The sequence below is a fragment of the Rhinolophus ferrumequinum genome, chromosome 5 (genome assembly GCF_004115265.2).
Source record: "Rhinolophus ferrumequinum isolate MPI-CBG mRhiFer1 chromosome 5, mRhiFer1_v1.p, whole genome shotgun sequence".
In the NCBI taxonomy this organism is placed as follows: Eukaryota; Metazoa; Chordata; class Mammalia; order Chiroptera; family Rhinolophidae; genus Rhinolophus; species Rhinolophus ferrumequinum.
In genome coordinates this window covers 82,243,932-82,532,289 of record NC_046288.1, presented here as the reverse complement: position 1 = coordinate 82,532,289, position 288,358 = coordinate 82,243,932, and the positions used below count along the sequence as shown (strand labels likewise).

The following is a 288,358-nucleotide window of genomic DNA, read 5'->3' as shown; positions in this document are numbered from 1 at the left end:
TTGACATCTGAGGATTTTCGAGGCCCACATGCCTGAGAGGACATCTTGTTCCGAAGGCAGTGAGTGAGCTCGGAGCTGAGACCGAAGCTCGGAGGACGAATATGACCACTAGTTAGAGGATGAGTGAGACCCTAGAACGGTCATCAATTTTTCATAGAAGTAGGCGGAATGCTGAGAACTAAATATATATCCAGGTCATTAGAGAGTGGGTCATCTTAATTTTGCACAGCTTTTGTGCATACGCCTCCCCTGCGTTCTGTATGGTCTTGTCAGGTAACCAGTATGGCTTTCTGATAACATGGGCTTTATCGGAGTTGCTTGTACTCTTGTCATGTTGTTATGACCACCATGCATGTTGCACTGCACTGTCTCTTGTTGGGGGGGCATCTGTCACCTAAACGTCTGGAGTCTGACAACTTATGTCTAGCTTCCTGTGAGAAGCACGTCTTTGGTGCTGGGTCAATTGCCAAATCTTGAAGATAGAGACATCCCTATAATGACTGTGCCTTCTGTCACCACTGGGATTCTGATGTTTATGAGGTGGCATCACTGCTTTGCCTGTTTCCGTGTGGACGTTGTGGGAAACGGGCATCTATGCTCTCCTGGATTCTAAATTTGTAGTTTCTCTTGCAATACCAGACTTCACTTTGTGTCTTCTCAGCTGCACTCAGACAGACTGTCACTGTGGGACTTAGTGTTGTTCAACCCTGGTTCGTGTCACTTGGTATCAGTCTCTGGGTAGTTCTAGGCAGCAGAGACTCGATAGAACCCTTTCCTGAAAGATTCACTGATGGAAGTACCTACAAAATGAACCTCATAATTCATTCCCTTCTTCCCCAAAGAACATGGGGCCAGAAGGAAACCTTCTCCCCAGTCTGAATTTCTGCAACTGCTGATCTGGGAATGGTGGAGCTGAGAGATTTGGGAGGGTGCTGTGCCTCGCCAGGTGTGGCTAAAACCCCCAGGCACATCCAGATTTCCAAGTTCAATACAAAAGGGGATGAAGAGAGGGTGGCTCTGCCTTGTTTATGTAAATCTGTCATTAAGCTCCTGACTCAGCTCTTGCTTCCCCAGCACCTTGAAGGCGGTCTCTTCTGTTCTCTGATGTCTCTCCCACATTTTCCTGAAGCATTCTCAGCCTATCTCGCTTGATTCTTTAATTTCACACATGCCTGCTGAATTTGGGGGACCAAGTTTTTGTGAACTGAACACTTAGGGTCTGGCTGCCTTTGCTAAAGCCTGAGCCTGCAGGAAGTAGACGTTAGCTCCTCTACTCAAAGGAATGCCCAAGGTCGCGTTGTCCTTTTGCTACAACCCTTCCAGAATATTAGGAAGTGTAACACAGATTTGTGCATACAAATAGTAGGCACAAGGATTTTTTTTTTAATAGTACAGCTTGAGTCTTAAGTAGGAATAGGTATTAGCAGATACCGTATTTCCCCGAAAATAAAACCGGGTCTTACATTAATTTTTGCTCCAAAAGACGCATTAGGGCTTATTTTCAGGGATGTCTTATTTTTTCATGTACAACAATCTACATTTATTCAGTCATGTCATCTTCTGGAACATTGTCATAACTCTCCAAACCCCAAATTATGCAGCTTGAATTTCTTGCGACTCCATTTCCTGTAGAACCACTGGCCCCAATCTCTCATGTCCAGCAACAGAGCTCTCCTTAAATGAGCACTTCTTGTCCATGTGGCCTGCTCGTAGTGCATTGGCAACACAGCTGTCAGTGATTTTATCCCGTGAATTCTTCACCCAAGTCACGACCTCTTGCAGGCTAGGCTTCACAAAGTTTCCACGTTGATTTCTCTCCATTCTATTTTCAATGTAGTCATTGATTTCCATGTGCAAATTGTCCTTGAATGGCTTGTTTATTGCAATATCAAGAGTCTGGACATACGCAGTCATTCCTGTGGGAATCATTATTTGATCTGTTCTTCTCTTTGCAGGGAAGTTCTTATGTCTTTAGTGCAGTGAGTGCTGGCTGAATAGCAGACTAGCAGACTTCTTTGGCCACCTTGCAAATCAAGCGGCAGCATTAAATCGACCCTCTGCCTTATAACTGCCTGTGTGCACCAGGCTTTTTCAGTTTCAAGAACGTAAATGCCTGAAACACATTCAACCTTATCTTTCTTGTCCTTAGTGATGATTAGAGGTGGGGCTTTCTTTCCACCTAGACGAATTGCCAAAATACGGGTAACACGTGCACTTTCTGCACTTTCATAACCAGTGGAGGGCATATAGATTGGCGAGGCACCCCTCTAATCAATTGTCATTTGAGATCCTTGGCCCATAAACACTAGTTTCATCCATAGAAATCATGTTGGAGAGTTGGTATTTAGAAAAGTTGATGCCATCAGCAAAGGACTTGAATGCAAGTGCACGTTTAATAACTTCAGTGTCTTCCAGCTTGAACAGTGTTGCTGATCTTCTTAGAGACAGCTCATATCGCTGAAGGAAGCCATCCAGCCAGTGCTGTGATGCTTTGAATTCTTCTGGGGATATTTCTAACTGTGGTGCCATTGCAAGGGCAAATGCTTGAATATCAGCCCTGCGCACAACCAAAGCCTTTGCTCTCCTGTCAGCAATCCATTCACAGATGATGTCTTCCAGCTCCGGAAATAATGGTTGCCTTGTTTCTCACTAAAGCAGCATGTACTTTTGTCCCAAATGGGAGGGTACCACTCTGAAGAAAGGGAGGAAGATGAGGTCTGGCCAGCTCAAGAGGCTGGTTTGATGCCTTTCTCTCTGTGTGGGTGGAGACCTCACTGATTCTTCCCTTGGGCGTCCCTGGCGAATCTCAAGGAAGGGCAGTGTGCCACCTAGCCTGTGGTTCTAGCTCCTGCTCCTATGCCTGCTAATTCTTCTCCACAAGGGGGCGCTGGTAGAAATCGCCTGTGAGAAATTCCATTTGACAAGGTTCTAAATAGATTTACAACTAGCATCAATACAGAATGTTGATATTGCCCAAAGCCCTTCAAAGGAGTGAGAAAAATGAATTCTCATTGTAAAATGACTCCCTTTGCTCCTTCCCTCCCCCCGCGGCCCCCATGAAATTCTGAGTCATCTGCGGCTGGTGTGTGGCCCTGTTCTTCCTGGGGCAATCTGGGTGGTTGAGCCACCGGTTTTGGAGGAAGCTGCTTTATTTCCATCTGGTCTTTATGGGACATGGACTGAAGTCCTGGGTGCCAGGTCAGAGGCTCCAATATGGTCTCCCATCATAAACACACCGAACCGGGGCCCCAGGGGATGATGAATGAATCTGAAAGCCACCGTGTCCTCGTTCGTCTCTGCCGGTCCCCATGAGGACCCAGGGCTCTGGGAACTCCCCAGGCCCTGAGCCTCCTCTGTGCGTGAGCAGACGCTTGTCCACAATACTTCAAGAGCAAATGCATATTTCTGCACCTTCCAGCAGGATTAGCGGGTAGTTAACAAAATCTTAGTATGGGTAGCCAACATAAGGTCCCAGGGGTTAAATTAATGTCCACGCTGGAAGTCCAGGAAGAGCCCTTTGTTGGCTGGTTGTGACTTAGATCTGGGACCATTCTGTAGCCAGAGAATATCAGCTATATTTCAACATGTCCTTGAAATAAGTTTTGCATTTGTAAGTCACGATCTCTTTGCCTTATAGATACGGAGAGTGAGGAAGATGGCAGATGCCAAGGTCTGTACCCATGTTGGGAGAGACCACAGAGGTGACACTTGGCAGCATGCACTTGACCTTGAGGCACCAAGCTCTCCATTGTGGTGGCTTCCAGTTTGGTTAGTTCCAGTATTTGGCCACAAGAAATAAGATTTCTCCCCCAAAAGTCTCCGTATTCAGGGCCCTGGGTGGTTCATATTTGCAGAGGAGGAAGGCATCTCTCCTACCCTTCCCCCCATGCATCAAACTTGACCCGCTCAAGTCATCGTCTGTTCTGCCTTTAGAAGTAAGAAACCCTTCTCCCAGTGCTGGCTACACATCTTCCCGTTTCTTACTAACTAACTTCACGGTGAATGGGAAAGACTTGGTCAATCCTAACGGGGATTGTACAGTGGCGTCTTTTTTTCCTTCTTAAGCAAATATAATTTTATTTTATTTTTCTAATTCAAGAAATCTGGATATAAGGCTGGTCCAGCATTTCACAGTAAAAGACCCCAAAAGCCTCTTTTTTGTTGCGTCATGGATTTTATTCCCAAGTTCACTTCATGATCCAAGATGACTGCTGAGGCTCCAGCCAGGAAGGAGAAAGGAATAAAGGAAGGTCATTCTCTTTGATCGATATACCACTTAAACCAGCTGGAAGAACATGCATTATTCCAGGGATGGTCCCATGGGCCAAGCAGCTTTTTTCAACTGTTTCAACTTTTTTCAACTAAACACCACATTTTCTCTAGTTAGTTACTTCTAATCACCAATCCTGATCTTCCTCAGGAATTCCCATTCCTGTGCCCTTAGGTGGGAATCAGAGCAGGTGCTAACCAAGGAAGAGCCCACAGAAGGTGTAATCCCATTACCTCGGAGGTGGTTATTGTATAGATAGCTGCTGCAGAGCTAAGGCCAGGCAGCTTTTGAAACAGCCCTGTGCTTCTCCTTCAAAGAATATCGAGACACTGGCCTCTGGAAAGGGCCAATGTCTTTTTTTCTTTTTTAGGGTAACTCAGTGTTTTGATGAGGGAAGCAGGCTAATATCTGCCTTTCACACAAGAAATAGAACCCTGAGCACATGCATGGTGCTCCTGGAAATAATCATTATTTAGTTGTATACTCCCTGCCCCCAGGCGGGAAATACATTAGTCAGAAAGCACAGCATGGCCATGTCCCCACGAGGTCCCCCACCAGCTCTTCAGCTCCAAGGTCCCAGTCTGGGCAGCTGACTCATCCACTCCATGGAATGACTGAGATTGGAGATGGGGTGGCATCTCTCTAAGGGGAGGCTGAACAGCCGGGACCTCCCCTGCTGTCTTGTGGGCAGAACTTTCTCTGCCCACATTCGTAGGGCAGTGGTCACTTACATTCATAGTACTCACAGTCTGGGATAGCTGCCCTGGGTGTATTCCTTGAGGAGAAAGTTTCCAGAAGCTGCCCTGAAAGAGGAAGAACATGGCTTCCCCTCCCCTGCACCTCCCAGAGTCTGAAGGGATTCTCTCCCAGGTGCCTGGGTTTTTGTTTTTCTTCCACTGTCACAGAATCGCTGTGTCCCATTTCGGCAGCTACAACTTCGCATCCTATCCCAGTCGCCCTCCTACTCCATCCACACCTGTTTTCCCAGAAGGGCCAGGTGTAAGAGCAACAGAAGCAACATTTTCCTAAACCTTAACCGCATTTAGTCAGCATCCCCAATCCACTCTGGGCCGATCTGCCAGCTCGAAGTGAAAAAATGCATTATTCCCAGGCATGGTCGAGGCAGACATTTTAATTTTTCAAGCAAGCTCCTACAGCCCCATTGGTACACATAATACCTTACCCCTTGCATCCTGCTTGTTGCCCAATAAGCTGCCAAGAGGATATAACCCCTTTAAGGGTGGCTGCATCTAATGGTCCAGCTGCCCAGCTATGCTGTGTGGGCCAGAGGTGGTGAGAATGTGGACTCAGCCTGTCAGCTCATGGTTGAATAGCTTCTGTCATAAGGAGACCTCATGGTCAGACTGCAAAGAGGCTGGGAAAGCACCATCCGGGTGTAGCCTCCTAGGCCTTCTCTTACATAGGATGCGCTTTGTTTCTAACAAAGCACAAGTAACACATCATTAAGATAATGTAAGCTCTTGGTATCAGGGAAGCTGAGGCACAAGTTTACAGAGCAGTGTCTTAGACCCCACTGGTCATGTGGCCAAAACCAGCTCGTGTAACCAGATAAACCATTCTCAACAAAGGGTGGAGGCAAGCTGGTCAAGAGTGTTTCCAGGGAGGGTTTCAGACCTTAAACCTCTAAATCACTAGCTGTGTCCTTCTCTTGGCCAAGGCCAGTGTTGTAGTTCCAGGCCCGCCTGGAATAAGCTGAGCTACCATGCCCAGCGGCAAGTTAACTGTCTCCCTATGTAACTTCCAATCTCCCTTTCTCAGTCAACAAATTTGAGTGACACCGAAAATGGTGGCACAGCAGGAGTAAGAATGAGGAAGTTTCTGCCTGTGTCCCATGAGGGACACTCCAAAATGGAGCATGGGGCCTATGTCGGGTCATAGCTGGCGAGACCTCACTGAATATTCCCAGGATATCAAGTTGTCCATCAGGGGCACTGTCCCTCGCCACCAGGCTGTGCTACCTTATGAATGCCTTCTCCAGCACTTCCAAGAGTTTCAAAGCACATTCGGTTCTGAGTCCCTATTGAGGGCCAATGCTTATGTCTCATCTGAGAAGCCCCAGAAGGCTGGTCAGTACCCCAGGTCTCGCCCTGGGCAGGTAAAGCCCAGGGCAGCTCTGTAGCAATCGGACGTTGAGATGATCATAAGCGTTTCTAGGTGCAACTGGTAGAGACTCATTGCAACCGGGGCCAATGAGAGACTTCCCCAGTAGGCTGGACAGGTCATGGCTAACACCAGAAATATACCTCACACTTGGGATGGGTCTGGCCAAGGTGCACTCGATGGAGATGGATGGTGGGCAGATTATTCCCTGTCCATAGACCTTCTAGCATCTAAGGGGGATTGAGTTTCTATGGTTAAGAGGCAGACAGTGCTGAGTGGCGTGGCTCTTTCTCAATGGAACAATCTGATCCCTTAAGTAATTTTTAAGGGATAATGGGATCACTACTATTAAACTAAACATGGAATATCTGCAAGTTAGGTGGTTAATGAAGGATGTCCTACGTTTTCCTCTGCACAGATATTCTAGATACATTCTGAACTAAAGTGGTTGCCAAGTACAATGATTTATCAAGTAAATGTAAATGGAGACAAGCAGGTCTCTTTCTGGGATAGTTTTGGGTTTACCCAAGGATAGTCATTGTTCTGATTATATTGATGTACCGATCCTCTTATATATTAAATGTCTCCTAGGAAATCTTTATAAAGGAGAGAAAGAAATTCAATAACTTGGCAAAGATAAAGTTCTCTAGGACAGCCATTCCATGTGGTAGACCTGTTGTCTGGAATACAGGTCTCAGCACTTTTTTGTTGAGGTTTTCCAGGAAACACAACAGTGTAGCACACAGGGTGTTCATTGTTTATTAGGGAGTGCCCTTGAGACCCACACCTACATAAGGGACATGGTGGAAGCAGGAATGCAAGAGCTGGAGCTGTAAGTTAAGTGGATCTGAAGCCTCAGCTGACCCTGTGGGGGGCACTCTGGAGTAGAAACAGGTAATCAGTGTTGTCATGCGAGGCCAAACAGGACCTTTATAATCCCATCTCAATCAGTTGTTGGGTATGGGTGGTTCCTGGCAGGGCATGACCTGGGGTGAGGTGGCTCTCAGCAGCTGAGACTGTCCCTGCTGACTGACAGCACTCCCAGAAACCAGGCCAAGTCATTCCTTGAAAGGGAATCTGGTTTGTGTATCTAACAGAGTCCATTCTTTTGCCAAATCAGATCTACTTTCTATGATTTGAGAAATAGTTTCTCGAAGACCCAGAGGGGCCTCTCTTCCTGAGCAACTTCAAAAAAGCAAGGTTAGTGGAGTTTACTTCTTTGTTGCCCTAGCTGGTCTCAGGGTTGTCACCAGTATTCACCATCTCCTGGTTACTCATCTTCATCGTTTACCTCCTCCACCGTCCTATCTCGATTTGCATCCCCTGCAGTTGGCTTGACCTGAGTGAGTCACTTGATGGCATAATTTACTCTCATTCCTGAATGTTCCATGTCCCTGGTCACCATGTCCATCTTAGGGTAAGGTTGATTACTGCTCTTATCCACTTCTCACAATTGGGAAAGGAGTACCCAGAAGAGTCCAGGTGGGTCACCTGTGTGCCAATCATATTCCCCCTTCCTCCAATTGTGGGTCAATAGCCTTACATTTTCTTGCTTTTCAATCAAATGCCTGTGACAAGATGGTGACTCTTCTTGCTTACTGGTTCCAGGATATGAAGAACCCAAAATGTCTCCTGAAAGAAATATTCACCTTCTGGGCTTTGCAGGGTTAGAGCTCCTGGTCCCTGAAGTTGCACAAATGGAAAGCACACATTCCTCAAGTGGGTTGTTTGGAGTGATAGCAAAAAGCTACTCCTGCTTTTGGCCCTCGGTTCCAGGTATTCTTCTGATTAGTGACACAGCCATATAAAAGTACTTGAATCAAAATGTAAGCTTCATCCTGGAGGATGGCATCCCATCCTTAGAGCATTGCTTCTGAGATGCCTGCCAAAGGCACATTTGAAGCATCGTTCAAATTCTCTGAGCCAGCAGCTGACTAGTGGGGTAGCATGTGATGCCATCGGTGAATTCCGTGGTCATGGCTCACACCTGAACCTTCTTCTCTGTGAGATGGATGCCTTAGTCTGCTTATATGTGGGATACCACAAGGTGGAATGGATAGTGGTGCCAGCTAAGTGCCTGTGGGAAGGAAATTCACATACCAGGCATGTCTATTTTTCCTTTGGAACCAAACAGTGGCCCTTCTAAGATAACAGGAGCCCACTGTAGTCAACTTGCCGTCAAGTAGGCAGTTGGTTTGCTGTCATGAAGACTGTGCTGCAGTGGGGGTTCAGCACTGATCATGGTTGCTGACAAGTTAGCTATTCAGAGGCGGTAAGTTGTAGCTGGATCAACCTGGCCAAGTGGAACCCCCTGCTGTTCCCACAAACAGCAACTTTCTCTGCAGCTATGGCCATTGTGTCCTTGGCCTCAATGTCATTGCATGATAGACACACAAACAAGGCTAGACAACACCAATCAGCAGTCAGTTTGTCTAGTTGGTTGTTTAATGTCTTTTCTGTTGTTGATGTTCTTTGATGGGCCTTGACATGTGATGTGAAGCTCTTCCCACTCTGTGCCCACTCCCATATGTCCATCTACCTATCCTCTACCCCACACCTCACTGCCTCCACTCTTCCAATATTATTCTTTCATGTCCTTGCCCAGCCGGCCTGACCATTTGCCACTGTCCATGAGTCCATGTATATTATAACCTTGGGCCACATCTCTTTCCACACAAGGGAGATGACCAGGTACATTGCTGCAAGTGCTGCCCCCTGGGATGACTTTCCTTGTCATGGTCCTTCATGGCCACCCAAGAGTGAGGCTCTGGAATAGCAGGCCCCCTTTGTGGCTTATACCCCCTGCTGAGCTGACTCATTTGTAAATCCAGCTTCTTTTTCTTTTCTGGCTATTTATGATGGAGCTCACATTTGGGCATAAGTGAACTGAGGGAGGGGTGCTGGTGCAATAGCAGAGCTGTGGGGGTCTGCCATCCCTGCTCTGGTATAAGATTGCTTTTGTCCTGTGTCCTTCTCATGCTCAGTCCCATATGCACTACTTCCAAAGCATGATGGATTGTTGCTGGACTCATCCAACCTTATGCCTCAGTGGGTCTGACAGAACCTAGCTAATGGTGGGCAGTTGTGGCTGCACGGTCACAGGCTACTCCATGATTGGGCCTTTCCTCTTTCTCAGGACCTAGTCACATGCTAGGAGTTCCACAAAAGAATGCTCTGCTGCAGATGGCCTGGCCATGTTTCAGAATGCCCAGGAACCTGTGTTTTCACATTGGAGCATTTATAGTGCTCCATGATGCTACATGGCATCATTTTTGTTTTCTATCACCACCTATGACCCTAATAAGCTAGTCTTCTGGCTTCTATGGCTCAAGCTTCAGATGATCCCACAGGAGCTTGCGAGCTGAAATTGCCTGAGTAAATGTTCCACGTCAGGCTAACGTGGCCTGGCTTTCATAGACCCATTGATAGGGCACTGGACGTGGGACATCCCCAGAGGCACTGACGCTGGCCAAGATGGCCCTGCAGCAAAGGTAATACCTCAACGGGATGACAGCTGTCACTGCCAGCAGCTGGGGACATCTCATTCTTCCTTAAAGGGGAGGATGGAAGTGATGCTTCTCTGATGCCTCACCCATCATTTTTTTGCTAAATTTGCTCCATTGCTGCTCTCTGTACCCTACATTCTCTGTGGGAACCCCTCATTGATCTCATACCAGTCTAACTTCTCTGCCTATAATTGGCTTGTATAACTGAATCTGCTGCCACAACTCATGCCAGCAGTGATGCAACCAAGGATAGATGCTTCTCTGTGAATGTTCACCCACTTCCTTCCGGCCAAATTGTTCTGGAGGAAGGACCTCTCGCTTGGGGACTTTTGCGGAGTGTTCGGGTAAAGGTTGCTTTCTAGAAACTTTCTCTCTTTTTGGGTTGAACACGCCACGATGGCTAAATCTTATCTTAATCTTGATATTTTGTACAAAGTCATGTGCATTGATATCAGGACCCCAAGTCCCAGAGCGTGTGATGACTCCTTGGATTATGGGCAACCTGACGAATGAAGGATGGAGTCCTTCCTGGGGCAGAATCTCCCCTCAGGAGAGCAGGAGTCAGGAAATAGCCCAGAAAACAAACTTCTACATTTGCCAGAGGATTATAGCCATGACTATGGGAGATTTGGAGGCTCTTTTTAACTGCGTGTTTTTGAGTGATACAGAAGACAGTTAAGCAATTGCCAAATGGTGCCCCTTTCTTCTTCTTCTTCCTCTTCCTCTTTTTCTTCTTCTTCTTTAAATTTTAGGTTACAATTTATATTTTGAAATAAAATTTCATAATAATTCTTAACAAAACTCACACAGGTACACACCTTAAGATAACGTTACAGGCCTCATTTACTTAGGAAAAGTTAGATGTAGTCAAAACAAATAGTGAGTTTCTTTTATATAAACGTGAGTTCCTTTCTCTGAGCAAAAGAAAGCTCATGTAAAATGTGAGACTGAACACCAGTGAGAAACCACCACAGTGATGGCTCACCCCTCCCTGAGGTGGGAAGCTTGGTGCCTGGCCTCCCAGGCTGGATGTTGCGCTGCTTCTCCTCTCTGGCCTTCACTTTCCCTGTGCACCACGGGAAGACTGGATGATTTCTAAAGTCCTGTCTGTCACGGTCGTTTCATTTCAGAGAACCATATATCATTATAACAGTATCATTTTCCTTTGATCATAAACTTCAACAGAAAGTAACATGCTCCAAAATTTTACTACAAAGGATATGATGGTTTTTATTGTGACTCTGACCATCTTTGGAAAGTTTTCATTTCAGAAGTTTCTAATTTGGTTCACTTTCTTGGAGATTCCTGCCTTGGGGACATCCTCTATGCACACCAGAAGATAGGAAGTCCGTCCCCTAAGGCAAGGGAAGTAAGAAAAAATAAACATGTGGGATTACATCAAACTAAAAAGTTTTTTCATAGCAAAGGAAACCATCAATAAAACAAAAAGGGATCCTACTGAATGGGAGAAGATATTTGCCCCTTTCTTCTTTTGCCCATCTTCCCCTCCAGAAGCTAGACCTTTGAAGACTGACTCTTCAAATCGTGTACTGTAGACGGCTCTCATCTTCCAGGCCACTTAAATATGGTCACACTGGGGGTGGGCTTCCACTTTCTGGTGGTGGTTTTATATCAACCTTGGCCCTTTTACCAGTTCCTCTTCCTCCTCTACTATTTCTCTGGGCCTGCTGTTGCTTACTGTACAGGCTTGCTATACAGGTAGTTTTCTGACATTTGGTGTTTTTTAAATAACTTAAGTTTGGGCACTCTTCCCTGAAGTTACTTCCAGGGCGTGATTTTTGTGTAGTCTCCCTTGTTCTTATTCTGTATTGCTTTTGAAGGAAATATTGAGAGAGATGGACTTAGGTAGCTGCCATCGTCTTCAGCTACTCTTCCTCTTATCCCCTTTAAAAGCTAAGTTTTCTAAGACCGTGTGAAACACAATTTTTTAAATCATAATTTAGAGTATGAAGAAATAGTGTTCTCAGGTCAGAAACACTAGACAAAAGCCATCTGACCCGCCTTACTAGGCCTCGATGACTTCTGTTGGCAATTTCTCCAACATCTTCCTCCACTGTAAAGTGAGGCCATTTCCCAGGCTTCATGAGCCCCTGAGGACTTAATTCAGACAGCTCTACTTCTATCTTCCTGAGAGCCAAGGGTCTGTCGAGATTGCATTTCCTATAAGCATGAGTGACCAGTCAAGGGTTTCTTGTTACGGTACTAGACTGTCTTAAAACATAGCCTTTCTATGGCCATATGTCTTCTAGAGGAGTGACTTTCTCAACATTTCAAAACCCAACATTCATTCTACTTTTAATTAAGTGGTAGATTCTTCTGTAGACGTCTTAGGATTTGCCAGAGTGTGTATTGAGGTCTCTTGATTGCCATAGGGTACAGAGTCCACCATGTCTGGGACATGACACTTCAGATTCTCCTCAGTTTACAAGGCCTTCCAGCCTCTAGACTTGTGTGCCTTAAGGCCACCACCAGGTGACAACACATGATGGGGCTCCCAAAGAAGTGAAATGGCCGCCAAGACTGGATCTATTGAAGTTTGGCCTGATGCTGACGTTAACTCATGTTCACTTTTTCCATATGGTACATAAGAGTTCCTTCTCTCACAAGAGTTCCTTCTCCCTCACAAAACAACTGGGCCTTTGGTTATGAGCAATGGGCACCTATGCTCTCTCCCCATGCCACCTGTCATCTTAACCTCAGACAAAAGGAGAAGACGGGATAGAGCAGGAAGAAGAGCCTGAGAGCTGAGAGCTCAGGTGTCAGGGACGTCTGAGCCATCACCAGCTGAGGTCTTGCTCAAGGAAGTCCTTGTCAGGAAAATTTACTCCTTTTGGGGCACAACGAGTGAGCAGCACTGTTGGGCAAAAGTCTTGTTCTTTAGTCACCAGATCAGCAGGTATTTCAGTCACACCACCTACTTTCCTGGAAGCAATTTCCTATCTTCATTTGCTTCTTTCCCGAGCAAGCAGATAGGCTCCTCTTTGAGGTGGTTTCATCTGAAAGACTTCCTCCTGAGGTCTCACTGGAATAAAGACCTTATTACTAAGGTGACAACATCAGCTCCGTCTAGATGCTTCATAATTCATATTAAGCCCAACTAGTGGCTGTTTCACTCTGTAGTTCAGGAAGTCACTTCTGGTTTTCTAGACCTCTTTGACTCTTAAATATCCAACGATCTTGAGGTGTCCCTGAGATCCAGACTCCCTAAAGAATAAACCAGTCTTCCCAAAGTAAATCTAAATTATATATTTAAAAAATCAGTCTTGAATAATCAAGGTTCACTGGTTTTGAACCAGATCACTTTGGCAAAAGATGGGGAAAGTTGGAGCTTTCAGTTTACGTCCTATCACTTCCTTGTAAGGTTTTCTTTTGTACCTAAAACATTCTAGGTGAGCTTTCAACCATGGTAGAGTCCACAGCTACTGTGTTTCCCCAAAAATATGACCGGGTCTTCTATTAAGTTGTGCTCCAAAAGACAAATTAGGGCTTATGTTCAGAGGATGTCATCCTGAAAAATCATGCTAGGGCTTATTTTCTGGTTGGTCTTCTTTTCGGGGAAACAGTATGAAAACAACTTTCCCATTTCTCCTTTCTGGCCAATCCGTGGGATCTGTGCAGACAACCCTGTTGTTTATGCTGCGTGATTCTTGGTGAGCTTCCGAGAATTGTCTTGTTGGAATTCCAGCGCTGGTCAGTCTGCTCTAGGAGCACAGAAGGCAAGGAGGATTTTTATTTCCATTTCACCTAGTAGAAGCTCCTGAGCTTTTGAACAGCTAAAGAAGGATTATCTTCATTACCTACAATGTTGGAAGAGGGGAAAGTTCTAAGACCGTCATTAGATGATCAGGGGCAGGTTGTATTCTATAAGAGAGAGCCTTTGATGGGAAGTGTATATTCCTCAGGATCTGGGATAGTTACTTGTAACTTGGTGCCATGTCTTGGAAGAAAATGCTCACGATCAGAAAGGCTTCCTGGAAAGTGCTGTGAGACACTGGCCTTCTTGACCAAATTAACTTGGGAGCATTAATTATAGGCAACTTCTAAGAAGGAGGGGGTGTCGTTATGAGATAGACATGTACTCCTGCAAGGTGCCCCCAAAGCGAGAGGCTGTGGATGCAGGTGAGTTTCTCTACGTGTAGGCACTCTCGATGGCTCAAGATGAAATCTGCGTAAGAGAAGCTTCTACGTGTCAATGGCTTGCCTTCTCTACCTTCAGGAACTCTGAGACCCCCGCTGTCCTGTACTGGACGGGCACTACATGAGGGCTTGCTGGGAGGGCAAGGCCTTTAACGGGCCTGCTTGCTCCTTTTCTCACCAGGAAGAGGCTCTGTGAGCATTGGTGAACCTGCCAAGGAACTTCAGCTCTCACCTTTCCTGGGGACTGGCACTTCATTTTGCTTTCTGGAAAAGTCATGGTAAAAAGAGGGTGATGTGAAGAAGACCACATGTATCTAATTCTTTTTATCAAGTACCTGTCCGCTCAAACCAAGTTTCAGAAGTGTTTAGGATAACTACACCTTTTATATTTCTGATTCTAAAGTTTCTAGAAAGCTATCTGCAGGTAACTCTGACTTCCAGTGCTACCTAGATAAAGTTACTTGGCCATCCCTTTGAGTCTAGGCTGGTCAGTAAATTCCAGATAGAGACACCAGGCCTTGCTCAGCAGAGCCTCCTGGGTACATGTTTAGGTTGGCTTCTTCTTGAGGTCTTAAAAAAATAAGACCCTTATAAACACTTACGTGGATAACTGTATTCCTTGTTTTCTTTCTTGTTGGTCTTCATTTCAGTTGGGCCAAATGCTCTATCTCTGTATTAGATCTGTAACAGAAATAGTAAAAAATGTCAAAAAGATCTTAGTTGAAATGAAGTGACCATTCTACACAGACTTGAGTAAAGAGAAAACAAGCAGTAGAGCAGTCCTAAGGGACTGTGGTCAGAGACTTTTAGATGTCCTGGTACAGGATGTGAATTACATCTGAGTGTTAAAGATGTAGTACACAAAAGCTGTAACTTTATCAAGATTTTTTTCATTTGTGACTACTAATGTGAAAGGATTTTTAAGGAGGGAGGAATGATGGCAAATGCTGGGATGAGGGATGACATCCTTTTGAGCTGGTTAGTGGAGTCATTGGCTTCACATCCCATTTGGGAACATCGTGCACCTTAGAGCTCTCATCTTCTGGGCCAATTGGTCCATGCCTTTCCCGGCACGCTACTTGTCCTTATTCCACTATGGTGCTACCCCTATACTGCTGGCAGCAGTGACCATGGGTTTGGAGTGACGACCACATTCACAAGATACAATGGGTTTTAATCTATTGTTTAATAAGCATTTTAGAAGGATATAATGGAAGAAATAAAGCATACCTACCATTTTCATTTCATTGGGAAGGCTAGAAGTTACCCGGGGCACTTGTTTTGCTCTTAGCTGCACAGGGTATTTATGGCTCCTATGATCAAGAGGGAAAATATGTCTGACCCATCTTTCAAAGAACCAGCAAAGGCCTCCATTCTCACTAATCATTTATATAATTCTGTTTGCCCAAGTCCAAGGCTTGCATGCTGACTCATTGCTCTCTCAGTACAGATCTGGTCCACAGACCAGGCTTTTCACTCCAAACATAAGGTATTTGAGAAATAAAATACTAAGTCTGTAGCTTCCAAGAAAATGGTACTATAAGAGGACAGACCAGGAGATCCATTTTCCAGGAAGGTCTGTCTTCTATGTCAACGTAGATCAGATGTTAGAATAGACCTACTGGGTATATAAGTTTCAAGAACAAAGATATATGGTGTATAAGTATGGAGGAGACCCTGGGATTCTTTGAGGTTGGGTGGATGATTGATACATACCCCAAATCTAGGTCTTCGAGTGTGAGATCAGGGTCTCTTTGCATGAAAAGATGGGACAAGTGGTGCTAAGACCTTGGCAAACCTTTGAATTTTGACTCCAGCACCCAGACTTTAGTAATTGGGACCGTTGAGTTCAGGTACCAGCCGCTGTGACTTCTGGGAAAGCCTCAGGCTTCAGGAGGTGGGACCACAATACTGCACTGGTCACCAGTCCTGCAGGGGGTCAGTGAGTCACCCTGTCTGAGAATGCTGTTCTCCTCGGGTAACACAGGGAGTCACCCCAACGTTCCAGAGCCTCCTCCCTGGAGTGAGACGCTACCCCTATACTTAGCTGGGCAATGCTACACACCCCCTGCCAAGTTATTCACTAAGTGGGGGTACAGTTGGGATTAGGTCCTTTATGGTTCTAGGTCGGGGGTCCTACCCCAATGACTCACATATGAGAGGATAGATCTATAGGATTAAAATCAGTTTTCTCAGACGTTGAAGTACATGTTTTAGAAAGAATACAAAAGGCCACACAGTAATCAGAGAGGCCTGCAGGACAGACCTCGGATAGAGACCCGAGTAGAACACAAAGCTGCTGTGTTTGTCTTTCATTCATCAATAACAGGAAGCCTTGGTGTCTACATGAGCAGCTCTGGAATTCTCTACCGGTGCCTGCCACCCTCCAGGCACCAGGCTTTCTTCTTGCTGGCTAATGGGGTCTCACCCGAGGCGACATTAAGAAACTGGAGTCCTTAGAGCTGAGCACGGAGGGTAGCCCGTGCTGCTGAGGCCCACGCAGGGCCTTTGAGGGGGGCACTGTGGGTGCTGTTGCCCACATCCCACTGCAGCAGTGGGGGGACTTTCTGCCTCCGTTTTTGGAAAGGCTCTTGGCAGACAGGCGGCAGATATTAACCCTCCAGGGTGCTTGCCTCGAATGCTGTCCCCTCCCTCCCTTCCGGCACTGCGCTTGACACACATCCAGTCCGTGATCAGTGTGGAAGGACGGTATGATAGCCCGGCCCTCTTATCCTAACTCGTGGCGACCTTGACAGGCCATCCTAGCTGTAGTGTGCCCTGTGGGGTTGGCTGGGTCTCCGTGAGACTGTATCACAGCTCAGCGTCTCTCTCTGCCCGATCCTGCTTCTTCCCTCCCACAGGCGGTGATCCCAAGAGCATTTCCTAGTGAGTGCCCTGTGTGTGAATATGTCTCAGTCTGCTTTCCAGGGAATCCATCCTGTGACAGCTTTCATTCCTGTCTCCATGGCCCCTCGGTGAGCAAGCGTGGTGGGGGCTGGAGGGAGAACCTGGCTGGTGTCCTCAGTCTTGTTTGTTGAATGGCTCTGCCTACCAGCCAACTTGTTGGTTACTGCCCATGAAAATATAGATGGACAGTCAGCCTCCTTGTTCCTTCATGCAAAGTGGGAAAGACTGCCTGAAAGTCGGCCCACTGGAAAGCTTCCCTTCTCCCACTCCCTTTCAGACCCTCCACTGAATGGGGCTATGATTCAGGGACTGTCACTTCTCTGTCGCCGGCACACTCTGTGGACCCATCTGCAACCCCAGTTTGTACATTTCTTCTTCAATCAATTGTAAACACCCCTAGAAACAGTAGGTGGGTTGAGAGAGCTGGCGAATCAATAGGAGAGGGTACTCTGGGGTTCTGAACACACACTGGACCTTCTGGAGTTACCTGTGATTGGTTTTCAGTATCATTTCTGTCTTAGGATGCAGCGTTGTGGTGCTGGCCTAACCTTGTGACCTGAGATGTCCTCCATGAGCTGGGTTTTATCTGATCCATCAAATCTTGTGGTCATGTGGTGTCCTATGGTCAGGCTTCAGCCTCTTGCAGAGCCCAGCAGTGATCCAGAAGGTCATTCTGGTGACTAGAGCGTGGCCTGTCCCAGTACGCTAGGTATCTGCAGTGTGACTGTTTCTTACTGGGACTGTATGAGGTTTTACATAGCCTCTGTTAACCATAGGTAGTTCCTGTATCTTTGAGTCAGCTGTGTCATAATGCCCAAGTGGCCGGGCAGCTTGCATCTGCTGTAGAGTTGACTCTTGTTCTGCGTTCCCCTTCAACTGCGCAGCTTGTGGATTACCTGGTAAATGAGTTCAGACACGACACATATATGGTCTATGCTGTCTCCAAAGTAAAAAGATGCACCAAAAATTGGGCTACCTGCTTTCTGGGGGTGAGTGCAAGGTACAGCCACTCATTCCTCACTTTAGAGGGAGCGTTATGTTATGCTGAGTCCACCGATGTGGCAGACCTGACTTCTGGGGAGTGGTTACTTCCAGCCTCTGGCATTTGTACGTATTGCTAAATCATCTAGGGAGCTTGCTTCTTGCTGTTCGTCAGGTCCAATCGACTAATGCCATCGATCTTTTGGAGCAACGTGGTGGCCTGTGGGATATCAAAGCAAAGGAGATCCTTGTGGACTCCGTTGCGATGGAGAAGGACGGTCAGATACCCATGGACCTGGACAGCGAGGCTGTGCTGTTGTCTGTGCCATGTCCAGTTTGAAGGCAAACTGCAAAGTGTATGTTACTGAAACGAGCTCTTTCTGGCCCACTGACTTGTTTATGTCTTGCCATCTGGGTTATAATACCAGGAGAATGAAGTTAAGGCTCGGCCCCATGTTGTTCAAAGAATCAAGAGTCATTTCTTTGTTCCTTCCTTTGACACTCCTTTCCCAAAGTATAGCCACGTGAACCTTTCTTTAACAAGGGTTACGTCCTGCATCAGCAAAGACAGGTGCGATAATGTTTTGGTATAAATGCAGTTGCCCAATTTTATGAAGTGTTAACCAATAGTAAGTCAAGATCTGTAGGTTTCCTCCACTGACTTTTTTTTATTGTGGTCAGAAAAGTTAACACGGACTCTCGTCACAAGGCAAGTGCATAATACAGGATAAACTAGAGGCATAACGTACGGTAGATTCTAGAGCTAATTCACCTCTTATAACTGAAATGTCTCACTTGCAGAACAGCTCCATTGTTTTCTCCAGCGGTTTCCTGGTACCTCATGGGAAAACGGGACGAGGGCTTCAGGAGGAGCACCTCCACTGTCTGCTACAGACTGTGCAGGGTTCATGGCCACATCCACTGTCACCTCTGGAGGAGCAGGCACCTTAGGAGTGGGAGCTCCTGTCACCCCTGCTTTTGAGTGGGTGGCGGCTGCCTGGGGCTCACTTTCTGCCGTGAAGTCGTGCGTGTGTGTGGGCATCTGAAGAGTGTCCCACTGAGAATCTCAATGCTGATCTCAAGTTGCTTACGTCCAGACGTGCTTGACACACCCGATAGAAACTCTGAGCAGTGACTTTTCTGAATCTCACAATGGTAGAAGATCTTTTCCCAGAAGCCAGCAGAGAAGCAAGGTCTGCGCTTCCTGGTACTGTTTTTGTGTGCTGCAGTGTCAAAACGACTGCACAGCCCTGGGGGCGTCTCTGCTATCTTGTCAAATGTTGGCGGTATTTACTGTATTTGGCACACCCAGATAATGTGAATGGATCTGGGTATTGTGTCAACTTTTATAATGGAAACTTCTTCTACAACTTCAGCTGCTCTAGAAATGACTTATTATTAAGACATAACCTATTTATACATTCCAAAATGTGGTCCTAGTCCAAACCTGCGGTTTTCTTGTTCACCTCAGCAGCTGTCAGATGTCACGGGGCAGCAGTAGTCAGCCCCTCCCCCCCCCCCCCCCCCCGTCCTGGAACTGTAATGTGGGTTGCTGTAGGGGAAAGCACTCAGCTTGGCCAGGCTGCGATAATTCAGACAGTCCAGCTTGGGGTCCGAGTCAGAAGAATTTGAAGCTCTAAATGAAGATCTCAAACATGAAGAGATTCAGGAGATGATGTTGATGAGACAGAGCTTTTATTCTAGAGCCTTCTGCTTAATGTGCTGGTGAGGTTTTCCTTTTTGAGAGCATGTGGGGTCTTCACTCTGCACACTCCACCTGGCTGTAGCCCATGCCCTGAGCTGTGCCCACGGCACCAGTGTTCGTGTTTTTCTATGTTCTGTGCCCTGGGGCCTCCTTTGCACTTTTATGAACGTAGGTTCTATTGGGCATCTTCTTCCAGAAGAGCCTGGTTTCATTGCAGTTGAAAACTTGCTTGGATGAATGTTTTCTTCTTAATCAGCTTCTTCATCTATGCCAGAAATGTGGTGGCAGCTTCTTCATCAGCAGACGTGGCCTCTCCAGTGATTTTTATATTTTCCAGCCCAAGCCTGTTCCTGAATCTTTGTAACCATCCCCTTCTGGCAGTGAATAGCTTGGTGTCACGCCTTCAGGGGAGTCCATGCTGACATCTTCGTATAGACCCAACGCTTCCTGGCACAACCGTTGCCATCAATCGGAACATATTTCCTGTTCCTATCTTCTACCCACAAGTTCAATGCATTTTGCTTCTCGGCTAAGCACTTATCATGCACTGCAACTATAACTTTTGCAGTAGGAAGGAGGTGTGACAGCAAAATAAGCATCAGTGTATTTTTCCTTCTTCATAATTTCATGTATTGAATATTTGTCTTACTACAGAACTTGGCACCCTCAGTATCTGATTTTACTTAAGTCGAGAACTTTCACTTCTCACTTTAAAGAAGCACTTTATGACCTTTCTGTGGCAGATCCGAATTGCCAGCATCACTAACCTTGCACTTTGGGGCCAGTAAGTAAAATAAGGGTGACTTGAACCCAGGCATCGTGATACGATAACCAAGATGGCGACGCAGCGCTGATGGGCAGGGGGTGCGTACAGCGTGGAGATGCTGGGCCAAGAGAGGATTTCATCATGAAACTTAAGCTTATTGTTTATTTCTGAATTTTCCATTTAATATTTTGGACCACGGTTCAGCCTTGATTCATCTGTAAGGCAGGGCAGATTTCAGTGGCACAAGCCATTGAGACGTTAGGTGAACATGATGTGGAAAATCAGTCCATGTTGGGGGAACCAGGTTTTAGGTCATGACCCTGGCTAGAGGTGGGGAGGTCGGTGTGAACGTACTCACCACTGCTGCTGAACCACCACCCTGGGCATAAAAGTTCACGGTCTGGGGGGCAGGTCTGGCAGTAATGATATGGGGGTTCAGAGATGGCTACTCGGCTCCCTGTTGGGTCTGCTGCCTTTCATACAGAGTGCGTCCATTTATCTCCTTGGGTCATGAGGCAGGGGAAGCTGCTGGCCACCTTGCCTTCAGCCGAGAGTAGAGCGCTTCCGATGAATGGGCGCTAACATTTTTATCATACATGAGTTGTAGGCATGTAACCGCTTCATCCCAGGCTATTCAGGGTTACCTAGACCCCTGCATTGTAGCAGAAAGGCTCTGGTGAGATATTCTGAGTTTAAAAACAAAGGGCTCATCATTTTGGTGATATCTTCTAGGTATATTAGAGTATGCTAGCTCGGACAATTAAGTTCGCAAACTCATCCTAGAAAAAGTGCTACATACCTCACTGCTGAATATCACTATGGTCACCTTCGAAGTACTCCCCTTGGGAAGCTATGCACTGACGCCAGTGCCTAGTCCACCCTTCAAAGCAATTTTGGAACTCTTTCTCTGGAATGGCTATCAGAGCTGTCGTTATATTACACTTGATGTCCTGAATGTCATCAAAATGTCTTCCTTTCTATATTTCCTTTATCGTTGGGTAAAGAAAGAAGTCATTGGGGGCCAGATCAGGTGAGTAGGGAGGGTGTTCCAATACAGTGATTTGTTTACTGGCTAAAAACTCCCTTACAGGCAGTGCCGTGTGAGCTGGTGTATTGTCATGATGCAGGAGCCATGAATTGTTGGTGAAAAGTTCAGGTCATCTAACTTTTTCACGCAGTCTTTCCAGCACTTCCAAAATAGTAAACTTGGTTAACTGTTTGTCCCGTTGGTACACATTTATAATAAAGAATCCCTCTGATATCAAAAAAAGTTAGCAACATTGTTGCCACAAGTTCACGAACTTCATTGTCAGACCTCATAATCTGCAGTTTTTTTAAACTAAAGTATATAAAGGGCAGAGAAGCCATAGCATTACCTCATTGAAATGCAGTCTAGTATTTTGGGCTGATGCAATGTGATGGCTTCTCAGAACTCTGCCTGGGAAAATGCTTGGATCTCCTTGGCCCAAACTCTTCCGACATAGGCTACCCACCGGCCAAATCCATTCAGCTTGGGTGAAATGATTCTCTGACTTGTCAGAAGTATTTAGTAGGTGGAGGGGAGTAACTGATGTCGAGAAGAGGGTTTCTCGTGAAATTCCTCTGCTAGAATTCCCCTGCTGGAAGCTTAGCAGTCGCCTCACATTGCAGGATAGAAATAAGTAATTGTGACCCTTGCCAGTCACAGCACCAAGAAAACCTTGACCACAGGGTAGGGCTCTGCAAGGACAGGTGAACCATGATGGGGCACAAGAATGTTCTAGTGACAACAGAGATGTGCAATTACCAGGAGGAGGATTTTTCTCTTGCAGACAAAGTCAACTCTATATTTCTGTCTTTTGGCTGACATTTGGAGGGCAGCCTACTTACGGGGCCCAGGCCTGGACTGTCTTTCCTGTTGTCTTGTCTTGCCAAAGGGTAAAGACTAAGTTCACATTTGGCTGTGAAATTGAGTGGTGTTCGCCCGAAATGGGTTGCACTGCACTGCTGACGGTGACTTTCATTACTTTAGGTTTGGAGTTTTGTTCTTCTCCTTCTGCTTCTCATGGTCCTTTTGTTGAATGTCAAAACGTGAGGGTATGAAGGCATTTCTCAGCCTACCACTGCTCCAGTGGGTATGTGAGGGAGAGACTTGCCTCATCTGCTTTTGTGTTCCAGGGCTACGGTGTGCCAATGACTGGGCCCTGGCTGTGGGCCCCCTGAAGAGGGTTACACTGCTTCTGCATCTTCGTGTGTAATCCTTTGTTTTCACAAAGAGCTGCACTGATCAGCAGGTCTGCTATTCCTTCTTCGCTCACAGGAAGAAATCCAGCTAAGATGCCTACTGGAACCCATTCTGTCCTGTGTCCTCAGAGTAGCATTTTCAGGGGAAAGCCTCCTCCTTGCACTTGAGAAAAACCTAACCAGCCAAGATATCTTGGGAAATCCACCAGTCCTCTATGGTTATAAGTAACTGAAGACAACAAAGAATATATTTACATGAATCTATGTAATTTTACTAACAATTGTCACCCCAATAAATTTAAAAAAAATAAAAAAGAATATATTTACATGAAAAACAAAACTTAATGTTCATATCATATGGTAACTAACCCTTGTGTCTGTTCCCAGAATCAATACTTTCAGATGACATACAAAACAAAGAGAGCCAAAATGGTCATGTTTACCAGGAGAATCTAATGATATATACACTTGTCTGTTTAGCTGCCGACTTTACCCTTGGGGCATGGGTGACAGAATGCTGTGGACTCCCACGTGGGCTCCAGGGGACATGTGGAGTTGGACAGTAGAGTCCAGAGTGCTATGTGCCAGGCTACCTTCTTCAGGGACATGTTTGTGTTGGATGCCCACCCAGCATCATTTAAACCAGACCTGCCTGGGAGGAGCCAGTACATGAGAATGAACCACAACTCAGAGTAGCTGGGCCGAATGACAAGACACTCTCATAGGAGCTTCTGAGTCAGGTAGCAAACAATGTGCTAATCGCAGGGGTCTACAAGAACCATTCATCCTCATCCTCACAGGCCTGTGAGTTGCTGGGGGGCAGCTCTGTTCACGTATGCTCCACTGAGATCCAAATGTGTATATGCTCAGTTTCCACTGAGGGTTTCCACACAGGGAGGTGCTTTGTTGGGTTGGCCCCATCTGTTATTTCTTCAGCATGTTCCCTGGGAGTGAATAGTCTAATTACACGAAGCAGACTTTGAGCAAGAAGAAACCTGATGGTCACATACCCCAAGAGAGCAGCTACATCCAAAGGAAATTTTAGTTATGCATCTTTCCTAGAATTGATCCTTTGTCCTATTCACTGCGGTGCTCGGTGTTTGCCGTTTACCTGGCCAGGAAAACAGCTCCTCTTTTCACTTCATTTGCATCAGGACCAGCTGCAGACACCCTATTTGCAGTGAACTAAAATCCAAGGTCTTGTATATTAACCCAGGGACAGAGCCTGACTACTTAGTGCAAACGCCAAGGTGTTTACGTGGCTTCTCTTTCGGGAGGGATCATAAGGGAGGGCGTTCAAAGGGAACAGTTGCCCACACTATCTCATCTACCCACAACTTGCTCACCCCGAGAGGAGAACTATGCCTCCTGTCCTGTAGGAATGGTGAACAGAGCAGGTCCATGTTCCTTCCTCTCATTCTAGCATTTCTTCTCGTGAAGGAATGATTGAGGGGACTATAAGTTCAAGGACCAATTTATCCCATCTCTGACTGAGAAGCCGTTATAGGTAAGATGTGGGATCTTGAATTCCATCCTGTTTTGTACCACAGCTGGTCTAGTCAAAGATGGGAAAGTAGGACAAGAAAGGAGATTGTCACCTCCGTTACCTGAGTTTTTATTTATCTAGAAATGGCTTAATTTCTCCATTTTTGGAAGAATAGTTTCATTGGATAAATAATTCTTGCTTGAAAATCTTTTTCAACACTTTCAATATGTGGTTCTATTGCCTTTTGTTCTCCAGGGTTTCTGATGAGAAATTAGCTGTTAATCGTATCTAGGATCCCTTGTATGTGATGAATTATTTTGCTCCTGCTGCTTTCAAGATTCTGTCTTTCAACAGTTAGACTATGTGTCTAGCTGTGGATAGTTTGAATTTATACTATTTGGAGTTCATTGAGCTTGAATGTGTTGATAAATAATTGCAATCAAATTTGAGAAGTTTACAGCCATTTCTTCAATTATTCTTTCCCTTTTCTCTATCCTCTCCTTAGGCTACCATTATATACATGCTGGTCTGCTTGATGGTGTCCCGCAAGCGTCTGAGGCAATGTTCATTTTCTTCTTTCTGTTCCTCAGACTATAATCTCAATCAATTTATTTTCAAGTTCGCTGAGTCATTCTTTTGGCAGCTCGTATCTGCTAATGAGCCCTTCAGGTGAATTTGTTGTACTTTTCAACTCAAGAATTTCCATATATTTTTAAAAATACTTATTTATTGATATTCTCTCTTGATGAGACATTGTTCTCATACTTTAGTTCTTTACACATGATTTCCTACTTTGAAGGTATTAAAGTAGCTGATTGAAGTTTTTTGTATAGTAATTACAACACCTGGACTTCTTCAGAGGTAGTGTCTACTGGCTGAATTTTTCCCCGTGTATGGGCCTATTTTCTTCTGTGCCTCATTTTTTTGTTTTTTTTTTAACTGGATATTCTAAATTATTGGCAACTCTGGAGATTAGCTTCCCTTATCCTGGGGTTATTTGTTGTTGATTGTGGTTGTTTGTGACTTTTCTGACTAATTCTGTAAGGTCATTACTCTTTGTCATTTTCAGCATCTGAACTCGCTGCTGAGTTAATTATCTCAATGATTACCCAGCGATTTGACGGGTATTAAATGCTTTGGACCAATAAGTCTTCCAGTTGTGGATGAGCTCTGAATATATTGGGGGAACACCTTTAATTATCTGGCAGTTCTAATTCTGCCTTAGCCTTTACTTTCCACTGTAAGGAGCCTCAAGGTCATCAAGAAATAAGAGATTAGGGTTTTCTTGGGTCTTTTCCAGGGGTGTGCACAGCCATGCATGTGGCCTTCTAAAGTCCAGAAATATTGTTGGAGCTTTTCAATGTCCCCTGTGAGCATCTCATTCTACAGTCTTCTAAGTTTTCGATCAGCCTCTTGTTGGCCCCATCTGCCTCAGACATCTGTGTTAAACAATTGACTTTTTTTTTTTGGATAAGCACAGAATGGAGTAATGCTCTTTCCAATGAGTCAATTCTACGTAAGGTCAACTAAAGACAATCTCCAAGGAATTGGGTTCTTACTGGGAACTGCCAGACAGGTTCAAGTAGTTGCTAGTTTCTGGGGCAGGGATGTTTTGTGAAGATCCAAACCCAATTTACCCTTTACAATGGCTAACAGGCTGCTGTCATGCACAGCTCCCATGGTTGTGAGGCTGATGATTTTCAACTCTACTGCAGAACTGGGGAGGAGAAGACAAGTTAAAATGCCACAAAGCTCACTATCCTTACAAAGTATTGTCCACATTTTTCTTTAATAAACACTTTTTGGGCTGTTGCAAGCATATGGTTAATTTCCAGAGGACTAGAAAAGTTAACTCTGACAATTTTTGTGTCATTGTGCTCACTGCTTTTATGTAGGAACAGATTTTTGGAGGTCCCTGCCTGCCATTCTGGAGGTACTTCTTCCTCTGAGCTAACATTCCAGGGTGACATTCTCCCAAAGCTATTTTGCTTTGACTTCTGATCACAGGTCTCTGTGGATAGGATGTGTGTGATGCACGTATGAGACCCTGCTGGATACAGCATAGGTTGATGTTTTGCCCTGGTCTCCCTTACATTCCTATTCCTTTGTCTCAAAAAGGGGTTCCTTTCCGTCTCAGAACACTTGAGATGGTCAAAGTGACGTTTTCTATCGTACGGCTTCCCTGGAGGGGGTTAGCATTCCCATGGAGGCACTCGACTCTTCTCTCCAGGGCTTCCACACACTTGGCAATCAGATCTGAGGAGGCTGTGATGTCTGAAGGGAAGCATCTTCAATTCATATGGAGGAAGCGAAAGACCGAATGCAGAAACGTTGGAGCCAGGCGTCCTCTGCAACTTTTTAACGGATGCTTTTGGCAGAAATCGGGTTGTCCCAGACAGGCTGGGGACAGTGCCCAGCATGGACCACATCAGCGCCTTTTCTGAGAAGATGGGGGCCTGATCTGAACGACAGGGAGCAGAGAGTTCTGAAACTATTTCGGTCACCATGGTGTCACACTGCTGGTCTAACTAACTGCACTGGGGAAAAATGGAGCCAGAAATACGTTCAGTGAGAACGTAGCCAGTGGACGCAGTACATCCCCTTGGTTGTCAGGAATAAGCTCACTGTGCTTCTGGGGGGCTCAGTGCCCTGACTACCCTCACAAAACAGCCGTTTTCATCAAGGAGGTTGGGGCTGCCTTTGAGCACCATGGGATGAGATTTCTGAGGTTGAAATTGGCTCCTCATGTTCATTTGGAATTTCTTCCTTAGAAAGCAGAGCTATACACTGAGTCTGCCTCAATGGCGGGCTGTCTCCCGCCTATCAATGGGCTCCTATGGAGGCTGGTTCAAAGGGTTGCGCTTTGTGCCTGAGGCTGAGCCACCGTCAGAGATCTTGGTGACGACCCAAGGGCTGGGAAACGGATTGAAGAAGGAACTTGTGGGATGCAGGCGACAGGATGTCGCTGTCCTTCACAGCTGTGCCCAAAGCAAGGGGGCACAGTGAATGTGCCACGGAACTATGCCTAGCCTCTGCCACCCTTGCCCAGCCATGCCAGCAAAATGCCAAACGTTCTGGGTTCTCCAGGGATGTGGGCTCAGTGCTTTCTGGAGTAAGGTTATCATGATTCCACAGATGAACCAACAGCCAGCTCTTTGGGATGGTGGCTTCTCTTCTCTCCTACAAAGAAATTCTTTAGACTGAGTGTCCCATTCAGCCTGGCCTCCATTTCTGCTTTGCAGGAATGCCTGCCAGCAACAAATACCTCAGAACTCTGATAATTGGAGAATATTTCACTTTCATTGGATTCTAAAGATTCTTTGACTTTGTCCCATGTTTTTAAAAGCCCATATGTATTGAATATGTATGAATGTATTGTTTGACACTCTATAATTCGATCTACCTTAGCTATCATGGGGTTTCAGAAGTCATATGTTGGAAGAAACCTTTCACTCATTTTTCATTGGGATGAAATGGCTGTTCAGGTTTTAGGTTTCTAGATCTGCAAGACTATTTTAATGTCAGTTCCTGCATTCCTGATGATACACACCTCACTTTGTTAATGCTTAGGGAGAAATATAATCTGAGAGTCTTACTTTGTTTCCATTTAGTATTTGAACAATGTCCTTCCCTTTATTCTTTGTCTCTAGTGTGGTCTATGGTCTCTTTTTCATTTGAATTGGAGCATTTTGTGCTCTGTGTGGTGGGAAGAGTTTCTTTCTGCTGAGATTCTCTCACATCCTTCAGCTCCCATGCCTTACGGTGAGACCTGTTCTTGGATGTGCTCCCTTCCCATTGAACCCCCAATGGAAGAACCGGGAGGGTGGAGGGAACTGTTTCCTCGCTTACTATCCCCGAGAGAGCCTAACCTGGTATATTGTCGGATTAGGTACTTTCTTGACTCTCTAAGGGTAATGCTTCTAAAGCTATTTTGCTTGGCCTTTGGCCCACAGGGAGGTGTGTATATGTGGGTGAAGGAGGGGGACATGGTGACCCTCATCATCCAAGCCCCTGCTGGACAAGCGTACGTCCTCCCTTCCTCCTCATCTGCCCGACAATCCTGTTCCTTTTGTTTTAAAATTCCTTCTCATCCCAGAATACTCGGGATCACACAGGTGAAGTGTTTCACCTTCCAGCTGCCCAGGAAGAATGTTTTGCGCCAATTCACCCCAGGCAATACCCAGAGGATGCTGATTATGTGGACAATATTGACCGTGGGCTTTGGTGATCAGGGGCAACGCCTGTACCTGTGGCTCTCGGACTCAGGGTGTTCAGGTTTCTTCTCTTTGCTGTGGCGAAGGGCGGAAGTCAGGAAGCCAGTGGTGTGAGACCAAGTTGGTATCTCCCAGTGGTCGGGCTGGCATTCAGCATTCGGGAAGGGCTTCCCCCTCTCAGCTGACCCTAGGTTGTCTGGAGGACTTGAAACAGGGGTGTCCTTATGCAACCTCGGTGCTGACATTCCTTAGTGTGGTGAATGGGCAGAGGGGAAACTGAGTAAGTATAAAGCTAGGAAAACTCCGCTTGAGTTTCATCTTGTGTGGAAGCAAGCCGTGCAGCCTCCTGGCCTCCCTGACTCTAATTCCTGGGCGTGCCACGAGGCGGTGCTCGGTGCTCCAGGCAATTCCGGAGTGAGGAGGCAGGTTCCCCTCGGCTGCTTTCTGGAGAGCAGATGAGCTCCATCTCGATGCTGCGTCATCTAAGAGTCACGGTTGTGCCTGCCTTTCTTGAGGAATAACACCTTGCATTATTTCAGAAAAAGGATTTTCTTGTGGGGGCTGAAGGGAGTTTCTGATCTCAGTAGTCAGGGTTGCCTCAGGAGGGACCAGATCAGAAACTCACCGGGCGCTGTTCCAGCTCTTGCCCTGTTTTGTGCTCACAGTAGCCAGTGATCCTGAAGTGTACACCTAGGTCCAGACTGAGGACAATTCAGCCCTGATTTACAACTGAATTTGGATCGAAAACTGCCAATGGATAAGGATACTATTTTATGCTGATGGTTATAAATTATGTTCTGAACATATAAAATGGGAAATGTTACCTCTTGCTACTGTCTCACAAAGTTCTCTCTAACCCAGAGGGTCAGACGAAGGGACCACGCATAGCAGGGCTTATAGGTGTCTCCACCTGCCCAGTACCGTGGAGGAGACCCTACATAAATGCTAGAAGATCCCAAGCCCCCCATTATCTTAACTGTGGGGGCCGCTGGGGAAGGAGACTTGAGAGTTCAAATGAACACTGTCACATTAACTTGTTTCTACTTATATAATCATTCAGAACAGTGACAACCCCAAAGGTGACACTGCTGTTCCCCCAAATCCAGACTCCAGTCTTCCCTCTCTTGATGCTCAGAAAGGTGTGGGATTTCGAGGGCTGACTGCGGGGTCCTCTGGGATGATTGCCTCCCAGCCCTGCTCTGCACACCATGGAGTGAGCTCTCTGAGTTTGTCCGTGAGACTCTCTCACCCCAGAGAATGAGTGCAGGCCTGTGTGTAGCCCCTGGGGATAGCACACCCCAGCGTGTTTAGGACGATGTGCTCAGGGCTGTGTGTGGCACATGGTGGCAATTCCTGGGTGAGCACTGAGTCTGACCTGATGATACTCCTGGCTCTACAGCCAGTGTTATCTCCCTGGTGGCCTCGAGGACTTCTTCTAAGGCCAGAAGCATTGCCAATCTCATCCCACGTTTAAGGAGTTTGTTATACAGAGCTAGGCTTTGCCGAAGTACGGTGCCTTGAGCATCTTTCATTGTGCAGTTGACCTTCAGTCCAGTGCAATGCCACCCTCTTGTGTGTAGTGAACAGGAACGGTTTGCCTTGCCACGTGGCTTGCATGGAGGACGCTGAGTTATGTGTGCAGGAGTGGGCTATGTGCACGGAAGTGATGCACCCAGTCAGCAACTTCGAGAACTCAATCCCATCTCCTTGGTGTCAGACTCCTGGGCCGCCAGGCCTGTGGGGCAAAGTGCGATCCAGCGCCACCATCTGTGATGTGCACGCAGCTGCTGGCCTTCTTTTCAAGCTCTCAGCCCTTCAGCTTTGTACTTGGTGGTGATTTGTGGGGATGGGGTCCAGAGGGCCTTTACGATGGCTGCCCTAGGGGAAGGCACTGAAGGTGCAGAGCTGGATCTCAGAAAGAACTTGCGGGAGAAGTTGAGAATGCGACCAGCAGTTTAGTCCATTCCCTTGGCCACTGGGGAAGAGAGTGCCTTGAAGAAATTTTCTGACTTCCTCTGTTCATTGGAACAATTGTCACGTGATTAGAATATTTCTGTCTGAATCCTGGAAGTGGGAGGGTGAGTTATCTAGTCCCAAAGAACACTTTGTGGGGAAGTTTTAAATGTTTATGTTCAGTTTCTGTCACAAGAACTCTGGATATTTGATATCAAGTTTTCTTAGTTAAGTGTTAGTAAGTTAAGTCTTTCAAGGCATTTATGTCTCTACATTTGAAGTTTAAATTAAACGATCACTGTGCATAATATCCTTTAATACTATCAGCTGGGAGGCAGAGAGGAAAGGTTGATATTTATGACTTTCTTTTTCTGGACCAGTACTACCAGGGAAAAGAGTATTAAGGGTCTTAGTATTTGAAATGTCAAGTCTACCAGGCAACCGCATGAGGAGCTCAAACTAAGACCCTCAGGAAAACCTGGCCCCAAAAGCCTGAAAGTTTGTGCCTCTCTACCCTGTACTGTGGGAATCCTTCTGTCTTCTGTGGCAGCAGGATCTGGGGAATGTTACATATTTAGATCTTTGTTTGCTGTAAGTTGTTGTTTGTTCCTAGAATTCTCCCTTGACTGTAAATATTTTAGACCCTCCCCACTAACCTCACTTGCATGAAAATATCACGGGAAAAGGAAACTGGTGTTTGGGGAGAGGCAGCAGTACTGAAGATACCCACTTTCTCCTTCAGTCACTGCGGAGGAGCTGGGGCTTCTATCTCTTGCCCGAAATCTTAGAATACCACTGAGCGAAACATTTGAAACTTGGGCATGTCTGGAAGAGGAGATGGCCAGTGTTGCTTGTTGAGAGTTGGATTTCTACTGTGGAAGCCTTTTTGGTAACCTGCGCTGGGCTACCTGATCTAAGAGTTACCTTACAGGTAACTCCTAAGAAAGGGGCCTGAGAGAAGATGCTTACATTCCAGTAATGTCTCTTCCAGGACCACGGAGTTCCACATGATTTCCACTTGACTGAAGATAATTTATGTGGCTTATTTCAAGTAGCTCTTGTCAGGTAACTCCCTACTGGCCCTTGAGTGTAAGTGGAAGTGACCTGCACTGAAGGATGAATCCTCCCCTCCTTTTTACACTGTCCTTGTTATTGACTGAACTCAAGGGTGAACCTGCATGCAAGAGGCAAAGCAAAAGCAGAGGAGTGTCCTATAGCATTCTTGCTGGTGTATATTCTAGTATATGTGCTGCCGAAGCGAGCACATTGCTGGTGTATATTCTAAGAGCTGTCCCCGGGGATAGGACATCCCAGCCAAGAGCTGCTTTGAGCTACATTTGATGAGAGAAGATGGTCCTGGAGGTGGAGTAGGATGTTTGTCATCTAAAGGTCAGGGAAACATACCTTAGCCTTTCCATGTTAGTCCTCCAAAACGCCCACTCATTATCACGGGACCCGGGTGTGGTTTTCAGACACCCGTTACAAGCAGGAATTGAGGGCGGCTCAGTGCTTGGAAGAGGAAGAGCCACATCTGGACGAGGCTTTTGTTGAGCCCCTAGAGGGAGCAGAGGACGTGTTGCCTAGTTTTCTTGCTCGAACTAAATAGTATTTGAACTATTTGTATGTGAATAATTTATGCTATTTAGAAAGGAAATATTGTAATATGTCCTTTGATCTTTCACCTGTCCTTAGCTCCCACTCTTTCTAATGACGCCATTCTGCCTTCCCGTTTGAATCTCCCATGGTTGGGTCAGAAGGGGAACTGAGAGATTTTCTGCCCACCTCTTTTATGTGTAGTCTGGGCAGAGCCTGCCAGATGTTTGATCAGACTAGATCCTGCGTGGAGGCTCCAAGGAGAATTCCCTCCAAAACTATGTTGCTTTGACTTCTGTCCACATGTCTGTGGGTGGGGAAGAAGGCAGGGGGTCACGTCCACCACCCAAGACCTTGATGGACAGAACTTGGTGTCCTTCTTTTGCTCAATATTCTTGTTCCTACATCTCAAAAAGGGGTCTTTCCTTCCTGTATATTCCAGGATGGTCCAGGTGAGTTGTCTTCCAACTTTCCTGAAAATGACAAATGTTCCAATTTATATCCAGGAAATTCTCAGTGAATGATGATTACATGGGCAGTACTTTTGTTGGTCAAATAGATCTCCCCCAGACACCCACACCCATGGTTCCCTGGTCACAGGTGTTCAGCCTTCTGTGCCACTGGCTTACTTTGTGGTGGCAAAAGACTGAAATTCAGAGCCCAGGATGTCTGTGTGTGTGCAGGGCTGACCCACTGATAGATCCTACCTCTGACAAACAAAGCGTTTCCCACTCTGCCTCAATGGCCTTAGGCTAAGCTTTAAACGTGGTTGCCTGTTGATCTTGCCACAGTGTGTCCTTTTCATGGAACCAGCCCTGACCCTGCTCATTGGGGTGAGGTGGTAACGGAGAAATGAGAGAGTGTGAAGCAGGAGATTTCTCTGTGGGCATTTGTCATGCAGGAGACCCTGCTCACTACGCCATGTGTCATGCGGGGAGGCCTGCGGGGACTCTGGTCCCACTCCCCACATAAGAACGCAGGATATGGTGAGGCCAAAAAGGAACACCCAGAGAGCCATAGGTAGGGGAGTCATACCACTGTGGTCTCACTGGAGGCTGGGTTTACACGATGTGCGACCTGCTGTCCGCTTTGCTGCCAACCGACCGACTCTCCCCCACTCTCCCTCAGTCTCCTCCTCTCTCCTCCAGTCTCCTCCATTTTCTGCGAGCGTAGCCACAGCAGTTATATTAGTGGCCAATGGCTCACTGGTTACAGCTGACGGCCAACTAGTCACAGCTGATGGCCATTTGATCGCAGTCGATGGCCATTTACTACCTGAGCCAGCATCTTTCTATGTGAGGCCGAGAGCCTGGAAACTGCTTTTTGGGGCTCTGTCCCCACAGCATTCTTGTGATACTTAGCTCTGTAGGCACCTGGTCTCCAGACAGCACTCTCACGATAGATAATAACGTACATATGGATGAAAGACGGGAGCAGGAATTCTCCAGTTGTATTGACTTGGATTCTGATGCTGTCACTGAGCTAAGCTGAACCTGGGACGAGGTGGGAGCCAGGGAGAACCGCTTTCTTCTGTTGGTCCCAAATCACCTGGGGCTGTCTGCAATTGCTGAATGTGGGTGGAGAGTCACTCCTAGGGAAGATAAAAAATACGTGGGCAATGAGGAAAGGATGGGAAATTTTCCTGTAGGAAAAGGTAAATCCCTGAGCTCTGGCCTATTGAAAATCAAGTCTACTAACTAATGCTGATTGGAGGTATCGTTATGTTCAGCAAAACCACTGGGCAGGATTTGCTGACTGTGTCTGAACCATACTGTGTCTGAAAATTGGTGCCAGCCCCTACAGGTGGGACACTGGGAAAGAGAGATCACCTAGGATGCTGGGATCATCTTTCTTGGGAAAGGTGTAAAGACAAATTAGCCTATGTCTCAGAAAATGGAGACGCAATAAGGGCCTGAGAGCCCCTGACAGGCCTGCTGTTCATCCTGGAGAGGCCTCAGCCCCCTCCAGGTCCTGGAAGACTCGGCCATATCAAAGTCCCAGGCGTGGGAACTTCCAGGACCTGGGGGGTGAATGTTTGTAGCAGTTCTGTGTAATGAGACCGCCTCCTCCTCCACTGAATAGCCTGGTGGTGCTTGTGACAGTGGCCATTGCTGAATCTTGCGCTGGTGCTTTCTCCTTTTGATGCAACAGTGCTTGGACTACTGGCTCATCCACGTTGAGCGTTGAGTTAATTCTTCAGGTAATCCCGGGGGTGTGGGCTGGCTGAACACATCTTTCAGTACTCCACAGAGGTGAGCGTTGTGCAGCCCAGGCCGGCATACTCTGGCTCTGCTGTCAAAGACGCTTTGGGCCGTATAATAGTTCAATCAGCTGAGTCACTTCTAAGTTTCTCTGTCATCCTGAATTTACTGTCTCATGTGGCCTCTTGAATTCACTACCTGCTTATATCCCACATCATGCCCCAATTTTTTCCCTTTGGGTAGCAGGAAATGTGGTTTTCACCACCATCACTGGCTGCACAAAGATGGTAGTAGCAGGGAATTTGTGCTCGCTTCAGGTTTCTAAGATGGCCCAGGGTCTCTGCCCGCTGGTGTCACGACCATACAAACATTAGCTTGTACAGCAGGAGTTGAGGGATTTTCCAGTTAAGGTCCCACATAAGGTGATATAACTCACTAGAGAGATTATTCTGGCCTCATTCAGACAGAAGTAGTGTAATGAGATCAGAGGTTTCCCCTGAGGGCAGAGACTCTAGTTTCCGCACAGACTTTCTCCCTTTTTAGCTTTGATGAACTTGACGGTCATAAAGAATTGAATTCTGCCAACAACCCAGTGATCTCGGAAGTGGATTCTGTCCCAGTCAAGCCTGCAGATGGGCATATAGCCCAGCTGTCACTCGTTTGCCCCTTATGAAGCTGTGCCCAGACTTCTAGTCACCATGAGGTACCAAATGGGCATCAGGAGTGGTACTTTGTGAGAGAACTACAGAAGAGAAAAACACTTGCTCAAGCCTTCCTCTGCCCGACCTACTCCAGAGCGGTCACGTCGGTGCAGAGCGGGTCTGGTGGAGCTGCCCTCACGTCTGTGCCTGTAACTGCACAGGAAGCTCTGGGACTTGTCACATGATGACAAGTCAGCACTAGTGGTAATTCATACTTTCTCCTTGTCACGTTCCTCTTCCTCTTCTGTTTTCCCTTTTTCTGCTGTTTATTATTTGAAAGTGCTTCGGTGACATCACCGTTATCTCATGTGAGTCCTCAAAACAGGATGCAGAGAATTTTCTGCCTGTAGTTCTTTGGTTGGTTGCTTATTCTAGGAATTCCTTCTTGGATGACCACTCTTCTGTTACCGGAGTGTGGACTATCCTCGGTGTGGGGTCCAGGGCCTTGGTCTCCCGAACACAGAATTGAGCAGGACACGAAAAGGCAGTGGTGAAAGAGCAATTTACTAGAAGTGAAAGTATACTCCAAAGGGAAAGGAGCAGACCCGAGCAAAAGAGTGGCTCAAGAGCCCCGACTTGTTAGGCACGGCTGGAGGAATGAGTCACGGGAGATAAAAATTGGTCTATTAGAATTTATTTGGCATGTTTGAGCTGCAGGAGATCGGGCTAGAAAAGACCATAACCTCCCTGAGCAAAAAGGGGCATGGGGATTTGTAGGAGGGGGTAAACGAGGTTGTTTCTCCTTCAATGCTTCAGGGGGGTTTCATTGCATTGTCTCTAGCAACCAAGGGTTTCAGGTCATGACCAAGCCCTGTGGCTCCACACCCTGGCCCCCAGGCCTCCGTCCTGACTGCCCAGGCCCACTGATCACAAGCCCCTAGGAGACAAAGTACAAAGCAAGACAGGATAAGATGGTTTCTACATTCCAGGCGGCTTCTCCAGGCCTAAGGCAAACACAAGCCGGCAGGTACAAGGTAGGAAGCAAGACAAGATGATTTTTAAGATAAGGTTCCTGTTTCTGGACTAAATATGGCTTAACACGACTGGCGAGGACGGGTAGTTTTATTTGCTTCTCTTCTAGAGAGGAGCAGTAGAATGGGCTACTCCTCTCTGGGTGTGGGGCCCTTTGATTGGCACTTATGATTGACAGGAGACTATTACCTCATCTTTTCAGACTGCACATGTTTCTTCTCACAATTCAGTCTGATATAATGATATTAATGATCTTCCGGACATATGTATGATATTATAATATTATAATGATGGTATAATGAGACCAAGGTGGAATGAAGGTCACCGCAACCCGTACTGCGCAGGTGTGAGTGACCAGTCTAATCCAGTCAGGTATTCTGTATCCTTTGCTTCCTCATAGTGGTTGATGGTTATGGTAGATGAGGGAGAGGTTTGGGCGGGGAGGAAAGGCCTCTGGGCAGTGGCTCTCCACAGGTCCTGTCAGACGCGCAAACGTGTCGAAGACCCCATTCCTGTCTCTAGCTGCCTGCTTCCTAAGGACAGGGGTGTGGGTGAAGCGATGTCTGATGGGCAAGATTCTTCCCTTTAACAGCAGGTGGTCTCTCCTGGTTCCAATGTCCTCTTTGTTGATAGGCTTGGCCCCTCTAGCAATGGCAGCACAAAAAGGGGAGTGTGCCTTGAGCATTCTTGGTGTGTTTTCTTCACTGTGTCACTCAACAAAGACATCCCAGCAAAGATCTACTCTCCAAACCACAGCTACGTTTGAAGGAAGAAAATGGTCCTGGAGGTCCTGGCACGGGGCGTGTCTGTTCCCTCCAGAGCACTCATTCTTACGTGACTTAGGATGTATGGTCCCTGGACATGATCCACACAGGTAGAATGAAAGTGGCTCAGAGTTAGCCTGAGAATAGCTACATCCAGAAGAGAGAACTCGAGACTTGCCAAGGAGGGTAGAAAAGGTTTGTCTTCATTCTTGTGATTGTCAAATTTTAGTCACAACTGAAATATGTTCTCACTGTTGTGTTGTGTTGAAACAAGGGGCATAGAAGATGTCACAGATCACCCGAGGCTCTAGAGAAATGCCTGCCCGTTGCAGAACAATGCCAGTACTCCTGATTTTCCTATCGGTACAAAAGATATGCATCAGAACTGCTGCGGCAATGCCCTTCTAATTCCATAGCTGAGGTCTCCAATATCCATCTTCAAAAGACATGAGAAGGGTATCTTTTCCCCCTGTCCTAAGAAGAGATACCTTATAAACTCCTAATCCCTGTTCCTAGCTCTGATTCTGGAAAACATTTACTGAGAGGCAGAGACCTTACAATTCTGATTACTGGAAATTAACTTGCTTTCGTTGGATTCTATGGGTGGTGTTTCTTTCCAAATATCATTCTTTGCTATCCAAGAATATGACACTGTTGTATTATCTAAAATTCAATCTGACTGATGTATGTAGATTTCTCCCACAGAATATTTCTTGAAAAGCTTAGCTCTTTCTTACATCCCCGTGGAATAATTGCTAATGTTTAAGGTTCCTATCCCTGTGTGAATACTTGACTATGTCAGTTATGCATTTCTAATCACACACAGTTCTTCATATTCGTATCATTTAAGAGAGAATGTGATTTAAAATTGTTCTTATTACATTTTAGTTTCATAAATTATCCTTTTCGTTGCCTGAGCTTCTAAGAACGGTTCACTTCTCTCTTGAATTTGATCAATTTATGTTATTTCTGTGGAGGGAAAGGTTTATATTCCAATCTGACTTTTATCTTTGTTTAGTGTCTTGAATTCTAAATGAAGTCTGACTTGCGAGGTACGACCTTCCTTTGAAACTCCCAGGACTGACTCAAAAGCAAGAGTGAGGCCTGTTTAAGACCCTCACCCTGCTGCCTTCACTTGAGCCACGTCACAGTGGTTTAGACACTGTACTGATGGACCAAGGTGAAGGCCAGGCTATTTGGCTTTGACTTTCCAGAGGTGTCAATGAAGGTTTTGTGGGATCCTCATCCTGCCAAGCCCCTCATGTTACAGGCAAGCACATTTGTTATTTGCCTGGTTCTCTTGTTTCTGTGTCAGAACTGGAGTATTTGAGATGGTCCAGGTGAGGGTTCTTATCTACTGAGCAAGTGAACAAGATTTAACTCCAATTTATCTGCTGACGTGCACAGGACGTCGATTCCATGGAAGTGTGTACTGGGGTCCTGGGCCACTCCGGTCTTCCCTCCAAGGCTGGCACCCCTGGGTGCTCAGATCTCTGGCCTTCATCACACTGCTTGGGATCCTCCTTCCAATGTTCGTCTTCATGTTCCTACGTTTGGTAACTTAAAAGGGGTAGAATTTTCAGGTGACGGGCTCTGATCTGTGCTTTCCCTTTTCCACTGGTCATGGTTACTCTGAGAAGGCTGGTCCATAGGTGTTTGAACCACATGGCAAGGACCATGGAAGAAATCCCAGGTCCAAAGCCTGGAAGTATGTATCTTTCCACCCTGTACTTGCGGGGTCCCTGAGAAGGGGGTGTTTGAATAATTGAAATGAAAACATTCTGTCCCTTTTCCTTACAACTCTGTTTTTCCTGGTAATTATACAGACAATGGAAACTTAAGAGGTTATTAAAACCGTGTCACTGTCCTGCGATCCAGGGCTGGTGACTTCAGATCAGACTCAGGGTTTCTCCCAGGTTGACTCAGAGTACTGCCCCTCACGGAGCCTGGCACACTGGAGGCGTCCCTACCACAGGGGATCTGAGTTCACAGCCTGCATTCAGTGAATAGAGTGAGGGCCCCTGAGAGGGGTACTTCCAGCTGGGATTCTGGCCACTGAAGACAATGGCTCTGCAAACCGTGTTTCCCGAAAATAAGACCTAGCTGGACCATCAGCTCTAATGCATCTTTTGGAGCAAAAATTAATATAAGACCCGGCCTTATATTATAGTAAAATAAGACCAGGTCTTATATAATATATAATATAATATAAAATATAATATATAATACCGGCATTCTGAACAGGATCGGATACACGATGGTAAATGAAAAAGGTACTCCTGTAATATGGGTTAAAATGTCCTGTTTATTTTGCAACTGCTGGTAACACAGGTTGAATCTCATAAGAGCCAGGTGAGTCCTTGCAACCACGTGGCTGATGGAGCATCCTGGGAGACTCTGACAGTCACTGCCCAGTGCAAAGAGCGGCTCTGTCCCGAGAGACTTGCTCGGGTTTCATTAATGATGCATTCCTTCGTGATGCCCCCTGTGCAGGACGAGCCCATGGCCTGGGGTCACACACGCCGCAGCAGCCCGGTGGCAGGCCTGAGCCCACCCCTCACAGGCACTGTCTTCCCTTCCCCCGACCCACCCGCTACCAACAATTCCATCTAGACGAGGGGAAGTGATTGTACATGCAGGGACCTGAAAGCAAACCCTCTTTCATGGGCAGAAAACAGCTGCCTGGTCGGGACAGCTGTGGTAGGGACGCCTCCAGTGTACTAGCAGGGCTGGTACATGACTCCAATCCTCCCGTGGACCCCTGCTTACGGGACAGCCAAGGACAAGGGACCACTAAGAAAAATGAGTTTTCCTATTTCGACTTCGTAGACTCCAGATAGGCAGGGAGCAGGTGTCGTCAGTGTTTCTTACACGACCTGTAGACCCACGGGGCTGTGTCTCTGATGCTGTTTCTTTCCCCCTGGCCATTGAGCGAACACGCACTCCCCTAGTCACAGCTCACCTTGTGAGCGCAGGTTGTCCCTGAGATGACAGATTTAAATCAGCTCTGGCAGTTCCTCAGGACGGTCACTCGAAGGTGCTGTGTCTTGGAAATTCACCCAGGTGGGAGGAAGGCAGGGAGCACAGAAAACATTTGCCTTTCTCTTTCAATGCCTTTGGAACCAACTGAAACATGTTGTTCCAGAAAATGTGGGGGTGGTGCTGAACTCGAGCCATGCCAGCCCTTTTGTGCTCTGGGCAGGGAGGGCTCTGTGTTCTCCAGTCCAAGGACTCAGAGTTGGGTTCTGAGCTCAGTGTCATGGTCTCGGTGTCAGTCCGGGCCCGCCAGGCCAGTGGAGAGACGCGTGAGCCAGCACCCCTTCCTGTGACGTGCCCCTGGCTGCTGGTTCCGCTTTGCACATCTTAGCTCCTGCAGCTTTGTACCTACTGATGTTTTGGGAGAGGGGATTCAGAGGGCCCTTAGGATGGCTGTCCCAGGGGAAGGGAGAAAAGGGGAGAGCTGGTTCTCAGGAAGAACTTGCTGGAGAAATGGAGAATGCGACCAGCATCGTCCATCTTCTTGGTAGTTGGAGGAGTACACTCTTTGGAAAAAATTTCAGGCTTTTTCCTTTCAAAGGAAATATCTGTGTAGGGTTAGTATATTTCTTCTATACTGATGGCAGAATACAGGAAGGAACTTATCCAGGCCCAGAGAATACTTCATGGGAAGGTTCCAAATATATACTTAGTTCCTTTCACAGGAAATCTGTGTACTGATATCTATTTTTTTCTTGAGTCAGTTTTAGTAATTTAAGTCTTTGAAGGCATTTATGCTTCTACATTTGAAGTTTAAATTAAACGAACACTTAATATCCTTTCAATACTATAGGTTGGGATGCTAAGAAGATACGTTGCTATTTGTATGACTATTTTTATGACTATCTTCTTTATCAGTGTTGCCCCGGAAAGAGTATCTATTAATCCCATTTTTGATCTATAAAATAAACCTCAGTGAGTTAGTATGGACTCCCCTGAATGTAAAGTCTGAAGTGCGATATTTGGACAGGTACTTTATTTATTGCCTAATGCTGCTGTAACAAATAACCATCGAGTTTTGGCTTAAATCAAAATCTGTTTTTCAGTTTTGGAGAACAGAGTTTGAAAGGGGTGTCACTTGGATAAAATAAGGTGTCTGCAGGTTTTATTCCTTTCTGTTCTAAATGACGTTCTGTTTGTGCATCACCCCCTTCCAGAAGCTTCCTGCATTCCTCGTCTAGGGCCTCTTCTTTGATCTTCATAGTCAGAACTTCTCCGTCTTCAAGGACATTTTAAAATCTCTGACACTCACCTCCACTTCTGAATCCTTCTACTTTGTCACTTTAGTCACCCTTGTGATTACAATGCACCCATGTACACAATCTAGGTTAATCCCCTTAATTTATGGTCGCCTGATTGACAGCCTGAATTCCATCTGTGCCTTCGTGCCCCTTTGCCACATAACAAGACTCGTTCAAGAGCCTGAGGACTAGGACGTGGCCATCTTTGGCAATTCTGTTGACTGTTTTATTTGGTGCTTTATTTGAGAGTGGTGGACCAGAGATGGGGTGGTGGGAGCAGCCCCTGCATTGGGTATTATGGAGCTGGTCACCTGCGAATGGGCTCAAGGCCACAGAGGACCTGCTGAGGAACCACGTGCAGTGCATCTCACATGGACTGTCCTGAGGGACAGTCGATCACTGACCCACCAACTCGGTCTGCGCCGTTGTTTGTAGCTCCCTTCCACCTCAGAGGCATCCTTTCCCTGTGCGACTGAAAGGAGGTGCTCTGTAGGAAAACAAGTGGGCCACGTGGGGCTGTGGCACGAGGCAGCCCATCTTTCCAGAAGAATGCCCACCCTGCTGGGTTCCCTGCTGGCAGAATAGGGACAGGTCCAGTGCCTACTGGAGCAAGGGGCTCCCTCTCCTGGGAGGAGTCTCTTTACACAGTCCCTAAATGCCATTCAGCCTTACGCCCATTTCTCGTCTTCTGCAATGCCTTCTGGTATACCTTTGGTTGCCAAAAATGAACAATAATTAGCTTCATTGTATTCAAAGGATGATTCGCCTTCTTAACAAACATTCTTTTCTCTCTCAAAAAATAGGTGGGAATGGATTGTTTCAGGATGTAGAATTAGATGTACCTCACGTGTCCGAGCTTCCTTAGTGTGGCCTGCGTCACTCGGGTCACAGAGCGTGACCTTTACACTGCCGTGACATCTCCTGTGACGTCATTGGTATGGGTTCAGTGTCTCATGTGGTGGTACCTTCCAGTGATGGTCTGCCTGGATCTGTGGGTTCCTTTTCCATTGCAAAAATATATTTGGGAGCAGAGGTCATCCCAGTCCACGGATCAGATCTCCGCCCTGCTGAAGGATGGGCCACCGGGGTTGGATGTACATCTTTGCTGAGCTGACAAATGCTCTCAGACTGCAAAGGTCAGCGTGTGCCTGAAGGACAGGGCACAGGAAGTGCAGGTGGAATGCAAGAAGGAGAGAACTAGATGTCCCTGAAGTTTCTTGTTGTGTCACCACCAGCCACATGACTGACCCAGACAGGCTGAAGATAAGGACTCATTATGTCAGCAGCAGCCCTTCCTGCTCAGGGCAGCCAGGGCTCCATCTGGAAACACGGAGCAGAGTTCTGTAACTGCTCTAGTCACCAAGGTGACACGCTGCTGGCACTTCAGTGTATCCTGTGAGGGAAAAACACGAGTCCAGTGTGTATTCTGGGTTGGGGTAGGGGCTATGCTTGTGCCTTTCCAGACTTAACCCTTTCCTGGTTGTGCCTGGTGACATTTTTCTGGGAAGCATGTTTCTGATGTCCTAGAGGACAAGTGCCCTGGGGGAAAATAGCTAATTTTCAGGCTGTGTCAGATGGACTTGCTATTCGCGGGTACATGGTAACAAGGGCTCCACTTCTCTGGGCCTCTCTGCTGACCGTTGCTGAGTGTGAAGCAGAGACCTCCCTGGCCAATTCTGAGTAGAAGTGCTCCTTTCATATCTTAGTAAATCTGAGGAGCCCCCTGGTGGTTTCGAAAGGATACTTGCTCCTCAGTGATGAGCTCACCATGAGCCTTAGCTAGGCTACTGAACCACAAAGGTAAAGAATTTTGGAAGCATACGGAGAAAAACAATATATACAGGGAACAATGATTCAAATGGTCACCGACTTATCAGAAGCAGGCCGAAAGGCAAGGGAACAACATCTAAAAATACTGCAAGAAACACCTGTCAATCTAGAATTCCATATTGAGCAAAACTGCCCTTCAAGGATGAAAGCAAAATAAAGACATTTTCAGATAAAAGGAGATTAAGAGAATTTGTTAGCATTTGCACACTACCACAGTACAAGAAATGCTAAAGTAAATTCTTCAGGTTGAGAGATAACACCAGAAAGGAACTGGAATCTTTAAGAAGGAAGGAAGAACACCATGAACAATGGTAAATATTTAGGCAAATATTAAAGACACTGTTTCCTTAGTTTTTAAAAATCACATAGGACTGTTAAAGCAAAAATTATGCCATTGTCTTATGAGGTTTATAGTGTATGTTGATGTGATATATAATGATAATCATAGAAAAAGGATGGTGGGGGATATGTGGACATATTTACAAGATTTTTACGTATTTTGTGAAGCGGTACAGTATCAACTCGAGAGTGTGAAAAGTAAAGGATGGATATTGTAACTCTGAGAGCAACAATTCAAAAATGCAAAAGAAAATAGCTTAAATGCCAATAGATACAATAGAATACATTTCATAAAGGGAGCCCTCAGGCTTTCAAAAGTAACTCTTGAAAATAACTAGTATCACTGTACTCTTTGGTTTTGCTTGGCTTGTTCCTTCTAAGAGTCCACCCGCCATCCTCAAACTGCCTTTATAACAGGTACTTGGAGATACTGTAGCAACACACAGCAGGTAACAGAGTTGGGGTGGGAGTGGCTGGGCAGGAATGAGGACCAACGAGCAAGGATTTCTTATCTGAGAGGAAAATTGAAAGAAAAATTATATATGTTTAATATTCCTTCAGTTCATGTCAGTGAATGTTATGGACACTGCACTAGAAGCCAGAAGACATGGGTTCTAGTCCTGGGCCAGCCACTTGTAGACCCACAGTTTTCCAGTGGCGCTGGCCCTGGGTGAGTTTCCTCCTCACTGATGTGAAATTACTCCACATCCTCTCAGTGCATAGGATTACTGTCAGAATAGCAGTACCACTTACAACTGTTGGCGGCTTACAAAATACAGTCATCTCCCCTTCCCATGGTTTCATTTTCCATGATTTCTGTTACCTGTGGTCAACCGCGGTCCGAAAATACTACATAGACAATTCCAGAAACGATTGATAAATTTCATGAATGAAGTGTGCCAACCTGAGTAGCATGATGAAATCTCGTACCATATGCTCCGTCCCACCTGGGACATGAACCATCCCTTTGTCCAGTGTGTCCACACTGTACATGCTCCCGCCATTAGACACTTAGTAGCCATCTCGGTCCAGACCTACTGTCCTCGTCCTCATATATTGCAGTCCTTGTGTTCATGTCACCCCTATTTTACTTAATAATGGCCCCAAAGTGCAAGAGTGGTGATGCTGGCAATTCAGATACACCACAGAGAAGCCGTAAAGTGTATTTACGTACAGGGAAAGAACCTAGTACATATAGGTCTGGGACTATCTGCGGTTTCAGGCATCCCCTGGGGGACTTGCAATGTATCCCCTGCATGTAAGTGGGGACGACTGTGCCTCCAAGAAGCTCTGAGGGGTTGAGAGCAATTTAGAATTAGTTGAATGCCTTTATCCTATACAACTCCATCTAGGATTTTTCTTTCAATTCACTCAACACCACCATCTGGTGTGTAAGTGTAGGATGCAGTTCCCAGAAGGAAAGTCCCTTAAAATAACACAACAGGTATAGCTGCACCAATTAACGATCCCGCCAACAGCACACAAGGGTTCCGTTTCCTCCACAGCCTGGCCAACACTTGTCATTGCCTGTCTTTCTGTTAATAGCCATCCTGACAGGTGTGAGGTAGCATCTTATGTGGTTTTGGCTTCCATTTCCTGATGATTGGTGATGCTGAATACCTTATCACATACCTGTTGTTCACTGTATGTCTTCTTTGCCCATAGCTATTCAGGTCCTTTGCCCATTTTTAAAATAGGATTGTTTGGGGGTTTTGCCATAGAGTTGTATGAGTTCCTAATATATTTTGAATATTAACTTTTATCAGATATATGGTTTGCAAATATTTTCTCCAATTCTGTTAAGTTCCCTTTAATTTTGTTGATGATTTCCTTTGCTGTATCGACGCTTTTAGTTTGATGCAGTCCCACTGTTTATTTTTGCTTTTATTTTGTTTTGCCTGCGCTTGTGGTGTCATATCCAAAAACTGATTGCCAACGTCAAGGAGCTTTCCCCTTATGTTTTCCTCTAGGAGTTTCAGATCTTGCGTTGACATCTTTAATCCATTTTGAGTTACTTTTTGTGTGTGGTATAAGATAGTGATCCAGTTTCATTCTTTTGCGTGTGGATAGCCAGTTTTCCTAGTACCATATACTGAAGATGCTATTCCACCCCCCTTGTGTAAGAAAGTAGGGATCCTCTCCCCAGAAGAGAAGGCTGCTATGCCCAAACATAATTTTGTATTCAATTTCAAGTGTTTATGATTCCACGAAAATCCATCACCGGCTCCCTTACAGGATGATTTCTAATGATCTTATTCGCTCCCATGTTCTCTAAGTTTTCTCAAGTCTGTAACAGACCCACTTAATCAAGGACAGATTGTGAGTGTATAAACATACATTCTTCTGAAGCAAGAGTGGTCAGAACTGTTTTTAATTTGATTTTGGTTTTTTTTTGAACAAAGATGTTATTTACTGCCAAGCAGAAGGTGGGGGTTTAAAAATGAAGTTTTCCCAGATGTGAGGAAAAGCCATCTGGGAACAGCCTCGGTCCTCTGGTCCTCGGTGGGGAGTCTCAGTACTCTTTCTAGCAGGACAGAGTTTGGGGCCTCACAACCAAAGCATCTAAACCCTTCTCCATAACTTGTCAGCTTTGTGTTCGGCCAGGGACAAAACAAAGAGCTCAGATTTAAATTCTTCCTCCGTTACAATGGGGAAAAAAGCAACAACAAACCTTCGACCTTCATTATAGTGCTGTAGTGAATGTTAAATGGGACAATATTCACACATTTCTTGGTATATGATTGATTTCTTCTCCTTCTGTTTTATCTCCAGTTTGCTTTTTTCTTTTCCTGTCCTCCAGGGTGATGCTCCCTGAGTTCTTTCATCCTTGCCTTGATAATCATCTTAATATCTGTACTCTCCTTGAGTTTTAACTCCATGTGCTGATAACTTCCCAGTGTTTACCTCCAACCTTGACCTGTCCCTCCACATTTCAGGGTCACATCACCCCTACGATCGATATTTTCCTGTGGAGTGGATTTTTGCTGCTTTGACCTGTCCATCACACAAGCCTCTTTTACTAAGATTGCTTTTGCTTTCAGGGTTTCCCTGGCCCCTACTTCTTCCCAGCAGGTAGGGTGGTCGGGGGGAGGGACAAATAACCCACAGTCACTGTTCAAAGTACCTCCTCCCTTCCGCACAGTGATTTTTCTGGGGGCAGACATGTAATCCAAGTGAGGGCTGCTTCAAGTGCCTTTCCCCTTGTTGACGTGGTTTTTAAAAGATAAGGGGCCTCTTCAGCTGTGACGATGAACTGGATGGTACAACCCGGAGTTGGACCATTATCACCACCACGAAGAAAGAGTCCAAGAGTGAGCTCACGCGAGATTTGAGCTCAGAGATTGGGAGAAAGATTATTTGAGTTTGGTTGAGCTGTGACAGATATAACCATGAGGCATTTCAAAACCAATTCACACTAGCTTACAGAAAAATGGGAAATAGCTTATGTAATGCAGAATCTGCTGCATTAGACCAGACTCCTGGTCTCAAGCCATAAGGACCCAACGTGTTGACTCACCCTCCCAAACAGTTCTCCTTGTGTCCTTGTTCCAGTGGGAGACACTAACACCCACCCAGTTATTCCAACTAAAGACTTGGAGTCATCTTTACTCCTGCTCCATCATCCATACGTCCATTAGCGCAAGTGGTCCTGTTAGTCTTCTCTCTCCGTATTTCTCCAATTGTCCCACGGTTCTCCATCTCAGCTCCCACTACCCACCACCTTCTCTCTGGGTTACCGTAAGAGTTTCCTAAGTAGGCTTTTTGTTTCTGGTCTTATTTTGTATTGCTGTGGTGGGACCAAAGAAGATGGATTTATTTAAAACACATCTAACCATGACATTTCTGTTGAAAACTTTGAGATCCTGTAACCCCAGGATAACACCCAACCTCTTCACGTGGTACATAAACTCTTCCAAGTAATAGTTAGCTATTTTTGCTTCCCACATTGCTGTCCAGAAACAGCATTCTTTGTAATTACCTGTAGAGAATACACTGTAACTCGCCTCTGTGCCTTTGCTTATCATGTTGCAAAGGCAGTATGGCTTGTCTCTATTAAAAATTAGGCTTTGGAATGATACTGACCGGTTTGAATCCTTGTTCTGGTGTGTACCGCCCAATTCTTGGGCAAGCTACTTCTCTAGCCTCAGTTGTCTCATTTGAAATACAGGGATGCTAATAGTAGCTGTTTCATGATCATGTTGCCATGAGAATTTAAAGGTTCTGGATCCAATTCCCCTGTGTGTGTATGGGAGAGGGATGTTGTTTCTACACCAACAATAGTTCTCTGCACACCAGCTGGCTGTCCTACAATTCTACTGAAATTTTACGCTACCTACACAGAGATAACATCAGATTCCACAGGTTACGGGCTTAGTCCTACAAAACCGCCCCCTTCCTGCCAGATGCCTTTCACCTGCTACTGACTAGGTTAGAGGTTCCAACAATCCCCTCTTTAGGTTTGATTCATTTTCTAGAGCAGCTCACAGAACTCAGAGAAACATGTTATTTACTAGATTACTGGTTTATCATAAAAGGATGTAACTCAGGAACAGCCAGATGGAAGAGATGCAGAGGGCAAAGTATGGGGGAAGGGCCAGGAGCTTCCGTGCCCCCTGCAGGTGAACCACTCTCCCAGCACCTCCACGTATTTACAAATCCAGAAGCTCTCTGAACCCAGTCGTCCCGGGGTTTAATGGAGGCTTTATTACCAGGCGTGATTGGTTAATTAATTGGCCATTGGCAATTGAACTCAATCTCCAGCCTCTCTCTCTTCCTGAAGGGAGGTCGGAAGGGAACTGAAAATTCTAACCTTCTAATCAGTGGTTGGTTCCACTGGCAACCAGCCCCCATCCTTAGATAAGGTCCCAAAGGCACCATTACCATAACAAAAGACGCTCTCATCACTTAGGAAATTCCAAGAGTTTTAACAGCTCTGCCAGAAACGGACAAAGACCAAATATATATTTCTTACTATAATTCACAGTATCACAGGGTTCAAAGAGATTTGGTGTAAAGCATGCAGCACAGCGCTGAAGGCAGTAAGATCTGGCACGTGTTAGACATCATTTCCTCTGCCTGGAATTCTCTTATCACTGATTTTTTTTCCAATCCTTTTGCACGATTCACTCCCTAACCTTTGACTCAGCTCAGATAGCATCTCTTTCAGAAGTCTCAGACTGGGGGTTGGGGAGAGGTTGCTTCTGAGTTACCTGAGCCATGTCTGGCATCGCTGTTACTTGCTGGACCATCAGACTCACCTTGTCTGAGTTCCTTGAGGGCCAAGGTGGTGTTTTCATCTTTGCATCTCCCGTTCCTCACAATCTTTGGATTAAGTTGAATAGAACTGTCATCTTCCTCTTCATCCTCTGACAGGGATCGTGAGACTGAACAGCAACCATATTTATCTCCTCGGATTCTTCCGCTTGTTATTTTTCATTTATTTTTCCTAATACACATCATTTAGAGCTATTATACCTGTCTTATTTCTATCCTGCCGGGCTCAACAGGTGACATATTGGAAGAGACAGAGCTAATAAATACGAATGAGTAGAAATAACTTGGCAGAGAGTCTCTTTTCCTTCCAAAAAAAGCAGCTCATTTTCCATTGTTCACCAGCCTTGGAGAGATGGATTGTGAAAATTGAATCAACATCTTTTATTACAGCCCGGTTTACTGGGTCCAGCCAAGGAGTGTAAAGCCTTCTGCAAGAAAATGGAGTTTAGGGGAATGTTAAAAACTGCGTTCCTGCCAGCCTCACCCCCCACCATAACCCTCCGTGAATGGATGGTCCACACACAGTTCCCAGGTAATTACAACATCTAAGAGTCACTGAGTTGGAACTAGAATGGCCATTGTAAAAGGCTTTGAGCTTGTTTCCTGAATCAGACCTATGAAAGCTGCTTGGTTTTTGTAATGAGAAAAGCAGGGGGTTCGGAAATGAGTTTGAATGTCTACTTATCCCTTTTATAGATGAAGAAATCATTACTCGGGCAGGTGAAGTAATCTTCCCAGGATCACCCAGCTAGTAAAGGTGAATATTTTCCATAGAGCTGTTGGGAGGAGAAAATTACGTGGGGCATATGTAACCCCTGGCAGAGGGCTGGCACCCAAGGGCACCTAACACCTTTTGCCTGCCGAGTAACTGGAAAGACTGGTCCTAAAATGTCCCCAATAGTGTCCTTCTCAGATTTTATGTGTCGCCCCTATGAGGGATAGCCCATTGCCCCACTCTCATTTCTCACCTTTTCACCTATAGAAGGGATTTTTCTGCTCCATTCCCCAGCAGCGTATGAGGACACCCCCAGCCCTCTTCCCCATGACCTTCCCTGTTGACAGAGGAGTCCTCTCGTGTTCGGAATAGTGAACTGAGAGTGCGTGCTCACCACCTTCATGCTTGTTCTCTTCTAGATTCCCACAGGACGTGTGCTCTCTCCTGCTTCCTCTTGTGGAGAACTTACAGGGACAGACTGGTTCTGTATCCAGTAGGGTCAGTGACTGGGCGTCAGGTCTCCATGTGAACGTGACCTACCAAAGGCCCACTGTGACCACACATATGAACTACGTTCTCTAATCTAGTTGACATGTTTAATGTCATCTGTGCCGTCTGACTTCTCTGTGGTCTCTTTGTCAACTCCAAAGTTGAGGGTGGATCAAAGGGTTTGAAGAAGGCTGATTAGTAATACTAATATCCTGATCCTTCGGCCAGGGACTTTCTGGTGGCTGGGAACAAAATAAGGTACAAGATCAAGGCTTTGGGCTTAGCCAGGGCGTGAGAGTGCAGATTTTCATCCAATTGTAGTTGGTTTGTCAGAGAGCTTATTCACTGGTCACAAGTGAGTGGCTGTTTTGATTTAATCAGGTTGACGAGTACTTAGGCAGTTGGCATTCTGTGATGCTCTCTGACCTAACCTCGCCTTGGGTACACGCAGCCATTCTCTTGGCAAAATGTGACGGAGGCAAAAACTATGGGAAAGGTGTCTGAGCTTTGGTTAAAATCCCCTTCAAAATAGGCAAATCTTTCCTGCGTGACCGGTCACATGTAGATGGACACTCCTGTTTATACCCTTTCTTAGCCAAATGGACAGGCCAGAACTTTACTCTGAAAAGACAGCTGTAATTCCTGTGGGACTGAGCTTTCCTGCAGGCTTCGTCTAAGCGATCTGAAGCCAACCAGAGACCCGCTGCCCCAAACTCAGTTCCTACTTCTGATTTGAATGGCCTGGGTTTTCTGGCTCCTGGTGCAGTTCTCTTTCTTCTAGAAGGTAGTAGGCAACAGGGAGCCCGTTTGAGAATGTGGTTTAGCTGTACTGAAATAAGGTCTCTTCCCGCTCTACCTGCTAATAGTAGTAATAAATAGCATTATTACGATCGAGGCCAACCCCCACATTTCACAGGTTAAAAGTGTATTTTGCTCTTAAAATAAATATTCCATTAAGATATTTATTATGGCTAAACTTATTTTTAGCTCTTACAAATCTCAATTCTAATTGTATTTGCACATGCAGATACCATCCCGTTTCAGAGAACATTTGTGTGAATTACCAGCAAATATGGCCACTGACGGTGATCTTCTTTTGAGAAATCTGAGTTCTAAATCATTATTTCCCTTTATGAATTTCTTAGTGAAGTTTCCACCAAAATGAATAAAGACTGGAAAGAACTTTCTTTTCTCTTTACATACAGTACACAACCCTTTAAAAGACAGGGGTTTGCATAATAAACGGGTGTGTATAATAAAGGCTGGAGGAAATGATTTGCTGGGTTTCCGATTTCTAAAACAGAGTAAAGGCTAGATTAGGAGTCTTCCAAAGGGTCGAATTGCTTCTGTTCCTCCAAAAAGTATCGAAACAAATTAAGAACAACAATAACCGCAACAACAGATTCTGGCTGGAGCGTGGGGTAGGACATGGGGACTTTAGTGCCACCTACTTGGCTCACAAGCACTTGTGGTGGTTATTTCATGGCCATGAGAGCAGCGTAGCAAGCTCCAGGGGCCCACCCTCGCAATGGCCATTTCCAGTTCGTTACAAATTCTTATTCCAAACCCTTGGTGATATACGTCCATGATTCAGAGAACATACAAGGAGCCTCAAGGACCGCAGTCCACAGGGGTGACATTGGAGGGGACGGATTGGGGAGCACGGGGTACAGCTACCCTCGGACCCGCGTTGTCACAATTATGAGGTACCAGAGAGCTGGCGGATTGACCATTTGCTCTTTAGCTTTTGAGGCAAGATGGAGAAGTTTACGGTTGGACATATTGAGCTCCCAAGGGTCAATTGCAAAGTGAAGCATCCAACTGCTTGCGATGTCAGGCATAGAAACATGGAAGAATGTGGGAGTAGCAAGGCTCTGGGTGACTTTATCCAACAGCTATTGCTCGACCTGTTTTTATGAAAGAATTTAAAGATTTCAAAGGGCGGTCCCTGGGGCAGTGGCACCGGCATCCTCAGAAATCCCGAACCAGAGTCTGTGTTTTCTTCAGGTCTTTTGTGACATGTATGTCCAGTAAACCAGTGCTTCTCAAACTTTAGAGTGGAAGTCACAAGCTCTTCGTGCACGAGGCCCCGAGAGGTCTTGCCCTCCATCCCAGCTGTCTTGTAAACGGGCCATAAAACAATCGCTGCCACAAGCAGCTGTTCGTTCAGCTTTCCACACAGGAGAACTGAAGAAGCTCTCCAGCAACTGGACCACCACACAGGTTGGTTCACGTCTTTCAAACTGGAGTTTTCCTTTTGACTCAGGGCCCAGCTTGTCCTGCCCTAGGCACACTTTCCTTCAGTTCTCCACTATCTTTCTTCCTGCCTGACCCACCCTCCCCTCTACCCCTGGTTCGTATTACCATTAATTATAGCCTGCAGCTCTGCACGTGCTATTTTCTCTGATAACAGACAGTGGGCCGCCTTCCCCACTGGACCATGAGGATTTTTTTCTCCCCTTTCATTTTCTAAGAGTAAGAGCGATGCCATGGCAACGTCTGATCCCTCTTGTGGCGATGGAGGTGGGGTGGATGAGAGGATCAGAGCAGGTGTTCTCGTGAAAGGAAACAAAGAATGAGCCAGGTGAAGGGATTAACCAGGTGAAGGGCTGAGGAAGAAGCAGTGCTCTGGGCCAGCGCTTCTCAAACTGTCACATGCATACAAGTCACCAGAGATTTGTGGATTCTGAATCAGGACCCTAGCAGCAGGACCAGGGGTTGTGGAGTTCTTATGAAATAGCAGGTGAGGCTGATGCTATCAAGCTGAGGCCTATCCTCCGTGCACCGAGGCACAGAGAGGTCGAGGCACTGGCTCAAAGTCGTACAGTTATGTTGGCAAGTTGGGGATCCCCACTATTCCGTGTGTCTCCCTAATCTCCCTTGCAGTTGAAGATGTTGAACTAATTCCAGCCAATAGAAGGTCGGGGACATGGCCTGTGTCACCTCCTTGCTCAGGCCATCAAGAGCTAGCCCTGTCTTCTCCTCCACCCCTCTCGTCTCTATTTTGTCCTCTGCTGACACAAACATGCTGCCCCACCTGCAGTGGAGCTCACATGAGGACACGTAAATCTTTGCTGAATTTAAACCATTGCAAATTTGAGTTTTGCTATCAGTGTTCTGACTAGTATGGGCTCAGTGTTCTATCAGACCACTCTTTGTATCATGGGCTTTGATCTGGGACCCTAGGTCCCCCAAAGGTGAGCATACCCCCAATACAGTCTAGATTAGGCATGCCACGGTACTGCCAGTGGGTTGAGTCCAGATAATAGTAGGCACCGGGGCTATGAAAATGACCAGGGCCCTGAGAAACATCTGAAGATATGACATAGCAGCAGCCGTGACAGCTCTCGACAACACTCTCTGACGTGCACCTCTGCTTTCTAGCCCGGTCCTTTATCCACATAGAGGCATGTCTTCAAGCATGTTGGAGATGAGGAAAACTGCTTTTAGAGGTCTTATGGGCTACATGCATGAACTGAATGAAATCTTTTCGAAACTTATTAGTGCACACCTACTCAAGTAATTATTACCTTTACTGACCCATTCCAAGGATGGGAGATGTCGTGTATGTACACAGTCGCGTATGGATTTGTGTCCCACAGAATAATGTAAGATGCATCATCCTCCTTTCATGTAAACATCAAAAGGACATGACTATTGTTTGTATTTTTCTAGAGATATGGAATTGAACAGAATAGAGTAGCACAATGGACTTAAAGAAAAAACCTGAAAAAGTATAATCATAGAAATCATATTGGTATTTGACATGGTTCGGCTTGCCCTCCCGATCCATGTTTTTCCTTTGCTAAAAATTCAAGTCCAACATCTTTTTACTAGTGAGATGGCTTAACATTTCAAGGACCAGCTGAGTTCTGCTCTCTGAAACAATCTGCATCAAATGAAGAAACAGAGAAAAGTGACCCAACCCATTCTATGATAGTATATCTTGATAATAAAATGGTTTAAGGGAAAAACCTCATTCACAGTAAAAAAGAGGAAATTACAGACCAATGTCACTTACATAAAGATTCTAATATTAGATCTATAAACACAGCAGTATATACATATAAAGAGATCATGGCAAAGTAAGGTTTAGCTCAAGAATATAAGGAAGATTTAACATGAGAAAAATTTATTCAAGTAATACATTCCATTAGGTTGTTTTCAAAGTAACTCAAATATTATATAAATTTAATAAATGTAGTAATGAAAAAAATCTAAGCAACTTATAGATGGAAGGGAATTGCCTTAAGCTGATCAAATGTATCTTCCAAAAATCTATGGCGGAAATTACGCTTTAACAAAATGGTGAAATTAAGAAACCATTTGTCTCTTCCAATATTGATTTCTCTTAAGCGCTAAGCTTTTGCTTACACAGAAAATACAAGGATGCTTCTTTTTATGTTTAATGTCATATTTCATTAATTGGGACTTTTATTAAACTGTTAAATAGAAGTGACAGGAGCATTGTTCTCAGAGCTATTTCCATTGCTGGTATGTAGGAATTCAACTGATTTTTTAAAAATACTGAATTTGCACTTGGCAATTTTGCTGACCTCTCTTATTTGCAAGTGATAATGATGGTTTAAAATACTTTTTTCCTTCTTCATGGTGTTAATTGATTATGCAACCTATAGTTTTCGTTGTTACTGTGAATGAGATCTTTACTCCCAAATAAGGGGAATAAATTATAAAACATGGGTCCAGCACTTTATTTCTATTGCATTTTCAAACCAATTACCAGCCTAAATGGTAACAACATATTCTCCTCGATGCCAGTTTTCTTCAAGTGCATCTATAAGTGCAAAGCTCTTCCAACCAAAATCACAACAGGGATTGACAAGCTGCATGTGGCAGAGCCAAGACCATTACTGTAGCTTTACAGTATGTGCTAGGGCAAGTCTCCCCACTTTGCAGACACCTCTGTCAATGGTTAACTGTCCTATTAGAATTAACTTTGAAGAAGAATCGCAATACACAGCATAGTGCCGCAGCACCCAGCCATAGATCCACACAAATATGGCACCTGGAACCAGGGAGAAAAGCAGAGACTCTCCCAAAATGGGTGTTAGGACAACTGAGTATCTCACCTGGGACTGACTTTTGCGAGGGTATCAATCAAATACGTTTTAGGTATTTTTCATATCAAAAAAGAAAAAGTTTGGGCCCAGATCCTTTTGAAAAAGATTTTTACACAGCCTCTGACAGCTTGTATTTTACTACACTGTCCACTATTGTATGGAATAGTGAACCTGAAGAAAGGTAGAGAAGAATTTCTAAAATAAAGCACAAGCACCACCAAACCTAAAGGGAAAATCTTTTTTTCTTTGTGAATTTTTAAATATATCTGGATTTTCTTTAAAAAGTTTACAATAAATACGTAGCTCAATAGTAAAATGGATGAAATACCAGCAGGCCATACACCGCAAATGAGCATGTCCGATAAACACTTGCAAAAGTGTCCTATCTCACTAGGAATCAACAAAAGGAAAACGAGAACATTGCTTCTTCAAGTTGAGATATTGCCAAACGTATGTTGAAGTTCCTGTTTTTCCTATCTTCACCAGCTCTTTGCCGACGGTCACCATTTCACAACCATCAGACTGGCAAGTTGCTTTCCACACAGGTGACTGCCATTTATACTCTTCCGGCAGGGACCCTCTGACCCCATGTGTTAGAGATCATTAGGGGTTAAGACGCTTTTCTTCTGCAAAGAGGGGACTGCAGAGCCCTTTGGGGGGCTGTGACCTCTTCTGGGCACTGGGCTGCGAATGGAAGCCCACCTGTTATATAGGATCCTCTCCTTTCTTTCCCTGTTACCATGGTGGAGGAGCCCAAGTGGTTCGGTTGTTACAGCTACAAGATAAGACACCCCGCACGCCCGTCAGACTGGCGACATGCAGTGTGAACGAGAAATAAACACTTGTTTGGCTGACCAACTCCAGCTGCAAAATATCCTCAAAAAGTCACATATGCAACCATTTTTCTAAGGTATAGGCCTACAAATAGAACTGCTGGGCACTAATACAGAATCTGGCACAGCACTGGTATCCCCTAAACAAGAGTGAGACCTAGCCTACCCTCGTTTCAGAGATACAGAAATAAAATCTAGTTCTTCCCAGCCAGTAAGCGTATATTTACAATACAGTTTTCCCCTCGTCCCGGGCTGCTCAATATGTACCGCCGGGCACATATAGGTAATGAACACTTGAAATGTGGCCAGGGTGACTGGAGGACTAAAATTTTAATTTAAATAAAAAACTTGCAGCAGTCTGAAATCTTTCCATTAAACACATCTTGTTTTGGAAGGAGTACATCTCATGGTAAATAGTTTAGCATTAAAATGGAAACATGCTATAACTTTAAAATACATACTCGATTTCTGAACTTTATTTTTAAGAAGTTTAGTATGTGTATACACAAAAGATTTCAGTAAACTTGACTGAAAGTGTTTAACATTTTAGATGTATTGCGTCACATATATTTAATTTCACCTGCTCTTTTCACTCTTTTAAACGTGACTACTAGAAAAGTTAAGGTTACATGTAAGCTCCCACTATCTGCTTTAGAGTAAGTCCCAATTCCTTAGCACGATATCCCATCCCAGCTCGTCTGAGTGGGAACCTTAAGAAGACAATTCATGCTGAGAGTGACCTGTGGTGGCCAGACGCTCTACGTGTTGCAAAGAGCCTCATACATAGGAGGGGTGTCACGGTGCTTCCTGCCGAAACACTGTCCTGTCACTCATCTGCAGGTAAACCCGGTGAAGCGGGTGTTATTGTTCTGAGCTTAAGTTTTCTTACTAATAAAATGTGGATTAGTCACTGCCACTTACTTCCTAACTGGATGGATCTTGAAGACAGTTTCTCCCCGGACCCCTCTTCTATTCACCCTGTAGCCACCCCTGGGAGTCCGTGCCTACGACAAATCTGCTCTCGCCTTATTTGCTCTCTCCTCTAAATGACCAAAGGTGACAACTTACTAGACTCGACCTGTAGGATAAGAGGATAATCAGTCATTGCAACTCAGATCACCAGCCAAACTGCTCAACTCAAGCAATTCGCATCTCCTGTTTCCCTCAGGGTCTGCCAAGACTCATCTCCAGTCTAATTCTCTTTTCCCTCTTTGACAACTTGGGTGCTGAGAAAGACATGAAGGAATTGTGCCCCTCCAGATATCCCCACTCCCTCCCAAATGTGTGTGGGATCAATTACACTTGGATAGATGCCATCAACAGTGCAGCTAGTCACGTGGTCCTGGGGGCTCAATCTCTCGGGCACTCTCCCATCCAGGCCCCCATCCCGGCTGAGAGGCTACGTGCGGAGGGCAGGTTAAGTGGCCCTGAGGAGGCCCCTGACCATGTATGAAAAACGAACACTGCTGCCCCAACCAGCACAGCTGTGGATTTCAGCCAAAGCAAACCAAAAAAGTCGCATGGCCTTGTTTCCGAGTGTGCAGGTTGAAGAGCAGTGCGTCTACGTCAGAATACACCCTGGTGGAATTCTAAGCAGCCGTGCTGGGTCGCGTGACGCTCCTTTGCTTTAGGTGGTTCATACAAGACAGGCTGCTTAACATTTGAAATGAAAGGCAGAGAAGATTGTAGTTGCTTTAACAAAATTTACTCCAACTTCTGTATCTAGCTACAGACGTGTTTCAAAAACAAAGCAGCAGACACACAAACTGTTAACGCAGGACTTATAATAATGCTTAAAACATGTTATGCGGTGTTTCATGTTTTGCTCACGTTGACTGACAGATTCAAAAATTAATCCAAAGGCTGAGCAGCATCACGCCTTCATTTTCTGGGATGGCTTCTATCGTGTGTCCTAGAAAAAGCGGGAGCTTTTGAGGGTTAACAACACATTGTGTTCAGTTTAGTTCAACAGACAGCACTTGACCCATAATGGGGGCTCACGAAATTGTTTGGGGCTCATATCCATAAAATGTAATTGTGAGTAAAATATAATCTATTAGAGTATGCTTAGAGTTGTTTCTTTTTAAGTTTTCACTGTCATATCATAAATATAACAAGATCATCTCATTTCTGATCCCCCAAAGAAAATCTTTAAAAAGTCTAAAATGATTTTACTAGTACTATTAATAAAATTTCGTGAGTAGAGGTCCTTCAAAACCAAGATGAAGAAGTATACAAACATCCAACACAATCCTGCTACCTTCTCAATTTTGTTAGAAATTACATACTCATCTCATGACACTTACCTACATGTCAACAAGCTATTTCCTAAAGTTCTTTACACAGGGAAGGAAGACAGCCAATTTTTGCTTTCTCATTTTTTTACGACTCCAGGCGCCCTCTTAATTCCTTAACAAGCACTGTAGTTCTGAAAATCCCCCGAAGCTTAGCTATGTATTCTGCTCACAAGTTAACTCTGTGCAAGTACATAAGCTGAGGTTAGGTAACACTTGAAAAACAGTTGATGCTGCAAAGTGTACACATTTCATGCTGACACTTAACACTCTGACCTGACTCATGGTCATCTTTCTTGAAAGGTCATGCCAAACCTTTCAGGAAAAATGCTACTAAGTAGTGAGGTATAGAGGGAAAAAACAAACAAAAAAATCAGTCTGTTCGCCTCCTCTGAATATCTCAGGAGGCTCCTTTCACACCGGAGGTACAAATCCACGCAGGGATAGGTAAACCTTCAGAATATTCTCCTCTGCAGTCAAGAAGTCCACAAGCTCCACTCCCCAAAAAGCACCAACCAGAAATGCATGGGGATGAAATACTGTAACGAAATGATCCACAGGGGTTGGTTTGTATGTTTGTTCATACAAATCAGACCCATCACTTAACTGTGCTTTTATTATCTAATAGTGAGATCAGAACATTATAAAAAGGTACTTTCAAAATAAATTTTCTAGAATAAAAAACATTTTATATTTTTCCAGCCCACTTAACTTCATTACAAAATAGGAAATCAGAAAATTAGCTACTGCGGTTTTCATAAGGTAAAAAATATTTATATGTGTACACACATATACACATATAAAAATCCAAATTTCAATACAAGTTAACCAATCAGCGTAACGATCATGTACTGAATTATATATAAGAAATGTTGATTACCTGTAACTGAGAACCAACTACAAAGAATTGTAATCCCACCTATCAGAGGACAGTCTAACACTTTCCCAAGTGGAGAAAAAAAAATAAGTCTCTGACTAACTACCCAAAGCAACAGAAATCTCCCTCGTCTTTTTCGGTGTAACAGCCCCTAGTTTCACTCACTACCCCCACACATTCCTTAAGGAACAGTCCCCACCGGGAGGCAGACACAAGCGCTGGACTTGCCTGGTGGCTGAGCCATTCGTGTTCTGCATGACGCTCGGTGCCCAGCGGAGTGGGCAAGTGAGGACTAAAATCCAGTCTGAGCTGTATTCGCCAAGCTGACTACCTGCCCAAACAGCCGTGCGGTGCAGAGGACGGGCTTTTTACTTATGCACACGCAGCTGCTGGAGAGATCAGCCCGTCCTGACGTCTGTGGGTAGAGAGGGGAGTTCTTGGAGTTGCGTCCTAGGGACAGTGAGGCAGAGCATGCCTGCGGCTAAGATACCTTAGCAGCAGATGAAACTGTTACTGTGGATGAAACCCAGGAATGGTGTGTCTACAACCTCAACAGAGATGGGGGTATTTCCATTTTGTTGATGCCTGCCCGTTTTTAGGTTTTCAGGAGGGAAAACCTTAAGAGGCCTGAAAGGCACAAAGGAAAGGGGTAGGACGTGAGTGGGGAAGCTACCTATTTCACAGAAGCGCCTGTTCGGAAGAATGGCAAAGGGGGAGTGGGTTGTGACCTGGGAGAGCCGTGTCTGCGATCTGTAAGTGATGGAGGAAAGGTGTGTGGCCTTCACCCGTGCTCGACGGCTGAGTTCCCAAATGAAAACTCAGTCACATTCAAGCCACAACTGTCTTTACAATCTGACCTTGAATTATCTTCCCAAGTTTACCTACGTTGTAAGAAGCCTGTTCATTCACATTTTTAATTGGTTACTTTGTGGAAGTGGTAAGGGCAAGCAGGAGACTTAATTTTAGATTATCTTCCCTTTGTGACCATTTCTTTTTTGATTTTGCAAAGAGACATTCCCTCCCCAGCTGTCATAAATTAAGATATTTAAAGAGAACGTTAATAGTTTGAAAACGTTTTCTTTCTTTTCTACCACCTGCTGTTGAAGTAAGAAATCCAGGCAAACCCTTGGGATCATTCTTTAAAACAGCTCCCCAAATACGCACAGCTCTCTGTGCTATAAAGAACACTTATGAGTATTATTGGGGAGAGGAGAGGTCAGGGATTGAAAAGAATGACCTCTTTTCTATAACCAAATTTAAGGTAACGCTAGAAAATATAATTTCCATTATATATCAAATATTCAGGAGGCGAGTCAACGCCAAAAAAAGTGGTGTGCACACCAAAGCACGGGTTTGCTTCTTCAGTAACATTTGGTCTGTATGGATTACAAAAGATTGGTATCTACTGAGAAAAAGGGGTGCCACACAAAGAAAAGTCTCAGATCCCACTGAAAATCTGTTGCACGTTTCACTTCTCTCCAGAAAAATGCATGTAATTAAATGTGTGTGTCTTGTTCCAGGGGCTTCAAACACCTTCCAAATTCCAGTCACACATCTCAGGTCACGCCGGATTCCTGGTTCCCATCATTCCCACGAGGGGTCCGAAGAGCTAAGGATCCTTCCTCCATTCCTACAATCTGTATTTCTCTTAGTGAGTCAGGGAGGGCAGGGAAAAACCCCAACCCAAACCAGAATACACTAAAGGAAAAACACTTTGCTTCCGACACCAATTTGTGGCTCATTTGCCCCTGGAAGAAAGAACATCCCAATCTCTAGTTGCTTCTATCAAATGTCGTTGGCCGTGACTCATCCATTCTTCCTGATCTTCGTACAGCCGTCCGCAAAACCAGCACTTGAATATACATTGTGCATCATCAGGCAAGGAACCCACCACCTGATAGTTGTTTTTATGAACTTTTTTAAGTTTCATTTTCAACATCATCTGTCTTTTTATTTGATTGGCTTCCTCCAGGTTCTGGTAGGTCAGCCGAACATGATGCCGTCTGATGCCTAACTGACACCTAGTCCTCTCTGATAAGACGACTTTAAGGACGTTGCCTTTGTACTTGTTTATTACCTTCATCACATTGGTCACTTCTGGTGAGTCAACATCTGGATGGTTTAACACTATGACGGGCTGGTTCCGACGGGGGCATTTAATCAACTGGTCTGGTTTGGCTGCTATCAGCCGGAGCTGCCTTGCAACCTGAAAAATCGAAGGGTCCTTGAGAAAGCGGCTGGCATCAGCCTGCATCTTGCTTTTCTTCTTGGATGAGTTCACTTGTTTGCTTTTATTTTTACTTATAGAAAGACTTCTGGGCAGCAGTTTTCCCTGCTTGCTCAATTCACTGCTTCCCTGCAGACCATGCAGGGGGCCAGCTTTTTTAGCGGTGGTGCTACAAACCACACTCTCTTTTCTTGGTTTAGGCCGAAGCGTTGTGTCCAAGTTATGGGACATGTCTACTGGCCCATTTTCACTTGTCAGAGACTGTAAATCTGAGTTTATCTGTTTCGCTGGACAGAACGGAATGGGTTTTATCAACTGGGTCTCACTGCAAGGGATGCTGACGGGTGCTCCACACGTAGCCTCTATCACGTGGGCATCCTTGGAGGAATTAAGGACCCTCAATACTGCCCCCTTGGGGATCAACACTGGAGTAGCAACATGAGCCTTCCTGGTTCCTCGGCTTTCAGTTTTCCCACTGCGGCCTCCTGCAAACTGTGGATATGTGTGCTTACTGTGGGTAAGCTGTGCACAAATACCACCCGCATCCCGAGGTTTGGGGACAGTCCCCGGGGGGTAGCCAGTGCCAGTGAATGACACATTAATTTCTCGAACACCTTCAGGGGTAGCTTTCTCAGGTACCTTTGCTGCCTGTCCCACAGAACGGCGATGTGCGTTATTTGCAGCCAAAGATGAAGGCTTGCCACAGGATTCAATTAACTGAGCTATCTTTCTGCGCAAGAGTTCAATTGACTTTATTTTGGATGTTGAACTATTCCACTTCACGCCTTCAGGGACGTCTTCAGATCCAGAGCTCAGAGAAAATACGGATGAGATGACCGGGCCCTCGAAAGAGTCACTGGTCCTTTCAGAATTCTTTAATTCCAAAGGTTTATCCCCAGGCTGTTGAGATCTGATTCTGTCTTCTCCCGTTATGTTTATATGTAAATACTCACTTCTACGTTGGCCTATAGTTGAAACTGCCTTGTATTCCTCTGTCTGGCTGTCTTTCACCTTCCTCGTAGACGGAACCATTGTCACAGGAATACTGATCTCACTTCTAGATCCCAAGTCACTTTTTCTTATGGGCAATAAGCCCTTTTCTCCCAAGAAGGAAATGGTTGCAGGCGATGCAGCAAGAGGAAGTAACCTCTGGGGATCACTGTGTAAATTTCTTCCATCTTCAGTAAAAGAAACAGCAGCTTTATATGGAAAAGGATTTGATGCAGTGCCAAGACCCCATAAGACACTGTTCTTATCTACAGATGATGGCGAAGGACGTTTTAAGGCAACGGGAGGAAGAGTAGTTCTATGTGGATACATGTGGCTTTTTTTCTGCAAATACTCAACTCTCTCCGAGTTGAGAAAGGACTCTCTGTAGCTGTGCACACTAGAATTTGACATGAAAAAATCATAAGACCTCATCCACTTCACGTTTTTAAGTTGTTTCTGAACCGATGATTGAAGATTATCAACACCACCAAATTGTCCAACATTCCTTCCGATCGTTAGTGACTTTGTTTGTCCTGCAGAAACCATTGTTTCTTGCTCATTCAATCTCTTCTCTTTAGCCATCCGTTCAGAATGCCCTCCATCACCCCCACCAGCTTCAAGGCTATTATTTTCTTCCAGAGGAAACAGTTTCAGAACAAGCTGCTGCGTTCCATTGACAACCTTCACATCTATCAACTGGGCTAAACAGTTTGCGGGGACCACCAGTTCTGCCGGCGCCACCACGGTTAAGGGCATTCCGGGCTGAACGGGCTCTTTGGCGGGAGACAGCACTTCCACCTCCACGCTTTTGTCCTCGAACACAGTGACTTCATTTGGCTCCAACAGCGGCATTTTATTTGGAACACACACCACATCTTTTTGGTGTTCCTTTGATTCAGGTAACGACCTGACATTGTGAGTTTTGTCTTTACTTGTATGGAGGGAGAATCTTGAAAGCTGATCTGACAACTTACTCTGAAAAGCAGGGCTTGAATCGGAGGCTTTTAACAGCTCCGTGTTTTTTGACGTGCTGGTTCTCTTGGGCTCCAGCTTGGCAACAGTTTTGGGCGGCCGTTTGCCACCAGCCCTCTCGTGAACTCTCCTCCTGTGTTTGACAATGTAATCGTTTCTGATGGCTCCATAGTCACAGTACTCACACTGGTAAGGGAATATGCCCGTGTGTTTCACCAAGTGCCTCTGAAACTCCCCTTTGGTGTAGGAAATGTAGCTGCAGTGAGAACAAATGAATTTAATCTCTTCATGCTGAAGTGTGTGCTTCCTGTACTGCAGAGGGTCCTTGGTGGAGAAGCGACACTTGTCACAATAGTATTTGCCTGGTTTAAAGTTTCTTACCTTGAATTTGTGATTGCCAGGACTTGAGATGGTTTCCATTTTATTTCCCACATGAGTAGCGCTGGGATTACTGTCCCCCAAATGAAAGTGAGGAGAAGCCACACCAAGGCGGCACTGGAAGCATTCGTACCCGTCTTCTTTTGGGCCTTGCCCGGTGCCCTTTCTCAAGTCCTGAAGAGGGATTTTGTGCACACTTTTGCACTTGACACATGCGGTGGTGGTCAGTACGGCAGCCTCTGCCTCCGAGCCTTGACACAGGAGAGTCTGAGCGTCTTGCCTATCTGGCCGAGTCGCTCGATTATCAGCATTAGGTTGTCTGGGCGACATGGTCAGGGAATTATGTCCATTCACTTGTGGGGTAAACAACTGCTGCCCAGTGTCCTTCATCTTCTTTATTTGCATTTCTAAACAGAGTCCACTGAAAGCCAGAGACTTCACATGACAAAGTCCTGCGGAGGCGTCCCTCAGTGCGCCCTGTGATTGGCAGAGACGTGGGGACCTCCTGGGAACATAATTATCTTTTTTTATATCCCACCACAGTCGTGCATGGTCCCCGGATGTGATGGTTTCCAATTCTCTGATGTTCCAGGCAACACTACGGGGAAAAAGAGAAATCATAAAGCATGATGAATACATGAACTTAAGAATTAGCTAAGCTGTTTCCAAACTTACCCTTTATGTCAATGACCTTTCGGACTTATGCTAAATGTCAACATACAGTACTTTTAGACACATGTTGATACTAACACACAATACAACAGCTGGTGAATGACAAGCCTAATCTGAAAATACTTGCAAACTCAGCCCCCTAAACGTCACCACTTTAGACCAACTGTAAACGTGAACATACCGGGAGCAAGGGACTCACCGCTGTCCCTCAGAAGACCCTTTGATCAGTGACAGTTATTTTTAAGCGTCACTGAGTGCACCTAGCAATTTCGCAGGTATAATTTCAGATTAGCCTCCCTAACGGTACAGGAGGTTGCCACTTCAGTTTTGAAACACACGAGTCCATCAGGCACCGTGGCCTGCGCTTTGGCTCCAGCACCCGTTTGTTTCTACAGTAGCATAGACCCCGCACGCTCCGTTTGCGTTCACAAGTGGTACGTCAACACTGACAGTACCAGATAGACATACTCTTTCCTCCAACAGCTTAGCATCCATCACGTGCCAGGCACTGTCCTAAGTGCTTAGGGAGGTGACCAAAAGCAAATCAGTCCACACCCTCATGAGGGTATGGAGGGCAGCAGGTTATATATTGATTTGTCAGACAGTAATTGGGAACGAAATACCATAAAAGAAGACAAGGGGCAGAGGGAGTGACTCGGTGATGAAGCTGTGGGGCTCGGGACTGGAGGCGGGGACATCCGGAAAGCCTGTGAGCAGCAGACATTCAAGCAGAGGCCTCAGGGCAGCCAGGGGTGCGCTCTGTGGGAGAAGGGGTTTCACGCCAAGAGAAAGCGAAGACCTGCGGGCAGTGGGTGTGGAGCGCACGAGGAGCAGCAAGGAGGCTTAGGCGGGGGGAAGGAGCAAGGGGGGGGCAGGAAAGACAAGGAGATAGTCAGAGGGCGGGGACTGGTCGAGGGAGGATCTAAGGGCGGTAGGTAGCACGGATATGGCCTTGCCTCTATGAGCGAGAACCAGGGCACAGCCTGGAGCAGCGACGTGACACATCTGTGAAGCATCTCCAGCACCAGCCTCCAGCGGCTATGAGGACACGTCTGTGAGGGTGCAGTGAGGGTGGCAGGAGGCCCGGGGGGACAAGAAGGTGGCTTCCATTCCACAGGAGAGAGAGACACACGTTTCTAGAGCAAGGACCACACTATGTGGAACAGTGACTACTTTTTATATAAACGTGGTTATCTTTAAATACACTTTTTTCCCCCCAGAGTACACAGAATTAGGAGCTGCAAAAAACTGTTGTGGTTTGGGGATCTGTCAAAAACCTTTCTTTTATGACCTTAAAAAATTCACTTCAATCTTTTGAGTTTCAATGCTTTCATTTGGCTACTAGAATTAAGTAAGGCCGCGTGTGCAACTCCCCCACGGTGCTGGCATGATGACTAATGCTAAGGAGCAGGAGAGAACACTTGGGCAGTTTTCGAGTGCTTCTCTGAATGTCAAGGGGCACTCGTAAGCGCTTGCTCAGGGAGGGGCAGCGCTGCAGGGGACAATCCACGGCCTCCTCCTGGCGCACGGCCACCAGGCCAGGAGCCACACCCGAGCCCAAAAGGGCCATCTGCCGGACCAGAAGGTCCCTCTGCAAGGTCAAGAGAAACTGACTGCATGCTCAGGTCTAGCATGGAACTTGCCCTTTAAAAGCATTTTCGGAAAGCATCATAAGAACATACTATAGTTGATACCAAGCTTTCTTTTGGCAGTGTTGTCTTTTCCCTATGTCGCTTTTGCACAAGATAGTTACCGCCTTTGAAAAGTATGCAATGAAGTCTGGGGCATCTGAGGGCTCAATCAGACTTGCTCTACCTGAAATGTGTATAATCCTCAGACATCAAGTGGGCAGAGGCCTGGGGGGGCGGAATTTCAAGGCACCATCTATCGGCCTAATGTCCACACACTTACCTACGCAAGGGGACCGTGAATAGGACAGGACACACGAATGCCTCAAACTGGCCAAAAGAGAAGCATGGGCCAAGAGGAGGACCTCCCTTTTCCACTGCCCTCCTGGTATATACAACAGGTAGGACTTTCAGAGGACTCACTAGGAGCTGATGACTCCTTTCCAGATTTGTACAGTGGCTTTGGTGAAGGGAGACAGTGACACAGGCAGTGACACCCAGAACTTCTGCTACTGATCAAGTGCCTTCGAGCAAGGTGCCCATTGCCATGCGTGCTCAACTAGGCGACCCCGAAGCCCAGTCTGACACCGCTGGTCCCTGAAGTCACACTTTTTATCGTCTAAGAATGCTACTATTGTCAGCACGTTCACATAAGCACTTTCATCCTCTTAAAACGGAGAAAGCCATGGCTGCAACTGGAACCTGAGAAATCCACAGGCCCAAAGCCTGAAGGGTGGTAAAGGGGACCTGGTCCAGTGGTTCCCGAGTCTGGTGGAGCCCCAGACTCACAGCTAAAATAGCCAGTCCTGGGCTTCACTCCAAAGCCAGTGAGTCTAAATCTCGGTGGGAAGGGGAAGGGACATTTGTGGTTTAGAAAAGTATACCTGCCAGGCAAGTCTGATGAAACCCAGTATTAGAAATAACTGTTTGAAAGTTCTAGCAACAGTTAAATCCTTTAGAACATCTTCACCAATTGATGCTCTAATGTTGCCGTAAATAAAACTCTTTCCTCCCTAGGCAGCTAATTTTTTCATTACATAGTTCTCATCAAGACTTTATCCTTGAATGACACTGAAAGCAGCCTCCGTGTAACTTTCTTTCTTATATCCTGACTCTGGAGCTACAAACAATTCCGCTCGACAGACTACCTGTTAATCGGCATTCTCTTCTCTCACCCAGTCCTTAGTTCTCACCTCTGTACAAAGATTTGCATTCCAGTCGGTATGTACATCTCTCATCTACCAGCCTCATAATCCTACTAGTGACAGGGGGACAGGGGAAGAAAAAGAGAAACAGAAAAAGCAACTTGCCTGCCTGGCACAATTTGCATAGCAACTCTTCCAACGTAACACGTTACACATTAATCCTAAAAAAGTCTCAAATCACAGAATGCGATGCCTCCATTTGAAGCATCATCCAAACCAGGATTCCATTCATACATTTTCAGTCTTCCAGTACCTTTCCCAGCTTCCAACTTTCTTCAGAAATCACAGAAGGTGGTTTTGCCATTTTCTCTCCAAGTCCTTTTAAAACTCGGAGGTGCCATTCCTGCTAAAACTGAAGACCTAACATGTAAGGTCTGGATGATAAGATTGTGCAAGCAGTGGAGGGCACCCTGATGGAGGCACGTCCCTAGGGACTTAGCCAAGCCGCCTAGAGAGCCCAGGGAATGCAGAGTCCCCTTGGAGGTGCTTCCACAAAACCAGCTCAGCAGTGATTTTGAGTTCAGAATCCACAGCAGCCAGTGCCAATACGAAGCACGAGACTGTGCTTAGCAAACAGTTTATGGGGAAGGCCAGACAGCTAGGCCATGAAGTACGACACCTGTTAGAAAGTGTCTTCTCGACTTCTGAACCATTCTCAAAATAAGGCAATGTTTCTATGTTAGTCCAGGTGTCAGGTGTCTTTAAAACAAGTAGACAGAGTTCTCTTTGGCCTTTGTAACTTGTGTGGCTTGTCAAGGGGGGAAAGATCTCAGCTGGAACACCCAAGCCAGAGGTAAAACACGACCGACATGGAAGAACTCATGTGGCTTTGGTGATGGACTTACACGTGGACAACTCCTGAGACCACAGCAGGGACCCCTGCTCCCCCACCCCACCCCCACCCATTCCTCTATGGTTCACATTCAAGCCCAATCAGCTGGGTCCTCCTGACATTACTGCCCAGTGTGCTGATGACCGAGGATTACGTAAAACACTGCAGACAAAGCGCCGTGCGTGTGCCTGACACCCAGAGGGCGCTCAGTAAGTCACTGCTGACATCGCTGTCGGTGTTCACCTGCCTTCTGGACTCACAACACCTGTTACAGAATGCCTGGCACTCAACCTCCTAGGACTAGAAACAAACCTTCTTTAGATAACTTAGAAGGGTCCTCAAAAACGCAGAAAATGCTTAGTAACTTCTGATGCAATGAAGATGATCAGTTAACAGTAAGTTGCCTGTTTTCTTTTTTTTTTTTTTTTGGTGTGTGTGTTTTTTTTTAACAGCATACAGTGAGCTTTTTAATGCAGGATTATCTACAGCCTCAGCTAGATGCCAGGCACAGGCCAGAGAGATGTGGGACGGTGTGTCACAAACGTGCATCCTCCAGACCATCTTGTCTTTTCCTGGGAAAAGGCCTAAGGCAGCATTTGCTTTTGACTTTGAGCACACTTCCCCTGATTTCTTAAAGATTTATTACGGGGATATATGGAAAAAAATAACAGGCTTGTTAGAAACCAGTCCGGTGAAATTGAGAGCTATCAACACCATGAAGGATAAATACTTATTAAAAAGAAAGCTTTGATTTCCAAATACTGTAAACATCAAGTGTTGAACAGAATTAGGACAGAAATAAGTAGTATAACAGTGTTTAAAGCTACAGGTTCTGGAGTCAGATTACAGGGCTTTAAATCTGAGTCCCATTACTTTTGAGGTGTGTGACCTGCAGCAAACTGTCAGATTCCTCCTCTGTCAAACAGAGACAATGGCAGTACCTATCTCACAGCACTGTTGTGAGGATTAAATGAGATAATGGGACTATAAGTGCTTGGAGCTAAGTTACTCACATCAGAAAACTGCTAAAAATATTTTCCATTTTTTAATGAAAAAAAAACAGAATGACGCCGATCACAAAAATAGTCGCAGGGGCTAAATAACAAGCTTCTTAGCTGCCTGGCAGTGACTCTTTCCAGAATATATACTGAATCTCATTTTATAACCTTCGTTGTATTTGTTTAGTTGTATAGCCTAAAAGAAAAAGGACCTGTGAGGAAAAACCATCCACCTTAGCCTTACTGACTGACAGGTGCTTACAATTACCATGGAGAAGATGCTTTAAGTCCAACTTAATTACAACTTAGGTTTGCGTACAAGCTAGTTACTAAACTACCTTTCCCTCTCCCAGCCCAGCTAGATGGTGAAATATCCTGTAGCAAATGAATGTGTCTCCATGTCAGATGTTCACGTGAAGAGTAAGAAAAGCGGCTGGCCAATGACATCACTTAATACTTCTGTTCATGAGAGACGCCCACCCAAATCAGTATTAGCGACTGACTGCAGCCTTCCTAGACAGAGAAGCAAATTCAGGAAGCTCTCTGCAGAAATCCCGTCACCGGGGCAGCGCTGCTGCTGCTCTACCCATAGAACAAAGGGGATGGAGGTGGAGGGTCTGCAGTTCAAACTCAGATTCTGTCCCTTCTCTGCTGGGTCCTGGGGCAAGTGATTTCTCCTATTCCCTGTCAGGCAAGGAAACAGGCTTTGAGATCATCCAACTTAGAGGCATTAGGAGAAACAAGCTAGAGAATGTAGACAAAGCGCTCAGGCCCCGTGGCACAGGCCACACAAACAGCACCTGCTCCCGTTGAGTGCTCAGCCTTAGCGAAAGCTCGCCTAAACATCTCCCAGTCACCCCCATTTTAAAACATCCGAAAATGCCCAGACACATGTGGACAGGTAACAGCCGATCAGGGGAAAACAAGTCAACAGTAGGTGTGTAAACGTCTCGTATTTCCCCAGTAGGATGGTACTCAGGAAGAAGCTGTCCTCACTCAGCAAGAACTTTTTTCAGACCATTACAAAGAATCAAAATTGAACTGAACGGTAAAATCTACAGAAGGAAACACATCAATCAACTCTTAGTTTCTTTTTGCCAAACTACCTTGAACTTAGAAATGACTGAATTCCAAATTGATGACCAAAAAACACTTCCAAATGTTGCTAACAAACATACCACCTTTGGGATCCTAGATTTTCTTCTGAAACCCAGGGGTGTAACAGGAGGTAGGCACAGAACGGGGCAGGAGGGCTGGGCAAGAGAGCCCCCACTTTCTGATGCCTCTGCTTTCCAGGTGAAAAGTCTAACCGTGGAAAGAGCAATGACCTTGGGATACCAAGAACAAGATTGAAAACCTAGGTTTTTGACTTAGTAGCTGTGTGATGCTGTACTTGTTAACCTCTGAGCCTGAGTTTTCCCATGTGTACAATGGGAATAAATAATGCCTAATTTACATGGCTGACAGGAGGAAAAGGTATATATATATGCAGAGAGCAGGCAATCTTATGCTTGGCACCCAGTACATGTTCTGTCAACAAGTCAGTCAACATATTTTTGTAAGACTCCTTGGAACACAGAAGAGTCAAATAATCTCCAGAGAAGCAGAAAACTCTTAGCTTAACAAAGGGACCTGACAAGATTAAGGTTTTATGGCAGCAGGAGAGCTATGGCTGGAGGGGAGGGTCTTCCTCCCCACCCCTCAGTCTACAAAGGAGTTATTTTGGGATTTACTCCACCCTGTAGAGCCCGTGCACTGAGACTACTTCAGAAAACAAAGGAAGTTATCATACAGTTTAAAAACAAAACCATTTAAAAGAAAACCTTTCAAAAGAAAGATTATAACCAGTGCTGGAGTTCTGAAAGTCTAAAACGGTGAATTTTATATGTGGGGGGGGAAAGTTAACACTAACAAGAGCGCATTTGTTCCTTAACAAAAACTCAAGGTAATAAACAAGGTACTATGACAAGCAATATTATAAAATTTAGTTATTAAACACACCTAGTGACTTCAGGTCTATAATGGTGATACATTTTTGTTATTTCCTTTTTTTTTTTGCCTTTAAGAAAAATCAAAATTTCATAAAAGAAATGGATTAAGAGCTGAAATAAAAAATGCAGTCAAACATAGCAGAAGTATCTCCCAGAAAACCAGTGATTCTTAACCTTGGCTGCATTAGGGTGCCAACTTATGATAATATGCCCAGGATATTACACTTATTTTTTAAAGAGGTCCCTACTTACTGCACACCAGAATTACCTGGGGAGCTGTAAGAAGAATGATGCCTGCACCCCCGTTTGTGATCCTAACGTACAGCCGAGGCTGAGAACCACCACATTACAAGGGCAGAGGAGGAGCGTACAGGAGTGGCAAGAATATCAACATCCTGTGCGATCTCTTCTGTGCTTAACCCACCCGTGGGTGCCTGGAGGCAGGCAAGGCCACAGCCGTGCACTGTAACGAGGCGATTAGTCAAGTACACTCTGGGTCCTGGCCCTGCTTAGCCATGTGACCTTGGAAACATCATCACTGATGCCCTCTGTAGTGTGTCATGACAGCAACCACTTTGCAGGTTCTGGGAACTTCAGATTTTCCTGGAACAGTGCCTGGCGTGGTGTGAGCCCAGTGAGGTCTCACGCAGGACTGTTCCACCCTACCTGCCCCCCGCTGCTGTCTGGAGGGAGTGTAATAGGAGGTGGAGAAGTAGATGGTTTCAGTAGAGCGGTAAATGCTACCCAGTGGTCTGACCAGGACGCCCAGGGGCTGGCTGTGTTTGTCAGTCGGAGCACCTTGGCCCAATCAGGTGGAAGGGGTACCTACAGACGCAGATTCATACATTACGTCAACATTGCTCAAGGTACACCTTCAATTACTTACTTCTTATAAGATACCAGATCTGGAGAAGCTGTGTGGCTTTTCTAAGGTCACCAAGTTGGTCAGCTGGTATCCAATCTAAATTCTTTGCCTTCTGCTACCCACTGTGAGGCTGTGAATGGAAGTCAACAGTATCTGCTGTGCTGGGCAGGGTTCTTACTTCCAGCCTGGAGCCATCGAGCTGCAGATGTGAGTCAAACGCATGGCAAATCACAGGGCTCTTCCTTCTCAGACACCCATCAGTCTCAACGTCAGGCCCTGCAGAGGCGTCTACACTCAGAACCCTGGGGGCAGCGAGCACTGCACGAAGCGCCCTGCAACATAAGCCAGACACTTGGGTTGAATCCCTGGGACTGTGTACCAGGCTCCTCCAGGCACTTTTCTTCTAGAAAACAAGGGGATGAGCCCCAGAGTACTTCTCAAGCAGGGGTGTGGGGCAAAGTCACATAGGGTTTAAAATTCTTCCCAGGTGATTCTGATGCCTCCCCACCCCTCACCCCACGATGAGAATGTCTGGATTAAATGGTCTCTAGTCACTCCAAGGACGGATTCTGGAAATTGAAGTTGGCTGATTTGCATATGAACAAAGAAAATGCAGTCTATGCCAGGTAGCTTGAGAACAATCAAGACTGGGAAAAACTCACTGCAAGGATCTTGTTTAGAAGTAAACAGTAGGGCTTGGCTGCAGAAGACACTCAATACATATTGGTTGAATGAATGAATGAGTGAATGATTCAAAGAAAGAAAGATCAGACTTTATGGCAACAATAAAAACATTTTTTGTTCTTCCTCTTACACAAAAACTGGCCCAGATCGCCTTACTTAAAAGCAAATAGATGAGTTTTTAATTTTTAATTGCTATTACTGGATTTTTAGGAAACCTATATTAGTTTGGCATAACACATCAGGAGGAGGCCCAGTAAATCAAATAATGCCCTCCTTTGACAGTTTTCAAAATGCACTTGCGATGAATGTCATCAACCTAATATAACTGGATAGGTACCAAAGTGTTATTTTTCAAAGGCTATATTAGACCCAAGACAAAATATAATAATAAAGAAAAACACATCCTAGGTTAAAGATAACATGATATCATACAATTTAAAGGGCTGAACATTCTACTTGCATTCTGCTTAAAGAGACTGGTGTCTGAACAACCATTCGCTGGGCTTCCAGAACCCTTGGGCAGTACATCCTATTGTGTACACACACCACAGACTGTGTTGAACTTTGCATGTGTGACTCAGAGATCAACATTCCTATTCTCTCTCCGCTCTTCTATAGGAAAGTACTCCCAGCTCTGGGAGAGCAAGGTCTGTCGTCCTCTTGGTGACTTCAATTCTAAACTTAAGGGACAATGTTTAAGGGTTCTAACACAACATTATAGTTTAGCTGTTCAGGCTTTTATTTTCAAATAGGATAAAGTGCCCAGTATTTCGCTTTTTTTTTTAATGATAGGTTGATCAATTGTTCATTACCCAACTTTTTAAAGTCAGGGGTATTTTTAATGGGATATGTGAAATATCCAACATACATGAGGGACTTCTGTTTTCTTTCATTTTCTCCTTTGGCTTTCCTTTTCTAGTTAAGAAATTTTCATTCTTTTGCACTTGCGTTGTCTCCCTCCCTGGTCTAAAACCGTCCAATGACCCTAAGGCAACAAGATAAAAGGGCAGGCTGGGATGGGGGAGGTCCCACAACCAGCAGTATCAGCATTTGGAACAAGTCAAATCTTCACCATCTATCCTTCTCCTACTCAGCAAAAGGTGCACAGGTCTTCAGTGGACAAGCCGTCCCTGGACACATGTCCCAAAACGCCCAAGGAAAGACAATGCCAATCTGGTTTTCAAGTTTATTGTTGTCACACTCACACAGATGGTACACATTATACAAGGCAAGTCCACATCTAACAGCGTGGGTGCTACAAGGGAAGGCGCGGTACAATGGGGTTACACTGTGGTCTCCCGGGGGTTTCTTCTAACTACTGAAAATCAAAACACTTCGGCTCCTACCTCAGAGGCCCGCCCGAAGGAGGCTTTAAAAATGGCCTCCTGACGACACTTCCTGCTTGGAGCGGACCGGTAGAAATTTTCCCAAGAGATGCATCATTTAAAATGCTGGGGGCGGGCAGAGGAGGCCGGCTCTGCGGCTCCACAGCAGCGTCTGCGGCCCGGACACTGCCCCCGAGGGTCTCGACCCTATGCATTGGGGCGATCCCTGCACGGTCGCGGCGGCACAAAGACAGGCAGGCAGGGGACGAGGGACCCACACCCCACCGCCACCCGGGCCCCCAAGGTCTGCGCTCCTCCTGCACCCTCTTCCCCAGCATCCCTGCCCCGCCGCCCACGCCCCGCCGCCCGTGCCCCTCCCCCGCACCCAGCCCGCACCAAGCCCACAGTCCGCCTTCCACCGGCCTCCTTGCCACGAAGCGGGCCCAGGACTTGGGTAGGCACGCGGAGCCGCGGGCCGCACCACCCATCCTGCCGGCACGGCCTCTTTAGGACCCCGCTCCCCGCGATCCCCCTCCGCACCCAGACCCCACCTGCCCCATGCACGCGATCCCAGAGCCCTGGCCCTGTCGCTCAGCCACTCACCCGCCGGTCCCGGTCCGGAGGGGCGTCCACACCGGTGGCCCCAGGCCGCTGCTGCCGCGCCGGCTGTAGGTCCCCTGTAGGTCCCTACTCGGGGGCGGAGCCCAGGTCAAGGCCGCGCACGCGCAGTGCTGAGCAGAGGCTCGCTGGAGCGGCGCCGCCCGAGGCCCCTAAGGCTGTGCTGGTCCCTGCCTGGTTTCAGCGCTACGCAAAACCGGGGACCAAGCCCTGGTCCTGGCCTGAGAGCTCGGCCCTACACGTCCACACTTAGTCCGAATGCCCACAAGCTCCAGGAGCCTCCTTGCGAAAGGAGAGCTGATTCTGCTTTCGGCGTCGGCCCAGCGGACTATTCGTGGGCGCCTGCTTTGTGCCCTGCCAAGCAGAGGGTGTTTGCCCCCTGCCCTCGTGGAGCTTGAAGTTGAGCAGTGGAGGAATGAAAGAGAGAAAAGGTGTCAGGTTTTCAGGCAAAAATGCCTCCTGTCTTGACAATGGCCATGAATGAGATGGTCTTAAAAGGCCTGGATTCGAATTCCGCCTCCCCCGACTCCTTTTCATCCTAGCTGCGGGGACCTTGGGCAAGGAAGTCCCCTGAGCTCTCTGAGTCTCAGTGTTTTCATTGCTAAAGGTGGGGAAGATCAGACCCGAAGCCCAGAGCCTCATCTGTGACGTAGGTAAGGTTGTGAGGGTCAGACGAGACAACGATTGGGGGAGTCTGGAGGTGGTGTGAGCTCATCTAATGTCAGAGTGTTTTTCCTTCTTCTGGGACGCCAGTACCAGTTATGGGAACCTCTCCCCACCCCCACCCCCTCACACGCTCACTTCTGTCCTGCCAGCAGGAAGATGCATTTAGAACAGACTCCTCACAGAGGAAAAGAATGGGACCATATTGCTCGAGTCCCTATAATCAGTAACGCAGATGCTGCTCCCTACAAAATAAAATTGCTCCCTAGAAAGGGCAGATTGTAGCAGGGAATCGGAGTCACTGGAAAGCACCGTTTCTCCAGAAATAACAGCCGAAAGTTTATTTCAAAGCTCCGGAAAGAGCAAGGCTGGCTTCCAATACTTTCCTGTTGGAGGCTAGAGGTCAGAGTGCACGGACATCAGCCAGAAGCAGGGAGGAGACGCAGGGCTGGGGCAGTTCTTCAACACGGAGAAATGGAATTCAGGAAACAATGTCAGCTTCCGGATCAGTGGTGGGATAGAAATGCCCAAGACTGAAATAGCAAGAGCTGGGCAGGGAATGCCAACCCAGAGATGGAGCACCACCAACAGCTTCTTCCCCTACTCTATGCTGCAAAACTGGACCTCATTGCTCATAAGGGAGCCCTCTGGTCCTCTTATCTCCTAGGGCTCAGAGAAGCTAGTGGACCTCTTTTCGGAAACACACATTTATGTACAAAGAGCTCATACCAACAAGAATACGACAGAGAGTTCAAAGTCTCCCCCAAGAGTGAGGTGGACTTAGGAAGGACACTGAGAATCTAAACTGGCCACTGCCTGGAAATCTCTAGTGGCAAAAGGAACCAGGTCAGGAAAAACTGTTACTTCTAAGTATTGGAGAATCGGAAGTCTAAGATTTTTTTCCTAAAAACTCGAGCCCAGATTATTGCCTTTCCTTGTAACTTCCACCCAAGCATGACTGTTCTGCCCTCTTGAGTCACATAGAATGGATGAGCGAGTCCCTGTGGGTTGCCTGGAAGTTTCTCTGGAGTTAGAGTTGGTTATAAAGCCCGTCTTGGCATGAAGAAGCTGCACCCTAACCTGTCCAAATCTCATTTCTCATGTAAAATTCAGTGAATAGGACAACTCAAAAGCCAGTTGTCAACATAAAACAAAGGAAGCAGGCCAGGGCTCAGCACAGTCCTTGGCAGATAGGACGTGCCCATTCTCTTATTCTCGGGAACCCGAATTCAGTGAGATCAAGTGCTTTGTGAAGGGTTTGGAAGTGCAGTGTTTACAGCTTGGAAAAGGGCCAAGCAGGGATAGAAGTCACTCCTGTAGAAACCTTGAAAGTCGAAGTGTTGTGCCCTAAAAGCCTTCTGATACAGGGAGAGTTCACCCAGAAATGTTATTTCTTCTTTACATTCAGCCAGTGCACCTTTCCTACACTTACAGCAGCCCTTCATGTCTTTTTTCCCATCCTCCAACTTAGTTTGCCTAAATCTTTTTTTCAGTGTTCCATGAGTCGCCTGCTGTTACAGGTTGAATTATGTCCCCTCCAAAGATATGTTAGAGCCCTAAATCCCCAGTGAATGTGAATGCAAATTCACACCTCTGCATGTGAACTTCTTTGGAAATAGGGTCTTTGCAGACACAGGTTGGACATAGTCGAGGTCATCAGGTGGACCCTAATCCCATGATTGGGGTCCTAGAAGAGAACAGATTCAGAGAGGAGAATGCCATCTGAAGACACAGAGCCACAGGGACAAAGGGGCCATGTGATGACAAAGGTCAAGACTGGAGTGGTGTCGTCTTAAGCCTGGGGCTATCAGAAGCTGGAAAAGACAAGAAAGGATCCTCCCCTATAGGTTTTGGAGGGAGCATGGCCGGCTGACACCTAGATTTCAGGCTTCTAGCCTCCAGAACGTAAATTTCTGTTTATGGGACAATAAATTTCTGTTTGTTACAGCGGCCCTAAGAAATGAATACAAACTCCCAGATATGACTGCCTAACATATAGGAGAAAGGAGGGAAGGCATATGAACAAAACCAATCATTGAGTATTAGGGCTGGGAGCTGATGTTCATTCATTTACTTATTCATTCAACAAACATTTGTTGAGCGCCTATTTAGTGCAGGCACAAGCTGGTTGCTGAGGACAGAATGAAGAACAAGGGAGCATTCATTTTGTTGGGGGTTGTGAGCTCAAACAATTAGTGGACTATATAATTAATATTAGAGAATGCTAGAGGCCAGAGAGAAAATAAAACTGGGTAGTGTGGTGTGGAAGGGAGTACAAAGCGAGAGGAAGGATGATCTGAAAGGTTCAAAAGGGGTCTTGTAAGACAAGCTCTAAGCCCACGTAGGAGCCAGCACAGGAAGATGGAAAGAAACTTCACATACAGGGAAGCGCATGTGCAAAGGCCCTGAGACGGGCACAAGTTGGACATGTTTGAGGAAGAGAAGGAAGGGCAGTGCAGATGTGGGTCACCCTAACCACTTACAAACTGTAGGATCTTAGGGAGCCATTTCCCGGATGCCTGCTGCCAGTAGGACTCGGTGGCTCAGAGGGAGGTACTTGACTCCCCTGTGCCTGGTCTCTAACAGCCAAGTCAGGAACTTCCGGCTAGTGTTGGGGGGCAGAGAAGGGGCAAAGACATGTAAATCTCAGGTGCTTCAAGACAATGCATAAACAGGAGACCCAAGGAAGTGGCTTTTTTGTTGTTTACATGTCAGAAATTTCTAGTAGCTTCTTTGACCTTAGTTTGCTTATCGGTGGTAGAGGGATAAAAGCCTTTGCCCAGGGTCCCCAAGCTCGTGTAAGACAGCCCTGATACTGAAATTCAGCTTTCCTCCCAGTCCTGGGGCGCAGGGATTGGAGGCTGCAGAGTCGAATCCCAATCCCATTACTCATCTGTACAAGCTGTGTGACCTGGGGCAAGATACTGCCGGTCTCTGAGACGCTTTTCAATACAGTAAAAGGGATTAACTGCAGCAACATTTTTTGGAGGTTGTCTGGGTGGAGGGTCGCGCCTGACGCTAGGCTCAGGTTCCAGCCGCCTGGACTACCTCTGTAGCCGCGGTACAGCGCGGTGGGGCCGGGAGCCGTGCACCAGGCAGGCGCGGCCGGTAGAGCCCAGGGAGGCTGCCTGGACACTGTCCTCAACCCCGCCCGCGAGCTCCACGTGCTGCAGTACCTCCGGCAGCCTGTGGTGTCGCTGCGCGGCGGGCACTCCGGGCTTCGCCAGTGTAGAGCTCTACCCCACGTCAGTGACCCACAGACGGTCCTGCGCTCACCTGGCCGTCGAGGCAGCAACCTGGGCGCCCCTAGCTGAAGGCCTGCCTTGCTTCCTGCGGACTCCTCTTGTTGCGAGAATCGCGATGGGCTGCTTTGCTTTTGTTTCGCTTTATGCCGCGGGAGCCAGAGCAGCAACGGAGGTGGGGGGTGGCGGTGGGCTGGACACGCAGTGCTGGCAAGATAACAGAGGACTCCAGGCATTGCGGGGCGCCGGCCTTAGGCCCCGCCTTGCGCGATCCGAACCCACCTTCTTGACGCTTGCATTTAACCAAATGGTTAGATGGAGGACCACACAACAGACACAGAACAGGCCCAGCGTTCACGACTGAACTGGTCCAAACTGCCAGTGTCCCTTGCCTAGACCAGGGCTAGGCAAAGTGTGTTGGGGACAGCGGTCGGCCCCCCGCACAGGTTCCCGAGGAAGGGAGTAGGTACAGACGGGTGTTTAGAAGGGTTTACAGCCATCACATGGCTGCGGGATCCGCAGAATCCGTGGAAGGGTACGGGTGGGGTGTACTCACACTCTGAAGGTGGTCGCTGCTTTCTCAGGCAGTGTTAGGCCTGCGCAGCAGGCGCATGGAGGTTCAAAAAGGGTAAGATGCGGGGGAGGGGCGACCTGGTCCTTCCGGGTGGATACCACTAGGCTGCAGCGGTAGCCTCCTGCTGTCTCACCTCCCTACTTTCATTGGGTGCCTTTCATGCGGCAGCATCCCGAGTGGTCCTTCCACAAAGCAAACGGGATCTAGTCACTCTCCTCCTGAAGAGTCCCTCCCGTCTGGCACTGACCTCTCCGCCCGTGCTCTCTGCGCACTGGCTCCCTCTGCACCACCGCTGACGCGTGAGGCTTCTCCTGTCCGAAGACCCTTGATAGATAGCCCACCAGCAGTTAGCTTCAGTTTAAGATTACAGTGGTAGCAGAGTCTTCTAGTTGTTTTCCCAAATCTGTTTCTCCTTTTCCTTAGTAGTAACCCTCCAATTTCTTGCTGCTCAAAAAAAAAAAAAAAAAAAAAAAGACTAAAATTTCAAGTCTTGCTTGTAGTTAGGTGTGATCATGCCAATAAGTTCTAGTCAATGGGAAGTGAGTAGAACTAGAGTATACATAACATCCAGAAGAATCCTTAGAGGAAGGGACGTGCGACTCTTTGCCCCTTTCCTCATTCTGTTGACTTGCACAAAGGGATGAAGCCATGGTTTCATGGCTCCATGGCTGGAGTCTGAGCAGCCATATGCACCATGAAATGAATATAACTTGCTAAGGACGGTGGAGAACAAGGTAGAAGGAGCCTGAGCCGCTGATAATCACAGAGCTACCATAACTGCCATCCACTGCTTACCCCAGACTTAATTAAGAAGGAAATAAACTGCTCGTTTGGACTTCCTACCACTCACCACAACCTAACATGAACCGAGCCAGTGTTGTTTGGGGAGTTAAAGGATGGGACTAGGCAAAGCATGAGCCAACATGATATGAAAAATTAGCAGTATATGTTCGATGATTTACAAACTCAATTCAGCAGAAGCAACAAATGAGAAGTCTGCAGAATAAATAGAAGTAATTTTTCTCTTCCCGCCCTGATCCCTACAGAAATCCCCAGATATAAAGCAACAGCTATTGCATCTCCTACTACAAGTGGGAGGCTCTCACCATTTTAATTGGAATCTCAGAGTTAAGAGCACTGTATCTCCTTGGTCCCTTTAAAATGAACGGAGAGCTCCATGAGCATGTTATGGTTGGAGACGCTCACATGAGCTCGTACAGAGTCAGGTACTCACCTTCATGTCATTCACTCGGCTAAACAATGCTCCTCAGCAGGATGGTTGGTGATCAGTATGAACTTTTGAACCATTTCTTCATAATGGTGCATTATTTCATGAATACCCATAATGACCAATAGACAAAATGAGAAGGCGAAAAGAATGCTGATGTTGAAATGCAAGGAAGTGGGACTTAAAATTTTATAAGCTTTTAGCATTTCAAGCCTTAATTTGGTGACCTGAATTGCAGGTATATGATCCAGATATATCAAACTAGTTTTTCTCATCGTTGCATTTATACTGTATTAGGTATTATAAGTAATCCAGAGATGATTTAAAGTATACGGGAAGATGTGCATAGGTTGTATGTAAACACTACGCCATTTTGTATAAGGGACTTGAACATCCAAGGCTTTGGTATTTGCAGGGGTGGGGGGTGTCCTGGAAACAATCCCCAGCAGACGCAAAGGGACTAGATGGCTGTATATCTTTAAACTTTTCCAACCTCTCTATTCAATGGGATGTTCTAAAATGTTCCCTTCCCTTCTCCCAACTCTCCAATCACCTGCTGACACACTTGGACCTCCAGTGCTAAACGGCTTATCTGTACTGGTGTCTACATTGGTCATCTGTGATTTCCACCCCCCCCCCCTTTTGTCCCCGTTGTCTGTGTTAAAATTGCAATACCTGAATCCCTTAGTTTTCTGTATGTTGCTTGTTAGTTTCTGGTGCAAAAAAGCAAATAAACTATCTCAAATAATTTACTAAGGAAGAGTGTTAGAGGTAAGTTTCTGGAAGAATTGAATGTTTAAAAATATCTTTCTCATCCCTTACACTAGCCAGTGGGCTATTCTGGGTTGAAAATAACATTTCCTCAAATCTTTGGATACAGAGCACTACTGTTTTCTTGGCTTCAGTACGGATGAGAACACTGATACTTACTTGTCTTTCTTTTATAAGGAAACTGTTCCCCCTCCATCTCGCTGTAAACTTTATATTTTTCTCTTTATTGTTTGTGATGATATATGTATATGTGTATCTATCTATCTATCTATCTACCATCTAGCTACCTATCTATTATTCTGTGCAGTTAATGTAGCTTTCAATAGAGAAACTATTGTCCTTCAATTATGGATTTGTTTTTATTCTTGTTTTTCTTACAGTGTCTGTTTCTATCCTCATCATCATTATATTAATATTCAGGTCTTTGCCTCTCAATCTCTTCTCTTGTATTTTCTACCTGTTCCTCCTTTCTCTTTACTTTTTAGAAGATTTCCTTGGTTTTATCTTCCAACATGTATAATTCTTTTCTATAGAATTTTATGAATGCAATGTATTCTCACATCTCTGAGGATTACACTACTTAACAGATTTTAAGAGTTTTTCTTTTGGGGGGAACCATTTTGTTCTCTTGCTTTCAATGGGAGGTTTCCCTCAACTGTCTAGTGACCCTTGTTTGTCCTCCATTCATTATAATGAAGTAATAAAAAGCCAACGTGAAGATGAGGGTCCATGGCAGGGCCTGATGACTTTGGGTTGATTGCGTAGAAGCCACTATTCATGCCAGGAGACCCCTAAAAGCCAGAATGTGGATTTCTCTCTTCTTGGGGCATTCTGCCTCCTTTTAGGTTACGGAGTATCTACAAATATTGTCAGGTTTTAGGAAACGTCCACATACTCTTCAGCCAGCTGTAGAGAATCCTAATGTCTTGCTTTATTTACTTCAGGTCTCCATGTCCTCCAAAACAAAACATAAACATTGCAGATATGCCCACAGCCACCTCTGTCCTTCCCCTGTGCACATTGTCGCTCCTCCTTCCCTAGAGAAAAACATTTTTTTTTTCTTTTAAAGAGAAAAAGGGGAATCTGAGTTGTGTATGTTTGGAAAGGGACTCGATGTGAAAAATATCGATTGCTTGCAAATATAATGAGAAATTGCACAGAGCTGTTGACTTAGTAAATTGAGTTTTATAGATAACGTCATTTTAGAGCGATGTGTTATAAGGCTTGGGACCAAAGAATGATATATTTTTTCCTTTTTACAGCCAATTAAGATAATGTTCCCATTTTCCTATGCTACCTTCTAATCTTGTCCACATACATATTTAGTTTTACACATTTGCTGGTATATTGACAGAATTTTCTAGTTTCCTTTTTTCTTATACAATGCTAGAGTATTTTTCATGTCACACAATCTTTTCCTCCCTCATCTGTCTCCAAACCATCTCTCTTTTCTCAAACATGTCTCTATCTCACCTCTAACAAATTTTAATTACCTAGGGTGTTCTTATATCACTGTAATATAAAAAATAGCCAGATACATGTTGTGAAGCATAGTTTTTATAAACACAGAATAATTCTATACACATTTCTCATCGAGGTGATTTTATCAATTGTAGACTATAAGGACTATTTGAATAGAAAAACTGGAATTGGTGAGTAGAAAGATACATGTATTTTTCATTTTAACAGTTGGTCAGATTAATTTCCAAAGAGTTGCAGTAATTCCAGTGCCCAATGCTATTCACAAATTATACAACCTCTAGCTTGCCCTCCCCTCACCCCCAACTAGCAATGGGTGTAACATTCTTTTGAACTATTTGCCATCTGTTGGGTGAAAAACACATTAGCTCATTGTTACCTTAATTGGCATTTCCCTGACAATTGTGAAGTTGATCTCCTTTTCACGTGTCTGTGAGAATCAGGATTTCCCTTTCTATAAAATGGCTGATTTAGCTTTGGATTATTTTTCAATTGCACTATTCGTCCTTAGATTATCAGTTTATGGGAGTTTTTTCTTTTACTGTGGTATATATAGCAACCATTTATCCGGTCTGTGCTTCAAAGGTTTTTCAGTCTATTCTTTCTTTTCTGACTTCACATATTATCTTTTTTGTTGTATTTTAAGTATACGTAGTAAAGTTTCTTCATTTCCCTGGTTTTTTTATTCCTTTTTAGTTTCCTGTGTTGCTTAAGAAGTACCCCCAATATATACAACACTGCCACAAATGCCAAGGGCATGCAAATATTTTCATAGATTTTCTTCTAAATAGTTATTACTATATAGTTTTATCTTTAAATATTTAATCTCCATGGAATATTCTTTCTTTTTTTTTTTTTTCCTTGAGAATTTTTACAAGAGTTTATTTGAGCCAAACTGATGCCATATGCTGGGAGGCAAGATCTCAAATGCTCCCCTCACAGAATTTTTCAAGTGTAGGTCTACCCTTGCCTTCCTCATTTGACGGGTAATTTTCCCAGCAATCTTTATTTAAATAAACCACCCTTTCCTCATTGACTTCTGATACCCCCTTGATCACATCTTAGTTTTCCTATTTGTGAATTTCCAGGATGGTTTAGTTACAGTGGCTTTATTTTGAAGAATCTGGTAAAGACAAGATTGCCTCTTGAGCCCCTCTTCACTATTCCCCCCCCTACACACAGTGTCATTGCGTCTAGGATCCCGAAATTAGCAGAGCTTGAAATTGGACGTGTGTATACTAACCTGCGTACACATATACCTGTAATTGTTTTTGTGTTTATCCATAAATATTTTAAGCAACACATGAATTTATCCTGAAGTCTCCGAATCTAATGCAGTGTTAGGGCTCCTTCTGGCTTTGTTGCCTAGCCGTCATCTCCCAGGCTCACGGTGAGCAGCCTGGCTTCCACCGACCCCAATTGGTTTACTTATTTGTCCAATCCCAGTATATATTTATACATGTACCCATGTGCGAAAAGACTTGACAACTGGAGAGCAGTGCTACGTGCAGTTCTTTTTCTCTTTAGTTTCTCCACTCAGTCCCAAAGTTACGTAGGTCAGCATATTTTCTCCCCCCCGATTTGCTAAAGTTTTGTGAAGGATTTTTGTATCTCTGCTTCTGAGGAATGTAATCTGTAATCTTTTTTCTTTGAATTGTCCGTGTCAGGTTTATTTGTTTATTTGTGTATTTATGACAGCCTTATGAAAAGAGCTGGGAAATGTTCCCTCTTTCTCCATTTTCTGAAAAGATTATAAGTGTTACTACTTTTTAAATTTTTTGATAGGACTCATCATGATCTAGAGCTTTTTCTGTGGGAAAGTTTCCAGTTTCTTTTAAAGATAACGTGTTATTCAGATTTTCTGTTTTGTTTTTTTTTGTAGTAGTCTTGTTGTTATCTATGGTTTATTTTTCAACTTCACTAGAATAAAGGTGCTTATAATATTCCTTTAATAGCCTTTCAATGTCTGTAGGATCTGTTGACTTTTTCCTTCTTTTATCCTATTTTAGTAATTTGTGTTTTCTTTTGCTATTGTTTTTGATTACTTCAGCTAGCTGTTTATTAATTTTCTTAATTGTTCAAAGAACCAACTTTTGGCTTCGTTAGTTTTGTTTTTCTGTTTCCTTGATTTTTGCTCTTATCCTTAATATTTTCTTCTTTGTAAGCTTAATTTATGCTTTGTTTATGGCGTAAAGTAGACACTTAGGTACTTGATTATGGAACTTTCTTTTCTAATATAAGCATTTACTGCTTTTAAGCGGTAAATATTTGTATTAAATCATTATATTTAAAGATTAGCTGTTGTGTTTCATTATGAACCGTTTGAAAATATTTCTAGATTTTTCTGACTATGAGTAATTTAGGAATGTATTGTTTAGTTTCCAAATATTTGGAAATTTTTCCAGACATATTGTTATTTATTTCCAGTTTATTTATTTTGCTCAGAGACTGTAACGTATTTTTCTATTCTTTTAAAATTTATCAAGACTTGTTTTAGATCCCAGAAGATAGTCCTTCTTGGTGAATGTTCTATGTGGACTAGGAAAAAAAAAGTGTATTCTATATTTGTTTTGTGAACTATAGTCTCTATGTGACAATTACGTGTAGTTGGTTGATGGTGTTGTTAAAATTTTCTATAGCTTTATTCATTTTTGCTTGCTGACTTCATTAGTTTCTGAGAGATGTGTATTCAAATTTCCACCTATCATTGTGGTTTTGTCTGTTTTTTCCTTTTAGACATACCTCAGTATCAATCACCAGGGAACTTTGTGGAAAACAAGGTTTATTACTTACGAATCCTGGAGGGTACATAGCATGCACGGGGCCACACAACAAGGTTGAAAGTAGAGACAGACTGTGGACCCGGGGTTCTGCCTTTACTGGGGTCGAGGGTGAGGGGTCTAGGGTTTTTTGGGCTCACTCTTTAATGGAGGATTTAAAACCTAAGAGCAGGAGTTAAAGCACCAGAAAGGAAAAGAAGGATCACGGAAGGGGTCAGTTTTCTAGGTTATCCAAGGCTTTCTAAACTGGGAATTTCACAGGCAGGGCGAAAATTTCACAGGCAGGGCTAGCTCTTTATCTAGCTGGCAATGTGTTTATTCCAGATGGATGTCTTTGAAATGGATGCTTCAGCAGCCAAAGCTTAAGGTCAGGCATTTACATTATAATCAGAAAAGCTAACGGTCAGTCACCTCCATTACAATATTCTAGCTAGTAGTTGAGAATTTTTAATTCTTTACATCCTCTGCACTTCTCGATATTATCTGAATCCTTACGTTTGACCAATCTGATAGATGAAGGGTGCTGTACAACTGTTATTGTAGTTAGTGTTTCTCTGGCTACTCTCGTAGCGGTAGCTGTTAGGTGAGCATGAAGCCTGATATGCAGTGGGGGCTCCTAGGTAATTGCTCTGCTTCCACAAGCCTCTCAAGAAGCACAGAGGGATGGTTTAGGGTTCATTTGCCCATTTTACTTCCATCTAGTGGGGAGACAGGAAGTCCACCAGCCTATCCTGCAGGCTGCTCACTCTCCTGGCCTGTCTTGAAACATTCCGGCTAGAACCTCCCTCTGTGTGGGTCCATTGTCCAGCTTTAAATGCCTTGCGACTTTGTCTAATTTTGCAAACTTTTAAATTCTGGTGTAACGAATCTATCAATCTTTCCCTTTATGATTCATGTTTTCCTTTTGTTTAAGAACTCTTTCCCTATGCCAAAGTCATAAAAATTATTAGAAGAAAAATACAAGACTCAGTTTCAAGTTTGCTTGTTTGATCCATGGGAAATTTATTTGGGGATTTGATTTGAAATAGAGACATAGTTGTATTTTTTCCCCATAGGGTGAGCCAATTGCCCCAGATGCACTCAATCAATCAGCTGTTCTTGCCCATGGACGCTGCTTCTATTGGGTTTACTTGTCCATTCAGTTGGTGGTCACTGCTTGACTAGCGACTGGAATGGCCTAGAACAGTGCCCTAAAAATATGAGCGTTCAAAAACAGACTGATGAAGTGTGTATGCTTCCGAAGCTTGTGTTCTGGGGCATCCTTCAGCTTCTGCTTGAACAGCCCCCCTGGGCAGCTTTCCCTGCCTACATCCTCCCTCCCCCACACATCCATTTCTGCTTACCAGTGAATGGTGGTACACGGGAGAGAATTACCAAATCTATTATTCTGCATCGTATGCTTTTAATTACATGTGTATCTTGCTGCCAGGCTCTTAGCCCTCAATCTCAGGGATTAGGTCTTTTTCATCTTTATACCCCACATCTAGCATTTACTAATGCTCATCTGTCAAAAATTATTCTAGAAATTTTGTCATAAATTTATTCTAAATATGATTACAAAAGGGCTCCAGGAATAATAGGGCATGAAACAAAATTAATTATAGTTTGAATTCCTTTTTCTAATAGAGACATTTAATTACAAATTTGCTTTCATTTAAGTTGGTACAGCTGTAAATCATGAAATGTTTTAAAAAAAAGTAAATGTGCTCAGGTAGAACAAATATTACTCAGGATGAAAAAAGTACACAAATATAATGCTAATCGTTTATAATATAGACCACCTTATTAAACGGGTAAAATTTGACTCCTCTATAGAAATTATAGCACAATACTTAATTGATTTCAGGTATGCTGTGGTTACTCAAACACGTAACCTGCATACACACATTACCCAAGAGGGGGAATTTTCCATTAAGTAAATTTGGGAAATGTAAACATTTTTTCTGGTTGAAAACTTTTTAAAGCTGTCTCAAATAAGTTTCAGCAAAGTATCTAATATTGGCCTCACTACAAGCACTCAGTGCTAAGTGCTACACTGGAAATACAACAGAGTAATGGGACACCGACTTAGATGATCTTATTTACTATGTACTTATTTGCTTTTCTGCTTGGTACACTTAGTACAATTATAGTGTACTCTTAGTACACTGTAATTCTAACACCTATAAGACTGCCTAGCAACACACACAAACAAGTACTTACAGTAAAGTGTCATGAAAGATGAGGAAGATATCAATTGGTCCAAATGGGAATGATTTAGTCAAAAAGAAATATTCTTGAATGCACGTATGCTATAATCAGATAGAGCTAAAATGCCACTGCTCCACTGAGCCCAGGTATGAAGTGATACTTTTCAACTGAAAATGAAATAATGTTGAAGAGGGATCAAAGCCCTTTGGAATTTGGGCATGCCACGCCTAAATCACTGAACTTTTAATTACAGATTCAATGAGCAGCTAGACACTGAATGGAGAAGTGTGTATGAAGACCTTGGTTCCAGCCATAACTGTGTCACTAAGATTTTGGCCAAGGAGGCCCGGTTTCCTCAATTATAAAATGAGTTAAGAATACCCGCCCTGCCCTCTTTACAGAACTGTTGTAAGAATCAAGTACAAGCAAAATGTATACATCCTTATTCTTTAATAACCTATTACAATCAAAATGTCATTACAATCAACATTGAGAACCGGAATGTCCCTTTGGCAGTCATGGAGAAGGGCCACTTGGGTCTCCCTTGTAAGAAGAACTTGTTGATCATCGAGCTACCTGACAGGTTCCAGCCGCTGTGCTTTCTGGGTGTCCCATAGCATTTGAAGGTCATGTTTTTCCTGGACAACCCCTGCCAATGACTTAGCATGGGGGGGTTGTACTGAGACCTGGCCATTTCTGCCCAATATGGGAGTCTCATCGCTATGAGCAATCTTTGCTCTGGTCTTACCAGTGGGCCGGCCAAGGCTTTCCAGTACTCCATCTTAGTCTGATGCTTTTCCTACTCATCCTCCCTCCTTCCTTCTTTCCTCCCACAAATGTCAGACCTACAGCACAGCCTGAAGGCACTCCCTGTCTACTCCTGTCCCTGTTCTCCTTTATCTTTCTCAGACATTACTTCCAATAAATGTTTGCACTTCTAACTCTGGTCTTGGCATCTGAGTTCCAGAAGACTCGACTAACATGGTTCCTCAAACCCGAAAGATCTAAAGCAATTCCTGTCACTATTTTAAATTTTCTATTTCTTTTCATGGATTTTCATATGTGTAAGTATTATGGGCATTTTATTTTAAGAAGGTCAATTTCTAATTCTATTTCTTTGTAGCATCCATCATGCATTTATGAATAAGAGGTAATAAAACCTTTTAAAAAACATAAGCCTCATAAAATGCTAGCCACCACCTATTCATCTACTTACACAAGAACAAGAAGAAACTCAGACACATTTCTTGAGGACACAGCATGGAATGGCACAGCCCCAGTGAATAAGTGAGTCAGAGTCTCAGTAATGTCCCAGTAGCTTTTTGGAGTGGTGATTAGATTCTTCTTGCACCAGAGCCTGTGGTTGCCCTGCGGAGTCTGTTTACACGCTGGGCCTGAGTTACTAAAACCCAGTTGAGAGTGAACAGCCACCATACTGCCTTCAGCTCTGATCAGTCCCTTCCTTAGGGGCCAATGTCCAATTTAAACACGCTTGTCTCCTAGTTCCGGTTACCCTGTGCCGATATACTCTAAGATAAGCTCAGTTGGGTCTCAAGAGTTCCAGCTTTACAAGGAGCACCTTCATCCAATGCTGCCCAGAGAATTCAGAGGCATTAATTCACATTGATCTTGTGGGAGGAGACAGCCGGTGCACTGGCTCCGCTGGGTGGTAGCTGCGAGGACCTCATCTCCGAGTGCTCATTGTCTGCTATTTTGGACAAGAGAGAACACTGGGCATTGTTTGTTTTAGTTCCATTGCCCATCTCTTGCCTTCTAATTCTATTTTGGTTTTCCTTCTGCGTTAAAGCTATAGTTACATAAATACTCCATGAATTCCACATGGAGGCTATGGTCACATTAGAAGGCATTGTGTACTCTTAATTTCAACCAGAACTTTTTAAAACAAACAAACAAAAAAACCGCAACACAGAAAACCTACCGCACTATAAGAGTTTATTTATTTATATATGTTAAAGTGGATAAATCTGTATTTTCAAGTTCTCTCTCTCTCTCTCTCTGTCTCCCTCCCCCTACCTCTCTCCCTTCCTCTCTGTAATTTATCTTTTCAACTCGATTGCAACATTTCATAGCACAAGGAATATACCTGGGACAATGTGCTCAGAACGAGTCAGGCAAAATGGATAAAAATCCGGGCTCTCTTCTTATACTGAGTAAGATCATTAACTTTTTTGAGCCTCTTTCCTCATCTGTATTGTGAAACAGGAATATAATTCGATCCTCTTAGTCTTGAGTGGGACCATATGACGTGTGCAAAACAGCACTAAGTTGAGAGCAGTCTTTTTCCTTTGAATGGAAATCCACAACTTTAATTTTTAAAACTATACTTTTATTCCGATTTAGCTAACTTTCTTACTATATGAGCCTGCTAATCCTATTTGCCTTAAAGCCACTCTAAACAGAATATCCTGGAGACTGGCCATTTCACTCCATAGGAAAAGCATTTCTGATTTCTGTCTTTAAAGTGATATTCACAAGTGCTCTTTTTTTCTATACCACATTCCTTTCCTATAATTGAATTTCCAGGATACCAAATTAAATAGAGCTAACATTTGCCAACACCTTTGGCATAAGGAATCATGAAAACACAATAAATATTCATGTCCAAACAGTTCTGAAATAACTGTTTAAGGACACCAGGTCCTATAAAAGAGCACACGAGTAGATTTGCGAATCTCACCTTGACTTGTCATGTGTTAGCCGCAAACATTGAAGCAATTTTTGTAACATGTGTTGGTCAGTTGTAACAGGAGTAGAAGGACTATCTTTATAATTTTGTCTTTAGAAGATGTTTTTTTAAAAGCTAGGTTTTATTTTGGCATCTTATAAATATTTCTTTTGTGGCTTGAGCTTTCAAAACCATGATTGATTTTCCAATTTCCACTATAGAATTTTTTCTTTTTTTATGAAGAAATGCCTTTAAATCCACAGAAAATAATCTTTTAAAATAAATGGCAAATAACAGAGGCATTGAGTCCACTGAGCTGAAGAGGCAACAAAGACCAAGCTACCAAGGTGAGAAGTGTCTGTTGAGAGCGAGTGGCTGAGTCAGGTAGCATTGTTCCCTGCGAACCCCAGTTTTATCTTTCCCGTCAATTAGTATAATTGGAAAATACTTGTAGTGTTCAATGATGTCTTCCACTGAATCAAACTTCTGAAACACAGAAAGGAAAGTTCATGAAAATTTAGATACCTTCTGAGTCCCCAGGGTAAAGTACAGATGTTTAGTTTTACTTAGAAAAGAAGTTAACTCATTAAACATTTTTTCGATTGTAAAGGTGTGTCACAAAGTGAGTTTTAAAAAAAGGATGTGGCAGTCAAGCTCCTGAAGCATGAGTGATAAGAATGATCAGATAATGAGGGAGAATAAAGGCACTTGGGGAGAGCAAAGGTGAGGAGGCCAGGGCAGCTCTCTCAGCTTCCCATGTTTACCAGAATCAATGGGGCTCCTGTCAAGCGTCCTGTTGTTATCACAGGTTCCCTAGGGTAAGCCATTCAGACGAGTTAGATGAGTTAACTGCACGGCATTCAGCCACTGGGAATCTGGTGCCTCCCTCACCTTGTCCACAATTGTGACAAATCAAAATGTAGAAGACCAAGGCTTGCCCTTCACTTAGTAAGTTGGTGGGAAAGGCCTGCAGTGAACTCTCCCTCCTGCAAACTTCTCTTGTTCTAATACTTCTAGTGTAATCAGAAAGACTGATGATGACCGCAGGGTGGTTAGTAGTCGCTAATTTAGATTCCTTTCCTGGGCTTCTTGTGACGTTAATGGCAGATCATTACACTTTTATGTTTCTAGAGATGTCCAGATACAGTGCTGTGGTGATTTGATGGATAATAAGATTATTTCAGCTTGAGGGGAATCAGGAAGTGCTTTGTCGAAGAAAGAGACTTGAAATGGGCTCTACATTCTGGGTGATTTCGACAGACAGACCGTGGTAGAGATGACACAGCCTGAGGGAAGGGCCCCACAGGGGGGACAACTTGGGGGAAGAGATGTGGAGTGATGAATCCCCCCACAGGGACCGGAGGGGTCTCCGGAGTCACTCCATTCCTGTTCTTGCTGATGTCTGAATCAACACACCTCCCGTTGTCCCACCTCAGCTCTTTTGAGTTGGGTTTTGTCTTTCTCACTGAAAGATTCCTGATTAAATCTGTAAGTGACTTGCTCCTCTGGGCCTGTTACTGAATCTGTGCCTGGTTATTAATGAGATAAGCTATCTGTCTACCCCTAGTAGGTATACAATAAATGTTAGTTCCTGCCTGACGCTGAGGGGAGGTGGTTGCCCCGTTGTCCAATGGGGGTAGTAATGGGGGTAGTAAATGAAGGGCCCATGGAGCCCACAGGCCTGCGATCCAAGCGGGTCTCTCCCACCCACTAGCTATGTTTCTTACACACTCTGTCTCCATTTCTCCATCTATGAACAGTGACGGTAATATTGGGAACTACCTCTGAGCGCTCACAATGGCCGCTGAGGGAACAAAGGCCGTTGTGAGGGTTAATTAACACATACACAGCATTTAGAAGAGAGCTGTGGGTACCGTGAGCGTTCAGTAAGTGTCAGACATCACTATGACCTCCTCCCTTCGGACTTTGCTACAAACATGAGGAAGGAGGAATGAAACCCCTGGAGAAGTTTATAGACTATCACTGAAGACTTTAGGAAGAAAGGAAATTTTTGTAGTTCATTTCTGGTTATAAAGTAAAAACACCTTTCTCTCTCTTTCTTCATACTTGACAAAACCAAAAGTGATTTAAGAGAAAAAACTTTTCATGGAGAACTCTTCTACATCATTGGTTCACCTAAAGGCACAAAATAAATTCTCTTTCCTGGTAGGACTCTTCAGAAGGAAAATGTTTGCTTTGTATTCTCACTCCTGTTTTCTTTAGGAGGGTCCCAAAATAATGAATTCAATTTTAACCGTTTTTATAATCTGCATGGATGACATTTTATATGAAATTGTCATTTCAACGAGTAGCTAGCAAGCAAGGCAGGAACAATAAATTATACCGTTATTTCTTATTATTGAGTTCTGGTGATAGACCTGCAGCTGGTATACTACCCTAAAGAGACTTTTAAAAAAATTATAATCAAGCTCTTATTTTTACATTCAATGATTTTTTTTTTTAGGAGGACAGCAAATGTCACCCTAATATTGGACCTTAAAATTTGTCGAAACCTTTTGCGTTTGCCCTATCTACCCACTGTAGGCAATGTTTCACTGCCAGACAGTAAATAAATCCATTTGGGTACACACATGGGAGAGTAAGAGAGAGTGGTAAATGCAGAGAGAGGGAGACGACCAGCAGGCAGAGGAAGTGAAAACTACACCCATGGGTTAATGGTCTGTGTCTTCTAGTCTTCAAAGCTTAATTTATCAAGTAAACATCTGTCATCATTATCAGCCACTGATCGGAAACATTTGCAGGACAAGGAAAGGTCTGATGATTGACACTGCTCCCTTCTACGAGTTCTCACAGAAATGTTGACACGTGACTCCTCCACTTAGACAGGGCTGACGTTAGTAGGGGAGGAGGCGCTGCAGACTATGAATGGCAGGTGCCTCTCGGGCTGGCAGGGCTGGCCTTCTACCTGTCGCTCAATATTCCCAATCTCGCCTCTGCTTGGGTGCATGCATAGATAGGCAGACACAGGTTCACAGGTGTCCCCTGGGTGGCAGGGACTCCACCTTACTCCATTCTCTGTCCCCAGAATGGAGCACTGAGTCTAACATAGTGTAGGCATCAAATTAATACCTGGCCAAGAACTGAGCAAATGGGTACAGTGGTCCCCCCAAATATGCCATACCTTAATCCCTGGAATCTGTGAACGTTACCTTATACATCAAAAGAGTGGCTATTACATTACATGACTAGAGTTAGGGTTAGGTTGAGGGTCTTGGGAGGAGGAACTTATCCTAGGCTATCTTTAAAAGCAATCATGTGTATTCCTGTAAGGCAAGCAGAGGGAGATTCATTCAGAGAAGGGGAGAAGGCAGTGTGACCATGGAGATAGAGATTTGAGTGATATGGCCACAAGCCAAGGAAAGCCGGCAGCCACCAGAAGCTGGAAGAGCTTCCAGAAGGGGTATAGCCCTGCCGATGCCTTGACTTCAGATTTCTAGCCTCCAGAACTGTGAGAGAATACATTTCTGTTGTTTTAAGTCACCAAGTTTGAGGTACTTTGTTACAGCAGCCACAGGAAACTAATACACTGGGTACTCCCTAAATCTGAATTCAGACATGAGTTTCTAGCTCATGTGGCTAACAGGAGGACCTGAATACCTAATATGCAGTAAAACAGACCTTTCCAGACTTATTCTTCACAGGTGTATGTGGATTGCTTGCCTTCTCTGCTCATGAGAGATTTCTGTGTGCTTGCCTGCCTTCTGGGGTGGGGGTGCGGTGGGGAGACCTCGTCCGGGCTCTCCTGGCCACATGTGAGCTTTTTCCCGCCTATGCCCAGGGGCGCACAGATCTAACAAGAGGGCTTTCAAGACACATTTAAAATGAAAAACGATACTTATTGAGCATCTGCCTCTATGTGTTAGCACTCTGCTGACATCAGCTCACCTTACATTCAAATAACTCCCTTGAGATAGGTGTTGCTGCTCTGTATGTGTGGTTAATTCTAAAGTGTGCAAGACAGCCAAAAAGCCATACAGAATCCAAATTACCCTGGAACCCTGCATCTCACTACGTTTTCCCTGCAGAGTCAGAGTAAGATACTGTTTCTTTATTTGAGCACCAGATGAAGAAGCTACTAGAGGGCACACGTGTAGCAGAGTCCCACTGTATCAAATTCTTTTATCTTCTTTTTAAGATGGGAGAGTCTTCCTGAGCAAGACACAGGGCTCCCACTGTGGCAGGGCTGAGGGAACTGAGAGAAATCTAAACTGTCTCACTCTTAGATCAGGGCACAGCTCCTTCAGCGGAAAGGCAGGAAGAACTACCTGTAAATGGTAATTTTCCACCCAGTTCCTGGCACATAGTAAACGCCACGTAAGTGTGGACTATTATTCTGGGATGTTTGCAAGTGTGCTGCGGAGTGTCGGCATTTGGCCACCATGTTATCTGAGACTATATGAGGAAGTCAGTATTTTTGCAGACTACACAGAACCCCAGCTTTGCCAAGTACTAGCTGTCACCGTGGGCCAGTTACTTAACATTTCTGTGCCTCAGTTTCACTGTCTGTTAAATGGAAATACGGGCAGCATTTACTTCACATACAGTGTTGCTATGAGGATTAAATCGATCAAGCTAGTTAATCATTGTTAGCTGCACAGAATAGTGCCCATGTGTAGAAAACATAGGTAAGTGTTACTTAAATCAATACATGGAAAGAAAACTCTTGCTTGGAGAATGTACGGGAGGAGAAAAATGCCTTGATCACATACAAAGGTCTAGGTGTTGGTCTAGGTGTTAGAATAGGCGTCGGAATCCTTCTGGGGTTCCTGTTGGGAATAATTACAGCAGTTCACCTGGCAGCTGATGGGCTAATCTATGGGGTGTCGTGGATGACAGCTGTTTACCTGCCGACACAGTCAGTGAGCCGGGTGACAATCTGACGGGATGTCATTCGGATGTTACACAGAGCCACTGTTGTCTCTTTTATTAGCAGATCACAGTATGGCTCCTTGGGAAAGAAAGCTGTAACCTCTGCAGGTCTCAGTTGCTTCTCTGGTGAAAGGGGTTCCATAATGGGTCCTTTCCAGAGTTTTTCAAGGATCAAGTGAGAGAGCAAATGAAACAGCATCTCACAGGGGCTCTGCGGGCACAGAGCAATGCGCATGGCTTCCATATGCTGGATTCTCTAAGGAAAAGGAGTCCTTCATCCCAAGCATTTAAAAATCACATTGAACTTTTTTTTTTAATGAGAAACTTTATGAGTTGAAAGAAGATATAGAAGGATAAAGGGATATTGAGCGGGAAAGTCCATTAACCATAGGTATCTAGCTGAGGGAAATTATAGCCTCGTTGCTAAAATGACTCAGTCATAATAATGAAAATACAGTAACTCACATTTATGGTGGACTTGATACGTTCCAGGCAGTGCTGTGTTCCACATTTATGGACTCACTAATCCTTATCACAAAAGGAAAAATTGGCGGCTACTTTCTTTAGTTTTGATGTAGCACTTTCTTAATCTGGCTGTATTTGGCTGATTGATGTATTAATCTATTCATTTGTACTCTCATGGATGCCAAATGGATGCCGGGCTGTAGCAAAGCCTGGTGGTCTGACCTCATGGCAGCTTGGCCAGTGCTGACCACACCTCTCCAGCCACCCGGGATTCTCAGGAAAGTGCTCTGGGTCAGACACTGGGTTAACGCGGAAATCTCCACGAAGCTGCTGATAGGACTTTCACAAACGTGCCCACCTGAAGCATTTTGGCAGCCCTGGCACTATTCCTTATTTTGCGGTCTGGAGACGCTAAGTGGGAATCAGTGAATTATAGAAATCTAGACTCGAAAAGAATATTTACATCTGAGGAAGCTAAAGCCCCGAGAAGTTAAATGGCTGGTCTGAGCTCACACACTTCATAAATGGTGACCCAGACATGGAACCCGACTCTTCCCTCCTTCCTTCCCTCTCTGCATTCTTTCCTTCCTTCAAGAAGAATGGAAAGAACAGCCTGTCCTTGCCCTCTCACCACCTATATGTCTCTAGCCATTTACTTACTTTTCTGAGCCTCCGTTTCCCTACATGTAAGATAGGAACAACTGTTATGTCAAAGAGTTGTTGAAAATTAAAAAGGAGGTGATGCAGATCAACCAGGCCTAGCATAAACCTATGCCGTGAAAGTCCATCTCCTTTCTTTTTGATTTATCGATAGGTATGAATGAGTGCTTTAGTTGATTCATTCTTCACCTGCTCGCCTAACAGCAGATCTGCACTGACAACGGGTGTGTTCCACGCAGCACGAAGTGCTGACCGAGCTCACCTTCAATTTGGGGATACAAACCTACGTGCGGATCCCTAACACTAACAGATATCATCAGAAGTACCTGCTGTGGGAGTTCAGCCCTGGGGCTGGAAGGAATGCGGCATTCATGTGGGGAGGCTTCCTGGGAGGCAGATTTTAGGGATTTCTTGAAGAGTGAGTTTTCTTTAATGAGCCAAGCAGGACAGAAGAGGCGTGGGATGGTCAGGATTGGCTGCTGGCCCGGGGAGGCGGGGCTGAAGTGTAGGATGTGTGCGGGATGCCTGTGGAAGGGGCTGGAGGGTTAATTACATTCCCCTCCTCCTGGGCGGGGTCCTTTGCTCCTATCCTGCAGCCCTGGGGATGTGCAGAAGCCTTGGCCGGCATCCCCCAAACTCGCCCTTTATTTGTCTTTGGCATGGAAAAGGAAAGCCGTGCACTATACCCACTTCATCTCCTCTGAGTCCTGTCCCCAGGGCAAACTGCCGGTTCCTCTCCAGGAAGCGGATTTTCACGTTGTAGACTTTGTTTCCATAAAACACCACCAAAACGTAGGGTTCAGCCTGGGATTTCGTGGAGCAGTCTCGGACCAAGAAAGTGCCATCCTGAAGCAAAAGGCAGGAATGATTATTTCCTCAGGCATGCCAGCGTCCCACCCTCGCCATGGTGACAACAGTGACGCTTGCGTGGATGAGATTCCCCAACGGCTTTAATTTTTGGCAAACTAATTCTTGATTCAGTTTAATTCAGTGAGTGTTTATTGAGTGTCAGCATGCATAAGGGTTCTTGTTACTTTCTGAGAAGTGCTCCAGTCAGATCATGGCACCCCCTTCTTCCAAATCTCCTGACATACCCCCCTGTCCTCGGCGTCGTGCCTGCAATCTAGCATGACAGTCAGGGATAAATGCACCACCCTGTCTTGTGGTTTTATCTCGTGTCACTTCTGGAGTCTCCAGTCACGCCAGCACTTCCCAATGGCCCATCCTGCTTTGGGGCTGCATAGAGTAGCCTTATACTCGGCAATGATTTTGTTACAATGAATCTGGGCAATGCTGCCATCTAAATTATCTTTGGTAAATGGGAAACACATTTTGAGAAAACTAACAGACTGATAGAAAAGGAAAATACGAAGTCATTCAACTGGGGTATTGTTTTCTGAGTGTTTTTGCGGGTAGAAGGCAGAAACGGGCATGAAGGGGGAAGGGAGGGAGCCATGACTGAGCGCCCAGCCATTGGCAGAAGGACACGACGTGACGTACACATTGTGGACATGGACCCCACAGAAGGCATTACCTTGTTCTCCTTCATTAACGCCTGTTCTACTGCCTGGCGACTGTACTCTCCGATGTACCATTCTTTGTGCTGGACGTCCTGCAGGACAGGTTAAATGATGACTGTTTAGGGGTCAAAGGGAGGTACCAGTAATTTAATGAATGAAAATGCACTTTTGTCCCCACAGTGCTGAATCACAGGTCCATTGATAGGAGATGTGCAGTACGAAAATTCTGTCCCTGGGTCTGGACCCAGAGAAAGTAACTGCAGCTTAGGACGTGTGAAACTGACATGACAGAGTCCGTCTGTCATTGCAAGTAACCAGAAATTTCACTCCATTTACTGCAAAAGTGCTCAGAATGGATAATAAACCCTCCAGCTATCAATGCTTTCTAAGTCTTCACCTGCTGAAGCTTATTGAGGTGGGATGTTTATTGTTTGTTCTGAAGCCTATGCTGTCCCAGTCATGAAAACAGTGGGGAGGGTTAGACACGTGCAGGCTGAGAGCAGCTTTATGCCACTTGCCTAAAATCTCATGCAACAGAACTAGGATTCAAACCTTTGTCTGGCTTTCTCCTTGGGCCATGCTGTCTTATTTCTACCAATTGATTTCTTTCAGTTCTAACATCCACCATAACAGAAAGCAGGATGGACAGAGAGGTGCACCCTGGGTCTGCAATTCCCAAGGATTATAATATTCAATGATCCCTGCATAAGTCCAGCACAGGAAAGGCCCCTCCTCAGCCCTCATCCTCAGTCCAGCCCTGCCACGACCCCGGGAAGTTGGCATATAAGGACAGTGGGGGCTCAGTCAACACCTGTCACCTGGTTGGCAAACCTAGGGATGTGACATCAGGTCCTGGGTCTCTCAGTCTGATTCTCTGGTCCTCTCAGCACAAACCTGACCCTTCCAAGAAGAGCGGCCCAAGCACAGGTGAGTGCCACGAGCCAGCTCCCACCTAACTCTGAGACCTCACTTCCTGCCACCACCGAACCGGAGGACACGGGTCTGGCCAGCCAGTTGTGCTGGCCTTTCTGTGGACACCAGCTTCGGGGCTTGGTGTGGGCTGGCCCTACTGCCCCTTCCTATCTCGTCCTACCCACCCAGCTCTGCCATTCTCTTCCATCAAGATCGGGATCAAAGTCGTCACTTATTTGAGGCCTCCTTTGGAAGAAATTGCTTTACATTTTATTACAGTACGAGTATGTTGTTATAATTGTCCTATTTCATTATTAGTTATCGTTGTTTCTCCCAGACTGTGCTGAATTTATAAGTTAAGCTTTATCATAGGTTTGTATGTATAGGAAAAAACAAAGTCTGTCTAGGTTTCAGGCATTCACCGGGGGTCTTGAAATGCATCCCCTGTGAATAGTGGGGACTACTGTATGTAAGTTACAGAATCTGGTGAAAGAGCAATATAAAATGTTTTACAGCAAAACACTTTTTAAAATATGAAAACCCAGTAATATGTAGCCAGAAGAGGAAAAATTAAAGTCAATTGTGATTTCCTTTGAAGCATTGTTCAAAAAAGCCCTATTTAGAAGCTAACTTTATCTAGAAAGACAATGCAGAGGTGTGTCTAGTTTACCTTTTCCTCAGACCTTGTGGGGTAAGGTTTTCTCCAGCCGGTGTTTTTATAGTGAAGGGAATTTTCCTGAGGGCTGTAGCTGGCTGGAGACTGACATCCCTGAGGAGAGTAGGACTGCGTGCTTTCTTTATGATCTGGGAAAAGAGAATTCAGTTAAGTGACTCGTTACTACACATCTCAAATTGCCTCCCTCCAACACGGAGCCGGAGCCCATCACCCCTTCATGCGTCTGTGGTAACCTTCACTGTCTACACCACCGGCATCTCACTCTGGATGGCAGTCTCCTCTGGGCTGTTCTCTCGCTTCAACTTTTGTCCCCTCACCCCCAGGGTATCCAGAGTCATCTTTAAAAAATGTAATTCTGTGGAAGGAGAACTGACTCTGGATGGTGAACACATAATGTAATTTATAGACGATGTGATACAGAATTGCACACCTGAAATCTATGTAATTTTACTAACAATTGTCACCCCAATAAATTTAAAAAAATAAATTAAAAAAAAATGTAATTCTGACTTTGCTATTCCCCCTGGTGAAAATCCTTCCATGATTTTCTTTACACCTAGAAGAAAACTGAAATGTTTTACTTCTGTTAGTAAAGTCCTGAACACTCTTTCTCTTTTGATTTGTCCGTCTATCCATCCATCCATCCATCCATCCATCCATCCATCCATCCATCCATCCAACCATCCATCCATCCATCCATTCACACCCCTATCATTTGCTCTAGTCTGGCTGTAATGAACTTGTTCAGTTTCTTAAACAAGCGAAGCTTGTTCCTAACTCATGAAACATTATTTTTTTTAAACTTGAAAGAATAACATTTTGTTTTAATGGAATACCACTTTTTTAACCTGAAAAATGACTGACAAACGATGGCTAGTCAGACTCAGGCATTTGGTAGATGTTTTGTTAAAAATGAACCAAGTGAGCCTGTTACTTCATGGAAAACAGCGGGCAGTTTGTTGCCAGTTGTAAAGTTAGAATTTTCAAATGCAGATTGGAATTTGGAAAAACTTGTGTTTGCCATCTTGACATAACAGCATCCCAACAGTTAGACTTGATGAGATTGGTGGTGTTACTTAGAAATGTGATTAAAAAAAAATATTTCATAATGGAATATGTTAACATTGGAAAGATCTGCTTGGGTCTGTGAATCATTATTTTCCAAATGACTAATGTCTGATGCTACAAAATCATGCCTGGGTAAAAGAGTCTTTAAAAGAGAAGACAGAACCTTAAATATAGGAATAATGCTAAAGACGTCTCTCCTTTAAAAATTTTAAAAGCTTCCTGTATTGCTTGGGAAGAGGATGTGAACTTCAGAGGTTTCAAATGCACGCATGCTGTAATTTAAAACACTAAAACCAATGGAAGAATAGTATAACTTCCAAGAAAGACAAAGGAGAATAAAGAAGAGATGAACCCAATGTCTGGCAGGAAAAGAAACCAAAAGTCAGTAAAAAGCAGGGCAAATAGGAGGCACAAAATAATTTAAAAATGAATCCAAAATATTAGTAATCATAATAAATATCTAAACTGTAAACAGCATTTAAAAACCAGATGCAGATTGGTTTAAACATTCTAGTTATGTGGAGTGCTAATTACGCATCTAAAATATAATGACACAGAGAGATCACTAATGAGCGTGGGACACTGTATATCAGGCAAATACTAACCAAGAGAAAGCTAAAGGAGGTATCGTAAAAAAAAAAAAAAAAAAAAAAAAAGACTTTAAAAACTTTATTTTGAATTATAGCGAAGCAATACTTAGAGACTTATTATTGAAATGGCCACAGCTATCTTTTCAACACGATTGAAACAATAAGAACATACTTGAGAGAAGAAAATAACCATTATCAGTGTTTCCTATCAGTTTGTGTAGTGTACAGAATAGTCTTCAGTGATTATGAATTTTTCATTATATTGTGGCAACTGATTTATTATATTTCAACTCTTGAGTACCTCGCTTGAATATTTTAAAAGCCCCACTTGAAAAAGAGCACTGGGAAACAGCTATATGCATTGTAGCCTATTAGTAGAATGAGTTAAATAAAACAAAACAAACAAACAAAAAACCAACTTGGCCATGCAATTTTCCCCTGAAGGCTAGTTGAGTCTTTGTTTAATCAATAAATACAATTCTGAGCTTATAATCCACTACAAGTATTTAATTGATTTTGTTCTAAAATAATGGCAGCTAATCTTTGGAAAGATTTTACATAAAACATTGCATTTGAGTTTTATACCCCCATGAAATAGGACTCGCCTACTTGGAGAATGGAGGGTCACAGAAACGAAGAGACTGACACAGGGTGAGTGGAAGAACATTGTGACAATAAAATTGGAGGCAGGAGAGCCTAATAAAAATGGTATGGTTGTAAAATCATACTGATATCAATAATTACTAATATTTTAAAATTCTTATGTATATCAAATTCTTAGCACAGTGCCTGACCCATAGTAATCATTCAATAAATGTTACTACTAGTGTTAACATTATTAGAGAACTGCAGCTCTAGACCTTCCTTTTGTAACTTATAATAAAAGCATTTTATTTAAATATCCATACATATTTATTAACAGATTTTAATTTATCCTACATACAACTTAAAAAATAATCTTATAAGAAAAAAGCCATATACTTGAAAGAACAAAATGCAGTTAGAAAAAACATTAGTGAACAAAAATTAAAAACAAACAAAAAAAGAAAACAAATCATCTAGAGTCCCAAACTTAGAGAGTAATGTTACTATTTTGGAGTATAACCAAACCATTCTGGATCCTCTTCCGATATTTCAAAATATTACTTTTTTTTGTCCTGAGATTCATCTGCTTAGGCTCCTAATAATAGCTTAGCTTGAATTCGTTTATCAGAGAATTAGGCAGAGGCTATTTATCAAGTAGTAACTGAACAACCAAGAATAACTAAACATTTCCAAAATCTTTTCTGACTTGTAAAATAAGGATGACACTATCTACGCCGACAGAGAAGGAAATTTCACTGTTCTATCTGAAGAGGACATCCTCCCTAATCTAAGGAATTCCAATTAAAACCAGGAAGCTTTGAGAGCCCACTAGACTGAGAACTCTGAGAGCCTGGATTGAGAGTTGTTTTTGGTGCACCTAATTTCTGCCAGGTACTGCAATCCAGAGATGAGTTTTTACCTGGTAGAATGACCATGGTTCAGTCAGTTGGTGGACGGGCATGGAAGTTGCTTTTACTGGTTAGTTGAAGGGCGGGGCTGACTCTTTTTTGTATTTTTAGCGCCTAGCCCAATTTGGGGTATGAATCATGTGTTTGGTGAATATTTGTTGACTGAAAGAGGAATGAACGGTTTTTGAAGTTCTCTGGAGGCCCAAATACTTCCCCTGTCCATCCCAGGCTGTTTCTTGAAGCAACCCTGTTTCCTCTGAGAAGTGTAGAGAAAATCTCCGAAACCCCAGGGCAAATCATCTATGTCCAGCCTGAGGGTGCTTGACAGGACTGATGGCTGGGAAGTCCATCCACTTCATCTACTGCTGTTCCATCCTTCAATTGCTCTTAAATTTTATGTGTGTAAGATTTTTGTCTTTCAAGTTAAGACTCTGGATTCCTCTTTAAGCTGTGATTCTGTTTCCCATCCTTGCAGCATAGTCTCAAAACCCCGTGAATAATGCCCTGTCTGGGCCTGTCCTGCCCCTGGTCCTCCATTCTGGATACTCCAGGTCTTGTCATCTTCCTACACTGAGATCTGGCCTCCAGGGTGACAGTTCCTGTCATGTGATTCTCAGGGACTGAGCCCGTCCCATTAATCATAGCCACCTTCCTTTAAAAAAATTGTCCTCTCTTGGGAAGCTCCTCCTGGCAGTATGTACATCAGGGGAAATGAGTTTTCCAACCCAAGGCCCAGACGTTACAGGGCAGAAACGAAATAAAGACATGAGGCCAGGGAGGAAACGGTTGGTCTGATTGGTTCAATGGGTAGGAACTCCCTGGATAAAGAAAGGGAATGCAGAAAAAAGGGAAAAATATTAAAATGTGGCTTTCAGAGGGCTGTGTGTGTGTCTGTGTGAACTCTGTGAGTTAATATTATTATTAATATTATTAATATTATTATTTGAATTTTATGGATGGGAAGGTTGAAGCTCCAAGAATTAACTTGCTCAAGCTGACCCTATTGTAGGGAGAGAGGCAGAATTGGAACCAAGGCCAACAGAGCCCCCGGCCGTTCCACTGTACCCCACGGGGCCTCTTCCCTCCAGCCCTCAGCTCTCTCTTACGGCTCCGCAAAGAGAGGTTGGATTAGACCTGCACACAGAGTCTCCACGGCATGGAGAGAGAGGAAAGAAAGACAAAAGAACATGACAGATGTCGTTTTGGACAACAGAACACTAATAATATCAAAACTGAACACTAATAGTAATCCAACACTACATTTACATGCTGTTCTCGTTATCTCTGCAGACAGGATATCCTTTTGATTTTTTTCTTTACAATCAGGAAGAGAGATCAGTTTTATTTTCTCCATTTCTCAGAATTTACTTAAGAGAAACCTATTTTATACCCAATGGGTTGTTGGAAACTAAGTTTTGTTAAAAACAACTGTTGGAGAGCATGGCAACAAGGGGAATCATGAGCTGTTGGTGACACTGAATGATATGCCTACTTGGGAAAATCCATCAAGTCCAATTGAAGAGCGGACTATCCTATGACCTAGAAATTTTGCTCTTAGAAAGAGAACTTACCACATTTTGTATACGGGAAAACGTACATATTATATGTATGGGAAGACATGTACAATGTTTACAACATAATGTTATAAGAGGGAAGAAACTGGAAACCACCTAAGCGAACATATTTAATTACGGATAAAAATGGTATTAACTCAATGAAATGCTATCTATCAGTGAAAACAAGCTCACTTTATATACATCGGTTCGGCAACTCTGAGGTTCACAAAAGCTAAGTAAGTCACAGTGTAGGAATATTGCAGTGAGACGATTTACCTGTTTATGGTGTAATTCTTAGGTAATGTGTTCTTACCTCTGTTTCGCAGGCTGTGGGTGCTCATCGTGAATGAAGAGCTAAAGAAAATGTTAGAATTGAAAGAATGTTAGTATTCCCCATGCTGGCTGTAATTCCACTCAAAGGCAAGGTCAGTGGTGATGGCCAAGGTCACATCTGCAAAGCACTTCAGATTTTACTGGATGAGCTAGAAGCATCTGTGTCATAAAGTAAGAGGATGCTGGTCTTTCTCTCCTTTCTTCAGGCAGGCAAACATTAGATATGGAATGAACTGACCCATGTGAGTTCTTTCCAGGTCACTTCAGTGAGCACCTACCGTGATTTTGTACTTTTGGAAGCCATGAATCTACACTCGCCTTGTCACTACAGTAATTATAGAAAATAAGTGGCTGGTTGGGGCTTCTATTCTATAGTAATTATTTACCCATTGAAGGACAGTCAGCCATAGCAAGAGGAATAGTATAGAAAATAATTTATTCCTCCTTGAACTGTGAGCTAGTTGTGAAAACTGTGCGGATTAGTATAAGAAAATCCATAAAGAAAAGGGGATTATGAAAAATGAAAGACAAAACACCAATATGCATTTCTAAGCACAATAATGATGTCACCGAGACTGTCTACCGATGGCTCTAGTTAGCACTTGACCTACCGTTTAGTTTTATTTGACATTAGCTGTAATTTCTGGGTCATTTCGTGTTGTGGTCAGCATTGGCATGATAAACTCTAGGTGCTGCCACAGTTAAATCTAGTTACACGGAACGTGCTGAATCCCAGGGATTGTTCTCTTGACTAAAGCCTCTGGGTTAATGAATGACATCTAACCCTTTTCTAGCACCGGTGAAATCAACCGAGTATTGATCTGGTTTTGTCATCTGCACAGAAGCCTGGGGTCTTACGGCCAGCTTTGTAGATCGAAAGGCTCACAGGTCACTCAACCAACACACCGTGCTGTCATCCCTGGTCGGACTTCTGCCGACATCCAAGACTTTGACTCTGTGAAAACCAGGATCCCTTTACCAGGAGCCAGAGGACAATTCTGATAAATATCTGGAAAAAAGCCACGAAAGTTTCTCTACCCGAAGCTTTTGGGATTTTCAGAAAGAGTCAAGAGAATAGGACTATCCTCTGAGGACATTCTGGGCCTCAAGTACAGACTTTATAAGGATAGAAGCAAAAGCAAAAACAAAACAAACATAAAAGACAATGATTCTTTCGTTTTGCACACATGTGTTGAATACTTACTGGGTACGTGGTATGTTTGGGGGAATATAAAACGAAGAAGGCATGGCCTCTGCCCTGAAGCCCTTCATTGATGGCAAGAAGACATCATTGCATTGTAAGTGCGATGTGGGGTAATGCTCTGACAGGTGTGCACACAGCACACGTTCCTTTGGTTTAACACAGACAAATTGCTTTGGATCTCCAGAACGGCTTCCTGGGAGACATGCTAACTGAGCTGACTTCTGAAAGGTGACTAGGAGATGGATGAGGAGTGAGGGTGTGATCCAGGCAGAGAGAGCAGCAGGTATAAAGGCTCAGAGGCAAGGGAACACGGCTTGTTCTGCAAGTGACCAGAATACAGTTCCTTCTGGGTGAAAAGTAGGCTGCGGAGATAAGCATTATCTAGTGCAATAGTCCAGGCAAGATTGATGGTGGCTCTGGACTATGTTGGGAGCTGGGGAAATGAGGAGAAATGGATAGATTCAAGGCATGTTTTAGAGTGGAATTTAGGGAGTTGGAAATGGATTGGATGGGAAGAGTAAAGCTGGGAAAGAGGGGCGGCCAGATGGCTCATTTGGTTAGAGCGTGAGCTCAACAACAAGGTTGCGGGTTCAATTCCCACAGGGGATGGTGGGCTACACCCCCTGCAACTAAGATTAGAAACGGCGACTGGACTTGGAGCTGAGCTGCGGGCTCCACAACTAGATTGAAGGACAACGACTGATGGGTCCTGGAAAAACACACTGTTCCCCAATATTCCCCAATTAAAAAAAAATAAGAGATGGGAAAGAGAGCTTACCATTTACTGAGGTGAGAAAGTTTGTAGGAGAGTACTGTTGGTTTGGGAATGAAAGTAGAAATGAAGAGCTCAGTCTCACACATTATGAGTTTGAGATGCTTGTCACCTGTTTAAGGAAGACTGCAGGTTGGGTAACTGGATGTGTAGGTCTGGAGCTAAGAAGGGTGGTTGGGGCAGAGGGTAGGGATTTCGGGATTACCGACATGGGTGGACATTCAGCACTGGATGAAAGTGCCTAGGCTCTGAGTGATGGAAGACAGGACCTCAGATGGGCCTTAGGAATACCAGCATGTACAGGTCAGCTTGGGGACTAGTTCAAAAGGGGACTCAGAAGAAGAAGCCAGTTACCAGAGGAAGAAAAATCAGGAGATGTTGTTCAATATATTAAACAAATAAATAAGAGAAGCCAAACTGTATCAAACAACTGCTGCAGATGAGGGTCTGACGGAGAGCTCATTACCTTTTCACGACAATATGATCTCCCCCCCCTTTTAGAACATTACCTTACGAAAGGGTATCATATTGTGGTATGGGGAAGAATATTGTGTCAGACTGGGCCTTAAAGAGAAAACAGCCTAAAAAGAGTTATGAAGCCATAGTCCTAATACCCACAGGCCAAAGAGTGAGAACAAAGTTACGGAAGACGTGAAATGGGACAAGGCCAGAAAATGAAGGGAGGGAAGGAAATGGGGCTGAACTCACCCTGATATGCAGGGCCTGGCGATGGCCATGAGAGCTGACAGTCACTGGGCACTTGCCACAGGCCTGGCTCTGCTCTCAGCTTCACGTGCACGGTGAATAGTGTTGCCCAAGGTCACGTGGTTTGCGAGTGATGAAGCCAGGCAATCCCTGTGAATTCCTCCTAACCACTATGCTATTCCTCCATCAGCAGGGTACACGCCCTATACGTATTTATTAGATACATAGACAGCATCTTCACCGCAGGCAGACACCAGGGAAAGTCGGGATCCATGGGCTACATTTGGAGAATCAAGTCAGTGTAGGCATCACGGGCTGCTGAAAAGTGGAGGTGGACCTGACTTCAATGGTAAGGGCCTCGTTCGTGTCTCTGGGTCTCATTTATCCCCGCTGAGAAATGGGTCACAAGGATCTCCTGGATTCAGTGTGGCTTTAAGCTGGGGTCTCATGGATGGAGAGAAGTTCCCCAAGTCGGGACAGGGTGAAGAAGGGGAGACAATGGGAAAAGTGTGGTAGGCAGAGAAACAGCACGTGCAAATGTCCTGTGTTAGGTGACAACGGAGAGGGCAAAGTGGGAGGGGGCGTGAGCTGAGGCCAAAGTCACTGGGCAGGCTGGGGGCCTTATAGCCCTAATTTTGGAGGCCCTGGGTTTTGTGTTAAGGAAGCCCCCACTAATTCACAGTGACCTTGGTCAATGCGTCCCCAGCTTGAGATTTAACTTCCTCGACTCTTCAGTTGGGATGACAGTTTTCACTAGAGCTAGATCAGGGACGTATTTAATCAGATAATGACATTTTCAAGGCCCGGCCATCTATAAAGTGCAATTCAGAAGTAGAAGCTTCTGTGTAGTCATGAACTGAGTCTCGTTAGAAAAGGCCAGCTTTTCTTCCCAGATTGATTGGCATCCGTTGCAGTTAACCCCACCTAGCTGACACGCAAGGCTTCGAATCTCCCACGCTCTCTGGCACTCACTCAGTCACACACAAAGAGCAGGAAGAACGACACTGTGAGCTTCCGGAACTGCGGTGACCCCAGATTTCCATTGGGTCTTATCATTGGGCTTCGTTATCAAAGGCCAAGGGCTTCCCGTTTCTCAGGGAGCCTTGGCGAGTCATCCGGCACAACCCACGGCCTGACCCCAAAGCTGGGATCCTGTAAGGGGTTCCTGGCTTCTTACCTGGCAACGGCAAGAGGGATCTCGGGAGCACTCTGATTTTTTGACAGGTGAGATGATTCGGGCTTCATGGGATGATGAGGTGCTGTGTAAGGAAGGCAGTCACATAATTTGGTCAGGTTGCAGAAGGAAAATGGTGGGGGACTATTAGAGGCCTATTGGAACCACTATCATTTTATCCAATAGTCTCTGGTAATTAGGAGCGGGCTTTTGGTGTTTGCCACAAACTGTAACCCACGGATTCTGCCAGGACCCTGGCGCCTGGGAACGGCTTCTCGTCTAGGCTATAAAAATTGCCTTGAATACTGAATATTCAATACTGTCATCCAAAGTATTGAGTCTGGAACTCATGAACTTCCTGAAACGTGGAACGTTACATTGGATGGTATTTGGTATGGAAAGGCCTGAGGTGGAAGTGGACTGAAGAGGAATTCTGCATTCACGTGAAAAGTTACATAGAAGCGTAAACAAAAAAGTTCAATCTAAGAACGGTTCTGGGCAGCGGAAGGCCTGGGCAGGGCTAGCCCCCCACACCTGAATTCTCATCTTCCTCCTGCCAGAGGGCAGGAGAGCCCAGGAGCCTGATGTAGACCAACAGTCCCGCTGGTTACCATCAGGCATGCATTTTCTCAAAATTTCCCCTTTGATCTTCAAGTTTCGAGAAGTTCTGCCAACCATATGAACTGGAGTTATTTAGTAATTACACATGCTATTGGTGTCACCACTTTTTCTTTTCCTTTTCATCATGAATAGATTTTAACCAGTCATCCAGAATGACACACAAAGGGCACACAATACTACTACGGTATGAAATCCCATGAAACACTCTCCCAGATGCGGTTGTGAATAACAAAGTTCCGGAAGCATATAGACACCCACGTGTCTTCATTTTGGTTGTTACTCTGGGCTCTCTCCAAGGTTGATCACAAAATGCACACCTTTGATGGAAGGACTGCGATTACTTGAAACGTGATGGAGTCAGTGACTGGTCTGCTAGTCATACAGCCTATAAAAGCATTTCACGTCACCGACAGGCACCCAGAGCTCCTGCCCCGGGTGCTCTGGACTGTGTCACACTGTTGCATTGATAATCATTGAACCCGATACAACTACACCTGCACATGTCAGTTAAGATACTGGGCTCTAGTGTGGAAAAGGGCACAGCTTCCTTTAAGTTTTGAATTGACTTAGAATTGCCAACAGGCCCCCACGCCTCCATCCGGGGCCCTCGGGGATCTGCTAACCCAGAGGAGGCCTTGCTCCAGTCTAACTTCTTCAGTATAAAGAAGAGCATGGTTGGGACCTGCAGAGGCAATGAATACTTGGCCCAAACCACACAGTGAGTGGGTGGAGGCCTCTGCTGCTTTCTTGAAGCATGTTGCTTGTGTTAACACTTTGGGCCATGGCTCGGGCCCTGTAGCTCTGGTCCTAATTCATCCTTCTAAGTGAATGGTGAACAGTATGTTCACAGGGGCGTGAAGTTATTACTTGCTTAGCATCCTGCCAGCTAGCAAGTGTTGGATTGCATGCTTCCACAGCAAGGACGCCCACATGTGTGCTCAAATGAAGGTATATATGTGTGTGTGCATGGGTGACATTAAAGATAGAGAGACCAAGAGCTTCTCTCAAGCAGTGGACCAGCAACGTCTTCCCAAAGTGACAATGGGTGACAGTGAGAGAGTGAGTCTCCTTCTTGGCAGGAGTCCATGGCTGAGGACTGACCATGAGCCCAGCTCCAACTTAACTCACCCTGTTTGGACCGGAGGATTCTTGAACAGACTATGAGGTCCTGGATCCATCTGGATCACATCACACACCACACACACACACACACACTCATACATCCCAGACCTGAATCATTAATACTTTCAACAGATGACTGCAAATCTGGAAACAGAACTTAACTTAATGATATCAGGGTATGAAGACAAACATAAACAGTTCACCTTTCTCTGTTCCAAGGACCTGTATAAAATGAAAAAAAAAAAAAGATGTTGAATAACTCTTGGTGATAGAGAACTTTACAACTATTCTATGTGTGTTTTCAGAGCAATTGGTTAGTAGCATTGGGGCAGAATTTTTATTAGTATAGAGATTTAAAAAATCTGCAAACACTACAACTAAAGACTAAGCAAAAATCAACATTTTATACCCTATGTGCACCTGGCAAGCATACCGTTTGCTGCTGGGCCTGTAAGTTGCTTTGACTCCTCGGGAAACAATTGAACCATGGCTGCCAAGAGCCTTAGATATACTCTTCCTCTTATCTCAGAAATTCCACTGATGAGACTCTTTTTCTAAGAAAGCAACCTAAAATCTGGACCAAATTCCATGTACAAAGGTGTTCAGTATATCACCAGTTATAGTGTCAAGACACTGGAAACAGTTTCCATGCCCATCCAAGAGGGAACTGTTAAGCAAATTCTGGTGCTATGTTCATACACGTATTATAATATTATAAATGTAAGTATTTATGTGGAGTATGGAATAAGATTACCATAAGTATGCCTCAATGTTACCTAAAAAGTTCAGAATAAAAATGTGGCTTATGACATATTTACATGCAGAGATGTGCGTGTGTGTGCGTGTGTGTGTATGTGTGTGTGTGTAAAAAGGGATTTGAAGAGAAATGACAAAATACTAATAGAGTGTTTAAGTGATGAGGCCTATGGTTAATTATCTTTATGTTTTAAAAAAATGAGCATTAAAATAGTCACAATATTCTTTTTAAATGTAGCCATTTATCTTTCCGGACATTCCCTTTCTCTTTCTTTCCTCAATGGTGGTAGAATTCCCGATCATCCTTCATTATGAAAATCTGTGTGCTTATTGGACTTTCATCCTTGGGCCCTACTCTGCTCTTGAAGAAGCAAAGAGGCTTACAAGAGGTACAATATTTGCTGAAGTGTTTCCTTAACTGTAAATCATTTTCTAAAGTCCATTTCATGCAGCTGGGGAGGAGCTCAGGTGTCATTTAGACACGACCTTCTTAACTTGGGGGATGAAGGGGGTCCTTGGATGGCCTAGTGGGGTCCATGAACCTTCTGACATTAAAAACTAAATGTTTTTTTCCTATAAATATATGCATATATTTGTGTGTGTTAGGAAGCTTTATTACACCTTTCATCAAATTTTCGAAAGGGTTTGACGTCCATGAACAGTTAAAGCCAAGGGCCTGCAGATGAGCCCCAGAAGGGTTACCCAGATGCCCGCTGTTATCTTGCGGCTGAGCTGACTCCAGAGCCCAGGTCTCCCGACTGGCATTTGCTTCATGGGCAAGAAGCCTTTCGCAACAAATCAGTTAGAGAGGCATCATAAGTCTTATCTGAAGCCAGCCAACAGACAAGCCCTTTTGTTTCAAAGACCGTGGCATCCCCCAAGGTTCTGGAAGGAGGGCATGCATTTCATGGTGGACAGCAAATCAAGGCAAATCTCTAGGCTACGTAAAAGGGTAATGAATCCATACTAACGCCTGGTTCCACAGTCTCCCCTCTGAATCTTCCCCAGGACTTTGAACCTGGCAGTTCAAAGGGCTCAATCAGATGCGGCCGTGGTTCCCAGGCTTGTCAAAGGAGGGGGAGAGCTGGGTGTAGGTAAGGCTGAGAAGCCAACAGCCTGGGGGAACAGTTTTATGTAATCGAGACCCAGGCAACTTCTTGCTTGAGGGCTCTGAATTTAAAATCAAATCAGATTAGAAAAGTGGAGTGAAGTCTCTCTAGTTTCTCTGCGTGAACTGTTTTTGGTTGCTAGAAAATCACAGTACTTAAGTCTAAATAGTAACGCTTTCTTTATTATTCTCCTCCTTTCTTCCTTCCCATCTTCTCTTTCTCTCCCCCCCACCCCCTTGTTTTCTTTTTTCTTTTTGTATTTTAACCCAGTGACATCTGCTGTATTTGCTAAGGCAGGGAGTCAAAGGCTGGGGAGAAGACCTGGGCTTTGGGCTTTCAGGGGCTGGCCCAATATTCTGCCAGCTGTGGGAACCCTGGCAAGTCTCTCTACCTCTCTGAGGCTACTTTTTCTCTCAGGGTTTTGTGAGAATTAAATGAGACCACGAATCTCTTACTTTCTCTGAGAACTATAAAGTGCTTTGTGAATTTGAGTTGAGCGGGGTAGACCATCATTGGATTCTGGTCCCCAAGATTCTGGTCACATATACACGCATGGCATTTGTCCTGTGAGATGAGCTTTTGTGATGAAGAAATGGCCTTGACTCTTAGGCCAGACAAACAATGGGGAAATATCTTGGCAAAAGATAAGGAGGAAGAATGTGTTTTTCCACTAGTTGTTCTTGAGATGATATCAGCTTCTAGCAAATGCCAACCGAAGCTGCCAGGAAAACCAACCGTCCTGCATGGTCCCTGCTATCGGAGACTGACCTCATCTCCCTCTTGTTTGTTAGTGACTGGGGGGGCCTATTGTCCTTTCAGACTGACCAATGAGTTACAGACTATAGGTCACCTTGGGTGGCAGCCATCTGCTACTTGGGACACATAAATCGGACCTATAGGAAGAAAAGGGTGGTCCCTCTGGATGTGTGGGTACCACCCCCAACTTCCTCCTTCCTGAGGGCACCTGGAAGTTCAACATGCAGAAGAGGGTGAGCTGGCGAAGTCCTGAATGGAACCAGGGCTGGCCTCTCCTTCAGCACTTCTGCGGTTTCCTGTGTGACACGACTGTCTTACGGATTAGAGATAATAAATGTCTTGTTTGAGTCACAAGCTAGAAAGATGACTTTTGATTGTAACAGTGTCATAATGCCATTAAATAAATAAAAGAAAAAAAGAAAGGAAGAAAGGAAGAAAAGAAATGAAGTTCTGTAGTCTAGATGTAAGAGGATCGGCCAAATACTAAGATAAGAACCAAATCCCTTGGGAACCAGTCCCCAGTGGGAGCGAGGTGAGGACACCTTTGTGGTTGGGCAGAGACTTTCCACCAGTCGCCCTAGACTCACCATCTTAGGGAACTTCCTTTTGGGGGCCTTTAGGAAGTAAACATCTAAGGGGGCTCTAAGATAGCTCCATCTTGCCTGACTTTCATGCCATTTATTGAGCTTCTACTTCTCGCCTGGTCATTTAGGTGTTTACTTTGACTGACTGACGGACTTTAGCACGAGTTTGCAGAGTTGAGCATACCCTTCTCTATGTTATGGCTGGGGAAACAGAAACGGGGAAGGAAAGGGGGGTGGGGACATCTGCCAGCGTTCACAGAAGTCACAGATGCCGGAACAGGATTCAAAGCTAGGCCTGTGTGACTCTGTATCTTCTATTTGTCCTACTTTGCAGTCCTGTCTTTCTTTGAAGAACAAATAGCAAGGTATAATACAGTTTCCCACATTTTATCTCTGCGATGCTGGGGATTGCAAGCCGTGGGTGGACACTTTGCCTTCTGTGGGAACTGGGCTGCTCTTCTCTCCATTGTACCAGTAAACCCTGAATATGGAGGCCCAATAGGATCTTGGTTTAAAATCTGGATCTTAACTTGTTTTGCTTTAATTTTCTCACCTTTAAAACAGGGCTAATAATACATAATGAACATAGCTATTCTGATAATTAAGTGGGATAGAGTATCTGAAGCAAATAGTATCTTCTCCATGGCAGAAGCTTAATGCACAAAAGAATTCCCTTCTTTGTTTCCTAGGACAAAGTTTCAACTTACCTCACCCAAGTTCTTTAAGCTTATCTGTCTGCAGGGAAAAGAAATACAGCATTACATAAAATACAGTTCATAATGATCAAAATAAAATCAGGCCGAGCCTTTAAAACCCGTTGATTTGTTTTTATTGCCAAATTAACAGCCCATGGTCCAGTGTGATGTTTATCACCATTCTATAAAACTTAGGCCAGGTTATTTTTCTCATAATTTTCTATTATAAGAAAAAAGAAGTGATGAGCCAACATAAAAGGTGGTGACAGAAAGGACATGGATAAACTTGCTTCTCATTTTAGGATAATTTAAATAACATGGTTTCTGACAGTAGATTTTCCTTGTCAAGTTTCATTAGCACAGTCAGACCTGCTATCATTACCTTGATTTTAAAGCTCTTAGTTTTTTGCTTTGCGGAAGTGTAAAGGGTTTTAAATAAGAAGTTAGCAGGTACAGCAGGATCCTAAGGAGGTATATGTGAGACAAAGGATGCTAACAGTGACAGGAGATTTGAGACAGGAAAAACACGAAACTGAGTCGTCAGGAAAGAATTCCTCTGAGAATCTGTTAATACGGACATTGGACAGATCTCAGAAGAAACTCCAAATCTTTCGTTTGTATCGATGATTAAATCAGTGTCTCTAACCCTCATTTTTCTCATCTGCAAAACGGCCACAAGGATATTCATCTTAGAGGGTTATTGCTATTACAGAATCGGTAAAGATAAGAGTGAAAACGTTGGGCATTCAGGGGAACTGTTGTTAGAATGTGCTCAAAGTCAGATGAGGACACTGGGAAGGGAGTGGGGGTGACACACACATTCTGTCTACCCGGGGCTGTCGGGGAAAAGCCTGGAAGTACGGGCAGATTAAGGCTGTGACACCAATCTCGGCTGAAGGCTGGTGATCTAGTTATAAAGTTCTGTCTGCATCAGGTGACATGATCCAGAGGCATACAGCCTTCAGATGCTGTGTCTGGTCTCAGATCTCTAATAGGTATCCACACCGAGGTCCCATATTTTTAACCTGTGTCATCAGCCCATCTGAGATAGTACGTCTGCACCCTGCCTCCCCCATTTAATGGGACAAGTGAGAAGGTAAAAGAAATATGATTAAAAGTAATAAAATAGAACAAACACCCATAGTAGTAATTATTTGAGGGTTAAATTGAGGCTAATCTCAGTGTTTTCTGTGTTTAAGAGTCTCTGGCATCTTAGGACAAATGGGCCATGTGGCTTCAATTTAAAGTGTATAATTGATTTTAGTCTTGTCATGTTAAGTTTCAAGAGTCAAGCTATGTTTGACACCATTTACAAAGAGTTTGAATTGTTTAAGGGAACTTGAATTTTTCTGTATTTATGCATTTACTTGGTTAGATTTACAAAAATTAATTGTTAAAGAAAGTTTTGTTTGTTAGGGCTTAAACTTGCTCTGTCAGCATTAGAAATAGTTAAAAATCAAGCAAGTGAAATGTATCAAGGCATTTCAAATGTTTAAGGAGATTTAACTGAGTTTGTAAATAAGTCTTTTTGTCTAAGATTTCTTAACCTCTCTAATGTGACGAACAGAACAATGGTCTTGCTGTTTAGATAAAAATCATGAGATCTAGAAATAGAGCAATATACTTTATAAATGGAAATGTGAGGCTTCAGGAAAGCAAGGCTGTGGAGCTGATGACTTGAAATATTGGATTGTTAAGTGAACCCCAGTGACTGTGAGAAGGCCCTTCTGGGCACAGCGACCACCTTTGGGCATTGGAGTGGCCCTGTCGACAAGACCCCACGAGTTAGTTGCTTCGCTCGCCTGTAACATGAAAGCTTCTGGCTTTCGGGGAGGGGTCTCTTCATATGAAGACAGAGGGACTGCACAAAGTCAGAGAGTGGCAGAGCAGGGCGGGACTCTGGCCTCCCCGCCAATAGCATCACATTGCCTCTTGGAGAGCGTCTTTCAATGCTTGTTTTCCCACATTCTGGCTCTGGAGATGATCAGTAAGATGTGGTCACTGACTACACAGAATACGCTTTCCCACGTCCTTTCCTGAGCACATAGGTGCTCAGTGTGTATCTGAGTATCATACATTTAACTATAAAAATAGCCCTTTTGGACCCTCCCTTAGTTCTTGGCTCAGTTTTAAGTGAATTGGATCTGAATCTTCACTGTATCATCCGTGAGCTCTGTCCCTCTCGATAAGTGACATTTCCTCTTTGAAGATTAGTTTTCCCATCTGGAAAATGGGTAAATCCACGGTAACAAAGAGGGTCGATTAAGGTTCTCACGAAAAAATGTATGTGAAAGCTACTTGGGATAAAATAACACCTTACATCTGTGGAACACTTTTAACATTTTTAGAGTGAGCTTTGTATTCTGAGATAAGTGTCGGTCTCAGGCAGATGTAAGAAATAATAGAGCAGAGGGATCCCATGCGCCCTTCGCCCAGTGTCCCCCTAAAGCAACATCTTGTAAAATTATAGTCATTAAGTTCACGCTCTAAAATCAATAGTTTCCATTTATAAATGAGAATTTGTATATCTTCTTCATAATCCATACATTCTCTCTTTTAAAGGACCATGGTTTCTCACTATCTATAAAGATTATTTTTTCACTTCCTAAATCATCAGAATACATTTTTGCTACTGAGATGGCTTGAACTGACGTGGTGCCAGCATCGCTGGTTGAAAAGGGAAAACCATGGTGAGGCAAATGGCTGTTTTGTTTCTTAACTATCAGGAGCTGTCTGCATTTCTGTGACCTCATCAGGTCACTGCGGAGTGTAACACTGCTTCCTGCAGTGTTGTTGTGGGGCTGAATTAATGCACCCAAAAGACCCCAAAGTGAGCCCCATGCATAGCTGGAGCTTAGCAAATGTCAGTGACTCTTAGGGTTACCCAGGGTGACTTCATCTGGCACGTGTGTCATGCATGGTACTGAAACTAGAATGGATGCAGAGCTGGACAATCCTTCCCTTTTTAGTCTCTTTCTGATCAAGTCCCAGAGAGTGTCAGTGTGGTGGTTTGCGGATCCTAGCCACCCTAACATTTACTTCTCTTCCCTTTGAACACAGAGAAAAGTCCCCAGTCTCAAAGTTTTGGTCTGAAACTGTCTGTGTTGCAGTTACTTCTGGCGAGATGCTTCCCTTTTATGTCAATTTATTTAAGTGGAAAAAAAATGAGCTGAGCAAAAAATATCAAGTACATGGATATAGCAAAAATCACGGTAATGGTCTATTAGTGGTTGAGCACGTCTAACCAACTGTCCCGGAATTTCAAAGTCCTCTTCTAGCTTTAAGCTGTCAATGAATGATCTAAATGGCATTTTCCTTATCTGAAGAGCTTCCACTCAGTAATTGTTTTGTGAAGCCAAGACTTAGCTTTAAAAGAAAGAAGAATGATGGGGGTGGGGGGTGGGGGTGGACACAAATGGAGCTGAAATACCAACAGCACCACCACCCCCCAGGGAGAGCAGAGCAATTGCAAAGGGCGGCAGCTGCAGCTCCCAGGCTGCCTCCCTCAGACTCAGGTGAGTGCCTGATGTAAATCACAGCCTCGCTTTGGGGGGAAGCGGGGGGCAGTTCATCTCACAGTGCCCGTGGAGCAGCTGTTAGGCTGGGAGCAGCACTGTTTGTCCTGCTTTGGTGGAAGTGGCTCAGGTCTCCTTCTGTTTTCAGAAAAGGTGAGCCTAGCAACTGCCTCCAGAGCTTGCTTACATGTGACATGAGTCAGCCGTGACAGCCATCTGACTGCCTATATGGGGCCCAACTACAAGTGAATTTGAAAGCTCTCTTCTTAAAGCAAAACTTTCTTCTTCATGGTGGCATTTCCAGGGGCTTCAGGTTTTGGCCTCTCAATAGTCGTCTACCAGCCCTATAACAAACCAACCCACCTAACGTCTTGGAATCTTAGTAACATTATGTGCCCAGTGGGTAGGGGAGTGATTTTTCCCAGGGACCTACTGTGTGCCATCCAATAGGCTGGGCACTGTTCCCTTCCAAGCCTTAGAAAACCATCCTGTGTTGGCCACTGGAAGGATTCAATGGGACAAAATGGAATTACCCTCTGGAGGTGTTTATGGTGAAGAGATCCAGCACGGTACTCATCACACCTAACAATGATTAAACAAAGGTGAACTATAATGGCAAAAGCCCTAGAAAAACAAAATGCGAACTTCTGAAGACTCCAAAACCTCTGCTAGACAGCTGCACAATAGACGGGCATGACCCAGACGGTCTGGAGGGACTGACCTGTCTCGAGGAAGCATTGTTTCAGACCTCAGGGCAAGGGCGCAGATAGGGAAGGTCCGGGGGACCTTCCTCCAGGCTTTAGTGACAGACATGTTCCTAGAAGAACCCTGTTCCCTCTGGGCTCTCAGCCCTGGCTGCTCATCAGCTTGACCTGGGGAGCTTTAGAAACAGGGATGCCATGTCTCACCTCTCAGAGCATTTACAACAGATATGGGGAATAGTACTCTTTCAAACGCTTTCCTGATTATTTTAATGTAAAGCCAGAATGAGACACTGCCCTCGCATTTACAGCTTCTATTCCCGGAAAAAATAGGGTTATGGGTGTCTAATTCTGATGGGTGCAGGTGGGACATGCGGTGTGTTTTTCTTTTCTTTCCTAGGCAGTTGAGAACAATTACATACGTACCTCCACACCACATTTTGTCACATGGGGGCGGTTATTTTCTTTTTACAAATAAGAAAAATGGGTCTCAGAAGTGTTATTTTCTTACCCAGCCAGAAGCGGCTCAACTGGGACCCAGACCTGGGTCTGTTGGCTCCCAACATATTGTTCTTTCCAGCACGAAGCCCCGGAAAGATAAAAGCATCTTCTCCACACTAAACAAACTCGTCACCTTGGACATCTTACTCTTCCCATTTCCTACTTCCTCACTTTTCTGAATTTTGATCTATTGTTAACATATTAGCCTCCGTGCTCAGGAGTTTTACGGGGGATGCATTTTACATTTCCAGTTCAGATGACACCACTTTGTGGGTTTGATGGTCTGTTACGGTTGGTGCCTCTCAGTCTCAGTCTGAAAATTTGGTGACTCCGAGTCTGGCTCCGCCCTTCGGAAGCTGCAGAAGGAAATGTGTATTTATCCTATTTATCAAACTTCTACCTGCCAGGCAATATGCATACTGACACGAGGCAATCCCTCCTTTTGGGGTGGAAGGGGCAGACTTGTAGCCAAATGTATTATGTGAGATGGCAAAGGCACCGATAGAAAAGGGCTCAAGGTAATAAAAATGCAATAAACGCTGGTTAGAAACACATGCTGGGCAGGCAGTGTTAAGTGCTTCACAGGAGTCACCTTATTTAATTCTCACTTTAGCCCGTGAGGTAGGACGTAGCTGCTATTAGCATCCTTACTCTACTGCTGAGACAAACCTTGGGCTCACAGAAGGTTAGCAATTTGCCCAGAGGCTGGGTTTCTCAACCTTTGTACCATAGAGCTTTTAGGCCTCATTATTCTTTATTGGGGGGCCATCCTGTGCTGTACGGTGGTTAGCAGCAACTCTGGCCTCTTCCCACTAGAAGCCGGTGGCATCTCCCCCCGACAAAGTTGTCACAGCCAGAATGTCTTGAGACACTGCTAACTCCCCTGGGGGCAAAGTCGCCCCAGTTGAAGACCCCTGCCCCAAGTCTGCCAGTTCATAAGAAGGAGAACCTAAACTTCAAGCTGGGCACTTTGACAGGAGACACGGCAGGAGGAGAGAGCGGGGGCGGGGGCGGGGGAGTGGGTTTGCAGCCTGGAAGACCCATGTTGTTTGGGGCTGTGAAGGTCGGGAAGTTGAGGAGATATTCACCAAAAAATCAAGAGGGAGAAATGGCGTTCTAACATCCGTCAGCATCAGTGATGAATGGATTTTCCACAGAAGCTCAAGATATGCCTGATATGCTAGAGTGTTTGTATCCAGGAGAAAGGATTACTAACTAAATAATGTCTTGTGCCCCAACCTGCTGACTGAATGAAGCTTGCAGTAAGAAAGCATCATTCATTCTTTGTGATAGGAACAAGAGGGAAACACTAATCTCTATTCTGACTTCTAAAATAAGGCAATTCAAACACTCTTGGGAAAAAGTATGCACATTCCTGTTTGTCACATTTTGTAATTGGAGCTGGCTGCTAAATGCCTGATATGTTTGGGAGTAGGGCTGCGTCATCAGCACTTAATACCAGAGGGTTGGTTTTGTAATATTTATTTGTCTAAAAGGCAATAATGGTTTTTGACAAATCGGTTTTCATGTGTGGTTCTATTCCTCCAGCCTGGCTGATGGGAAGCTGGGGACCGATACTAGCCCTTGAATCGTCTGAACTACCTTTTGGTTTTTACATAAAAAGTCCAGATTCCATTCTGTCATTTAATATTTTCTTTAATAACTAATTCAGGTCTCAAGTGAGCCATTCTTTCAATAACTCATTTTACTACAAAGAAGCTGTATTTCCCAGAAAGACTCAAACGACAAGTTTCTAAGACTATTTTCCCTCGAGGTATAATGGCCTCTTCCCTACATCATTAGGGAATCTGTTCTGAGAGGTGACAGGTTGGGGTGTCCCCAGCCCACCAACTTCCCTGGTCGTTTCATGAGCAGCAATAGCACACCTCTTACCTGGCCCCTCTCTGCACTTCGGGTAAGGTATGCCTCTGAGGGGACGCTGGCCTGCTGCTCTCCGGCTCGGGGGGCAAGGGCTGGTACTTCTTTGGAAGAGAGACAGGTGGCCTGTGTGAAGAGTCATAGGGAGACATGGAGAACGTTTGCTGCACAGGTGGCCCCGCAGACCCAGAATTCACACAGCCCTGCCCTCAGTGACCCCAGCTTTGGGTTGGAAATGTCAGTTTTTGGGTGTCGATACTTTGTAGGTCTGCCCGACCCATTTCAGGCAGCCTCGAATGTCAGAGGAGTCATTTTTCTAAGGCACCTAAATGTACTTCCTTGCAACGTGCTCTCTGGTTTGGTTCTGTTTTCTGACTTAATTTTCTCCAGGGTGTCTTTGGTTCCTCAGTGTGCCCCCTGTGGAGTTTTAGGAGTGCCTGGGGACAAAATATAACAGCCTTCATTTATCCCAGAGCGGAAGACCTGAGCTGTTTAAACTCCACCAAGAAACAGGAAAATGTTTGAAAGTCAGTGAATGCCTCACTCACCTACTTCGTCACCATTCACTCATTTATAAAGTGTATCAGGCACTAGTGGTAGACACTGGAGATGCAGAGGAAAAAGACACAGTCCTTGGCTCACATACTTCCCTCTAGGAGGGCAGCGAGAGCAGCGATGAGAAGATGACCAGCGAGGGTAGTGAGTGTTATGACGGAAGTACTCACAGGGCCCCAGCGAGGCCAACTCACTCAGACTAAGAAATCAAGTCTGTTGCTCCCATCTCCGTATCTATATATAAATATATTTGTCTGTGTAGGTACTTATATAAATGTGTCCTTTACAAGTCCCTTGGCAGCGTTTCCCAGTGCCAGTCCGATCTGGAAGATTTTTGGACAAGAAGGAAGAGAAATCGAAAGGAACAGGGAAGTAATACGTGGATCACAAAATGATGCATCGAGGTGTATTGAATAGATGACTCTGAATGAATGAATGATTGAATGGATGAATGAAGGCCTGTTTAATCTTGTTCATTGGCCAACTCAGATTAATTTTTCAATGTCAAATTTTTGATTCTCTTTTTTTAAAAATTCTGGAGCTTTTCAAATTCTGGAACTAATTAAATACAGAGCAAAACAAAATATTTTAAGTGTCTTACCGAGGAGTTGGTAAAGGAGTCTGTAAAAGGAAAGAGAAATTAGAAATTAAACTTATTGTTCTTTGAGCAGAGCTAATGGTTAACATTTTCTTGGTTGACAAGCAGAAATGACAAATCCCAACCAAACTTTCCAGGAGATAGTATATTTTTCAACGTATTTTTAAGCCTTCCCATTGTCCACATTCCTGTGCTTCTAAAATAAGGAGTAGGTAACAAATGCGTTTTAATAACTCCTCTTACCTTGTTCCCTTTGGTGGGTTTGTTTCCTAAAACACAAGAGGGAACAGCAGTGAGTTTATGGAAAATGTCACCAATTTATTTTTACATATGTCCGAATGGAAATCATTCCATTTGAATAATGTCAATGATAACGTCAATTAACACTTGTTAATATCTAATTAAGTACCTGGCACCAAGCTAAATACTTTAGTTCTGTGATCTCATTCAATCCTCACCTTTGTTCTGGTAATGAAGAAACTGAGGCCTGGGGAGATCAAATGGCTTCCAGCCACCCAGGTGTAAATGGCAGAACAAGATTTCATGGTATGCTTGTAAGGCCTGTAATCCCCTCTTCCCCACCAAGTCTTCATCAGAATTAGCGTTCTTTTATACACAGTCATCTCATTAATTCAAGTTCCGGCCAAACACCTAACTGGACATTTCTAAGCGGAGGGAAATAGCATTACAATATTTTCCAGACGGAAGGGTTTTCGAAGACCCCAGAATATAACTCCTTTATTTTATAGATAGCAAAACTAAGGACAAACCAGGTAGGACAATGGCTCAAGACTACCCAACACTAGAAAAGCCTGAATGAGGCCAGGAAAAGATTTTCCTGACTTCTAGGTAGTTTTATTTCCACAATTCAATAGAAGTCAGACAATCATTGAGATGCTACTCTGAACTAAGCATAATACCAGGTACTGCGGATTAAAGACAAATGTGACACGATCCTTCCCCTTAAGTGGCCACAGTTATTCTGTCTACAGACCAAGTTCTAGGTCCTGGGGACAGATTGGGAAGGTGAGAGACACGGTCTCTGTTGCCACAGGTTTATACCTAAGTTGGCAGACAGGCATTGGGCACATTATTTAAAATGTGATGAGAATTTCAAGGAGAGAAGAGCATGGTACTAAAGGAAGATACAGGGGACTTAAGTTTGGGGTGTCAGAAAAAGCCTCTTTGAGGAGGTAGTGCTTGCTTATCTACAAAAATGTGTGTGATGTTAATAAATGTTGCTTTATAGGGAGGAGTCAACGAGATAATGTTTGTCTCCTATTACTGGAGACTTACACCTCAACTGAGAACTGGCTGGGTGACTACACGCTGAGCCTCGTCTTCTTATTTGTGAGACAAGGTTGGACTAAATCTGTGGTTTTTAACTATGCTCTGAAGAGCCCCTTGGGCTCCCCCTGGGGACTCCTGAGGACTCTGGGGGCTGTGGGGGGCTGATTCTGGCTCATCACCCTATATCATTGGGGGAGGGGGTCTCCACTTCATCTACTTCCCATTGGATCTCCTCTTAAGATTCTTTTTGGGGAAAGGTCCACCTGGCCCAAAAGAACACAATATAGCCCAACCCAACCCAACCTAACCCAACACAATATATACTGGTCTGGATGAGTTTTACAGGTCTTCCAGGTCTGAAATAACTACTTCATTGAACAAAATTACCATCTTCCCTGTTCTGTTTTTGTTTTGGAAAACACTTTTTAAATAGCTAGGATAGACTTCTCTGATGATTTCAAATACTGATGGCAAACGGAATTGTAAATGTTCTTGGCGTTGTAAAAACACAAAATATGACCCGGGATGGATTTCAACAACAGCAGCGATCTAGTTAATGCTCTATCTTTGGCTATTTTAATGATATTACCAAAAAGCTTAGCCCACATGATGCGTTCTTAAGGCATGAAATTAGGAAACATAAAATTAACTTCTCTCGTTGTATTGTGCATTGGCTTCATGTTCAGAGCTCCCTGGGGGCTGTCTGGCTGTTCATGCTGATGACTTTCCCTGTGGAGCTAGATATTGGCTTTCCAAGACGCTTCCTTCATAGCTACCACTACATCTATTGGGGATCAATTCAATTCACTGGAAAAAAAATTCAATAAGGAGACGGAGTGTCTGGGATTCAATAGGAACATTCCATTTATTGTTATAGAGATATCTATCTCATTTGCTTCAGTGACTGTGAGTTTAGAAAAGGACATCTATCTTCCTTTTATTCATTGACTTCTTATTGAGCACATAGCATGTGTCAGGCATGGATTCATTTTTAATATATTTGTTGATTCAGTTGTTGGGGAATACAATGCCACCCCCTCTGCCCCCAAGAAAGCTGCTATTCACAGGTAACTTATGTTTCAGTGGCAAGAGATAGAAAGCAAACAAACAAAAGTATATGATGACAGGTGATGACAAGGGCTACAAAGAAAGATGAAACAGGGTGAGGGAGATAGAAGGGGCATGGAGGTGAGAGATGGGGGGGACGGGTGGGACTACTTTTTTACACAGATTCCCAGTAGGCGTCTCTGGATAGGTGATGAGAACAGAGGAAAATGAGGGAGCACACCATGTGAATATCTGGGCAAGAGTGTTCCTGACAGGAAACAGCAGGTGCAAAGGCCCTGAAGTGAGATGAGCACAGGACAGGGGGACGTGGTGGTGGAGGTGGGGAGTCCCCAGATCACACTGGTTTTGTGGGCTGTGGTAAGAACTGTGCCTTAACCAGGCTGCGTCTTTTTGGTACGTGGTCCATGTGTCCTGTGTCTTCATTATAACGTAGGGTTTTCTCAGGCATCGTTTAGTATTCCCCCCACTTGAAGATTTTGTGTGAGGTATTATCAGCAACAGCAGCAAAACTCCCTGAGGGTTTCAGCTATGTCAGTATGTCTACTAGCAGTCATTTATGCCATCACGCTTCTCTGACTCATCGCTTAGAACTCCTATAAACTAAGAGGTAGAGATGAATATCAGGGACTCACTCCACAAGTGAGGAAACTGGACCAAACAGGTGAAGCCACATGTCATACTATCATATAGCTTTGATGATAATTCAGACAAAATCCAGCCAGATTTCTCTGTGGGGAGGGCTTGTTTAATAAAATAAGAACCCCTCAGGTATTTGGGATAATGGAAGAGGATAAGATTGGAGCTGGGTCTCTTGAGTTTGAATCTTGATATGGGCAGGATCATAGCAGGTGCTCAATAAATACTTATGAAATAAACAAATGGATTGAGGACTGACTAAGTTTTCTCTTCTGGAAAAGTGAGGAATAGTTACTCATACTTCATGGGAATTTATGTGTGGAAGAAATGACTTCATGTCATGGCTTTTATTGCGTACCCACTGTTGCTAGTGTTGTTTAACGGAAAATCAGAGGGAAAATGGCAATCTACCTTCCTGATGAAGTACACAGATATTCTTAAATGCTATGGAAAGTTTCCTGTCTGTCACACAGCAAGACCCAAATATTTGTTCTTGCTGGCCATCTTGAAATTCAGTAAAGCCCTTCCACTAGGAGGAGGCCGGCATGCTTGCCATCTGGTGGCCGTATGTGTAATTACACCGTCTGACCACAGTGTCATTTACTCTTCAGTCTGCAGCCAGATTTCACTTTAGCTGCAAAATTTATTGCTTCTTGGGAGGTCATGTAGTGAGGTGAGCACAGCATGACTGTAGTATCTGTTGGACCCAGTTTGGCCATTACCTCTATAACTTATTAGGAGGAAACCACAAAGAAATTTTCTACCTCACAGGGATCTGTGAAGTTAAAGCAAAACCTCCCGGAGAAGAAGAAAGTCTTGTGAGGTCAGTTTCTGGCGTGTCGGAGCAGCTTGTACTGGCTTACAAGGCCTGACTGTTACATTTTAAGGAATTTTGAAATGCAGTCATTCAATACAGTCATTATTTGAAGAAAATTATATAAACGTACACTTGAGTTATATCAAAAACAAAGGTAACGCATGTTCAAAACTCATGACTTCCTAATTCCACTGCATCTTACTATTGTCTTTGCTGCTGAAGTTATTTACCTCTGTTGTGTCTATGGTGGAAACACTATGAAATGGTGTATCTTCCCAACGTCGTGTTCAACAGTCATATTGGTGGCTTGAAGTCTGCCATGGTAGGCGTATTTATAACCGTGGCAACTGGCAAATGCTACAAATCAGGGTTTGATTTATGGTTTTGCTGCTTGTCTAGACTTAAGAAAGTGATGCAGAAAATGTAAATTAAATTTGAAAAGCAGATTAAATTGAAAAGTGTGTTGTGTCTGTGTATCGTGCTGTTCCATTGTGAAAAGAGGAAAGCTGAGGAAATGGGAGCTGCTCCAGGTCCTCACCAGCATTTGGTGTTGTCAGTGTTCTGATGTTTTGGCTGTTCCGACAGGTGTGTAGTGGTATCTCATGGTTGTTTCCATTTGCATTTCCCTGATGACCTAAGCCGTGGAGCCTCTTTTCATATGCTTATTTCCCATCTGTGTAGCTTCTTTGGTGAGGTATCTGTTAAGGTCTTTGATACCACGCCCCCCCCTTTTTTTTTTTAACAGGTTATATGTTTTCTTATGGTTGAGTTTTAAAAGTTCTTTATATATTTTGGACAAGAGTCCTTTATCAGATGTGTCTTTTGGAAATACTTTCTCCCAGTCTGTGGTCTGTCGTCTAATCCACTTGATGTTGTTTTTCACAGAGCAGTTTTCATTTTAATGAAGTCCAGTTTATCAGTTATTTCTTTCATGGATTGTATCTTTGGTGTTATATCTACAATGTCATCACCATAGCCAAGATCATCTGGGTTTCCTCCTATGTTATCTTCTAGGAGTTTCAGAGTTTTGATTTTTCATTTAAGGCTATGTTCCATTTTGAGTTAATTTTTGTAAAGGCTGTATAAGGCCCGTGCCTAGATTTATTTATTTTTGCATGTGAATGTCCAATTGTTCCAGCAGCATTTGTTGAAAAGACTCTCTTTGTTCCATTTATTGCCTTTACTTGTTTGTCAAAGATTAGTGTGGGTCTATTTCTGGTCTCTATTCCGTTCCATTGATTTATTTGTCTATTCTTCCACTGCCACTGTCTTTTTTTTTTTTTTCAATTTTATTGGGCAGTGTTGGGGGTGACAGTGTGTTTCTCCAGGGCCCATCAGCTCCAAGTCATTGTCCAGCAATCTAGTTGTGGAGGACGCAGCTCAGCTCCAAGTCCAGTTGCCGTTCTCAATCTTTAGTTGCAGGGGGTGCAGCCCACCATCCCAGGCGGGAATTGAACCAGCAACGTTCTTGCTGAGAGCTTGCGCTCTAGCAGCTGAGCCATCCAGCTGCCCCTCTGGCAGCTCAGCGGCAGCTCGTTGTCTTCAGTCTAGTTGTGGAGGGAGCAGCTCACTGGCCCATGTGGGAATCGCACTGGCAGCCCTGTTGTTCAGAGCTCCCGCTCTAACCAACTGAGCCATCGTGCTGCCCCCCACTGCCACTGTCTTGATTACGACAGATTTACAGTGAGCTTTGAAGTTGAATAGCATCAGTCCTCCAAAGTTGTTCCTACACATTGTTTTCAGAGATCCAGTCGTTAACCATTTACCACTGATTGTGCTGTGTCTTTGGCGCTACTACTAATGAGATGACCGACTTGACTTAACACAAACTGTTTGGCTTCTCTGAGCTTTGCGTCCTTATCTGTGATTTAAATGTTTGGAAGAGTACATACTGTCAGATACGAGAACTTATTCCCTGATAGAAGGGACCATGGCGCAACAAAGCAGTTACAAATGGGATCCTTGTAGTCTTTCAAGTTGGGCTCTGATGTCACCTCTGTCACTTACTAACTTTGGACAAGTTATTTTAACATCTGAGCTTTAGTTTCCATGTCTGTAAAATGCAGGTGACAAAGCGTAGTTCCTTGGACGGTCAGAATTAAATAAAATAATCCTTGTTTTTCACTTAGCTACCATTGAATTTGTGTTAAATATATGCGATGCCCTTTAACTATGAAATATGATCATGAAAATCCACACTTTCAGACACAGACCATCAGTGTACTATTCTGTAATTAGAGAAATAGACTCGGGACAAAATTGTATCAAACTTGGCCTCTGTCACAGTATTTATTATATCTGAGAGTTTCACGATATTGGAAAGGGAGCCATCAGGATTGTGTGTCCTGATGACCGATTATGGAAGAGTAATAAAGCAACTTATGGCCCAAGTGCCTAATGTATATTTGGCAAGGCCCATTTGAGAAAACTCTCCAAGTCTGTTGAACTTTCAGAAACTAATGCCAGCAACAAATTGCTGACACAGGTCTCTGGGTTGAGGGCGGAGGATTAAGTTAGGCAAAGTCAAGGATGTGGAAGGGGCCCACCTGCTTTAACAGCTCTTCAAGGAAGGCCAGAAAGTACAGTTTTTTGGATCCTGTACTGGAACGTGTACTCCAGCAGCTTCATGCTGGGGTGAGAGAGGGCTATGGGGTAGAAACATCTTTCCAAAACAAGCTGGGGGACAGGACATGTCTTTTCCGCTGGCCTGGGTGTCTCAGGGAATGGAGGAAAGCTGGGTACTCAGGGTATAGTGAAGGACTAAGACCGAAGGGGGGATGAGATAGCAGTGGGGTGAGCAGATTTGTATATATGAACCATATGCACGGATTCGCAAAATGCTAGATCATTGCATCCCACTGTATTTCTACGGGTCGGCTCTTAAGGCCCAGTGAGGGAATATGATTTGCCTAAATTTAAAAGCAGAGCAGAGATGAGGCCAGAGGCAACCCAGGCTACTTGACTCGCCCCTTCATAGGTCCCCACCTTATGGGACTGTGTGACTGAGGGCCACAGGCTTGTCTCTGGGTGGTCCTGTGACTCCTGGCAATGCTTATCTAACAGGCTATTAAAATGAGCTATGTTTCAGAGTTAATTTAATAAATATCTGCTATGCATTCACCAAGTGCTCGACATAGTGCTGTGCATTTGCCATAGGGAAAACAATGTCTAATAAATGGCGGTTTTGTGAATGAGGAGTCTAGCCTATTTTAATATTTACCTGGAACAGATTTATTTTGTATGGTAAATACCAAACTAGGTAGAGCATGAGATGATTTCAGCCTACAGTGAGGGTCAGGAAGACGTTCCAGTGTTGGGAGAATGGCAGATGGTAAAAGAGAAGGAGGAATTCTGGGAATCTTAGTTCAGTGTCCCTTTGCCGAGGGTCCACCATGCATCAATACGGCTATCGATTTTTGTGGTTATCACCTTTAAAACAGACAAGTCCCTCGTGATGCAGGTGCTGTCACCTCCATTTGATAGAGATGGAAAGCTGAACTTGGAGACAGAAGAGACTTGTAGATTTCATATTTGGAAAGGGATACAGTTGGGGTTTGAACCCAAGGCGCCTTGTCCCCAAGTCTAACCGTCATATAACCACATTTTAGCCACATCTGAGCATCAGAAATAATGCTTAACTTCTCCCGAGGTCACCATCCCACACCTCACTCCAATGTCCCTTGCTCTGCAAAGGCTTCCTGCACTTTTTTGAGTTCCCACACACTTAATACAGAGCTGACCCGACTGTGGGCTCCCCATGGTCCAAGGTCCTTTGTGACTCAGTGTCCTGGCACAAAGTTATTTTAAACTTAAAAATGTGTAAAGTGACTTTCTACCCTGGCAGTTATCATACAGTGTTGTAACTGCCTTGTTTTTAACTCTATTTGTGGCTACTTTATATTTCTCTGTTGGAAAACATATTTGCGACACCAAGTAGCTACCAGATGCCTTTCCTTTTCTATGAGCTTTATTATTTTCTCTGTGTAGTGGTGAAACAAAACACTGCCCTGTAGTCTCATTAACGAGTGATTTCACAAAATTTATAACATTAACTTTGAACTGAATATTGATTGTATCAATACCTCTGTTGCTTTTGAGCCCTGGGTTGTGTTGCGAATAAATTTGAATCTAAAGTGGTAGGTGAGTAACCTTAAATTTATTTCTGATCATCTCTGTGGCCTCAGGCTTGTTACTTGTGTTAGGGATATAATGTGTAAGATGCCAAATTCCATCATTTGAAAGATGTTTTGTGTTGCTTTTTTCTGCCACTAGGGGGCAGTATCACCCATCAATTCACGTCTTCTGAACCTTTTCTCCTGCAGATAAGTGAGCTATCAGAGAATAGGAGAGGGAGTTAGCAGAATACATTTGAGATACTAGCACACACAGTAAAACTCTGGAAACATTGCCCTTGTTGACAAAACACTGGGTTCTTGGGTCTGACGATTTGCTTGGTGACCTTGAGCAAGCCACTTCTCTTGCTAGACCTTACATAACATGAGGGAGGGAGTTGAACGAGGTGAAATTTAATGTCATCTCTGATTCTAATTTCTTTGGCATCTAAATTCATCAAAACAGCCTACTAGAAGAAAGGTCTTTTGATGGCATTATGAGGAATTCTATTTTGCTTCTTTTCAACCGAGCTTGTGTTTCTGGATGTACATGTTCAGTCACTCTGTATAATTCTCTTTTTTCTTGGATACTTCATTGTATTCCGTTATAAATTCATTCTTGTATATCGTATGCTTGTCACTGCAGAGGAAATTGGTTTAGAGTTTGTGCTTGGTTTACGGCAAAGAGAAATTCATTTTAGCCTCCTTTATTCTCAGCATTAAGAAGATAAGCCTCACTACATTTGAATATTATAGCTGTTCTATCTGAAAAGACGATTTCTCCTGAATCTGTGGTTAATGCTAGTGGTTCATCACAAACAAGTTATACTACTCATATACTTTGCCCCCAAGTAAAACTTTTATTCATTTTTAGGAATGAAAATAAAGTCAAGCTTCAGGGAAGATAAGTTCTTGAAATCTGATGGTTTTCAGATAATGTCAGAATATGATTGCAAGAAAAATGACATGAAATGTACATTAACATAAATCTATAACTGCTCAACTTGATGAAAAATACCACCATAAAATTCTGCCATTACCGAACCACCCAATATGTTTTTTCTATGACATTTTGTGAGAATGAATAAATTATCTGAGAATCTGTTTGCATCAAAAACACAGAAGTTTGTAATAAACACATAAATCATTTAAACATTTTTCAGCAAGATGCCTGATCCTAAAACCGGGGGCATTCATATTAATTTCCCCCCTTTCAACTTCTTTTCTGTTGAAAATAGTACCTTAGAGACCTGGGTGGTAATGGAGAACCATCAATTATGGAAGTGTAGGAAGATGTAAAGAAAATAATTCTTACTGAAAATTTCCATACAACCTCCCCCTTCCCCTACAAGCCTAAACATCTATGAGACTTGCTTTCACTGAGGTCCCCTCTGTAGTTATGGCCTCAGTTTACACTGAGGTCTACTTTTAAAAAATAGTCATATTTTTGTAGCCATGGAACCCATATATCAGCCAACACCCCCTATAAAATTGACAGCACTAACTCTGAAAAATATGTCTTTGTTGCTCCCCTTGAGGAGTTGGTTTGCTTTTTTGGTTATGGGCAATTAATATCGCATAAAGAAGCATGATCCCCTTTTTGCTTAGACTACTGGGAAGCTCAGAGGCAAATTAATATCTTAATTTTAATAGCATGTAGTGATGTGTGCCTGAGGATCTTGAATCTTTGTCATATAGTCTATCTAGATTTTTTTCCTGTGATTATTTTAATTTTCTTCTATTTTACTATGCAATATTTTGTGAACTACTCCAGTATCTTTGTGAGATGAGATGTAGTATATATAAATATATGGATGGATAATTGTGATATTGTGATTTATAATAAGAAATATATGTGTATGTTTGGTCTTTGTCCCTGTTTCTGGCACAGAACTCTTAAATCCCTAGGAATTCCCTAAGTGAGGAGAGCAATAAACGTGTCTTTTGTTATGTGAATGAGGTGAGTTTTCGACCACACCTAAGGTTGGGGGTTGCTTGCTTGTGTACCCTGATTAGAAGGTTGGAACTTTCAGTCCAACTGACGGTTGAAGGGGAGGAGGCTCTGGAGAGGGAGTTCAGGCACCGGTCAATGATTTAATCAAGCTTGTCTGTATAACGAAGCCTCGCTGAAAAGCCCAGAGGATGGGTTTGGAGAGCTTCCGGGCTGGTGAACACCTGGAGATGCAGGAAGCCTGGAAGCTCCACACTCTTCCCCCACACTGTGCCCGATACGTCTCTTTGGCTGGCTGTTCCTCAGTTATAGCCTTTTATAATAAACTGGTAATCTTGTAGGTAAAATGTTTCTCTGAGTTCTGTGAGCTGCTCTAGCAAACTAATTGAACCCAAGGAAGGTGTTGTGGAAACCTCCAATCTAAAGCCAGTTGGTCAGAAGCAAGGGTGACAGTCGGGAATTGAGACTGGCATCTGAAGTGGAGGGGGTGGGGGGCGGGGGCAGTCTTGTAGGACTGAGCCCTTCACCTGTGGAATCTGAGGTTATCTCTGGGTAGGTAGTGTGGGAGTGTAGCTGATGTGTAGGACACCAGCTGGTGGTGGGGGGGAACCCCCCACCCCAAACACACATAGAAATTGGGATCTGAACTGTCTTAATAGTTTAACAGACATATCAATAGGTAGAATAATAGCCAAAGAAGCTTCTGCAATCAAAGAAGTAAAGGTGGATGTCTACAGTGAACTGTAAAATAAAAGGGGAATTACGAAGTCCATTTCCTGTCTGGTTTCCTCCCAGAATGCATTTCTCAGGAAACACCTATGAGCGTCCTATTATGACCTAGGACATTTGTATATCACGCAGTTGTGGTCTGGTCTGGCATCTCTCTGTCAAAAGGCATGAAAACACTTTCCCTACGTAATTCATCTGGTGTTTCTAAGGGGTAAAGCACATCAGTTAACGGAGAAGAACTCTCAACCAAGTGTTGTGTACATTAAAGTCATTGCTACATTTGAGGACTAAAGAGGCACTGATATGAAAGCTCCCCTGCTTTTGGGGGGTTTAGGATCGGCCTGGACGGAAGATAGGGGTGTGTGAAGCTGTGCAGGTTGGAGAGGACAGATGTACGAGGGAACACTATTGTTTCTAGCTTGCAGCATCCTTCTTGCCTTCACTAATGCGACTGAACTGAATAGTCATAAGAGCCCTACTCACTTCAAATTTTAAAGAGGAAATTATGACTCAGATGGGGTAGGTGACTTACTTAAGGTCACACAGCTAGGGAATGGCAGAGCTTGGGTTTTAGCTATTCTCATTGCTCTTTCCACTGTGTTTCCTGTTGGGGTGTCTCTTCTTTGCTTTTCCAGGCCCACCCTCCTCCTTTCCATCCCACTCTCCAATCTGGGGGACCCACCAGGATGGACCACATATGGCCTGTCCTGTCCTCTGGTTTCTGGTTGGATGCAGCCATTGGCACATCCCAGGAGGAGCTCAGAGGGAGGTTGGGCATATATTCCTGTGGCTTCTACCTTGTGAGGTCCACTTGGGCTGGTGGTGTCCCTCGGCCAATGGTCACTGCTCCTCTGAAGGTGGTGAGCTCCTTCTGGTTTCAGCAACTGTCCTCTCATCCCTTTGTGCCCAGGGGGTCCTAGAACCACTGCTTTTATCTCCAGTTATGACCATCCCTTCTTCCCCTACTCCCCACAGTCCTTAGTAAATGGTTCCTTTGTGAATAAATTTCCTTAAATTATCCTAATTGAAGTGTGACATCTGTTCCTGTTAGGACTGTTACACTTTCCCATTAAAGAAAATGCAGTGCTAGTAATATGTTATAGGACATAGCATTAGGAACATCAAAGGTGATTTTGATATATTTATATTACTGGGACATGTAAATCATAGGGTTGCCATCTTTTCCAAATTCACATTGAAAGAGAAGATGGGGGCACATGGGAAAATAATGAGAGAAGCGATAATGGATACGATCCAATTAAATTTCTTTGGCTGTCCTCTGTTTGTGCTTCTAGCACCACTAAAATTGATTATTTCCTTTTTGCCTCCTACCTGTATCTTCATCTCCAAATTGAGTTGCTTTGCCTAAAGCTTTAAAATCTGTTTTCATGTTAATTAATCAACGTGTTAAAATTAGATTTCTATATTTTTGTGATTTTACTGGGGGTGTGCGTAGAGAAATAACTTAGTTATATATTTAATGTAATCCATATGTTTTAGAACAATTTCCTTTTGAAATTGCACAACACAGAATGAGTTTTTACAATCAATTTCTTCATTAATAAGGTAAGGTGATAAAAAGGCGTAAGATATGTGAGAGTCTTTCTAAAATTAGTTATTTCGCAAAGGATAATTCAGTAGATCACTTTGTTTAAGAAAACCTGTGACCACAAACAAAAATGCAAGAAGATTTTGGAAGCAAAGAATTATATGTCACACTTTGTGACTTGACTTTACCTTTGATGTGTTGGCTTCTGATGTCCTTCGGCGTGGATTTGTCCACCTGTAGAAGATAATGGGGCACCATTATCTCTTAAACTGTGACTTAAAATATGATACCATCTACCGTCCTACTACTCTGTATGGTTAGATTCTCAAGATAAAGGCATAAGTCCCCTGGACTCATTCTTAGAAATCACCAGATGTGTATGTTTGGCAATTAGTATGTGTAAATATGTGTGCTGCTGTGCCAGTGACAAGAGTGGTGGCCTTGGTTGTATTGGGCAGAAAAAGACTTGGGTTTGAGATCCCATCCTGTCTCTTGTTGCTGTGTAACTTTGATTTTTCATCTTTACGATATGTAAAATGCCTAATAATTCACGTCACTGAGTTACTATGAAGATCAATAGACAGGGCCGGCCCGGTGGCTCAGACGGTTGGAGCTCCATGCTCCTAACTCCGAAGGCTGCCGGTTCTATTCCCACGTGGGCCAGTGGGCTCTCAACCACAAGGTTGCCCGTTCAACTCCTCGAGTCCTGCAAGGGATGGTTGAACACGGCACCTTGAGCTGAGCTGCTGCTGCGCTCCGGGATGGCTCAGTTGATTGGAGCGCGTCCTCTCAACCACAAGGTTGCTGGTTCGACTCCTGCAAGGTATGGTGGGCTGTGTCCCCTGCAACTAGCAACGGCAACTGGACCTGGAGCTGAGCTGCACCCTCCACAACTAAAACTGAAAGGACAACAACTTGACTTGGAAAAAAAAGTCCTGGAAGTACACACTGTTCCCCAATAAAGTCCTGTTCCCTAGACATGATCAAGAACCCTGAAAGCCATCGATCAGGCAGAGCAGAGTGTGGCCTCACTGGGTGGCCTGGGGTGGGATTTCACCTCCATCACGTGTTGGCTGTGAGATGCTGCAGGCCACTTAGCCCTTGGAGCCTCAGTTTCTTCATCTGTGAAACAGAGGTAATAAAAGTACTGATCCCTCATGGGGGCGGGAGGATTACCTGAGACACACCACGCAAATGTGCCTCGGAGAGCAGTAGAGTGGCACAACTTAAGCTAAATAATGGTTACTGTCAATATTAATGTTATTAAAGACCCTGGGGAACTATCAAGGGAGTACAACGGCAAGATATGAGGGGGAAGATGGACATGTCACAATGGTGCCCAAAGCCTTTGAAAGCCTTTAAGCCTCCATCAATATCAGGGTCTATGATGGTTCATTTTATGTGTCAACTTGACAGGGCCACAGGGTGCCCAATAGTTGATTAAACATTAATTCGGGGTGTGTCTGCTTCCAGATGAGATCAGCATTAGAATCAGAAGACAGAGGAGAGCACGATGCCCTCCCCAAGGTGGGGGTCATCATCCAATCCACCCAGGGGTGGAAAGAACGCGGCCGAGGAAAGGATTTGGTCTCTGCCTGACTGAACTTGGACTTGGGTCTCCTTGCCCTCGACTGAGATTTACATCATCGGCTCTCGTGGTTCTCAGACCTTTGGCCTCAGACTGGCCCTTCCACCACTGGCTTTCCTGGGTCCCCAGCTCTCAGATGGCAGACTGTGGGACTTAGCTTCTATAATCACTGTTTTATTTACATGTACATATGGCGTGTACGTATCTATAGGTCTAATCTATCTCCTATGTTGCTAGAGACCCCTGATTAGGACAGGGAATTAATGTTACTCTGTAATGGCTCCCAGCTGAGGTGGCTAAGGGAAACGGGGAGGGGGGTCATTGCACCCCGTTACCTCTTATCTTCTGAAGTTCAACGTCCACCTCTTTTCCTCTGTGGAACATTGAACCACAGTATTTATGCCTGGAAAGAGTGTGACTCGTCTGCGGGTCAGTCTGGCCAGGAGGTGAGTGTGGTTTTGATTTTGTCGTTGCTATGGCTTCTTTCATTGCACTGTCAGCTTCCAGTTCCTCCAGGGTGACCCTGCGGGGTCAGGGTTTGCTGGACTGTTTTTTCCGTGTTCTTCCTGCACCCTCAGCTTTCCGCCTTCCCTCTGTGCCTGCCCCGCAGAGGGGGTCTCTCTCCATGCGCTTCTCCATGTCCATGCCCCAGCGCTATCCTGGTCCCGGAAGCGGAGAGATCTCTCTTGTCTCTGTCTTTGGTGGGTCTTTTGCTGAGAGAGTTTCTTTGCCTGTCTCCTAGTGGTAGGTGCCCTCTGATGGTGTGAACATAAGATCCTGGGACAATGGACCTTTCCTGTACCTCCCCTGGGCCACTCCCATTTTCTATCAAATAAATATGGATTAGTGTCTACTGTATACCTGTAACGATGCTGGATTATGAGGGAACAAAGAGGAATAAGAGCTTGGAGGACTCATACATGCTTAGAGGCCCAAGTTACAACATATTACAACACATTATGACACAGTTTTAATTATAACACAGGCTTCTCAATTTCGGCACTATTGAGAGTTGGGGCCAGATAACTCTTTGGGGGGGGGCTGCCTGTGCACTGTGGTATGCGTGGCGGCATCCATGTCCCCCATGCACTACATGTCAGTAGCACTGCTCCCCTCAGTCCTGACAACCGAAAATGCCTCCAGATATGGCCAAATGTCCCCTACGGCAAAATCCTCCCAGATGAGAACCACTGATTAGAATGCCATGTGTTACTAGTGTCACACTGCTTTGCATGGCTTCCTTCAGAAGTCTTCTCAAAAGCCTCCGGCTGAGCTAAGGGATGGAGCTTGGTGCTCTCTCTGTACCCTGGGCACACCTCTGTCTGAGCACTTCCTGTTACATCGAAACTGCCAGGTTGGGCCTCATCCACGAGACTGTGGGCCCTGGCTCCTCTTTCTATCCACTGCTGAGCACGGTGCTTGGTATACAGTAAGTGCTCAATACATGGAAAAATGGGCTGTGCATTAAGACAGTGGGAACCAACCAGATAAAAACTGGCCTCTGTAAGGATTACTGAAGATCCATTTCACAGATAGTTTGATCTCAACATAAACGCACAGAACTTATAAGAATTTACTCCCGAGAATAAGGTTAGAGTGAAAAATATAATCTGCTTACCATAAAAACTTGATTATTCAAACATTGATTATGAAAGTAAGACTCCCTCTTTATCTGAATTGAGGCCAAGTCCTTATTTAATTTATAAGACAGTTTCCCTCCTGGCCAAAATTGTGCTCTTGCCTCTCATATTCTTTTTCTCACATGATTTCACTTGACTTAATATGTTAAGATTACAGTTACACTGGCAAAGTGGTCTAGCTAGAGGAAGACATTTTTTTTTTTTTTGGTAACAAAAGCTACAAAGATAACATGGAGGAATATAAAACAATAAGAATGGAGGCTTAAATTCTGGCATAGTTATTTTAAAAACTCAAATGAGAATTATTTCACACTTCCTATGAAAGTTAACTTACACATAAAGGGGGCGTTAATCAGTGATTTTTAAGGAAAGTTCAACTTTTTAGGTCAGTATTCTCTGCTCCTTTATAACTGGGCAGAACTTGTGTCTTCAGCTGCTGATCCAATTGCTCTAAAATTCTTACCGTTCCCTGAATATGAGTCATGTTCTGGTGAGGAGTGCCCTGAAGTGTCCTCCTCCCCGTCACACAGCCCCCCGTGTGGCTGTCCCAGTGGCAGATCTTGGTGATGGTAGCAGATATTCACATGAGAAGTTTGAAGGACTGAAAAAGGGTTCCATGTACTCGACCAGAAGTCAGACTGGGTCTCTTTTCCTATTAAACAGCTATTCACATTTCCCGATTTGGTTAGAATGACTGAGCATGTATTTGGTTCATTTCATCCATTTCACCAGTATACCTTGAGAACCTCTTGTGTGAGGGCGCCCTGCTAGGTGCTGGGGCTAAAAGAGTCGTCCCCAAGGACGTGTCCTCCATCGATGGTGGCTCTGTGCCGGGCACAGCACGTATTATCATAACAGCTATGAGATTTTAGAGCTAAGGCAATAAGGCCTCCGAGAAGGTAAGTAACTGGCCCCCAGGGACGGAGCTCATAAGACGGAGCTGTTAAAACGGGGATTCGAATGCTCATCTTGCAAGGTTGTTTTAAGGATTACATGTCATGTATTCATTCTAGTCTCTGCTCAGAAAAACCTTCCCTGACTTCTCTTACCCTGCTTGAATTATTTTTTCAAAGCACTTATTGGTTGACATATTATGTATCTATCTTTTATTTACTTATTTATTACCATCTCCTCTCACTAGCATGTAAGTTTCATGAGAGCAGGGACCACAATTGTGACTGGTCCATGGCAGGCATTCGACGCTACATATTTTTTGAATGAATTTGTTGAGTGAATGATTAAAACGTTTAGCTTGGTGCCCGTGTAAAGAGGAAGTGTTCAATATTTCATCTCTCGTCTTGCTCTCCTAATCTCCATGGGATGTGTTCTGTGTAAATGACATTGTTTGGGAAAATTGATAGTTTCCTTTTCTTACCAGAAACCCTCAAGCTTAATAGATAAACAATGTGAAAAAATAATGCACAAGGAAGAATGTGCTATAAATATTCAAAAGCCTGTTCACACTCACTAATAAATATGGTACAAATTAAAAAGGACAGTGAAATCACTTTAAAAAAATGATTAACAAAAGTAATAGTTTTGGTTCTGTGAGGTGCACCCTCCCATATAGGGCTTTCTGGGTGAATAAACTGATATAATTTCTGAGGAAAGAAACGTCTCGATATGTATCAGAAGCCTTTAAAATGTTTTCACTTGATGCAAAATACAGCATAGAGAATACAGTCAATAATATTGTAATAACTGTATAGTGCCAGGTGGGTACTCGACTAATTGGGGGGATCACTGTATAAATTATATAACTGTCTAACTGCTTTACTGTACACCTAAAACTAATATAAAATAATGAAAAGAGGAAAAAGGTTTGCACTCAATGGTTAAGTCAAATAATTAGAAATTCCATAATGGGGTATGATATATTTATAAAGTTTATGCTTATTCATGCTTATCACATGGGAAATTGTTTTATAACTAGAATATAACGTGAAAAAAAACCCAGGTATACAATACAGCCAGAACTCCCTTGTATGAAATATATCTGCATAGGAAATACTGACAGGAAATGCACCAATCCCAGAGGTCATTGATTTGTATTTTATGCATTTATGCATGAAGAAAATAAAGCATTAGCAAAAGTGTTATTAAAAATAAAATTCTATATATGTGTTTAGAGCATTTGCATTTACAAGACAGCTTCGTAAGATTATCTTTGTAGTCTCGAGACAGCCTTTGAAGGAAGCATGGCAGGGATTTTTATTTCTGTTTTGTAGATGAGGTCACAGACAGACTCAGAGAGGTTGTGTGACTTACTTATTACCAACCAGCTAGGATTGCCAATGTTGAGTCTAGAATCTGGGCCAAATCATATGTTATCAAAATTATCTGAGTTTGAATTCTGCTTGTGGAGAAGAGTGGGATGAGCTTTGGATGAGATGCATGTGAAAGCCTGATGCCTGGCTCACAGAAAATCCTCAGTAAATGCTAGTTTTCCTTTCTCTTCCATAGGAGCATGGTCCCTCCAGTGGTATGTGTCTGCTCCCCCTGCACCTCACTGAGCTTGACCGGCTCATTACCTAACAAGGTGCCTCGGGAATGAGAGGTGGGCCAGCTCCTGGCTGATAGGAAGTGTCCCACACCTGTTGGGTTCACAAGGTCAAACCTTTACTCACTTCTTCCAGCCTCATCCACGTGTTCCAGGTTGGCCTCTCCGTAGGGATAGAAGTCTTGACATTGAAGGAAAGGGGAGGGTCCACCTTAGTCTTGAAATAGCGCGTATCTGTGAAACGAGAAAAAATTCAAAGTCATACCTTCCATGGACTCAGCACATTACAATTTACCAAACATTTGCACGTCTGCAAACTCATTGAATCACCACAACAAAAGCATGAGGCACACAATTCTACTACCACTTCACAGAGGAGGAGCCCGAGGCTTGAAGAGGAGACACCACTCCTCTTTGTCCACACACGACGTGAATGCCAAAGTCTGAACTTGGACATCCTTTCTCGTCCACTGGGAAATTCTATTCATCCTTCAAGGCTTGGGCTGCGTCATGCCCTTCGAAAATCTTTCTAGATCCCACCCACCCACACCCACCATTGTGTGTTATACACTTAACATGTTCTATTATATTTATCTGTTGATCTTTCTGTTTCTGCCACTAGATTCTGATCTTCCTGAGAACATGGATTATGCTTCGTTTATCTTTGTGTCCCTTGGTCAATCCTAATATGATAACTGACACATGGTAGACACTCAGTAAATGCTCGCTGACTGAATGAACAAAGGAATATCAACCTTCTTTACAAGGTGATTCTCTCCAAATAAACTTCTGTAGACTCATTTCAGTAGGTGAGGCCCTCAGAAAGCACACATCTCCTGCTTTCTCTTACAGCAGTGTGCTGTATCTGAGGTTCAGAGAGTTTGCTGAAGCTGCTGATGTGCCCCAGTTAGAAAGAGGCAAAGGTGGGTATGGATTTAGGTCTTCCTTACTCTTAAAAAGTTGAGCTTTGATGCCATGCTCTAGTACTACTCATATGCTGGCTACCTGCAAAACGAATCAAGCGAGTTAAAAAGTCTTCCCCTTCACTCTGCTCTCCTCTATGCTGAACGTTTTCCATGTTGTCCACATCTCTGCCTGTCCACCCTCTGCCGTGCTCATCTGTTATCCCTAGGAGTTGGGAAGAGCGCCATGATAAGAACAACCAACAGTTGCAGAGCTCTGAATCTGTACCAAGTCCTCTGGTGGGACCTCAACATACATCACACATGGCATCTTCAAAAGAACTCTCTGGGGTAAGTTCTGTTATTATGAACCTGATTTTCAGAGAGGGAACATGAGTTTTAGAGACTTTTTGAGGTCACATATCTGGAAAGCCATGGAGGCAGGACTTGAACCGAGAGTTATTTCATTCAGCATCTGCAGCTTTAACTATGGTGCAATGTTGCAGCATGGGCGTGCATTTCCAGATTCTAGACCCCAGCCTTTACCCGCATATTCAGATTCCTTTATAGGCCTGGCTGGTAGGATTTTCATCGATCGCCACGCCTCTGCCACAGGAAGCTCGGGGTCTTCATAATCGTCATCCCTGTGGCGTTCTGCTTCATCCAGGACTGCAGCGGAGTTCCTTTCCTAAGCAGGAGGGACCATTCGAGTGAATCAAAGAAAGGCACAATGATGATAAAGATTGCAGGCTACAGTGCTAGCTAGGGAGTGATACGGATTCTCCCAACTGGGAATTAAAGATTGTGGAGTCTGAGGCCGGGGGCAGTCACATTCTCAAGGTAGGCAGAATTTTAAAGATGTCTCCAAATGTTTCCATCCTTTGTTATTCAGTCAAATAATTCTCTAGGTGCCCTTGTGTAGGGACATTGCTGATGTAGTTAAGATTGCTATTAGCAGTCCTTGAAATCGGGAAATCATCCCGGATTACGTGAGCGGGCCAATGTAATCCCATAAGCCCTCAGAAGCAGAAAGGGGACCTATCTGTAGGTGACATGATCTTGTATATGGGACCTATCTGTAGGTGACATGGCAAGGAACCCACTAAAAAAAAAAAAAGAAACCCATTAGAACTAATAAACAATTTAGCAAGGTGGCAGGATACATGATCCCTATACAAATTTCAGCTGTATTTCTATGCTGTACCAGTAATGAGCTCTGAGTCTGAACGCAGAGAAAGGGTACCCATCCACAACAGATGTAATCGTCATCATAGGGTAGAAGGGGAGAGCTTGGTGACCCAAGGAAAGAGGTCTAGTCCTTGGGCACAAGGTTGGAGTAGGACCATTTGTCTGGCCACGTGGATGCTGTGCCCCCAGCAACTGGGCCCCGCAGCCATGAAGCCCCGCCTCCTAAGTCTCAGGAGGAAAGCAGGGCTCAGGCTGGGAGTACTTGGGTGGGAAACCGGTGAGACTGGCCTGCTGGGAGGCAGCATGGAACCAGGATGGAGTCACCCCATCCTAGATCTTAACTGTGGACCCACTTTATGACCTTGGGGAGGTTACTGCACCTCCTTGACTCAGACGCTCAACCTGTAAATTAGAGATGGCTAAGCCTATTTTACGTGGTTGAATTCAGAGATTCACTGAGTGAAACGTACATCACGGTTCTACTTTGGCATCTGCCTGCGATGTGCTCAGTGTGCGTAGAGCAGAGCGCTGGGGCAAAGCGAAGCTGGTGGGAGGTTTCCCAGTTGACCTGGCAAAGGGGGGTGGGATGGTGGCCGTGCTGTTCTCCTTCAGAATTGCACACAAGTGAGTTCTGAGCTGGAGACACAGGCATGTGACTCCTTTGGGGACTTGACAGATGGACATTGGTGGCAAGGGCACCATTTGCACACTGTTATGGCAACCACACAAGACTCCCCACAGTGCAGACTCTTTGGGAAAGTCTCGGACTTACTGGAAGAACTGGGGATGTGACAACAGAGTCCTTTTTTCATCTAGTAGCCTTTCTAGATTTCATGGGGGCAGGGTGTGTAGGGACACCAGGAGGAACAATAACCACCATGCCCGGTCTGAGGAGAAGCTACACCAGAGCCTGCGAATCTTGCTCCTAGGACTGGATATAAATATTTTGGTTTCTTTCATTCCAGAAAGAGAAAGAGATGGCGTTTTGTATTAATTATAACAAGTTACATCTATTTTTATATTCACCTATTTACTATCCATCTGCTGTCCGTCTCAGGGGTTCTTAACTAAAAGTCCAGTGTGTGTGTCCTGGGGTGAAGATCCATAGCTCAATTAGATTCTTAAAGGAGTCTTTCAAACAGGAAAGAACCAGTGAGTTTACAGGCAGATTCTATCTATCTACCTATCTATCTACCTATCTATCTATCTACCTACCTATCTATCTATCTATCTATCTATCTATCTATCTATCTATCTATCTATCTATCTATCATCTATCCATCCAATCTATTCCATCTTCCATCTATAGATGTCAGTTAAAACTATTTAAATTATACAGATATACAATTCAACAATAAAAGTATTTATAAACATTAGACATTTGAGTTCTGTTACAAATTTTCTTAAGTCATTGAAATTCTTTGTAAATATTAATGGCTTCATAATATGAATATATTATAATATATTCAACTATTTTTCTATTATTGAACAGCATGATACCAGTGTGTTTCCACTTAAGATCTATTATTATAAAATATAAATGAGTATGTTTAAATATTAATTCAAATTTTAGGTTAGCTCCTTAGTTTAAATTCCAAACCATAAAATTATTGGGCCAAAGGAAATGGATATTTTTCTCTTGATTAGTTAATATTATGAAATTGCTTTCCAGAAAGTTTGTTCCACTTTAACATTTCACCACAAGCATTAGGAAGTGCTTTTCTCCTTGCACACTTGCCAGCACTATATGTTGGAATTTTCACCTTATTCAATCTTTGCAATGAGCAGGTAAATTAATTTTTATCTCCATTTTATAGCTAAGGAATTGCGATACAGTTTTATACTCATGAATTGAAATACAATTTCCCCTGCCGGGAAATAATACCATTTGGGAAAATTTTTTTCTTTGTTTTTAATTCACCAAGACCTTGAAAAAAGCCATTTGTTTTGTAAATATCAAAGATGGAGAAAACAGGTAAGGGAAAACAGGTTGACTTACGCAATCCAGAAGAGGCTCATTGATAGTCTGGTACCGGCCTGCCAACAAAAACAGAACAAAATGTTAATGCAAAACATTGAATTCAGCTGGGCCTCTGTTTTTCCCCAGAAATCTGATGCTCGTTTCAATTAATTTTTCTTGACTGAAATTGCTCGAAATGAAGTGCATATTTCTATACTTCTCTTTCTGTCTGGTGCCCTTTAAACCAGGAGCCATGGGAAAGGACGAAGGACTAGGAAGGCTCACTCTTTCCCCAGCAGGTTAACATTCTCACCCTGAGACGCACTTGTTAGAGGAGCCCCGCCCCCACCATCAATTGCACCTCCCCAGTCATGACTCAGCAGCAATCTCAGCCAATGAAGGGTTTAAGTCCCCGCCCCTGCCCTGCTTGTGCCCAATAGGCTGTGTTTGCAATTATCCGTCCATACATTCTGTCCCTATGTCTGTCTCCTTGACTAGACTGTGTGTAAGTAGTTTGAGGGCAGGGCCGTTCCTCTAGCATTCCTCTGCCCCACCTCCAGGCACGGGGCTCAGTATGGACCAGAGGAGTGCCTGATAGGTGTTTGTTGAGCGAATGTTGTTTAGTTGAAGCTTCTCAACGTGCCTCGCCCTCCTTTGGACTTGTTTTATGAAAGATTGCCTGCAGCTCAGCTAGGGCCCTGGGTGTGAGGTGTTTGTGTGTTTTCCCTTTTAGCCTCAGATTCGGCAAAACCACCAAAGCATGGCTCACATGACCTGCGGGGCTTTTGTTTTGTTTGCTTTCTTGCTTCCTCATAGACTTAATTTTCCTAAATTGCACTACAGTTTCACGCTGTTAGCCTGCATGGAGGAACATTATGCTCTTATCACATTCTCTTTATTAGCACATATGTGAGAAGTTCCCAGCAGGTCTCAGGACCAGAAGCTGTGTGTGTCTCAGCAATGAGTTTGCCTCAATTTAATGGAGAACGCAATCCCACGAGAGATTATATTTCCCCTCCTCCTTTAGCTGCTTAGAGTCTCGGGGCAAATGTACCCGGGGAGGGCAGAGGAACATGGTATAGTACGCCTTTCTGTATCTTGGTCTGGCTTCAGGATTTTCTAAAACTTTTGTCCTTTCACCCCGAATTCTCTTACCATACCAAAATATGAAATTCAGAGCTGTGAATCTGTGTCAGCACTCCCAAGTCTCTTACACAAGTGCAACGTGTCAATTAAGGAAAGTTGGGCTCAGGGAAAACACAGCTGTCTGGAGTATGCCTGGGACCAGTGGCTGGACATGTGTTAACCAGCCAAAGCTAATCTCCTTGAGGAGACGGGCTGGGAGATGCAGAATCCTGTACCTCCCGCCACCAGTCCCAGCCCAGCCAGCAGCCATCACCACGCTGGGGCACTAACGACACCTGCCTGTCCCAGCGTGATCAGCCCGGCTGAGATCCCTGGCAGAGAAGCCCACAGGTTGGTGGGCCCGTCAGAGTAGCACTTTGTACCCTCTCATGAATTGAGTGAAATCAATAAGGTCACCCATCAAACACCAGCTGGCCCCGAGGTGATCACAGGTGTATTGGGGATCTGCTCTGGCCCTGGTCATCTCAGAAAGCAAGCCCACTGTCTAACTCAGGGCTCAGTGTAATTTCATTCTAGGAGGTTGTCCTCGCTGAGTGTGCTCATTATACCAACATCCCGTGGGAGAGCTGCGGGGGGTCTTCTTTCAGCAAAGGCGGCAATGCAGCCCGAGACTCCTGGAGTCCCCAGACAGGCTACGTGTCACTTCTGGGTCTTCGTGTTGGTCCCGCCTGGAGTCCCTCCCTGCCTCTCTCCCATCCCCCAGCCCCATTTTGCTTCCCAAAATGCTGTCCTTGGAGATCCTCCTGGGGTGTCGCTCTGCTCACTCCAGGCTGCTTTAATATCTCTGAATTGTTAGAACACTCGTCTTCTGTCTCGCTCACTCACTGTGGCACTTACATAAGAACAGGCAGCACCTGATTGCTTCTTTGTTGTGAACGTACACTGTCCAGAATTGACTTTTCTCTCTGTTTCCCACAGTACCGAGCTGTGTGAATAGCACTGCAGAGTTTTGGAAATGTAATTTTAAAAGCATAGTTTTAAACCTGTAAATCAGTGCCTGTTACTCATGGCCCATGAAATACAGCCCAGATCCTCTGCTGCGGCCCCAGAGCCCCGCACCGCCTGGCTCCTGCCTCCTTCCTAATCTTCTGTCTTTCCCGTTTCTTCCTCACCTCGAAAGTCCAGCCATGTCAGCCTCCTTTCTAGTCTCTCCAGGACCCCCAGCTCCTTCTACCTCAGAGAGTTTGCATATGCCGTTCCTCAGTCTAGAACGTTCTTTCCTCAGCTCTGCCATTGCCTGGGTCCTTTTCATCCATCAGATCATATCTTACATGTCACCATCCCTGACTACTAATCTTAGGTGAAACTTAAGGAGCTACTCTCTGGTCCTCACTACCTCAAGCTCCTGGCATGGCAACGAGAATGCTGTGTGCTCACCAACCCCGTTTCCTCTTCCCATGGGCGCTCGGCTGGCATACATGTCCCAGCATTCCTTGCACTGGGCAGCCACAGCTTGGCGTTATGGCTGCTGGGATGTGGTGGGTGTGCTGGAGCCCACTCCAGGGGGCTGATGGCAGCCCACTTGACCCTCCATGCTCTCGTTCTTGCCTCGGTGGCTGGCCAGAGACAGAGGACCCTTAGGCCCTTAGGAATAATGGAAGCCACTGGATCAAAAGGAGCATGAATCCCAAATGAGTGTTTGGACAAAGACCTCCTTTAATCCACATTGGATTGTGATGTGAGAAAGAGATAAACCTTTATTTTATTAAACTACTAACATTTGTAGTTTATGCATTATAGATGTTGGCCACCCCTGATTCACACATCCTTTTTAGTTGCTCTGTAGCATGTAGGAACAAAGCAAGGCAATAAATATATAGTTATGGACTCTGGTGCACGCCTCCCCAAGGCAGTGGTGAGATTTCAGGCTCTTGTTTGCTCCTGTAACCCAGGGCATGGCAAGTGTACAGTAAATGAATAGTCTGCTAGAGTGAGAGGTCCAGTGGAAACACCCCAGAATTGGGAACTATCAATAGAACTTCAAGTAGAACCCGATCTCCTCCCTTGCTGAGTGAACTTGAGTTTGACACTTCCTCTTGCTGGGCCCCAATCCCCACCAAAGTGGCACCATCCCCTCCTGCCCTCCCAAATGCTTCCAGGTCTTTGAGTCTTCCTGGAGCTAAAAGATAGGTTGGCATCTCAGAAAGCCATTTTCTAAAAAGATGAAGGAAGTTGCTTCTCATGTCACCGTCTGGAAGACTTTTATGCTCACGTCTTGTCTGTGGAGGGTCGTTCATTACCCACTGACACCAGGCAGCTCCAGGGAACAACTGACTTCTGCGTGCCCCTCAAGGAAGCGTCTTTTTAGAAAAGACAACATTCCCTTGCATGTGATTTTTAAGAGGGAAGTGAAGATAAATGTGTGTCATTTAAAGCACAGGGGCTTTCCTGACTGGCAGAAAGCAATCACCCCAGCTTTTGGCCGTCATCTTGGCCACCTCTCCTCATGCCCACAGAGGTATGACAAAGGCGTATGGCCAACGCCCATCAAATTAAGGTTCCCTGACTATTTTCATCTTGGGTGCTGGAAAAAAAAGGGAGATAAAGAAAACCCGGGGCTCCAGTGCAAACCAGTTGCTCTCTACAGAAGTTCCTACAGTGGTAGCTATTTGCACTGACGTCTGAGAATTACTGACTTAGAAGCTCAGACTCCTTTCCATTAGACGGTGGGCCACATCAATGAGATGAAGTTGGAGACTCTCTTACTATTTTCACTTGTAAACACTTCCGTGAACTTCAGTGCCTCATCTATGGTCCATTTCGTACCTGTGCAGGGCCAGGACAGCTGGCCGAGCCCCAAGTGCTGTTGCCATGAGATACTCATATTCAAACAAATTCTCCAAGCACAACCAACTTCCATTTTCATTTCTTCACAAGAATTCTGAGGGAGGGGGATAGAGAGAGTGGTCTGGGGTTGGGGGCAGGTTGGGGTTGCCTCCAACTCCAGAAGCAGCCAGCTGGGCTTGCTCATGAACATACGGAGAAAAGCAAGAAGCCAGTGATCCCAATGCCCATCAGGAAGCACTCCGGGGACAACTGTGTCCCCGCCCTTTCTTCTCAGTACTAGAACCCCTGATGGTTAGCTGGGTACGCGGATGCTTAGAGTAAATACTTATTACGCGTCCTAATCTTCCTTGAGTCCAAGTTTTGGTCGATAGGAGAGGTGGAAAGTCAACTCATGACTCCCAGGAAACTTTCTTAAGAGAAATCGTTGTGTGCTGTTTATTCCTTCCTTTTCTTCCCTTCATCTCTCTCTCCTGTGGCCTGGAGCACGATAGCACTATTTTGGGCAATGGGATTGAGGCAAATACAAGGGAGGGAGGGAGACAAGAAGAGTGGGAGCTCTCAAGGAATAGAGCCACCAAACCGCCTTGGACAGCTTACCTCTGGACTTCACTTACATGAGAAAAAAATAAACATCTGCCATGGTTATTTTTTAAAGTGATTTCTTTTTTAAAATGTCTTGCAGCCTTTCATGTTTTATTAGCTTTGGAGTTCACCCATAACATAGCAGAACCTTTGATCAAATACATAAATATGTATTTCATGGAAGCCAAATGAGAAGTTCTAGGTTCTAATCTGTGGCAATATCACTTTACGGCAATGGGACCTCAGGCAAGCTTCTAAGCCTCAGTTAACTAATATTAACTTGTACAATGGGAATAATGGTGTCTACCAAATAGCTGTTGAGAAGTTTAAAGAAAAGTAACTCCCTGACTCAGTGCCCCACTAATGAGTTGCTGAATTCTGTTTCATGTCTTTTCAAGTTCAACTTCATGACCAAATCTTTTCCACTCAATCCAGATCCTTAGTACTCGCTGCTTTCAGATCTACAGTAGGAATTTGTTCATTATTTAGTGCTCATTTGAAAGCAAAACATGTGCTTTTTCAACATTCAACTCTTGACATGCATCTGTCACTCCTTCACAAGGGTTCTTCAAGCTGGGGTCCCTCCCAGCTGTGAGGCTCAGGGGTTCAGTGTCCACCAGCATCTGGTTGACCCTCTCATTTTAAAGATGAAAAACAGTGAGGCCAAAAATATTTGGCACACAGCACCAAGTGTATTGTGATGGATTTGGGGTTTATGCTACTGAGTCTTTACAAGTTCTCTAACTTCTCTTGGGCTCTGTTTGCCTATACCTGAATATAATAAAATCGCTTCCCTGTGGCTAAGTTACAGAAGTTTATAAAATGCCAAGCACAAACGAGGGACTCTGTATTCGTTAGTTTCTTTCCAGTTTCTCTCCTTTTCAAGTCCTAGGGCGTGCTGGTGTCATGAGAAAACCAGCACTCAGACTCTGGGATCTAGACTCACAGCCCTGGGTTCTCTTCTCTACACCATACCACCTCTCTTCATTTTTATCTTTCAGGAAATTGAAGATATTTGGGGACAGACAGTATCAACCTGACCTTCTGGTCACTATGATGAGAAATAGGGGAGTCCACACCCTGTACCCTGGCACCTCCCTAACTTTAGACCACCTTTAGTTTGGCATTAATCCATGGCTATAGGAAGGGAAGGAATGAACTTCCTGATATTCATTTTTACTATCTCTGAGTAAAGGATTATGATGGCCAATGAGCCTTGACTATATAACTTATATTTGGGAAGAAGAGGAAGAAGAAAGAAGAAAAGAGGGAAGTAGGAAGGAAAAGAGACAAAAAGCCATAAATAGATATAGAGAGATAGAATACACACAGACATATAACATATGTATCTTAGATATATCTATTGTATTATTATATAATATATCCGTCGTCTATCTATCTATCTCTCTATCTATCACCTATTTATCTACCAGCTCAATTATCTAGGTGGGCATTATGATATTATTCACTGAACCTCAGTCTCCTGATGTGTGAAGATGATGAATTGTAAATTCTAAGCACAGATAGTCCAAACTCACAGAAACAGCTACATGGGAAGCATTTAGTGAGCTGGGAGAACAGGCTTAATGTTCTCCCTGGGGGGCCCTTGGAAATTCAGTTCCCTTCTCCGGTTCCTAGTTTTCTCACCTGTAAAGCACGGTCTTAGAATTTCAGACTGGCAGAGTCCCCAGGACCTTCCATCTTCCTTTTCTTTTTAAAAACACTGTGTCCAAGGCTGGTTCTAGTATCTGTCACATGAAGAACTACCACCAATTGCTTGAATTAAATGGATGCATATATGAACGAGTGGTGAGAAGTCAGGCAGCTGCGTCCCATCCTTTTCTTGGGGAATTCAGATGAAATATTCTGAGACTGTCATCATTCTGATAATTGACAGAAGCAGAAGCTTCTTGGGAGCAGTCTTGATAATTTTCCTTTTTTTTTTTTTTTTTTTTTGCTTCAGCCAGTAATTCTCAAAAGACCATCTTAAAACTACCTGAATTGGAATGATCTTGTAAAAGGTAAGGATTCTTGGGTCTCACTATAGGCCTGTCAAAGCATAAACCTTAGGGTGGGCTTGAGAACATCAGGTTTTAACGGTTGTGATTCTGATATGCACTGAATTTTTAAGATAATTCTTAATCCTTGAGTTTACCAACTTTGAATGATTTGAAATTCTGACTTGTGCTGACAAGAATTGGGTGAACACTTTTGCCCAGCAATTCAACTGTCACTTTTTCAATCTGTTTCTGTCCACCAATTTCCCCAACTTCTTGGGGGAGAACCAGCCTCTGCTCAATTAATGCAGGCGTTGCAATATCTAGAAAGGGCCAGCAGGGGGCGTCAGCTGCTTACATATTCCGTACCTACCTTTCCTCCCTCTAGTTCTATAAAGTCCTTATTAATTTTTCTTTTAAAAGTGGGAAAAACCAACCTTCAAGATCTCTTTTCTTAGAAAACTAAAACAAACAAACAAACAAACAAAACCAAAACAAAACAAATGTCACAGTACAAAAATAAAAGTTCTTGTCTGGTTAATTGAATCAACCAATATATATCATTGTCTGAGTTTTTAATTGTATATGGTGATTTAAGACAGAAGGACCCACTTTTAAAACAGGAATATCTTCTCCAATTTCATTCTTTATTCAGTGGAAGGAGAAAAACTGAGTTTATTTCATGGAAAACCATGGCACTGTTCTCTATATACCAGCCTCACAGAAGGTATTGATATTGACAGGTTGTCAAGTTTGAATACGTGGCTGTCTTCTCCAGGCTTGGAATGTGTGTGTGTATATATATATACACACACACACACACACACACACACACACACACACACACACACATATGTTTATATATTGTTTTTAGCATATAAAATATAGCTAGATAGATTGTTTTTAGTGTATAAAATATGTTACTGTAGAAAAAGTATAAGATACAGATAAGCAAAAATAAATGAATAAATAAAAACCCCCATAATGTCCGCGTACCAAGACAACCACCGTACATGTTCGAGTATAGCCAAATCACTCACGCACACATATCCACGCGCTACAGTCTATGTACGTAGGACCACACTGTGCGCACACTTTTCCTGCCGGCTTTCTCATAGAGCAGCATGTAACGCATCCGTGCCCGTGACTCTGCTTCCACATCAACATTTTTAATGGCTACATAGTATTCTCATGGATGCCCCACCGTATTTTCAACTAATCCCTTGGCAAAAAAAATTGCAGTATCTAGATGTATATAGTATCTAGGAATGTTACAACTTTCACTGTGGTGAGCAGCGTCTTACGTCAATCACGTGCATCCTTAATTAGATCAGCTCTGCTGGAGTCGAAGAGACACTTGTAAACATGCAAAGGCGGTGGTGTGGTTTGCTGCTGAGTATTTTTGGCAGTATTTTAGACTGGAGTGTGTGTGGGCCGGCCTGGGCAGCTGTATCTCAGTGGACTTTTTTGGGGGGTTTGATTTGTTTTCTTTTACCTGTTTGCGTCTCTAAAATGCTGTTAATGACATGGAAAACCTGTCAGTTTTTCTCTACCTTAACGCAGGTGGAAAGTGAGGTCCTGTGGTTTATAATTCACCAGCTACGTACAGCATCAGATTAGGAACTTCGCTCCTGGGAACCACCCCCTTTAGAATTTTCCACAGGATGCAAAGTGGATGGTGGAGTGGGATGAGAGGTGGCAGGCTGGTGGAGCGGGTGTATGGGAGAGCAAAGATTCTAGTACAATTTGGAAGCATCTATCTTGAGAGAACGCAACCTTTGTTGGGACCTGACCAGGAAGCTTGATTAAAACGTGTTCCGTAGGAGGGATTAGAGCTGGTGCTTGTTTCTTATTTAGATTCATACTTGCAATTTTTACTTTACTTTCCCCCATTCTCCTCACTGCTTTGGGAGACATGCTGGGTGCTGGTTAAATGCTCTAACACGGGCCGTTGGATTTGAATTCATTTGCTGATTACATTACACCCTGTGATTCTATCACAGATTTGCACACTTCCTCTTGTCCATTTCTCTTTTTCTGTCTCATTTTGGTCATCCTTTCTAGCCACCAGCTTTCTAGGGAAATTCTATGGGAGTCTCCTTGAAATAGTAATGCTCCAAGATGAATAGTACGGCCTCTTAGTCACACCTGAAGGGCCTCCAATGAAATGCCCAGTGCCAGGAACTAGGCTCTGAGAAGAAAGGCAGGAGAAGCACAAAATGTGCTTTCTGACCCACTCAACACATTTTTTTGGGGGACCCATCATGTAGAGTCCAGTCGGACGAAAACTATTGAGTAATCATGCCACTGGCACTTAGGCAGACTTCTACCCATTGTACGGATGAAGGGACCCAGGCCCCAGGGATCTGTGCTTCATCCTAGGCTAACAGGTGGAGGGCCAGGATTCCCACCTGGTCTGCCAGCTTCCAGCGCTTGTGGAAGTCACAGGCCAGGCTGTATGCTGCAGTGACCAGAGGGAAATACCATAAGTAGCTCATGTCATTTCGAACAGGCCTGGGGCTTTATCGAAGGAAAGAGAGAAAACAATGAAAGGAAGAGTCCAACAGGCCTGTGCCGATATTCCCACCCGCTAGGGGACTGAGGGCCCCTGACTCACCTGTGGCACTATTGATTCGAGGCCATGACCTAGGGCAGAAAAGAGAACCAGGGTGAGTGTCAGCTGCACGTAGTTCACAGACCTCCTGGAAAGGGGTGGGCGGTCCTCAAAGCCACTTCACAGATCAACCTATGGAACCATTTCTTAATGTTTGTACTGTTCTAGACCGAAAGTAACATCTCGTGACAGAGACTATAGAAAATAGAACAATGCACTTCGAAGCAAATAACAATCGACCCCAAGTCGGGCAAATCTCCTTGCACATGTGCGTGCGGGTGTGATGAGGATATCTGTGTACATTTAAATATAGTTGTATAAACATAGCATAAAAAGAATGCAGCAGGGTTCGAGTGTTAAAGATACATTGTACTGTCTTTCACTGTTGTTCAAAAACGTATATATGGGCCGTATGGTTTTTGGAGGGGGCACTTAGGTTCTGGCTCGTTTTTACTATGTTGCAATGAGCATCCACGTTTACTGTGTTAACCTCAATGCTGACTAGTTCTGTGGAGAGACTCCATTGCGTGCAATGAAGGGGGTCCAGTAACGCAGGCCTCCTGACCTCTGGGTGCATATCAGCCAGGATGAGCTGCATCAACACATCTCCTAAGGCACAGGTGAGAAGCGACATCTCTCTGTTTCTCGCCAGCACGAAGTGCATCCTTTAAAATGACTTTGCCTACTTGTCCCCTTGTTTTCTCTGTCTCACTTGTTGTATGACTCCTGAGATTGAACTGTAATCGTTGTCTTTATCAGATGGTTTCAGGCCATTTGCATTTCCTCTGTGGTAAACTGTCTGTACACGTCTTTGTCATTTCCCCAGGAGGTCTTGGCCTCACCACCCCACTCGCCCTTGGACAGTGCGATTTTGGAAGCACATTTCCCCTGCTTTCGTGCAATGGTCTGAGAAGCCCTGGGCAACGGAAAACTCCAAAGGACATGGCTTCTGCGAGCTGCCTTGTTTGTGCCTTTAACAACCCCCGGGCCTGGCGGTGCACCTTTCCTCCGAGGCTCACAACCTGCGTCACCGGAGCAATTAATTGAGCATCGCAACACACGCCAGGTGTAAATATTTACGAGGCCTGTTTGGTGGCGGGGACACTGGGCACAGAACAGTTAAGCCGGGAGAGGTTAGTAACCAGGTGACCACAGCCCACGGGTCCAACTTCCAACTGCTGCTACCTTCTAGTCACTATTTTAATATTCAAAATGACCCTGTGGGGTAGCGAGTCTTGTTCCAAGTTTGCAGATGAGGAAACGAGGGATTCTGAGGGCCCCACAACTGGCCCAGTCCCACAGAGAGCGAGGGAGTTGTCACCTGCCTGTCTGCCCCCCAGCTCGGGCCTGCAGGCGGTGGGGGGTCAGACTTTGCAGGAACTGTGCATCTGTGGTCTCAGACCCCTGGTGGTTAGCTCTTGGCACCCTTTCAAGTTGCCTGCGATTCTGCAGAAATGAACAGTAAGTCAGCCAGGAAAGCTGGTCATTTATCTGGGGCCTGAGAGCTCTGTCTTGACACTTTCCACCCACGGCCTCTACCCTAACTGTTGGTCTTTGATTAAGGCCTCAAAAGTCTCCCCAGACTTGCAACTCATGGCGCATGAGATGGAAATGATATGTGTTTGCAACTCTGTCCATTGGGGCCAGGGCCAGCAGGTAGCGTGTCCAGGGCAGGCAGCATGCCCGCCTGTGCCCAGGCCTCTGGAACCCGACACACACTCTTGTCGGGCTCCTAGAGAGAACTGTAGCTTTGAAATTAGGGTTCCGTCCTTCTTCTTATCTAGGCCTCATGTGGTTTTTAGAATCAAAGACTGTTAACGCTAGAAAGCACGCTGAGGTCATGTTGCCCCATTCGCTGTTCCAAGTTTCAGACTCCTGGAGGCAGAACCGAAGTCTTTTGATGCCTAAAGGCAGGGGTTCTGCAGAAGGGGTACTGGGTGAGGCTGGCCTCCGGCTGGAAGGCTTTCCTCACTTTGCAGATGCAGCTAAAGCGTAGAAGAGTGAAGTGACTTGCCGAAAGTGGCAGCAAGCTCTCTGCAGAGCCAGATTTGTCCCCCTCTAAATCCCTTATTATTTATGAGTCCAGAGCAGCAACTCAGACCGCCAGCTCTCTGCGTCTGGGAGTTTGCAATTGTCAGCGCTGTCTGAAAGAGGCTTATCTGATCCACTCGGCTCTCGGCGCTGGGGTCCCAGAGCGATGGTGCTCATTCATGTGTCATATCCTCCGGGATTGTGCACCCCAGGGCTCTCCTTGCATGCGTCAGTGCAAGCCACATGAATTACCAGAGGAAGCATCAGCAAAGCAGGGAATGGCTTGTTATTCCAGCTGAGCTCACAAGGGGTGGGGGTGGGGAGAAGAGAAAGGCTCAGGCCTAGGAAGGACTGGGTCCCGGGAGGCTTCCTGGACGCCACCGTTGTGTCTGGCTGGACCGAGGACGTTGACACCAGCCGCTGACAAGCTTTCTGAAAAGGTTCCTGTGTGTTAACAGTCTTTGCAGCTCGACAGCCCAGGATGATTAATGGAAGATGTTGCTAGCAAACTTCATGGAGATTTCTCTGGGCTCAAGCAAGGCTCCTGTGTTAGTAAGCGCCTCTTGCCAGGAAATGACAAGGATGCACCCTGGTGTCACGTCGTCAGCAGCATCAAGAGCATTGCCAGGTGCCAACAGGTCACAGCTGGATGGTGTTGCAGCTTGGCAGCCCCCCCTCTGCCCTTCCTCACCCCCCACCTCCGCCCCCTTCCACATCGGGGCCTGAGGGAGGCAGGTCTTCCTCTCGATTTCTGGCTTGTATAGGCAGGTGTCCAGGTTATGGTGGGGAGTTCACGGAAGATGAAATGAACAGGGCTGACCTCCAGAGGTTTCTGGTTTTTAATATTTGTGGCTTATTACAAATAAAGGTTTTTAATGTCTGAATTATTTTAAATGTTTACGACTTCTTAATAATTGAATATGTGTAATAATTTTTTGATTTTTAAAGGGTCCTCAATTAAACTCATCCTCCCTCCGCCACCCCTTGCTGCCTGGGAGAACTGGATCTGATGAAGTAGGCTGCGTGCAGTTGCGTGGTGGTTCTTCTCCATGGGAACAAAGTTTGGATGGTGTGTTATTCCGGCCCCATAGAGACGGGACTTGGTCTTGTCTCCAGGGTCAAGCTCCTGGCATGGAGACTGATTCTTCATTGCCCCTTGGGGTGTGGGTCCCTGTGGGTCTCCCCTGGCACCCACGGCTGGTCCAGAATTCATCAGCAAAACCCTTGGGAAACGGTCAGGGTGATTTCACCCTGTCAGCTCTCTTCTCCTGTACCTCCAAGATTAACTGACTTAGCTCCCTAGCTCACTTTCAGTTCTGCCCCGGAAATGAAAAGACTGCGTTAGAATAAAATTCTCTAGTTTTGGGAAGACACCTGATAGTTTTAAGATTTACTAAAGTTATTTTTAATGTAAACTAGAGGGAAATAAAGACAGATCTAAAGTTCTCAGTTCCTCCCCTTCTTCCCTCTCTCTGTCCTGTGTTGTCATAGTGCATTTTATGTCAGTCATTTCTGCCAAACCTCCTGGTAATTCTTGGCAGGCAGTAGCTTTATAGCAATTTTAGGGCTAATGGAACGTTAACGCCCAGTGGGACCGTGAGTTAGACCTTTCACTTTGCAGGTGGATTGACCGAGGCCCAGGTGAGGCCCTGGAAGAGTGAGACCTTTCACACCTGGCCTGTCTAATGGCAGGGCCCACCCTCCTTGCTCTCCTCCACCTGGAGGGAGGTGGAGGGTTTGCATCAGGGAGCCAAGATTTGGAAAAGCACAGTGTGTGCAGAGAGTAGGGAATCGGAAGGATAAGCTGGAAGGGCTGTGTTGATCTGGAGGCAGCGTGCAGCTTTGGAGGCAGCGGATAAAGGACGCTCAGAGCTGTATCTCAGAAAAGTAACGTAGGAGCACCTATGATGGATTGGAGAGGGAAGGGCTGGGAGGTAGCCGTCTGAGTAAGAGGTGGTGATGGCCTTGACAGTGGGTGTGGCCACCAACCCCTCCTCTGATCGTCAGGCCTGTGCCCAACGGACCCCACACTCACAGCCAGCACCGAGTACAGCATGACTTCTCACACGTCCTATGCTGGGCCGCCAGCCCCTAAAAGGAGACCAGTACCTAATGCCGGGCCTGGAACACGGCCCGTACGCAATAATGTGTTGTTGAATGAGAACGAATGAATGAGGGAAGCAGACATAAGAGGGGCATCTCAAGAGTAAGGCAGCCTAGAGACGTGTTGCAGACTGAGGCTGGGCCCATCCACAGACCTGTGCTGTCCCACAAGGCCCAGTGGTGTCCGCACAGGAGGAGCCCGTCCCACCCGTGTGCACACGTCCCACCTAAATACCCCACAACAGGCTCTGTGTTGTTTCTCATGGTAAATGCGAGATCGGCGAGTATCTCTCAACCCCACAGCACCTGGAAGCAGGTGAAATTCACACCAAGGTGAAATCAGGCCAAGGCTCATATTTCATAATTGAATACCTGGGTTCGTTCTTTGTCAAAGGAATCCTTGATTAGCTTCAACGGTCTCCTCTTTTCTATTTAATTTTACAAAGGAAAAAAAAATTGGGAGCATGCATTTCCCGGAAGGGGTCCTGGGAATGTGTTTGGCACAGTTCAGAACTGCAGAAGCTTGTATCTCCCAAGACACCCTTGGCTGGGGACACCCCCTCGTTCCCCAGGGTCCTGCCTGCCAGGGCCAGTGGCCTTCCTTCCTTTGGCCATCTGTGGCACCTCTTGCTCTAATGACGTACTTAGCACAGTTAAAAGACTGTATAATTATTAATTTCTTATTTAAATGTATTTTAAAACTTTATGTTTTTTCTTTCCTCAACTAGATTTTAAGTTCTTTGAGGACAGAAAGCATGTGTTGTAACCTGTACTCCTTTTCCTATAAGCCATCCACGTCCCTGACAAATATTAAAAGATGAGAACAAACATATTCGGCATTTTGATGGGCTGTCCAGCTGACAAGTGACAGTTGCGGAGCTGAAGGCCTGCTGTGCCTGGTGTTGCTCCAGGGGGCAGGTCAACCCCGAGTCCACAATCTCCTCCAGCTTCTCTCTGTCCCTTCCGCACTGTTTTGTCTTCTGTCTCTTCTTTCCCCCATCCTTCTTCCCCTGTTTGAAGTTCCTTTAATCATCTATTTAAGTCTAGTACGTGCCAGGCACTGTGACCAGCACACGCTAACAGCATCCTGGTGTATCCTCGTGGGTCCTGACTTTATTCTCCCCACTCCCTGCCCCGCTTCAGCAGTGTTTATTGCGCATCTACTATGTAACAGCTCCTTGTGGACAGCCACGGGCAAGCTGGCGGGACTCCACGCTATGTTCCATACATTCTCTGTGGAAGCCCTTTGAACCCTCCGTGAAGCTGTCAGATCTTCCGGAGGCCACTCCACTTTCTGCCCGGTGAGGGAGGCCAGAGGGAGCAGAAGTGATTCTCGGGGATCCCTCAGTGCCATGGATTGCCAGGGTAGCTGGAGAAGAGGTGGGGCAAAACCGGAGAGGCTGAGCGCAGACAAGCAGCAGTGGCCGCCCGTCTTGTCTCTGGGAAGGGCTGGCAGGGGGCCTCCTCATGCCTGGCAGAGAACAGGGAGGCTGGCTCCCAGAGGATGAGCGCTGCTCCTCGGGGGCCTTGAGAAATGATAGCCACCTGCTCCTTGTCCCCCTGGAACGAACTCTTGCTGCAGGTGTTAGTGGCAGGAGGGAAAACACTGACAGCCAGTGAGGTGAGGCTTGGAGGAGGATCTGAGCGTGCAAAGCGTGAGCGACACTGTTCGTAAGAGCACGGCCCAGCCCTGCAAAGGGGAAGGTGAAGACACGCCTTGGAATGGAGACTCTTACTCATGAGCATGTCAGCGTGGGCAAACCCTCAGCCTCCCCATCCCTTAGCCCCCTGTACTCCCACAGGGCCTGCGTCTGACTCTGTCATGGCTCCCGGCACAGGTCTGATGATCTGTTATATATTCTTCGTGTGTTTCCCTCACCATAGACTGAACATCTTGATGGTGGGGGCTGTGCCTACATCTCTGATTCTCCCAGGCCCCAGTGCCGTGATTTTTCCCAGGTGGGGAGAGAATTCTGTCCCACTCCCTCCTACCGTCTCACACCTAGTCCCTATTTTATATCTTCTCTCTCCACCCCACTTACTGGGATGTAAAGGGTAGTAGGGGCAGAGTGAGTGCTGGGTCCAGAGACCTCTTACTCCAGCTCCAAAGCTTGCACTATTGGTCGGGATGCTCAAAGCCAAGGTTCTCCAACTTGAACGGGCCTTAGAATCGCCAGGAGGGCTTCTTTAAGCACGGACACCTCCATCACCTGCGTTTCTGATTCAGGAGGCCGGGCTGGTCTAGGACCACACTCTAGAAGTGCCACTAGAGGCTTCCTGTTCACGGATGTGGACATTCCTCTCTGGAGTGTGATCACCCTTCTCTGTAGTGGAGCGTCTGGACACGAGCTTGTTAAAGACTCATAGGACTGGAAGGTGAGATTCGCGTGTACATACTGACATAGGAGAAAGCTGTGATAACTTAGGTCCCAGAAGGGACACATGATTGGAGTTCGACTCTGAATGCAAATTCCGCTGTTACCAGCTAGTTGCTCTGGGATTGTGATCAAGACATGTAACCTCTCCCAGGCTCTCGTTCCTCATCTATAAAATGGGAATAATACTACCTACTCGTACCAGCACATAGCAAGGATTACGTGTCAAAGTTCCATTCATGGTGTCTGGTGCATGCTAGGTGTTCCACTAGCGATTTGAGCTTGAACTCGGTTGGAAAACCTCCATCAGTATGTTTCTGTTTGTACCCCCTGGGGACACGATACAGAACAGAAGAGGGCGTTGGGGATTTAAGCAGATGACGCCCATGGGATGTTCTAGGACGCGTTCACCTCAATACTGTGGACAAGTCGAGGGTGATGGCTGTGGGTGTGATCTTGTGATTTTCTTGGATAGTGCCCTGGGGCGTCTCATCCGGGGGGGCCCTAGCACTCAGCTTAGCGCTTTGCTTTGTCTGTTACCAGTCGGTCCACGCATGTTTGAGTTTGGGGGCGGGTGGGAGTGGACAGCATTCTGTGCCTGTCGGGAGAGCTGACTCCTGCCCCTAACTAAGGGGTGGCAGTACTGAGTGCAGTGGCAGGAAGTGCTAGGGTGGCTGTAGAAGTTAATACAAATGTGTAAATGTCTACCCGTACCTACCACACCCAGCCCCTCGGCCCTGGGGGAGTTAAACTGTTCCAGGCTGCACCCTTCTCTCCTGGAATAAGGTGGGTGGTTAGGATCCAGGGAGATACTTCTGAGATGCTCTCACAACAGCGCCTAGATCAGGTGAGTGCCCAGTGCCCTGTTACTGACTGAGAGCCTGCTTTGTTCCAGGCACACTACGATGGTCACTCATCTAGTCCCTGAACGCAGGAGTCGCTTTAGGCAAAGGGATCGGTGGTGGACAGGACAGCCTACTTATTATTTTCCCAATACCATTCCTAAAATACCTGAGGCGCTGAGGTGGAAATGGGCTTGTCTGAGCGAGATGACCCAGCTAGTAAGCAGGTCCGTGGCGATTTAAATCCAGCCCCGCTGGACATGTTCTACCCCACGGCACTGCTCATCTGTAGTGCCCCCCTGACATTCTTCACCTTCAAACACTGATAACTATAATTTGTATGGAGAATCAGCACTGCGGTTTAACAGTTATTGAAGTAAGACAGTGCACCCAAGTCTATAGTCTTCAGACGTTTTGATTTGATTTATATATCTCAAATACTAATTTATATTCATATAATACTTTCATTATAAAATATGCAGTGGTACAGACATTTGTATGGATATGGGAATTTTTTTTTTAAGTTGGGGTTTATAAATGGTTTGGAACAGGTTGCAGAAACATCGTCTGTTGCTCTTTTTAATATATCTTGAGCATGCTATGACACATTCTGAAATAATTTGCTTCAGAAAAAAAAAAGCACTGTTCTCTGTTTTCTTCCCCCCCAAATGTAAGTGTAAATATTACTTTGATGTATGTAATTGCTGCAACCATCTCCATCTGAAGGAAGGCTTCTCACCCTTCCATCTCCCATCTCTCGCTATTGTCAAGAAGTAAGAAAAACGGACTTAAAATGCATTATTTAAATGTAACGTAAACATTGAAGAACAGCCACAGATTTTCCTTTGCTTAATGTGGTCTTGAAAATATTTCAAGTGTTCTGTTTTACAGGCAGTCACTCACTTTGCTTAGGGAAAATATTTCTTCAGGCAAATCTTAGGGCCCTGAGAGTACTCCGTGTGTCTCGCACATGGTAGGAACCGAATGAATGTTTGGCGACTGACTCGAGTTGAAATAGGTGGGGATGTAGGAACTGGCATAGTGCACGGAGACCCATGGCACCGCCAGGAGGAGACAGCTCTGGCGGGCCTGTGGGGGAGCTGTGGCTGGGCTCAGGGAGCCCGGTAACCCCTCTGAGCATTGGGGTGTTGCCTGGGATCAGACTGCTGGCCCACGGCACAGCTGATTGGACATTAGGATCGGTCTCTTGTCGGTGACTTTATCACGTGAGCCCCCGTTCTGAGCTTGAAGACTTGGCCGTGAGCCCTTTGAAGCTAGGACTTTGTGTTTCATCTCTCTGCATCTTCAGTAGTCTGTGCAATTCCGGAGGCCATAATTGCTCAGTAAATGTCTTGCTCAGTTGAAGGACAAAAAAAAGAAACCATATAGGCCGGTGGCTCTCTCTTGTCTCCTTGCGTGTGAGACCGGACTGATGGTGGACTTGTGGCCTGACCCATTCCTGAGCCGTCATCTAAATCATTCACCAGCTGAACAATGGAGAGATCCCTCTCAGTGGTGCTTTCTTGGGCTGTTTAGAGACCTGGGTGGGTGGTGGAAATAGCCCTGGTCTGAAATGCTATGGACGCTGGGGCTTCTGATCCTTCACCTGCATGACACACCTGCTGGCAGGTCAACCACATCAAGTCCCTTCTTTTTCTGGACCTCGGTCTCCATGTAACCTGTTAGGTCACTGCTAGCCCTATAATTCTCTCACATTAACTGTGTGTGTGTGTGTGTGTGTGTGTGTGTGTGTGAGCTTATGTGCCACAGAATTAAACTTTTCACTCCTCTATCATAAACAAGAACATATTCTCACTTGTTTTTCAGCAGAGAGACGTTCTGGACTTTCAAATCACTGGGTCCTTCTTTTGTTGTCCTTCTATTGCCCCTGGGATAAAAGAAAAGAGATTACAGTCAGGAAATAGTAAGATGCTGGGGGAAAAATTAATTAAGTACTTTCATTCATACAAACAACCACCCCGGCCGGTTTCAGTATTTAACGTCTCACACATATTTCCAAATTTCTTAGCATTTCCATTGGGGTTTAAAAAAATCTGCATTTTAAGTAATTCAATTACTTTATTATTTTTTAAAAACGAGAGTTTTCTTTTGCAAGGGGTGGTAGCTGGGGATGAAAGAAACACCCCAGGCAAAACAGGGGTGGGGTCTGCTCTCCCAGGTCAGCAGGGTCACTCCTGAAACTGAGTTTCTGTGACATTGCTCCATAAAATGAAGAGCATCAGACCTTCACTGTGTGGTTGACGGGAGGCTGTCAAACTAGGACAGTGCCTGTGGGCCAAGGAATGTTCTAGACGCTTTCCTATGTTAGTGGAATGTGACCCCAAACCAGCACACATCATTGGGTGTAGGAAGGCAGACTATTTAACAAGAGCAACTTAGATTCAAATAATATTTATTGAACCCCTATATAATTTAGGCACTTCTCCGTGGCATTTTCTATGAGGAGATTAAATGATTTTAAATTGAGCTAATTTGTTAAAATTCATTAAGACATACATTATCTATTATGTATCTTAGTTAATTTAATTAGCCGGGCAGAATATACTTTATTTTCTTTTGTAGGCATCCTCGTGAGCTTGATCAGCCATTTGTTGAGGGTACTCGCCTGTCCCCAGCGATCCTTGGAAGCTACCTGCTTAGCATCCCTGACTCATCGTCCTCCTGGCTCCCTGCCCTTGAGCCAAACTTGCTACTTCCTGGTCCTCAGACTTTCTCTGCTCCCTCTTTCTTTCAGGTGCTGTTCTCTCTTTCTGAAATGCCCCTGGTCTTCCTTCACCTTCACTCTGACTCATGCTTCTCAGCTCAGTCACTTGTCGCTTGCTTAGAGAAACGGTCCCCGACCTCTGAGACTGGCTTCTTCACAGCACTTGTCTGAGTTGTAATTGTACCTTTGTTATGACTTGTAGCTTGTATTCATGTCTAATAAACCTGCTCCTCTGCCATTCTCTAAGGCCAGAAATTGCTGGGCTGGGCCTCTCCAGGGCACGGGTTAGTGCCTGGCCCACAGTGGCCCTCAGTGGACGTGCATGAATGTCCACACAAAGAAAGGGCTCCAGGAAGTGCCTAAAGATGACCTATGATTCTCTCTCCATCTGGGATTGTGTGTGTAGCCTATTAATTGCAATACAATGTATAGAAAACGTAGCGTGTTGTTTGGATATATTTTGTCACTGTAGCTAGAAAGATGATGGCATTCTTTCATCTTTCATTTTATTTTTTATTATTTCATAATTTCAAAATCATTAAATTATTGCATTAGTTCATATATTTCATTCTTTTGTTGTTTTTCTATCCAGGTAGAATTTGATTCATAAATCTCTATCTGAACTCTGGTTTCTCTCAAGTTCCAGACATGGACGTCTAACTATTTTCTGGGCCTTTCTCATTGGTTATCCTCCAGTGGCTCGAGGCCCTTTCACGAGCGAGTGGCTCCAACGCCCACTTGGTTTCCAAACCAGCACGCTGGCCATCTCCCTCTCTATCACTGCCATCTCACTAACTTGTTACCGGATCCTAACCATCGATCCCTAAGTGTCCCTCATTCTGTGCCTGCCCTTCTTCACTCCCAGGAGCAATTCTCAGTTGTAGTTCTGCTCTCGTTCTCTCCAGCCCAGCCCCTGGGCAAAGCCCTCCACCCACTTTGCTGGCCTCCTGGCCTCTACTCCATGCACTGAACTACAGCAAGAACCCTGTTCTATGTAGACAACTATCCATCACCTCTCTGCTTGAGAAGCCTCAAGTGCTTCAGGACTTCAACCTCGTTATCAAAGCCAGTACTGCATGGGCCTTGGAGTTGTCACTGGCCTTAATTCTAGAAGTTTCTTCCTGTGCCTAATGAAGGGCTTTGAAGGCTGTAGCCAATGACTGCATGACATAGAGGTGACGAGCAGTTCACGTGTCTCCATGTGATATGACCTCCTTGACCAAGTCAACTTATGTCGCTCCGCCTCCAAGTACAAGACGTTTGTCTCTCATGAGGACTTTGAAAATATTGACCCCACCACCTGCTGTTTCTCCTGTATTGCCATCGGGTTGACTGTAGCGATTTGAAGTACTTCTGCAGAGATAACACTGTCTTCCTTTTCTCAGCCTCTGAGATATGAACACCATACAGTAGCCTTGTCTTGAACAGTAGAAGTCACTCCAAAAAGTATGGTAGCACCACCTGTTTTAAAGGGTCTCCTGAGACTCTAGATTGAGTCCAGCCTAGCCAACGTGATGTCATGTTCACTTGCACAGTCCTCTATGAGCCATGACCTCCATTCCGCCATCTAGCACTCTTTCTTTCCATGCACCTCACCACGAACCTTAATTTGGGCATCCATTAGATTTCCTGTTCTTTTATACAGTCCACAAGACTTTCTACTTCCTTATAAAGTCCATGGATTTTTTTTTCCTTCCTTATAAATCTATGGGACTTTCCCCCCTCCGTGATGTGATTTATCAATTCTTCTATGATTATCAAGTCTGTTTTCTTAGTTTCTGTTATGCCCTCAGAAAGACAAGAATACACTGCTATGTTAGCAGGCTTACGAGATGTCACATTACCTTTGGTTTCATTCTTAAATATTGTGCCGTACTGTAGTCGTTATCTAGTCCTGTACATCAACATTATCACAAACTTAGAAGCTTAAACAACACGCATTATTATTATCTTACAGTTTTTGTGCATCAAGAATTTAGGGAAGGCTTTCCCGGGTCCTTTGTCGTAGGGTTTCTGTTGAGGCTGCAATCAAGGTGTCAGCCTAGAGAGCTCACCTGATGAAGGATCTGCTTCTAAGCTCACGTGATTGTTGGGGGGGATGCAGATTTTTAGGGTCTGTTGGACCCAGAGCCTTGGTGTCTGTGGGCTGGAGGCTGCCCTCAGTTCCTTGCCACACGGGCCTCCCTAACATGGCCTGTTTCCTTAGCACAACATGCAAACCAGGGAGACAAAGAGGAAAGGATGTAACCTTATGTAATACAATCATGGAAAGGACATCCCGTCAATTTTGCCCTATCCTGTGGTTTAGAAGCAGCAACAGTCTCGCTCACAATTAAAGGGAAGGACGTGAGCACCAGGAGATGAGATCATGGGGGCACTTTTAGTGTCTGTCTGCCACACATATTGCTTACTCACTGTGGAAGTGTGAGTAGAGGTGACACTTAAGTAACATCCAGAAGGCTTTTTGCAAATCTACAAACCAAATCAGGCAGAATTTTTCTGCAGCCTATTTTTTTTAACCTTCTCTGACTCCTGAAAATGTCAGACCAATTTTCACAAGTTTTTCAGCTAATTCCAGAAGACTCCAGCAAATACCAGAATAAACTGTTTCTCTAACTCTTCACTCTTGCATGTGAGAGGCCATTATGACCAATTTTTTTTTTTTTTTGCAGCAGAGTGCTATACTTATAACTCCCTTAAAATAGCCACCACATCAGTTGTCAGAAACAACTTCTCCAAGTAAATTCTCATTTTCTTCTTTCAATTTGGTTCCTGAGCTACATGGGTGGTCTGTGCAAACTTCCTTCAAGTTGTATATTCCTGTACACAACTTCTTCTCCACCTAGGAACTCTTTGCACTCTCCCTGACCACCTGAGCAGAGCTCAGTTTCTCGGGGATTTGACATACCATAACCTGGATGCTGGCCACTTTTTATGTGCTTGCACTGAACCCAGAAAAACCGAAGGGCAGACCCAGGCTTCTTGCCAAAGTTTTTTTTTTTTTAAGTTTGAATTTGAATGTATTTACAAAGGGCCCATTCTCTCCAGCTCCTAAAGCCCACCATTCTCTCCATACTGTCTTACATTTTTTATATTAGTTGACTGGCCCCTGAAGATTGGAGCTGCTAGCCCTCCCTAGAGTAACTTGAGAGGAATGTCCACACATTAATGAGTTGACCACAGTGAGATGTTCTAATTGCTGTCCCTCACCTATTCACACCTTTGTGATGGTTAATTTTATGTCATCTTGGCTAGGCTATGGTGCCCAGGTGTTTTGCGTGACAGCCCTGTATCCTACGCCCCCAGGCCCATCCTGGACCCCTCTCCTCCTGTATCCTCTGCAACAGCTCCAGAAAGGCTCATGGGAACAAAGCCCTCTCTGACTCATGTCTTACTGAACTGAATTGAAATGGGGAAGCAGACCCTGGTGCCATCCTCAAGTCAAACAGTTATGGAGTAGCTGCTATGTGCTGAATATTGCATTAGGACCGAGGACGCAGTGAACCAGATGCAAAAGATCCTACCCTCACGAAGCTGGCATCCATGTGAGAGGGAACCAAGTCAGTGAGCAGGGAGCTCATCCCCTTGGCCACTGCTTTTTTTCCCCATAGCTTCCTACCTTCGTTTACTCCTGATTGACCGGCTTCCCAGTTTCAGGACAGTCTACCTGACTCTGACTCGATTTTCCCTTTGAAACAGCTCTGACAGCTGCCTGGTGGACTTACACCTGGCCAGGAGGTAGCCCCTCACTGAACCCCCTTCAGGCTCCTGCGATACCTCCTCCAGCTTTTCCTGACTCAGACAGAAGCTCCAGCTTCTCTGTGGGACTAGATCAGGCTTTGATTTTCAAGGATGGCCACCTGCATGGTCATCATGGGTACGCACAGGTCTCCCAACTCTGTGTTGCTGTCATTCCCCTCACACAGAAGAGCCGCAGAGGAAATGTTGGTGCATGAGAAGGTCCAGAGATGGAGGCAGGAATCTCCTGAGGACGTTACTAATTCTTGTTTATTAAGGCGGAACATGGATCCACAATATGCTAGAATAGACCAGCTCTGCCTACGGGTAGCAGATGCAGAGTAGAGGGTGGCGTCTGAATTTAGCTCCTTCCTTTTCCTGAATTATAGCTTTAAGGATTCTCAGAGCACGGGGCTCGATGGAAAGGTGGATATCATCTGCTCGAACCTGTTAATTTTATAGATGAGAAAACTTGGGCCCAGAGAAGTGAAATAATCTGCCCACACTAAGCAGATGCTAACAGAGAACGTTCTGGGATAGTTCCTGGCTCCATGTGTGGTGCTCAACGCCCCTGTCATTTGGCCTTAGCTTCCCCAGTGTTTGTCTTCTAATTAAGCCTTTTTATGTGCATTCCAAATGAATTCTCCTTTTTCTTTGTATTCTTCTTGAGGAGAGAAGAAAGACAAAAGATAATCTAATTTAGAAAAGAAGAAAGTAATCCTGAATCCTTTACGTCCAGGTTTCAAGAAACCCCATAAAACTCTTTCCTTTTTCCTTTTTTTTCCTCAATCTCTCTCTCTTTTTTTTTATTACAAGTTTCAGGTATAGAATATTATACTTTGATGTCTGTGTACACTACAAAATGATCACTCCCAAAATTCTAGTTACTCTCCATCATTATGCTTTCCTCTTTCTTTTATGTTTAAATTTTGCTTCAGCAAAAGGAAACAAGGGAACCAAAAAAAGAGAAGCCTTACATCTCATCATTTCAAATGCTTTCTCCTTTCTTTTCTCTGTCTTGACTGTCAAGGGATGTCGCTTCTAAGAGATCATCTATGTACGTAATGAGCAAATACAATGACAACAGTGAATTACCCTTTTTATAGGTCCATAGATGTGTTCATAGTGGAATTTAATTTATAGATGGTCATGCCTGAAAGATTCTGGAAGTGTGATAGAAAACAATATGAAACAAGCAATATGTGTATAAAAAAAAAACCCCTCCGAACAGAAACTTGATTTGTGCCTGGTTAGTACACACCCAGTAAAAACCCAAGAGTAAGAGGGGCATAAATGGCCGTCTCCTGTGGTCTGCAGGAACTCAGGGAGGGGCCTCACGCTTATATGCAGGAGAGGCTTCCAGAGAATGAGCCCCGCAACACAGCATCCTTTTCTCAATCTGCTGGTCCAACACTTTCTGCCTCCAGAGGGTCCAAGGGAAGGAAGGGAAGTCAAGGCAGGGAAGGGAAATGAGAGGAGAAAGCTGGCATATTATACAACCTCCCCGTACTGGGTTCGGCTCCACCTTCTCTCCCCTGGGAATCTCTAGTACTTTCTGCAGTTGTGTCTCCAATTCCAGCCACATCATTCCTCAATTTCTCCAAATCATCCGCCATGTTGCAGCTGCGGTCCCCATTCTATAATCTGGTGTTTCCACTGCGTACAGTTATAGTCTGTGTCCTGACCCTGGTCTGGTCTCTGACCCTCTCCCCGAGGTCCTCTCTCTGTGGCCCCCATTTTGCACCCCAATGACAGTCATCATGAGCAATTGGCCTGTCCCAGGTTGAGCCTGGCCCCTCATATCTCTTTCTGTAAGTAGAGAAAGAAGCATCATAATGTCCTCCCTCATCCCCAAATTTCTACAATGAAGAGGTCCATGAATTAACACCTAACGCGAGCTTTCTTGTTCCAGACACATCATGTTTTATCCTCTCAGCAACTGAGTGTTGAGAGAGCTCAAGTAACCTACTCACACACCTCAGTGAAAAACTGACATTACTGTACGAGTATTTCCATAGTCCCACCTCTTAGTACAGGGCCCCACCCACAGGAAGGGTTCAACACCGAGTGGTGTGATGAGATGAAGCTGAGACTCACACCAAATCTGTGCAACATCATGGTCCGAGGAAGAAGCAGAAGTTTGAAATCAGTCCCTAAAACTAGGGGTAATGGACAAACGGACTGAAGATCCTACTAGGTGTCAACCACTCTTCTCAATTATTCCTGTTGATACATTTTTTTTTACAGATAGAGAAAGAGAGCCCAGAGAGGCCCAATACATAGCTCATAAATGCCTGAGCTGGGATTCAATATCAGGCCCAATATCGGATTCACTGACCATTTCTTTCTACTGCATCATAGTAGATGCCATGGAAATGGAGAGTGGCTAGGATCCCAGACTTATCCCAGGGGTTAGGTGCTCCCCTTTGTACCCAGTGGCTTTCCCACCCTGATGAGCTCTAAGCTGCAACAGAATTATCTTTACACATCGTCTGGCAACATTGGTTTTCAAAGCACTTATCAAAAATAATCAAAGCCGGAGAGCTAATCATTGTAACACATCCTCTCTGCTGTGCTTCCCGGGGACTCTATAATAGCATCGTTTGGCAGTGGGGGTGTTGAGATTGTGCTATATTTTGAGAGCATTGTGAGAATTAAATGAGATAATGGGTGTAGACTGCTTAGAACAGTGCTTGGAATGAAGTTGTCAATAAACATTTGGGCTGAAACCTTTATCACAATTAATTCAACAATACATTTTCTTCTCCCTTGAGTTCACAGCATGGACCAGGAATTTTTCTCTGTGGTGGGATACATCAGTGAACAAGACAGAGATTCTGCCTGGGACAAAACAGAAAAGGACCCCTGTCCTTGGGGAGGTGAAGGCTGACAGAGAGGCATGCAGGCAGGGGAGACTACTCCGTGCGCTGGGCAAGGTGGGCCTCCCTGAGCTGGTGAGAGCTGGGGGAAGGCGCTGCAGGGCCAGCTATGAGGCATCTGCTGGGAAGCACCCAGGCCCAGGGACAGGGGGGCAAAGGCGGGGAAGTAGGAGCACGGCGAGGGAGCTGAGTTAAGGGGAGGAGCCCGGCATGGCTGAACAGGACTGAGTTCAGGGATGGATTTGGAAGATGATCCAAGAGCTTCTGGGCGCTGGTGGTGGTGATGGTGGTGAAGGCAGGTGGGGTGAGGCACGGCAGTCATTGGGAGGCCTTAGACTTAGGCTCCAAAGAAACATGAAGCCATGACAGGGTCTTGTGTGGAGAGATACACTGGTATCAGCCATGTCCCCATAGGATCTCTCTGACCGCTTGGTGGAGAATAGAGGGACCGTTGGGGGATAAGACAGAAGCAGGAAGACCTTGTGGAAAGCTATTGTAGTAACCCAGTCAGGAATTGATGCTGGCTGGGACCTGGGACCTCGGGGTGGAGGCAGAGAGGCCTGGGACCTCAGGGTGGAGGCAGAGAGGCCACCAGGGGAGGTGTTATTATCCTGTGACAATGGCTGGGACTCTGTGGCAGTCTCCTACATCACCTCTCCCAAACCCACCCACAGAATTCATGTGACCTTAATGTCGGTTGCCCTGGAAACCATCAAAAGTTAAAGAAGATGTGATATTTATACACAATGGAACATTACTGAGCCGTAAAAAGACTGAAATCTTGCCATTTGTGACAACACGGATGGACCTAGAGGGTATTATGCTAAATGAAATAAGTCAGATACAGAAAGACAAATACCACATGATTCCACTTATATGTGGAATCTAAAAAACAAAACAAAACAAATCACAATAGAAACAGACTCATAGATATACAGAGAACAACTGGATAATTGCCAGAGGAGAGGGGTGGGGGGGGGTGGGCAGAAAGGGTGAAGGGGAGTAAGAGGTACAAACTTCCAGTTATAAAGTAAATAAGTCACAGAGATGTAATGCACAGCACAGGGAATACAGTCAGTAATATCGCAATAACTTTCTACAGTGACAGATGGTTACTAGACAGCATGGTAATCACTCCGCAAGCTATAATAACGTGGAATCACTATGTTGTACACCTTTCACTAATCTAACATTGTACACCTGACACTAATATAATAGTGTATGCCAACTCTACTTTAATGGTGATAAAACAGTCAGTTGCCCAACGTTTCACGTTTCCCCCGTTCCATCTTGCATTGTTTATCTAACTACTTGGCTTTGTCTGTGATGGTCTATTGTACCTGCAGCACAGACCTGGTTGTACTTAGGATTCCAGTGGAAGCAGAGAGCCCGGGGGTTGACCAAGGGCCCTGAATGTCCAGGCCACCTTCAGTGGCAACGGCCACCACGGCTGGAGAACGAGAGGACAAAGCTAGTGGTTCTCAGCCAGCTTCTGCCTCACGCTCTGCTTGCTATCTCCAGACCTTGATTTCTCCAGCTGTAAAATAATAATTCAGTTGAGCACTGAGGTTCTTCTGGCTCAAATTTCAGTGGGTTCAGTGATTAAATTTTCTCCCCGGCAGATGCCTGGGTGAGATGTCTGCAGGGGCCTGGTGGTAGGGGATTTTTTTGTGGGCTAGTAGACATCCTGGGTGGATGGGACCTAGCACATTGATGAGCATCTCAGATAATGAAAAATGCTATCGTTATAGAGAAGCCAGGTACTCTGGGTTCTGAGGTTCATCCACGTAGGGTCCTAGAGCTGAGGTGTCTTCCTCTGTTCTGCAAACATTTCGGATGCCCTTGAGTCCTCAGGAACCCCCCTCAGGAGACTCCTGTTTGGCATAGATCTCTTATTTTCTAGAAGGGTGACTACCATGGGAGTAACGAGCATGGGCTCTGGACCCAGCTCTGGGCAGTGTCTGGTTTCCAGCCCAGGAAGTCCAGTTCCATGCTAGTCAAAGTGTGGTCCCTGGAGAAGCAGCATCACCTGTGAGCTGGTTAGAAATTCAGACTCCTCAGCCCCACACACCTGGAATCATTGTAACAGGAGGCCACGGGATCTGTGTGCACTTCGAGGGAAAGACGTTTAATGTGACGTTGGGTGAGTGACTCTGAGCTTCATTTTCTCTGGCTGCCAAATGCAGCCATAAGAACACTCTTCTTAGCGCTGTGGTGAGAATCCAATGAGTTCACACATGAAAAGCTTTGTGGCTTTCTATTGCTTCTTCTGAGTGACCACTCTGCTCATCAGAGAGGTCACTGGGTCACTGTTAGTTCTGGGTGAAGTCATGGCAAACATTGGATGAGTGGATGGGGGCCCATGCTGTTCTCTGTGCACTCACCCCACGTACAGAGCCCCAGGATGTATGGTGGGGCAGACGAGGGTGCGAGCTCGTACTCACTGAGCAGGCCTACCGTCTAGTCAGTGCCGGTCACTTTGCCAGGCCTCAGACCGTCACTGTGATGGAGGGATGACCGTCTCCACTGGACAAAGAAGAAAATGAGGCTCGTGGTCACATGCCTTTCCCAAGGTCAGCTAGTCACTGGCAGTGTTCAAGAAAGCTTGGGGTTTTATTTAACAGAAAGTCACTGATGACAGAGACCTTCAGCATCAGACCTGCAAGGGGAGGAAGAAGGGGAGTATGGTGCAGCCCCGCTCAGCAGTGGTGGCTGGAGCAGCTCAGACTGCACGGCGGAGCTGGTGGGTACCATGTCAGAAGTCTGACAGCCAGTGGTTAAACATGAAGTTATAGAAAATTACAGGTGAATACCATATATTAAAAACCAAGACCATAAACACTCAAAACGCATCCCTTCTAATTATTTCACTGCACTTTGCTATGATCTGCGGTCTGGATGCTACTATGCACATCTGTAGTAGCTGGACGGTGGCAATATGCCACCGCGCGTTCTCCCCACCTCCTCGTTCAAAGGCAATACTTCGCACCGCTGTTGGCTTTGACCTCAGTGGGGCATTTACACCTCAGAAATTGGCACATGCTACAGAGATCAGGGATTGATTTTTTTTTTTTTTTGCTTTGTTGATAGACTAACTCAAGAAAATGATGGCGACATTCTAATAAAGGAGATTTATTTTAAAACTATCATGTCTGTGGCTGTAGCCTTGAGAATAGCACAAAAACTGACGAGACATTTTTGCAGTATCTAAAACTATTTTCTGATTCAGCAAAGGAATTGCTCGCTTCACTGACAAACCAGTGAGGTTCTGCCATACTCCCTTGTTGTTTTACTTCTGTTTTACTCATTAATAGAAAAGACTATACTCATTTGTCAATTGCAGCCATAGGTTGACTAGAAATATAAGAGTTCAGCAAAAATCCATACAATCATTCTATGAGAATCAACAGGCTATATGGAAATTTACAATAAAGACTACTGTATATTTCATTATTACTTATAAAAGATATACTATGCATCCTTTATATCTGTAAAATTTATAACAAACTTGTGTACATATATACGCATATACATATATTTTTTTTCAGAGAGCTGTTTGCTAAATATTTATAAAGTTTACCAGTCCTCTGGCTAACCCACTCTGACCCGTTGCCATTTATGGTGTCCTATGGCAGAATGAGGTCAGCTTAGGTGCCAGAGATAGCTGGCATACAGTACATCGGCGGCTAGACCCTGGGTTACTGACCTAGGGCAGTGATTTTACTGCCGAGAGTCACATGTGTCTCATCTCTAAAGTGGGAACAGTAATAACAGCTTAGTAGATGTGATGAGAGGCCAGGTGCCCAGTAAAGGTTAATTCTATTCACCCTTCAGGCATAGGAACCCAAAAGGGACACAATCCCAAAGAACTGTGCTGCCTCCCTCCCTCCCATGCCTCCTCATCCTCTCCCTAGCTTGCTGGTGACCTCAATAAGTGTCCCCCTGTTTTCCAAGATCACCTTTCCAGCAGCTGTTGTTTGTGGCTGGAGGACCTGTAAACCAAGGACTAATCCACATTCAAATATCCTTTTCTCTTTCCCCACAAAAAATCTTTGTCAAAAGGATTGATGCGAGCAAAAGAGGAGAAAAGATCCAAATCCCCTACGAACTACAACGTACTGAGTAATTGGAAGGTGTGGGCTTTTTGTCAGTGGGACTGCCAGCGGCTGAAGGATAGAGGCTGCTCATTTGAAATTACCTTTCTCCATTCGTTTTTCTGTGCAAGGCACTTAGTAGGTCCCCAACACTCCCATAATTTAAATTATCATTAGATAATAGTCGACATTTGCTCAGAGCTTTAAAAATAAAGAATTTAACGAGTGATTCATGAGCCAAGCCAAGCATCTGAAGCTTACGGTTTGATTTTCCAGTAACTCCTCATGGGTGATTTTGCTTTCCCTGAACCATAGAACCAGAAAAGAGAGAAAGAGAGCGAGGGAAAAGACTTCATCTTTTCTCTGGCAGGCTCGCTGTGTGGTTTGAACCTTTCACATCTGTCCAATGTATGTGCGACCAGGAGCAGAACAACCGCTTTTGCTTTTGTTTTCAATCCTGGGCTATGTTCCTTCTGTCACAATCACTAGCATTTCAGTTGTGAAGGAAAGAATCAATGAGCTTCTGCCAAAAAGTCAAGATTCCGGAGACAGTGTCTTAGAAAGTTAAACACATATTTACCATACGGCCAAGTAATTCTACACTTAGGGATCTTCCCAAGAGAAATGAAGATATATACCCACATGAAGACTTGCTTAGGAGTGTTCTTAGCAGTACTTACTATTCGTTAGAGCCCAAAGTGGAAATCAACTTAAATGTCTGTCAATCAATGAATGGATGCAGAGTGTAGGTGCATTCATGCAGTGGAATACTATTTAGCAATAAAAAGGAATGAATTATGACACACGTTACAACTTAGACAAGCCTCCAAACCGTGCTCATTGAAAGGAGCCAGACACAAGAGAGCACATTTTGTACGAATCCATTTATATGAAATGTCCAGAAAAGGGAAATCTATAGAGACAGAAAGCAGATTACTGGGTGCCTGGGGCAGACTGGGATTCACAGTAAGTGGGTGTGAGAATCTTATCGAGATGGTGGAAATGTTCTAAAATGGTTTATGGTGTCAGTTACATACACAACCTGGTAAATGTACCTAAAAACGACAACATTAAATTGTACAGTTGAAATGGGCGAATTACATGACATCTAAAGAATGCCTAAATAAATTTGTTTGTAGAAAAGGTCCAGGAGAAAATTACATATTGTCAGCATCATTCGTTACTTGATCAGTCATCAGTGAACGTCCCAGGCTCCATCCTTGCCCACAGAAAAGCCATGAGTAGCTCGTACACCAGCTCTCCCCTCACCGAAATGGGCAGTCCTTCTACAGCTGTACCTGCAGGGGGCCAGCACCCATGCCCCGAACTGAGCTGTCATTCATTCTAACAGTGTCTAGCTTTCCATGCTAAATTAGAGTTAAGTATAGTAATCACCTGTTAGGAAAATAAATTCCCTCTGGTTTCAGGAGCTTTGTGTTTTTAAAGCCGGTCAGACTCCTGAGCTGCTGCCAGCAAACCAGGAATAGACATCAGTGGGAGACAGATGGAGTCTTTGGGACCGTGTTTGGGTAATAATGATGTGGTCAATAGCTTGTTGGAAATAAAATTAAATGTTATGAGCTACCATCCTTCTCAGGCTGCTCTCCATGTGACAATGGCCTCACTAATTGGTTATCAGAATTATCTTCACTTCTGAAGGAAACAGGCATGTGGGGGTGGTGTGGGGGGTGGAGTGGTAACCATAAAAGGAAAGCAAAGAAAACGACAGGAAAGGGGACGGTCAGCATTACAAATGGGTTGGCATTGAATTCCATGATCCTCAAAAACCAAAAAATAAACCCAAAACAAATAAACACACGCACAAATGAAAAAGATGTCTAACAGCAATGTGCTGTGTGTTTTGCATGTAGAGTCTCAGGTAATCCTCCCAGACTAGTGGTGTCCTTATCCCCGTTTTGCAGATGAAGAAACTGAGGCAAAGGGCGGTGAAACACCCTTCCCTGTAAGTGATAAGTGGGCGCTGCAAGCCGGACTTTTTCCTGCTTGGCTCAAGGCCCGGATTCTTTCCACAATGCCCTGTCTGAACAGTCACCAATGGTTTCTAAGTGGTTTGTAAAGAGAGGCTAGATAAGTAGCCCTGGTTTTCTTTCCACACAAGAATGTGAGAAATCTGTAGCCTGGAGACTCCTTCCTTCTTGGTCTTCACAGTCACGTGGGAAATTCTGTGTATCAAGATAAAGGGAAGAGATCTTATATCTGCCCCCTTTTCTCAGACCCTTAGAGCGCACAAGTCCTCAGCATGAGACTTGCAGAAAGGGAGCTCTCGTGCCAAGTCAGCCATGAGGCAGTGGCCAGAGATAACTGTCCCCGAGAGGTACCGTTTTCTAGAAGTTGGCACCTTTTTTCTGAGGGGGTCGGGTGGGGTGGTGGCAACTGCTTTATCTTTTTCAGCGAGTCTTTTTGTACCCAGGTATCCACTGATGCCAGAAACCAACCTGTAAAGTCACTTACTCAGGCACTGACTTACAGGATTGTCGTTGGTTGTATCTGGAGCTGCTGGGCAATTCCCTTGCTAACCTCTACGTCCCTCCCTTTCCTTCTCCCATAAAAGCACCCATCCACTGCACCCATGGTATAAGCATCTTGTACCCACAGAGGCCGTAGGGCTCCCACACTTCCTCTGCAAGTGAATTCTTAGGCATCTTTGAAACCAAGATCCTGTTCCGCCTCCTTGACCACGTCTTGCCTGCCACTCCCTTAGGAGGTCGCCTCCTGGCTCGCGTGTTCTCTGCACTTACTTCTCTCATAATGTTTACCATACGGTACTGGCGCCGCGGGCTTGCTTGCCTGTCGTGTTGGAAGAGAACCACATCCAGGAAAGACCCAGGAATGTTAGCCCCTGGAATCCCTAGCCCTTGAAATCATTTTGTCCTTAAATCCCCTAAGCCAATGTCAGGTAAGTTATTATCATTCTCTCCTCTCCAGGAAGATGTTAAGAACAATATGTCAAAAAAGGACGATCATGTATTGAAAAGTGAAGGACAAGTTACTTTCCACTAGGGGCTTGGGGTCTGTGGCTGCCCAGTGAACTTTCTTTGTGTGCAGAGAAAAAAATTCCCAACTGCAGCCTGTTGTGGTTCCCTGATTAGAGGCTCGGGCTCCACAGGTAAGAGACAACAATTCTAAGGGTAATTGAACACTCCACAAATTTTCATAGCAAATCAGCCCTGAGCCATTTAGCCCAGGTATTTCTGTGATTGTGATGCTGAGAAAATTTACACCGTTCAAGGGTTCTCAAATGATGCTTTCATCTGGGCAAAATAAGACTTGGAATTTGGAGTCTAAGTGATAAAAGCAAATGGTTTGGGAACAAGAGCTGCTTAAAGACTAGGGAAAAAAAGGTTTTGTCTGGAAATTTGAGTCCTTAAATTCTAGTCATTGAAAGATTCCAAGGAGTAGAAAATACTTAAATGTCTTTGAGCTCTACTTCTTTATTTGGTAAATGCCATACAGATTATTAGAGGCATAGCCAGTCTGGCACCCAGGCTTGTAATTGGTATTATTCCCATTTTACAGTTGGGAAAATTGAGGCCTGGAATCACCCAGCTTAAAAGGGGTGACGCTGGAAAGCAAACTTGGGTCACCTGATTTCAAACCCCAAGTTCTTTCCAGATACTTATGTGACTTGTTCGTTCTTGGGTTCCTCTTGTTCTCCTCTGAGAACTTATAATTCATGAGGAGATGTACTGGCTGTAATAGCTAATGGCTAACTGTAACACTGGCATGAGGGCCCTGGCTCAACCAAAGAAGCTCTCGGCACAACCCTTGGTCTAAATAATGTGGAGAAGGGAGGGGTCTTTTTCAGCATGGGCTGCCGGTTTTCATCAGTTCTTTATTGACAAAAAGCATGACTCTGGTATCGAAACCCCTTGTCGTAGTTTGGTAGAGGAAACCACAGTACAAATGCATTAAAAAGAAATTCTATGCTATGAAATTCACCTACGCATACAATTTAGTGATTTTCAGTACATTATACCTCAACAAAGTTGTTAAAATATTATTTAAAAAATGTATACAATATGCAGTTCTCATTCCAGGGAATGGATCCTCCTTAACTTCATTAATTCGTGGGTTGATTTAATGAGCTCCGGACTTAACAAATCCCTTTAAGGATTTTTAGAGATAGATACCTGGTTTAGAGAGGATTAAAGGACAGTCACCTCCAAAACTCAGAGCACGCAAAATCAGAGATGCAGGCTCCTTAGAGAAAGGTCCTTTCCTAAAGCTTTGCTCATTTCTTCCTCCCACAAGTATTTGTCGAGCTTTTTGTCAGTGCCTTGATCATATAATGTAGTGGTCAGAGCAGGAGTTCTGGGGTCTGACTGCCTGGGTTCAGGTTTCAGCCCCTAGCCTCGTAGTTGTGTGGACTTAAGGAAGGTCAGTACACATTTCCAAGCCCTGGGTTCCTTGTCTATAAATCAGAGGTGGTACCAGCGTCCAGTTCACTGGACACTTGAAAATAGGAAATAAAATGGTGCCTCACACATTATAAGCACTCAGTAAATCTTCGACGTTATTCGTTTTAATGGTCAGGCACACAGTGATAAAATCCTTACAAAAAATAGCGCCCTAGGCTGTAGCATCTCTCAGTTTAGAAGGGGAAACAGGCAAAGGGACAAGCAATTCCAAGTCAGTGTGAAAATTCTGTGATGTGGAATCTCCAGCTGCTACATAGCAAAGGGGAACTCCATCCTAGAAAACTTTCTGTGGAACCCCACATCAGGACGGCAAGGTCTAGACTTAAAGGCTAAGAAGTGGACGGTGAAGAGAGGAGGCAAAGGGTGAAGTGTTACCCTGTGCAAGGTTTGTCTTTAACACGAAACGATGAGACATGGCTAAGACGTGAATTCTGTGCAATGGCGTGACCCAGGAATGGCAGCAGCCCAGCCTTTTGGAGTGTGTGCTCTCTTCCCCATCCTGAGGTGGGAAAGTAAGTAGCCTGAGTAGTTTAGGTTTACATCGTTTCAACAATTCAGAGCATTAGAGCTGGGGGCACATCAGTCAATGCTGAAATAGGTAAGCGTTGTATGCTATGCTGGGCTCTAATTTCAAGGCATATTGATTAATAGATGTTCCAGGAAGGGAAGCAACCTAGTGTCCGGTGGATTTGTTTAACCCATCGGATATTAAACACAGCAGGCATACTTCCTGCAGGACGTGTCAGTACCTTTTATATGCTAATAAGCATCATGGAACTCGAAGGAAAGAGTACGTTCTACTTCCCATATTATTTGGTTGTGAAACAACCCATTTATTCTTCTGTAGAATGTTGGTGACTATCGTTCAAAGGAACACACACTGGAAATGGTGACTCTGTCCAAACTCCTTGCGTTAGGGTTGAGGAAACTGCCCTAAGGAGGGGACTGGAAGTGACCATCCCCACATCTCCAACCCAGCTGGTGGCAAGCCCAGGCTGGACTCAAGCCTCCCTTCGGTTCTACTTCGCTGATGACAGGGCAGTGTCTATGTTGGCAGCTTCCACATGAGTTGCTGTAGTTTTACAGGACAGTAACCTAATAACCATCACAACATCGTGAATGTGTGTCTTTCTCCCCAAGAGCTCCAGGCACACGGAGATCACAGCTCCAAGACACCTTTGCCCTGAAGACCGCCTGTGTAGGGAGCTGTAAAACCACCCAAGGCTTTGAAGAGACCAGTCAACCAGGCCCTGGGGATGTGGGCGGGACTTGAGGCTGGCTTTAGAGGAAAACATTAACCAACTCAGATGAAAGCAGAGCTGCCCTCCACTCTGTGGAGGGAGCTGGTCTGTGCGTAAAAGGAGAGCCTGGAGGCAAGCACGACAGGCTGACACCACCGTGAGGTTATATTAACACTTTGTGTTTGCTTTTCTCGCTGCTTCTACACTCTCTCTTTCCAATAGAGCCAGTGAGATCACTTATACATTTTGGAAATGAAGAGTGCCAGGCATTTATTGTAATAAGGGTGTGTGTGTGAGTGTGTGTGTGTGTGTGTGTGTGTGTCTGGCTTGTAATGACAAAGAGAGGGACAGACCCAAACCAAGCCCTCTCTTTTGTTGACTCAGTACCAGGTCTGTAACTGTTTAAATGCCCATAACCCATCTGAGGGCTAACATGGAGCAGGGGACAGGGTTCTAATCTGGGGGCGAAAGGGGTCATCTGCTAGGAAAGGAAGCCACCATTTGTAACCCCCTCTACCAGACACATCCACTTCAACTGCTTATGTAATTTAACCGTCGTGGAACTATCTGGGCGTGGGAATGGTTGTCCTTCCAACTGGAGTGCCTGCATTTTGGGGGACAGCCTTGACTTGTCTGTCCGCTCTGGCTGACAGGAAGTGGCGCCATCTTTAAACCCAGGCCTGTCCGCGCCGGAGCTCACACCGTCTGCACATGGTGAGTCCTGGGTCTCCCAGGGCCAGCTGTGCCTTGTGCCCTGCAGAGGCTTCGGGAAATTGTCTCGGAGCCCCAGGTCTCAATTTCTACATCTATGAAATGAAGATTTCTCTGAGGGCGATGGCCTGACCAATGATTATTATTGTTTATCTCCAAGAGGCATACGTTTTTTTTTTTTTTAATTTATTTTTAATTTATTGGGGTGACAATTGTCAGCAAAATTACATAGATTTCAGGTGTGCAATTCTGTATCACATCATCCATAAGTCACACTGTGTGTTCACCACCCAGAGTCAGCTCCCCTTCCATCTCCATACATTTGATCCCCCTCACCCTCATCCCCCACCCCCCAACCCCCTTACCCTCTGGTAACCACCAAATTACGTACCAAGAGGCATACGTTTTGGACAGACAGTTCCTGCCTCTATCTTTCTACTCCTCATTCATTCTCTCCTCACTCCTTTTCATTTCCTCAACCTGCATCATCCCATCTGCATGTCCTTCGATTTTTCTTGAATGGCCTTTAATTTATTCACACGGAATTCTGTCTTTCCTCTCCCAACAACTGGAGATCAGCTCCTCCTTAATCCCCCCGCCCTTTCCTTTGTTTTAAAATTTGGCTTTTAAGTTTCTATTTCCATAACATTTTAATTACAAAATAATACATGGATATTCTAGAAAATTGATAAAACAAATACAAGGGGAAACAAGAAAATAAAAAATCATGCAATACAAATCTTGACATATTCTAGTTTAAAGCATACACACACACACACAAATAAATGATGACTTTTTTGGTAAAATATATATGTATCATTAAATAAACCTCCATCAAAGCATTCCTGGTAGCTGGGTAACATTTCAGTATATGGCTCTTATACTGTATGTCAACAATTTCTCAAATTCATGGCTATGAGTGTAGGCTTTAATGACATGACAGGGCTTGAGGGTTTTACCACTCTCTACCCATGTGTTCCATGATCGCTCTGTGCCTCAGTTTCCTCACCTGCACAACAGGGAGAGCTTTGCAGCATGTTTCTTTTGTAGAACTAGCCCTAAACCCCAGCTCTGTTGATTTCCTCTCCATTCCTGTTACTCTGTGTAGTTGCCTACTTGAGAATATCTACCTCGTTTGCCATTTACTAACATACAGTATTAAGTTGGGCTTGATTCACGTATTCAAACAATATTCCCACTTGGGTTCATGGTTGGAGTTGTAGCAGATGCTGTTGGTACCCCACTGGATCCCCTTTACTGGGCCAGTGTACCCCTCCTCCTGCTGCTGGCGGAGGGAGGTGTGACTGCTAACGGCTCACATCTATGCCCTTTCCCTCACATCTACACCTGTCTTTACCTTCCAGGAGCCACCTGGCCTGGTGATGCCTGAGAGGTGGGTTCCCCACTCCCACTGCTACTGGCGTCCTGAGCCCCTGACTGACGGTGCCCCTTGTCTCTGGGTTGAACAACCTCTGTGACACACTTCTTATGCTCTGGAGTTTCCTGTGGGATCAGGACAGACGTCCTCGGAACTCTCCTTCCCCCCCCCCATGTCCTCCCTCCCCTGCAGGGTTCTCCCGCCCCGAATCCGAGTCTCAAGCTCCTGTAGAGAAATGACGCATGGCAAAGCTTCCTCCCACAGTGAGATGGGTTAAGCAGCTCAGCACCTCTCACTTGGGTGACCGTCCCTTGGCTGGCATTCCCACACCCCGTTTTTGTCCCCCTCCAATAGATTTCCAGACAGCAGCCTACGGAAACTTCCAACAAATATCTATTTATGTGAAGCCCACGCCTGAGAGCTTTCAGTGTCCTCCCCTTGTTCTTAGAGCTCAGGCCACACGGACTGACATGGTTTTGGGTGGCCTTCACAGGTTAACCCCAATCTTCCTCCCTAGGGCAGGCCATACTGACCTCACATTTCCTCAAAAGGGCCAATTATCCCCTCAAATTCAAGGTCTTTCTTCATGTGGTTCTCTCAGATGGGAAGTTTATTTATTTTTCATTCTTTGCTTAGTTTTGCAATTGTCCTTCAGATTTCAACTCAAGGCTACATTCTAACCCAGATGACATCAGTGCCCCTCGCCTAGCTGTCCCTGGACTTATCATAATTTGCAAATACGTATTTGTGAGATTATTTACTTCTGTTTTTCTCTCTGAATTAATGTTAAGTTTCTAAAAGGGAGGGTGTCTTTCCCAATTGCTCACTAGGATATGACAGATGCTTGAAACATTGCAGAATGGAGCCGTGGATGAAACCCTGAGGGGTGAGGGGTTTCGGAAGCAGGTGGAGATGGACTCAATTGCTAGCTCCTCGGGACAAACTGTATGGTTTCCTCATCCTTCGAGCCTGCCTCCCTCACAGGCTTGTGGGAAGGGCCTTGCTCGATAACTAGTGGCTGCTACTGGAGCCAACCTGGCCTGGGCTTTAAGGAAGAGGGAAGAAGTAGGCTCACCTTCCCAAGACATACGGGCATCCTGAGACCCAATGCAATGTTTGGAGTGTTCAGTTTGAGGCCCCCTGACATTTCACCTGTCTCAGGAAACGGAAGTGGACACAGACCCTGCAGGTGTGAAGAGGCGCTAACATCTGTCAAGGCGCCAAGAGGGTCACCCAGGCCTAAAACAAGATCAACTCAAGGTTCAGCGTTTCATCCAACCTCAGGAGTTTTTCACCTTTACCCGTGAGGAGACCCCCTCAGGCCAGTGTCTCACAAGCCCAAGTAGGTTTCCAGGCAACAACTTCCAGCCTGCAGAGCTCCCGGGTCAAGGCAATACAGTGGTGAGGGGGACAGTGGTCCCACGCTGGCTGCTTGTTGGAAAGGCCTTTTACAGATAGACAGTCAGAGTCTCTCAAGACTTCAGAATTACAGCCTCCACAAGGAAGGCTGTCATTTTTTCCCTAAAGCTTCAGAAACATTTCATAAAATCTTTGAAAATAATGAAAAGCTCCCCCCTGTGCCCCCACCCCCAGTGCTTCTGGAGCTGCCAGCCCACCCCATCCATGCATGGTGTTGGAGAACCAAGGCACCACAAGGCCTCCGAAGGCTGGGGAGTCAGAAATGCCCAAAGATGGACATGACTCGAGGGATGCACGGAGAGTAGTCTCCCAACGCCCCCACTCCAAGAGTCGGATTATTGTCTGTGAAAATTCCTCGGCCTGTGGACACCGATTACATATTGGACATCTGAGCTGAACTGGGCTGGTTTCCCGCTCATCTTTTTCCTGAGCCTGCTGATGTCTTTTGAACAAAGGTGTGCTCGATGGTTGACGGCTTACTCTGACATTGATGTGTCTCATTTGGACTCTGTGACTATCCTGTGAGCTCTGCAGAGGGAGGCTCTCAGGACCCTCCTTGTATGAGGAGGAAACGGAGACCCTGGAGCTCTCACAGGTGGCCCGTGGCACAGCTGGGATCACAGCCTCATCTGCTCAACCAGGGATGGCCCTCCCTTCTTCTCACTCTAAGTTGAGCCCTGTGTTGTGACTGGTGGATTCAGAAATAATGCAGACACTCTCACTCCAAATAGACTGCACTCTAGGAAGGTAGGAGCCAATGAAATTAACTATAGCAACACCGCGAGAGTGGGAAGGCTTGTCGTCTTTTCCCCCAGTACATCTCAGTCCCATATCCTACCCACAAAATCTCAGAGGCCAAGCTGAGCATCCCTTCTTCTCATTCATTCATTCATTCATTCACTCACTCATCTATTATATTTATCCATCCTCTCATTCATTCATAAATTCATACATTCTTTAGTAATTACAACCACAAAGCATTATTTATGGGGTGACTGCCCCAAGCTAGGCAGGCACCATTGTCCTATGTGTGCCATAGTGGGGGGCCCCTTAAAATAGGTAAGCAGAATTGAGGGTGACGCTTACCTCTATGCACACTTATCTCCATGCACGTTTGCTGAATGAATGAATAAATGGGCGGGCAAATGAATAGGACGAAGGTATTTATAGAAAGTAGAGGAGGAGACACACAGAGATGCCCTGTACTCTCTACCATGTCACATCCATGGTGCCAAATGGCAGAGCTCTTTAGGGAATCAGCATTTCTTGATCCATTCTCATTTCCCATCATAGCACAACGAAAGCCTTCTCTTGTGGCCGTCCACGTCCCTCCTGCTCCTCCTGGTGTCTGGCCATCTTGGGGTCGATATGTTGAGGCCAGCTCCTACTCTGCAGGATAGAAGTACCATCTGACTGACCCCTACCTGGGGCATCTTGATTGAAGAGCCTTTCCAAGCTGCCTAAGGTACCCATCCTTTCTCATAAAGGCTGAGCTCTAGCTGCCTTCTAAGGATGTCATTTAATTGTGTCCTGTTGTAGGACGGGCAGCAGTGAGTAAGGCAGAAGGTTGGAAATCAGAGACAGGAGGGAGAAGAGATGGATTGTGCCTCTGTCTCAGAGGCTCAGAGGAAGGAAAAGGAAATGAAATGGCTGGAGAGCAAAGATCACAATTACAGGAGCTGGAAAAATTTCAAATCATCTCGTAATCTGAAAATAATATGAGAACACTTGGTCTCTATCTTTATCTCTATCTATCTAGCTCTATCTATCTATCTATGTATCATCTATCTGAAATAGTCAGGAACTTGGGGTAAAGCAAATAATTTTTTAACATCACATAATTTCTATGATCTTTAATTACATGTCTAATCATAATTCACTCCAGCCCCATCACCAAGTAAAGGCAACAGAGGAGAGGAAGGGAAATAGAAAAGTGAAAAGGGAAATGGTTGAACTATAGTGTCTGGCAATTAGAGAGCTTTCTGTCTCTTCATTCTCAAAGCCACTTGGTGACACAGAAATTATTTCTACTTCTTAGTGAAGCTCAAACCACAAAAAGATTTTCCTGTCCTTCAGATGTCACATGCTTAAGGACAGTAGAGTAAGGAGTCAAATATGTCTGCTCCTGAGGTCTTTTTATTCGAACACCTAGCCTCAATATGTATGTCACCTGATGCAAAGGAGGTTGAGTTGCAATATTAATGGTGGCTGAAGGCATGGACCGTCCTTATACAGGGTGGCCACTTGATATCTCCAACTGGGTGCCAGGCAAGCATATAAAAATTAAAATATCCAAAACCTAACTCTTATCTTTCAAATATCCATCTCTCCAGGTTTCCTTTGTTCTATAAATAATACCTTATTTCACCCAGTTGTGCAATACAGGAGTCCAGGAGTCATCCCTGACCATCCGACACTCCCAGAACAAGCCATCACCAATCTAGGAGATTTCCCCTCCAAATTACCGTGTCTCCCCCCAAATAAGACCTAACCAGAAAATAAGCCCTAGCATGATTTTTCAGGAGGACATGCCCTGAACGTAAACCCTAATGCGTCTTTTGGAGCAAAATTTAATATGAGACCTGGTCTTATTTTCGGGGAAACACGGTATCTCTTGGATCCGTGCACTTCTTTCCATCTGACCTCTACCGCATACACCATCACCTTTGTCTGTTTCCTGGTCCCTGAGGAGTACAGACGATATCTTTAGCTGTTATCAGGGCTCCATGTGAAGGCGTATAAAAGATGACGAGAGACTTCTGATCTTGGGTTGGCAATCGTCATAGCATTTCATGCACATAACAACATACAACTTTCATCTAGCATCTCTAACCTTTGTGTGACTATTGTGGGATATTTGTTTCCTCCATCATGTTGTAATGCACTAACGGCAGGGAGCCACTCTGTGTGTCTTGTAACTCTGGTTCTAGTTACTTTCGTCCTCTTTTGATAAATAAATGGTGTGGTGTACACTGGCCATGCTTTTCAAACCCAACAGATTCACTGTTTGTATTCGAGAATGCTGTTACTATTAAAAGAGTCATGCCACATAAATCATGTGACATTCGTCATGTTACTTCACTTTTCACATAAAAAAACTCTCCATTTTTATTCCCTCCACTTTCCATGCTTTCACTACTTTTGCATTCATCACATATCATGAACTAAATAACATTTTAAAAATACCTCCAAAATACCTGCATTTGCTTGTCCAGATAAGCAAATACAGCTGGGAAGGCCACTCACAACAGAAGCATTTAAGATCTGGAACTTATTTTCATTTATAGAGTTTAAGCTAAGTTAAAGTTCTTAAGTTGAGGCGTGTGTGTTCTGTTAGGTTCAGGGTGTTGTTTTGTGCTGTTAGTTGTGGTTACTGCCCTTATCACCTCTGTTAGTGGGCTGTAGTTTTCTTGGAGGATATGATGAAAACTAGCATTTACTGAGTACTTACTACGTGCTGGGCAATGTGTTAACACTTTGTTTGCATTTTTTCCTCTAATTTTCTCCCCGTATGGGAAGTCTGACTGTGATTGAGATAAGAGATTGGACGGAGATGGCACGCCTAACCCAGGAATACCTGACCCTACAACTAATTCTCTTTCCTCTGGCCGGTGGTGCCCTCTTGGATGTCTGCCACTTCTCGAGGACCGAGATTCTGTCATCTTTCTACTCTGTGCTTTTACATCTGCTCCGCACCGTACTGAGCGATGAAATGCAACTTGGGCTGAAAGACGCATAGCCAAGAAGCAGAGAGAATCCACCCCACACCCTGGTAATAGGATGGGCAATCTCAATATAAGAAGTGCTAGGCAGGGCTACGTGCTTTCATTTGCACCCCGTGTCAGCCCTTTGAGCTTGGTTGTAATGGGACAGGTTAAGCACTGTTGGGTGCTCTGTCACCTAAGGATGGCTATGTGTGTGTTTACATAGTCCCTCAATACTGAGGACAACTTGTGAGGTTAGAATTAGAACTCCCATTTTACAGACAAGAAAAATGAGACCCAGAGTGGTTAGGTTACCTTTCACGATCACACAGGTAGAGCTGGTCCAGACTGATGCCTCCCCCTGAACCCTGCCCTTGGTCGTTGTGTGACACCCCCTCTCCTTGGCCAATGCCTGCTTCTTGAAGGAAACAGAGCTCAGAGAAGGGGGGCAGAAGCCACTAGGATCTTGACGGAAGGCCTCTGAGAAAAGAACGGACACAGAGGAGAGACTAAGGGAGGAAGACTGAAGATGTCCTCTAAAAATGTGGCCCACAGGGTGCTTCGAATATAAAAAGAAACGCCTGAGCAGTCACTTTGGGAGGTGTCGTACAGTTTGTCCCCAGATCGGTAGGCAGGCCCAGAGACCCCACCGTTTCCCTGCCAGCTTGCTGCGCGTGCTCAGCCCTTTGTAACCTGGGGAATGAAGCTGAAGTTAATTACTTCTATTTGCTGCATTTGCCTGCCATGTCCCCTGCTCAAGCTTGACATTTTCTACCTCTCCACATTTGATCCAATGGAAGAGAAAATAACACGCAGCCCAGAATCTGCCTACTAGGCTTACTGCTCTCTGAAAGACTGTGAATTTTTGGCGCTAATTAATTTAAGGACTTCTTGGGGGCACCTCCGGGTTTCCGGCTATCCCAAACTTTAGTTTTGTGAAATACATGTCACTGCTCAGCCTTCTGAAGGTTTTTTGCTTCCTTTCTGTGCAGGGCTCTGGGAGAAAAATTTGACTTTTCCTTTCAGGTTCATTCAGATTACAAATGAGGAAGGTTCCGAGAATATATCGCTGGAAGGAACTTTGATAAAATGCGCAGCTGGACTGGGTGTTCTTCAGGGGAGAATACATTCTTTTTGTGGCTTAAAGATAGTTTGGTTGGGTGATGATAAGCATCTTGAAGATAAAGAAACTGCAAATCTTATAGGTTAAATACCAGTCACATGGCTAGGAGGTGGCAAGATTGGAGTTCATAGGACGGGGTCTCCAGAGCCTAGGTTCTTTCTTCTAGACTAGGCTGCTCGGCACAGCATTGTGACATGATGCTCGGGAGATGCCAAGGGGACATACGACATTGTCCCTGCCCTCAAAGTAGGAGACAGCGAGTGCAAACCACTAACTCCCACACTGGAACGAAGGCCATACTCGTGGTATATGGTGTGTGATCCGTGGAAATCAGTGGTGGGAGGGAGTCATTCTGCTTAAGAATGATTCATCCTCACAATTTATTTTTCACTTTGTGAAAGTGTCTGGGACAGTGGCGTATTGATTGTAAGAAAGCTACAATGCTTTCATCTATTATTATCATCCACGCTGTTGACATTGGCGTTGTTATTGATTGTGGTGCCTTGGTGAATTAAAGCTGGGGTTCTTTACCTGGGCTGCTGGCTAGCATCACCTGGGGAGATTTATCAAATAAATGCTGTATTAGTTGGCTTGAACTGCTGTAGCAAAGAACCACAGATTGAGTGGCTTAAAAGGAATTTCTTTGCTCACAACTTTGGAGGCTGGAAGTTCAAGGTCAAGCTGTTGGCAGAGCTCTTTCTTCCAAGACCTCTTTCCTTCACTGGGTGGCTATCTTTTTCTCTCTGTCCTCACAAGTTCTTCCCTCTGTATATCAGTGTCCACAGTTCCCCTTTTTTAAGCACACCAGCCATATTGGATTAGGGCCTACTCTGAGACCTCATTTTACCTTACTTACCTCTTTAAAGACCTTCTCTTTAAATACAGTGACATTTTGAGGTGCTGGGGGTTAGGACTTCAACATATGAATTTGGGGGTGTATGTGACACAACGCAGCCCATAACAGGTGCCTTCCCCACTCACAGCAATGCTGGTATATTTCAAGGCCAAACCCCACTGTACGGAAGAAATTTCAAGAATACTCTTGCTCTTGATGAGTTCTAACATCAAATTTCAGGCTCCAATCACAGTTTTGTACACTTGGAAGGAATGTAATATTGTATGTCAACTGTAATTGGAAAAGAAATTAATTTTTTAAAAAGAGGCATTTTAAAAAATGAGCCACCAAAAAAAAAAAAAAATCAAGCTCCTTCTTGCACTGCCAAGTGAGGCTGCGTGAACCTGGCGGAATGGCTCTGAGCCTGCAGCAGCCAGCCCTCTCCCACTGGTGATGGAAAATGGTTTAGATGGAATTCCTCAGCACTGACACAATGAATAACACTTTGTCCGTGGCTTTGGCTCATTGTGCAAAGTTCAGGCCTGCTTGTCTTGCTGTAGGGCCCCTGTGGACCCTGCTGGGCCGGGGTGGGGATGGGGGGTGCCTCCTTGTGCTGTCTCTCTCTAGGTCCCTTAGGAGCTAGCTGAGGGCGTGACATGTCCCTGTGAGGTCTTAGCAGGAGCTCCTCTGAGACTCAGTTTACTCATTAATGAAATAGGAAGAGACTTCCTGTGTCATATAACTGAAAGTTGTCATGGAGAACACATGAGACCATGAATTTGTAGCTTCTAGATCTTCACTGTCCAAGACAGCAGGCACATACTCCTGTGGCTACTTACATTAAAATTAAAATCAATGAAAAAAAATTCAGTTTCTCAGATGCACTAGTCACACTTTACGTTTTCAATATCCACATGTGGTGAAAAGCTACCATAGCGGATAGTCCAAATTTGGAACGTTTCCACCATCACAGAACGTTCTGTTGGGTGGAGCCACTCTGGGTGCTTTCTCTCATGACGGACGTAATTGCCACTCCACAGGTGAAGCATTTGAGGTGTGACAATGTTAAGTTACTTCTTCCATGTCACATGTCAAGTAGACTAACCGGGACTCAGCTCCAGAGCTGCCCAATTTCTAAAGTCCGGGTTCTGTGTCACTACACCACACCACCTCGTACTTCCCGCTTCCTGGATTCTTCTTCTTTCGTCATTAGAGTCAACCGTGCTGGAATCTGACTTGCAAGGCAGTGAGTAAGCTTTTGGCTTCTGGCACCTTTGCCACGGCATTTATCCAGGGCATTGGTATTAGCCAGGAGGCTGGGCGACAGCTTTTAGCAGAGGTCTTAAAGGTCTGTCTCTGTCAACTACACATACACATACACCCCTCGCGTATCATAATTCTTTCTCTATTGCCAGCTGCTGCGCAACTGTAAACAAGCTGCATAAACGTTCTTCACTTCCACTCCCTTAAAATAATAGGAACCCTATGGCTGGGCTATTACTTCATACCAGGAGGCTTGAGATGCAGGCTGTACAGGGCGGTATAAGTACGAGCTGTTGCTGTCTTTCGTATTCTTCCCTCATCACGATTCTGCCTTCTCCCAAGCGCCTCAGGCTTCTGCTTTCCCAAGAACTGTCCTTGTAGCAAGAACTATAAACAGCAACGTGAAACCTACTTCTAGGCAGATGAAAAGCAGGTGCTTGAAGCAGCAGGAAGTGCTCGCCTGGGAGCCGGGGCTTCAGGCTTCAGAAGCAGACCTTTGCTACAGCAAGGAGGGGTGCGTGGCCGCTGCCCCTGGAAGCTTGCCCAGCCCCACTTCCGCACCCTCTGAGCATGTCAGGGCTATTTTTCATGTGAAAAATAAAATCAAGTATTAGATCAACACGTCTGATTTTTGCCTCGGGTGTCTTAAAGGTATATAGGGGGATAAGATGATGCTTTCAAGCCTGATTTAGACCCCTGAATAGAGAGGGATTGGCCTCCTGAGGGACAGCTAGAGTGGGAACCAGGGAGCTTAGCTGGGGGTATGTGGCAGGGCTCACCGAGTGGGGTTTCCCAGGGCCCCCCGAAGGGGAGGGCTGGCATCGGGGCAGGAGTACTTGCAACAGCATTTCTGAAGTTGTGCAGGTTGGAGCAGAAGACCCAGAGGAGGCAGAGACGAACCAGGTGGGTCCTAAAGTCTGGGTCCCTGACTAAATGTGGGTCTGCACCAAGGGCTCAACGTGGCTTCAGCAGCAACAAGAATTTACGTGGAGTGGAAAGTAAACGGCAGATACCATTCTCACTCCCATGGATTCCCTGTTGCCCTTGGGATAGAGTCCAAACTATGCAAAGGTTTCTGTAGAGGCGATTGGGGTGAATAATATTGTGTATTTACCATTCATTGTCCTTATCCAGTCCTCTGTCAAGCAACAGTCAGGTCGTTTCTATATCTTGACAATTGTGAATAGTGCGGCACCACCTCGGGCCATAAAAGGGAGCGGGGAGAATGGTGAAAGAAGAAACTTCCTCCAAAAGGACGTTTCCCTGGTCCCCGTCCTCTCCGGGCCCCTGTTCCAGCCTGAGGTAGGTGGTCTTCTACCCGATGCCAGGTATCCTGTGTCTGTCCTCTGTCACAGCACTTGCTGCCTCTGACAGCTAACGATGTGATGTGAAAACACACTGACGGGACGAAAGGCAGCGCGTTCATCACGCCGTCTCCAGGATCTAGTCAGTGCCCAGGCTCTAAGACAGAGTTCACTAAACGTCTGCAAAGTGAATAAATGTGCTGTGAGGGAGCTTTCAGCTCAATTGTTCTAAGAGTCTATGTGCCTCTTGAAATATCAACTCCTTTCCTTTCTGAGGGTAGAAACCTTATACATCAGCATGGTTAAGTGGAAGTAACACGAGTGCGTAAGTCAGATGTAGTTGAGTTTACATATTCTAACTTTGGAGACAATAATATATTTAATCCTCATTTAATCCTTAGGATGATCCTATGGCATGATTACACCAGGTATAAATCGGGCACTTTAAAAATGACACACATGTAGACACACACACATACGGAGTTGTGCGTATAGATAGCCGTTTTGAAATTTTCAAATTCTAGTTGAATTTCTGCTAACTTTAATGCTTTCTTAACAAAACAAAACCCAAAGCAAATTAGAGGCTGAACTCTGCAAGGTTAAGGTTTATTTTTATAGCCAGAGAGCTTTGGAAGAAGAGACAGTCTGTGCACTTATGTGTCAGCTCGGGAAATAGACCCAAGACTTGAGGTGAAAAGTGAAGTGGTCCAGTGATGAGTTCCCAGGACATGTTATCAGTGTTAGAGCAGATGTGCAAAGGCAAATCACTTTGTCAGGAAGAAGTTCCTCACTGCCAGTGAACCTGGCCTGTGGAAGACAGAAATGGAGGGGACAGAAGTCAGCCACCAACCTACGTGCTTCTGTGCAGGGAACGTGACTTCCCACCCGCATTGCTGGGCTCAAGCTGGAGAGGACCTGCATCCTCCGAGCCATCCTAGTGTGATGGAGGAAGGCTGCCTCCTCCTACTCGCTTTCTCCTTTTCCCTGTACGGAAAACTGAGTATTTCTATGGGCAAATAAAACTGTGACACAGGAGCCCAACAGCCAATGTTTAAACCATCATTCCGAACTATTTATTGCCCACTAGGATCAACTTCATGCAGATGTTTCTACAGGAACTGGGTCCATTCCAGCCTCACTTACAAGGCCCTGGGTTTGGCCACATGAAGAAATTGCTGAACTAAGATTCTTGTCACCAAGACTACAGTGAAGAAAAATGTCGTCAGGGCAGCTTCCCTGGACCTCCCTCCCTATCCTCAGGCAGATTTTCCTACAGCCCTTTTACTGCCATCCCAGAGCACTGTTTACACGTCATCCCCAGGATTCCCCATGTGGTATTGTCTTTGTGTGGCTCCTCGGGCTGGGGCTTTGTCAACACCTGCTGTGTAAGTCCCGGGTCTGTGTGATGCACGGGAGATATGGCTTGTCCTCGGCTGGCCTTGAATGTCCCACTGAAAACCCTGCTGTCCATTAAGAGGTTATTTCCTTTCTCAACCGTTTCCCTCTGTGACGCTTTGGTGAAAAGTGGGAACTTAGCAACTATAGTTTCAGTCTCAGGCTTGTGGAAGAGCCTTCAAAGTCTTCCCCTCCATTCTGCTGTCTGATTATTTTATATCAGGCATCTGAGCTGGTGGATTATGAAGTTGAAATGTTTTTTTAGGGCTGGAAAATAGGTAGACATCTGTCCCCTTCAGAACTTGAGTGTTATTAGCAGAAACGTTGTTTTCTTTTGTTTGTTATTAATTCCAGTGAAGAAGGAGGAGAAGACAAAGGGGGAGGAGGAGAAGGAAACGGTGATAATTTAAGACAGGGCCTCGTGGAAATTGGAAGAGCACTCGGTTTATGGACGTACCACTGAGCTCTCTGTGGGGACCACTAGGAAAAGACCATATGAAATCCATCTATATAGAAGTGAGCCTCTTATCAGCAGGGCAGGGAGAGAAGTACTCTCTAACACGCAGCTGCTTTGGCCTAGGTGAGGAATTTCCTGTCTAGCCTACAATCGTGAAAGATAGGTACCGTAATCTCCATCTCACAGAGCGGGGGGTTAACCATAAGAGCTGACCCATCTGAGATGCATTCCAGGTGATGGCAACGCAAGGGGGATGAACAGACATGTTCGCTGCCCTAAAGCCCATACAAGCTCCTGCTCTGATAGTCCTGCTCTGATCGTCCAAGGACCAGCACCGCTCCGATTCGGAATGGAAACCTGGGGTTCCAGAGTCGAAGCCAGGGCTCATCCCGCTACACCCACTTGTCCTGCTATGATGTTCTCTATCGCGCTTGCCTGCTGGTGTTACAGGACAGGCTCCTCACCTTGTTCCTGATCTTAGCAATACCTCTCATTGTACAAATTACCATGTAATGAGATGTCATATCCTTTCGGTCCCGTTAAACTGATTAAGACTTTCCCCACGTATTATCTCAAGGGCCATCATGGGACCGCAATCTTATGAGAGACTCTGCTTTATGAGGAAAATGGGCAATTTATGAGTCTCAAATGTCACTAAAAGCTTGGGAGCTTACTGTTTTATGTCTCCAAGTTAAAAAAACTAAAAATCAAGAGGCAACCGATGCCAGGCATTTCCCATGTACTCTACATGCATATGTCATGCAACCCTTATCTATCAAGTGATGGAGGAAAGATTGGAACTGAGGTTGAGCTCAAGGCTTAATCTCTCTTCACATAATCTCTTCTCAGAGCAGCCACAGTTCTCTATCTTCACAATCAAACCACGCTGCCATTTCAAGCATCTGGTCTATGAAAGATGGTGGATAAAAATGGTCCTATTATCTTCCTTTTCTAGATAAGGAGTCCAAGACTCACAGAGTGAAAGGCTCACCTGGATTTAAAGAGCTTGTGAGCGGCAGAGAGAGGGTGAGGCTTCAGGCTTCCTGGTTCTGAGCCATTGTTCTAGTCTCCTAGAATCCTAGTGCCAAAGCTTGAGAAACAAAGCAGCTCAGTACTAACACAAATCCTCTTGAAGGTATGTCAAACATCTCGCACCTTCAACCTCCAGTATCAGCTGCATTTCCCTAAGAGCGAGAGGTGTAATGGGTTGTATCTAATAGCCTCAGCTAATGCCCTGAGGTTCATCCCTCAAATAAGGCAGTTCTGGCTTCCTGGGAGACAGAACCAGTGACTGGTCATCACTGACATAGAAAGAAGCCTGTTTTCCAGACCTCCCTAAGCATTCTTATGCTTGGAATGAATTTTCCTTTTATGCATACCTGGAAAACTCCTACTTGTCTTCAATACAAGCTCTGAAGAATACTTTCTGTGATTCTCACTTAATCTCTCCACCTCTCACCTGCGCCTTCTACCTGGATCGATGTAGGTACCCTTACTCCCATGCTCATGCGTTACCCTACACTTTCTTCTAGCACTTGCTGTGTATCATTGGTTAGAAACTCCTTGCTCACTGGTCCATTGTTCTACTGGCTCCACTGGATTGTTAAGTTTGGGCCCCAGCAGTCAGCCAAAGGCCTTGCACAATGGAAATAAATGGATGAACGCATGCACATATGAATAGATGTTGAATTAACATATGAATGAAGAAAGAATAAAGGATTGCACAGACTCAAGTCTTAATTTGGACACTGAAGAGTGGACCTATTTTGGTGACCGAATTATAAGGAGTAATTGGATATATCTACAGATGCATATATAGTTTGAATATACCTCTAGTTATCTCTATATTTATTTATATCAACATTATATACCCACATAAATTTAAAAATCACCCTAATCCCTCATGTAGAGAGCACTGCTAACATTTAATGTCTACCCTTCTAGAGATTTCTGTATCTAAAATGATATAGTGATCTTTAATATGAGTGCCATTTGGGTTGCTTTTACTTTTTCTGCAGCTTTCTGATTTATCTTTGTGTTTTACATAAATGTGTTTCTATTTTACAATCAAAGAAAACCATTTAAAAAAGTCTTATACTAAAAAGTTTAGTACCTTTTAGGTTTTCTCTGAAATTGAGATCACTGCTGAGAATAGCCAAAATCTATGAAGGCTTACTATGTTCAAGATAATTTCCTAAGCACTCTCTCTATCTTAAATAATTTTGTAGTCAGGGCAACTTAAGAAGATCAGTGTTATTTGTAATATTATCTACATTGTATAGAAGAAGAAACTGAGGCACACATAGGTCAGCAGCCTCATTAAGGTCTCACAGCTGATAAAGTCCCAAAGATAACTTGCTTGATTAAGAGGGAGGAGGATTTACATAGACGATTCTTACACACAGTATCTCATTTAATCCCTCTTTTTATCCCACGAGGTTATCCAGGCTTCTCATCTTCACTGGCAGAGCCCATATTGGAGTCCAAACTCCATAATCATTCCATAACAGCACATAAGGCTGCTCATATATTTTAGATTTATTTATTGCCGTGTTTATTTATTGGTCTGCTCATTCCTGCATATAAAGATTAACTGGTAGTATATACGTGGGTCTATTAACATTGCTAGACACACGACAAGCAATTAGAGCTTTGCACAGACGGGGGTCTGACACAGTCTTGTCATTGTAATGTACGGGCTAACCCTTGAATCCTTTATCTCTGAAGATTAAATCTAATGAGATAATGTGTACAAACATGAACAGCACAAAGTCTGCCATGTAATAAGAGTTTAATTCACGTTCATTGAATGAGTATTTGCAAAACTTCGATGAATCGCACTGAACAAAGAAAACACCAGTCCTAGGGATGGCCTACTTTTCTTTACATAAAAATAAGAGCGTCATTGATGAAACTGACAACATGGAAATGTTTAAATTCTATTTTTTAATTAAAATTTTATCAAAGTATAATTAATAAACATTGAATGCCACGGGGAGAATGTCTTTTATTTTTTGCAGCAGAATGAACAAGATGACCTGACTAAAACTTCCATAGGAAACAGTTAACAAAAATCCACTTATTTTATAATCAATCAATTGCTGGTAAAAGTAAGGACTTCTCAAAGAGAGCCCAACATTTAAATAAAGGTGTGAACCCAGACACAAAAGTAGAGGCAATGCACTGCTGAAGTACAAGCCAGGGGATGTAAATTCCCGGATATCATCGTGACTTGTTATAGTTATACTAATTAGGTGTGTAATTAACATGCGGCACGTATTGTAATCATGGCACAGAAGAGAAAGCCCAGAAAAAGGTCCTTCTGTACAGGAAAACTTGCTTTATGACAGAGCTGACACTGCAGGTCAGTGTAGACTTTTTGATATATGGTGCCGAGCAAGTTGTTTATCTGTGTAAAAACCCACGATCCTCCCTACTTAATATCACACACAGATTAATCAACTCCGGGCTGATTGAAGGCCTAAAAGTCAAAGTCAAACTTTTATGATGTTTGGAATTCAGTATAAGGAAGCTATCTTAATGATCTCAGGGTAAGGAAAGTTTCTTTAAACAATACACAAAATCAACACATCATAAAGAAAAGTTTCACATGCTCAGCTGCCTCAAAATTATGATCACCCAAAGAAAACATCAAAGGAGAAGGAAAGCCCGAGTCACAAACTGATTAAAGTGTACAGAATAAATAAATAACTCATACAAATCAATATGAAAAAGAAAAAAAAAAGAAACCTGACAGAAAAGTGGGCAAAAGATTTGAACAGCTCTGTGTGAGAAGACGTAATGGCTAATGAATATCTAAAAAGATGGCTAAGTGCAGCCACAGCCAACAAGAGGTAAAGTAAAACCACCCATTGGTCTGGTAAAAACTTAAACTGCCAGGAACGAGGGTTGTCACGGTTGTGAAGCAACTGGATCACTTACACACACGTGTGGGAGTGCATAATGGTCTGGTGGCTTTGGAAGCTGGGACGTTGTCTAGTAAACTTGGAGGTATGCACAGCTGTGCTCCAGGAATTTCAGAGGCTCTTGAATTAGGCTCCAAGACACAAACTAGAATGTTCTTAGCAGCACTGGTGGTGTAAGCAAAGTCTGGGAAACAACCCAAACGTCTACTGGCCGGATAGTGGATAAACAAACAGCATGCTATACACATAAGGAGATATTATTTAGCCATGAAATTGAAGGAGTGACAGCTATGCACAGTAGCATGGCTTATCTTTGGAAGGTAAATCGGGGCAGTCATGATGCAGACTGTGGAATGGTGGTGGCGGATTCTCACAGAACGCACGCTGCTCCAGGCACGTTCTGAATGCCTTACGTGAATGAGCTCATGTAATCTCCACAAGAACACCACGGAACAGACACTATTATTATTGCCATTTTGCAGTTGCAAAAGCAGGCACAGTGACATTTACTAACTTGCTGAAGTTCTCCCAGCTCATAACTGGTGGAACCAGTTGTCAAAACTCAGGTCATTTGGGTGCAAAATATACCCTGTAGTACGATTCTCTTGGCCCAAAGTTCAAAAAAACAAACAGAACCAACCAAATCATTTTTAATGATACAAACAGATACGGTAAAATGGAAAATAAAAGGGGGGGAGGGGAATGATTAACACAAAATTCAGGACAGCTGTTCCCTGTGGGGGTGAGGAGCTGTGATCACAGAAAGGTGAAGGAAAACCTCAAAAACAATGGTAATTTTTAAAAACTGAGAACGAGCCCCCATATCTGAACTATTTTATTGTTCTTTACACCTTATGCATATTGTATGATTATTCTTTTGTTTCTAATCAATATTTAAAGCAATGGGAGAAAATAAAACCTGGCCGAAGATGGCAGAGACTTCATGTTTCTTTCTCATAAAATTTCTTGGATCTTTGCTGATAGAATCCTTAGAAAAGCCCACAGAAGCTGACCTAGATGCAGAATTTTCATTATGCAGGAAACTTGTGTTCAAACAAACTACAATGGCAACACACGCCCCTAAGTGCCGTCTTTCCAAAGGCAACGTTGCAGGGCAGCAAAAGCCATCCCCCCAACATGGGATTTTAATCACTGCAACCCAAATTCAGGCCTTCATCCTCCTTCTGATTACCGACCGCAGCTCCTTCATTTCCCCGCTGATAGAGAGATATGGGAAATAAAATTCCACCATCCATCATGAGTCGTCAAGAAATGGTCTCTCCAATTACTTAGAATCAGCTTTTAAGCAACAAAATTCAAATTATCAGTCAATTTAATGGTCTCCTTTCTGTTAAGTCCTGATAGTTATTCCAGCCACGACAGTTACGTAAGAAGGTCTACGCCTGCTCTTCTTTCCATTTGCTGCTATGCCACACCCCGTCGTCCCCTAAGCTCAGCTCAGCTGTCACCTCCTCTGTGAGAATGTCTCTTCCAATACCACCATGCCCTTCCCCAAGATTTGCCCCCAGGGAGAATAGCCACTCACGCCCCTGTGTCCCCTCAGCACTTTGCACAAAGAACCCCTTACTGGCACCCTGCTTGTCCATGAGAATGAATGTCCTTCAAGGTGATATCAAGTCACAAGGATCCCTAAGTTGTATCCTGAATATCTAACAGCAAAGGTCCTGCATGAAATGAAAACTGAGATGATGATAAAAATAGCAGACGATATCTGTTCTAATCATCTCTTGCTGCATAACATCGCTCCAAAGCAGAGGCTGAGGAATAACGATTCATTTTGATCTCTCGTGGTTCTCAGCTGTGGGTCCTTCTCAGGTTCTCTTGTCTAGGGCATTCAGATGGTTATCTCCAAGCTGGACCAGGCTGAGTGCCCAAGATGGCTTTTGACTCTCATGTTTCATGCCTCGTGTCCCTCAGTTTCCCTATCTTTCCACGGGATTGTCACCCCACGGCTTCTCCATGTGCCTTGGGCTTCTCAGAACATGGCGGTCATAACACAAGACTGAGGGAAGCTGGCTTCCAAAGGGAGGGAGCAGAGCTGCCTGGCTGCTAAAGCCTCTGTCCAGATTTGGCAGTGTCCCTTCTGTTATATTCCCCTGGTCAATACTGTCACAGGCCCACACAAGTTCAAGGAGGTGGAGAAATAGATTCACCTGTGAATGGGGAGTGTCCAGGTCCCTCTGCACTTGAGCATAGGGAATGGGGGGTATTGTTGTGGCCATCTTTACAGGGTGCATTCTGCTACAACATCTATGCAAAGCCCCTGTGTGCCAGACACAGAGCTGAACATATTGCAGTCATTGTCACCTAATCTTATCAACAACCCTTAGAGATATTACTAGTGCTATTTCCATTTCATAAATAAAGAAAATGAAGCTCAGAGAGGCTATATAAGTGCCTAAAATGTCATAGCTGGTAAGTGGCAGAACTGACATACCCATCAGCGCCCACACTCTTCATCACTGAAGTATTTGGCCTCCTCACCATGGGAGCTACATAAATGTTTGATTTTTTTTTTTAATTTATTGGGGTGACAATTGTTAGTAAAATTACATAGATTTCAGGTGTACAATTCTGTATCACATCATCTATAAATCCTGTCTTCCTGTATCTTACCTTGGCAGGGAGAGGAGTGCTGGGTATACCTAAGGCAGAAGGAGCAAGTGGCTAGTGGTTTGGCCTCCATGAACCAACAACATACTGGACCTTAGTTCTAATTTCTCTGCACATTTACATAATCAAATGCCATGCGATCATGATAAACTGTCACGGTGAGTCAGCTTCTCCAAACACTGGTCTGGCTTATACAACTCTTTGGGGTGTTTGATTTTCTTATTGCCAGGTAATAAAACACAGCATCTTAACATTGGGACATGATTGTATTAATAAAGCTTGTCAAAGTAACTCATGGGTTTTGTTGTTTTCCAATAGTGGAAGAATATAAAATATGAGATGCCTACTTGATGGGAGAATTGCATAACTATAAAAATGACTTGCTAACATAGGAAAATAGTAAAGTTCAAAAACAAAATAAAGTCTAAAAGGAAGTATCCAATAGGGCTGACCACTTTTCAGTGGTTCCATCGGTGGTAGTTTTTCTTTGTATTTTTAAAATTTCTATAATGAATATATGTTACCTGTATGGTAACAATAAACTCAAATGTTAAAATAAGTCACAGCCTTTTTCATTCTTGGTGACATTTTTAAAGGCCATAATCATGAAAAGTCCAACCTTGTGGACAGTCCGTAGGAGACATGTTTGTTCAGCTGGAAGTTTCCCAAGTGGCAGTAAGCCAGTTAAGACAGCTAGTTCCACCACCAGCTGGCAATCCTGCCGTTAAGAGAGAAGGAGGCTATCTTAAAACGCTCCCACCACTGCCTATCTTCATGAGCCCCAGGGCCAAACACACCTGCTGCTCCTGCAAAGGTACCACTGGCCGCATCTATAACCCCTGGCAAATTCTTGCCCTGCATCTTGGCTGTGTTCTCTCACAGCTTGTAGCTATTTAATTACCAGCCATCCACAAAGCTGAATCCTAGTGTTGAGACTGTAATAGCCCCCACGGATGGGCCTGGCTGGCCCGAGAGTTGGTTCGTAATGACTTCTGGGTAACCAGGAAGGCAGCCGCACTGACTGCTCTGCTGTATACAAGACTCTGACCTCAGGATGTCCAAATTTCTGCTTCTCATTGCCCCCAAGACTCTGTGGGATTTACACTTATTAATTCCTGCAAATCAAAATGAAGTCGCTCCCTGAGATTGAAGGCAAGGGTGCTAACTGTAGTGCTTACCCTCAGAAAGCTGGGGTTTCAGGCCAGGTCAGTCGCAATCCCATATGGATTAGCTGATCTGAGGCTGCGTAGGAGGAAAGAGTGGGGAAGACATTGGGATTGATGGGGATTAGGGGAGGAGAAGGATGCCCTGAGCTTCTGGAAAGAAGAAGACTAATTTAACAAGGCGGGGTCCTCACGTTGAGGAGTGAGAGAACCGAATGTGCGGGTTCCACGTTAGCTCCTCCCCAGAGGAAAAAGTCTAATGTTTACGAAGATATGAGGACATGGTCTGTCTTCTGCTCTACATACTGGCAGCTTCATATCTGTCATGACTCTAACGCCGAAATCATAAAAGTACCCTTTGGAAAGCGAGATGGCTTTTGAGAGGCCAACTGTCGGCTGCAAACCAAAGCTACCTGGAGTCCTCATGAAGGACAGACACCTGTCCTCTTTAGAGAGGAGACCACTGTCACGGGGTGGGATCTCCAAGAGAAACAGTGTCCTCAAGCCGTGTCTGAAGTCTGGAACTCTCAACCAGAAAGCCAGAGGGAAGCTCATAGCAAATCTTGCCAACTGGCAAAGAAACCCCATGTTGCCCCCAGAGAGGGGTCTGAAAACAACGCCTCATGTAGTGGGTTGAATGATGACCCTAAAATCCACCTATGTCCAAATGTCTGGAACTGGTGACTGTGACCTTACTTGGAAAAAGGCTCTTTGCCGATGGAATTATATTACAAATCTTGAGAAGAAATCATCCTGGGTTATCCAGGTCGGTAACCAGTGATGAATGCCCTTATAAGAGAAAGGAGAGGGAGAGCTGAGACAGGAAGAGGGGAAGGCACAGGCACAGAGGAGGAAACCACGTGAAGACAGAGGCAGAGATGGGAGTGACACAGCCACAAGCCAGGGAACCCCTGCAGCCACCAGAAGCTGGAGGAGGCAGGCAGGGTGCTCCTCTTGTGCCTTAGAAGGGGGCACGGGCCTGCCCACACCCCGATTTCAGACTTTTAGCCCCAGAACTGTGGAAGAATATACTTTTGGCAGAATATACTTTTGGAAGTCCCCCCGTTTGTGGTCGTTTGTTATGGCGGCTCCAGGAAGCTGACGCACTTGTCTTGCCAGTTACTCCACCACCACAGACCATTTATTTAGCTTGTGATGAAGCTGCTGTCTGCCACATTCATTGCTGATTACAAGCCTGGGTCTGAGAATTCACACTCTTCATCATGCGTCCCCAGATCAGCCAGCTCTCTGACTGACACTAGCCTCCCTGGTTTCCCTCAGTGGTGGGATAAGTAGAAGGAGCACTGCATTTGGAGGCAGACAGACCTGGATTCCAGCCCCAGCTCCATCACCACTGTCGGTGCCATCACAGACAAGTCCCCGAGACAAGGCAGCTGATGCTCAGGACCCTCCAGACCCACGGAAGCTCAAAGAGGAGAAGGGGTCCGGCCCCTCAGATGGAGGAAATGGCCCCCATGCTAGATTCTGGGTCAGGCAAGGAGCCTGGCTGTGGATGGCATACCAGGGAGACCCCACACACTCTCATAGCAAGAGGAAAAGCACCAGATCCAGCGTCTGCATCCAGGGACCTGGCTGTGAGTCAGGCCGCCCTACCTCGACACCTGTGGGCATCTGGGGCAGCCGTGATGCTGGGGCTGCTGCCTCCGTGTCACTCTGGACACCAACCCTGCACCCAGTGCCCACCAGTGGGGCCCAAGTATCATCTGGTCTCCCTGTGCCGTCCTCAGGCTCCCTCTGGGACGTGACCAGGCAGTCCTCCCCGGGGCCAGCTCCTGCTTTGCAGAGGGAGGAAAGTACCTTCTCCAAGATCCAGAGGGTTAGCTAACCTCTCGAATATCATACAGCTATCAAATGACAGGGCAGGATTTCCCCTAGGTCTGCCTGCCTCTAGAACTCACGTTTTTTTTCTTCTCACCCAACCACTCTGCTTCTCGTTTTGCACAGAGGAGATTAACAGTGCTAGCTTCCCAGTTGGCAAAATAAAGCAAGAGAAGTAGATTGATTTTAAAATTAGTACACCAAATCTTCTCAATTTAAAGGTCTTTTTTTTTTTCATTATAAATATTTCTTAAAACATGGAGGTCTGCTCTCTTTTAACTATTTTCATAGACGTCAGGAACGGGATGGATTTTTTTGCTGGATCAGGCACACTTTTGCAAATCCTAAACTGACCGCATCACCCACTCTGGGGTTCCACAAGGAAAAAGTTGGATCCCAGGTTCTCTGCTGTGGGAACAAGTGTGCAAACCACTGTTCTTTTAGTTCTACCTTTATTCATCGGGGTGTGAAATGATGGATGGTATTTGGGCATTCTGGTGCTGGGGTATCTCGTCCCTGTTCCAACCACACACCTGTGCTGGGTGACAAATGACCTGTTCCCCAAAACATGCGGTTACTGGGAAAGGAATACACTGGTCCCCAATGCATAAATCCTCAACCTGGCCTCCCAGGCGTGGCCGTGACACTAGAAATGACCTTCTCACGAGGGGCACATTAGCGTCACTCCTTAGTCTGTATTCTAGGATCGGACTCCTGCCCCCACTGCGAGATTCCGACTCACAGCCACACGGAGGTACTTACTGTCTGTTCATAGTTCTTGGCACCCGGCAAATAAGAGGGATCTTCAGCTCAGCCTGTGGAAACAAAAGCAAACCCATTAGTGGACCTCACACATCATGTTTTAATTCTGGTGAACTTGCTACTGTCGCTTCTTGTTAAAATGGGATACAGGGGCCGGCTTAGGGGAGACAACGGAAAGAGAATCAATCAATCCAGGTCAATAACTGGTTTATTTCTGGAGTGGGGTGGGGGTGGGTGAGTTTTTCCCTGACAGGCTGTCCTCTTTCTGTCAACATTCATCCCATCTGCCCCGGGGAGTGGAGCAGACCTATCCGGAGCCTGGTTTTCCCTGGTGTGCAATTGTGTGCTTCCCCTGGGCACCCGGGCCCGTTAGCCCTGCGCAGCTGGCTGTGCTCTGGGGCATCTGTGCGTGTGGGAGAAGGGATGCTTTTCCTTTCAAAGTGTGACTTTGCTATGAAATATTTATTGGGAGTTACATTTGTATACTGCTTCACATGACTGCGGCGTTTTATTTGGCTTGTATTCACCCATGTAGGAGAGATCATTAGCCCCATTTACCGTGTAAATTAGCAGTGGAGACCCTGGGAGTGGTCACTGAGGGCGTTACATCAACGATCACACTTAACCTACATGAAAACCCTCGGGCCCACCGTAGGAGTCAGGGTTCCAGCAGACACGGGGGATACCCCCTAATTAGGTACCCTCAGAAGAGTTTAATAATGAGACCACTTCAGAGGGGTGGACAGGGAGTAGGGAATACACAAAGAACAGGGAAGGGCCAAGCCTGGTTCTGGAGGTGGGAAGGGAGGCACTGGGACCCAGGGACAGGGCGGCTGGAAAGGGGACTGTGGCTTCCAGTTGAGGGACCTGCAGGGAGGGAGGAGCTGTGGGGCATGGAATAAAAACCCCATCTCACTTCCCCCTGGCCCTGAATCTCCTGCTGCTGCACCCCCTGGATCAAGCTCAACAGGAAGCCGGGGTGAGGAGTCACTGACATGGTTTCTATCCATCAGCCTCCTGGGGCTCCCAGCAGAATGCAGCGAGGTAGAGAGTAGATTTCACAGTTAAAGGGAACAAGGCTCATGGAGGTTAAACTATGTGCCTGAGATCACCCAGCTGCAGTCAAAGACCAGATTCAAAGGACTCAGAAATTCTACCTCCTAGCCAGTCACCATATGGCACCTCACTGAGCTTAAAACACTTTTAATTCATTCTGCCATCCATCCATCCATCCATCCATCCATCCATCCATCCATCCATCCATCCATCCATGCATCCATCCATCCATCCATCCATCCATCCATCCATCCATCCATCCATCCATTTATCCAACTGCCATTTACTGAAAACTTCCTTTGTGCAATACTGTGCCAACAAAACAGTCCCTGCCCTTAAGGCATTCCTAAAATTCAGGGATACAGTGTCTGTATCTGTCTATGATGGCTGTTGTCAAAGTGCTTTGTAAAAACAGATGCACATAAAATGAAACCAGGCAAATGTGAACACTGCCTTGGAGCACCGGGGGAATCTTCATAAAGGAGATAGTACTTACTTGAGCTGGGTCTTGCAGAGTCAGTCTGTACCTCTAGGCTCAGAACTAGGGAAAGTGCCTGGGCAAATAGAATGCCCTGTGCAACGGTGTGAAGGTATTACAGTGCATAGTGTGCCAGAGAGCTTTGCATAGCTTCGTGAGACCACACGGGTCAGCGGCTTAGATATTGGTAAAATGCGGAAAAGAACTGGGGAAGGTCCTTTGGATTCCAATTGTCAAAGCCCATGCGTGCCAACAGGTGGCGTTTGAACTTGAGCTATATGATTTTGGATCAGTATCTGCAGGAAAGTTGCTAAAGAACTAGGACTAAGCTCCAGGTCCTCAAATACCCTGTCAATCACCCCATAGCCACACCCCCCATCTTATGCTTCTAGGTCAGTGACTGACAGCAGAGGAAACGGAGGCAGCTGTTAGGCTCTCATTGACCAGCTGTTCTCTCTGGATTTCTAGTTCATGGCCTCCTTTGGAAGCTGTCTCTCCACGGTGGTGAAGAGAACTTGAACCTTGGTCGATACAATACAAACAATGCACATCAAATACTAGAAGAGTCCCGGGCTGGAATTTGAGGACGTCTGTTGGGTTCCAGAGCTGCCATTAACTAGCCGTCGGAGGAACACTTGGTCTCTCCTCATTTATAAACGGTAGCATCTGTACCTTTCTTTCACGGTATTGTTTTCCGTGTGAAATAAGCTGATGCATACGAAAATGCCTCAAGCTATAAAACGTTATGGAAATGTGGATATATAATTACTCGTATAACAAAACAAAGTTTGCAAGTTCCTTTAACTTTGGTCATGGTATAACTGGGTGTCTAGGGTTATTGACACTGATTTTTGGATATATATATATTTTTTTAATATTTAGAGGGATTAAATTACTTGATTATGGTGATAAGGACACATTTGCCTCCCCCTTCCCCAGTTCAGGAGCATCTGACACTTGAATGTCTTGCTTAGATAGTCACTTTATTCCCTTGAACGCATTCGTCCGCAGTGTTGAAGCAGCACAGAAGGGGATAAGTGAGTCTGTCTGTACGGAGGGTCCCTCTGTGCCTGGGTCTTGACCAGCTCTTCTGCCCAGAGTGAAGGAACCACAGGGTACAGGACAGTCCCCTCAAAACTTCCTGCCTTGATCAGAGGCCAGGGGAGGTGGTCAGGGGACCTGTTTTCTGGACCTGCCCCCGCCATCCACTGTATGGCCTTGAACTAGGCATTGGAATACTCTGGGCCTCCGTTTTTTCACCTGAAGAATGAGCCCATTGGTCCCAATACGTCTCTTCCAGCTCAAAGATTCCATAAAAATGTTCCACTTAAGAAACTCCAATCCACTCATATTTGGTGATGAAAATGGTTGTGAGAAGTTGGAAATATATTACTATGTTTCTTACATTGCACTGTCTGCTCTAATTTCCTCATGGAGCAAAACTGGAGAAGGCTGTGCCAAAGGACTAACGCACCGGACATCCCGGATGGAGGGGGAAAAGAGGGGACAAAAGCCTTGACTTCTGCTTTGCACGAAAACCTTTGCGACTTATCTCATCGGCAACGACAACACTTCTTAGGCTTGTATTTAAAAAATTTTAATACAAATTCAAAGAAAGATATTTTACTAGATGCTGTTGAGAGATGTGAGCAATCTATGTATCAAGAGAGTTTTAAAATGTCATGAGGAGAGGCCGCACTTTTCTGGCATTTAAAAAGCAGAACGTGGGGTGTCAGTGACCCACATGAGAGTGTGTCAGCCAAGTGGTGTGTCATCAGCATGACAGCATGGATGGCACTCCTCAAGGCAAAGAACACTTTCCTTGGCCCGGAATGTCTGAGACCCGTCGGAGAGCACCATCGTCTTTCTTATCAGATCTTAGTCCTTTTGTAAAGGATGTGGCGAGAACGAGGTGTAGTGACTCAGACAGAATTTCACATCCAGAGATTTTACAAAGTTAATATATACTGTAGAAAAGACAATGCCCTTTCCTTTCTGATGTGTGTTATTGTTAGAAAGAATGGAATGAACACTGGACTGTTACATGTCCTCTGTCCCTTCCCCAGTAACTGCGTAGGCCCCTTGTTGTCATTCTTATGTTCCACAAAACCAAACCGACATTCACAGGCATTAAGTAACCCTGTCTACATCGCATACAGAATAAGCTGGTGCTGCAAACCGTTGGCCTTGACATGTTTTTGTTATGTGTTTGGACCACTAGTTACTTGCTCTGAGCCTCAGTTTGCTTGTCTGTAAAGTGGGGCTCTCTGGTAGGGCTCTTGTGAGGATTACATGAGAACATAGGATTCCTAAGATATGAAGAAACAGTGAGTTGCCTGAACTTAAAGAGTAATGAGGCGTCCTATGTACCTCTGAGGTTTTAGGCTCCAGGAATAAGAAGAGCTTACCTAATGTTCATGACCAGCAGTCAGGTAAACTTGATATCTCACACCTGTCTGCCCTTCAGAGTTCACTGGGGAGCTTTAAGAAGTACTGATGTCCCAGAAAGTTTGACTCAGTTGTCCTGGGATGGAGCCCAGGTACTGCTATATACACATATACATATACATACATACATATATATATATATATATGTGTGTGTGTGTGTGTGTGTGTGTGTATATGTATGTATATATGTATGTATCTATATATATGTGTGTGTGTGTATATATATATATATATATATATATATATATATATACGTTTTTTTTTTTTTTTTAATGCTGGAGGTATTTTAACAGGCAGTAAGGCAGAAGGAAGTGGACCTAAGGACATCAGTCCTTTTCATCTCCACCTGCCCAGTTCCGTTCACTGACGTTTTCTCATTCTTAGGGGACGTGCCAAATAACCACATTCCCTTTGCCTTGGCCTCCCACGCTCATCCTCAATGGACTGCCACTGCTATAAAGAGTCCTCCATACATTTGCTTATTTCTGAGTTAAAGTTCAGTGAAATGTTTAAGGAAAACCCACCACACCCAAACATTTGCGACATAGATGAGCGTGGGAACAGCTTCTGATCTCATCACACAGCCACTTCTGTCAATCCTGTCTACAGGCGATGAGTGAGTAAAACCCCAAAAAACTTCCCTTAAGTATCTCAGGGCAATGTGTGTGCATTCACTTTTTATTTTAAATGATTTTAAAAAAGCCCTTCATGAACTAATGCACCTGTCATCCAAGGTAGAATTTGTCCAGGGGCGCCGTGAACATTTATTGAGAAGCTACTGCATGCTAGGCACCGTAAGGATATTAGGATGTAGAGAACACAGAGCAAGGCTCAGTCCTCAGACATAGCACTTGCGTGTTTTCTGTGTAGTGCTGTGATCGTAATGAGTAAGGTTAGGTATGTATCGGTAATACTCGTGGAACGAAAGCTGCTATTGGCATGCAGAGGAAGTCATCCCCAGAGGGAATCCACGAGGCTCCCTGTGGGGTCAGTAGAAGAGGTCCCTCCAGCTCCTCTACCAAGCTCCTTGGAAGTATCTCTGACCCCTACCTGACCCCTACCTGGGGCATGATCACGGGAGGGGGGTATCACTTCCAAGTTAGGAGCTCCCCAGGCCTCCAGGTCTTCTTTCCAGGGGTTTCCAGATCTAGAGATTGTCCAAGAGAAAAGAAAATTATTGGCTGCTTGCCTTTCTTGCCTTATTCAGGGGCTTTGAGAGGCTGCGGGGCCCCAGCCATGGGGGAGATCTCATCATTCGCTTTCGCATTTATTTTAGTTTGCCTTCCTAGTTGGCCGCAGAAATCAACCCTAAGCATGGCTTTTGCTGTGAAAGCGACGCTCAGGTGCCATCTGTCAGGCCCAGCAGGGCGCTTGCTGAGAGTGGTACTAGTCTGTCCAGTGTTGGCTCTGTTGTGGGGACACTGGCAGAAGTACCCCGGGGGTTCAAGAGACCGAGCCCAGCCTGCATAGGCCCCCGGTCAGGGAGGACGGGGTGGGAGGGGACCCTGGGCTGTTGGGGGTGCACTGAGAGAGGCCACCTCTTTCCACGGTGCCTGTTTATTTCTGCAACACGGGAAAATGCCAGCTGCATTAGAAGTTAGACCCCAATGAGAATCGAATCATACATGCCAACCAGGGCACGGAAATTGACTGACTATACCAGGCTCTAACGCATAGGTGAAAGAGCCAGAACACGCTTGTAATTAATTTTGTTTGGCTTAGAAATCTATGCTTTCATTTACAATAATAGAGTTCCCATGGGATTTATAGATACCTAAGGAGCTGGAGCTCCTTGGGAGTCCAAAATGAACCCCAGTTTGAGAAACACTGCTCTATCCTATGTTGCGTCCCCATAAGGCTCACTTCATTCGTGTCCAGGTAGGACGAGGGCCATGTGAGTGACGTGTACAGCATGGCTGGGGGCTGAGAGAAAAGTGGTTCCTGGCCCAACCATCCATTTTGACCAAATAATTCCACAGTTTGAGAGATGATGATCCCAATGGTTACACCTGATCACTTTGTGGGTTGAAAACTACTTTGTAAAGATAATGGATTTCATGGTTAAAACACATACATATTTCAGAAAACTAAAATAAAGGAAACAAGATTCTACAGTGTGGGCATGTGCTTAATATTTCCAAAGAATGTATATTAGATTTGGGTGTTAAAGCCAGTATGGCTGCTTCTGAACTTGTCACTCTCCTGTTGTCTCAGTGAATGTGTTCGGATGACGAGACATGTTTTATAAATAGACTGGATTTGGGTGCTGATCTTAATCAGAAAATAATTAATACCCTGATGGTATCATAAACAGTTTAAACAATTGGAAATATGTAAAGCAACCCATCACATTTCCTGGTTATTCTGAGGAACTTGCTTTCCACTGAGGGTTCACCAGTGCTACCAAACTGAGCTCACAAAGAGAAATTTATTCATAAATATTTCTGCTGCATTTTACCTGACCTGATATTAATATTTCATGAAGGAAAAACAAGGCTTTTACAGTAAAGAGATATTTTTGCTCGCCAACATTTCTCACTTTTTCCTCGAAGATAATGCTTATAAAAAGGCTAGCTTCTGTTTATTTCAAAGTTTAGGAATCACCGTTCTAATAATGACAATGTACCCCAACAGACAGAGGAAATTACTGGAAGCAAACTACAAATTGCTGAAGAGCATATTAAAGTCAGTCGGGAAGGTCCGAGGTATCTGTGCCACTCACACTGGGTCAAGGCTGGATGGTGCTTTTCCTCATTAAAACAGGAAAACAAGAGAAGGACTGAATATAACATACATACAACATACATCTGGTTCTCTCTACACAGTCACATCCAGCAGGTCCAAAATGATGGATGTTATTTGGAGCTGAGGGAGGAAATAATGTGTGTGTATTTGAGGAAGAGGGACAGAGAGAGAGAGAGAGGGAGAAGGGGTGGGGGAGAGAGAGAGAGAAACACGCGTGTGCATGAACTTGGAGTAAACATGTTGGAACCAAGGTTTCTCAGGTGCAGCTATTTATTAATTTGGTCACAATTATACATAATTTTCTTCTGCTTTCGTATCAAAATAAGACAGTTACATTTTGGAGATGCTCACACTTAGAAAAAGGTATATGCTGATTGGATTTCTAATTGCATACACTGGTCAGGGCAATCAGCTAAATGGAATTATATACGACATTTAATTTTATTGGATGTCCAACGAATGGAGGCATTTCAAGTCAAATGGATTTTTATTGTAGTTTTTTTTTTTTTTTTTTTTGAGGAATACAAGAGAGAGATTGCTCTCCTAGTTTTTCTGCTTTTATGTATGGGCATTTTTTTTTTTTTTTTAAAGATTTTGCAACTGTCTTGGTAACAAATAACTTCCCTTAAGTATATCTCAAGGCAAAGTGTGTGTGCATTCACTTTTTATTTTAAATGATTTAAAAAAAACCCTTAATGAACAGATGCAATCTCCAGTTTTGGAATTTATTACTCCTGGTGTGTTTTGTTTTTAAAAGCCATCTCTGTTTCTCTTGCTGAAAAGCTCCCTTCCTTCAGTGGTAAGATTTTTTTCTCTCCCCTTTTGTTCCATTTTGTAGTAAATCATCCCTTTAGCCTCTCCTTTTCTCATTCACTCTTTTTGTTTTCTTATATTCCTTTCTTCCCTCTGCCCTCCCTTCTTTCCTCCTTAATTTTCCTTCTCCTCTTTCCTTTCTTCTTTCTTTCTGCGCTTTTATCAGTCAAGTCATTTTATTGTTCAGATAAAATGAGACTGTAGCAAAAAAATAGCAAGATTATCAAGAGCCTCATTAGATCTTCCTTTCCTTCCTTCCTTCCTTCCTTCCTTCCTTCCTTCCTTCCTTCCTTCCTTCCTTCCTTCCTTCCTTCCTTCCTGTCTTTCTCTTTCCTTATTGAAAGTTTACTTATTGAAAGTAATACTTTCCTTTGGCTCTCCTGAATGATGGCAGAAACACGCTGCTGGGGGTGGGCACTGCCAGGTCATTCCCAGCTGTGATGGATTCTCCACTGTTTGATTAATCCCTTGAGGCAGTACTGAGGGCACATTTGAGGGAAAAGAAAGGTACAGGAAAATACACTGAGATTCAGGGATTGAGATGTGTGTGTGTGAGTGTGTGTGTGTGTGTGTGTGTGTGTGTGTGTGTCAGTGTCAGTACTTACAGGCCTACCTCCCGTGGGCATTTCAAACATCACAGGCCCATTGGTGAAAGCACCGTCATTTTTTAACAGTTATTTGCTGAGCGCCTGCTGTATTCTAGTCATTTTCTGAGGAGCTGTTTCATGAGAAGAACGGTCTCAAAGAAGTTTGAGAGAAACTGAAAATCCAAAGAAGGGGCAAGAAAAGCCAGGTAATCTAACCAAGACTGGAGTAAGAGTAATGTAATTAATGGTAATGATAAGTAGTCATACCATTTACGGAATGCCGGAAGCCTCTGTAGGACATCCTGTTTCATTTAGATTCTATTGTAAGGCAGCAATCCAAATGACTCAGGTTGTTCAATATTAAACAATTCCGTCATTTTGTTCAGTGTGAGTCTTCTTGGACCAAATCTACCCAGTGAACAAATGCACAGTATGAATTCAGATGAGATCATCACCTAATCTGTCACTTCAAGTGCGTTTAGAACTGGACTCCTGAATTGCACTTCCTCCATCTAATTAACTCTTTCTTTGTCCCCTCGTTTACTCAGGATCACTCCCCTAGCAAGACGTGAGGCAGGTCTTTCAGCTCTGGTATGCGGAATTGTACTACTTGAGTCTCAGTATCTCTAGTCTGAAAGATGGGGATACAAGCACCCTCCTTTGAAGACCTAATGAGATCACAGAAGTGAAAGTATGTTGTAAACTCTAAATTGTTATGCAAGTATAGTTCAACAGTAATTAATTATTGAGCAATTTCTATGTGTCAGTACCATGAGGGACACTGAGGATATGAAACTGGCAAGGAAATTGTTGTAAAGGAATTTCTATCGTTTCTCATTAAATCTTAATATTGTCAGAAGATTGGTTTATTTGGGGAATTGTATGATACCACCAAGGCTTTGATAGATGAACGATTAAAATAAACACAAAAATGATGAGATTAGCTTTCTGTAGAAATCTCCTTAAAATAGAATTTCTGTAGGTCCAAATTCTTAAAAAGACAAAAAAGGCCCAAAATCACATGATGGTTTGTTTGAAGGTAAAATAAACTCCTGATAACTGTGCTAACCGTGATTATATAGACACGGACATTTACTTTGCCCTTCATGATTGCTAGACACTATCATATGCAATCTCCACGTACTGCATCTCATTTCTCACCACAAATCTAGAAGGTAGGCGTTGCAATTCCATATTACAAAGGATAGCTGGAGGTTCTGAAAGGTTAAATAACTTGCCTGAAATTATTCTGCTAGAAAGTAGCATTCTGAATTCCAACCCAGGATATCTATTTCTCAAAGACTGGATGGAATGGTGTAGTACAAAGGACTTGGGAACAGAAGTAGGAGTTTGGGGTAAGCAGAGCGTGCAGGTGTTCTCTAGGAATATCCAGAGAGAGTTGGTCAGCAGATCCCTAGACCTGCCCAGAAGTAAAGTGACCTGCTCTGTGAATACCCATAAGTAGTCATGGGGCAGACGCACTTCTGGGTGCCGATCTAGACATCAGACCATCCATAGTTTGGTGATCCAGCTATTGCAAAGACACAGCTCTGACTTGATGTTCACCAAGCTACCTCCTGACAGTTATTTTGTTTGTTGTGTAGATTTGCTTCCTGGAAGGGAACTTACAACCTGAGTCTGTTATACTCTTAACAAATGAACAAAGTCACAGAACATGGATGTATGGACCAGAATGCCAGAGTGAGACAACACCCCTGAGTCCCATCGATTCTGAGTGCCTTGGATGAAATTAGCCTTCCAAATCTGCAAAGCTGAGGACTAAATGTGGGTCCCTAGGGGCTCCACAAAGGCTCAATCAACCCTCTCAAGTTTGAGCTTGGGCTATAAGCCATTTTCATCTTAGTCTCATGATAAATTTAATGAAGAACTCGCCATAATTAAAGACTGTGCCCTCAAACACATGGATATTGAATTTTCATGTTGTGTCTAGACCTTTTGGCTCATCTTAGTTCATATAGCAAACAGCGATGGACAGCGCCATTTAACATGGTGGGATTCCATTTCTCATGCAATGGTGTTTGGGAAACAATGTTTCCATTTGCATCACCAGTGAAATACAAAAGCCAAACTCACATATTTTGGTATTGCTGATGGTATACCAGGGAGTCCTAAAATGCTGGTTAGTTTGAAGGAAAGTGATGCTGTGATTATGACCCTGAATACACCCAGCAGGGACCTGATGGCGTGCTGTGCAAACAGCAGGAAGCTGGGATTCTGGTAGACCTGGGTCTTCTTTCTGTCTTCCCCTCTTATTCACAGTGTGAAATGGACAATGTATGGAGTCTCTCTGACCCTCGGTATCCTCTTCTATAGAGTGAGAATAAGTATACTTACTTAAAATAATGAGAAGCAATGAGTGTTTATTGTTCAGCACATATCTGGCACTCAAATGACAATCTACCAGTCATTGCTATTTGGGGGACATGATTAAGCTTAAGCTGAATAATCGTGATGATGATTCGCACTGTATTCTGTCTACAGCAGTAACAACAACAACAACAACAAGAAAACCCCAAATCCAAAAACCACAAAAATATTTCCATGATGGCTGTTTTCCACAATTTTGTTATTCATGGTTGTTTTTCTTTATTAAGTACTCATATTTGACTGATACAACCTGATATTTCTCAGTCTTATTGATAACTTACTTTGCAAAATCACTGGGAATTTTGGTTCAATCTGTGAAACATCTTAAACCTAATTTAGATTAGACTACTTATCCCTGTTTAATAATTTAACCCCTTTGAACATTCTATCTCTCTCATGCTAGGATAGGTAGTCATAGCCTGGCACAACTCTCCAGAACTCAGGTTTTGGTAGACCTTGGCAATTTCCTGTGATGAAATTGAATATAACTGCTGAATATAACTGGTGAATATAACTGCTCTACGTCGTGGCACTCATAAAGGTCACTTCCAGCTCCAGCTCCCCTACTCACCGTGTGACCTTGGCCACAATAGTGCACAGCTGCTGTTGACCCATTTCCTGAATGTCTCTTGCATGTCAGACACTGTATGTGAATACACACAGTATATTCACTCTCATCCTCATAGCAACCCACAAAATGTATTATTCTACCCAGTTTCAAATTACAGAACACCACTAACTACTAACTGAAGTTCAGAGAGGTTTAAGCCACTTAGCCAAAGACACACTACATTCGTATTCAGATTTGACTGATCTCAAAGCCTCCTCTCTTTCCGTGTCTCCATGCTATCCATCCTCATCAATTCCTCTGAGACTCAGTTTTAACATCTTTTAAGTGACCTGATATTGCTCTGCCAACTTCATTAAGTTGTTAAGATCATTAAATAAGAAAATGTGTCCAAAAGTGCTGTAGATTGTACAAGGCTATGCAACGGTGGTATACGAGTAGAACTATTCTCTAATGAGACTATTAAACTATTCATACGTTTATCTGTATTGATAAGTTCCATGATGATTGTGGCTTGAGTTATGAACAAGACCAGGGCTGATTTTGGGTGAGGAAAGGAAAGCCATGGAGAAAGAGCCTATATTTGCTGAGCACATACAAAGTGTTCAGTGTGTACCATATTTCACTTACTATAAATATATTATCGAGGCTAAATAGTTTTCAACACACATGTTATGCAATCCATTATAAAGATGCAGGGATGGAGAAGCACAGGAGGTAAAGTAACACGCCTGGTCCCGTTGGCAGTCTCTAGATCCTGAACAACTTGGTCAGATACGAAATTTTACAGTCTTTCGAAGACAGCCCCTGGGTCTTGGAAAAGTGAGCTAGAAACAGGGTTTCCTGGTGGTAAGGCCAGAGCTGGGCCGATGGGTCAGAAAACTATAACCTTTGGTTTAAGCCTTGTTCATAGAGTCATCTGAGAAAGCTCTTTGGAGAGAAGAAAGTTCACCATTAAGACGGCTGCCATGAAAGATGACGGCAGGACCAGATTAAGGGATGACCTCTCTGAAGCTGCAAAGGAACACTGGCCATTGTCCCTGCCAGTCAGCGCAGCGGCAAATCATTGTAGTTTTGAATTCTGTTATGACATTAGAGACTGGCCAACCTTGAACATTTACTTGGCCACCCAAGTTCTTTATCTATAAATCAGGGAAAACAGTACCTGACTCTCAAGGTTGGGGGTAGGGAATTCAGTGAGTTTAATACATAGTGACTGGCTGGCAAGAGACAGAGTTATAAATGCTAGTCACCCTTCCTGCTTCTCTAGGGCCCATTTTAACTGAAGTTTCTCAGAGGATTTCTGAAGCTGTGTCGTTTCTGATAGGACTCCAATTAGTCCGACCTACCGTTGTCTTCCTGATTTTAGAAATAACGATTCCCTGTGGTTTGAGTGGCCCCCTGGAAGTCCAAACAAGCACCACCATTGAGGGGCTGTGCCACAATACGGACAAAAAGGATATCAGATTAGTAACAGTAACACAAAATAATAAAATCAGGATAAATAAAGTTCTACATCACTATCTTTTAAAGAAGAGCTACTTTGATGACACTCATTTTTTTCTCTCTATCTCACTCTAGTTTATTATTTGTTTGATCTCTCCAAGAAGAACCTGGCAGAAATGTCTCCTGGCACCCTTAGAGGTGAACATTTCACCCCAACTTTGCTGTCACTTGAGTTTCTTGTTCCTGTGAGTGGCAGTACGGTCTGCATGATTCTAAAGTCTCACCAAAGCAGAAAGAAAACCATTTCCATTTAGAAAATTAAACAAATATACAGAGGATGCCAAAAAAATATGTATACATGTTTTAAGAAAGGCAAAAACGGTATTAAAATTGTAATACTCAATATATACCGACAACACAAGGTGAATGCAAGTCATGTGTGTACATTGTTTTGGCACCTCCCGCATATACACAGGGGCTCCAGGAGTTAACTTCTACTCTCCGTGACCTACTTTGAATTGGGGCTGCTGTTCTAGGGGGCTGTCCTAACGAGGTAAGACAAGAAAGCCAGCAACTGGCCTGGCCTTCGGATTCTTGTAGCAAACGGTCAGGGAGTCCCAGCTCCAAGAAGAGAAGATTGGAAACATTTAGTCTTTTAATGTTTTATAGGTAGGTATCTGAGGCTTTCTTCCAGCAGAACGAAGGGATCTGTGAAAAATGAGTTATGAGAGCTGGCTTGTTAAGTGCTGTTCGATGCTGTATAGGAGGTTCAGCATCCCACGTGAGAAAGACCCCTTTTTGTTTGCTGTCAGCTCTTTCCTAATGATCATTTACGACCGTGAGATGACCACTCAGGTGGAGCTGGCCACCTTAGTTTACCTGAACAGTGTGGGGAGCGTGAAAAGCCCCGTGCTGAGCTGTCGGTCTCCTGCGTGGGGACTGGTGGTGGCATCACGAATTCCAGGAGCTGCTAATCCGTAAGGCAGTGGGTTGAATTCTTCTTAATGCTAAGCAGTGTCCTTCAGCAGAAAGCTCCTCCCAGGTCTGTTTTAGGTTTGGTTTCCTGTGAATTGCAGCCACAGACCTAGGGTGGTGTGATCGTGTACGTGTGGGACTTCCTCTTCTCTAGTTGCAATGCAATACATGAAGCTGTAGGAGGCTCAGGGCTCCCAGTCACAGGGTGTCCTTAAAGACACTCGGTGTCAGTAGGTGGCACTTCCCACTTTCCAGAGCACAGTAACAGATTGCCAAGCAACATTTCAACATCAAAGATAAGTTTTGCTAGACTCATTTCATGTGCACACTGAACACTAATTCTCTTGTGACTGGATGTTGCCAGTGGCTTCCTGAGACGGCCCAAAACACATGGACCACATCCTTCAGGTGTGATGGAGAGAACATGGGGACTGGATTGAGAATGCCTAGCTCTTATTCCTGCCGTATTCATGATTAGTTACATGGTCTTGGCAACTTTCAGTTTATTTTTCAACTCATTGTCGTGTGGATGACTGAGGGATAATAATACTTATACATTAGATGAAGTCCAAGAAATGAACAAAATCATGTAAATAAAGACCCGCAGAATGTTTTGGGTGTGTATGAGGTAGTCAGTGGATTTTAACTTCTCTCCGCCTTAACCCTGGTTCATTTAAGCTGGCTGCAAGTCCTTGCAAGTGCTGTCTGTCCTCTTCTGGTCCTCGCCACTTGCCACTCTAGTTTTATATAAGTCGATGTGGAATTCCGTAATCAACCTGCACATCACTTAAAATAAATTCAAAGGCACAAGTTGATATTTTCTTGGGTAAATAACTCTGGTTTTGACTTAACATACACTCCAGATGTAACACTAAGGTGGCACTGAAGCCGGGAGACATTCAAGTAATTCACCCACTTCAGCAATTAGCTTTTGCTTCGTTAGGGGCTTCAAATGATAACCATTTCACTTAGTTCACTGTTGTGTGGTTCACTTGGCCGGGTCCTTTGGTCTGGACCTGTATGAATGTCCTGGGACTGCCATAACAAAGTTCCGCAGAATGGGTGGCCCACACAACAGAGATCTGTTGTCTCACAGTCTGGAGGCCGCAAGTCTGAATCGAGCTGTTGGCAGAGCTGGCACCTTCTGAGGGCTGGGAGGAAGGGATCTCTTCCATGTCCTACTTCTCCTTGGCTTATAGATGATGGTCTTCATCTTCACATGACATTCTCCCTGTGTCTGTGCCCACATTTCCCCCTCTTTTAAGGAGACCAGTCACATGGGATAACGGCCTGCCCTAAGGACCTCATTTTAAATTGCTCACTTCTTTGAAGACCCTATCTCCAAGTAAGGTCCCATTTTTGGGCACTGGACGTTTAGGCGGATGGTGATGGTAGGGTGCAATTCAATCCATAATAGGACCTGATCGCCTGGTCTTTGCTGGTGGGTTGGCAGGCAGCTGAATGATCTAGGATTGTCACATTCATGTTGATGTGGGCAGGAAGTCAGCCAGGTGCCTCGTCGGTTCTCCGCCACATGGCTTTTCATCATCCAGCCTCATGCACACGATGAGCTTGGGGCTCCAGACCCAGCAGGAGAGGAACAGCCCCAATGCATAAGCCTTTCCCAAATCTCTGGTTGCATCCTCTTTGCTGTGGTCTCATTAGCCAAAGCAAAGCACATAACCAAGTCCGGAGTGAATGCTGGAGAAGATCACTCAAGGGGGGCACAGGAAATGGAATTCCTGTGGGTTTTACTGGCAAATGGTCTCGTACCCATGTTGGCATCTAGTTAGTGGCTGGACTGCCATGGGAACCCAGGTCTCATCATACGACAATCCCTGCATTTTACCAAAGAAGAATTAAAGACAGTTTGGTCTCGTGAGAATGTTGTTAACAGTGTCGGTGATGTTTATAGATTTCTTGAAATCATTTACTCAGTCAGCCATTATCCACTGAATGTTTATTATGTACCAAACACTTTATTAGGTGCTGAAAGACACACCTAATCCTTGTCCTCGTGGAGCTTACCATCTAGAGGAGAGAATAAATGAATGGATTTCACAAATATCTACAAAACTATGATTTGTGGTAAATACAATGAACAGGACCTGATCAGACATTCATTCATTCATCAAACAGTTATTGGCCTCCTCTGCCTGCCATTTGACAGGATCTAATTAGATTTGGGGGTACGGAGGTGAAATAGAAAAATCTCGTCCTGCCATGATGGAGCGTAGAATCTAATGAAGGAGAGAGACACTGAATAGGAAACGGTGACTGGACGCTGCATACTCTGAAATGGAAGTGAAGAGGCCCCCAAAAGGCAGACATGTGCTACTCTGGGGACCCAGGAAAGACTTCCCTAGGGAGAGAGTGACATTAAAGCTGAGGCCTTTATCCTGAGTTGGAATTTGTTAGAACAAAAGCGGAGAAGGACGGAGAGGGAGGGGGACAGCAGGGAGGAAGGAAGGGAGGAAATAGGGAGGGAGGAGGCAGGACTAAAGATCGTGTCAGGGAGAACATTCAAGGCCAGAGGAATTACGTGTCCAAGGCCAGAGGAATTACGTGCCTGGGTACGAGAGACAGAAAAGCTCAGTGGAGCGAAAGGTGGCTGGAATGTGGAGCGAACAAGGGAGAAGAACATGGCACAGAAGCATCCAGAGTGACAGGCTACAGTGTCCCTCAGTCTGAGCCACAGTCCCATTCGATGTCTCCCCCTTCCTTACTGTCTGTCCTGCACTTCACAATCTGAGAAGTCCCTCACATTAATCTTCCATTTGGGTGACAATTCATTTTGTGTTCATTGCTTCCTGAGTTCTTATCTCTTGTCCTTTACACTCCATCCCTCACCGGCATGGTTTATTGGTCCATGAATCCTGAGTCACACTAGGGGTCACTGGGGCAATCTGAGGAGTTTGGGTTTTGATAGCCAGGTCAAAATTACCCAGCTGTATCACTGAGAAGCTACCTGGCTTTGGGCAAAGAACTTGACCATTCTGAGTCTCATACATAAAATGGGAATGAGAATAATTACTTGGAGGGGTGACTGTGAGAATTAAATTACTTATTTCCTGCAAAATGTCTGGTACCGTGCCTGGCATCTAAGTCACCAGCTCCTTTGGTTTTCCCCGGGGCCCTCTCCCATGCCACTGAAGCATAATATGGGGCCACCAGAAACACTAATTGATGGCCAGTGATCCACCACGTGTGTGAATGAAGGGTGAGCAATGGGGGCAGCGCTGCCCTTGGGTCTGGATAGGACTTTTCTGGGTCAACGCTTGCCACAGTGAGCGAGTTTGTTAAGTTTTCACTTTCTGGCTGGTCCAGTCAGGGGATGGACCCCCTGGGTAGGTTGTGTGGAAGAATGACAGGAAAAACAACAACAACAACAAAAACTGAGAAAAAAACAAAAAGCAGGACTTTTAAGGCCCAGTTGTGTTGAAGGACGATGATCACGGCCCTGGGGGGCTGTTGCAGGCCCTGCCGGGAGGCAGAACCACGCATGAGGCTGTCGGCTTTGTGTTCCACTGGCTGCCTGTAAATCCCCGGCTTCGCTAAGTGCATACGTTTCAGCAAGTTCGTATCTAACTTCACTGATTCTCTCATTTCTCACCTTTACAAAGGAATGTGACACTACTAATCTCTTAGCATTTTTTCAGTGCATGAGATGATACAATTATCTGGCAAATACAGGGAGGTAAGAAAATGTGGGCATAACTACATGTCGATAACCAGCCTAGAACCCATTTAAAGAGGTCTTTACGCTTTCAACTTCTATGAATTTACTGCACGTGAGGAGAAACTTGAAATTTTTATCTATACTTTCAAAATTATTTTCTTACTTTTAAACTTTTTAGTTTGGAATAATTATAGACTCAATAGCAAATTGTCAAAATAGTGTATTTATACGGAGGTCCCGGGGAGTACCCAACCATCACCCAGTTTCCCCAAGAGAAACTGATTTCTTAGGAATAAACATTCTATGCAGACGCAGATTTAATTCTTAATTCGTGTCCTCTTTCTAAAGCCAAGAAAATGTGTTGGAGGGGGAAATAAAAAAATGGCAAAGCCTGACCTAACTTTATCTCTTTCCTGCTATTTTTGCCCTTCTCTCGATTTTCTTGTACAATTTTTTGAACATAACAAATTTAGGTGATAAAAAAAAAATTGGTGGTCTTAGGAAGCATCGTGATACGGTGTGGTGTTTGGTTTCATCCTTTCAGCAGGTGGTGACTGTCAAGTTCAGGTTCCCATCACACAGCTGGTCTTGAGATGCTGAGAAGACTTGGGGGTGCAACATTCAATTTACACATACTTGCACCCCCAAAACACAAGAATCTGTTCATCATCACAGTAGGTGTGTGGTTTGTTTTATAAATTCCTAGTTGGGGGAACTATCTCCTACAATGGATCAAAATCCATGTATTTTTTTTTTTTTTACAAATTATATGAGCGCTGAACTCCTGTGTGGAAATCTGGGATAATTAGCACGGGCATTTCTGATTTATTATAGTTTAGCACCTGTTTCTAGCAGTGCCGTGGGCAGGTTGACTCCAGGCCCATGAGAGGGGCTCACCTCACACTAATTGCCTTTCCTTTCTCATCTCATATCCTGTCTCCTTCAGGAAGCATGTTAGGAGCTCCCCCAATTAGCTGCGGGCTCTCTTCACATCACACTGGCACTTTTGGAAGCAGAATCTTGGCATGAGCTTAAGCTGTGTCCTCTGCTGGACTTCAGATGTGCTCCGTTCCAACTGGGTTTGTGCTACCAGTTGGACAAATTCATGACTGCTAGAAGGAGCTTTCTGGGGGAAAATCTCACATATAAACATCGTTGACTTTCAAACCCGTCTGGTTACATTTGGGGAATGATAGCAGGTGGGATTGTTTCCACAGAAGTCCATTCTCTCCAGGAAGGAGCTTCAGGTGTCCCCATTTCCTGGCCTGACCACGCTAAGAATCCTACAGAAAGGCAGACCTCAGTATAGGTAAATCCAGGACTCAGTGTAAATGCTCACAGGTCAGAGGTCAAGGGTCATTCTGAGCATGACATGGTTCCTGATTTTGGATTTATGTCCCAGTGGAGTTTTGTTGCATCTATACTAAGTCCTTTGGGAACCACAGAGGTGGAGGTGGTAGGTAAGTGCAGAGAGGGCTTTTCCCTAAAACCTCTGCTCAGTGTCCTCAGACTCCTTTAATTCTTTGTTGACGGAAATGAGAGGTGGTTTGCCAACGAACAAACATCCATTAAATACAAGTTCATTGCTTAGCTCACACTCCCCCTAACCCCCAGAAGGGACCCAGGGGGCTAACACTAAGATCTCTGTGTACACTAGACGTTGTTCTAGGCACTTTGCAGAAACACACAATTTAATCATCCAAACAGTGTTTTCATATTGGTATCACTATTACATTACCCATGTGAAAAACCAGAGTCTCATGTCACCAAGTTCCTCCCACACGAGTGATAGATTCATTTGTCACCACTGTTTCCACGTGTCTCCTCCCAGCTTTGTCCCTGTGACAGCTCTAGAACACTAGTGGCTCTGTCCTATGGAGGTTTCGGGAACAGGTAATGGCAGAACCTGCTGCATCGGGTGAAATGTCCATGAGAAAGAAATACATAAGGGAAAGTGCAGGCAATGAAAAAGTGATGCAGGATAATGGGACAGACAGCGGCCTGGGACGTATGTGGTGGGAGCGGCATTTCTATATATAAGGTGATCTGGGGCTAAGTCTCAGCAGAGGTGACGTTTTATCTGATGCCTCAGTGATGGAAAGGACCAAACCTGGTGTAGGTCTGGAAGGAAGAGTTCTGAGTAGAGGTAACTCCGTAAGAGGGTTCTGTGAAAGGGATGAGCTTTGGGGATATATATGCCTTAATAAATTATAAATTCCTTGAAGGTGGCTGTAGCTGTTTTTCATCTTGGAATCTATCGCAGTACCAAGAACCCATCGTGCAACACTCAACCATAGGTGAACTGAATTGGCTGTAGCCTAAACCTCTGGTTTTCAAATGAGGGAGTGGAATCCCACAGAGGTGAAGTGACCGACCACTGTGGTGAGTTAGGGCAAGAACCAAGACAATGGCCCAAGTTCCAGACTCTTAGCCAGATCTCCTTTCACACCCGCACGGTTATGCCTCCAATTCTGCATTTCAATGGCAGCCATAGTTAGCCATTTATCTTGAGCAGAACCTTGTTTAGACAAATCTAGCCAGAAATGTGACATCATCTCCACACACACAAATCTGTTATCGGTTGTTTGCCCAACACTTTCCCCCGAGGTTAAAAACACTGTAGTGTTTTTAAACCATGTGGGCAAAATCACTCCCTCTCCATGCAGGGACTGACTCATTGCCAGGGTTGCTAAATTGGCAGGGCAAAGGGCCCCATGCCATCTGTCCTCGCATTGGTTGAATTTAGGTCTTGAAGTGAGGATCAGATTAAGAAAAAAGAAAACTTTCAGAGAGCTGAGCATTTTTTTCATGGAAAAAAAAAAGAAAAAAGAAAACAGCATGAACACGGCTAAGGAGTCCTTGATTAGCAAACGGTCTGTGGGGTAGATAGTGGGACGACTCAGAACCGATGATGAAAGGGAGGAACATTAATACCTAAAATGGAATTGGGATTTGGCTTTTAACCCCTCTCTTTCATTCTCTCTCTGTGTCTCTTTCTCTTTGTAATCTTTTCTTTTCTAGGAGGAAGGAGAAAGAAACCAAACTTACCAAACTTACTTTATTCTCTTTAAGGCAAATAGACATAATGATAACTGTGTAAGTGGAGTAACTTAACAATTTTCAGACTCTTTCCCCGAATTTTGTTTTTCTTCATTCACTCTTACTTAGTCTATAACGCACCAACCCCTCGGCATAATTTTTGAGACTCAAAGAAGTCAAGTTTCAGGCCTTGCCTGGATCCACAGCTGGTAAATCATTGAACAAGAATAAAGTCGAATCTTTAGAAGAACAAAGTCGAAGCCTGCCCTAGCCAGTAGTTTTTCTGTCCTTAAAATGCTCAGGCCCTGGGACTCAGACTGGAATGACACACTGACTCTGGGTCCCTCTCTTGCTGGCAGAAGATCTTGGGACTTTTCTTACCCTTCCTAATGATCTATCTATGTGTCTGTCTATCTATCTATTTATCCATGCATCTATCAATCATCTATCTATCATATATTTATCTCTGGAGAACCCTAACTAATGCACTCATGTAAACAAATTTGCATTGCAATGGGGATTAGTGAAGAAACAGGTTTGGCGAAGAGAAGATGTCTAGTTGTGGAATTCAAGGGATGAGATGGAGGCAAGGGTGCTGGCTTTGGGGTTAAGGAAAGTGAGAATTACAATAACGATTAAATGAGATGGTCTATGTGGTACCTCCAACATCGTACATATTCAGTAAATGCTATAAGATTGATAGGACCCTGAAGGTCACTGTGGTTAAAAGAGATTTCTAGTATGTGGAGCCTAAAAAGGAATCCAAGCTGTCTAACTCCAAAGCCAAATATAAGTCCATTGTGACTTTACGGAGGCCCTGGAATTATCTATTATTGTGCACGAGAGACTTAGGTGGGTTTTTATTACACATTCAAAGTGTTTCACAGTCTCCAAAAATGTAGCACGTGTACCTCACTCAGACCTCAGAACCTGACTTGTGATGAAGGGACTATTTTTAATTTTACAAGTAGAGAAGCTGGAGGCTTAGAGAAGGGGAGGAAGTTGTTAATGCAGCTTGAAGGCAGTGGTCATGCTGGAGGACAGACGTCCTGACTCGAAGCCATGAACTTCGTCCCTACTTCAGTGCAGTTGCCTCTTAACGGAGTCTAGGTTCTTACGGGAGCTGGTAAAACAACAAGCATTGGTGGGGAAAATGATCTACAAATTATCTCTATGTCTTTCCTACAGTAAAAGAAACACAGTTTTGTATAAACAATGGCAAATAGGAATATGCAAATGCCATCGCAGAATGGATACAATGATGCATATACATAATTACACAGAGGTTTGTATGTAGAAATTAAATCCTTCAACTGTTTTACTGCTTAAAACACTTCAGCAAAGTGGGATGTTTTCAACTTGCTGGAAAAGGGTGATCATCTCCTGTGTCGATAAAAGGTTTTATCAGCTCTAACCTATGCCTAGTCAAAATTCCTCTGAGCCCTCAAATCATTCTTTCATTTCTTCTACAAAGATGTCCGTGGGGCTATCACCACCCAATTTCCTTGGCCATGAGTAAGACATATTTGTTTTATTTCTTGGTCAATACTTGGACGAGGAAATGCGTAAAACCATGCCAGAGCTTTTGCAAGCCGACATTCTCTATTTCAGGGTTGGTTGCATCGATTCGATTGCCTGTGGATATAAACCGAAATTTTCTCCTTAAAACGACTCCCTCCCTTGCCTCTCTCCTAAGCAGTATGGTTGAATATCCTACATTAAACGTGTGTGTCCTGGTCCCTCTGTACCAGGTTGTGAGTGTGAGAACACAGCTGAAAACCGGCATTGTTTTTTTTTTGCCACTACGGAAAACCTTCACTGAAGTTCAGGTCCTTGCCATGTTCTGTGCTAAACGCTGGAAAGACAAATAAAACCCAGTCCCTGTTCTCATGGAACTTGCTATGTGGTGAGAGACTGATAAACAGAGAAGTTGTTTGGTGAGTGGCAAATTGAGAGATACATGTAAGCGTTTGGGAATGAATTTGGTGACGTGCAGGAGTTGATCGTAATAAAAATCCACCTAGCGCTTGCCCTGGGGACCGTCATAAGAGCTTCACATACATTAATTAGCTCATTTGGTCCTTACAATAGCTCTGCAAGGTAGGTTACTATCATTCCTGTTTCATAGATGGGGGAAACTGAGGCATGGAAAGGTGAGTTGCATGAGGTCACCCTGCAGGAACGTGACCTGAGATTTGAATCCAGGTAGACTGGCTCTAGTCCCTACACTAAGCTGCCCTACCCCGTCCAGCTGGTGCTCGGAGGGATGGGGAATGGTTAACCCCCCCTCAGAGGAAGTGTCATCTGGACCCTATCCAGTCCAGAGAATGATTAAATTAAAGAGAGAAAATGATCCATTAGATTTAGAATCCACTTCAAGGATGAGAGGTGGCATGTGTTTTGTGGGATTATTCGATACGAGTCCAAATGTTTATGGTTTGTGATCTCGTGCGTTTCCGCTTTGAACCAATAGTCACAGGCATTAACAACCCCACGAGCCCGTGTCACAAGTGGCTACTTTCATTTCATTAAGTGTTTCAATAATCATTGATTGAGCACCTAATATGTGCCCAACGTTGTTGGGTCAACAGGTGGGGGACACACGTAGAGCTGAACATGGAGTGAACAAAACAGACAAAGACTGGAAAGAGACACACGTACAGACGTGTTTGGTTAACGTCTAAGCGCTGTTTGCTTGTGTCCCCTGCTGTGTGTGCCCATGTTCTTGCCGTAAAGCCATTTGCTTTCTGGAATTCTGCATTTCTTAGTAGAATTGGTTGAGAGAGACACAAAGACTACCTGGTTCCCCATTTTAGACTTTAAGTTCCAGGTGACCAGAGTCCTGTCCAGGTCCACACGTCATTGTGTCCTAAGCACCCGCACGTGAACACATAGAGAATAATTAGTACAATCAGGAAGTGCAATGAAGAAATAGTACAATATTCTCTGAGAACATAGAGCAGGGGATCTTTTTTTTAAAATGTGAGAGTGGCCAGAAAAAAACAAAACACCAAAACTCTCTGAGGAAGTAAGAGCTTCAATAAGACTTGTAGGAAGAGTCGGGAGGTAACTAGAGGAGAAGAGGGTGAGAACATTCTGGGGGTTTTGGGGTGAGATCCCCAGTGAACAGACTTATTTGCGTCCCATCTTTCTCATATCAGTGGCTTCCTTTAAGCTTCTGCAGAATGCCATTTCAGGAAATCGTGTTTCTGTTGTATAAAATGACTCATGTAAAGGAGCTATTTTGTTGTTATTGCCACTAAAAATAAATTCAGAATAAAATAACTTGGAATCATTTTTATTTTCATTCTTGATTTTTTTATATGGAATGATAGAACTGCAAGTTTAATTTTTTTTAGGTCATTTTAAAAGTGAATTTTGTCTTGCTGGCCGATGTCAGCTCCCTACCCTGAGCCCTTGTGGAGATGGGGCTACCTCCCCCCACTCCACCTTCACCAACCATATGCAGGAGGAGGTCCATGCCCACCCTCCAGGTTGGGCAGGGTGGAGCTGCTAGGGTAGCATGTTGCTCCTGGTTCTAGGATATGACATTTCTGTCCAGGCCAGCTGGTTCAGGAGGAGCATCTGTCCCCACAGGGTTGAGTCTCCCTGTGCCTGATCTTCCAGGCACGCTGCTTCTTGGCTGTGCAGCTGGGGGAGAATTAACTCTGAAGCTCAGAGCCCTGCACAGGGAAAAACATGACACAACAATCTCAAGTGTCTGGTAAAATGCCTGGCACACAGTAGGTTTGCAGTACATATAAATCAAAGCAGACTGGTTGGTTCCTGTGGGCTTTGTCTCTTACCTTTCCTAAATTCAGCCCTAAACCTTTCCATTTGGATTTGAGACCCCTAGTCCCATGAAGAACAGAGGGAACTTCTAGGAAACTCATCCAGATGGAAGTGGGGCATCTATGGACATGGTTCTGGGGTCAGAAAGCAGAACATCCTACATCAGACGGTAGTATTTGCCACGAAGATTTGTGCTTGGACATGAGTCCATTGGGGGCTGGATGAGAGGCTTAGGGTGGAGGGGCTGGACTCCCGTGGATGGTAGACATGATGGAACAACATCCTCCTTGGGTGCATCAGGACTCCAGTGCCTCAGTGGGACCAGTGTAATTGCAGAGAGGCCAAGGTGGTTTGCCCCGTGCAGGGAGTGGGTGCAAGAGAAGTGCATTCGTGGAACAAAGAAGGCCAAGTGGCCTTTGGAGGAGGCGTCAGTAAGGGTAGAAGAGAGTAACAAGACCAAGTGTGGGCCTCGTCATCATCATTTATATAGACGCTGAGGAGAAAACTCCCTGGGAACCACCAGTGGTAACCAGGTGGTGGAAGGAACGGAGTCTGGAGGCTGACGTTCCTTTTACAGTAAGTGGAGGTGAAGAGTGAAGAAAATACACAGTGACACTGTTAGGGCCCTTTGTCCTTCCCCAGGTGGTGTGACCTTGGGAAATAGTAGTTACACGGAGACCCTGTCTTACTTTTCTATTTGCTGCTGTAACAAATGACCAGAAAATTAGTGGCTACACAACACAATGTTTTATCTTCCAGTCCTGTAGGTTAGAAGTCCAAAATGGGTTGCACTGGGCTGAAATTCAGGTGTGGACAGGACTGTGTTTGCTATTGGAGACTCTTGGGGAAATCCTTTTCCTTGCGTTTCCAGCTTCTGGAAACTGCCCACGTTCCTTGGCTCATGACCCCTTCCTCCATCTTTAAATCCAGCAGCATCGGGACAAGTCCTTTTCATGTTGCATCACGCTGGCCTCCCTTTTCCTGTTTAAGGACCCTTGTGATGGCACTGGGCCCATCCAGATACTCTCCCTTTTGTAACGTCAACTGTTTAGCCACCTCTATCCCACGTGCAACCTTAATCCTCCCGTGCCACATAACACAACACACTTGTAGGGCTCCAGGAACTGGGACATAAACAGCTTGGGGGCTGTTTCTCTGCCTTTCATAGGCAGAGCTGCACAAAACCAAATGTGCTGTTTGATTGCCCCTCACTGGGTGAGGGGCACAAGGAAAGTATAAGGCACCGGACCAGTTTTAGAAGCTAGGGTCTCGGGTTTCAGCATCGCTGTTCATGAGCTGAATGATCTGATGAAATATTTTATTTGATGGTTCCCTGTTTCTTCACCTGTGGATCAGCAGCACTGTCTGGAGACAGAGCAAGGAAGGGAAGAGAAGGAAGCAACAACAGATGCATCTGTGTTATTGTCTTGCTTTGTTCTCTAGCTGGGGTAACACCCTTGCATGTTTACAAAGATATTCTAGACATTACCTCCAAAAGGGAAGAAAGTGGAAGGCAGGTATGGAGGAAAGCCCACCTGTCTCTGAATGTCAGAGTTCCAGGCCAGGCGTCTCTTTGGGCAAGCCACCCCTTTCTGCTGCTCAGTTGGACCCTCTATGGAAAGAGTCATGTAGGGTCTGAACTCCTGGACCTCCAGTGTCCTCCCCAGGGCTGTGCTTCTATTACTGTGAATTTAAGGCTAAAGGGATCCATTTGGGGGAACACTTAGGGACAGTCTCAGGATTTGTTTCTGTGTTGAGCTAATTCTACACAGAAGTTCTCAGTCAAGGGCCACATGCCAGGGCTCCCTGGCGCATGAGCAGAGATGCCCACCTAAACACTAGGGTTTCACAGGCCAAGGGACAGACTTCATTTCGATCCCTCCTGCGACAACTCTGAAACTATCCAGAGTCTGATAGCTGTGGGGACAAGAGGGGGAAAAGAGAATATGTATCATTTGTGAGCATCTACTATGGATGCCACGGGCCGTACCCTTCATTTTCCTCATATGGTCCCTCCTCCAAATCCTTAAATGTATGAGGTCTGACAGTTCAGTTCACGAACTTGTTGCAACGATGTCACTAAACTGTTTTTGATGTCAGAGGGATTATTCATTATGAATTTGTACCAACTGGACAAACAGTTAACCAAGTTTACTATTTGGAAGTGCTGAAAAGGCTGCGTGAAAAACTTAAATGACCTCAACTTTTCGCCAACAATTCATGGCTGTTGCATCCCGACAATGCACCAGCTCACACGGCACTGTCTGTGAGAGAGTTTGTAGCCAGTAAACAAATAACTGTACTGGAACACCCTCCCTACTCACCTGATCTGATCCCCAATGACTTCTTTCTTTACCCAAAGATAAAGGAAATATTGAAAGGAAGACATTTGGATGACATTCAGGACATCAAGCATAATACGGTAACAGCTCTGATGGCATTCCAGAAAGAGTTCCACAATTGCTTTGAAGGGTGGACTAGGTGCTGGTGTCGGTGCATAGCTTCCCAAGGGGAGTATTTCGAAGGTGACCATAATGATATTCAGCAATGAGGTATGTAGCACGTTTTCTAGGATGAGTTCACGAACTTAATTGTCTGACCTCGTATCCAGGAGGGGTTTTCTTATCACTTTTGTACAAGTAACGAAAGTGAAGCCCATGTGATCCAGTTGGCCATTGACCAGGCCAAGGCACCATGTGTCTCCTTTCCCTACATGAGGTCTCTGAGCTACCTCTTGTAGAGCTGGGGATCATAGGCTTCCTTAGGACACAACTATGGTTCATTCATTCATTCATTCATTCATTCATTCATGGGATAAGGGAGTAAATAAGACCTGGATCCCACCCTCAAGCATCTCATAGCATAGAGGCAGAGAAGCGATGACAGCACAACAGTTTATGATGGAAGAAAGTGCAGGCATGTTCAGACCAAGGAAGTCACCTGGGCCAAATTGGAGCAGGTTAGAAGTTTTCCAGGGAGAAAATGACACTTGTGCTGAAGGCAATGTAGGCCTTCACTGGATCAAGATGGGACTCAGGGTTCCCAGGCATTGGAGCAGAGGTGAGAGGCACTTTCAGAGGAGACGAGACAGTTCCTTCTGAGGGTACAGATGTGGCAGGAGGAAACCTGGTGTCCCAGACAGCATTCGGTGCTAATGTCAGGGGGGCCAGGGCTCAAATCCCACCTGTGTCACTCACTGCTGCTACTTAACCTTTCTGTGCACCAAGGTTCTACACCTGGATATGGAAATATGATTCCCCATCATTTTATGATGATGACATTGCATAATAATAAAATAGCTAGCGTGACATTCATTATTTCCAGATACTGTTTTGGGCTTTATGCCTTTTACTTCTTTCATCTTCTCAATTCTTTTAGACACTACCATTTCCCCTATTCTATAGCTGAGGAAACTAAACTTGACTGAGGAAATGAAGTCACTGCATCTTTGGAAACAGCTGTGATGTGTTCACCCCCAAACACATCAGTGCTTCTCTCTGTCCCGAACCTCCTTGGTGCCCCCAGACACGCAGGTAATCACCAGGAGAGAAGCGTCCTGCTTCTCTTGGGTGTGTCTGTGTCTCCCTTTACACTGGCACCTCCTCAAGCTGAGGGCCTGTCTTATTAACTTTGTGTGTGGTCCTCTTCACATAGTACCTGCTCGATAAAAGCCAAATGAATATTAGACGAGAGGACAGCATAGAATAGATGGGTAGGAGAGACCATTACTTTGAATGTGAGACTAGATGCTGTGAGAATGTTTCCTCTTGGGCTTGAGATCTTTGACCATTTGTATAAGATGAGTAATAGTTATAGCCTAAGATGAGTTGGCCTCATGGGTGGTTTCTCACTTAAGGTGTGAACGTCGTAGCCTCCCAGCAAAGAGGAAAATCTGTAGACCAATATAACAAATTCAGAATTTGTGGGCAGCATACTCTGCTGTCTCTCAAGGTGGGAACTAGTAGTTAAACCTATGTTTTGAACTCTTAACTGCTTTATGGAACCGACGTGGTTGGATTCAGGGGGCAGCGAGGGCACTTAGCTGCTTCTTTAAGGCAGTTTGGGATCTGGAGTCCAACACAAGCACCAACCGTTGGTGTCTCTTAGCAAAAAGCGAGTGCCCTCTGTCTTGGGTCTTTCATCTCACAGAAGACCTTCTAGTTCTGCTGAATCACAGAACGTTTTTCCCCAAAGAGTAGCTGCCAAATCATTTGAAATATAAAAAGTATATATTAATCCATAAATTAAACTGTCTCAGAGAATACTGGAACAGAGAATCTTGGAAACACATACTGCTCCTATTTTCTTCACCAAGTCTGTTTATTTTGAAAGGCTGGTTTAGTTTCACTTAGAAAAGGAAAGCTATTTTTATTCTCATTTGATTTATAAAAATTTCCAATATGGAAACTCTTCTCTTTTCTGGCTCTTAAACAGTAGAGGAGCTGGCATGTCCGGGCAGCTGGCCTCGGCTCAGTTCCCCACTCAGGCCTGGGTGACTTGGCTTTAGCAAGAAACTTTCTGGGCCACAGACCATCTTCTCTACTAAAAAAAGGATTGTTTCTGACGTCCCTCCCAATGCCAGTATTCTACTGAAGTATTTACAAGGAGCGTTCAAAACTGGTCCTGTGATTTGCTCCATGAAAAGAAGATTTGGAATTGGGGGAAATCTCAGAAATACTCGTAGTGATTCCGGAGATCCGTTATCATGTTTAATAGAGTGTTGGCAGAGACACCAGGAGACAATGGATATTGCAGTTCATAGGAGGTACTGGAGCATATGCAGAAGGTGCAAAGTAGACGATCAAAATCTAGTTAGATGTCTCACCTACATCCAGGGTATCAAAAGGGTCAGCAAAGTAGAGAGTAAGGAGAATTGTTTTTTGAATATGTATTTTTGGAAAATAGACTGCTGTGCCGTGAGACCCATACACCTCCCGAAGACAGGAGGTACCTGCTCCTCACCTCAAGACTGGCGGGGGGTGGTCTCAGTGTTCTGGAATCTGAGTTTTCTCTGGCAAATCTAACGAGTAAGGATGAGCTAACCAGCTGCACATGGATGAATGGGGTGGGAGAGGGTATTGGCTGTGTTGGATATCCTGCACTCCAAGACTTTCTCTGGAGGAAGATGGGTCATGACGTGAGTGTTTCCCGTAGATAAAAGGAGTGCTATGAACAAAAGAGAGCTGGTGTGGAGTTGTCTTAGTGCCTGTCAATGACGCTACCTGGAGGAGTGAAAGAGCTCTGCTAAGAGAAGGTAGAAGAAGGACCAGAGGAAGATGAGGGCATCTCCACATCAGAGAGCTGCAGGGAGAGACCACCAACAATGGGGGCAGGGGTGATGAGGGGCCTGTGAGTTTGACCCCCTTTTGGACAGTTCAGGGTCCGGACTGCCAAACTCAGACCACCAGCTCACAGCATCACTGTCCAAACAAGAGCTTTCCTGCCACCCTCTCCTTTTCTTCATGGTCTATCTCTGTATGTTCCAAACATGGGGGGTATGGTAGGAAGAAGTGCTAGGGAGGGAAATGAGCAAAAGCTGACTAGAGACCCTTTCCTTGACTGTAGGTGCCACAAACTGCAGCCACCCCCCACCCCCAAAGTGCAGGCCCTCACAATGGGGTGAGAGGGGAAGAGCTGAGACTTGAAATTGACGTCGAAGTTTTGTTTTTTAAATAAATATACACTTTTAATAGTAAAGCGAGATTGTGAATTAAACTGTCTCTGATGTTTTGTGTTACTTAAGAGAGACTAGAGTCAGGACCAAGGAAAACAGAGTCATTTGGAACATTTTTATGTATATGTTGTTCAAAGAACTAAATATTTTCTTTTAGGTCACTATGCCAAGGACTATTGTTTTGTTTTGTACCAATTACAGATTCAAAAATCAGGACGACAGTGGGATATAAACATCCTTAGGTCCTTAGATCTCTTTTAATCTAAAGTATTTTAGATACCGTGCTTGTAGGGTGTGTGTGTGTGTGTGTGTGTGTGTGTGCACACGTGTGCGTGGTTTATTTTTATATTTATGCCGTAATTTTAATAGTGAGGTATTCCAGATATCAATGGGAAAGTCACCCAACTTAACAAAATCCTAATTGTATTTTTTAAACCTTTTGTCAAACCATCAAATCATATATTCTGATTTTTGATTTAGGAATTATAATCGATGCAACTAAAGAATATTGAAAACTACTGGTAATAGGTAAGGAATTAGTTTTCCTTTTCATGGTCAGACATCTTCCTTTTAATTCATTTATGAAGTAAATGATTTTTTTTTTCTTGGCCTTAAATCAAAATTTCTATCGGGCTTCAGTATCAGTCATGAAGCAGCCATGTAATTTTTATGACTACACTGCATTTTTTAAAAGAACAAGTAACAATGAATTGCCTGAAATACCTGCACCTGAAGATCAAATCCATATTCAAATCCCTTTGCTTATTATCAAAGTGGATCTTTGAGATCCTTGTTAATTAGAATGTAGTTGATGGACCACCTCAGGAAAATCTGGAGCCCTGCTAGGAGTACGGGACCTCAGGCCCCTTTCTTACCTACTGCATTGGAGTCTGCGTGGCCGTCAGAGTTTGAGAAGCACTCTTTTACATAGGATGTTGCAGGGGTTTGTTGTCTGGGTGCTGCACTAGACGTTAAGGCTGCATAGCCCTGCACCATCGTAGTGAAAAGGATAAGAGCAGAACTAGGTCTAATCAAATACACTGCTTGCAACGTGTGTGACCTCGAGCAATCCATTTCACTTTCCGTTCCAGTTCTCTCATTTTAAAAACGTGGATAATGTTTTTTTTACCACGACTCTGCAAAGTAGGACGTATTTAAAACAACGGTGTATATAATGGACCCCGTGTATTACCTGCTTCATACCAACACTCCACAAATTTATTTCCAGCAAGGGAACAGTATATTCACCATTGTCAAAATAACACTAATTTCTCTTTCCTCTTTCCTTCTTTCTTATTTTTGATTTTCTTCCCCCAAACTTCTACATGTTTGGTAATTTTAGCCACCCAGATATAACGAAGAATATTGAAAAACGTTTGCATTACTTTAGTGGCACTGAAATGATTAATATCAAAACCACCGGACGTCACAGTCCCTGCTTGTTGCATGGTAGGACATACCTTGTGTCCTCAACTCAAGCGTTTGACTCTTGGCCTATCACACCTCTGTTAGCTCTGCTGATCTCACTTCCGAACCCCTGGAACACGATAAGCAGGAGTAAGGGGTGAGGGAATGGCAGCTGCAGAAACGTGCACGGAGAGCTTGCAGTTGCCTGGCAGAGGGAAAGCTGCCCCAGCAGCTTCGAATTAGGATCTGAGTCATCAAGAAGGAGTGAATTCTCTTCCTGAGTCTCTACTGTTTGAAAAGGTAGGGAGGTTTTTCATATCTACCCAAAAGTTGAGCATGCAAAATTATTTTTAAAATTGGGATTTCTGAGTGAATGAGGCAGAATCGAGGTTTCAGCAATACTACATCAAAAATAAGCAGTTTCTATCTGAATGAATTCTCAAGAGGTTTCTTCTGTATAAGTGGCAACATTAACACTCTCTGGCTCAGAAAAATTTTTATGACTTTGTTTTTCCTTTTTCCCCACTTTTTTTTTTTTGGCTTTGAGGTTTTGAATTCTAATAAAGTCAAGAAAATGGGTTAATAAGAAATACAAAAATGTCTCAGCTGAGGCCAAGTAGATGAGCAATTTATTATTTCTACAAGAGAATCATGAAGAAAACCTTGAGACTTCTGCTTCTGGGAAGATGATTTACTTTGATCTATTGTTTCCACTAAGTCCAAATAAACACCTTAGATATTATATTAGGAAAAACATAAGGAAACTCTGAAATGTGGGGAGAAGATGGCAGACTGGCTAGAGACCTCTAGACCCAAGGAGCAATGAGATGATGTGTTTCCTGAGGTTTTGTTTGTTTGTTTGTTTTGTTTTTTTCTGCTTCACATGTCCCAAACGTGGAGCTGAAGAAGCCAGTCATCCAGAAACGCTGATAGTCTTAAATAAAAAAATACCTCAACAAAAGCTTGCCTTCTCTACCCAGAGGAATGGGAAAAGGGATGGCTAACAGGACAGAAAACTTCTAGAAAATAACTGCTTTACTGTAGCTGCACACGACAGAAAAACACTGTGGCCCACCCATGTCAGCAAAGGCTGAGTGGGGAGCCTAAACTTTCACCCTCCCGGTGTAAGTAAGGTCCCCAAACCCCCTGCTGGGGTGGTGGTAGAGGAGGTTGAGTAGGGAGCTGGAGGTTTTATATCTGCCAGGCAGTAATGAGCCTTCTCTCCATCACAGTGTCTGTGGAGCCCAGGTGGGGCAGCTGTGCTTCCAGCCTCATCGGGCAGTAGTGAGGTATTTCTCCCCCACACACATGGTGAGGTGGTGTCAGTGGAGGCTTACTGGGAGTTGTAAGGAGACACTCTACCCTCCCCCCCAAACAGAGAGGTAAGAATGAGGCCCAGTCAGAGGAGATCTCCCACCCTGCCTGCAATAAGAAGGAACATTCCAACTGTGTATAGTCAAGTGGAGAATCTAGACACCTATACCCAACGGCATCAGGGAGTAGTAAGGCAGCATCTTCTTTCGCTTGTCAGAGAGGAAGCCAGGTAAAACACAAGGTTTAAGAGAGGTCCAGAATCTTATAACACCCAGAAAGTAAATTTTCAATTGAAAATCACTCTTCATACCAAGCACCAGAAAGTTCTGGTTAATAAGAAAAAAGCAATCAATAGATGCCAACAACAAGAAAACGAAGACGTTAGAATTATCTGACAAAGATTTGACAGCACCATCCCAAAAATGTTTCAGTGAGCAATTAAGAACGTGCTTGAAACAAATGGAAAAATAAGAATTTAGCAAAGAAAATGCAAAGTCTTAGCAAAGAAATTGAAGATGTAAAAAAGAATTAAATGGAAAATTTGGAAGTGAAACTGCAATACGTATGATAAAAACCTGATTGGGTGGGCTCAATAGTAGGATGGAATGTGAAGAGGAAAAAAAATCAATGAACTGGAAGTAGAACAATAGAAATTATTCAATCTGAACAACATGAAGAAAATAAACTAAAACATAAAAAACAAAGAAAGAACAAACAAATGAATAAAGGAAGCCTCAGAGACCTGTGAGACTATAACAAAGATCTAACATTTGTGTAACGAAAGTCCCCAGAAAAAGAAGAAAAAGAGGACAGGGTTAAAAAAATAAAGAAACATGACAACTTCCCAATTTTGTAAAAGACAGAAACCTACGTATTCAAGGAGCTCAGTGAATCCCAAACAGGAAAAACCCAAAGAAATCCACACTAAGACACACTGTAGTCAAACTTCTGAAAACTGAAAATAGAGAAAATATCTTGAAAGTAGCGAGAGAGAAATTACTTATTATTTTACTTATAGGGGAAAGAAAATTTGAAGGGGAGTAAATTATTCACTAGAAATCAGAGACCAGAAGAAAGCAGCACTACATTTTGCAAGAGCTGAAAAAAAATTAAAGAGAACTATAAAGGTAGAATACTATATATAGCAAAAATATCCTTCAGGAATGCAGGGGAAATCAAGACATTCTTAGATAAAGAAAAACTAAAAGAATTTGTCACTAACATATCTACTATAACAAATGACTAAAACGAGTTTTTTAATCAGAAAGAAAGTATTAAAAGGAGTGACCTTGGAACACGATGAAGGACAAAAGAACACAGTAAGCTAAAACATAGATATACAAAAAAGACTTTCCTCTTCCTCTTGATCTTCTAAACTATGTTTGATGGTTGAAGCAAAAATTGTAACACTGTGTGTTCTAAATGTATGATAGAGGAAATATTTAAGACAGTTACAAGTGAGGGATGTAATTGGATGTAAGTTTTCTACACTTTACTTGAACTGGTGAAATGCTAATACCAGTAGAGTATGGTAAGTTTTATATATATATATATTTTATATATATATTAATACCAGAGCAACCACTAAAAAGTCTATTCAAAAGGATATACTCAAATACGCTAGAGATAAATAAAAATGTAATTCTAAAAAAAAAAATGTTCAAATAACCCACAGGAAGTTTGGAAAAAGGAGAAAGAAAGGCAAATAGAATAAGTAGAAAACAAAAAATAAAATGGCAGTCTTCTGCCCTAACATATAAATAAGTGCATTAAATGTAAATGGTCAAATTTACTTTAATCTGACAGATATTGACAGAGCAGATGAAAAGCTCATCTCACAAGTATGGCTCAACTATACACTGTCTACAAGAAATTCACTTCTAATATAGTGATATAGGTAGGTTGAAAGTAACAGGATGGAAAATAATATCCATTTAAGCATTTTAATTAATTTCCAAATATTAATGAAAGGAAAGCAGGAGTGACTATATTAATATCAAATAGAGAATATTACCAGACAGAAAGGAACATAAATGATAAAAGGACCAATGCACCAAGAAAACATAGCAATCCTAAATGATTGTGCACTAAAAAACAGAGCTGCAAAATATATGAAGAGAATTGATAGAACTGAATGGAGAAATGAGCACATCCACAATTAGAGTTAAAAACTTCAACACCTTCTCTCAACAACTAATAGTACAACCAGACAGAAAATTATCAGGGGTAGAGACGAACTCGACCACACCATTTATTACTAGAATCTAATCAACATTTAGAGAACACTCCACGCAGCAGTAGCAGAATACACATTCTTTTCAAGTGCCCACGAAACATGTCAAGATAGACCACATCCTGGTCTAAAACAAACCTCAACAAATTTAAGAGTTTAAATCATATATCATGTGCTCTCTGACCAATGTGAACCCCCTTCCCTGTAGCCCCCGTGTCCATATAAAAGGCCAATAGGAGGGATCCTTGCAGTGATATAGTGTCCTATGTCTTGACTGTGCCAATGTCCACTTCCTAATTGTGATGTTTCACTACAGTTTTGGAAGATATTACCACTGGGAGAAACTGAATAGAGGGCACACTACAACATTTTGCTTTTTTTTTTTTTTTTTTAAATAACTGCATGAGTTTCTACAACAATCTCAAATTTAAAAAGTGTAATTAAAAATAAAAAGAACACATTGACATCTTCCTCTCCTCAGGAATATGGGCTACTTCTGGATTGTGTTTGGGGAAAGAGGTTAAAGGAAGTGTACAGAGAATATGATATGGGCAGGTAACTCTCCACTCCCTGTAGAGAAAGACACAGATAGGGTGGAAATGGACACATTTGTTCATTCATTCATTTGTCCATGCAGTCAATTCATTCACTCTTTTATATGCTTATGCATGCATTCATTTATAAACATTTCATTCACTTATTCATCTTATTTTTCATTCAAACAGTAATTATTGAGACCCTCTGTATATGAGATATGGTATTAGGCACTAAGGGAATGGAAGAATGAGCATGACATAGTCTCTGAATTTAGGGAGCTTGCAGTAGTTCATTTATACATTCCATCAAACAAATACACTACCAACTCAACCAACCAACCAACCAACCAACCAACCAACCAACCAACCAATGTTGATAAATGCCTATTCTATCCCCAACACCTGTCATATTGCTTGGCATAAAAATATAAATATGTACGCCATTAATTTTATACCTGTTCATTGACTGCATAAAGGAAGCATGTTTTCAGAGCTGGGTGCCAAATTATTAGTCTGCTGACAACCCAGGAAGTCATGTAGATACAGAACGGGAAAGGGGAGTAGTTCTCCAATTCTATGCAGAGGGGTGGATAAGATCTTGCACTCAGCAGGACAGATTTCATTTAGCTCCAGGATTAAATCCAAGCCCCTAAACAGGGATCACGAGGCTCTCACAGCATGGCCCCAGCCCCATCTCCTGCTAGTTCAGCTAGGCTCCTTATGTTTTCCGTTTTTCTCTGCATTTGTTTCCTCCGTGGGAATGTTCTCTCCCCATTTGTAAACCGAAAGCCCCCACTGTTCTGTAGCTTTTGGTGCCTTCCTGTTACAACACGGAGGGAGAGCGAGTGGCTGCTCCTCTCTGTTCCCGTAGCACTTAAGTATATGGTTTGTGAAGCTTCCAATCGTATGCCAGGAGACTGTATTAGGAGGCTCAGAGAGCCAATAAATAGGGACTGGATTCCACTTTTTCCACTTACTGATTGTTTCAACTCAGGGAAGGTTGTTAACCTCTCAGGATCTTTCTCCTTGTGACTTTACAGATGCAAATGAGATCATATCTCAGAACGGAGACGAGGGTTTAGAAAAATAACCCGTGGACAGTGTTCAGAAAACTGCCCGGAATGTGTGAGGCACTGAGGAAATATTGGCAACTTTTGCATTATGGGAAATCTCTTTTGCATTTCTGTTCACTTCCCTTTCCCGTGAGGCAGGGTTTTTGTCTTGTTCATTTTGGTATTCCCAGCTTTGGGATTCTTGGGCAGTAATAATAAGGTTTACTAACAATAACCACGCCTGTCATCAATATATTACTTACTGGTATATAGTAGATAATTGATGTTTGTTGAAACAGCTTGTTTGGAAATCACTAAATTGCCAGACTTCTTGTGCTTCTTCCAGTTATATCACATTAATTTATGTTCACCGAAATTCTAGTATTCTCTGGAGGGGTCTAAGAAAACGCCAGAGGCCAGAGAGAGAGAGAGAGAGAGAGAGAGAGAGAGAGAGAGAGAGAATGGAAGTGTGAGAATGGGGTATATTTGCTTGCCCAGGAATTATAGTGTAGGATACTTTGTGAGGTACAGAACAGAGATACACGAGTTTGGGAGGTGCTTTCAGAATAATTAGTTATGAGGAAAGAAACTGTATAAAGGTTTACATATTATATATATGAATTTCTCATGTAAGTCATGTAGCTGTTTCTCTCTTGTTTACTCTGTAGCTATAGAAAGAGAAGGCTGTCCCCTCACAACCCCCGCCCCTACCTCTCTGCTAGCTAAAGGGACACTCTGGTGTATGTAGAAACTAGAATGGAAAAGAAAGGGGTCTACCAACTGGGTATTGTGAATGTATTAGGGTGCATAGTAAGTTTACTGGGGCTGCCGTAATGAAGTACCATGAATTAGGGGGCTTAGAGCAACAGAAATGTTTTCTCTTACAGTTCTGGAGACCAGAAGTCTGATATCAAGGTGTGGGCAGGGTTAATTGCTTCTCCCTAGCTTATGGTGGTTTGATGGCAATTTTTAGTATTCCTTTCCTTCAGCTGTGTTGTCCCAGAGGTATCTGTGTCCAAATTTCCTCTTTTTATAAGGCCGCCTGTCCTATTGGAGAAGGGGACCACCCTATTCCAATGTGACCTCATCTTAGCTAGTTGCATCTGTAAAAATCTTATTTCCAAATAAGGTTACAGTCTGAGGTACTAGTGGTTAGAAGCTAAACATATGAATTTTAGGGGGACACAATTCAACCTATAAATGGTATAATGAAGGTTTCAACTGTAAAATCACTAAAGATAGAAAACCAACAACTTCTGTAACCTTCTCATTTTGTGCAGGAGAAGTCAAAGCCCAGAATTGGTTCCGAATAAGGTAGAGTGGGAAGGACGTGCCCACTTCAGAATTTTAGCTCCAGTTCTTACGAGTCACGTGACCTACAATCATCCACGGGGAACTTTATCCTCCACTTGGAAATGGCATTATCTGAAACTGCCCAGCAGGGGGGATAAAGGTCAAATGGGACCATTGCCATGAAGATGCTTTACTGACTCCAATAGACATAGAGGAAGGGTAAAGGGTAATTTGTTTAAAGTCACAGTGTAAGCGACAAGCCAACGTGCTGTAGGCCTCTGTGGAGCATCACATCGAGTCTGGAGTTTTTTCCTTAGACACAGCGCTGTTGCAGCCACCCCTGTCTGGAGGTCAAGGCAGAAGTCTGAGGCTGTCATGAGCTGGGATGGGGACTGTGTCACAGCCATCGGCTTTCATGCCATTGGAACATTGAAATGTCACCAGGCTGAGAGATCCCATCTGTGTAGAGCTCATAAAAACCAGGTGCCTTTACCCTTTTCGCTGGCAAAATTCTCAATAAAATGATTGCTTTTTCTTTTTCTTTTTTTTTGCCAACTTAAGACAGTGAGGTTTAGGGAGGGGGAAAAAGCACCCTTGATGGGAGAGCTGAATAATAAAGGTCAGTTCGAGAGCTATGGAAAATTCTGTGGTGGGACTCAAAGCTTCTTTGAGATTGTTTTGTAAGTAAGCAGCAGGGTGGAGTCAGACCGGGGTTTATGCCAAGACTTGACTCACTAGCTGGGTTAATGGTGGGGGTGCAGGGGATGGAGTTTAATTAACTTCCTGTTTCATGGTTCGTCCGCCGTTAAATGGGGGTAAAGCCATTTATGCACATTTGGTGGAAGCATAGCCAGGCTCAGCCATTCCAAAGCGTGATCCTACAATAGTTACTGCAGGAAAGCATGCACGCACCCTCAGGGGCCAGTATGTGAGGGGACAGGTGCCAGCATGACCCTGACTGCAGCACTCTCCGTGGGGTCAGAGAAGTGGAGATGGCTGGGTCCATTAGAAGAGCGAATGAGTGAAACACTGAGGGTGCAAATAATGGAACACCAGGCAGCGGCTAGAAGACATGGACTAGAGCAGTGGCTCTCCAGCTGTGGTACGAGGACCAGAAGCGTAAACATCACCCGGGAACTTGTAAGAAATGCAAATTCATGGGCCCCAGCCCAGGTCTAATGAATTAGAAAATCTGGGAGCGGGCCCAGCAGTCTTTCAACAAGCCCTCCTTGAGATTCTGATGTATACTCCAGGTTGAGAACCGCAGAAGTAGAGGTGTATATGGATAGATAGTAAACCAGAGTTAAAAAAGGAGAGCATGAGGTTTCTTGTTCCAAGGAATTTGTTTAAATTAACAGCATGCACATGCACAAAAAATACTTGAGGATAGGATCTCCCGTTCTAATGAGTTTCTTCCATATGAGAAGGAATGAGGGATAAAAGGAAGGAAAGAAGCTTTGAGCCTTGTCTAAATGAATGTTGCTGTTGTGCCATGACGTGGGAAGTAGGTTACACTCGGTTTTCTGCACCCAAGATTCTACACACACAAATAGACACAACAGGAAAGACGATAAGCGTGGCACTGATCAAATCCTCACCTCGTGCTGGCTGAGGGTCTCAGGGCTTCCCCTGGACCACCACGCTGGATTGTCGCGGTCACCTCATGGCACATCCACTCATAGCATTCATATGTCAGTAATGAGGACCCCAAAGCAAGAAAGCTTGGGAGACTTGCCCCAGATCACAGGGTTAGGGGCTTATGGGGACACCTCTCCAGTCCTTCTCATCCTGTGGTTTAAGCTCAGTGACTCTCAACAGATGTTGCCACCCACGGGACATTCAACAATGTCTGGAGACATGTTTCGTTGTCACAACTGGGGCAGAGTATCTGGCATCTTGTGAGTAAGGGCAGGGATGCTGAAAAAAATCTTACAACATACAGGACAGCCCCGCACAACAGAAGGTTATCCAGCCCTCAATGTCAGTAATGATGCCGTTGAGAAACCCTGATATACCTCCCACACAAAACCTCTCTCGTCTCCTTCAAACCAGTATTTGCCAAATTGTGTTTGGAAGAATACATGTGTGCCACGACGAGTTTTGCATTAGGTGTTTTGTGGGGCGAAGAAGCATCGATGAAACAATAATTTATCCTAATGCGTGTGTGTTTTAATATAATGTATCAATGCATTTGTATGGTTGACCTGAATGTTGAGGAGTAGAATGGCCTTGAACTGGAGTCAGGCATTTTTAGTTTTGCATTTGAATACTGCCTGGCTGCATCTTTTCCCTTTTCCCTTCCTCAAAGGGGACTTTCAGCCACAAACGAAGTACATTCTGTTCTCTAGGTTTAGAAATAGGACCGCAACTGAAACGAACGTGTCCCAGTCTTTCAGTGCCTTAAGATCTGAGGAAACGCAACAGCGACAACAACAAACAACCCCAAGTCTTATATGCTTCATGCACAGGAAGTCTGGAACCAGCAAGAACACGTCCCTAAATTCCTACCCTGCCTGGATTATGATCACCTCTAGTTTCCGACCTTTCCATGTGCTCCCTCATTTCAGTTTATGAATTATCTCGCCACCACACACGTATGGTGGCATCAGTCCAAGCTTGAAATGGAGGCCTTTCTTTAATTCCTCCTCATGTGCACACACAGCATCTGTGTGTAGAGATTTCCCTAAGGGTTAGTTAGGGAGAAAGACTAAATCAAGAGTCATGTACCTCACAGCCACAAAAACTTCAAATGAAATATCAGACATCTTCTTAAACAGTCTCTGGCCACCCAGGCACAGGGGATTTGTCACAGGACAGTTCACATCTCCTAGACCTCCAGCCTCGTGCCACAGGGCTACCCTCTCCTGTCCTGTCAGGCAGGGGCTTTAGCCTCTTCCTTCGTGTCTTAGCTCCTGCTAGCACCCAGTCCACAGGCATTCCTCGTAACCTCAAATTGGTTATCAATGTTACTGCAGAAGGAGTTTCTTCCTAAGAGGAACTCTCATTCATGCGTTAATACATTACGGTTCCTTAAAAGGGGCTGAAGATTTCAACTCAGGTTAAGCATCTCTAATAACCTGAGTTTGAGACTCTTCCTACAATCAGCTATTTGTTGAGCACTCCGTCAGAGCTTGGCATCGTTTCTGTTCCCAGGGGCCTCATGATGCTGTGCCTAGTCCAGCAAGAATTCTGCTCTCATGGAGTATAGGACCTCCATATTTAGTAGTGCCGTTTACAGTTACTATGGAATCACAGAAAGAGAAGACTTTGCAAGAAAGGAATTCAGCCCTATGAGAGCACACCACATAACAATCTGATCCAGACTGAGGACCAGGAAAGGTCATGGGGTGTGAGGACGAAGGCGATTTTGAAGCAGTGATGTGCTGCTAAATGTGTACCAGCCGGCTCTCTGGTGGGCGGGGTGGGGAGGAGAACAAGCCCTGATATGTAAATGTGCCCTGGAGACTATCCATGTGACATATCTGAATGTGCAGTTGGAAAGGCAAGTACAGGTACTGCCATTTGATGGCATTTCTACCATCCAGAAACGACCTTAAGGTCATAGATTCTGTGTGTAATCACTTACATGTGAAGCTTTAAACATCTGAACTCATAGAAATAGAGTTGAACGGTGGTTACCAGGGGCTGGGGGTGGAGGAAATGGGGAGATATTGGCCACAAGGTACAAACTTACAGTGATAAGATGAGTAAGCTCCAGGGATCTAACGTACAGCATGGTGATTACAGCTGACAACACTCTATCAGACACTTGAAAGTTTCTAAGAGAGTAGATCGTAAATGTTCTCATCACTTAAAAAAAATGGTTATTACGTGAGGCGATGGTGGTAATCATTCTGCAATACGTAAGTGCACCCAATCTCCCGGTGTTGTATGCAAATTATACCTCCGTAAAACTGGAAACAAATAGCACGGAAAGTCGGGCCGCGTCGTAAAATAATCAGGAAACGATGAATTTTCAGAACTTATTACTTTTGTTTTAATACAATTTAGTCATGCATTTATATGATTTTGTTTTTAAATAATAGCTCTGTTTAACAACCAGCATGTAACATTACTGAATATTTAACAGTCAGCCCTTGTGAGCCCGTGCAGGCTGTTTCCAACACCGCACTGGAGGCTGAGTGGATTTAACTAGGCCTGGGGAGTCCACACAGGTGGGGAGTCCACACGAGTAAGTGCACGTGCAAGGCCTTGGGATGAGAGGGAGCTTGGCAAGGTCACTGAGGCTTTTAGTTTTTATCCTAATAACAAGTGAAGTCCCTGCAGGTTTATAAGCAGAAGTGAACTGGTCCAGCTGTGAAAGGCCACCTGGGAAAGGCCACCTGTGGGAGGAGGGGTAAAGGGTGTCGGTCCCATTGTCACTGAGTGGTTCAGGTGTGCCTGGGTAAACTCGTGGGGCGAAGGGTTCAGGCTCTGCATGGGGACTGCATGCTATTGAAATCCCTTTCAATTCTGAAATTCCGTGACAGTCAAAGAAAGATGGATGTTTTTTGAGGACAGGTAGAAGAGGTGAAAACTGATGAATTAAGAACCTGGAGATGGTGTGTTGCACATCATGTGCCAGCAACTTGAGGCCCCCTCCCCCCAAAAAAAGCCTATCTTTAAAGCAAATAGCCACAGGAAGCAAAGTGAGTCAGGTGCTTTCTGTCTCTCTCCCCCGCTCCTCATCGGCTTCTAATTTTAAAACATCACTTCCTCGAAGTGTCAGACAATTACATTGGCTGATATATTTTCACCGACATGATCCTAAAAAGGATAATGTGAATTATTTATGTCATTCCCTCTTGCTGGGAGTGAACAGGACCATAAACATGCAACATTTCATTTTAGGAAATTCCCTCACAAGAGATTTCAGAGAGCATGACCCAAGATTCAGAAAACTGATGACTCTCCACAAACAGAACCCCCTTTTATGTGTGGCTGTGGCTGTGGCTGTGGCATTGTCTTCTATGACCTTCCCCTGCCCCCCAGGTTTCACCCACAGCTTCCTGACTCCACAGCTGCCTATGTTGGGGGTGCCTCTGCTGGCATGTGCTCAAATCTCCCCCATGGCAGGATCCCTGAAGCTAGAACAGCTCCTGTGTCTGCCCATGGACCCTGTGCCACAACCCACCACGCCCTGGGCACCGTTCCCTTCGGGCCACTGCCACCCTGGTCATTCTGAAAAACAGCCCACCCCTTCTGTCCATTCAGCGTACGTCCCAGTCAGTCCTGGCTGAGGCTAGCTTTAAGAAAAATGGCTTTGGAGACAGTCACATTCCTGCTTCATTATGTATTAATTATGTGACACTGGGTAAGCTAGGGAACCCCTCTGGGCCTCAGTCTTTTTATCTCTACAATGGGAATAGGAATACTTCCCATTGGTGAGGAAATGAGTGTGTCAAAGTTCCTAGCACAATCAATGAATGATGACGTATTACCTTCTATGACTGTTATTTTTTATCTGCTACCCGGCCTACCGTGCACCTATGTGCTTTTGAAAGACCCATTAATTTGCTCAATCATTCGGAGTGTCTATTGTGTTCTGGGTACCACGTTGTCTGCATTCTCAAGCTGGGCCCATGATTCACAGGGGCTATTTACTGGATGCCTGTTCTCTTTGTCCAGAGATGCTTTTGTCACTTTTCAGAGAATATTAGCTTTGTGTTGCTGTGGAGTGAAGCACTAGACATCTACAGGGAGTGAAAAGAGACGTCCCTGGGTCCGAAGGGCACCCATCCCTGCACGTCCACTCTACTTTGGAGCCGTTCTCCTATGTAGTCAGCTCTGAATGCAGGTCGCCAGTGCTTACTTCCTCAAAGTGCACTTTAATGTGAGTCCGTAACCCATTAGGCAAACATACTCTTTCTTTTCTCTCTTAGGAGCGCTTGTAAGGGAAGGAGACAGACTACTATTTAATAGACACCTACTATGTGTTTGCACTACAGTTGGGTTTGACAGGCATGTGTCTCATTTCTTCTGTACAGTGACCTTGGGAAAAGACCTCCTTCACCTGGTTTTGGAATTGAGTTAACTAAAGGTCAGAGAAGTTAAAGAACTTGCCCCCAGGCCGAGCACTTGCCATGACACCAAAGGCTGGCCATTTTGTTGCATGCAAGGCCATTCACCTACAATCTTGCAGTTCCACATTCTGGTTCGGAACCAGCTTGTAACATCGCTCAGATCATTATAGCAAAAGCAGTAACATCGTCCTGTCAGAGGGAGTTATGTCATCCCTTAGCCCCATCTTTCCCTCCTCTTTATTCTGTCGCCTTTTACGGGGACCAGTCTGTTGACACTTTTGTCCTTTTCATAGTTGAGGAAAGCTTAACAAAAGGAAAGTTGGATGGACTCACCATTGGAGGCACCACAATTCAGCAAGCGTTATGGCTCAATGACTTGCCCCGGCACTCACCACATGTCTTCTAGATTACAGCCAAGTCCCAGCTGCCTTAACAGACAGCTCCATCAGACTTTCTTCACTGTCAAAATGTTTAGTGTCAGTGACTATTGAGACAGCACACCTCTTTCTGCTTTCCCTGTAAGGATCTTGGTGTGTAAAGGTCTCGGTCTGTTTGATGGGTGCCGTGGTCAAAGAGAACAAAATCAGGCTGACACAGGACAGGAAGTTGCTGGCAGGAGCCTGGAGACTGCTGGCTGTGGGACAAAGCAGGTGAGCAGAGTCCAGGTGGGGCCACAAGACTGACTCACACCTGCTGCTGACACCAAACAATTGCAGGGTCCTCTGGTACTCTTTCCTTGTGTTGTGTTCCTAAATGCTAAGCTCAGGGAACACACGTCTCCCGGTGCCCCACACCCACACCAGGAGTCTTCCTTCCTAGAACAAAGGTAGCAAATGTGCCATTTCTTTTCTTTCTTTTTTTTGTCAGCATTCTATCCAAAGACCTGGATGCTGATATTTTGTTATGTACATTGCGAATAGCTTTTCCCAGGATGAGGCTTGCCTTCTCACTGTTCTCATGGAATCTTTTGATGATCAGAGGTTCATCTTCCATTTCATATTGATTGGTAGTGGTTGCCTGGAGCATTACTTGACAAAGGGTTCAGAGACCGTGGGCAGACTCAGTAAGACAAAGCGCCACGATCTATTAAAGATGTCTGACAACCACGAGGGCCCCCAGGACTGTCATCCTATAGCCCTGGAATAAGCTAGCAAAATTGGATGGAACTCTGGGGAGAGGTGAGTGGAATGATAAAAATTCATGGAAAGAGCACGCGTAGTACAGACTGTCAGCAGACAGTACACACATTCTGTCGCTCTCAAGGAGGCAGGGAGATTTCCCCTTTTCCGAGGAGGTGACATAAGCTCTAGATTTAAAGGATGACCAGGAGTTTACCAAGTAGAAAGAAAAGAACATCTCAAGAAAGGTAAATGGAGAGTGGGATGAACAGAACGGTATGTTCAGGGAAGTCCAAGCACTGTGATTGGTCCTGGGTCAGCACAGGTGTAGCCGACGATGGTAAGAGATGAAGCTGCAGCGGTGGCTGTGTCGCCATGGACACACTCTCTGCGCATTGAGAAGTTGAGACTATTCTGCTGCTTGTAGGGTGTCAGGTTGCGGTTCTGTCTTTTAGTTAGCTTCAGGGTCAGAATGTGTAAGATAATAAATGAGGCTTGAGAGACAGGCAAAATGATATAGGAACACGAAGCCAGGGAAGGCTTAGAAATTAGCAGTGGTAAGATAGTAGCATAAACTAGGTCTTACATCAGGGAGCTGCTTTCAACCTTCATGACTGCCTTTAGCAGAAGCTTCTGTCTGAGGATAGAAAGGAAGCCATGGAAGAGAAAGTTGGGGACTTAGCTGTGGAAAAACTGGGGATAATGAGAGTAAAGGGTAATTAACAGGACCTCAGGCCCAAGGCTTGTGGTAGCAATCTAATTATCAATCTTAGAGTACGGGGGTAATGAAAGAGCCTGGGGGTTGGGAGCAGTCCTGGGCTATCATGTGGGCAGTTGGCTTTGTAAATGACGAGAAAACTCTATTTCCAGAACCAGGGCAGAAGGTGAGATGCAACTGGATCAAGCTGACCTAACACTCAGAACTTTCAGCTAATGTGTTGCCTGCAGGCTTGCAGAGCTAAAGGGTAAAAGCTGGGCCACTGCAGAGGCCTGGGTTTAAATCCCCACCAGACACTTTGTGCCTATGAGATCCTGAACAAAACGGGCTCCTTCCTGAGAAGTTAAGTGGCTCTGGCAGGTCAAACCAGGTTAGTGGCGAGCCCAGTTAGTAATGGTCTTCCTGGCTGTAGGGAGGGAGCTCCGGGTTGTCTTGTCATCTCTGCCTGCTTCCTCCTTCGCACAGACAGGACTCTTAGAATTGAACTAGGAAGGAGAGATTTGAGCAGTCCCAGAGCCTCAGACTCACCAATCTTGTGAGCTGGACTCTGTGCTCCAGCTTTGATGAGCCTTGCGTCTGTCCCACATCTCTGGCCTGGGCCTCAGTTCTCACCAGAAAAGGCTCAGGTATTGCCCAGCTGAGGTATGGACCTTGGCTAAGTGTCAGGGGAGGGGAACTCTCTGAGTACCTACTTCCTCATCTGCAAAACGAAAAGAATCATTCCAATGTCGTGGACTGGATACGAGGCTTTCTTAAGAGTATTGATGAAATGTACATACTACACACCAAACATGTTTGCTAAGCGCGAGTGTCTCTATGATGATGAGGATGGTGATGACGATGTATGATGGCCTCTTGCTGTCTAGGAGACATACATTAGTGGTCTTATTAGCCCACATGCTCCAGAGAGAGAAGAGCAGGTGTGCAGGTGTGTGAAGGACTAAGGCATTTGTAAATGGAAGAGTGCAAGGCAGAATGGGAAGAGAAATCCAGCTAGAGAAAGAGACAGTAGCTAAGAAGATTCTTAGCTAACTATTCAATGCCTTCTCAGTGGCTTCAGGAGAAAGGTAATCTGATTATTTTGCAGACATAGTATGCGAATGAAGAGTATGCAAATAAAGGAACTATTAGAGAGACCTCGGACAAGTCCAGTAACCCACAGGATTCATATCATTTCATGGCCTGTGGCACCTTCCAGGTTTTGGGTAGGGGGAATTGAAAACTTCCCCTTGTTCACTGGGCTGTGTTAGTTTGTCTTTGTCTCGAGATCTTTAACATTTCACATACTGAGTTTTATTGTAATTTTCTGTTTATCTGTCTTGCCCACTAGGCAATGAACTCTTTGGAGGTGAGGATTATGGGTATATTTTACCTTTGTTACCTGGTACAAGATAGGCAATGCGAATCCTTGCATTTGTGAAAAGAATACAAGTTGACTGTACGGAAACCCCTTTGACAGAGGATTTATAAACAGTTCTCAAAGGACACACAGGAAAATGCAGTTTCTTGGAAAGGGGGTAAATAGAAAACAGTCAAACAAACTGAACATGTGTGTAGAAAGGCGAATGATCAATAGTATTGGCTGGGTGAATAAGAAAACCTTTTGACCAACAATACAGGAACAGAATAGAAGCAGGAGGAGAGAAATCCCACGTGGAATGATGGAGGCAAGACTGCCACAGGCGGACTTAGTGAGCTACCATTTTTAAAAGTGCCTTTGAAAAGAAGGTTGGATGAAAGAGAAGAATTTGTGCAATTATAATTTTTTTTTGACTCTTATCTGCTTCTCTCACAAGCTATTTTTGGTAAATTCGCATTAACTTTCTAACAAAATGCCAATTAAAGCGACTTTTAATAAGCTGTGCTTAAAAGACCGAATCCAAAGAGGAAAGTGTGAGATCAACACGTCAGTGTAGGAACGAGATTCTTAATCCTGCTTGGATAATAACTGAAATTCTCAGTTGTTTTCACCTGCAATGGTGATGTGTTAAATGGAAAAGGAAAGTCTCCAAGTGGTGATAAGGAACGCGTACATCTAAGGCTGGGCTGACTTTCTTCCTTTGTTCCCTTTTGCTGTTCCTTCTGTCCCCCCACCAGTTCCTCTCCCAACAGGAACTTGTTTTCCAGATACTGTCAGATGACATCCCAACATGCCTGTTGATAATCTAAACTGACAATCCCCTCAAGTATGTGTTGACAGTGTGAATGTTTTACGTGACATCAACATTCACTCATTTCTGGGAACAGGACTTAAGGCCCTTGCAATATTTACATTTGGTTGCAGGTGCTCTGGGCAGAGTTCCAGTTACATTCATGACTCTTGTTGAGGAACAGCTTCAAAGAGGAACCAAAGATTTAACCTGGTCCTCCACGCACCTTCCCAGATTCTGACTTCTTTTGTATATCTCCACATCTCAGGACATTCCAGTCCTCGTGTCTTCCTTGACTGTTTAATTCCTATCCATCCACTTAGTCTCTTTCAGGCATCACCGGTCTGCGTCCCCAGAGAACCTGTGCTAACCTCGCGTGTACTCTTTATCCCCTTGAACTGACATATAGTCACTTGTCAGACTCCCCCCATGTATCCTGTCAGTCTTTACTTCATTGACTGTACTATCCCTTCTAAGTGGGGGACTGACTCATGCCACAAGTGCCCAATGTATGCCTGTAAAATAAAGAAATTAAAAAGTAAGAACAGGGAGGGAGGTGGATAGCTACCTACACACAGAGTTTGTAGATAGATATGGGTGATAGATGATGGGTGGATATGAATAGGACAATGAATGGATAGATGGATAGACAGGCAGATGGATACACAGGTGGAAAATAGGGATGGAACTGGAGGAGGTATGGTGAAAGGATGCAAGGCCAATGCTGCTGTCTTATATTATTGCTCTTTTATTCTTCATGACTTTTCTATTCAATTCTAAGGAAACCTCTAAGGACCGTCCACCTTATTTTTATTGAGTTAGTTGGTTTCCTTCCCTACTCTCTGTCTGAAAAGGTAGAAGGTAAACCAATTTGCCATTATTGTTGAATTATGTTGCACTCAATTTTGCAAAGTCATCTACGACTGACTTAGTTTCCTTTGAACTAGTATAAAAAACAAAATGTTTTTGCCAAGTGTATGTGATAGGCGTGTATTAAGTGTTCAGGTGGTAGGAATTCACCCACTGTATATCTAAAATGAGCTGTGTCACTGAGAATCACCTTTAGTCACAGCCAGGATAGAAGGGATGGCTGCCCCCTTGCCCTGATGTCTTTTCTGCTAAATGAAATCAAACTGATGGATAAAAGTGTCACGAAGAGGAAGTTCTCTGATACCTGGCTCCTGGCTTATGTACTGTGTGTTAATGTGAAGCACTCATTACTCTTATGTCAGATGTCTGTGGAGAAATTCGGGGCAGCCACATGGGATAGCAAAGATCTTCAGTCTGCGAAGTTCAACACAACACCCAGGGCCAGAAGGAAGTCCTGTTCTCTTCAGGATTGAAATTTGGGATTTTGATGGAGGGCTAGCATGGAAAACATGGCTCTTCCTTCCTCTCACCGTGGCTGTACTGGTATCAGACATGGAAATCAGAGTGAGGCAATGAAATAAGTCCCAGGACGGGAGAGGAGTCAGTACCTGAGGTTAGTACACCTAAGGCTCACCAGGTGTGGGACCTACGGCAACTTATTCTTAGCTCCTGAAAAGTGAAGGATGAGGACAAAAAGCTCACTGAGTGATTTTTTTTTGGATGTTTATAAAGATCCTGAAAAGGAAACTGTATATTGAAAATTGTTTTCTTATCTTAAAAACTCGAAATTTGCCTTGATGACCAATTGTTGTTGTTATTATTATTATTATTATTATTATTATTATTATTATTATTGTTATTTTGCTCCAATATCACTAAGACTGCACTGAAGGATGCAGGTCTCACATACTAGGTCTTCTCCCATGTCTTAACAGACCCACTGTTCCTCTACTTTCTCTCCTGACCTCTTAACACAGGTTTTCAGATTACGTGTTACAGAGAAATTATTAGTTTGTCCATTACCAACAATTTCTTAGGAATTCTTCTTAAACCTTGGGTTAAGTAACTTGGCTGTAAATATTAATATTTATACTAATGTATGGTGATATTCAAAAAAGACGATAGTGGGTTCTAGACTAATCAGGGGGATCGCTGCATGAATTATATGCATATAAATGTCTAACCACTGTGCTATACATCTGAAACTAATATACAATAATATTGAATATCAACTGTAGCTGAAAAAAATCATTTTGAAAAGACTATAAAATATTAGTGAGAACACTCTCAGATGTCACCTTTCTTGTCTGTGACTATGACTGTTTTCCACCCTTTCCTGGTCTTGGTTCCACATCTGTGAAATCATGATGCACCTGATTGCTTGAGGTCTTATAAAGATTCAATGAGATAGTACAAGGGAAGCATGCATCACAGTGCCTAACATATAAAATGTTCGGAAGACATCTGCTATCATTGAAATAAAATTGTCTGGAAGCATCTTACCTGTCTGAAGATCAACGATGGCTAAACCGTTGTTAGTTTGGAGTTTCTTTAATTTCCTATGTCTCACCTAGTAGAGTATATTTTCAAGAAATATTCTGAAAATCACCAGTGCTCATGTCAGTCATAGAACAGGAAGACTTTTGAGACAGGAAATATGAGCATTGTATCCTGTGTTTGGTATGGTGTCCTCCTCTAACCCTTTGATTGCCATAGGGTCAAAGACCAAATTTTCCAGTGTGGCAACCAAGACCACCCCCAATCTACTTTCTCCAGCTCCAATTCTCATTTCTCCTCTACATAAATATTTATGTTAAGAAGATGGCTCCTCCAATGTTCCTGTACCTGTTCATTTACTCCTTGATCCAAGGAAACTTCAGCCACAGGGATCTTTATGAAACGGAAGACCTGATGTTGCCCCTGTGAGTCAGATGGGAAGCTGTTGGAAAGTCTAGAGCAGAAGAATATTCAAAGCCTTTGCGATCATCTAGAAGACTCCATGAGCAAAAGAGGACATACAGATGGCCAATAGACGTATGAAAAGATGCTCAATGCCTCTAATCATCAGAGAAATGCAAATTAAAATCATAATGAGATGTCATCTCACACCTGTCAGAATGGTTATCATCACTAAATCAACAAACGAACAAGTGTTGGTGAGGAAGTGGAGAAAAGGGAACCCTTGTGCATTGTTTGTGAGATTGTAAATTGGTACAGCCACTATGGAAAACAGTTTGGAGATTCCTCAAAAAATTGAAAGTAGAACTACCTATGATCCGGCAATTCCACTTCTGGGTATTTATCTGAAGAAATCCAAAACACTAATTTGAAAAGATATAAGCACCCCTATGGTTCATTGTAGCACTATTTACAATAACCAAGATATGGAAGAAACCTAAGTGCCCATGGATAGACGAACGGATAAAGAAGAAGTGGTACATATATATAACAGAATATTACTCAGCCATAAAAAAAAAATGAAATCTCACCATCTGCGATAACATGGATGGACCTAGAGGGTATGAAGGTAAGTGAAGTAAGTCAGACAGAGAAAGACAAAACCATATGATGTCACTTACAGGTGGAGTCTAAGGAACAAAATAAATGAACAAGCGAAACAGAAACAGAGTCATAGATACAGAGAACAAGCTGATGGTTGCCAGATGGAAGGGGAGTATGGAAAGCTGGATGAAAAAGGTGGAGAGAGGAAGTAAAATTGGCAGTTACAAAATAGTCACGGGGATGTAAAATATAGCATAGGAAATCTAGTCAATAATATGGTAATTACTCTGTATAGTGCCAGGTGGGTACTAAACTTATCAGGGGGATCACTTCGTAAATTATATAAAGGTCTAACCACTATGACAAACACCTGCAACTAATATAAAATAATATTGAAGGTCAACTGTAATTGAAAAAGAAAAGGCTCCATAGAACCTGACTCTGGCTACCGGTTGGGTCTCACTTCCCACCTCTCTCCTCTTCACTTCTTCCACTCCAGCCATACTGGCCTCCTTACTTTCCTCAGACTCAACAAGAATACGGTACCTCAGAGCCTTTGGATTTCCTGTTCCTTTTTCCTACAAATACCTCATCCCCAGGTTTCCACATGGCTCCCTCCTCTTTTTCCGTTGGGTGTCTGGTGAAATGTCTGAGAGGCTGTTTCCTTCACATACTATATAAAATAGCCACATTTCCTTTGTCCCTTTCTATCCTCTTACACTATGTTCTTTTGGTAGCACATTTCACACTGGATAAGTCTATATTTGTTTTTGAATGTATTCTACAAGGTCCATGAAAGCAGGGAGTTTGTCTTATTTGACTGTCCTTCCCCAGAAGAGTGCATTGAGCACTACTACCCATTATCACTTCAGAATGGCGGGACCCCCCACCTGCCTCTAGAATTTCCTCTTGTCTAGAGTTCCCTGCCTTTGAGTTGAAATTTGGCTCAAATTTCTGGAACCAGTTCAAATCTACGATCTTGTTGAGTCCTTAAATGAACATCTCAGCCTATAGTGGTCACTTACTCCCCTAAATCACTGGAGAAATAGAAATCTTCCCTGTCAGTGGTGATCAGTGGTCTTGTATGTTCAGAGCGGTGCATTCGGTTACATGAAATGGGTTCTGGAGTCAAGCTGTCTGAGATCAAATCTTGGCTTGGCCGTTAATGAGTTGGGTGACCTACTCAGCCCATTTCTGTGTCATCCCCTGACCTGTCAGAGGGGACAATGCCAGTGTCTGCCTCATGAGTTTGTTGTAAGGATTACGTGAGTTACATTCATCAAAGTACCACTCCTGACACATGGTAGGTACTCAGTCAACGTTTGCACTTATTTTTGTCACCTATATAAATTGTGCTCCAGTTAGATCAAAAAGCTCTGTTCTTTGTCTGCCCCATAACGTATGGCAGAGTCTTCCACACAGCAGGTGCTCAATAACTCTGTTGACTTTTGGTAAAATTATTTCCCCAAAGAAATGTCAGAAGAAATGCTTAGAAAATTATACCAAAACAGTTATCTTCGTAAAGCTGTTTGCGGCCTCAGAAAGGATAAAGGAGAATCTCAAAAGGAACTTCTGCAACTCACTCAGGAAACACTTTCCAAGCGTTTATTATAGGCCAGATACTGTGCCTGATACCATCAGGATGCAGCAATGCAAAAGGCATGCTTTCTTTGCTGAAGGCGTTTCTGGGGACAGATATGTGAACCCATAGTTGTAACACATGTGTAAAGGGCTGCAAGTGGTGTGTGTGCAAAGTGTTATAGCGCCACAGGGGTCATTTCTGGATGGGGATGTACTGGATAGTTACTTTTTTCAGGTTGACTCAGGTAACCTATATTTCTATTTCTGTGTGCTGCACGAGTGATTTTGAAAACGAGAATGGTGTTAAAATTGAAAATGGAATAAGGTCCGTGGGGAACAGGAGCAGAAGTGGTTTAGGGAGAATATACTGAAACCGAGTAAAACAAGAAGCACAGATTGAACAAAAAGCATTGATTTCTTTAGGTTTTACTATAATCTAAAAACATTGCCCCAAGGATAACACATCGAATAAGACTTAGGATTTCTCCCCTTATTTTTCTAGCATGTTGTTAATGAAGAAATGTGCTTCTGTGCTCAATGGTCTTTTATTACAAAATTGTAAAGATGGCAGAAAATTGCAGAGTAGCTGGCAGGGCCATCTTACCTCCAGGTCCCTGGTCATGCTATTACTCTCACCTGTCTGCTCTGACCCGTCTTAGATTTCTATTTCCTCTGGCAATGTCTTTCAAAGAGAAAAGCAGAATTAAAATAATTTTCTGACAAATACAGGTTTACCATGTAATTCTAACCAATGCTTGTAGGAGATAGAAGAAAATGTTTGCAGCTCTTCCTGTGAATTTACCAGATTCCAATTCCAGTTTTCTATTTACCACTGTACACATGTGCCTGGTGTGCCCACTGTAAACTTAGATCAATACAAGACCAATACACAAAACTCAATTGCATTTTTGTACACTAGCGATGAACAGTTTGAAAATGAAATTAAGGAAACAATTCCATTTATAGTAGCATTGAGAAAATTAAAATAACTTAGGCATGAATTCAACAGAGGAAATAAAAGATTGTAAAACTATATAACATTGTTGAGAAAACTGAAGATCTAAATAAATGGAAAGATATGTATCAGAAGACTTAATAGTGTTAAGATGACTATACTTTCAAAATTGATCTATGGAGCCAACATAATCCCTATCAAAATCCCAGAAGATTTCCTTGAAGAAATTGATAAGCCAAGAATGAACTTTATATGGAAATGCAAGAGACCCAGATTAGCCAAAACAATCCTGAAAAAGAGCAACGAAGTTGAAAAAAATCACATGTTTCGATTTCAAAACTTTCTACAAATATACAGTAATCAAGAGAGCAGGGCTCTGGCATAAGAATGGATATACAGAAAAATGGAAGAGAATCAAAAGAAAAAAAAGAACCTCTTATGTTTATCATCAATTGATTTTGACAAGATATTTCAATGAGTAAAGAATAATCTTTCCAACAAAGGTTCTGGGACAAATGGATATACACATGCAAAAGAATGAAGTTGGAGCCCCTACCTTATACCATGTATAAAAATTAGCTCAAAATCTATTAGACCTAAATGTAACAGCTAAGACTATAAAAATGACATCACAACCCACCTTTAATTAATATTCCATGTCAGCCCAATTATAAACTAAAGTGTGTCTCTTATAATTGATAATCCTTGTTTTTTTTCTCTCTCCTTCATGTCAGCCACACAAGTTCAATCCTTCTCCTACTGAATAGCCCTTTTTTGAAAATGGTTTTCATGTCTCTGTCAGTCTTCACTTTTCCATGCCAAGCATCTCGATTTCTTTCATTTTTGTCTTAGGTTTTCCATTTATGTTCCTGAGCCATTTTCCTACTTCTCTCTTAAAGTATGGTGTACAGAGGTCCAAGCCAGGCTACTCCAAGCTTGGCTGTCCTAGGCACCTTGAAAATAGGTTCTTACTTACTTTTCCCAACCAGACTTTAAGTTAGGCAACGTTTTGCACATTTTACAAATAACAAAATAGAGCTCAGAGAGGTTAAGATCTTGTCCAAGGTCACACAGCTGTGAAGTGACAGACTCAGGACTTGAAACCATGTTTAGTTTTATTTATGACTGCTGAATTAATTAACAGACTAGGAATCCCCCATTTTTCTCAACATTGCAGACAAACAAGAATATACTACACAGGCTGAAAGGATCCTACTGAAGAACTAAAATTCTCCTAGTGGCTAGAGGTTGTAAATCTTAGGGATGGAAGTTAGTTTGAGGCCAAGCTTATTTGTCATAATTAGAAATCCTTAACATTTCAGAGGGGCTCTTTGTTTGCTGAGCTGGCTACTCTTTCTCAAAAGTGAAAAGCAAATCTTTCATTTCATTTATTTTATTCTGTTTTTCTTACCACAGTGAGGTAGTGTCTGGGTGAGAACATTCCTTCACTTCTTGTGCCTTCTCCCAGAACACCCTTTCACAGAATGCCTTTTAACTCTGGCATTTTTTTTTTAAACAAAAAACACTTGGCGGTTATTTTGATGAGAGCATAAAATTTGCTTTTATGATGAAAGATATTTTTTTCCAAAAAATTCTTCTAGACTGAACGTACTATGTGGCAGCGGGTGGAGAATGAAAAACGTGTAGCTGCCCTTGATTTGTAGGTCTGTGCCCTCTGACTGCAAGCACTGTCCCATGCAGGGGGTGGCCACAGCCCTTTGTAGACACTGGGCTGCTGGCCACTGAAGGGATAAAGCCAGCTTTATTTTAATGAGGCAGCTGGTACCAGGGCTGCCCCAAATCCAGCTATGACAACAAACAGGACTGTGGAAAACAGTATACAAATGGCAGCCTTCTTCCAAAGACTTCCCAGAATTCCCTGGGTGGTGAATCAGTGCCTCCCTCCCAATGCAGGAGATGGTGACCCAAGGAGTACTTGTCTGGGAGGCGACTCTTGGTTCCTATTTTTACTCTCAAAATGAAAAGTGAGGAACTGACGGCTCAATGAAGAACAGTGGAGGCAGGTCTACGCAGCAATGTCTCACTTCTCCAACACGCAGTTCTGCTGGAAGTGGAAGCAAACCCAGCACCAAGCAAATACTCGGAGCACCTAGCTCTCGTTTTGCTACTTTGTACACATTATCTCTGATCATGATAAGCCCTGGTGGTAATTAGTCATATCCACATATATATATATATATATCTCATCTGAAATTTTGCATATAAAATGTGAATGTATTATATCCTGATGTGAATATTGAATATATACACACACATCTGTGTATTCAAGTATTTTACATATAAAAAGGTCAAATCCTCTTCATTCACAAGAGCCCTTTGTGGTAACTAATTGTAATCGCATCATATATACATGTATATTTTTATATGTGTATATTTATATATAAAATATTGAATATATCCATATGCATGTATATATAAAACATACACTTTATGTAATATAATAAGTATATAATAATATAAATATATGTAATAATATATATAAATATTTATATGTACATAAATATGTGTTCAAATATCTTATAATGGAAAAGGTCAAATATTTAGAAGCAGACTTGGAATTTGAGCCCAGACCTGTGTCATTCCGTGCATTTGTCACTTTGTCTCATAGTCTCACCATCGAATAGAAGATATATTCTCTTCCATAATTCCATTAGATTTCCTAGTATATCATAGAGTGAAAGAAATAGTTATGTTTTAATTGGGGACATTTTTTCTTTTTCTTTCTAAGCCTCTTGACCATTAATAAGAGGAAGGTAACATCCCATCTGCTTAGTGCCTTTGCTTGACTCCACTCATTTATTCCCTCAACAATTATTTCCTGGACTCACGGGGTCATTTCCTAGGGGCTGTGGATATAGCAGTGACAGTGGGAACAAGGCCCTGCCCTGTGGACCCTGGATTCTCGTGAGAGGGAGAGGACAATACAATGGAGCCGATAATGTTTCTACAATATGGTGGGAGTTGGCGCTAAATCCTTTGAAGAAAAATAAAGCAGAGTAAGGGGAACGGAAAGACCGAGTGTGGCTCCATAGGTCAGGGGTCAGGGACTGCTCCTTGGCGCAGTGACATTTGAGCAGACCTGAGAATGAAATGAAAATGCGTACCATACAGGTATCGGAGAGAATCTTCCAGGCGGAGACACCCATCAGTCTCGCTTAAAGAAATTTCCCTGTAAGGGAAGAGTCCTATTTTAAGCATCAGTGTGTTTTTAAGGACTTCACTGTACTTGGGGCAATCTGTCCAGTGAATGACACTGAGTGCCACGAGGGTACCATGCCCACTCCCCACTACAGCCTGACCCACAGAACGGAGCTTAACCCGGTGACGGGGGAAATCCTTGTAACATGGACTGTTCTAGGATGGGCCTGACTTTTCTGTAAAGAGCCACGAAAGAAATAGTGTAGGCTGCACAGGGCATGGGTCTCTTCCACAGCTACTCAGCTTTTCCACGCTAACTGAATTTGTTTGTGAGCCAATATGTAACTTTATTTACAGAACAGGCTGCAGGCTCGATTTGGCCTGTGGGCCTGGTTTATGGACTCCTCCTCTAGAGTGAACCTCTCTGCGGCCATTTGAATGGATGGATGTCTGCCTTCACGTGAAAGGCACCCAACTGCTAGGCTTGTTGATGACTTTCTGTCTTCCTGTCATCCCTCTTCAGTCTCCACTGTCACATCCTGCTTCCTGCTGCAGCATGTCCGAGACCCCTAATTTGGTGCTTCCTCTGTGCTGTGGGCTGGTAAACCCATAATCACGCATTAGACTCGTTCCTAAATCAAGAGTAAATATGCTCTCAAGAGAAAATGAGTAAAGGGGCAAAGGAAAGGTGTAAGTCAGCTCTGTGGGTAATGGGCTATACTTCTGAGCATGAACTTTCTGGAGGGTGTTCTGCAGGCTGGGCGGGGCCCTTTACCTGCCTTTTCTTTCCTGTGTCTTAGCTACTCTGGGTAAGGTAAAGGAGACGGCACTATAGAATAAAACCTCAGATAATTGGATTCTATTCACCAAAGCCTGCAAATAACTGTTAGATTTTCTTTCTCTACACAGATTAATTTTTATGAGAACAAAACAAATATCCACAACAAATGGATAAATCCACAGTACTGTGGATTGGTTGAGTTTTTAGTAAATGGAGTCCTTTCTCCAATACTTTGGTGCCATAAATTAATACAATTGAGATTGGTGTGAAGATAACCCCTGGCATAGCAGGATCCTGAGTGGCACTTCAGACTGGCCTTTGGTGTCACATAGGGGTGTCATTGGGCTGTCACAATGCACAACTGTGCAGGGTACCGTTCACAACGCATCTGAACCAACACGGCATCCCTGGAAGGAACAGTGATTGAAAACCAAGACTGACCAGTCCTTTGACCTTTGGCAAACACCAATTCTCAGTCACAGTCTCATTATCTACAACATGGAGAAGGCAACATCTACTTCGTGGGCATTTGGGGGAAAAGTCAGTGAAGTCAAGTATGTGAAAATGCCTTGCACTATGCCAAGTACTCAGTAGGCGCTTCATAAATGAGATTTTCCTTCCACTGAATGCATGAACAGACAAATGAATGCATGCAAAGCAATAAATCATAAAGAAATTACTTTCAGAAAATTATATTCAAACCACAGAAAATTAGGGGAAATAGGTTTGAAATCTTTTCCACTACAAAGCTAGAAGCAATGGAGTTTTCTTATTTATTTCAGTTATCCACAGATTTTTTGTTTGTTTGTTTCTTATCACCCTCTGACATCTTTTGTCCTCATGTCCCAAAAAGATCTTCTTTCCCCAAGCCATCTTCCTTGTTGACGCTGGACTGCAATAACTTTGAAGAATATCTTTCACTACACTCATGATAGTTTTAGGTGATGAGAACATACCGTGGAAGAAAATTATGGAAAACAGCAATACAACTACTTAGACGTTAAAGATTTTATGAGAACACATGGGTCAGCATTCTGAATATCACATTTCCAAAACACAAATCTGGTCATGCTATCAAGTCCCTCCCTAGCCTAGAAACTATGGACTACTCCCTGTAGCTTCCAGGTCATGATCCATTTTGTCTCACAAAGCCCATCCCCACTTGCTTTTCAGGAAAGCTTTCTCTGATTACTCTCACCCACTTTCCCCTAACATAGTGGAGAGACACAGAACCTTGGACTTTCGTCTTTCTCCCTGCCACACCTGGATGTCTGTTTTATTACAGCAGTGGGAGGTAGAGGGCTACAAAACTAGGTGTCTTTGTCCCTGAACCAAATTGTTAGGTCTTGGATTGCAGAGAGGGTACCTCTATCTTAATTCATCTTTGACTCCAGAGTCTAGTACATCAACCAGGACTCAGTAGGCAAAGCAATAATGTTTGTTGAATGAATATTTGATTCATGATAACTATTAAATGCGGCCTCATCATTACTCTACTGACTCCTGATCTTGTTCTGGGTATGAATCTTTAAATAAGTTTCTGGAATTTTCCTCCTCTTCTTTCATTAAGTCCATTTATTCTTTTCTCCTATATAATTCAAATAAATTTGGCTATCTGGTTTCTCAATTCACAGGAAAGTAAAAGATAAATCAAAACACGGCATTCTTTAGAATAGAAAGCTTAAGCATGAAAGTTTACTTTTACTCCCTTTTAAGGAACGAAGGGGGAGAAAAAAGTGGGAAGGAGGGGGCACCTCCCTTCTCTTAATCACATTCTACCTCACAGGTACTGCGCAAGGTACCGAAAGTGGGCTAGTCCAGGATGAGGTGACCCCACAGGAAGAAACTACAGGTGGGAGAGGTGAGCTATTGACTAGCGCTCACCCAGCTTGCAGGTGTCAGAGCTGGGACGTGAACCCTGCATGGGGTTCCGAACGGTGCGTGCGTGTTGTACATGTGCTTCACCCATGATGCTGTAAAAGGAAATAACATTGGAGAACAGGGGAAGGAAAGCAGATGTTTTCGAGTCTAGAGAATCATTTTTGACTGTGAGTTTTATAAAATCCCAGGTTTCCAAGGAAAATGATTATGAAGTTTCTCTCTGGAATTTCGGTGTTGGAATAAGTTTGAGATAGGTTTGTTAAACTCCTGATCCTTGAAAAAGTCCATTTAGACTAAGACTTCTGAAGCTCGTTCTCATTACATGTCTCGAAAATATGTCTCTTCCTTGATGTGTCTTTAGGTTAGTTCCCAGGTTCGACCAGAAGCCAAAGGAGAAAGCGAACGTGGGGCTTTGCCCTTCATCAATGTTCTCACTTTGATTCCCTCGCAGCAAAAAGGAAAACGCCTAGTGCAGAAAAAATTTGGCAGGATTGATCACACAGTTTAATCAGACCATATCATTGTTATTTCATTTCAATTCTTGATATCAGTGGTGTTCCTTAAAACAGAAAATTGTAAATTCCAAGCTATAAAATCGATCGAGTTTTCTGCCATTTCTTTCAGTTGGCATTTAATAACTGGACTAAGGTAATCTTCAACATATGATTGAATTCAACCCATGCTGTTGAGAAATTGAAAGTATAATCTACTTGGCAGGTTAAAAAAAGAGTCCACTTTCACTATGCGGGTACGTGAAGTAGGATGGGAGCCGAATTCATGTTTTTGAGTCAGCACTATTTTTAAATGTTATGCTAAGCCTTGGGGGGAGAGGGTGGATACAGAAAAGAGCAAATGATACCTTAGAAAGCTTATAGAGGGAGACAGGCATTGTCGAATGCAATACCTTATTTAAATACAAATGTAGTTGTTTGATGGATTGAAATGATAAAAGGAGGGATGGATAAATTCTGTCTAGAAGATTCATTGAAGGTTTTGCTAAGAGGAGGATGCCGTATCAAGGTTTTGAAGAACGTGCAGGAATTTTCCAGTTGTGTAAGGACATGGAGAAGGGGATTCAAGCGGGGGAAGGAAGTGCGAAAGTACAGGGACGTGAATGGGCGTGGTGGGTGAGGACAGGTAAGGGAACTGAGCAGTGCTACAGTCTGAAGGGCACAGGGAGGAAACGAAGGAGGGTGGGCTGCTATACAAGAGATGAGAGGGGAGAAATGAGTTAATGGATATCATGGTGGGACAGAAGCAGACGCCACAAAACAGCAGGATGCCTAGGACTTATATTAAAACTTGCCTTACATACCAGAAGGTAAAGGGGTTGGGGGGTGGGGGATGAGGGTAAGGGGGATCAAATGTATGGTGATGGAAGGGGAGCTGACTCTGGGTGGTGAACACACAATGTGATTTATGGATGATGTGATACAGAATTGCACACCTGAAATCTATGTAATTTTACTAACAATTGTCACCCCAATAAATTAAAAATAAATTAAAAAAAAAGATAAAAAAAAAAGCTTGCCTTACACTAGTTCATTGCTTTAGAGTGATTTAACTAAATAACCTATTAGAAAATCTTAAAACATTTTTAATTAATTTCAAAAGGCACAGTGAACACATTCCCATATTCCCTATCTAAATATTAATCCCCACTCATTGTTCTTAAGTCTCAGAATAAATACAGATGCTTTAAATCCTGGATTGCTGAAGTTAACGTTTTTTTTTCCTAGGAGAAGAAGGAAAATAAAAAAGGGAAAAGACTCAACCCTATTAAATCCTACCTCTAATTAAAATTAGGAGCGGATTTAAATTAATATCCAGAAATAAGCCAACAGCTCAAAGAAATGAATACAAATGTTAGGAAATGATTATGTTTTCCAGCAAATATCACTAATACTTTCTAAATACATCTGCTTCAGACGGGCGTTGACAAAGGAAGGGATGACTTAGGGAGGGGACGGAGTAAAGATACTGAAATTCTTGAGACTTTATTTCAAAAATCTATCTTCCAGGGACCCCAAAATGAACAAAAATTAAATGCACGGCCTCAGGAGTATCCCTGCACTTCCTCTCCATGTGTGTAAAAGATCTCTTTTAAAAAGCGCTCAAGATATTCACAAACCTGGCAGGAATTCTGGGGACATCCTGATTTCTGTTATTAAGGCCTGACTCATTTGCAAACTTTGAGTCAACACGTAAATTGGAATTGTGTGCCAGGAGTCCCGAGGATAAGCCATTTCTTCTCCTGGTGCCTCAGTTCTCCCATCTGTAAAATGGAAACAGAATTGTCATGAAGTACTTGAGGTGGCATCTATGTACACACACTGTGAAAGGGACTCCGGCTCTCACTTGATGCCCGTCATGCTGCAGGGGAGAGGACCTTGGTGCCCCCTCCCGGTTCCTTTGGACTCCCACGTGACTTCCTTAGCTCACGTTCCTCACCCCCTGTAGCTCTACTCTGGTTCCTTCTTCATCCTGCTGAACTATTATCGTACATAAATGTCTTCATACACCTCCCTTGGTCAAAATCTTTCATTGACTCCCAGTTGACTGTAGAATAAACTGTCACATCCCTTAGCTCTGCAGTCATGTTGGAACCCAGCATATCTTTCCAAAAATGGGCTTTTTGTCATGCTGTTTCTAGTGACCGGACCGTGCCTAGCTATGCCTTTGGGTGTTCTCACTCCCTGGCCTGATAGCTCATTCTGCTGTTTCTTACTCCATCAAAGCAAACACACAAAACACCTCTGCAGACAACTCCCTGAGAGTCAGGTGCCCCTTCTCTTTCCTCCCACCTAAGTGACCGTCCCACCTTTGACTGTGGACTCCTTAAGAAAGGACCCACGGTCTATCACTCTTTGTCTTCAGAGCTGAGTTTAGAGCTCGGCATGAAGCCCACGTTTGATAAATGATTGTTAGATTCGATTAGCCAGGCTAGCCGTCAACCATTCTGAGAAACACCTGAGTGCCCTCTCTCGTCTTCTCCTGGCAACTCTGAGTAGCTTAACCGAGCTCAGCAGGGGGTGGGTCCAGTTCATTTTGTTTCAGGATCTGCAGGCGTGTGATAGGGGGTGGCAAGAACAGTCATTCAGAGGAAGTGCCCCAGACTCACAGAAGTCCACACACACACACACACACACACACACACATGGGCTGCCCCACAGACCAATTCCACAGACCCTGGGGATTTTTACCTTAGGAGCTGCGAGTCTGTGGGGACAGAGTCCCAGAGAACGGTTTCCAGGCTCTCGGCCTCACGTGGACAGGTGCTGGCTCGGTTATTAGATGGCCATCAGCTGTGATCAGATGGCCGTCCGCTGTGGCTGGGTGGCCAGCAGCTGTTACCGGTTAGTCATTAGCCACTAATATAACTGCCGTGGCTACACTAAGGGGTGGGTGGGTTGGCTGGCAAGAGAAGTGGATGGCGGGTTGTGACTAGCAAGTGGGGTTAGCAAGCGTGGATGGCGGATTGCGGATCGTGTGGATCCTGCATTTTGTGTCTTACCAGGCCGCCAGTGAGACTGGGGTGCAGGAAGTCCCCTTGTAGGGGTACTGGCGGATGTTTGCTTTTGTGTCTCGACCAGCCGCCAGCGAGACTATGGTGGTATGACTCCCCTGTTCGTGGCTCCGTGGGTGTTCCTTTTTGGCCTCACCATGTCCTGCGTTCTTTGCGGGGAGCGGGAGCTGAGACCCCACATGACAGAATCATTGTGGCAACAGGATTTCCCAATGCTTCTTTCAGGAGAAAGACACTGTTTTACATAAGAGTGACTTTGGTCACACTTCAAACATGCGATTCTGAGAAAAAAGAAAAATCAGGGCCTTCTCTTTAAAGGCTTTCCCATTCTTCTCTGTCTCTCTACAGTCAATCCAGCTCTTTTCTGCCCCAGGAGGCTGTGGGATCAGGACACCTCTCTTTCTGAACCTCCACAGTGCTCCCAATTGCCTGTGGTGTGTAGAGTCTAGTGCAAACCTACTCACTTCTCACCCACAGCCAATTTTGGCTTCAGGTCTCATAACTACCCTTTTCCCTCCACGCTAGCTCAAAATTTACTCACCTGCACCAATTTTACTCAGCATTCTACCAATTTGTAACCCTTATATTCTCCCTAGCGTCTAATCTATAGCAGTAGCATGAAAAAAGGAGAGTACACAAGCATTAAAATTAATATGTATTGAGGCAGGAACTGTCTTGCAGCCTTTTGAAACCTCTAAGGCAGGTACACTTTACCAGCTTTTACAAAAGAGGAAACTAAGCCCCAAGGGAAAAATAGCGTACTCATTTCTCAGGAGTCCTGAGTTATTAGGGCGAGGTCAGCTCTGAACCTGAATCTCTCTTCTCCAACATACTACAATACATTTGGTCCTTTCTTCAAATGACCCCAAAATACACCTGCTTCAGGAAGACACGACCAGTTACAAATGTAAGTGAAAGCCCAGAAAAAAGAATTTGTGGTGAAGAAGCAATTTAAGGCTCAGTGACAAGTTGTTTCCTCTGCCATTCTGATTTATCACGCTTTTAGCTTTTCTTGGGTTATTTCTGCTTAGTGAAACGTCAATATCTTTATGCTCCACTCTTTTATTAAGTATATTAAACAGGGGAATTGAATTCACAAAATGTACTTTGAAAAGTACAAATGTTCTGCAAACAGAGGCAGTATTAGAATTATATCACTGTTATGAGTTTTTCTCTTGCTATAGTTAGTGGGTTTGTTGCTTCGTCTAATCTGACTGTTTTATTGTACACATAGATTTGATGGAGCCTGCTAATTCCCCAATATCCATTTGTTTCTTCCTTTGTTTTGATGGAACTTTGGGTGTTTGTTCCGTGGCAATGTTTTCAGCTAAAAACTGCATTTCCTCTTTTCCCTAGTGAATGGGAATGACCACCTGACACAATTTGGGGCAACTTTAATATGAGCAGAAATCAGTGGCTGGCCTCGTATGACTGATCCTTAAATAGTGGCCCTGGCTGGTCAGTACCTATTTTTCCACTGTCCTTTCCTTAGTTGTTTGTCTGGCATGTAGACGTAATGATTGGATTGGAGTATCTTGTGACCACGAGAATAATATCAAGATACACACAATGACTTCATCTACATCCCTGAGCCAATAAACCAAAACCCAAGACACTTATTCTTGAATTTCTTGTTAAGAAAAATATCAACCCCTAACTTGTTTAAGCCACCATTACATGCATTTTCTGTTGTATGATGCTAAGCTCAAACCTTGGGTGACACGGTCATCGAAAGGAAGCAAATTATACTGTGAAAGTCCTGGGCCGGAACTCTTAAGATCTCTTAACCGATCTTCAGCTGCATTTTCCCCTATCAAGTCTCTGCATTTCAGCCAGAGTGGTCTTTCCACGGCCTTGTTTAAAATCCTCCAGCAGATTTTCATTGTCCTGAGGCTAAAGTCCCAAGCACTGGTTGTAATTAAAAGTCTCTCTTAGGTCTGGCCCTGCCTACCTCCCCGGCCTCACCGCTACTCTCATTGCCGCTCGCCCTTCCCTGCTTCAATACACCAGCTGGTCCTTTGGCTTTACCTTCTGATAGGCTGCTCCCTTTACTGGCGGCATTCTCCCCCAGCATGACTCCCTCTTTAAATATCAAAATAGATGGAACGCTTACTTACAAATCTCTTCTAGACTGGCTCCTTTCATGCCATGGTGACAACTTGCAATTACTTTCCCGCTGTGTTGCCCACTAGACTTTAGACTCACTGAGAGTAGGGGCTGCGTCTGTCTTGGTTAGTGTCAGATCCCCAGTATTTAGTGTAGTGCTTGGCGTAAAGCAGGCACTCAGTCATAATATGAGGGTAAACTTGAGTGAGTTTTCTGTATTTCTCAGAGTCTGCTTCTGGGAGAAACCAAAATTAAAGTCTTAAGGGCAAATAATTGATTTGGAAGGTGATCCCAAGAAAAAAAAAGATGGGAAGGTGGGTAAGCCAGAGAGAGAAGGAAAGGAAGTTATTAGGGTGAGTGTTAACAAGCGATGTTTTACAGTGGGCACTGTGGGCAGCCGCTTATCCCACGGAGGAAGTCTGAGAGACAGCATCCAACACTACTCAGCGTTGTCTCGCCCAACGGCCCAGGGAGCTGGGAAGTGAAGCCATCAGCCCCCACCAGGCCTTGTCGGGGTGGCAGTCACTCCCCAGCATTATTGGCCTACCTGGCATAGAGGCAGAGAGACCTTGTCTGCCAAAGCAAACCTTCAGAGGGGCAGTGCTCAAGGATGGTATACGGCGAGGGGGTAAGAACGGGCACTCGTGGCGTGCCACAGCCATACGCCTCTCTCAGCCAAGGCTCCTCGTCCACAGAACAGACATGACAACTACCTGGAGTGTTTCTGCAGATGGAATGAATTATTGACTCCAGTGGGACCGTGACTCTTCTGATAAAGCATTAATCAAATAACATTGTTCCACGTGGTTTTGTTGCCCTTGGAATGGGAGCATCTGTTTCTTCCTAGATTAAAATTGTAACGTCTTTTTTTCGTTTTTCTTTTTTTTAAATCAGGAGCCACGTCGAGCCCTGGCAAATCAGGAGAGAAAACCTGGTGGGGATGATGAGATGGGCATCACTGGGTACCAGTTCGTGGTTGTAACAAATGGGAAAAGGGCTAGCGCAGGCCCTGTGCTGAGAAGAGGTGGGCACCACAGGCAGAGGTAGGGCCGCTCAGTCAAGTAGGTGTATTCTCTTTTCTGCCAAGATGTAAACGTGGTGGGGAACCTGGGCAGGCATCGACCTCTTCTCATCTATAAAATAGGAATGTAATTCCTATTATGCATATTTATTAAAAAGATTTATCTGGCAGGCGACAAAGATGAAAGAATTAAGAAAAGGAAGATAGTATAGAAATAAGGATTCGGGGTCAGATTCTCTGGGTTCCTCTTCCAGCTACACCACATTCAGACCATGTCAATCTAGCTTTCAGTTTCCTCATCTGTGTAAAGGGCATGATAATAGTATTGCTTCGTTATGTTATTTTAAGGATGAATGAAGTACATAAAAGCAGCTGCTGGTATTGAGAAAATAATAAAGATTAGTTGTAGTTATTTTTATTAGTATATTGGCATTAATATTATTATTTTTCAAATAATTTCTGTATAGTTTTCACCAGCCTTGCAACTTTGTTCTTGTAATTTTTACAAAAAGTGAGTACATCTTTTGATAAGTTTTGACTTGCATGTTTTATACCAAATTCTATTTGCAGCTCACCATTCAAGTCCTGTGAGGTTTTTAATCCTTTGGGAAGTTTCAGTTTAGAAGGGGGTCGGGGGCGTCAGACGATTCCTACAGAAACAATGGGTGATAATTTGGTGTTCAACCTTAAAGCTTCTATCTTCCATTAATCCCAGATCTTTCCCTGCCCCCAGCCCCCAGCCATCACTGTCTTGCTGAGGGCTGGGTCCAAATGAAGTATTGGCATAAATTATACGAGCTAACCAGGGGTTATCAGTCCTCTGTTGAGGGTTAAGTCACTCAATGGTAAAACTGATAATAGTCCTTGCTGGCCTCACCCAAGTCATGTGTCAAACTCCAATAAGTGTAGGTCTAGCACATTTACACATTGCCCTGTGACAGCTCTAAGTTACTCTAGCCCGAAGGTGCAGACCTGACATGTTAACAAGGATGCTTTTACCTGTAGGCTATCAGAAGTCTCCTTTCGACCATGACTTTAATTGCCGATTACAGATGGAAGTCAAGTTTGCAGGAAGCGGAACATTCACGCATAAGGAGGGCTAAAAGCTCAATGCATTTTCAATGAGAGTGTTACTTTTAAAGATCAAACTCTGCTCAGATTTGTCACAGCATTTTAGAACGTGAAGGGATCTGAGGGGTCTTCTAGCTATAATTGCCTTCTTTTACAGATGAAGAACTTCAGGCTCTCAGAGAGGTTAATTAATTGCCCAAGGTCATATATAGCGGTGCTTCTCAAACTTAAATGAGAATAAGAGTCACCTGAGGAGATCTTGTTACACGGAAGATTCTGATTCAGTAGGTCTGAGGTGGGACATGAGATTCTGCATTTCTAGAAGCTTCCAGGGGATGCAGCAGCTGCTGGTCCATTCTGTGAGTATCAAGTATAGTCCATGAGGGGAATAAGAAGTCAGGATTTTTTGATACCAAATTATAGTTTTATTTTACCACCTGGGTTATCCCTTGTTGCAGAAAACCACAAAGGCTTAGAGTGATGATGGTCATTTATCACTTGGGGGGAGTGGTGTACTTTTTAATTAACTAGAGTCTGAATTTGCAAAATGTTCAAGAAAATTGTCAACAAGTGGATTGATTAGTTAATTTGAATGTCATCAAAGTGCTCAAGCACTTTGTGGTGGATACTGTGGTCTGCCCCTCAGAAGAACCATTTTTAGGAAGAAGAATGAAATCCTACACTTACAGAAGTGTTGTCACACATAGCCCCCAGCTTCTAGTCTCCTATAAAAATGGCTTCAGATCAAGAAAGCCCCAAGGTCATTACGCAAGGTCATGCCTCTTTCCCAGGAGGTGCTGCATCCAATGCCTGATCCGAGGACACACCAGGTGCTCATTTTTTCTGGTCCCCAATTATGTTGAGTTATGAATTGAAATATATATCTCCAAATTCATGTGTGGGAGTCCTAACCCCCAGTACCTCAAGGGTGACTGCATTTGGAGATAGGGCCTCCAAAGTAGTAATTAAGGGAAAATGAGGTCATCGTGGTGGTGGACCCTATTCCAATGCGACTAGTGTCCTTACGAGAAGAGGAGATTAAGACACATACACACACAGAAGGACAATCATGTGAAGACATGAGGAGGAGATCAGGAGGTGACAGCCATTAGGAAGCCAAGGAGAGAGAGGCCTCAGAACCTACAACGCCGTGCACACCTTGTTCTCAGACCTAAAGCCTCCAGAACCATGAGAAACCACAGTTCTATTGGTTAAGCCCCCGACTAGGTGATACTTGGCTAAGGCAGCCCAAGCAAAATAACGCAACATTGCTGGTGGTCGTCACAACTTCCACACTGATCCCTTGGCTTGTGGGGTAAGACCTTTTGAAGTGGGGAATGCCAAGTGGGAATCTCTGAAACTCCTAGCTAAAACAGTACATAGAAAACAATAATTGCCTACCAGGGGAATGGCAGAGAGGAACATCACCCTTAAATACGTAAAGATGCAGGGATGCGGGTCCCTACTCTTTCACAATTTGATGGCCTACACTGATTCCTGCAAAACCCAGATAGATCCTGGAGGGCGAGAGTAGACGTCTGCTAATTCATCCACGTGGTAACCCCAATGATAGCTGCTGGGCCACACGTGGGATCTTTACTACAGCGAGTTAGCATGTCTCCAGGTACACTGTCTGTGACCATCCCTGTGTCGAGTCCGTTCTTATTCCTATCAGAAAGAGGACCAGGGAGAGCTGAAGTCACCTGGGCTGTATAACTGTGTATTTTCTGCCCCGCCCCAGAGCTATGCTTTCTCTCCCACCCTCTGTTGCAATCTGTGGTCTGAGGAGGAGGCATCCAGCACCAGCTGGACATTCTGCAGAACGTCACACTTGTCCACAAGGTGGATGATGTCATCCTAAGCAGACATAATGGGCAAGATGCCGTCAGCACACTGGGAACCTTGATCAGATACGTGTGCTCCAGGGGGCAGGAGACAAATTCTTTAAAGATTCTCTCCGCAGATATTCCTTTTCAGTCAAGGCATAGGGAAAGAAAAGTTACAACATGAATTGACGTCTAGAGTTTTTAGTTCCACAGAAATTCTCCCATTGGATAATGGAAAAATGGCCTGATTTTATTTTAGGGTTTGTCTTTCCGTGGGCCTTAAATGGTGTGACGACCTGATCACCCATGACTGGACAGTAGCTTTTTCTTCCCATCACAGGGACAAATGTTTGTGATGACAAAATGACACAGTACACTTAGTAGTACATGTTATGGAACAAACTCAATAAGTATTAGCAGGTTCCCTTGATGTAAGTTATTACTGCTCTGCATATCCTTCCTGGGTACTTTCTATCCAAGCTCAGTGAAAGAAAGCCATCGTATAATACCACAGCTAACACACACCTGAATTTAATTCTAATAGAACTGTTTGGAAGATGAAATGAGTTCATATATAGTAAATACTTACAACCACTCCTAGCATATGCTTATTGCTCAAAAAGGTTGATTATTATTGATATTAACTTTCTATTCTACTGGCAAACAAAGAAAGCCCATAATTTTGGGTTTACTCTTCCAGGAAACATAGAGTCATTATGAGTTATAGGTCATAAGAGAAATTTTTAGAAAGATTAGTCTGGCAGAGAGTAAGGGAAGGAGATTAGATGAGGAAAAAGACTAGCGCTGTTGACATTTGGCCCAGATGATGCTCTGTTGTATGTGGCTGCTGTTTTTCTTGGGGATATTTAGCAGCATCTGTGCTTCCCTAATAGCAGCTCCCCAGTTACGACAACCAAAAATGTCTCCAGACATTGCCAAATGCACCTTGGTGGGCGGGGGGTAAAACTGCCTGTAGCTGGCAGGCTGGACTAGACGGAAGGAGGAATATACTTGAGTTGGGGCAAGAACAGAAGGATTGGTGAGAAAAGGTATCGTAAGAAGGGATGGGAGGATTTGGTGGTTAATCAATTCAAAGATGGCAAAGGAAAAAAGAAATCCAAGATGATCCCGACCTTTGTGTTTATTACCTGAATAATTGGGATAATGTACACAGAAAGAAGAAAGCTGGTTTATATATAGAAGTAGGTGAGCTTTGGTTTTTCATTTTCCAGGGCAAAATTCTGGGGGCTAACAACTACCTTTTTTTTTTTTTTTTGGGCCAGGTGAGTTTGCACACATTGTCTCATTTACTATCCTTAACTACCTGGCAAGGTAACTCATCCTTTTCCTTTCTCTGCATACATTATGAGATTCTGAGATTAAGTGACCTTCTCAAGGTCACAAGGATTTTAAATCGGTGGAGCATAATTTGGACCCACATTTCCTGACTTCAAAAAGCATGCTTTGTCCATTGCCCTGGGCTCCCTTCTTGGGGTACAGAAGTGAGTTCTAGGGGAAGGTGATTTGGAAGCTACCAAATCAGCACACAGGATGAGAGACGCTTACTTTTCCCAGGCTGTGAGGACACCAGAATTGCATTGACTTGCTTTTGTCTACAGTCAGCTAAAACGGTGCCGTGGCATTTGCACGACTATAGTCCCAAAGAGGTTTTCGCTTACATTTGGCCTTTTCCAGCAAGCAGACAGCTCAGACGTGCAATTGAAACCTGACAACCGATGCATACACTTACACTGACAGTGACTCACGCAGGAGCCTGTGTTTTCTCGGCTTTACACAGAAGGCACATTTTCACAGCTGGATGCCAACTCCACCTCTAAGGAGCTATTCCTCATGTGCTTTCTTCAAGAGCTGCTTTCTTTTCAGCCATGCTCAAATCTCTTCTTCCTGTTTTAGAGCAGGTGCACCAGGCACAGGGTGGAGCAGGGATGGACCTCAGGCCAGTGAGCAAAGCAATGTGAGTATCGCAGACGCGATGGTGAGCTCATTTTTCTTGAGAATTACACTGCCGGTGCTGGCTCTCAAAAGGTTTCACTTCCACATGCCTGCTTAGAGCAACAATTAAAGGTAACGGTTAACACAACGACAACCCTCCTGTAGAAAGTGGTTCAAAAGAGAAAAGCTGTCCACGGACATACACAGAGATGTCTCAGAAAGGATTCATAGTCAATTGTCAACGACGGGTGCCACTGGGGAAAATCAGCATAGAACCAGGTCAAGACCATTTACTTTTCACTGTCTCTGATTTTTGAACATTTGAATTCTTCGCTACATGAATGCATTATTTGAAAAAGAAGCACTTTGTGGCAGAAGTTGCTAGCGTGCTGACCCTTGCGGTGTGGATAGTGAGTGGAAAGGAGCAGGAAGGGACCTTCTGGAGGCTGTGATAATGTTCTGTTCTTTGAGCTGGGTGTTGGTGAGCCAGGTGAGTGCACTGTGTGACAATTCATCACTGTCCACTGATGACATGTGGACTTCTCTCTAAGCACGTTATATTGTAATAAAACATTCAGTATGTTCAAGAAGTTAAATAAGCCAAAAAAAAAAAGTCTGTAATAGTACATTTGGCAGAGTGAGTGTGATTCATTCATTTATGCATTTATTTTAAAAAGCCCCAAAGTGTGTTTCTTGCGTTTACTTTGTGACACAAACCGAGAGTATGAAAGTGACTAAGGTAAGCTCCTTCTCCTTGAGAAAACCCAGCCTTGTGATGGGGAAAGAAGCTGTATTCCCACGAAGCAAGGCTGTGTATATGCTTCCTACAACTGTTTCTAATTACAACACTTTGTGGCTTCAAGCAACTTGAAGTTATCATCTTAGGGTTCTGGAGTTGAGAAGCGCAGCACGGTTGCACCGGGCTAAAATCAAAGTGCGTTTCTTTTGTAGGCTGTGGGGGGAATCTGCTTCCTTGCTTCTTCCAGCTTCCAGAAGCTTCGTACATTCTTGACTCATGGTCTTTTCCTCCATCTTCAAACTCACCAATCCCAACCTCTTGTTGTCACATCGCTTTTTTTTGACTGTGTGACATTTGCTTCCCTCTTTTTCTTCTTTCACATGGTGGGTAATGACATTGGACCCTCCAGGAAAATCCAGGATTATCTCTCTATCTCAAGGGTTTTACCTTAATCGCGTCTGTACAGCCCCTTTTGCCATGTAAGGGGATTAGAATGAGAACATCTTTCTAATGTTGGGGGTGTCATTTTTCTGTGGATGTAGATTGAATATGTCTCCCAAAATTCACATGTTGAAACCCACTCCCCCAAAGCGAGGGTATTTGGAGATTCTTAGCGCATGGGGGTAGAGGCCTCAAGGGTGGCATCAGTGCCCTTATAAAAGAGACCCCAGAGATCTCACTCGCCCCTTCTGACATGTGAGGACACAGCAAGAAGGCGGACTCTGTAATCCAGGAAGCAGGCTTACCAGTTTCTGAATCTGCCAGCAGTTTGATCTTGGACTGCCCAGCCTCCAGAACTGTGAGAAATAAATTGCGGTTGTTTACAAGCTCCCAAGTCCATGGTATTCTGTTATAGCTGCCTGCACAAACTAAGACATCTGCCAAACTGTGTGTGTGGTACAAGGGAATCAAAGCAAGGGACTCACTGAGGAGAAGCAGCCCGAGTGGTCAGTGTGGGGCGTGGCTGAGGATGGGAGTCAGCAGGTAGCAGGGAACACGCAGACGACCTGAAGGCAGGGCAAGAAGTCCAGTGGAGACAGGTGTGCGTGAGGGCCCCACGGGATGCCAGAGAGGAGAGATGACATATAAGGCTGTGATGAGAATGTTGTGTAGCAGCTTGCCCAGGTCCAAACCCCATGAAGGGTTTTCCTGGGGCAGCAGCCTTCTAACCAAATCTGAAGGAGGAGTAGGAAATAAACGGGAAAGAAGAGTGGGGGCAGAGAATTTCCGGCAGAGGGGTCAGCCTGTGCAAAATTCAGTGGGGGGAGGGGGAGGGCACATGGTACTTAGGAGAAGCTGATGGGCAACACGGTGGCCAAAGTCAAGGACAGAGAGTTAAAGGGAAAACATCAGGATGAAGCCCAGCGATGCCTTTTCTCCCAGCCTGGGAGACCCTGTACCTCCTGGTTCCTGTCTGCTTCATGGGTCTCATCTTCTAAGAGAAATGGGACAAAGGACTCCAAGCCGAGGAGGACGTCCCCAGGGATCAAAGCCTCAAATTAAGGAAAGTCACTGCGGCTGTGGGGTTTCCGTGTTTTGCAGGAGGGAGCAATTTCAGGTGAACGGGGCCTGTGGAAATCTCACCTATGGCTAGGCAGTACCTCGTCAGTAGCATATTTGTGGCGATAGACAGTCACACATTTGCGCAGAGATTTTTGGGAGCTTGAGAGGAATACAATTTCACTTTGCTACGTGTCTCTCACTCTAAAAATGACCTTCAAGTCGACATGCTTTGCGAATTACTTAATATGGGAGGGGGCTGCAGATTATGAATTATGTCTTTGTCATCGTCTTGCTTTTTGCACAATTAAGGCTCTTCATTTAATTTTTTCTAGGCAGCAGCAGAGTTAGGGGGCCTAGGACACTATATACGTGGTACTTAAGATTTGGATACAACTGCTCCCTATGTTAGTTTTTCACTAAAGGTATTGTCCTGGTTTTCACGCTGGTGCATGGGCAGGGACTCTGTCCTGTTTGTCTCTATGCCCACAATATGTTAATGTTAGAACATAGTGGCTTCACAAGCATTTGTTGAATGCACAAGTCCTGTCATGAAGAAGAGATGATCTACAGAACATGTCACTTTGAAAGCTTGCTAGAGTTCCAGGTGAGAAGTCTAAATGTAGCCTTCTGCTTCTTTGACCATAAATTACTAGAAATTGAGGGTCTATTTTACGTCATGGGTCACGAGGAAGGAGCAGAACCAAGGAGAAAGGGACACTGGCTGTGAGCCAAATTCCCAAAGCTGCCCTCATGGAAAACAACGTGGCACTGTGTCAATAACTGCAACCACAATGGCTATTTATTGACAGCTTTAAGGACACAACTGCTGAGCTTAACATGCTCATGTCCAGCCCATTTAATTTTTACAACAACCCGGTGGTTTTATGTTTTAGTTATCTATGACGGCAATAACGCTGCATGACAAAAAGCTACAAAACCCACAATCAGAAGTAACGATTACTCACACACCTGGGGTCAAATGAGAAGAAACGAGGCGGCTTTGCTGATCTTAGCCAGCTCCCTCATGTCTGGCGGTCAGCGGGGTATTGGCTGATCTCACCAGCCTTTGGCTAGAGTGGGTCTGCTCCAAGGATCTGTCACCCTCCAGGGGACAAGCCCGAGAACATTCTCGGGTCGGGTGCAGAAGGGTAAGTGCACCAGCTGACTTGTGCAGGTGCTTTATGAAGCCTCCATTCACTTGCATTCCATTTTTTCACATCTATCGGCCAGAGCATATCACTAGGCTGGTCCAGATTCACAGGATGGGGGAACAGATTCTACATCTTTAGTGAAACTTCATAGCCACATGGCGAAGGGTGTAAATACTTGGAAGGTAAAGAATGAGACCACTGATGAAATAAAATCTACCACAAGTAGGTAAAGGAAACCTGATTTTTATGAGGAAATGGAGGCTTACAAGCTCTCTCTCCCCTTAAAATGATGGTAGAGCTGAGTTTCAAACGCAGCTCTCCTCTAGTTCCACCTCACATTTGTTTTATTGTCATCCTAATCTTAAGGCACACCAGTGCTCTTGGATAGGTAATACAAGCTCTGGCTCCAAGCTGAAATTGTTGAGACAAATGAATCAAATTTTTCCTCGGCAAGAAACTGGAGCCATGGTGAAGGAAATGAATTTCCTGAACAAAACACAATGGGTGCTATAAATGGAAGTGGAAAGCAAGGGGTGGTGGACCCTGAAGGAAAGAGACTCAGGGGAGCCCTAAATGGAAGAGAGTAGAAAGTTTTTCTCCAAGTTGTTGATATTTGAGTGGCCTTGGAACATGAGAGGAGCTCCCTGAGAAGAGCAGATTACCCAGTACATGCAGAGTTACAGACACAGAATAGGGCTTTTGGATGTTAGCTGTATGCGCAGTATTCCTAGAACACAGTTTTCAAAATGTAGTGGCATCAGAATTATCTGGAATATTTCATGAAAAGGCATCTTCAGGGATCTACCTTCAGAGGTTCGGAGTCAGCCGGTCTGGCCTAGAGGCCAGGATGTAGCTTTATACCCAGCAGCTCACTCATTGTCATGTGGGTAGTACATGAATCGAGAGTTTGAAAAACACTCTGTGAGGTGAAGTAGCAGAGAGAAAGTGGGAGGTGATGTGGTCAGGTAACTGGGGATACTCATGCTCCATGACACACATTTTAATTACATCTCACCATGTACTGATATTACACAGACCACTGGAAAATAAGGCAGAAGGAAGGAAATTGGCTATGGAGAAAAACGTGGCTCTGGCTCCTGGCCTGGTTCCTAGGCGTGGAGGCTGCAGCTCCCCACCGCTCTTTATTCAGTGCCGACTGGTAGACTTCCTGGTGAAGGACAGCAGGGGGGAGGAGTCAAGTGTCTGGATACTGTGCAAAGTAATTTGTCTCAGATCCATCAAACAGGCTTATTTGTACCTTTATTACATTCCTCCGCTTGCCCTCAGTGTATTTCTGGCAAGAATCAATGACTTAGGATGTATTCACCAATAATAATAAAGAACGTTGGGAATGGTAGCACAAAAACTCATTCCCCATTTTACAGACGGAAAACTAGGACTTGGGAAGAGGATTAAAATCTGTTTTTTATGATTTCTAGTTCAATTCTCATTCTAGAATGCTCTTCTCCACCTAAACCAGGCAGGGGAGTATAAATCCTAGCTCATGACGTAAGAAGTGGTGTAACAGGGTTATGTTACCTTCCCAACCCTCCTGCGTCTATGTATTTAACCAGTAGCACCAGTGAGCTACAATAGTAGGTCCAAATGCTTTGAAGAAGCCCCAGTTCTTGTTCTCATTGTGTTTACAATTTCAAATTAATTACACTTTTGATGGGTGCTGTAATTACAAATGAGAGTCATTACCAGAGGGTAAGGGGGGTGGGGGGTCGGAGATGAGGGTAAGGGGGATCAAATATATGGTGATGGAAGGAGAACTGACTCCAGGTGGTGAACTCACAATGGGATTTATAGATGATGCAATACAGAATTGTACACCTGAAATCTATGTAATTTTACTAACAATTGTCACCCCAATAAATTAAAAACAAACAAACAAACAAAAAAACAAATGAGAGTCATAAAGTGTTGTGAATATTCTCATATGTCCAAATATAAATGTTCTCAACTGGACTACCAGACATGGATGATGGTGACGTTGCCGTGTTGTAGAGTGAAGGATTCAGAAAAGGAGTATGAGAAAGAGAAATTTAGAAGAGGAGAGAACCGCAGTGAGTTAAATGGCAGCTTCCCAAAATATATGAACATGTCCTAGTCCCCAGAAACTGTGAATGGCAAAATTGTCTTTGCAGAAGTAATTAAGGATCTTGAGATAAGATCACCCCTGATTATCCCAGACCATTCAATGTTGAATGTCCTCACAAGAGAGAGATGATTGGCACACAGAGAAAGAGGGGACGGTCACTTGAAGATAGAGGCAGAAATTGGAGTAGGGCAGCCATAGTCAGCGAACACCCAGAGCCACCAGAAGCTAGAAGAAGCAAGGGACACTTCTCCCCTAGAGTCTTTGGTGGGATCAAGGCTTTGAGACACCTTGAGTTTGGACTTGTAACTTCCAAATCTGTGAGAGAATAAATTTGTGCCGTTAGCCACCCGATTCATGGTAATTTGTTGCGACAGCGTGAGGAAACGAGCACAAGAGCCAAGGACCAGTAGGCATGCAGACACCAGGGGGAGACAGACACGCGTGTAGCACCGACATTTAGGAGGCGGTCACCCTCCGGGCCCTGCAAGCTCGTGGTTGGCCGTGGCAGGAGCCGAAGAGTGAGCCCCAGGCACCTGGCTTGACTCAGTGCACGAAGGGGCCTATACACAGTAGGTGCTCAGCACATGTCCCTTTGATTTTATCTTTTTGTTTTTGACTCCCTGTGATGTCCTTACTTATCATCTGATAAGTAAGAAAGAAAAACAGCAATATTCACGTGGTCCCCTGTTAACCTGCCACATCTCCCCTCATTTCTGTAAATAGCTTCCAAGCTAGGAGACATACCTCTAATTTCCTAGGTGGAAGCCTGAGGCTCAGAGGTGATGGTGACTTTTCCATGTGTTGGAGTTTGGGCTAAAGCCCAGATGTCTGTGACTCCAGCCCAGACACACTGCACTGTTGAAAGCATTAGTCACTCGCGACTCACCCACAAGCCTTGAATTCCTGCTTTGTTCTCATCACTGCTGATGTGCTCTTCACTTTTAATTTGGAGCAAGATAGTCTGCCTTGAGGTGGCTTGTGGTCTAGTAAAGGGGGGGATAGATAGACTAAACCCTTTAGGATAAAGAAAGGAAGAATAAGATACATTTTAAATAGGAGAACAAGCAATAGTGAGGGAATGCCCTGGAACCCTGCATGTTGGTAAACAGGGACACACACAACACACAACCCAAGTGCCAAATTCTTGTTTCTGTGTGAAATCATTGGATCTGAGGTTACTTCTACTTTTTGGTTGGACCAAGAAGCCATCCCATAGCCCTTTTTCTGTTGAGCTTCAGTGTTTAAAATATCTCCAAAGCGAGCTAGGAAACAACTTTCCATTTTGCCAATATTTGCTTTTCAGTGTTTTGAATGAATCTCCTCTGCAAACTGCTAAGCTAATTGAACCACCACCATTTCAGCTGGAAAAACATTGTGCTTTGCCAAAGAGCTCTGCTTGAGTGCTCGACTGCACCGACCAGGAACCAGGGCTGGGGGAAATCATTGTTTTCAGCCTTGATGCCAGGTGCAGAACACAATGTTTTTGTTTTGATTTAATCTGTTTGGGGAAGAATGGGGCTGACATTTGAAGGGGTACTTCATGCTCCTAACAGATATTTTATTTATTTATTTATATAGGTTCAGAATTGCAGAGAATGAGTAACTCAGAGAGGTCAGGTGACTTGCCCAAGTTACAGATAGAAGGGATGTGCTTAGGCCCCCACCCAGGTGACGCATTCGTGGCAGGGCCACATTGGCGCAGACCACAGGCTAACCATTGAAACGCAAGGAGAAATGAACTTCCTCCCTGATATCTGTGTTTGATTCAATTCAAGGGCTGGGAAGTCAAGTCAGTTGTGTATGACTATGTGTCCTTGTTTGATTACGTCTTGTGTCCAAACAGGCCATTCAGCCTCTCATGAATGTAAGGCACTTAAAAAAAAAATGCTCTGAAAATTCTCTGAAAAGAAACATCAAAATTAGCCATGAATCAAATTTCTTTGAGCAAAGTATTACCTACTGTTAAAAAAATTCCATTTTCTTGATAGGTTTATAAGACTGGGTTGATTCATCATAAAACCAGGTAGCATGTGTGATGTGTTTCTAGCAGCGTGCTGGTGAATAGCCAGATTCTTCTCTCCAAGTTGAAGACATAACTTAGGGACATGGCGGGAAAAGTGTCCACTGGTGTTTTCACATAACGGAGAATAAGATGAGGTATATAAGTCACCTCTGACTTCAGATTGGCAAAGGGACACTGACACTTGGCAAACTTAACTAAATCTCTTAAAAAGGGAAAGATGGGATGCTGAACTGAAACTCACTTTGGGGAAAAAAAAAAACTTATCAAAAGAAATTAAAATTCTACTCAGTTCCAGGCTTAGCATTTTAATGGCTGAAACTTACCTAGGTTTCGGCAAAGATCATTTGACATTTTGAGGTTACGTGAACTCTTCTATAAATGGGTAGCTTTTGAGATATGAATAGTTGACTGAATGACATAGCTTTATTACTTTCATGTTTATGTTTACTGTTGTTGTATTCATTATTAACTAGTATGTTTCAGAGACTTTACCGAAACTATCCCAAATAATGGCCACCTGATGCTGGGAGCTGGCTATGCTAATCCCATTTTACATTGGAGAACATGGAGGCAGGAAGGGGTTTAGGATTCCACCCAAAGTCTCAAAGATGGGATTTCAATGAAGGACTATTTGTTTTCTGTCTCCAAAGCTGAGGGTATTTTGGGTTTTGTTTTATAAGCTATAAGCACGTTGACATTTAACGTAGAGCGCTCATAGCCTCTCCTAAAACAGGAGGTGGTGATGCTAAGAGAGCTGGGGCTGCACCTGTGACCCGCTGCGGGTTATCCCCCTCCACTTCTGCTTCTGTTTTCAACAAGTGGCGCCCTGTACGTGGTTCTGTCCCAGTCCCTTCTAGGGCTGGAGGTCTGTTAGCGCACCATGCTGTGCTCATCACTTTTCTCTTCGCCCTTCTCTTATTTTCACACTTAGTGTATCAGCATGGACTGACGTGTCCCAGTCGGGTGGGTGGGGCCGAGGTCCCCGGGTGGGAGCACGCAGATGCGAGCAGCCGTTGCTTTGGATAATCGCTGGTTCTATTCGGAGCACTGTGGGCAGACTCCTCGCTGGGCTTCGCGTTCCCACTGACAGCTCTGTTCTCAAAGCTCTAGCCTCTCGTCTGTGACTCCATGTTTAGAGCCCCCGAGAAGAACTGTAAACTTGCCTTGTGTCAAAGGCCTGGAAAGGAGACCTGAAGTGGACCAGAGCCCCGCCTGGAGGGGACTCAGGTGGCAGTGTCCCCGATGGGGAAGCGCGGAAGGAGTTGCTGTACAAGTCGGGGGTGGAGGTGGGGTGGTAACTGTGCTCCAAACAGACTTGGTACCTGGCAGGAGGGTGCGGGCTTCTCACAAATGAGCGTCTGGCGACAGACTGCATTTCCTCTGTTGGCAAAAGAGAACTGGGCTGGTGACTGTGCCCTCCCATGCTCCAGGCATGTCACCCTGTCACCTGGCTGTCTTCTGGTCCTCCGACCCGTGAGGTCCAGAGAGGGCTGGCGGGACTCTGACGCCTTCCCCAAGGTGTTTGTAAATTCCCGGGCAGTCTGTATCTCAAGGTCACATCAGGTTTCAGAAGGCTGCGTCTCCCTGGGCAATCTGTGCTCCTCGCTTTTGCTGATTTCAAATGTGAGACTCAATCCTTCCTTCAACTTCCGAAAAAAGAAAAAGAAATCACTACAATAACAGTAGAAACAAGTTATTCATGAGTGAAGAATCTTAACTGGAGGAAGGGCATTTTGAAGAAACAAATTTACACTATGGAAATGTGAGTGACTTCGAGCTGAGAGGAAATACCCTTGGTCTAGGGAAGCCTCCTGGAACCTCTGCCCGCTTACAGGGCACACCTGGGCTGTGAACATGGCATGTGCAGGCCGTCCCCAGTGCAGGGGAGAACAGCAAGTCTGTCCTAGGAGTGGCACTTTCTGTGCCTTCACCTTTCTGTGTTCTGTGCTTTGACTGCCAACATTACAACCCAAGAGACGCCCCAGGGCAAGGCTTACTCTGCTCCAAGACACAATCCCTACACTGAAGCTCCTTGTCTTCTTCCATTCACTGAGACTCCAGTCTAATATATCAGGTACCCCGCTGGGGATAGGGTCGCGTACATACAGTATCTCGTATAATTATCATCAAAATTCTCAGATGTGGGAATTACTTCTCTCTTTTAATTTATAAGGAAAATTTTTACCTTCGAGAGAAAAGCTAACTTCTCCACTATCCCAGTGGGCACAGAGCCTAGGGCCCGAAATATAAAAATGTTTTAATTTCTTTTAAAATAAGAAAACAAACAAACAAAAAACAACCAGAAATAAACTTTAGGTAAAAGAAAGATGTTTTAGCCAAAAAACAAAAGAGAATCCACCAGAAAATGTTTTGGCATACGATATTAATATATGTTTCTTTATGCCAACACAATCATACGTGACCTTTCAATATGCTTGTTACGGAGGAGGAGGCACATGGATGGGAAGTGCCCACGTAGGGCCCACGGACGCCATCGTGCGTCCTTGTTTGAGAGATGAAATGAATTTCCATGTCACTGAACTACTAATGAACAATCTTGAGATGTAGCTCTGGTTTCCTGATTTTGTGAGTAGAGTTTATTTCTTAAAAGCACAGCTGTCTGTTTACCTGGGTGTCCTGCTCTGGACTATCTGGCAGATTCTGTGCCTTACAGTGGACGTGTAGGCTGGACTGTGACACTGGAGTTTCCCTCCTCCTGTCTCCACTCCTTACACAGTCAGCAGCTGGTCAGTTTTTCCAGAGCACTGAGGTGTTAGCATCAATGTTAGTCTCTACCACAGAAGACTAATTCCAATAACAATTTCACTGGGGAAAAAACTTACCCGTGGGTTTGCAATTTGGATGTATCTATGTGGCATGAATGAAAGATTCATTCCAGAAGGAAGCTGTGTCTGAAGGATGAAGCCCAGACAACCTTGGTCCCCGTGGCTCTGCTGATTGAGGGACACACAGGTCACCCATGGCCAGCAGGACCAAATTCCTTTATGATGACTGGCTGGAGAGCACCCCTTTAGGATGGCACTATTTGTTGTAGAAACGTCCACGAACTCAGTATAATCAAGTTCAGTGCGTGTGAGTACCAGTTTTCCAGTAGCTGACAGTCAGATGCTTCTGGTTTGGGATGGGCTAAGTAGCGTGATGATATTGACATAGCGTGTATTGCCAAGCTCTTACTGTGGTCCATGCAGGCTCTGTACACCATGCTTTACTTATATCTCATTTACAACTCGAAACAGCACCGTGAGGTAGCCACAGACTCTCATTTTGCAGGTAAGAATACTGAGGAATTAGCCCAGGGTAACTCTCTGCTTGGCCAAATCCACAAGAACTAGAACGCTCCTGGACAGTTAAATTGTCACCACTCTGTGTCCCTGGGCTTTGGAGCTGTGCTTCATTAATCATTAATACTAATGATGGCACAATCTATTTAAACTGATTTCAAAGTCGTTGGGCTGGGGATGAAGTAGTGGCTTTGAGCGGTGGGCTGGTTTGAGAGGTGGGAAGTGTTTTAGGCCTCATGTGACAAGGGTAGTGGGGGGAGAAGTGGGTCCCTACTCACCCACAAGCAGAGAACGCATGGTTCTGGTGACAGGTGTGGTTTGGCTGTGGGGAAAACGGGTGTTATGGATATGGATGTAAACTCCAGATCAACCCAGATATAGAACCTGGGAGAAAGGTTTCTACGTTGTTGCTACAAGCATTTAAAACAGCAAACTCATTCAGGTTGGGGCTGGGGGGGCTTTGACAATATCCTAATAGGACACCCCACTCTAAGTCAGGGAGGGACTCGCAGAGGATGTCCCACCCTCAACATCCACCTCCTCGATGGGAATCTCATGGGAGCTAAATCCATCCTTACATCTCCAGTTATTAAAAAAAAAAAAAAAAAGAAAAATCCAACTTCAGGACTTCCCCCTGTGAATTACAGATGTTGGTGGGACTCCACACATTTTGTGTGAACGTGTTCCTTCCATGCTGTTCCTGCAGCTGAGTAAAACGGGAAGGGATAGAGGGTGGCTGACTGGTGCTGCGAGGGGTCCGCTCAACCTAGGACTCAGCTGACCAGAGAGTGATTGAGTTTTCCAGAACTATCCTGTTGGGAGGGAGCCAAGAATCAATTTGGGGTCCACAGAACACTGAGACAGATGTAAGAGGATGAGCCTGGATCCATACCAACACGCAGTCTGACTTTGAGTAAGTTACTTAGAATGTTTTTTTACTACATGAAGTTGCAACATGCGTGCAATGTGGAAAGGGTTCAAGGGATTTGAACCCAAGATCTTGTTTAGTCTCTGACTCTTACTTACTATCAGCATTAATGGTTGGAAGGGAGGGGAGAGGAGTGGTTCTCCCAGCCAACGGCGTCTTACGGGCAGAGCAGATGCTTCCAATCAAATGAAGTCAGGACAGGGTTTGCCTGGCTCCTGGTGGTCCCTGGGGAGGAGAGGACAGTAGAGCTGAAGTGTAAAGGAGATGGAAACTAAAGTTTCAGCAAGGGAGCTTTCACAACCCACTCTGGGAAGAGGAGAGAGGGAGGGGGTGAGGACAATGGGAAAGCTGGGGGTGCGGTGGGGGGAGGTCGGAAGGGGGCTCTGAGTCTGAGGCTCCCCTGCGCCCCTTGCCTCAGTCTCCTGGAGCCAGGCCTCTGTACACCAGACCCTTCTGTACTCGTTTCTGAACCTCACCCAGAGCCATCCTGCAATGGGAAAATGGAAGGAGACAGCTTGCATTTGCATTCTTAGAACACAAATGCTGGCAAGACCAGGTCTCCTAGAATCCAGCCAGGACCATAGGGCTGCATTGGTCCCCAAATTCTGAGAGAACCTCTCATCTGGATTCTCCCCACAAGCCAAGCGCCAGGGCCTGGGCCAGCTCCTTTCCCCCACCCCAGGGTCTTCTGTTCTCCATGGCCCCGCCCTAAGCACAGTGCTTTCCACATTGTAGGAATTCCAAACATCTTTGTGTGATAAAAGGGGCTCCTATTGTCATCATGGGAATTAATTTTCTGAATGTTACAAAGATCATTGTTACTGCTCAGCTATACAAATGCATACATTTCACTACCTATACAATCAATAGTCATGATTTTATTTCCTTTGCCCTCACAATTATTGTGAGGTTAACCAGGGAATGGGGACTGGAGCGCTGTAGTGGGTAGAATTGTGCCCCTCAGAAAGATATGTTCAAGTCCTAACCCCTGGGTACCTGTGAACTTGACCTTATTTGAAAATAGGGTCTTCGCTGAGGTAATCATGTTAAAATGAGATTATATTGGAGTAGGGTGGGTCCTAATCCAATGACTGGTGTCCTTATAAGAAGAGGGAAATTTGGACACAGACAGAGACACTTAGGGGAACACCGAGACAGACAGAGATAGAGTGGAGTGATGTGTCTACAACCCAAGGGTTTTCAGCGGTGACCAGGACCAAGGGGAGAAGGACACAGTTACTAGCACCTGACTTCTGGCTTCTGGCCTCCAGAACTCTGAGGGAATACATTTCAGGTGTTTCAAACCATTCAGTTTGCAGTACTTTGCTTACTGCAGCCCCAGGAAACTAAGACAAGCTCAAAGGGGTTGAGCAATTTGCTTTATAAATGCTCCTGCATGGTTGAGCCGCAGGAGGCCAGAGCACCCAGGGTTGGCTGCCTGGGAACCCTGTGCAGCTCCGCCCAACCTTTTCTCAGTCAGGTCAGAAGATCCTGGAGACAGTGGAGCGCAGGTGGACGCTGCGTCAAAATGCAAAAAATCTGTGTTTCCACGGCAGTGCGTTTGTGCGTGTGCGTTCTTTCGTTCTCCTGATTTTCCTCTTTGTTTAAAAGCAAAGCTTATTTATTACAGAGAATTGGAAATATGCAGAAAAGCAAACTGCCGGTGGGCGGGCTAACGTCCTATGCAATTAATGCCCTCGTTTGGGCTTCCAGGCCTTTTCCTGTCTGTTGTGCCAACGTGTGAAGACAATCCAATCTGTCTAAATGTCCAGTTTTCCCCAGATGTGGAGAGTGGTGCAATCCAAGGTAGAGAAGGCTGGAAGTTCACCTCACAAATAGGCAGAAGGCACATAAACAGAGAGCTGATTTTAAGAGAAATCAAGTAAAAAAGGGGGAATTTAATATATTGTTCATGGACAGAGAAAACACCCACCGGGGTATTTTACGGAGAAGGTGGCGTTCCTCCGGAAGTCAATCTATGTGAGAAACAAGGAAACAGACAGCAGATGTGGTTCTCTGCTCCCAGGTTTGCATCCTCAGCCCCCATTTCCAGCAGGTCTCAGCCACTCTGATCTGAGAGGGAAAGTGGGATGGCCAAAGCCACACCGCCATTTGGTGGCAGAGTCTGTACTGCATCTGTCGCTTCCCTGCATGACTTTTAGCAAAATCCTTTTTTTTTTTTTTTTTTTAATTAAAAACAGTTGTCCATGTTGTTTGAAGATAAATCCAGCATGGAAAAGCCCCTTTCTCTGTTGTGGCTGTTCTTACCTCTCGGTCATTGTCCTTGCCTCTTTGTCATTGTCATTGCCACTTTCAAGACGTTCTATTACTCACTGTTGGGCATCTTTCTAGACTTACCCAACACACATGCATGCGGACATACACACAGTTCCCATGCTTTATCAAATAGAAATATAGCCGTCTGCTTTAAAAAAAAAAAAAAGATCAAGAATATGTTTCTATATCAGTGCATATATTTGTGCCCTCCTTAAAACAAAACAAAACAAAAAAAATGTCTAAATGATACTCCATAATAAAGATGAACAGACTTTGCGTCGTTTGCTCAGTAATGGACATGGAAGAAGCTGCCAGAATTTAGGTGTTGCTGAATGAAACCCTGAGGCCTGGCCCATGCACACGCCTGAGCGCCTGTCTCAGAAGCCGCCTAGAAATGTTAACTGCTAGATCAATGGGTGGGGTTTATTGAAATTGTAATCCTATAGTTTACCATTTATTCAATGACTGTTCTGATTCACATTGCTAAATGATCATCTTCAACCATTCCATGATATTTAAAACAATTCTTTTGGCAATAGCAATTTTTAATCTCCAAGCATTCGTCTCTGATTTTCTTTCTTTCTCTCTCCCTCCCGCCCACCTCTTTGTAGCAGCCTGTTCTTGTCTTGGGGGCACTGTGGCTTCATAAATCTTTGCTGGAATCATTCGGAAGGAGGATAAGCAGAGTGTGGTCCTGCTTCTTATTCGTCTCTCTTGCCCCATGTTCTTAGATCTTGTGGTCACATCGCTGAGTTTGGATCTTGGCTCTGCCTCCTGAGAGCTGCGTGGCCTTGGGAAGTGTTAACCCCTCTGTGTTTGTTTTCTCATGTGTAAAGCGGAATCATGGTTGTGCCGCATAGAGTTTTGTGAGAGCTCAATGAGGCAATAGGTGGAAACGTAGACTCTGCCCTGTTTATGGTAGGCGCTCAGAGGTCACCCTCATGGTTATTTCATGCTGTCTGTTGTGTTTCCTCATGCTTCCCGAGATCCCTGGATCTAGATAGAGCTTGATGAGGGAGGAGCTAGAGGCATCATGGTGGGTGGGTGATGTGGGCTCCCTTAGCACTCGTTTCTTTTCTTGGTAGAGGGCTCAGCCCCAGGAGAGGAAAACCATGGACCCTGTGGGTCAGTGGCAAAGAAATGCAGGCAGGCAGTTCCCTGGGATGACCTTGGCACCGCTTTACTGGACAAGAC

At 44.5% G+C, this 288,358-nt stretch overlaps 2 protein-coding genes across 4 annotated transcripts; both read right to left on the bottom strand.

The window, feature by feature from the left end:
• Nucleotides 1-57,048: 57,048 nt before the first annotated feature.
• On the bottom strand, nucleotides 57,049-74,008 carry ZNF518B (zinc finger protein 518B). Of its 2 annotated transcripts, XM_033106391.1 has the most exons (3): nucleotides 73,901-74,008; nucleotides 71,310-71,620; nucleotides 57,049-63,695 (listed from the first exon to the last, which is right to left on the bottom strand). In XM_033106391.1, the coding sequence occupies exon 3, from the start codon at nucleotides 63,500-63,502 to the stop codon at nucleotides 60,269-60,271; it is 3,234 nt and encodes a 1,077-aa protein (XP_032962282.1). In that variant the 5' UTR covers nucleotides 63,503-63,695; nucleotides 71,310-71,620; nucleotides 73,901-74,008; the 3' UTR covers nucleotides 57,049-60,268. The 2 variants fall into 2 exon arrangements, with proteins under 2 accessions (XP_032962282.1, XP_032962283.1); XM_033106392.1 differs by lacking the exon at nucleotides 71,310-71,620 and having other exon boundaries at nucleotides 73,901-74,007.
• A 14,845-nt stretch (nucleotides 74,009-88,853) lies between these two features.
• Nucleotides 88,854-246,539, bottom strand: CLNK (cytokine dependent hematopoietic cell linker). 2 transcript variants are annotated; one of them, XM_033105433.1, is made up of 19 exons: nucleotides 246,253-246,539; nucleotides 202,374-202,426; nucleotides 161,161-161,232; nucleotides 151,997-152,025; nucleotides 142,907-142,944; nucleotides 140,266-140,407; nucleotides 138,945-139,051; nucleotides 133,278-133,323; nucleotides 121,181-121,206; nucleotides 120,941-120,960; nucleotides 119,800-119,910; nucleotides 113,202-113,229; nucleotides 109,493-109,511; nucleotides 107,550-107,631; nucleotides 103,672-103,712; nucleotides 98,646-98,779; nucleotides 97,078-97,155; nucleotides 96,234-96,389; nucleotides 88,854-90,014 (listed from the first exon to the last, which is right to left on the bottom strand). In XM_033105433.1, the coding sequence occupies exons 1-19, from the start codon at nucleotides 246,253-246,255 to the stop codon at nucleotides 89,868-89,870; spliced, it is 1,332 nt and encodes a 443-aa protein (XP_032961324.1). In that variant the 5' UTR covers nucleotides 246,256-246,539; the 3' UTR covers nucleotides 88,854-89,867. The 2 variants fall into 2 exon arrangements, with proteins under 2 accessions (XP_032961324.1, XP_032961325.1); XM_033105434.1 differs by lacking the exon at nucleotides 246,253-246,539 and adding an exon at nucleotides 215,782-215,937.
• Between the last annotated feature and the right edge of the window lie 41,819 nt (nucleotides 246,540-288,358).

Bases quoted from the DNA above. Each gene is read 5' to 3' on its own strand.
- ZNF518B (XM_033106391.1), bottom strand. From the start codon at position 63,502: ATGCAAATAAAGAAGATGAAGGACACTGGGCAGCAGTTGTTTACCCCA.
- CLNK (XM_033105433.1), bottom strand. The intron at 113,230-119,799 runs GTAAGAGGTGTG...TTTTCCCTGCAG, and splicing joins GAAGTGCAGAGAGGGGCCAG to ACAGATAAGCTTAAAGAACT. The intron at 97,156-98,645 runs GTAAACTAGACA...CCTGTCCTGCAG, and splicing joins CCACAAGGTCTGAGGAAAAG to GACGTCCAGCACAAAGAATG.